Source organism: Lepisosteus platostomus, chromosome 7, assembly GCF_059453375.1.
Source record: "Lepisosteus platostomus isolate fLepPlt1 chromosome 7, fLepPlt1.hap1, whole genome shotgun sequence".
Lineage (NCBI taxonomy): Eukaryota > Metazoa > Chordata > Actinopteri > Semionotiformes > Lepisosteidae > Lepisosteus > Lepisosteus platostomus.
In genome coordinates, this window is record NC_142617.1 from 54,479,668 (window position 1) to 54,768,025 (window position 288,358).

Sequence of the window (288,358 nt, forward strand, 5' to 3'; positions counted from 1 at the left end):
GTTTTCTCCTGAATGCGTATTGATGTATAAAGAAATCCATTAAATGTCTCTGTTAAAACATGCCATGAACTGGTTTGTTTAAGAAGTCCTAATTCATGCAAATTAATTAAAATATGTCAAGTGCAAAATACAGCAAATATATTATCATTACTTCATTACTTGGATTCTTTCTGTGATATAATTCCTGGCATGTGCTATGCACCTGTGACATGTGTGGTTTACTATGTGAAGTGCAAATTAGGTTTGTGTAAATCCCATATTGAGAAATACATCTGATATGGTAATGGTGGTGGGGGGGGGGGGCAGTGAGAGTTCGTTTAGAAAATATGCTTTAGCACCCAGGGCTTTGTGCTTTGTGCTTTTCCTAAAATTGAGCATTTCAAAACATTGACAGCAGGGAAAAAAACTCAAGAAGTAAAATGCAAGGCACCCATCAAAGGCACGTGTTGTGTCATCGTGCCCACTGAGGACTCATAAAAAAGAGTAAGAAAAGACTGGGGTGCATACAATGTACAGTGTCGGCTGTCAAAGCTGGGTACATAGTTTCCAGTCTTATACTAGAGCAGTTTATATTGCCTGAAAGATTAATTCTGAATACATTGTTTATTGTAAAAAGCCCCTAGCAACCACCTTCATACCACTTTCAAATCACAGTATCTAGGCTTTTTTGTAAAAAAATATCTGTTTTCAGCTAAGACTCTCATCATACTCCTATACCATGTGCCACTGACCAGGCTTTCAAGCTTTCAGCTGAACAACAAACAAAGTACTTTCTATCAACATTTATGAAAAAAAAAGTTCATTTCTGTTGCCAGCCTTCCTTTTTATTGTTTGCATTTTGCCAAGAGCAAATAATAAAAGCACACTGTGTGACCACTGTCTCAGGGAGACAAGGCATACAGTACAGCTTAATTAGGAATAGTGTCTGTCTCATTGGAGAAGGAATTATGAAGCAGAACAATGCATTAATTAAAAGAACCCAAGTAATACCACTATATTATGAATGCATGCAAAACTGTTAAAGTGGATATGTTTGACATTTTCTTGAAAACAGTTTTATTTTACATGTAAATCTTTTCACTGGAAATTGTACTGTAATTAATTACCTTCTGCTTGTGGTCTCAAATATTCTGGAGAAGACAAAAATTATCTACTGTATACACCATACATCATAACTAAAGAACAATTGCCGTCCACTTGTTTGCATTTCAGGTTTGCATCAGTTCACCACTCCTAGTGCCCGGATCTTGACAGAAGGCCCTCAGCTGTGTGGAGGAGGTCAAAGATGCCTTGTAGTACTGCCAAGTACCCACTCCTTCACTAAACAGGCTGAAGGCAACAGAAATTTACATTTTATTTAAAAAATTCAAATTGTGAAATCAATCACAATCATGAAGAATCCTGAGTGTTTGAGACAAATCTGTTGTATGCCCTTGTTGTAATTTTATCATTTGAAATCAGTCCTATTAAGTTCTAGTGACTTTCTCACAATTTAGTTTTCACGTTCAAAACGACAGTATCATTGACATTACCAAGACCAGGTATTCCTAGAGACAGCAGCTGCTCAACCTACAGTACCAGAAAGTATGAAAATCCTGTATTGATTTTATCAGTAAACTTGAAGTTCATGGAAGACAATCATCATAAACAATACACTCTAATTCTTGTTTATATCACTTGAACGTGTGTTTCTATAAATATGTACTTCAGCAATGTAGCTTGGCCACTCCCCAGGCCTTTTCCATACTTAAAGTCTATTGTCAGAAAACAGACCCTTAATTCCAGTTCAAAACTGGAATTGTACTGTTGTACTGTACTGCTACACTGACTGCAATGTTTAAATTTACATATACACATACACTTTCTATGTTGATAAATGGGGTAAGAGAGCTTGGAACTAGCTGCATTAGAGTCTTTTCAGAGATAATAAATCACTTGGCTGAGCTAAGCATACCGCATGTGCAATTATGCAGTTTTCAGCTGAAGTTGCTTACATGCAGTTGGCTTTTTGCTCTCCGATTATAGACATATACTGTAAGCTACAAACAAAACCCAATCTAACTGAGTTTTATCCACCTGCCAAAATGTCCAAATATGAGAAAAATCAAAACTAGGACACATATAGACACCTATATACAGTACACCTGCATTTTGCATGCTGCAGGACTTTTCAAAGTGCCAACAGAGACTATTTTATCCTTGACAGAAAAATGGGGGATGTGGGCAAAAATCATGCACTTTCTCTTGGAGGATGGTGGGAGTTCTGGTGGTACAGTATATTTTCCTTCCCTTGAGGAGTACAGAAGAAGTCATAATTAAGAAGAGGCAACCACCATCTTTCTCCTCATTTTGGGATGGCTACTGTTTTTAACAGCTTCCAAAATTCATCAATGGTTTCCAAAATTCTCAGAAAACCACAGAAGATCACAGGACTAGGGCTGTTACTCTCCGTGTGGCATACACAATCTGATAGTCAGCCTGTTCAGCAGAGATATCTTTCTTTCAGGCATAATAAAACCCCGCCTTAACATACTACCAACACACCTGCTTGAATCAGATCTATTGGGCTAATGTGCTTAATTTCTAATAAATCAAAATTAAGATCCATCAAGTATCTGTGTGACATCATCGAACCCAAGGTTTGTGCTCTTCAAAGTCCACCTCATACCCTAGCATTGCCCAAGAAATAGCTCAGCGGAGACAGCGGAGAATACCTTCCCCAAGGTCAGACTCTAACTGTGATTAAGTTAATGAGGCATCAGGTCTCATTAGCTTCCAGGTCAATTTTTAGTGCACATTGAATGTATTGATTTTTGGGTTTTTTTGTGGATCAGTGTTTAGTTTTCTTATCTCAACTGTTACTACAAATACAATATCCTTTTAATCCCTTATGTGATACATGATTGTACCCTTTTCTCAACATCGATTCTTCAGTTTCTACATTTTTGTTTAAAATGTATCAATAGTGTTAAAAAATTCAAGAACATTTTCAGTATAAGGTACTGCTATCGTCAGTGCATCTATACAAGGTTTTATATACCATAAACATTTTGTACTGCACTAGGTGGAATACAACTGTCAAAAAAACACAGAAACTGGTTTTTATAATCAATTCAAAATACCATCATGTCAGATTTGAATGAACCTTCAGGTCTTGCCTCGTGAGAGTCACACACCCTCACTGCTGCCTGCACTTTTTCTAATCTACATTCAGAGCTTCCCTCTCTCTGAGCCTCACGGATAAGCTAGTTTCATTTTGTTGTCTTCAGGGCTCAAGGAGGCTGCCTTGTTTCACGCTTGTCATCTGCCAGGTCCTGTTCTGTTCGAGGGTGTTGTCATGAAGCCCTTCTTCTGGAAAAGCTCCTTCACAACAGAGCAGAAAGGCTGGTCACTTTACTTAGAAAGTGCTGGCTTCTGCCCCTTGCAGAGGAAGATAAAAAGTGATTTTATCTTCTTGTGTTTGTCTTCCAGCTCTGAAACATTTTGTGTGCTAAGGAAAGGCAGGTTACAATCAGACAAAGTGGAATGGAAACTGACACAGCTTTGCAGCCTGCAGCCCTGACATAAAAAGCTTGTTAATGTCCCCATGCAGGCATCTGGAACCAATCCCGTTAAGCTTTCATACGAAGAGGAAAAAAACAATTTGAAAAAGGGGCTGAGAGGCCTAGAGTCTTGAAGTAGAAAGATGGAAATATAATTCTTTCTTCTTATCACTCTTGATCACTTCAGCACTAAAAATGTCAATCAGAAAAGACAAAAGATTTCCCTTTCAAGAGGTGGATTTATGCAGTCGAACTTGAAAGAACAGTAGTTTACCAACTGGTTCAAGTTCCCAGAAGTAAAACGTGCTGTTTAACAAAAATGCATTCTAATTTCATAAGAATTATACAAAGACAATGGAATTAGATCTGTTTTTTTTCATTAGTTAAAACAGCAAAATGACATGTTTTTCTTCAAAATAAATGTCAAATGCGGGTGACAGTTCTAATGTCTCTTTGAAAAAATATAAGTCTATGACGTCCATACTATATTAGCTGTCCACTTTACAGTGCCTTGCGAAAGTATTCGGCCCCCTTGAACTTTTCAACCTTTTGCCACATTTCAGGCTTCAAACATAAAGATATAAATTTTTTATTTTATGTGAAGAATCACCAACAAGTGGGACACAATTGTGAAGTGGAACGAAATCTATTGGATTTTTGAAACTTTTTTAACTAATAAAAAAATGAAAAGTGGGGCGTGCAAAATTATTCGGCCCCCTTGCGTTAATACTTTGTAGAGCCACCTTTTGCTGCGATTACAGCTGCAAGTCGCTTGGGGTATGTCTCTATCAGTTTTGCACATCGAGAGACTGAAATTCTTGCCCATTCTTCCTTGCAAAACAGCTCGAGCTCAGTGAGGTTGGATGGAGAGCGTTTGTGAACAGCAGTTTTCAGCTCTTTCCACAGATTCTCGATTGGATTCAGGTCTGGACTTTGACTTGGCCATTCAAACACCTGGATACATTTATTTGTGAACCATTCCTTTGTAGATTTTGCTGTATGTTTGGGATCATTGTCTTGTTGGAAGATAAATCTCCGTCCCAGTTTCAGGTCTTTTGCAGACTCCAACAGGTTTTCATCCAGAATGGTCCTGTATTTGGCTGCATCCATCTTCCCCTCAATTTTAACCATATTCCCTGTCCCTGCTGAAGAAAAGCAGGCCCAAACCATGATGCTGCCACCACCATGTTTGACAGTGGGGATGGTGTGTTGAGGGTGATGAGCTGTGTTGCTTTTACGCCAAACATATCGTTTTGCATTGTGGCCAAAAAGTTCGATTTTGGTTTCATCTGACCAGAGCACCTTCTTCCACATGTTTGGGGTGTCTGCCAGGTGGCTTGTGGCAAACTTTAGACGAGACTTTTTATGGATATCTTTGAGAAATGGCTTTCTTCTTGCCACTCTTCCATAAAGGCCAGATTTGTGCAGTGTAAGACTGATTGTTGTCCTATGGACAGACTCTCCCACCTCAGCTGTAGTTCTCTGCAGTTCATCCAGAGTGATCATGGGCCTCTTGGCTGCATCTCTGATCAGTCTTCTCCTTGTCTGAGCTGAAAGTTTAGAGGGACGGCCAGGTCTTGGTAGATTTGCAGTGGTCTGATACTCCTTCCATTTCAAGATGATCGCTTGCACAGTGCTCCTTGGGATGTTTGAAGCTTGGGAAATCTTTTTGTATCCAAATCCGGCTTTAAACTTCTCCACAACAGTATTACGGACCTGCCTGGTGTGTTCCTTGGTCTTCATGATGCTCTCTGCGCTTTCAACAGAACCTTGAGACTATCACAGAGCAGGTGCATTTATACAGAGACTTGATTACACACAGGTGGATTCTATTTATCACCATCAGTCATTTAGGACAACATTGGATCATTCACAGATCCTCGCTGAACTTCTGGAGTGAGTTTGCTGCACTGAAAGTAAAGGGGCCGAATAATTTTGCACGCCCCACTTTTCATTTTTTTATTAGTTAAAAAAGTTTCAAAAATCCAATAGATTTCGTTCCACTTCACAATTGTGTCCCACTTGTTGGTGATTCTTCACATAAAATAAAAAATTTATATCTTTATGTTTGAAGCCTGAAATGTGGCAAAAGGTTGAAAAGTTCAAGGGGGCCGAATACTTTCGCAAGGCACTGTATATCTCTAAGAGGCATTTTCTGAAAACTACTGACCATTATACAAAATTATGTACAGGTTTCAAAGGAAAATTTATTTCAAATCAAGGACAAGGATTTAACTGAAGACTTTATCAGACACATTAGGAAATTTGTTAATAATATCTTGATATCTAACTGAATTTGCCCAGGTCTGTCTGCTGAGGAGAACAACACTATCAGTAATGATTAATTCTTTTCAGTGCTTTCCACCCACATAATGCACTCCTGGCTTATGCTCTTGCTTTTAAGAAGAGTGCCACAGATCTTTAAAAACCCAAGTAGTCAGAACATTGGAGTAATACTTCATCTGCAGGACAGCTCCTCTTCCTGCACAGTGTCGACAGTCACTTTTGGAAATTTGGTTTGGAAATTATGGTCTAGGAGAAATGATACCACTTCCTGGTCCATCCATATGATTTAAAAAAGAAACCTGGTTTTCCTTTGTGGTCTCCCAAGACATTACAAACCTTTTTTTTAAATGATCGAACTGGCGGGTTCAGCTAAATCGGTTAACTGAAGTCACTGCCTTTATGATGCCATACACTTATATTTGAATAATGATTATTTCATGCCAACAATGTATAATTCTGTTATGTGTCAACATAATTCATATGTCTAAGTAGAGCAAAGAATGCACAGTTAAAATAAAATCCTTTTCCTAGAGTAGGCTTGTGTCAAACATGCATCAGCAGTTGTTACCAAATGTATGCCTGGGGTGGAATTCTCAAATTTTATTTTTACATGAGCAGCAACTAAGCGAAAAATCATTGGAGGGCGACAATGTGTCTGAACAGCTGGCTGTATTGGGCGCTTTGTTCAATTTAAATCCATCACCTGCTGAATGCTAACTGTGAAACCTTCTAATTTTAATGGTTTCTGGTGTTTACCACAAAGGTTTATTCAAAACCCCACATACTGTACCAACTAATGGACTGTATACTGTATCTACCACAGTCTACCATATAAGTAAGCGGTAATATGAACTAATTAAATTAATGATTGATTTAAATTAAGTCATTATTAATCCAGAGTGCAATGAAAACTAAGTAACCAGGCAGCTGTCTAAGAGCAGGAGTGAATATTGGTATATAGAATGAAGAAACTGCTAAAATGACTAAATACTTCATGTGTGTGCCTGTATTTTTCATCATATGCAAAGAAAGATGTCATATGAGATTCGTAATGTGGTTTGCTCTCAAAGGACTTATCTGTTTGCTTCTAGCATTTAATAAATTGGCTGTGTAGTATGTATAGATAGACAAATAAAAACATATGACCTTTACAAACTAAGGGAGACCATTTTGCCTATCCAGCCCATTTACAAGTTAATTGGTTGAAGGCTCTTATCTGACTGTTTCTTTAAACAAACTAGAATTCAACCACGTGGCTCGGTAGCTTGTTCCATGCTGTCACTACTCTCCGCATGAATAAGTGCCTCCTTTCTCAGTTTTAAATTCACTTCCATGTAGTTGCCTCTTGTATTCTACTGGTCCACTTTTCAATGTTTTGAGGATTAGTTGAAACAGGTCCCTTCATAGTCTTATTAACTCAAACTATAAAGGTTCAGTTCCTTCAACCTGTCGGTGCAGGACATTCCCTGTGTATCTAGTTACTCCTCTCTAAATTACTTCCAGGTCAGAAATATCTTTTTTGTGATGTGTTGACCACCATTTTGCATAAAATTCTAAATGAGGTCTTACTAGTGCACTGTACTATTTTAACATAAAATCCCTTGAATTCTTTTAACTATATATTCAAACACTATTTGCTTTTTATTGCTCACCCACAGTGCAGAAGATTTTTCATAAATAATCTCTTAAAGGAAATTTTGTTTTTCCATTTTGTATTTATAGTTGATGGTTTTGCTACAAACATTTGGAGTACTTGTCTACATTAAATGGTAAGTATGCCCAGTCTTGAATTGTATCCAAATCTTATTGAATTTCATGTGCTGCTTCTATAGAATTTGCTAATCCTCCTTTCTTTCTCAATCCAAATGTTGTCTGCTGCGTGCAATTTCAGACAATCTTATTAGGAACTATAAAACTCTTCAAAGTCTTCTGAAAATCTAATAATAATAATAATAATAATAATAATAATAAACTTTATTTTATATAGCGCCTTTAAAGGTGGCTTCTCAAAGCGCTTTACAGGATGACAATAACAATAAATAAGAAGACTACAATAATAAATAAGAAAATTTCACAAGACAGGACACAATTATAATTACAACAATACAACAATAACAATAGAGGAGACCGTGGAAGATGGTATTAAGAAGAGCAGAGGGGTGAAGAATGGAACCAGTTAAGTAAAGGCTTTTCTGAAAAGGAGGGTTTTGAGTCTGGATTTGAAGGAGTTTAGAGAAGGTGACTCTCTAATATCCTTGGGCAAAGTGTTCCAGAGCTTGGGGGCATAGCAGGAGAAGGCCCTGTCGCCCATACAATGTAGACGGGCTTGGGGGACAGTAAGGAGGGCAGAATTTGAAGAGCGGAGGTTGCGAGGTGGGGAGTAGGGCGATAAAAGTTCAGACAGGTATTGAGGTGCCAAGCCATGTAAAGCCTTGTAGGTGAGCATGAGGATTTTAAAGTCTACGCGGAATTTGACCGGAAGCCAGTGCAAGGACTCCAGGATAGGAGTAATGTGAACACTTGCACTAGACCTGGTCAGGATTCTGGCTGCTGAATTTTGGACATACTGCAGCTTGTTCAGAGTAGATTTAGATACCCCAGGGAGCAGAGCATTGCAGTAGTCAATTCGAGAGAATACAAATATGTTGATCAGCTTTTCAGCCACAGTTAATGATAGCATAGGGCGTAGTCTTGCGATATTTCTAAGGTGAAAAAAAGATGTTTTGACAGTATGCTGTACATGTGGGTCAAATGTTAAGCCAGAATCGAATATAACCCCAAGGTTTTTCAATTTTGATTGGAGCTCAAGTACAGAGCCATCTACAGACACGGTTACAGGACTGGCTTTACGAAGTTGATGGGGGGTACCAATAAGCATGACTTCAGTCTTGTCACAGTTAAGATGAAGGAAGTTTTGAGTCATCCAAATTTTTATGTCAGAGATGCAATTAGATAGAATAGAGACAGCCACATCAGTGTCGGGTTTGGTATGGATGTATATTTGAGTATCGTCAGCGTAAAAATGAAAGCTGAGGCCATGTGATCTTAAAAGCTGACCAAGTGGGAACATGTAAATGCTGAAGAGCAAGGGGCCCAGTATTGAGCCCTGAGGGACACCAGACTTGACAAGACCAATTTCAGACCTGTACCCATTGAGAGAGACAAAGTGACAGCGATCAGTGAGGTAAGACTTAAACCATTTGAGGGCAGTGTCAGAGACTCCAAACACAGTCTCGAGACGAGAAAGCAAGATGTTATGGTCAACAGTGTCAAAGGCAGCACTGAGATCGAGAAGGATGAGTATGGAAAGAGAACCAGAATCAGAAGCTATTAGGAGATCGTTGGTGACTTTGACTAGGGCGGTTTCTGTGCTGTGAAGTTGACGGAAGCCAGATTGGAGGGGTTCGAAAAGGTTGTTTGTCATGAGGTGGTTATGTAACTGAAGTGTGACAGCACGTTCTAGAATTTTAGAGAGAAAGGGTAAGTTGGAGATGGGGCGAAAGTTGTTAAGATTGTCGAGAGCCATGTTAGGCTTCTTTGGCACTGGGGTAATAGTAGCAGTTTTGAGGACCGTTGGTACAATGCCGGTGCTCAAGGATTCATGTATTATATTGAGGACAATGGGACAGAGAGAAGAGAAACAGGACTGGAATAAAGTGGTGGGAATGGGATCTAAAATAGATGTGGTGGGTTTCATGCGCGTAACTAGTTTGTTTAGGGATGCTGAGTCAAGAAGAGAGAAGCTGGAGAGACGGGAACCAGAGAAGTTGGATGAGGAGGGAGGAGGTGTGGAAATTATATCCGTAGTGGAGAGAATGTGATGCCGGATGTTGTCAATCTTAGAACTAAAGAAATCTAAGAATGTGTTGCAAAGTTGTGATGAGGCAGGTAATGTGGTGGGGCAGTTTGGCTTGAGCAGTCTGTTGATGGTGGAGAAAAGATAATAAATTGGACCCTTACCCGAGTGGCTCAATCCCTATGATTGTCACACAAAACTCACAATAAAACAGTTTTTTTTATTTTTTTTTATTTTTTTAAAAGGATACATTATTTTTTTTCTGTTCAGTCCTAACACAAATCACACAGACAATATTTTAATGATACCAAACACCACTAATGCCATGCAAACAAGCAATGTACATGCAAACTGTTTTTATACCAAACTATGACCTAATTACACCCAGATAGGTGTGAATTATGTGAATAATGTGAATTCCTACACCCTTTACCAATTAACTCATAATTTAAAAAATAATCCCCATTGTGACTATCTGCAAGCATTTTTAGAAGCAATGTAGTGGCCTCTAGTGGCAGATCAGCTAGAACTACAGACATTTCAGAAGCAGGCCTGCCGAATTCACTTAATGAGTCTCTGTTAATGTGCTGGTTAAAAAAAAAGTTGGTAAAGGAAGACCTACCTTTTCTAAACACAATATTTCTAAATATAATTTATAAATAAAGGTTGCAAAAGAACAAGTAAAGGTTCATTCCATGGTGAAAAGAAAAGAAACATACATTTTTGGTTGTGCCGCAACATAGACGAAACATTGTGCTTCTTTTCTTCTCTTTTCAGCATGGATTAAACCTTTACTTGTTCCTTTGCAGTCTACGCATGCTGACGCTATTATCTTCATATGTTTGACTATTCCCTATTGTCTTATAGTCCTCTAGTTCAGGTTTTCTACATGGACCGAGAGAATCTAAAATAGGGTTGTTGTTTTTTTAAATGAAATTGTTTAATAATAGCATCAAACAGTGATACATTGAAAATAAAACCCATAAATGTATTTCCTGTCTTATCATTTTAATAAAGTTATTGGGGGTGCAGTTCTCTCATCACAAATCTATTTGTATAATAAGCTATTCTGCTCTAGCCCTAGATGGTGGATTTTATGCGTCTGTTTAGTAACATACTGGACAATCTTCCTTTTTTTGTGTAAGTGAATAAAACCTGACAGTGATGTGCTCTGGAAACAAAATTGATTGTCACAATCAAAAGGGTTTTTTTTAGTGACTGTATTGTCCTCCCTCACTTTATTGTGTTTTAGTTACTTCACTTAAAACTCACACTGTATTGTTTCAATATGATCATTTTTACCAGTGTTTAAATTCCAAGTGATTCACCCAATAACATAAAGCATTAGCAAGCAGCTTTAATTACCCTGCAACTCACAACTAGCAACCCACTGGAGCTCAGCAGGTGTGAGCCTGGTCAGTACCTGGATGGGATACTTCCTGTTAAAAAATAAGGTTGCTGCTGGAAGGGTTATTAGTGGGGCCAGCAGGGGGCGCTCATTCTGTGATCTGTGGGGGTCCTGATGCCCCAGTATACTGACGGGGACACTATACTGTAAAAAGGCACCATCCTTCAGATGAGATGTAAAACTGAGGTCTTGACTCTCTGTGATCATTAAAAATCCCAGGGCATTTCTCAAAAAGAGTAGGGGTGTAACCCCGGCGTCCTGGCCAAATTTCCCATTGGCCTTTACCAATCAGAGTAATGAAGCCAATTCATAGATGGGGATTATTAGGAGACCAGAGTAATGTAGCCTCTATGAATTGGCTACATTACTCTGCCCTCCTCCCCCACTGATAACTGATGTGTGGTGAGCGTTCTGGCGCACTATGGCTGCCGTCGCATCATCCAGGTGGATGCTGCACATTGGTGCTGGTGGAGGGAGTCCCCATTACCAAAGCGCTTCGAGTTGAGTGTCCAGAAAAGCGCTATATAAGTGTAAGCAATTATTATTATTATTACCATGATTGGTAAAGGCCAATGGGAAATTTGGCCAGGACGCCGGGGTTACACCCCTGCTCTTTTTCACAGAGAGTCAAGACCTCAGTTTTATATCTCATTTGAAGGACGGCGCCTGTTTACAGTATAGTGTCCCCGTCACTATACTGGGGCATTAGGACCCACATGGATCACAGAGTGAGCGCATCCTGCAGGCCCCACTAACACCTTTTCCAGCAGCAACCTTAGTTTTCCCCAGGAGGTCTCTCATCCAGGTACTGACCAGGCTCACACCTGCTTAGCTTTAGTGGGTTGCTAGTTGTGAGTTGTAGAGGTATGTGGCTGCTAAAATGAAGGATTGTAGTACTATGTAGTACTATGGATAGCAAGTATCCACCAGATTGAAGAATTCATCACATGGTGCTTTGATCTGATCTTCCATTGTGGCTGGTGTCAAAAAGTCATGATTTGAGTTAGTTAATAAACCTACTATCACTACTGTCCACAAGGGGTCACCACAGTCTACAGACCTTTATTATCCTAATTGTCATTTTTTATACTTTATACAATCTTTGTTCCAGCCTCCGGAGATATATTTATGAGCAGATAAGATGATGGGTTTATAGAGTGTATGCTTCATTTTTTCATTTACAAGTAATAAGGTCAGTTATGTATTCAGAATAGTGAATATATAACTCCTGTTGGTAATTTATCACACCACTTCAAAAAGTACTGTTCCTTTGACTTTTAATTTCAGAATTATGATGATACTATCGGTGTTTGAGTATATATGTATATTTATTCTTTATTTGTGTTTTTTTTACTTAACTATTCCCTATTTTCACACTGTTCATTTTATTATTTAGTATTTTAAGATATTTTTGTATTCTATTAAACACAAAGCAGAACTTTCTTAACCTTACAAGTGTAATTTTGCTATCAATGTATAATAAATATAGAAGTGAAACCCAAGAGAAAGATCTTACTCATGAGATGTAACCAGACAGCAGTGAAAAAAGAATACACAGGATGTTCCCGCCATCTGAGACCTGAAATTCAGCCAGTGAATTCCTGCGGATCTTGACCCTGACATAGTTCCCTCTCTGACTGCTGTCTTCCTGCCAATAACCAAGGAAATTAGCTTATCTGTATCTATTCTAGTCTTAGAGGTTATGCATTTACCTAACTTGCTAAAAAGCCCGATTTCAGCTTTTTTATGAAATGTTTTCCGATGGGAAGTTTAAACATTTCTTTAAAATGCTTCTACTAGACAAGGCTCTGCAGCTTAGTACAGTGCTAAACTACTTTTTTTCCTGCATGCACTTCCCCACACAGCTGTTTTTCAGACAGTAGCCACTTATCATGTCAAGCACAGATTTGAGCAGGAACAACAACCGTGAATCACTTGCAGCACATCGTCTAGCATGTGCCTCATGTGATAAAATGAAATGAGAGCAAAATACAGATGGCATGAACTACTCCTTTAAAGCAGTGTGCCCAAGTGACTGGAGCCAATGACTGCAGCCGTTACCAAATATACTTCAAAGTTAAACACTGGGAGCAGTTCCCTTAAGTGAAAAAGGAATGTGCTTATTTCTCAAATTATGTAGATTTAAACTAGGTCCGGGTGTGCATTGCTTCTGGGCACAGTGATTAAACACTGGTTTGAATTCAGCAAATGCCCTTTACCCATTTGCCACAAAAATCTCTGAGAGATGGAATTAAATGCTCTTGAGTGTTTAGAGTGCCTTGTCAATGCCCAATGCACTAAGTGAGCTAGCTTGAAGGCAGAATAGCTCAAAAGCCTGCATTCAAATGTAAACAGACATGTGTAACCAGCAGACCAGTGGTTCAGTTCCACAGTGAAGTATGGCGGTACTCCCCGATATTACTGTATGATCTTGTCAACTGATAAGATAAAGCTAAACCATGTGTTCAATTACATGCTACTACAAAGTATGCTTAACAGTTAAAATATAGTAGAGCATTTTGTGGTGGCTTCTTTTTTAAAGAAAACATGCTGTTGCTGCATTATAATGCACTGACCTGATGTATGGGGATTTCCGTTCTGTCATTGCCACTGTCACAACCACAATAACTATGTCATAGTTAAATTATATGTTAAAATAAAGCCGCATTTTAGACAAGGTTCACATAACATAATTTATCACTATTGTATTATTGTTGTTGGGTTTTCTCATTTTTAGCATCAAGGTTCCTCACACCGAAATGGCCCTCAGGTCAAGAGCCCCAGTGTCTTCTGACTTTTGTTCCAGTTACTTAAATTAACCCTTTAAAAATGGTTCCAAACATTTCCTGTTGTTCATGGGCTTAGTGTTGTGGGCCTTTTGTAGGTGTCAGTAAATGTAACCAGTGAAGGGTGATGTCCCAGGTAGGGGGTAAGATAGAGATCTGGTGTCCCACAACTCAAGGAAGGAAGGAAGGAAATAATTACAAGCTAAAAAAGGCCAGTTTCCAACATTCTGATTAGACTTTTAGGAATTATTTTCAGCTATTAATCATTATATGCATAACATATCTGACGTGTGGTGAGCGTTCTGGCGCACTATGGCTGTCGTCGCATCATCCAGGTGGATGCTGCATATTGGTGGTGGTGGAGGTGAGTCCCCATTACCTGTAAAGCGCTTTGAGTGGAGTGTCCAGAAAAGCGCAATATAAGTGTAAGCAATTATTATTGTTGTTATTATTATTATTATTATTATTATTATTATTATTATTATTATTATTATTATAAATATTATTGTTATTGTTATTATTATTATTGTTATTATTATTATTATTATTATTATTATATCTGTGTATCTTTCAAAAAGCAAAAACAATTGTTTATGTAAACTATTAGCTTAAATAAAAGTGTAATTAAGTCATTAAGAGATAAGATGAGACTGTAATAACTCATTCCCTGTATAAACTATGGAGCTACAACTGAGAGTACATTAAGCTTTCTACAATAAGCAAAGTGCTAGTAATAGTAATTTAATGTTGGGTGTGTTTTTTTCTTTGTTTCTGTAGTACTTCAGTAATCAAAACTTCTATTACAGATTCTTAAAAATGTTGTATCTGACAGGGGAATCATTTAGGTCTTAGAAACATTTCTTTTGCCTCTTTTTTGTCTTTTGCTTACTGTCTCACTTGCCGGTTTGGTAACATCAGTACCATTGTAAAAGAATGAATAAAATAGTCAAATTAAGTCGTAAATTAATTGGAGCAAATCAACTTATCTTAGATATACTCTACAAAGAGAGGGTGGCAAAGAAACCAAAGTGTATTATGGATTGTGTTTCTCAGCACCTCCACTGAGAGTTCACACTTCTCCTGTCTGGGAGACGCCCCTGTGTCCCCAGGTGTAATGCTATTAGCTACAGGAAATCTTTCATCCCAGCTGCAATATCTCTTTCAAACAATGTATTCTAATTATCTTCTCTCTTATCTTACTGTAACACTGTTGCACTTGCTTCTTTGTTGGTGAAATTTTGTCTGTCATTGTGGTGCTATCTTATATCTTATCTTCCGGTCAAATTCTGTGTAGACTTTAAAATCCTCATGCTCACCTATAAGGCTCTGCATGGCTTGGCACCTCAGTACCTGTCTGAACTATTATCGCCCTACTCCCCACCTTGCAACCTTCACTCTTCTAATTCTGCTCTCCTTACTGTCCCCCAAGCCCGTCTACATTGTATGGGCGACAGGGTCTTCTCCTGTTATGCCCCCAAGATCTGGAACTCTCTTCCCAAGGATATCAGAGAGTCACCTTCCCTAAACTCCTTCAAATCCAGACTCAAAACCCTCTTCTTCAGAAAAGCCTGTACTTAACTGGTTCCATTCTTCACCCCTCTGCTTTTCTTTGTACCACAATCCACGGTCTCCTTTATATATTGTAATTGTGTTTTATCTTATGTATTCTTCTTATTTATAGTTGTCATCCTCTAAAGCACTTTGAGAAGCCACCTTTAAAGGTGCTATATAAATAAAGTTTATTATTATTATTATTATTATTATTATTATTATTATTATTATTATTATTATTATTATTGTAAAACAAATTTCCCTAATGGGACAATAAAGCTTGAACTTAAAATTTCTTTACAAAAAGATTCTCAGTTAAGCAATTGATACCCAAATCTTGGACACCTTCAAGAAAGGGCTGGGTGAAATTTTAGATTCAGTAAATTCAGTAGACTTCAGTGAAGTCTAACCCACGTTATCACTACCAAACTACTGGATTATGGCATTTATGGAATATTTATGTCACCACTAGATGGAGCCAATTGACATAGTTTTATTATTATTATTATTATTATTATTATTATTATTATTATTATTATTATTATTATTATTATTATTATTATTATGTAGCCGTATTAGCAGCAGTAGTATTAAAATGCTTTTTATTTACATCTCGAGAAGGTAAAAGAGCTCTTTATATAGGAATTAAAGTTTTACATCCAGATCGTAAAAGGTTTCCAAAAATAAAATAAAACAGTGAATTAATTGAACAGCAAGCACTGTTCCTTTTGCTTGAGACCCAATTACTGTCACGTCCTACTTGTATTAATACGCGAATCCCAGGACAAGCCTATCAAAAATACATTTCCCAGCAACACCGACGGCAGTGATTCCTGCTCTGCGACAGACGCTCAGTGCCACACATTTACGGCACATTCACGTAAACTGAAATAATTCCGCGAAGAAATATAGAGCTACGTTGCAAGCGAAAGGGCGGATTTATGATTATAATTGTTCCAAAATAATGTACTTTTTACATAAATTAATTAATTTAACATCTATTTTGTGTCTCCGTAGTAAAAAGAAATAAAAAATCTACCAATTCAAAGGGCGGATTGATCTAAGGATGAGCGTGAGTTGTCTCACGTCAGTGCTTGACGCGTAATATAGTTGAGACACGTAAGGGGGTACTTGGCATTGTTGTGATTTGTGGGTCCCCCTATAATAATATATATAACCTTTGCTCGGATCTTCAAGCGGGTTGCAGGTCAGTGTGGATTATCAGGGGTTGAATAACGGTGTTTTGAGGAAGGGTTTGGTTTGCGTTCTGTACTTAGATACAATGTGCGATATGCATCCGACTGGTTGAAAGTCTGAGACAAACAAAAAGGAAACGCACAATTCATGTGTCTCTAAAGATTGGAAACTCCGGCTACACTCTTGTTTGTTTAAGACTGTGATGGAAGTATATTTGTAAAGCTATTGTTAAATAGTACTATTTTCCATGGCCCTTCGTTAAAAGCTGAATTTATTTTTGGTGTACCTTTTGTTCATTATTCTGCTTAAACTGTTTGAGTGTTGAGGACCCCTCTTAACATTAGTTCGTGTTGTTATTATATTGGTAGTTCATACCGTATCGTAAAGCTATTTCGAAAATATTTCGAGTTCTGTATTATTATTTAAACACCGCTCACTATTTTAAGTAAATTAAAAAAAGACGTATTGACTACTACACTTCAAAAGTGTTATTTCGTCGCTTCCCCAACATGTTGTAGCCCCTGGAGTTTTTCATGCCATTACATTCACTCCTAAGTATGCAAGTGTTATAATCGGTTGGCAGTATGAAATACTACAAGTATCTTAAGCACTTCTGGCTACCATGTAGTGCCTCAGATATGGGTATAATTAAAGTTATCGTCACTCATCGAGTGGATTATGCTTCCTTTTCTTCGAGGCCACATGTCACAGTATAGTTAAAATCTTGATAACAAGGTTAGAAATAAGCAGTTCCATAAGAAATATTACTACATTGCTAACCTCAAACTGCCAAGTGCTATATTTCTAAAAGGTGCACATAGAAATGGTCTCTTTTTTGACAAGGGTAGAAATCATCAGAAAACTGATGAAAAGTCCAAATTGTTTGAAATATAAAGCACTCATTGCATATACTCAATATCAGCATTATACCATTTTCCGGTATCAACAGGATACCTAAAGGAAGGTCCTTGGAGTCGAAGAACTTCAGAAATATTTAGAAAACTGAGTATTTGATTAATTGCTTTATAAAACTAAGCAGTTTATATACTTGAAGGACTGTCCCAGTTTTTACTACAGTGACTTAGCAGAGCAAACAACTCCCAAGACTCCTTTATGGGATATTAAGGGTTAATAGGACAGAACGTTACCTGTGTAACCCTTAGTGTGACTGGGGCAGAAGAGGGGAAAATTCATGGCTCAAGGATCTAACGTCGGCATCAGTCTTAGGGTTTTAAAGTTGCGTGTGATTATAGATCATGAGTCTTTACCACTGCAATATGATGCCCTAAACTTAATCTTCGCCCTTGAATTAAAATGCACATATTGGAAAAAAGTACTTCTGTATGTCCGTTTTCCCAAAAAAATAGATATGTTAATTGAAACACCATTTAAAAGTAGCATTTTTGAATTTATTTATTATGTCCTTGCAGTATTTGGCTTTTGAAAAGGTCATTATTTTCACCGTTTAAAACTTATCAACTGATATGTTAGATATTTGCATGTAGCTTAATTCTTTAACGTCAGTGGGTGTTCTACAATGGAGTTATTTCTCTCTAATCATATTGTACTACTCTCCTTTGCATCTATATTAACTCCCTCCTCAAATGTAAATGTGCCTATTGTGTAAGGGCACTATGGCTGAGTGTTTTTATATGTGGCAGCACAGTTTGGGCTCTGAAATTGTGCTGATATTTTGGGTCAGCAGTAATGTTTTGTGTGTGTGTTTGGGTAGAAGGAGACTAATCTTATATAGCATCTGTCTTGGCTGTTATTATAACACTAAAGTACAGATGTCTGAAATTTGTGCTAGCAAATTCTGTGGTTAGGTATTCCCTACATTTTGTGAGGAAGTGCTTTAAAGCTATGGTTGATTTCCTTAATGCTGCACATGGTGCAGCTGGTGGCACAGTGGCACTGATTATAAACAGCAGACGCAAATAATGTGTGTTTTTTATATAGGAAAACAACATGGGAATGGTTACACATTAAAGGGGCATATTGGCAAACAGCATTATTCAATCTCCATTTCTCTTATCAGTCAGGAGTTGTAGATTAAATGCTTTAGTTTGTTAGACATTACTAGGAGTTGATGAGGGATTAATTCTCAATGAAAGTAAATATAGTTTTTATACCAGAGGGCTTGAACACATAGATCGAGGCAGTGGTTAGTCTACTGTTTCCTTAGTTTGGAAATAGTTATAAAAGTATGTATTTGTGTGACACTGTTTTTTGTTTGATAGCCCTATATTGCTTTTGCAGGATTGAGTTTATGCCAAGGTCTACTCGATGAAGCTCTGCTTTAAATGACTCTGTTCTCAAATGACTGAGATTTCCAAACACTGCTCTTTTGTAAACAGCACATGTGTAGTAGGTTGATCTTGGGCTTCTTTATGGCATTTGTTCACCAGACATGTCCTGGAATTTCAGGAAATGTGTCATGAAATCTGGTTGATAAGTTCTGACTGCATCTTCAGTGCTCAGTAGTGGGTTCATTTCAAGCACAGATGGATCTCTGTGGATACATTTGATTGTTCTTCCAATGCATGGTATAGGTATGTACTGGGTTGTGGATTCACATCCCAGATGCCATGCTGCTGATGTATTTTTATCCAAAATTCTTAACTAGCCAGCAGCCATATCACCCTGCAACTCACATCTTGCAACCCGCTGAAGCTCAGCAGGTGTGAGCCTGGTCAGTACCTGGATGGGAGATCTCCTGGGAAAAACTAAGGTTGCTGCTGGAGGAGGTGTTAGTGGGGCCAGCAGGGGGCGCACGCCCTGTGGTCCATGTGGGTCCTAATGCCCCAGTAGAGTGACGGGGACACTATACTGTAAACAGGCACCGTCCTTCGGATGAGATGTAAAACCGAGGTCCTGAGCGGTCCCAGAGCGTTTCTCGAAAAGAGTAGGGATCACCATTACCTGTAAAGCGCTTTGAGTGGAGTGTCCAGAAAAGCGCTATATAAGTGTAAGCAATTATTATTACTAATTATTATTAACTTAGATTGCTTCAGTAAATGTCCCTTTGTATAAATGAGTAGTCTCCCTTCTGTCATTGCAAGTTATAATTGTTTTTTCTGTTGGATCATCTGTTTATACAAAATTATTACATAGAAAATATATAATTATGATCCTTGAAGTTGTTTAAGCAATGGATTATTTAAAATCTTAACTTTATTTAGTACATTTTAAGTAACTTGGCTGATGCCAACAGATGTAATATTTTAAAAAGAATTCGCACTGATATTTTATTCACCAGACAATGAACTACTTTTGCAGATTTGCATGTTCCATGAACTTTATTACCCTTGATGCTGGACAGTAGAATACATCAAGTCATTATTCTGAGTCTAATTGAAAGACCACATTTTTGGTTCCCTCTGCAGTTTCCTGTTAGTCACTGTTTGTTTACTTAAGTATTGCACATCTGTCTCTCAGCTGGTCTCTGTGTGTGGGGGTTTGTGTGTGTCAGTGCCCAGTTTGGAGGCTATGGGAACAGACTGTTTGGATGGAAGCAACAGCCAAAAAAATTACCCCTGCCCACATTAGGGGGAGCTAGAGCCCTTTCTTCTTTTCTCCAAATGGCATTTTCCATCTCAGTGTTATTGTTTAATGTACAGACTCAAAATACAGAAGCTGCTGTTTGAAGTTTTGAATCACCCTTTTGAGGGTCATTTAACTTAAGCCATCAAGTAATAGTTTCACTCTGCTCTGCAGTGAAATCCATCCTGTTTCGTATTCTCACGACTCATGCTCACTCATTCAATTTTTCAGCTTCAGAACCACCCTAGCAATACAGCTATTAAAACCTTTTCCTTTATTGTCATTGTCTAACCAGATCCAATTAAGTAAATGAGAGGTAGTTTAGAGTTGCAGACTATTGGTAGTCTCAGTTTTCACCAGTTTGCTTAAGTGTGATAATACTGTTAACCTACAGTAAATTGGCTATGCTACCTCTTCTAACCTTTTCAAATTTTACTAAGTTGTAGTTAAGGTAAGTGGATTAACATATTTAAAACTCTGAATACTTATTGTTTCAACATAATAGACTTAGAAACAATAAAGCTGGTCACACCCCGTGTCTTTAGTTAAATCAGTGGAAATTGGAGATAGACGGCGGTCTATACATTTGTTTGGGATGGTGTGCAGGGTGTAATGGGAAAAACTTTCCTTATACTTTGTAGTTATGTAAAAACTTTAAAACTTTGAAAAGATGTGTCACTTTAAACGCTTTATATGTGTTAAATTATTAGTTTTCTTTTTTGGTCTCCTGTTGTGGTTTGTTTTGCCAACTCTTGTTTGCAGTGGGTGACAGTTTTACAGTCAAAGTACAGTAACACCTTGAGACATAAGTGACACTTTGTAAAAATACCAGTTTTCCCTCATTTTTGTGGTGTGGCAAAAGGACATTTCCTTTTTACATTTAGTGTTATTCAGTCATTTCTGGAGATTTTTGAGGACATTGTGTCCTTGTAGGACAAGGAAGCCACGTGCAGGATGATATGACTCAGTTCCGAGGGGCTACCCTCTACCTCAGCGGCGCTTGAGATCAGGGGTCAGGGCTCCTTGACGTCATCCATTGACCAGTCAGACAGCTGTTTCACAAAGTGTTCGAGAAGTCTCTAAGTTAGCAGTGCTGTTTCTGTCAGCTTTTCTTCAAGACTGGATTTAGGCCAACTGTTTCAGCTCTTTTCAGACAAAGAGCAAATAAAAAATCCAGTTCCCACCTATAGCGGTACTTAAAAAATGTTTAGTGCTTTCTTATATTTTCCACTTATGCTTTTTCAGGTCATTGTTTAATTGCTGAATCTGAATTAGCCCAATGAGTACCTTTCGGAATTTAAAATATTTTTTTTATCAAAAGAGTTTTAGTTCCTATAATCTGTATGTGGCATTCCATTTATTCCAATGATTGTGTTCGCTAACCTAGTCTATGAGGACAGAGGGCAGCATTGTCTTTATCTCGTTTTGTTTTAAAGGTTCCCTTTAAATCAGTATGATTTACAAAGTAGGTGTGAAAAGTGAGTCACTGGACACATTTTATTTTTAAATTTGTTTTACACTTACATTCATGCTTTCAATTTCTAAAATCGAATTATCTGTACTGTATTACTATGACTTCTGTGTTTTAGATCTGTAGAACTACAGGCAATAATAGTGCTTTAACACGCCTTCCAATATTTTAATGAACAAAAGAATGGAGTAGCCCATTTCCATTGTAAATATGTAGTGATTTAATATGTAAAAGATTTTATTTTGTACTGGTTGTGATATTCTATAGTGAATAGTTTGCAGTTTACTTCAAAATTAGTCAGAGAGATTATATAATAATGATTATGAAAGTTTAAACTAGTAGAAACTTGTTAAAATGTGATAACAGTTGTCTCTCATTTAAGTTATTATTTGGTATTGTCTATGCCATTATTTCTGCATTGTATTATTAAAATGGGAACCAATTTAGTATGGTCTCTCTGGCACAGTATTGATAACACTGGACCACTGTTGTCTTGAAGATTTAACTACAGTATCGAACTGCAGTTTAAGATGATAAATATAAATCGCATTTCTAAGATCTTATTTCTAACCAAAACATGTTTTAAAGAAACCCTTTTCTCTGTGACTCTATTAATTATACTAATATTACAAAACAGAATGAACTATGTAATAATCCTTTATCACAAACCCTGTGGCCAGTCTTATACTCTGTGCTTGGGAAATCTCTTAGCATTGGGGAAATGGCTTCCAGTTGAAAATAATTTTAGAAAAACAAGCCAATTTCATTTCCTTTTTTTTTTCTTTCAAGCAGCATTTCCACTCTGCAGCTGGGAACCTTGAGACCCTGTAATTTTCCTCTTAAGTTTTGACATTGTATTATAAATCAAAGGCCTTTTCCCACGGAGATTCAGTTTCCTCTCTGGGCTGATTTCTGTTAGGAGAGTGACAAACATGCAAGAACTAACAATTTGCAGAAAACTCTGGAATGGTGACAGCCAAGGTGCTGCTTGTCATTGCTGCACAGTTTCTATCAAAATTCCAGTCTGTTCTTTTTCTACCCATTTAAAATATTTTTTGTTTAGAAATCCAAGGAGCAGCTACTTAATTAAACTAGAGAGTGTCCATCCAGTACCTTAGTATAGTGGAAGGCAGAAACCATTCTGATGTCCTACCAGCACTGAAACAATGTGATACTTTTTGTTCCTGAGTTAAGGGCAACTTGACCGGAGGAAAACATGTTTCTAATGCAGGAGGAGGTATTGTCACACTGCCAGTCCAGTAAAAGGGTATATTTTTCTGCTAGTTCTTCAAAAATGTTTTTTAACTAATCATGTTAGCGGGCATCACCATTAAAACGTTGTTTTTTACAGAGCTGGCAATTTGAATAAAAATGACATGAAGAATCTGTTATCAATGTTATCAATGGAATTATCAGTTTTCTGATCATTATTGAAAATGTTTCCAGTGGACCTTCTCGGTGCAGTCTGGTTTAGTCTTTGCTTGGTGAATGTGGTTTTCAGCTGCGTTGTGCCATCTGCCTAGCAGGTCCCCGGCAGTGGAAGCTGAAACCCGTGCCGATATGGAGGATTTTTCACAGGCCTCAACGCAACAAACTGAGTCTCCCAGTGGCAACACTGAGGCCAGCAGTCGGAGAAATGGCGAGGAGGTGAGGCTGAGCCCCAATCCATATGTTTTTCGGAGCACTCAATTATTTTTTTGCTGTTCTAAATTTGCCAGTGGTCTAAATATAAATCTCAGCCAAGGGAGAGGACTGGCATTGCAAGTTTATTCTGTCTCATTTCAAAGATAGAAAAGACTAAGTTAGACTGCAGAATTAAGAGTAAAACGAGTTGTTGAAAATCTTTGTCCCTTCTTTTCATGCTCTGTGTTGAGTTATGAAGTTATTAAGTTAAAAATGAAACTCTCAGAGATCTGAAATGTTGCCCTAATACTCATGACTACTTTGATGGGGTGCATACAAGTGTCGTTTGTTTTACCCTGGGGTTGCTAAAGAGAAGCTGAGATGTTAGAACTTGCTGATCCCTGGTAAGCCCTGTGCTGACTGTAGCGTGTTGTGTGTTCACAGCAGAAACCTCGGCGCTCCAGCTGGACGAAAGGGAGAAAGAGGAAGAAGCCCATCAAGGACAGGAATGCTCCCAAAGCCCCCTTGACAGGCTATGTGCGTTTCATGAACGAGCGGCGGGAACAGCTACGCGCCGAACGTCCTGATGTTCCCTTTCCTGAGATCACCAGGATGCTTGGCAATGAGTGGAGCAAGCTGCCCCCTGAAGAGAAGCAGGTGAGCCCTTCCCAGAGGGCCTTGGGAGATGCAGTGAGCAATACAAGGAAAGAGTGAATGGAAATGGTTCACTATTTCCAAATAGAATAGCTGTTAGGATGTTTATTATATGTAACACATCATTAACACTATTTCACAAGCATCTTATTTTGTTTTTTTCTGTTTTAGAATTTACTGAAGAAAACAAATGTGAAAACCTAAGTGAAACAATTTGTTTACAAGAATGTATATTTAAAAAACTGATCATTTATGTTAGAATTCCCTGTAGATACATTGTGATTTGTTCTTTTTCAGACATCAGAGCATTGTGCAAGGTATAATATGCATCTTAAAAATACAGTGACAAATGTTTTTAAACATATCCTGTCTTGGGTAAAGAAATAGAATGATTTGGAAAGGTTGTATAAGCCGTAAATGCTTCTGGGAAGAATTGTCAGTTGAACTGTTGATTAGCAATATCATGTCCATTCTAGATTTTCAAAAGAAACATGTTTGCAACCTATCATTATCCACACTGTTTTTAATATAAAATTGAAAAAATGTTCAGCCTCAAAGATTGAGCCTCCAAGTTCATATTGTTGGTTGAAGTCAGGGCTATGTCATGAGCAGTATGTGACCAACATTTATATGTGAATTGGTCCAACAGCACTTGCAACTTCGTGTGGTCAACATAATAAAAGAAATTGCTGTTTTATCTCCGTCTGTAGGAATATATGGGATTTCTGTATATAGGCTTACTGTTTATTTTCATTTGAGTCTTTTAAATGCTGGAACTCAAGCAAAACTAAAAATAAATTGCTGTTTTACAGCTGGCCAAAGCCAAAGACTGAATATTTTAAGTAGACCAAATATTGTAAATTGGGTTTGGAGGCCAAAAACAATGATTCCCACTGTCTCAGTCCAAGTTTTTCTAATCAAATTACAGAAATAGCTTAGTCCGTACATAAAGCTTTACCCTGCAAGTCCAAAAAAGAACTAAATGCAAGTCTTTTTCTTGATTTATGGGTTCTGTCCTGAGCAGTCATTTTACTGATTTACCAACAAATTTTACATACTGTATGAATTCCTTGCATACTCATGCCATTCATCTCTCGCTTAGACTCCTTCTGGATGGACATCAGACAAAAGCAATGTGAGCCTATGCTAGCATTATCACTGGGTATGTGCAGACTCATAAGGCAGTGCTTTATCTAGCTTGTGTGTGTATCTGCAGCGCTATCTGGATGAGGCCGAAAGGGATAAGGAGCGATACATGAGGGAGCTGGAGCAGTACCAGAAGACAGAGGCATATAAACACTTCAACAGAAAGGTTCAGGAGAAGCAGAAGGGCAAGCAGCACAGAGCAGGTAAAGTGCACATAGGAACCTCACTTGGAACCTAAGCATGTGCTTTAGGATTATAGTTTTTCTGTTGATATTTTTATAAATATTTCACATTTTCTACCTAAGGATTTGTTAAGGAAAACCTAATGAAAATGTAACTTGAACACTCACTTTTACATGTTATTTTACCAACTATTGAAATGACACTATCCTGGACAGTTTTCGCTTGCAGTTTGAATGCATTCTGCGCTTTGGTCTCAGCCACATTATCAGTTTTCCTGTCTTTCAATGATGTATAGTCATTACTGAGTTGAAATATGACGGCCATTCAGCACCAGCACACCACATCTGCCGTGCCACGGTCAAATCCTGAAAGAAAGATGGGCCCGGAGACAGAATTTGTCAGAAGGTTTAGAGGAATTTCGAAATACTGTGACACCAGGGTGAGCCAGAAGGATGTAGGTTCAGAGAACAGTGGGGCATGATATGACTCACATCTGGACGATGTTTTCTTTCTCTCCAGCAGATCTGGGACGTCAGGGAGCTAATGAATCTCTTCTTGAGGTAATCCCTGCGGCCTTTCAAATCTGTCCAGCAAAACCCTGTTAGAATTGATCAATCATCTGTATACATGAACTTAAAAGAGACGGCAGATTTGCATAAGTATTAAAATTGCAGCAGTTCTTTCATAGGATTAGGTAGCCCTGGTAATTCCCCTGAATTCTCCTTAGAGCTTTAGCTCCCATTAGATAGTTCAGTACTTAATTAATTTTTATTGTCCGCTTATATAATTATGGTGATGATATTAATTTTCTTATAAAATAAAAGTGGAAGACCCAAGGCAGGCCAAGGGAGACTTGACAAACTGTCTTGCTTTAGAAGGCCTTGCTGAATATGAATCATGCTGAGTTAAACAGCTGTGTTTCTCTGTCTGCAAAGAAAAAAAATAAATGATCGCTATATAACCTTTATATAATTCAGACCTATATCAGGAATATTAAAGGATTGTTCTTTACATATGCAGTAATTCTGGGTCTCCTGAGTGGACAACTGGAAAGACATTCCCATGAGCGCTGTTTGAGTTCTGTAATCTCTATGAGGTGTCATAGGGTTGACGTTAATAATAATAATAATTGCTTACACTTATATAGCGCTTTTCTGGAGACTCCACTCAAAGTGCTTTACAGGTAATGGGGATCCCCTCCACCACCACCGATGTGCAGCATCCACCTCACATCAGCTATCAGTGGGGAGGAGAGCAGAATAATGTAGCCAATTCATAGATGGGGATTATTAGAGTCAGGACCTCAGTTTTACGTTTCATCCGAAGGACGGCGCCTGTTTACAGTATAGTGTCCCCATCATTAGGACCCACACGGACCGCAGGGTGAGCGCCCTCTGCTGGCCCCACTAACACCTCTTCCAGCAGCAACCTTAGTTTTTCCCAGGAGGTCTCCCATCCAGGTACTGACCAGGCTCACACCTGCTTAGCTTCAGTGGGTTCCCAGTTGTGAGTTGCAGGGTGATATGGCTGCTGGCTGATGTTAGCAGGTCTTGTAACTGGCAGACTGTGACTGGGACTCCGTTTAAAATGGTGCACAGTTGTCTTGAATGCCACTGAGTGTAGAGTTCGAATAGTTATCTAGGACTCTCCCAGCAAACAGAATAACCCCTGCAGCCTCACGTGTGCTTTTACTGTGTTATGAATGGAGGACGTACCTCCCCATCAACCAGCACTGCACCTCCATTATGGAGTAGCCACAGAGATGGATATATATATATACACTCTCTTGGAGTCCTGAAAGATATATTTTTCAATCCATGATAATTGTAAGTTGTCCTTTAGACAAAATAGCTGTTAATGTCAGATTTTTCAAGTTCATAGTCCCATCACTATTTAATAGGATTAATTGTTCCTGTTAAGCTTTTAAACTCCGTAATATGTTTTATACAGTACTTCCCTGCCCAATGAAAATAAATAATTTTCTTAAGATTGTTATGTGCGTTATTGTCCTGTATTGTTTGCTGCCAAACTTTCCTGTTGTTGTTTCACCTCAGAAAGATGCTGAAGGAAAGGAGAGGTCTGTGTTTGACATTCCCATATTTACTGAAGAATTCCTCAACCACAGCAAAGGTAAGGTTAAATAAGGTAAAGAATCTAATCTTTATTTTAGCTGAGCACACTTACAGCACTGTTAATAATTGTAATTCCTCTTCTCTGTTTTCAAGATTTGTTTTTATTGTCTGTAGTTTTCAGTGAAACTGAAATTTACAGAGGCTTTCTGAAAACATTTCTCACAATACCATTTTCAGGCCGATTCAAGCCTACAAAAACATCCAGGAAAGAGATTCTTTGAAAGTATCCTCTGATGCCTTTAAGACATAGTTTTAAGGAATTGTTACTGTCTTTTTGTTAAATGCTGTCTCCGTTTTTTTTTAAAAGGAGGTTTTTGGATTTGAAGACTAAAAAATGTTCTGAGAATAATGGGATACATTTTGCATAATTTAGGAAATAGAGCCTCTCCCATGCAGTGCTGTTACTCAGCCGTTTCATATTAGCAATCAAAACTTTATGGGGGGAAATACTTCTGTGCACGGAGCAGTGAGTCCTATGAAGCTTATAATGTCTAAGCTTTTAATTAATTTCGTTTCTTTAGCAAAAAGCAAATGAAGTCACGGAACCATTTGGAAAATACCCTTTGTGTAAACACGGGTGGCACAGATGAATTGCTTGCAGGCATGACTGTACTGCTTTTTGTTTTAGCACGGGAGGCTGAGCTGCGGCAGCTGCGGAAAACCAACATGGAGTATGAGGAGCGCAATGCAGCGCTGCAGAAGCACGTGGAGAGCATGCGGGGAGCAGTGGAGCGACTGGAGGGCGATGTGATGCAAGAGCGCAATCGAAATACCATGCTGCAGCAGCACCTGGAGGCTCTGCGCCAGGCCCTGACCAGCAGCTTCTCCAGTCTGCCTCTTCCTGGTGAGGGAGCCCCTGCGTGTCTCCTTACTGAGCTACCTTTACTCCATTTCTTTTTCAACACTTGTCAGTGTATTTGATCATGTTGTCTTTAATTTTCATAGTACTAAATGTTAAATACTTATTTATAGGGCCTCCTTATCTCTTTACCTGGACTATAAGAACAAGATGGTCATTACTAAGATAAGACCAATTAAACAAAGAAAAAAAATGAATTTGTGAACATTTTTTTAAATCAATCTTGACTGAAATACATTAAACATCTGAGTTTACCTGTAAGCCTTCCCTTTCACCTCTGTCCTTCATTACATTTCAGATTACATATAAGCCTTATTTTAGTAGCAGTATTTTTATTTTTTTATTTACACACCCTATACTCAATGTACTTAATTTTAAGATTATCTGGTACTCCAGTGAAAATCTTATTTGTGTGCTGCTACACCTTTACTACCTTTAACAACTTGTTTTGCTCATATTCACATCTTTGTACTAATCCTTCCCAACAGTACCAACATTCCTAAATGTAAGTACATTTTCAGCTCTCTCTGATCACCTTTCCTGTGATCTGAACTCTATGCAAATAGTGGAAACATAAAATTACGATTCTGCATTCACTCACTGTTTTGCACTTCAGGCAGTGGGGAGACACCCACAATGGACACCATTGATTCATACATGAACAAGCTACACAGCATCATCCTAGCAAACCCCCAGGAGCACGAGAACCTCATCAACAGTGTGAGAGAGGTGGTCAGCCACCTTGACAGGTAAAATCAGGACAGTGCCTCTTTTCACTCCTTACAGGCTTTTTTAATGTTCTCAACCTATAGCAAATCAAATCTATCTGGCACGAAAAGTGATTTATATTGTATAACGTAATCCCCATCATCATTTTTAAAAACAAAATGATGTGGGGGGTTATCTAAAGTATGTTTCAAGAAATAAGAGAAATAGCAGTATATATAGTGGCAAGAAAAAGTTTGTGAACCCTTTGGAATTACCTGGATATCTGCCTTAATTACTCATAAAAATGTGGACTTATTAAAGACAACACAACACAATTGTACTTCTTCTTGTCAGAACTGAACACATCATTTAAACATTCAGTCTAAATATCAGAGGACCTTAGAAGAAGAATTGTAGAGAGGCATAAAGCTGGAAAAGGCTACAAAAGCATTTCTAAAGGCCTGGGTGTTCATCAATACACAGTAAGACAAATTGTCTACAAATGGAGGAAATTCAGTACTGTTGCTGCTCTCCCTAGGAGTGGGCATCCTGCAAAGATCACAGTAAGAGCGCAGTGTGCAATGCTGAAGGAGGTGATAAAGAACCCTAGGGTAACAGCAAAGGACCTGCAGAAATCTCTTGAACTTGTCAAAGTCTCTGTTCATGTGCCCACTATAAGAAAAACACTGAACAAGAATGGTGTTAATGGAAGGACACCACGGAGGAAACCACTGCATTGCTACATGTCTCAAGTTTGCAGAAGACCACCTGGATGTTCCACAACGCTTCTGGGACAATGTTTTGTGGACAGATGAGACCAAAGTTGAACTCTTTGGCAGAAATGCACAATGCTATGTTTGAAGGGAAAAAAAAGCACTGCACACCAACCATGAAGCATGGTGGAGAGAGCATCATCATTTGTTTGCTGCCTCAGGCCCTGGACAGCTTGCTATCATAGAGGGAACAATGAATTCAAAATTGTATCACAAAAGTTCATAAGAGAATGTCAGGGTAGCGGTCCGTCACCTAAAGCTTAATAGAAGTTTAGTGATGCAACAAGACAGTGACCTGAAACACAGGAGTAAATCAACAACAGAATGGCTTAAACAGAAGAAAATTCTTGTTCTGGAATTTCCAAGTCCGAGTCCAGACCTCAACCCAATTGAGATGCTGTGGCATGACCTGAAGAGAGCTGTTCACGCAAGGAATCCCAGAAATAATAATGAATTGAAACAGTTTTGTAAGCAGGAATGATCTAAAATTCCTCTTAACCGTTGTGCAAGTCTCATAAGCAGCTACAGGAAACATTTGGTGGAGGTTATTGCTGCTAAAGGAGGTTCTACCAGTTACTAAATACAAGGGTTCACATACTTTTTTGAACATGGACTGTGAATGTTTAAATGATGTGTTCAGTATTGACAAGAAGAAGTACAATTGTTTGTGTGTTATTAGTTTAAGCAAATTGTGTTTTTCTATTATTGTGACTTAGTTGAAGATCAGACCACATTTTTATGAGTAATGCAGAAATCCAGGTAATTCCAAAGGGTTCACAAACTTTTTCTTGCAACTGATGATGATGATGATGATGATGATGATATGAGTACATAACATATATAAAATTACTACACACGCTGTCTGGTAATGTGGTGCAGGACAGATAAAAATAACAAGATACTTTCAGAGGTGAATGCATCTCTTTGAAAATGAATTAAGGAAATAGAATCTCATGAGCTTTTTTTGAGTGAATACTATAAAGGAGGTTTATATTTTTGAAGTATCCCTGAATACTGACAATTGTTCATTTATTAAAGATAGCCTTAGTTTTGAAAGTAAGAAGCGTTTCTATTTCTTTTTACCTTATCAGTTGTTTTTTTAGTACAATATTGCAAATTGTAGGTAGAGTAGATGCTATTTTTTTAGAATTTTATTAAACAAAGCCATTGATCATAAAAAAACTGCAGTTCTCTTATTTATATCTGTTTAGCCAGTGTCTTCTCCTATCGACATTTGTTTTTTGTTTTTCCCAGGTGATTTTCACAGCTCCTGCCATGGTTTTAAAGGGGATGGGATCTAGGCCTTTGTCCCAGCATGCAAAGCTGTGTTACACTTCCTGTCGCTTCAGTGGTTTCACGCCTGTTTTGATATTTTTCTTTAGCTTGTGTGCTTTATGTAACCGTTTATATGGAGGTCAAGAGGCCCTACGTTTTTAAGAAGTCTTTTATTCTCGTGTGTGAGGTGAAGCTCTTTGCCTTTTAGAGTATTTATTTTGTACATTATTTTTTTTACTTACTTTTAATTGGAGGTTTCAGCTCAATACTCTGATGTAAGGAAAATGTTAAAAATAACATTTAATATTCAGTTGTAGAAAAATACAGTAGTTCGTCAAATTCCAGCCTCACCCATATTAAAAAAGCAGCTGTGATTCTGAGTGTATGACGAGTCCAGATTGAATGCCAAAATAATACTAGTGAAATGATCAAGTAACATCAGTTGCTCAAGTTGTAAATGTTTTGCTTTTTGGAAATATTGAAATATTTTTGTTCCCTTTGAAGACTTTAAAATTATTTTCTTAACTTTAGTTTTTTATTATTTTTATACAGACTGGTAAATGCCACACAGGCAATTTAGTTCAAAAGAAGATATGAATGATTTTCATTTTTTAAAGTTCAACAAGAAAGAAAACATTTATTGGCTTATGTGTCTCTCAGCAGTTCTACTGAACTCACATGAGGTGAATTTTGTTGTCAGTTTTTCTCATTTTTGAGCTTCATGGAGCTTTTATTTTAATGTTACAAAACCTTGTGTTGCTCTTATTTGGTAAAATCTTTTTGCAGAGGTCATACAGGTTTTATAGTTTAGCTTTAAACCCGATGTCCTGAAAGATTATTTGTGGAATGTAATTTAGCTGTTAACACAAGGCCTTTTTTTACATGCATGTTAAAATAATAAGGTCTCGATTTTGACCTACTGCCACAAATTAATAATCGAACCAGCACTAAACTTTTTCATTATTATACAGATTATTTCCAATCTGTATTTTGTTCCATACAAAGTGGCATAAAACATCATGGACGTACTGGATTTTGAAAACTATATATGGGCTCTTTACATTTTGAAAATTGTAGGTTTTGTCACTTTTGTCAACCATTAAATGTAGATGTGAAGAGCCAGGTCAGATTTTTTTTTTTCTTTTTACCAATATGTCCCCTCTCAGTTGCTTTAGAAAGAACTATGTTTATAAGTTGTGTGCTGCACTTTGAGATCTAAATTGACACCAGCTTTAGATCTATAGTGCTGTTCTTTATGAGCAATACTGGTTTCGGAATTCATCTGCTTGATAAATCCGGTGATTATATTTTTAGTTGTTGAGGATGGACCACTTAAACTAAAATGTATCAAGAAGTTCTTCATTGAAAAAAAAAGTTACCTTCATAGTGTTTTAGTCTTAAACCAATATGGTGGACGGGTGCATTGAATTTTATTAATCATTTTGATTTTTGAACACCTGCAAGCAGTAGATTGCTAATGTGGTGTGCAGAACTGACCCTGTTTTCAATGGATGATGGCAGACATGTGATTGGCTGCCTTGCAAAAGGCAAACTGCAGTCCTTCAACCAGTTTAACTCTATAAAAAATAGACCACATCTGTGGGATGAAACACAGAGAATTTCCAGCATGTTAACTAAATTTTAATTGAATTACACTCACACCAAGTGGAAGAATCATTTTTTGCTTTGGATCATTTCACTTATGTTTCATTGAGCAGATTGGTACAAAACAGACCTGTGGGCATCTGTTTTTGTAGCTTGTGTGTGAGTAAATCGGCTGCTTCTTTTTTGTAGTCTTTTGAATGTTTGTCAGAGAGTGATTACACAGCTTTTTTTTCCCATCAAGAGAGCAATTTAATTCAACCAGCTGACTTGCTCTTAAATGTTTGCACTGCTATGTGAGAAAACTGATCATAAACATGTTGCTTGTATGAACTTGTCTGCCTTCTTCAGTGAACACTGTTCAGTCTGGCCTTTCTCAGAAAAGTGCAAATTTCTTTCTTTCTGAACTGTGTAGTCCTTGCTCTTTAACAAAATGTTGAAGTTGTATGTTCTCTAATATAAAAGAAGAATGTGGTTCATTATTGTAAGTACTTGTGAATCCCTAGACACTTATATATAAATGTGTTCTCATTTGAAGAAACTAAGGACTTCTAATCTTCCTTATCCACTCTAAGTACCGATCTCAGAGCACCTCCATCACACTGAAGGTTGCGGAGGGCATACCAGCAGCTGTAAATTCATCTTCATGGTTACATTGTTGAGATTAATTATGAAAGAACACAGGGTTTGGAATTTATTAAGCAAATTACAGAGCACTCATGCTGAAATCAGTGTGAGACTGAAAAAGAAACAAGTCATAATGAAACATTTTGCTTCCATATGGTCTCAGAGTACTTTGCCCTGAACTCTGTTTATGTAACTGTTTATTATAACTTACGTTTTTTGTATTGACAGTGAAATTATTAAAGCTTCTTTGATGTTGATATAACAGGGGGGTACTTGTCTGTTCAGTCTCATTGTGTGTTGTGTCCAGTAAAGAGGACTTGGCTCCACTGCTGTTGATCCAACTGAGGTGTTGCTTCCACATACTGAGAGCTCCAACATACTTATTATTTTGATAAGCTGGTCATATTGATTTCTGTGTTCTTTAAAAAAAGGACATGCAGAAATTGATTGAGTATTTTTGCTGCAATTTAATTAGGACCCTAATTGTAACAGCATAAAAAATAAACGAGATCTACTTTATTATTGGGAGATAGTCCTGTTCTTAAATTCTTTGATTATTTTCTGCCAATTCAGATGGATGTTATGGAATGTTCAGCATTAGCAAATAAGCTATTCAGCTTTGTAGGTTAACCGTGGATAACCTTGAATCCTGGATGCAGAAAAATCTGAAAATTTGCTTTACTCCATATTGCTAATTTAATGTTTTCATGTCTTCTGTTCAAAAAAGCAGCTGGCATGCACTTTCTTATTGTGCAGCATGGCAACTGCAGGTTTCCTGTTCCCCCAGCTGAAAGTTCCTGTTCACAATGGTCCACCTTTAAATCACAGAACCTCTTAGGAAGCATGGTCACAGCTGTTAACGACCCTCCATGGTCTTGGAATCCTTTGAATTGTTTTGTGACTGTACACACCATGATTGACACTGCCAAGGAACTTCATTCATGTTTCACACAATCAACATGTGAAAATGAAGAAAGTCAACACAGCGTGGTTGTCTTTTTTTCTTTCTTTAATAAAACATGGCAGTTTTCATTATCTACTTGATCAATTTCACGGAATTGCCATTGATCATTATTTCCAGTCACCCATTTCTAGTGCTAACTGGTGTTTTTGTTTCAGAAATCTTACTCTTCCCAGCTCTCCAGAGTAGAATGTGTAGTGGTATAATCATTTTGAGCTTTGCTTTGATCTCGAGTTAACAGCTGTGAAAAGGAAAAGTGTAAATAAGGATTCCTGCTGTGTGTGTGTGAAAGGACTCCTCGTGTCCTCTCCTCTGCTAGATTAGCATTGTCTATTTCCTTTGCTCCTTCCTGCACAGGTTTTCAGGAGAGGGAGGAACGGCCTGTATTAATCAACAGAGGCCGGAGGACTGAGAGTCAGTTCCGTGCGAGGGCAGAGGTCCTGGCTGAAGGATGCTCAAATGAATGAAGAGCCCATAGTGAGCTGGCATCACATCCTCTTGTTAGGAAACCCCTTGTTTACTTAGCTCAGATTTTTTTTCCAGACTGCTTCATATTTCACACTAGTGACATTGTAGAACTGGATACCATTCTTGCATTAAAAAAAATCTATGAAATCAGCTCTGTTAACAAATTTGTAACATAATTATCTCAGTGTTAAAAAATGAAATGTCAAAAGATTTGGGATGTAATGCAAAATAATTTAAAAGAGGGATTAGTGCAACATTTTTTTAGACATCCTTGCTAGTTTATCTTTATACGTGTATTTTCACAGATATTTAAAATGAGGGTTTAGTGGAATTGACTTGCTCCAAGTCAATTATTGTTGCATAAGTGAGTTTTATTTCACATTTTAAGTAGCTAAAGCCTACTGATGACAAGTGTTGCAAATAAATATTAAAATGTGGTTTCAAACATATAGAGTTAAACTGTAATTTTCATTAGCTGATGTTTTTTCAAAGTAATGATGTGCCTAACTTTCTGGACTTTATCCCACATTATTGACCAGGTCTGGAATTGCAGCTCAAGTAAAAAGATAAAATCTAGCTGCCATATAATTACCACTCATCAGGCTACTGACTGTGATTAAATCCATCCATAGGATGGAATATTTGAATGAGTAGGAGTATTTTAAGATGCTTATAATGCCTTCAGGTTTCTTTCAAGAATTGAATGTGCTGAGTTAGAGCACAGACAGTTCAAATCAAAGTGTTTTCCCTTCAGTCCCTCATTGTGAAAGCCATACTTTCACTGCAGCAATAACCTGAAAACAATTTCAGATACTCAGATTTTCTTTATGAAAGAAAAGATTTTTACCTCTCCTTTGAAATTCATCAACATCATAACCAATTTTATCTAATCTAGGTGCTTGTCTTCAGCTGGAATAAGTATCTTCCATTTTTCGTTTTCATGGAAAGAAAAATGGTCTCTTTTACAAAAATCTCTGCAGAAAATAAATCAACCACTCGGGTCTATTCACGTTTTAAATGATGTGTCCCAGTTTCTGTATTCTATACAGCTACTGTCAGCAAGGATTTTTCTCAAGCTTTAAAACAGAAAATAGATGTGCATATTTTTTGTTGTATATTCTCCTTTATACTTCCTCTGAATATGGTCTTGAGGTGTAGTAGCTTACGGACTGCATATATGAGACAAAGATATCCAATAACGATGAGAACCTTCATCAAACACTTAATGTCCATATTGTTGCATTTCATTGTGGCTACGTTATTTTAATTTATAATTTCATTAATGTATACTTTATGCTGTATATTTTTTTATTAATTTGATTAAACAATACAATATTATAATTAATCCCTTGGGGGGTTAAGTTGCCAACACAGCTCACAGACATACAATAAAAAATATAAAAACACTACACAGATATGACAATTATTCCATAAAAGACATATAAAGCAGTACATTCACACATTTTATCATGCCACAGAGTGCACTATTCTTAAAACTAGAACAGTAAAAAAACAGTAAAAGTCCAAGATAAAAAGTCTTAAAAGGCTTTGGAGCTATTCAGTGCATGGATATTCATAGGTTAAAAGGATCTCCTAAACCTCTCTGTGGAGCATCAGGGAGCTAAAAAACTAATGAAAAGGCTTTTTGGTCCAAGATCACCGTGTGGAGAGGGTGCCATGCATTTCCCACTATAAATGATGCAATACAAATAGTATTGAAGGCAGTTGAGAAGTAAAAAATAATAATTCTCACTGAGCTCCCAGCCTCCTCCAAGTGGGGGTATACCCTGTGCAACATAAATAGGACCCCAATACTGTCCTGGTATGCAAACTGCAAAGGATCCAGATGCTCAGTCCGTTGTTGTTTTGGATGTGCTAGGATAATCTGTCTGAATATCTTAATGATGTAGGTGGTGAGGGCCACTGGGCTTAAATTATTCAGAACCGTAGAGAAGGAGTTCTTAGGAACCGGTCAATACAAGACGTTCTCTAAAAGCACTGGTACTTTGTCAAGTGTTAGTGATAAATTGAACAAAAACTGCAGAGAACAACAATTGATTTGCACAAGTTATCATTACTTTGGAACTAATGCCATCAGGTGAACCTGTCTTATTTGGCTTGATGCGCCTCAGCTCCTTCCTCACCTGGTATGATCTAACCACAAAAACAGAGCCTACAACTTCTTCAGCAGCTATGAAGGTCGTGCTGGTAGAAACAATAGCGGCTGGTGAGTCAAATCTGTTAACAAAACTAGTATCTCGTTAATTTGCCTGCCCTATGTTACCATCCAGGTAGAAAGACATCCTCCCTACTGTACCATAGCCAGTAATAAGTTTCATTTCATCCCAGACTTCTTTAACATTGTTATTCTGCAGCTTACTCTCACGTTTCCTCCTATTATCATTTTTACCTTGCTTAATTTGTATTTTTAGCTGCTTCTGCACCCGTTTCATTTCTGCCTTATTTGCCTCACAAAAGCTTTTTTTCTTTTTATTGAGCATTAGCTTAGTCCTATCTTATCCCATGGTCTATTATTCGGATAAAAGCGCACTCATCTCACAGGCACAGCCGTATCATTCTGGTTGTTCGGTGTCCAAAACCTCAGTTACATTTAAAAACACACATTCACTGAAATGCATCCTCTTTAAAGTGAAGTAACTCAGATGGCTGTAGGCAACATTTTAGCTTAGGCAAAATTAGTGTTCAATATTTTCTTTTATTGGAAAAAAAATACTCCTTCTAGTGGTAAGATACAAATGTGGTAAATGATTACAGTACATTAAAATGCATACTCCTTACACCCTAATAATTACTGAAGACTGCAGAATATTTGTTGTTTGAACCTTGTGGCTTTACTTATTAATCATATAAGTCTTCCATCTCAACGTGGATTACAGTTTAAAAACAAAACAAAATGATTGCAACACCTACTGTATATTGGACATGCAAATGTGATATAAGCAAACATTATACAAAATACAGGAAAGAGCATGTTATATTTATATGGCTGTATTTGTTGGTGTGCAAGGAAATAATGGTTCTGACATCTCCATAAAAACTATATGGACTGGTTTCCATTTGCTCATTCAAATGATCAAATGAGAGAACATTTTCGTCAAAGAAAAAGGAAACGGCGCATTTCTTTCAGGGTCTCTACGCCTTGATCTTTCACCCTCAGCATAAAACCTTGGCCTGTGTATACAGTAGGCAGGATGATTGGGGGACAAAAATATGTGAGGAATGTGTAAAAAATCATGAGTCACACAGGGAGCTGATGAGATCAGCTCACCTCCTGACACCATTAACGACCTTGTAGAACCTGGAAACCAGGGCAATTTCTCATGCTGGTTTCCAACAGACACTGTTTACCAACCTTTCAGACACCAATACACTACTGTAACTCCGTTGTAGAAAGATTCACTGCAGCCTTCAGCATAACATTCCAAACTAAGGGCTATGGCTATATACGGCGCATAAGAATGCTTGATATGAGGACTTGATTAGATTTGCTGAGAAGATGCCTTCTACTTTGTTAATTTTGAAGCATCTGTCTTCCTTTAACAAGTGGGTATCATTAGAAAGGCCCTGCTTTGTAAATGTCATTGATGTTAGCTTATATTAATGGAAAATGACTCACAAGTTTAATTTTCAATGGTAAGAGGTAAAGACCTTCATTTTTAGTTGCAAATGGTATACCTAATATGTTGGGACACACTCTGACAATCACTCGCCCTTCACCTGCCACCCCTTTTACTCTCACAACACATTAACCAGAAATCTCTTATCACATTATGATATTTGCAGCAACCTTACCAACATAATTTGCAGTCCAATGGAGCATGAGGTTGAATTCTTAATACTACATAGCAATGAGTTTAATCTTTTCTACAGAGGAAACCATCCTTTGCACGTTGTAATACCAGTTCTTATAGGCAAGAAAGCTTTTAAGAACAGTTTTTATATTGTTGATATCTAGTTCTTAAAAAAATGTTATGTGTCCTAGTCTGTTTGTAAAGGAAATGGATCATTTATTAAAACTAGACCCACATAAACATATGCTTTTTGATAGCATTATCAGTCAGAGGTCCATGATTATAATATCTCAGAACACAAAATAACAGCTACCGAGTATAACTGTAACTTTAACTTCTCACCCTAACCCCCTTATTTCGGAGGCTTATTGTAGTACTCTATACTATTGATGTCAAAGGTAAATCATTAAATACGGTAAACTCAAATCCTTTTGGTCTTACCTAAATAAGCATCGTCTGTCTCACTGAAGTCATAAAGGTACATTAATTCTTTATAGAAGTTTAAAGATCTTTTTGTTTAAAATGCTGTTTCCTTACATCATTTCTTAGCACAACTGTACAAATGTAAAGTAAACTTTAATGGCAATATTTAGGTAGGCATTGGTTTCTCATGATGCGTAACAAAAGCAAAATGAAGAAAAAACTGAAATGTATTGTTGTACTTTTTTCATACAAAGACAATCTGCTGTTTGTATTTACATCAATATTCATATTGTTCTTAACTATAGCAGCAGAATGATTTTCAAGTTGCTATTTAATAAATTCCATCATTATATTTTAATTGTAGACGTTAGCTGGCAATTCATGTATGGTGACTAAGAAAAGTATTCAGACCCTTGACAAGTTTTCACATTTTGTAGCTTTAAAGCTTACAGTCATGACACTTTGAAATACCAGTTAATATTACTGCACAAACTACTCCACACATTCAAAGCAAGAAACAAAAAAGAAGTAAACAGATTTGTTAATATGAAAGGAAACCAGAAAAAGTATTGAAAAGTATTCAAACTCATTCCTGTTGAAAATATTAATTCAGGTGCATAAAATTACCTTAAGGTACCACACAGTCACTAAAGCATTTAGGTGATACTGCAAACATGCGGAAAAAAAGATTTTGTGGTCAGAAAAGACAAAATTGGAACTTTGTGGTCTAAATGCAAAGTGGAACATCTGATGCAAACACAGCACAATGCATTACTGACTCAGCATGCATCCTGGTGACAGCAATATTTTATAGTTCTACCAAACACCAGATCTAAAATGTTGATGGGAGACCAGGTTGTATGTGATATTGGTGGACTGGAGGTGATGGTGGCTGTGTTACCTCTAGTCCAGAATTTCCAAGCAATGTCCCCAATACTGGATTACTTGGTCTTGAAGTAAAGTAAAGCATTTCTTCACAAGTCTACATGATTTCTCTTGTATTGAGACTGTTGGTGTGCAATAGCTGCCATGTGTCACCCAAGTGGTTGCTGGACACTATGTAAATACGAATTATTTTACACATACAATGTGTATACAAACATGTTAGGATCTTACAGTGAAATGGTAAGACTTTATTTAGAAATGAGTATACCATTTTTGCCATCTTGTAACAAAAAAATATATTATTGTTAAATTCAGAGTCATGGATGGAAAGAAACACCTAACACCAACTAAACCTAAGTCAATTTAACCTTGAACGGAGAAAATGACGAATACATTTTTGTTTCAGATATTCAAATTCAGTCCAGAGTACTTATTCAGCATCAACAATGAATCATGAACCAATTGACACAAGTAAAAACTATAGGATTTAAATATACATATATATGTGGTGTTTTTTCACATGGGGTAGTATGAGTAAGCTGCTCAGTCTTGTTGCTGAAGCGCGCACCCTGTCTTTTCTCAGGAACAAAATTGCCTACTTGAATTCCGGACGACACTTCTACAGCAGGCGCGTAACCGCTGTGCTAGCGTTCACTCTCGTCTCAGGCGCGTCACCGCCCTCCCCTGCGTGTGTGCGCGCCGTGCGTGGAGCCGGAGGAGCTGCGGCTGTGTTCAGGCAGTAGGGAGTGAGTGTGGCTGTTCGGAAGAAGGCATCGACTACGCGTGATTATTATTATTGTTGCTTAAATCACAGCATAATCTGCAATTGTGCTGAACGACAGTTGCGTAGGTGCGGGATTATTATTGTTGAAGACGGCTAAAACCTTGGAGGAAGAAATCGCCAAAGGTAAGAAATAAAAGTATAACATAATCTTCCAACTGGCAGTGCAAGTCTCATTTCTTTTCGCACAGGGAAAGTTTCTACCAGGACGTTACACAAGCGAGGGAGTTTGCGCTGTCTGTATTGAAAGAGCTTCGTATCTTTCATGAGCATAGCAACATTTTTGTCCTGGCCGTTTGTTTCTTTCTGAATCAAGCGGACCTGCCATTAAAAAACAAAAGAAAACAATGTTTTGTTTTGTGACGGTTGTCATTCTAAATGTTATCCGCTGTTTCTTTTACTTAAGAGACGGTCCGCGCTAGAGGTTACATTCCATTATTTGTTTACAAACACTTAACTGCCTTTTTACCCTCTATGGAAAGTGTCGTGCTGAAAATACGTGTTTTAAGAGACATCTGCACTGTAAAAGCTGCCTGGATACTTTACAAAGTTGTGTACTTTGTGGTCGCAAATGAAAAGAACGCAGTACCGAGTCCTGGGAGGCGAGACCCTAGAGCATAAACACTCGGAGCAGCGTTATTATTCAAACTGGCTTGTCAGTGTAATAAAACAACACATTTTGCGCGATGCCATATAAAAAATAACTTGTTCAAAGAGTAATGACGACTGCGCGACGACCTGTGTTGAGTGATTTTAAAAAAAGTGTCATTTTGTCTGAAATGCACTAAGACAAGTGGTTGTGACGGTTAGCCTTGATTTATCTTACAGTAATATGTTATACAGTATCTCTTTAAAAACATTTGGGAATTGAATGTTTTGCCTTGTTTTGTAACGAGTCATGTAATAATCGCATTGTTATAATGAGATTATAACAATACTGACTAAGAACCTTCAGAAGGATAGAAGATTAAATTTCTAATGATGTTTGATGTTTGCTCGACTATGATGATGTGTGTGGGCATTACGTTAATCTAGAATGTTTGTATTATATTATATTGTGTTATTGTATTATTGAGGGTTTCTCAATAACTCACAACGATGCAGCCTACGGTGGTGAAACTTTTAGTAGACAACATAATATACTGTATAATAGGCAATAATAATACATAGCCTATTTCTAATGCAGGTTGAACAAACGGTGGTTGGGAATTCAGACATTGCCAGATGTCGTGTGTAGTAAAGAACATTATAAGAAGTGCTTTAAAAAAACAATGCCAAAAAATGTTTAAATGCTGACATTGTAAACTTGTATAGTTTTTTTTCCTTCACAACCATGATTTAATCAACTTTCAGTGTGTCAGTGTTTAATATTTTATTTGCTATCTACTATCATTTTACTCCCCACCTCGCAACCTTCGCTCTTCTAATTCTCCTGTTTGTCCCCCAAGTCCATCTACACTCTGTGGGTGTCAGGGCCTTCTCCTGTTATGTCCCAAAGTTCTGGAACTCTATCTCAATGGACATCAGAGTCACCTTTCCTAAACTCCTGCAAATCTAGACTTTAAAACTTCTTTAGAAGGGCTTTTAATTAACTGGTTCTGTTATTTACCCCTCTGCTCCTGCTGAATTCAGTTTCTCCATCTGCTATCTCCTCTCGTTGTGTATTCTCATTGTGCATATCTTGTGTATTGTTGTCATTCTGTAAAATGTTTTGAGAAGCTATATCAAATCATTATTATGATTTAGTCAGGAAAGTAAATTGGGAATTCTCATGTACGGTGATAATCTGGAGAGTGTCCCTTTGTACAGCAGGGGATTAACTGGAGAAATCTGAGTGAAGTACCGTGCTCAACGATACAATAACAGTCTCACCACAGGTTTGAACCCACTGCCCTAACAGTCCAGAGCCCTAACCATTGCTCCACTCTGCTGTTATCATTCACACTGCTCAGTCTAAGTTGCAAATAAACCCTTTTGTGTTGCTGACTCTGGCAGTCACTGTTCTCAAGGCCTGGAGCCAGATTTTGCCATCTAGGCCATCAGTCCTCACTGCCAACGTCCTGGTGTGAAGCCTGGAGTGAGATTTAACCTGCTTTTGGTCTCGTTTCACATACTTGGTCAGAGACATATCTGTAACATGTTGTAGTTGTTGTGCCAGTTTGTTTTTTCAGTGTCAAAGAGATTCACTTGGCAGCTGTTGGTTTTCTGATTCTGCATTGGCATTTAAAAGCTTTGTAATTTTTAGTTCCCTCCTGTGGACATTAGCATAATTTTAATTTACTGATATTGCCGTCACTGTCTAAATATTAACTGTAGCTTACATTGTAGACTTTGCATCTTTTCTGATAAGCCAAGAGTTTAAAGAACAATAAGGATTTTCTTTTTCCATACATAAAAGTGAAGGATACTTTAAAAAAAATGTGTATACCCTATTTGAACACATAAAATTGTCTTTGTTGTTATGTTAATGATATTTTGCTTAAATGTTGGTTTCCTTTAGTTTGACTGTGTTAATTTGGGTTTAGATCTCAAATATCAAGCATTAGGACTGGCATTGAAGTTTCATAAATGTATCGTTGTCATTAGTAGATTTTCCCTACGTTTTTTAAAAGTTGTATTGGTAACTGACATTGAGCGCTAAATTCTAAGACAGTCATGTGATACCATGACCTTTAACCTGCCACATCTATGTGCTCAAAGCTGTGGAACAGGTGGAACCCTAAGGTTACAGAGGGTTGGAATAAAGTGAGCTCAAGGCTGATTAATGTGTGGAAGAAACAACACAGACTACATCAAATTACTTCCTCTAAAAAAACAATGCGACATTTGACACAAATTGAACACACTGCATCGCTGTAGATACACAGTTCTTCGTTTATTAATAGTGACAGAGGCGTAGCAGCCATTAGCACGCCTTTTTCCATCTTGCTATCTCGTCCAGAAATTTCAGATTCAGTGAATACTTTTGGATCTCTTGTATTCTGATGATGCAAGCTACAGCAGATGAATGTTTAAAAAAGAAAAGGCTGACATCTGAAACAAAGACTTTATCTGTTTCCATTTTCGCAATGACAGCATTGACATACACAGACAGACTGCATTTCAATTACCAGAGAGGATTTATTTTTAAACCACATATTTTCTTCTTCTGACCTCAATTTTTTATAGGTGCACCTCTCTATGTATTTTGATTAAAAGAATCTTCAAAGGATGTTGTGACGGAGCTGACTGACACGCTGGCAGAATTCTGTAGCCAAAGTATTACCACGTATATACTCTTGCAAAGCTTCTCCCATATTTTAAAGGCTTGATTTGTGTAAGTATAGTCAGAGATGTCCGAAAATGTTCATGGGGTGCCTTTGAATCAGTAGGTTTTAATTCTAGTGTACTTCTTAACAGAGTAAATCAGTCAGTTTCTGTCTTATTTGGACCAGTCTAGCTTCTTCTCCCAGCTCTGCTGCTGCTTTAATGAGAGCTTGAAATCCAGCCCTCCAGGACCAGGATTTCGGCTGTATTGCTGTAGTCTATCAAGTTTCCTCCTCAGCCTCCTTTTGTGTTACTTGAGTAAAGTTGATATTTGATCATTGTAATTCTAATAAGAATCTCTGTGCAAATGAGATCTGTTCACTTATCAATAAGTTAACAAATCAATAAGATCTTCCTGAGGATAGGTAGGACTTTTTGCAAATGTTATGGGAACATTAAAATATATAGGTCTATACTGTGGAAATAGAGGAATTACGGTGTTTTCATGAAAAGGGAAGTGAAGGGAAATTATTAAGATGGCATTGAAAAGAGTTCAATACCATCTATAGTTTAGCTAGGAGAGAATTTTTTACCATGACTCATTCAGAGCTATAAATAGTCCATATTAAAACAGTTAAAGAGTTGCCCAATGCTTAGAATTAAGAAAGTAGATTAAAATGACTTAGAACATTGACCTGTTAAATATTTGGTTATTATCTGGAACCATGTTGATACATTTTATAGTAGAGTAAAACATATTACTGTTCATACCACACAGATATTATGATATAAGACTTTTTCTGTCACAGCTGTCATTTATGTGTACTTAGTGTCACTTTTAGTTAATTATACTTCATTGGTGCTGTCCCTTTGGAGTAGATGGGGATTAAAAACAATACACTGTCTTCTAGCTCGCCACTTTCTAAACAATGGTGTTCTGGTTCTGTTTGCAGTGAGTCATTCATTGCTTCCTCAAACCTTTGTCAAGAGGTCCTGCCACATTTAGCTCTGCTTTTGTTGCTAATCAGAATCAAATTCCAATGTCATTTTATGTATTTGTCATTGCAATAATGGATTTAGCCTTGAATGCAATATTTCTTTGCCTCTGTCTCAACTCCTTTAGTGCCTTAGGCATTCTTACATTAATTCTGTAGCGCAAATTCTGTACGGTATAGCTCTCTTTTTTTTACTGTAACAATGGACACTCATGAGGAAGTGCTCCATACGTTTTTTTTCCACATACATAACATTTGTTATTAGTGTACTATAAGAGACTTGTATGTGATGCTGTATGATCTTTAAATTGTACTGGAGCTGTGAATTATTTCACTTTCCTATTAGGTGTGTCTTGATAGGCAATTATATAAGAAATCTATACACAGATGATACAGATGTTTATAATAAAATTTTTCATTATTTTTTAAAGTGAAAAATTATATAAAACATTTACATTTGTTTTCCTCCATACAATCTTTAATGCTTTTAATGTTCCTGAGTGTGTGATACACATCTAATACCTTATTTTCAATTGGACAAGGAGTTGAGTAGAGCAAGTGAATTAAAACTGTGTCCAGTCTTTTCAACTATTGGTCTTTACAGCAAATTGTTTGAATTGCCACCTGAAGATTTTTTTTTAATTCCTCAAATTAGAGTTACTGTTGTGTATCATTTGTGTTTTTTTGCCTTTCCTTTCAATTGAAAATAGTCTGATTTCTTCAAAAATTAACTCCAAACTTAACTACAAAGTTAAGCTTTTGCGTCTGCTCCGAGACGTGTGCAGAGGTGTTTCAGACCATTGTAAGTAACTCCAAATTTATGGGGAAGGAAAGGTAATTTTGTGTTGCTTTCAGCAAAACAATGCCTCCTGTGACTTGTGGCGTGTGACAACAAAAAGCACGCTGTCCTCTTGTCGGCATTAACTCATGTTGGGCACTGTGGAGTTTACAGGCCCTCATACTCGCTGTGCAGGGCATACGGGCATAAACAACTGTTGTTTATTCAAAATTGAGTGGGCATTTGGAACAGAAAATGCACAGCAAGAAACATTGCCTTTTCTAATGGAAAAACATCTGAAAAAATATTCACTTTTACTATGTGATCAACTGAACAGAAGAAAATGTCCCTCAGAGTAGCACTGGCTGGTATATATAAAAATTACATAAATACACTTAAATCCATTGTTAGCAAACATAGGCCATGTAATTCCTATCTCATATTTTTACAAGCTGTATAATAATTTTAAATGTCTTTATCACTGAAATTCTCAAAATGGCCTTTGGATAAAATTGTAGTTGTAGACTATATCCTATGAAATAAGCAATTTCTACTGCCAGGTAGTAATGTGTAGTGCTATAGAAAACAGGTATATTTCCAGTATTGCCATACAATATACTCAAATAATACAAAGGGATATTGGTGTTATGGACTACTTCTACAGAAAAAACAAAAAGAAATGTTTCACTGGCCATTTTTAAGAAGTGTTCTTACAATATAAGTGTGTTTTATCATTTCTCAGCATGCCTTACAGTGTTTTGATTTTGCTCTACAAGCCTTCTACAACAGCCCATAAACCAAACCTATTTTCTACAGGGTATTGAGACTGCAGCATTTTTCAAATTTAAATGTTGGCTACAAAAAGATAGGCTTTTCGACTGTTTACATACAGGACTCTTTGTTTTTGCTTTTCCTTAAAGTTTACGCTATGTATTAACTGTTTAATAAGTCAGTTGGAATGCTTCTTAGTTGCATACTTTTGTTGCTAGGCAATGTCTGTATTTAAAAAGAAGCAGCAGAAAAAAAAACTCAGCTGAGTGGTGATTTTGATATGGTTGCTGTTCACTATGGACTCTGTTTATCATTACCTAAAATATAGGCCTACTTGCAAGTCCATTCATCATCGTTCATGCCTATTTGCCTTGTGAATCTGTTTAAACTATAATGTCAGTGTTGTGAGCTTTTGTTTACACCACTATTTGTTACAGACAAATTAAAAATAAAACACAAAGTAGTTTTAGGGGTGGTTCAAAAGGTGGTATGTTTGCTTATGAGTCTCTGAAAAGGACTCCCTTCTATTTGGCATGTGTCCCATGTTTGAAAAAACACTTTCAAGCCCTAGATGCAGAGCAGTGTGCCTGATATGGAGAATTCATTTGCAGTCAGTTTGATTGTACGGACTGCTGTGTTGAAAGGAAAAACAGTTTTAAGAGTGAGCACACCCGCGAATTCCGTTTTGCAGAGAGCTGGCTGCTTTAAATCTTACAATTTAAAGGCTTGTTTAAGTAGTAAATAACTCTGTTACTTGTCCCATATAAATTATAGATAGCCTTTACACTTGCAATGTTGTGCAGAGTCAGCAAAATCACCTGGGGTGCTTTGGTATACATTCAGTTGTTTAAGCTAAAGGGGATCTGGAACTGTTTCTTGCATGTTTTTCAAAATCGTTTGTTTTTAAAGTGTGGCCACCTGTTAATGTGCTGGTTATTCTTTCCTTAATTTGTTGTATAATGTATTTCTTAGTATTCGTGATGGAGTTTCGAACTGAGCCTGAAACTGTGCTACAGAGCCACAGCTTGTTATATACAGCCTCTGGCACAGTGAGAGGGTGGTTCATTTTCTGTGCCCATGCTTTTTAAGGCCTTCTTTGCAGATGGCTAAACCAAGTCATCCTCAGTCGTCGTGTGCCAGTAGTCTTGCTTGTTTTAATATGATCTGTCAGGTATGAAAATGGGATGAGTGTGAGACTGGAATCATTGCCATCCATGTTAATGTGCTGGAAGAAAGTATTTTTCACCGTAGTAAAGTAGTGGCATGTGTACCTATCTTTACACTAAAAAGTATTTGAATGAGAATATATAAAACCTTAAAGGAAGGCTGGATTTATCTAAATATTCTCTCTCATGAAATCATATACAGTAGGAAATTGGAGTTTCTTTTGAGGAGAAGCCACAACCTTCCTGCCTTTGCTTCAGGTGTCATTGAGGTAGAAAAGGCTTTGCATTTTGCAATAAATGAATGACCTGAATGCTAAGTGAAAACAGAAAACTTCAAAGCTCCAAAATGTTTTAAATAATAAGGACAATTACACCTTGCACACATCCATGCACCACAACTTTGTTCTTGTGCCCAGATCACTAGAAACAGATTGTGTTTTGCTGCACTGCACTGATTTCTTGTAGCACAATAGCTGTTGCTAGGGATATTGTTTTATAAGAATCTGGATATTGCTGGATGCTTTATTGAAGTTATTTCCAAATGCCTAATTTTTTTAAACTCTTACAGTTTTACAATACATTTTCTTTTTTGAAATACCCAGTATTTTAAAATCTACCTAAAAACAGCAATTTTAAGGCATTTCTGAATTGAAAGACATTTTTTCCTGCCTCTACCACCCAGGACTGTGTTTTCCTTTGAAGGAAAGGGGCATTCAGAGTTCAACCTTTTAGGATTTCTAAAGTGGGTTTAACATCTGATCACTGTGTTTTACGGGATGGGTGAAGCTATTGTCTCTGGTAGTGTGATATTTTACTTTTCATTGTGTCCCACAGGGTTCATAAAGTTCACCCACACGTAATGTGGGGGAAATTTATATGGATAGCAGTTCCTTATTTCTCAATCCTTAGTTTATGAGATGTGTCACCTGTCTCATAAAACCTAGCGGTCAGTTAATAGTGGCTTTGTGAAAAACGTGAAAGAAGAGGAATTGTGGATCGTCAAATGGTCACAAGATTTACCAGTATAAATCTTTTGAAGGCTTTAATAGCCACATGAGACACTGACTAAAATGTTGCCAAACAGTCTCTGTTACGCTAAGAATAATCACTCTTGCCCTTTGTGCATACTGTGGAAATAGAATTGTTTCTGAAACCACATTACTAAAGCAGATCTTCATCTCAAGAACCTACAAATAGATTTGCTCATGTCAAAATTTAAAAATCATAGAACACACGTAATACATAGGAAGTGTGAAGTCTTAATAAGAGATTTGTCATCTCAGTCATTTTGTTGTTATCATTTTGTAGATATAATACAAAATGTGCAGTTTAACTTATAAACTATAGAGTAATCATACCTGCATCAGGTAAAGATGGTAAAAACTCCGTAGTCTGTTAGTATTTTATGTTGTGTGTTTTTGTCAGCTTCAAATGTTTTTATATAGAGTACACATTTTGAGTTTAATATAATGGACTGCTTGACCAAAATTTAAATAGTCACTGTTGCAATGTCCTAGTTTTATTTTTTGTCTTTACAACATTCTGTTTCTATACTTTTAGTTATTTTCTGCCATGCTGCCCTTAGTCACACGTTTGCACAGAACCAAATGGATTTTATGGCAACTGTCTTTAGATTTAATGTAGTACTCAAAATGACCTATAGGTAAAAGATCTTCTTCTCTTGGAGATATATTTTGCTGGATTTATAATATTTTCATGTCGCAGCTTAATGTTTTTATTCAGTATTCAATTTCTCATTATTTAAAAAAACATCCAAGTAGTAGTGAGATTCATATAAATTAAGATGAAACAGGACCCAGTGATGCCACCAGAGGCTCTTAATGCAGCTCCATCAACAAAAGATCTGTTTCTTCTGCTTCAGCAGGCAGAGAGGAGAGAGATAATTTAGTGTTAGGTGAGAGCAAGCAGTACCTAACCTCATCGGGACACTGCCAAATATGTCAATAAGCAATTATTCAGTCATATCAAAGAAAGAAAAACCTCCAGCTTTGTTTCTACTGAAATTTACTGAGAGTTGAGTATTTTTGATCCTTTCTTATTGAATAGATGTGCATCTGCTTTGATTGCTCTTGTTGGGAGAATGGTATTATGGATCTTTTTTAGAATCATTTGCTCTTTATTTTCCATTTAACAAAGCTACAGTACCATATTTTAGTGCTTTAAAAGCACATACCGTCAAAATTTGGGCAAGTACATAAATTAGTGCTTAATTAAGTTTATGTACTGTAGACTGCATTTTGTTTTGTATTCTAAGTTGAAGCAGGTGACATAATTTAAGTTAACTGTAAAATGTACGGTGCAGCACAAGAATAAATGTCAAGTTCAAGAGACTGTCCTGCATTGCCCCATATGGAGAGTCGTAAAAAAAGGCTGTAGTCGTGGCTTGCAGGTCATCTCTCAAAATTTGTCAGACAGTAACTTTTGAGAGTTATTATTTAAAGATATTGAAATTAAGTTGATTAGCATTTGTGCTTTAAAAGTTTTTTTTCCAAGTGCTTAAGGAATAAAATTCTCAATCTAAGAATAAAAGAAATAACAAACCATAGGTTAAGCAATAAGCAATGCATATTACTCTTTATACTTTTGCTAAAAGCTTATACATTTTTGTCAGGATGCAGAGCTACAGTATTTTCGCTCCACATTCTTTGTTCCCATTTTGAACAGTTTTGAATTGGATCTCAGCACTACACCCCAGACATGACCTAGAATCTTGGTGGCTCAGCGGTTTTCTTTAGCTTTAAATCAGATAACTACTGATCACATCACATGCCAAGAGCATTGTATGACTAAGGCTAAGCCACAGGGGAACTGAAGATCAGAAACATGTTGTAAAAGTTCTGTAATAAAACATGAATATGTTTATAAATTCTAAATACCTCAATATATAAATGAACATGGGAATGCATAAGCTTTCAGCCACTGACAAACTGCTTCAGACCTGCAGATACAAATAAGTTTGCATGACTCTGAAAAGAACCTAGTCTTCTAAAGGAAGATCATACCAAGTTTCATAGTGTGTTAGGCCTGCAACATGGCTGATTTCAGATGACAAAAATGTAAGGTGTGTGAGAGGAGGCCATTATCTTTAGTGTAAATTTCTCTGGTATCCTCAATATAAATTTATCTTCTGACACCTTTGACACGTTCCTGTACCTGATACTTACAGTATATGGCCTCCAGTGACATTGCTGTAGCCTGTTGCAAGCCAAAGAATTTTGTTGTCCTTTATGTTACTGTAACTAAGCCTCAGTTGTTTAGCAGTTGGGTATTTTTTTGTGATTCTTGCATTATTTATGGTGCTAAAATCTGAAGGAGGAGTTAGAGGCGGGAGCAGGGGACAGAAAGAGAGGCCAATCAGGAGGTGTGAAGTCAGGATAGGTGAAGAGAGGTGTGAAATGAAACCTAGAATGAATGGAGAAAATTTAGAAGAAAAGTAGTCTGTCGTTAAGAGAAGGGGGAATGTGTGATCCTAGCTACAGGATAATTTTGGTTTCTGTAGTCTTTCTGATGTAGGAGTTCGGAAAACCGTCTTTGAGAACACAGATGGAGAGATTAGAGTGGTCATGGCCGTCAGAGGTGAAATGAGAAACAATTGGCTTGGAGAGATCTTTAATCTTCGCAGCCCTAACATGTTCTCTGAAGCGGTCACCGAGTCTCCTACCCACCTGAATTAAAAAAAAAAACATTCATGTTTATCTAAAAATTTACGGCAGTTAAGCAAATAATTTGCTAATCCTTTCTATATTGGAAAATTGTGAACATTGTTCCTCGTAATTAAAGTAATACAAGCATTTTCCTTAATCGTGAATCCTGAATGCCTTGATGATGTTCAATTTTATTGTGTTTATTTCTACCTTCGGGCACTCCTCCCTTCTTTTGAGAATTACATGTTGTGGTATTTTCGTGCTGTAATAAAATGTTAGGTATGAAAATTGGAAAAGTATCAAGTACCAGCTGTCTGGCATTCTCCTTTGGAAGAACTTTGTAAGAGTTATTTAGTCTGTGATATACATTGGGTTACAGTAATTGAAGGTTCAAAATTTCATTTCAGCAGTTTAGATATACATTGCACACTTCTAATAAACAACTCTTAAAACTGTTAGGATCTTTTTGTTCTTAAATTAAATCGATCAGGCCTGAAGTGAATTCTTAAAAGGAGTAGACTGGATTGAATAGTTTGTGTGTTGTAACTGTGATTGTTCTAACAGGTAGGTTCTCTTTTTTTTCTCACATCCATCCAAAAGTTTGGTCTGAAAAAGAAATTCCCTGTTGCTTTGAGACTGTATATCTTTTTTTGTCATTTTGGACAAAATATTTAAATTCTTTTGCTCTTGGAAGTCCCTTGTGGCTTCTGCTATGACAACATTTAAATAAATAGTCTGTTTTCACATGGAAATTCATCTTTTCCTAATTCACTTAGTCTTTTAAAAAATGACCTAAATATTTTCACTAACAAAAGTCATTAAGAAGCAGTGCAGTTTTTGAGCAGATGTTTTTTTTTTAGCATTGCATTATCGTGGCCCTTCAAAAAAGCATTAAAACCACATCCTCTGTCTCTAGAGTCCATACTATAAGTTAAACCACTTTTCAACCCTCAAATTCTAATTTCTATACTGAACTGCCTCTTAACCCCTTTGCTTAAACCACTGGATAACAGTACTGAATGCTCATACATCTTTTTTGGTGAACAAAAAACAAACAAAAACGATTCAGTTATAATTACCTTACAATTTAACATATAAACCCAGATGCAAAGCAAAACGTAAAGAGAAAAGAAGAAATAAAGGAAACGAGGGAGTGAGCTCAGAACAAAACACAAACTGTTGGTGGATATAACGGATGGGGGATTATTAACTATGTTCTGTAAAATAAAAAAGACCCCTGTTCAAGTTGAGACAGTTCTTCAGCCAATACAATTTAGCTTGACTTCTCTGTATAAGGATATCTACAAATGAATGCAACAGTCGGATCTGTCTCCACCCAGCTGTGCAAGATTATTTCTTTTGCTTGTATGATGATCTGGTAGTCATAAATGTTGTTGAGTAGGAGCAGTCCGTAACTCAGTAATATGGTCACACAAGTAAGATACGATTATACACCAGTGTATAAATCCAAAAGCATTCACAGAGCGGGCCCAAGATGCATGTAAATAGATGAAGGTTATAGTACTTTTGCATTAAAATTCCTCTCCTTTCATTTAACTTAAACACTGTATATAGATAACTGTATATTGCTTACCATTTGCTTCAATGCAAGGCAGTCTGAGCATCTGTTGTTTAACAGGGCAGTAAATCATCCACTTCATCCCCATATTAACCCAACTGAACCCTTCCCAGCTGACTTAATCCAAAAATCACTTCCTTATGTAAGAGGAACATATTCATTTCTTTTTCACAGTGCTTGTAAAATTATTTTCTTTGTTCAGTGAAAGGTTCTTGTTCTGTTAACAAACTCTGATGCTCATTGTAAAATCTAAGCTTTTTCAAGAAAAGGTGGTGTAATCACTGGTCAAATGCCACTGTTGGATGCACATGATGTACCAGTCTGAGAATGGTGTGAAGTCATCAGTGCCAGAAGAGCAGTGGAAGACTCTTTTAGAATAAAGCATTTCATAAGCAGTAGTAGCATTTGGCATTGGGCTCTACTTGGCAATGTGACAATGGGTTGCTAAGGGATTTTAAGATGAGGCAGATATGAATTTGGCTTGTGTGAGTGACAGGAGCAGGGCTGCTGTTTTAACTCAAGCAGATACCAAAAGAATGCAGTCCCCCCTGTTGTTTTCCCTCTACCGTTTGGGAAACATCTCACCCGCAGCTTAATAATTCTCTCTCTGTCCTTCATAAACTGGTACAATAATCAAAGTTTTGAAAAGGCTTTTCTAATCTTGTTCAGAAGCAGAGTGACCTTAACAGGCTTTTTTGTAGTTGAGTGATCAAAAAGATACCGGTGAAGTTTTTTTTTAAATATTCTGTCCTTTGCCTCCTGTGCTATTATCATCTGGTTGATAAGAAACACCCATAGCTACATCCCAGTAGCCTTTGAAATGCTATTCTAATCACTATGCTTTGTAAGAGATATGTCATTAAGTAACTATCCTGTGATTCCTGCAGTCTGGAAATCAGATTAAAAGTCAGAAGTGACCTGACGACAGGTTCTGAGAGTATTGAAACACTGAATTATGTTTTGTGTTCAGTATGTAAATGAATGAAAGCTACAAGTCACACATTTGGAGACACAGAAATGTAGTAAATTTGAATTCTATGCTCATAATTGTAACGTTTAGTTTTATTCTGGTCATTGACCTTTAAGAATACACCAAATAATTGCATATATTCAAGGTGCTGTCTTATTTTATTTCAGTCCTTATCTCTCCTTTCCCTGCTGCAGGCAAAGATGGCTTTCTTTTCCATTGTGCTCAGCATGTTTAAAATTCCTAATATTCATATAGGAAATAGAAAGAGACATGAGATCAATGTAAAGCACGTTTTCCCTAATCGGATGAAATTGTTTATTACCTCCTGGAGAGAAATATCTTTTTAATTGCCAAATATCGGAGGTAGAACAGCATGCCCAAATAAATCTTTTGATTAAAAAAAAGTGCAGTTATTTAGTTTTAAACAGCCATTAGAAGGAATGTCATTGTGCTGTATATCTAATAATTATTCTGGGAAAGCACTGGTACTTAGGTTATGCAAGCCCTAACAGTGAGTTATTCACTATTAGAAAAGGATAGTTTGAATTATGAGATTTATGGTGGCAACAGACATGGCATTTTTACAAGAATTATTATTTTGTTATTACAGTAGTCAGTCTAAAACAATTTCTGAATTCACCTTAATTTACTTCGGGGTTTGTGGTCAATGGACGTAGGCCATTGTATGCATGTGAAATAATGAAAGTAGATCAAAGAAAGAAGAAATGTAGTGTTATTTAAAAAGAAATGGCATTGTCTTTGTGTTGAATGTTTACGTATTGCAACCTACTATTTAAGCTGTTAAATTGTAGATTGTGTGCAGATTTTATTACACTGCAGGTAAAATCTATTTCCTCTTGACGCCAGTACTACAAAGTCAAGGAGAATGCAAGTGTAAGGTTGGTTGAAAGATTGGGCTGCCATGTGACTGATTGTACTTTTATAGTTTCATCCCAAAGAATCCTAAAGTACTTTAGGGGGGAACACACTTCATCCACCACTGAACTGCAGCACCCACTTGGGTGACATGTGGCCACAATTATGTACCAGCAGTTTCACTGCACAGCAGATCAGTAAAGAAATTAGACAGTAATACACCATTTGAATTAATGAGGAAATTTAGGTGTACCAGATTGCACAAACTCAGATTGTAAATTTATCAGGATGCTGTGATTAACTCCTTACTCTTTAGAAATGGGCTGTGGGATCTTTAATAACCAAGTAGTCAGATCTCATTTTAATGTCTTGGTAGAAGGATGGCCCTAGTCAACATACAGGGGAATTGGTTTGGGAATTCAGGTCCAGAAGGAGGGGTACTACCTACTGGTCTGAAAATACTACTTTCACTGGTGACCTGGTTTTCCATGGAGGCTTTCTATCCCAGTATAGACTAGGCCCAGCTTTGCATAGCTTCTGGGATCTGATGAGATCAGAGTACAACGTACTGGTACTTCTGTCAGGTGTGGTGAGAAGTTATTTGATTGCAGGAGATGTTTTCATGTGGGAGCAAGAAGGGTTTCAAATTGTAGCAGCTGAAACAACTCCAATTTCTGCTGCTGGAAGAAATTATTTGGGCATACCTGTGGTGTCTAATTAAGCTTAAAAATGGCAAAACTGCTTAATCGGAAATCTCACCTGATGTTTTGTGGTTTCTGAGCATTGTAGTAGTATATTCACTTGATGTTCAGCAAAAATCAGCAAAATTTGTTTATGGTTGGTTTTATTTTGGCTTGAGAAAATATGACTCATTTGGGATTTTGCCTTGTGTACTGATTTTCATATCATATCATATTTTCATTCATAACAGGTAGTAAAACTGACCGAGAATAACCTAAACACCACAGTACTTGTCTTAGGATTTGGCAAATTCCAGAGTGGGGGGAAAAAAAAGGATCACTATTCAGATTTAGTTCTTGAATTAAAGCTGTATGATTAAGCATTCTCAACAGATTCTTAATTTTATATTCTTTAATTTTATTTTTGTCAATAATTATGCCTGCCTTGGGCTCAGTGCTGCTGGGATGGACTCCAGATCCTGTTTTGGTTAAAACAGCTAGCAAATGGTTGGATGGATAAAATTATTATATTTATCTTGGAAAATGTCCTACTGATGCAGGAAATTTGGAAAATTTGGAAATCAGCCTTTCCATTGAACGGCAAGTTATTAATAATTCAAGAGCAAAATCATACTTGTAAGGAACAATTCAATAAAAACAGGACTGCGTTTAATTGACTGAATTTACTGGCAACTGATTAATTTTATTCAATTTTAACAGCTTTAACAGCAATATTGATGAACATTGCCTGATTTCAGCAGTCAAAAGAATTTATTTTATACTTCACAAAAAAAAACAACTTTTAAGTAGTCGGGGTGATTTTGATGCATTGTTATGATTCTATATTTGGAATAACAGATTTATAAAAGTGCCCTAATGACACTGTAACAACCTTCAGTGATTATAGTTTGACACATATGTGAGCAATCTTGCCAAGTCCCTGGTATGAGCGCTTATAACAGTTGTAGCGGTTACAATACAATGACTTGCTGTCGTACAGAGATGTATAATTACTATGGTTGAAGGTAGGAATTTATGCTCTGAAGAAAGTAAAAAAAAAAATGTTTAGCTATTACAAACATGCAAAAACCTGTTCAGGAATTCAAATGATAGATGTTAATAAAGTGATATTGTGTTCTCTAACATCCTATGCAAAAACATGTTTTTGGGTACTATTTATAGAATGATTATGTCCTAAACATTTGCTCATGTCAAGGAGCACACAGTAGGCAGTCATGAATTAATTTCCATTTCTAATTGTGTGCTGGCAGCTATCTGAGCTCCCATAAGGGGAACCTGAGCTATTCCTTCAGAAGACAGTTGAATGTCTTAATTACATTACAATTTCTGAAAATTAATGAACTAGAGACATTAGAAAGAACATGTGGTATACTGTATTCGTATGTTGATGTGAACAAGGGAAAAATGTATATATCACCAGAAGGGATAAACTATATCCCTAGCTTCTAACTAGAAGTTAAAGATATCGAGAAAAAAGTCATTTTAAAGTCAAAGAAGACAGAATTGTATTTGATGCTCTCATTTCTCATTGTGTCAGCACTTTCTTTGTTAGAAACCTTTGCATTGTATGATACAGAATGTAGCAATTATTTAGCTGTGAAACCCAAGTAAAGTAGTAAGGTGGGCAAAATTACCTACTCCCACAGTACATTCTGTGGATGTATGTTGCAAGTGTAGTTTGTCCCCTGCCAAAGTTGGGATCTTATCCTCTAACTCTGAGGAGTCAACAGGCACCTTAAAACCACACTCTCCCAGATAGGTGAGCGAATTCAGTGCTTTCAAAGATCAGTCATTTTTCTCACTGTTCTGTATAGTTTTTATTCCTCACAGACGGAGTAGTAATGTCAAAAAGCATGACATTTTCAGTCTGTTCTTCTCACTGCAGTGGTCATACAGTATGTTAAACATTGCATTCTGTGGAGCAGCAGAATGAAATATAAAATCCCTTTTATAATCAATTGCATCAGACAAGATAGAATGGTAGTACAACATCAACTCTTTATGTAGATAGCTCTGTTACAACAGAACGTTCATTGTTTTGTGCTGGTTATCTTTTCCTCATCAGGTTACTATTCCTGGGATCAAATTGTAAGCAAAAAAAAGTTTTAAAAGATGAATATTCTTAGAAAATCTAAAACAATATTGTAATGAATCGAATGGATACCAAAATAACTGTGAAGGAAGAGAGACATTTGAAGGCGAAGGCACATTTGATAAGCTGAACAAGGGAAAATAGGAAGTAAGAGTTTTGTTTCAGGAAAATATTTTCATGTGAATTAAACGGCTATAAGTAACAGTGATTTAACTGATAGAAATAATCTAGCTGAGGTGGATTGTTACAAGTATGTTTTTAAGTATAAGTGAATTCACCGATTAAGTTCAAAAGCTGAAATGAATTGGACTTACTAAAATATAGTTTGTTACAATCTTTATGTAGAACTTATTGGCTTGCAGGCTAACACTGGAAAACGAAACTGTACTCCTGCCCTCGTGCTCATAAAAATTGCCCGCAGCTGATGTAATCTACTAATAAAAGTACAGTGGAGCTATACCTGGGCCTTGAGGCTCTCGTGTGCTACCCAATCTACTGACTGGTACTGCTTGATTGCTCTTCACTCCAAAGTTAACTAGCGGAGGCCTGAGGCTCCTAATTATAATACTGCATGGCCTCAGAGTTATATCTAATCACCTGCACAGTGTGACCAGTTGGCCTGTACAAAACAATAGAAAGCACTTTATTTCAGAAAGATAATTTCTTTTTCTGTCTACAGCTCTTAAAATGAGTAAAATGTGTTTTTAAACGGTAGCTCTGGGTTGTCAGCTAACCCAAAGATACTCTTTATGCAGGGCAGTATTGAGCTGGAAATTTTACCAAACTGTAATTACAGCAGACCATAAACACTGTACTTATCCGCAGTACATTTCCACTGGTGGCTGCCTTTACCACGACAATTTGAAGTTTCCTTTGTCACACATATAACCGATCCCCTTCCATTCCTAAAGTTTGAAACTCTTAACACTCCCTAAAGCAGAATCAAAAAGGGTGGGATCTCTTCACTTCTTTTTGGCTGTGCATGAAGAAGGATCTTCCTTAACTCTCTCTGCCTGTGAAATAATGGCTTTTAAATATAGTAACTCATGTTGTGCCCAAGTGATGTAAGCCATCAGTGTTTGGACCAACTCAACCTCTTTTCCCTTTTGGCTTAAAAAGGAAAAATAACTACATCATGACTAATGAACCTTCATATCCTGTATCCTTCATATCCTGTAAATGTGCTGTGGAAAGGTTTTGAAAGGCATGCCATACAAAGCAGCACCTCCCTTCATCTGTCTTCATTCTCATTATCAAAAAGTAGTTAGTCATTTCTCTCATAGAATACTCCACCTTTATCCTAGCAAGAAAGGAGAAAATGAAGATGTGTCTCTCTCTGAAACTTTTCTTCTTTGACTGTATTGATTGGCATATTTCTGAGCATGCATGCATTTTACCATTCCTCCCATGTTCTACAGTCGTTCTGCTGTATGAGAGTAGTTTTTTACGATATGTTCATGTACATTGAAATTCTTATCCGTGCCAGTCTCTCAGGACATAGTACAGCAGACGACATAATGCGACAGACGGCACCACACTGTTCTGGAAAGACATACTGTATGTTCTGGAAGGACTCATGCACAGTCCTCGTTTCTCAAATCTTGGTATGAGGGTCATGATGGTTAAAACCTATTTATAATCATAAGCATAAGCATTATAATCTGAGGAAGTTACCATAAAAATAAAAAAATATCCTAATTTTAGAATTTGGTCTGCACCACTTTAATACATTAATTATTTGCCTGAATAAGAATTTACAGAAATAAAGGGATAAAGAAAAATCATATTTTGATTTTTTTTTAGTGCTAATTAAGATAATGAGTATACTGTTTTTGCTATGCAGAAGTATGGTCTAATTCTATTACTGACCTTAGTTTTATGAAAAATGCATTCTTAATGCTTGACAAATGTATCTGTTGATTGTTGTTGTGTAATAATAAGTATTGGGAAGTAATTTGCGTAACCAATCGGTGAAAAATCAGGTTGATAATTGAAGTGCTGCTGAAAACGTTTTTTATGTTGATGCTGATAATAGTAATTTAACTGAGTTTAACACCTTTTACCCACATAACAAATACTGGAAACCAAGTCTTATCAGTCAGCCTTGTGGAAGGAAGTACTAATTTCTAAAAGTGGGAGTGAAAGGTACCCAGTGGGCCTTCCAGCTGAATGCAAAGTGCTTATTTTTCTTTTCATGTTAACAGTCACTGTCAGCAGCTAGTCCTGAGAAGCCTGTTTCCGCTCTCTTCTGCTATTTAGACTTATTGCGAAAAACAAGCTTTCTAGTGGTCTTCTTTCCAGCTGTCTGGGCCACTTCATGTGCTTCATTTTCCGAACAGGCTGGCCAGATTAGTCCTCTGTACCCCCAGACACATCTCTCCAGCACCTGGTTTTTTCAGTATCCTGGTGAGAGGTGTTAACCTTTTCTGTTTGGACTTGACCTATTGGTGTGGGTGGGAGAGGAGAGCAACTGCATTCTCAGCACAAATTTCACAGCACTTCCTGCCCCAACCGCAGAGCCCAATAAATATTAGTGTTGGATTTGGGATTAAGAGGCAGAATGATGTTTAATAACTGGCCCTCTTAGAAAGGGGAAAAAAATGACACTGTGTAAACACATTCAAGCCCAGTAGTTTTCCCCACCCTGCTGAGAGCAGAATCCCCCAGCTAAACTGTAAAGAACGCCTTATATAGTATTGTCTGTAGAAGCTGTACTGTCAGGATGACATCAGGATATCATTCGTGCAGAGAGGCACAAGTAAAGGTTGTACTAGCCATTAATCCTGATGTTGGTAACTACTAAGCTTTTTGATTTTGTCCCAATAAAGACTGAGATTGATCAACACCAAGTATCCAGAAAGTGTAAACTTAATTGAATTCAAATCTTTTGATGCTATAATAATGTAATTTATCTTGTGGTTCCTCAACTATTTTGTCATTTTTATATTTTTGTACCTATATTTTTTTTCAGAAATGGCAACAAAAGTAAGGTATTTATGAGACATGAGATCTGTTTAGCTTTATAAGACATTAGCTTAAAGCTTAAAGTAACAGATTTTGCAGGTTGCTCTGAAAGATAGACTGCCTTTTTAACTACAAAGCTAGTTTCTTAGCTTCTGGGCAACATATTATATATGTGTGAATTAATGTTCCAAGCCACATCAAGGAATGTGTGACCTTTCAGAGTGTCTTTTTTTTCCATTTGGCTTAACAGTTTGATTGTCTTAGGAGGAAATTGTGGAATCACAAACTTAGAATTCAGGCAAAAGAAAGTCACTTTATACTTTCAGTATCTAAAAGATGTATATTCCCTTTTTATGAAGTGGTTTTTGAAATGCAGACATTGAATAACAGCTTAGAATTTATGATATGGTGTCCAGAGTAGACAACTACTGTAAAACCTTTAGGGGTTGTTATGCAGCTAGGGATTAGCTGGTATTGTGGGTGCTGTGCCACACTAATTTGAAATACTGTCCAATTCAGTAGGGAATTGTGTAACCTACTTAGTGCTGTTTATAGAGAGTCGATTATTTTGATTTTTCTACTGTGCATACACACATCTTTATTGCCTGTGGCTAGGCATTGCTTGGGGAGACAAAATTCATTTTGTACGGGCATATACACTAAGCTTAAATAGTAGTGCATGATTGCACAAACAAAACATGAAAAGCACAGGCCACTGACGCGTATCAAACAGACACACAGGTTATTTATGTATTTATTTAAACAATTTGAGCAGGAAACTCTCTGAAGCTTGTATCTCACACTACAGAAATCAGCTCTGCTCCAGCCTAGTTAAACATTATTCAGGTAATGGCTCTAATGAATATGCTTTTAGGAACCTGGTAGCTGTTTTCATGTTTTTCATTTTAGGTGTTTCTGCGGCAAAAACATAATGCTCTTTCGTAAATTGTAACATCAGAAGTTCTCTCGTGACATTACAAGATGTTTATTTAGTTGCATGTAATTTTAGCAGAAGTTAATTAAATGAATTGGACCACTGCCCCTGCTTATTCATGGCTAGCATCATCTAATGCAGATCAATGGTGCATTGATTAGAGTTCTAGAATATTTATCTTGCACAGAATTCCTAAATATCATTATTATAATTATCATACTACTACAGAGCGACTTGAGGTCTCCAAAAACCTTTATAGCCTACGTCTTTAAAACATTTGTTTATTGAAAATTGCCTCCTTGAAAAGTAGTTCATTGAAGCTATTAAGTATATTGTGGTCTATGCATCATGACTTACTGTAGGCTCAGTGTATTGTCTCAGGCACATTGTGGGGGACTGTGTGCCTTAATTGCCTTCCCCACTGAAGGTTACTGTCTAGGACAGGGATTTATCTTGATGTGTGGTCTGGATTCCAGTATTGAGCCATCAACAAGGCTGACTGCTGAGAACAAGATGTGGGAACTCATTTTGCCCTGGAAACCAATTCATTTACAAACAAACAAAAACCAATTAATGTAGGCCACTGCAGGCAGAATAAATCCAATCCCATTTGCTCACCCAGCACAATGCAGGTCAAGAACAGTATCACTCCGCTGCCCGTGCTTGAGCAGTCAACAAGACTGTTGTGCTAAAACTGTTATTAATGCCGTTTTATCAAATGAAGTACATTGTATGAATTGCTCATGAATGTAATGACACAAGTCAAACAACCATGTTCTAGTACTACCTATATAGTAGTACCTTGGAGAGTTTTTTTCTAAAATAATTTCAGTTGATTTCATTTGCGGTGATTCAGTATATACTTGCACAACTTTATTTGTGCGGAAAACAATGTTAGTTATTTATAGATTACTATTATAAAGAATTATGAACAGTTTTTGGGTAAAAGTGTTGTGTATGAAGTGAAAAATATTTTTTCATTTATGGGTTATTTTTGATCCTTTAGTATAATGTCCCTGTTTTCTTCATATGTTGGCTGAATAGTAAACGTGTTTTATCCACAGCATTTTGCAAAGGTTTTTTCATATAAAATTTGGTTCTTTTTATATTGCTGGAGTAGTCTTGCTCAAGAGTACAGAAACAGTATTCCCTCTGGTGCTATCCTTTATCTGTGTAATGTGTTAGTATTTATTTTTTATTTTCTAGGTATTTCAATTAGAACATTTACATTCTTGATTACAATTAAAACCTAGAGAACTATTTATACAGCGGGGGTATTAACCAGAACAAATTTGGTGAAATATTTTGCTTAGAGAAGAACTTTAAATCTTTGTACCCGGTAGGATCCATCTAGAGTGATGGCTGGTTAAGAATTTGAATTAAGTACAACTTTTATCTAAAGTTTTATTGATCACAGTTCACATCCATCTCAAATTACAAGAAAGAAATACTTTGTAAATCTGCTTTGCCTGTCATGTCAGATGAGAAGATGTCATACATACAAAATTTAAACTTTTTGTAAAAAGTTTGAAAGTGATGCACCAGAACATGTTTGGAACCACTAGCCATTAAAGCTTTTTCACAAGGGATTAAGTAGGGAAACAGTGTTGAGTTGTGAGGTAATTATTACAAATTTGTGAGTTCCTGTCAAAGAGGTCATTATCCCACGCTTGCTAACCAGACCCAAGAATGCATTTCTGTGCCTGAGGCAAAGGAAGGTGGGACTGAAAAAGTAGGTCTGACCTGGACTTCATTAAAACTGATATAGGTCTGTGTCCTTCTACTTCAACCATAGTAAAAGACAGTGCTTTTTTATTATTAAAAATAGCCTACTGAGGAATGTCATGTTTTTGTTTCAGAACATGTACTTATTTGTTGCTAAAGCAGAAAAGAGCAATCTGGAAAAAATATTTAAATAAGTAATTAGACTTATCAAAATACAAAAAGCTCTATTGGAAGATATTACTGTATTAATGAATCTAATCTTCTAACACAGAATATTTTTCCGTATAGCACTAGTAAGTCTTTAACAAAATAGCTAAAAGTGACATTGTCACTGAATGTCTTAATTATGCAGTAGATTTGTAGTAATGTATTCTTACATATGTTAGCCCTGACCTTCATCATTTCAGAGTATGGGCTGATGTTTTGTTCTGACACCCAGATCTGTTACTGGCATCATGTGGTATGAAAGTGATTAGCAGATGTCTAGATCAATATTAATTATTTTTGCTCATGGAAAGAAGTGTGACCTCCTAGCTGGTGTAACCATGTCTCTTCATTGCCAGTCAGTGAACATTTGTACTGTATTGATTTGCAGAATTTTTACATATACTGCCATTAACTTCATTTCTGTTGTTCTCTGAGACTAGTATTATGGGTCTTTGTAGAAGTTAAACTCCAGGCAGGCAAATGAGGATTTTGAAATGGAATGCAGTGCTATCCTCCTTTGCCCTAAGCGCAAACATTCCGTAAGAGTTTATGGAGCTGGAGTCTGAGAGTTGCCTGGTATGAAGATGCCATACAAATAGAGAAACCTAGTTTTGAATGGGAGATTATACAAGATCATCTAAAATGTAGCTCTTTAATTGCTTTTAGGCACAAAAGGTAAATAGTATTTCAGACTGAATGCCTGGAGTTTGTTCTGATTTTTGTTCTACCCCAAGCTCTCAGTAACATAGGTAATTATTGAAATGGATAATTGTAATACTTCTATCTTGGCTTCAAAGCATTTTCTAAGTAACTGTACCTTTAATAAAGCAAATGTTCCAAGTTCACAGGTGTAAAAGATCTAAAAGCCTTTATTTGTTTTCTGAAGAGTTGCCCAGCACAGCACTTAAATGGGTTCCATACAATAATTTATATGTGAAATCAAAAAGTTACAAGTGCTTTGAATATATACCAATGATTCTTCTTTTGATTCTATTCAATAACTTTTGGATTCCCTGTGTGAGTATTAGAGAAAGGTAAGTCTGTAATTATTCCAGTATTAAAGTTAGGTAAAGTTAGTTAATAATAGATAGAGTACCCTCCTCTTATTTATAACCGTTCTTATGGTCTTAGATTACAGTTAAATACTTGAAATTTTGGGTGATATAAATCACATCTCAAATCTCATAAAATGCAGATCAAAATGCAAAGAAACAGTGTCTCTACCAGCACTGTTGTTTTATCATTTTTGTCATGCTTTACTCTTGTTTACATAACATTGTCATTTCAGAATGTTTACAGTTTTACAGTGAAGCCGGCATCACACTACAGGACTCGACACGGCGTCTAGTTAAAATGTCAAATTTAACGACTGGATTTGCTGAATCTCACTGCCTTTTCTGTCCTAGAGGGTGTCAAATTATATGACTAGGAATCGCAGGGGGTGACTAATTACACGATTCCCTCACGACTTTTCATCACTGTTCCAAATCTCGTGTTGCACTGCGAAAGTATCGCGAGGTCGCCACATTTTGGCAGCCAATTAACGTGGAGCACACCGGAATAGGGGGAGGAGCACCACACAAAAGTAAACTAAAATGGAGAAACATCTTGAAAATTCTCGGAGTGAGTCACAGAGAGTCGAAGGGGCTATTAAGAGTGCTATGATTGAGTCGCTGGGGTTGTCACACTACTAACGGGCGCGGACTGCGACCCTACAGGGAAAGGGGAAGGGGGGGGGGGTATTGCAGAGTGTGTTCTCAGAGATCGTCCGCAGGAATATTCCTGGTGTCCCGGCTGCCCTTTGGGATTTTTGCACGGCCGATTGAAACCTCAGACTCGGATCCCAGAAGTTAAGCGTCTCCTGGTTTTCCCTCTCACCCGAGAAGCCAATTAAACAATTAACCGCATAATATGGAGGCTACGACTGAAAATCTAGGTAAAGTTGTTTAGTGTGACGCCGACATTTCACACTACAATGCACTGACATCCTGTCCAGGATGTATCCAGCCTTGTGCCCATTGATATAAGGATATAGTCTCTGGCTGCCTCTCAAGCCTGTATTGGATAAAGTGTTTAGAAAATGAATGGATGAATTTGGCAAGTATATTAAAAAGTATATAAATTAAGCCAATGGTCTTCCTCAACAAATTATGATCGAACTGACCTGTTCTGGAATTTAATGTTTTGGTATGTTAGCCTCCAGTATGCATTAATCCACCTTGTAGAGCAGCAATGGCATTTAATGCACTTTTGTCAAAGATAACTTGGCAATTATTCAGGGGGAGCTGTTCTCGGTGTGATTTTTTTCCTTTTGGTGCTTGAGAAGCTCAATGATTCCTGATGGCACTTTGCCATACTCAGGTCAGCATCTCTGCTGCTTACTTTTCATACAAAGCAGATAAGTAATCATTTAAAAAAGAAAGTGGTTCTTGAAGGGTTTAGAAATATTTCATGTAGGCTGGACAATTTTTCAAGATATTCTGTACACTTCAGCTACACAGAATCCAGTGCAAGGCAATAATTTAGCTAAAGGACTCTGATAATGGTGGTATGACCTGTGGGTTTTGAACCCTGCCAGTGATTCATTTTCTTCATTATGTTGTCCTCCATTTTTTTCCACTCTGCCTGGTTTAATCCTGTCCACTGCCAATCTTCCGATTTTTCTTTTGCTGGTTCTGACTTTGCCACACTGTTTAGCCAACTTTGTAATTTTTACTTTAAATAATTTACAGCTACAGATATTTAAACTGTGCACTATGTACATGGAGGTGCAGAGGTCATAGCTATATGGATGTTGTTGGAATCCATCACCCTGATTGACAGAGTGTCTTGCACAGGCCTTTTAGATACATGTACAGTATTTAATCAAAAATAAAAATGGTCAACAGGGAAGAGAAGTCCCCGTTATACCTCATAAAAGTTAGTAGAGTAAGGAAAATGTGTACACCATTACAAAATTCAAAGTTTTTGCCTGAGATTAAATATATATATTATATATAATGCTTAAATTCCTGGTGATGAAGGGATAACAGTCAGAGTCTTATCACTTGCATATGAAGATAATGTCTTAAGTTAAACTAGACTTTTAGTTTGTTGAAAAGAAAGTGTATGTTCACATTGTGAGAGCCCAGTTTTTTAAGGATTTTTGGATTAATCCCAGCCTGTGTTATGGCCTTGCTTCACAGATGTTCGTTGTTAAGAGTGAATTTGAATTGTCTTCTGCACAAAAGAAGGAGTAGACCACATGTACTGTGAAGTTGCTAGACAAATGCCCCCCTGTGTTATTTTAACTTGTTCGGATTTTGGTAATTTCTTACATTACTCAAAGTGAGAGGTGGATTGTAAATTATAACTGGTAGTTGACTACATTAAGGAGCCCTAATATGTAATGTTATATAATATAAAAATATATAAAATAAATATGTATATACCTTTTGTCTGTAAATAGATGCTTTACAGTTAATCATAATTAACCAAGCAGCTCTGAGAATGAGGAAAAAGTGAAAGGAGACGTCTGTCAAAGCACTGGATTTAGGCCTTGTTTATTGCCTAACATTCAATGGATAGGAATATAGAAATAAATAATATATAAACATTTATTTGAGTTTTGCATTATCTGTCAGCTTGAATTTTAGTGTGTTTTATTGTAACTAACCAATATGATCAATTCTATGCATGTGTATGTACATTTAATCAAGGCTGTTTTATGACTGTGTAGTTGTATATCGATGGCAAATCTTTTGGCTCTTTTAAGTCTCCACCTACAATGCCTTCAGGCTTCCTGATCTAGGAAACAGACCGAGAACATGATTAATACTCCCAGAGTCAGCTTGGTTAAATCCATCAAAGTTAGAATCTCATTAAACTCTGAATCTGAAAATATTTGCTCTGACTGACAGAACTCCCTTCAGAACAGCTGCCATACTCAGACTTTAAGATCACAGATCCAAGGATCATGTGTTCTCCAATAATCCAATTAGCTAAAAGCTTTGTAGTCTTTATAACCTCTGAATCCTGTGCTATTTCTGCCCATTCTGTACCTTTAGTACATAGATACTGGGTTAAAAGTTGTTTATACAGCTGTGTTCATTGACATTTACTGTCTGCAGTCTTATTTAGATATTCTGAAGCAGATTGCTTTAAAGAAGATAACCTTGTTCCCCCAGAAAAGGTATTTAAAATTGCTATTCTGAATCAGTTCATGTGCAAAGTGTCCAACAGAGCAAAACAAATACAGAAACTTAAACACTTCCCTCCTGAAGGGATCCATATATTTAGAACAAAATGATAATGACATTTAAACTTGCCAAAAGATAATACTATAATAGTACAAAACATTATAATTGTATCATCTTTTTTTCTAATCATTTAAACCATTCAAACTTTTTGGCCAGCTATATTAATTCAGAATTATTCAGGGTTTAGGGTTCAAATGGGGAAAAAGAAGTCTGTACCTACCTGCAAAATAGTTTTGTCATATATAGTAGTTCCTTATAATACTCTGTATTTAGATTTAACACCAAACTCTACAATGTTAACATCTTGTAAGGCCTGATTAGTTTAATAGTTTCTTATACTAAGCTACCGCTTGTGTGCCTTTAGACATTTTGTCTGGAATCCTCGGCAATTATTCTACCATACATATAAGGAGGATTGGGGATATTATGTAAAACACCACTACTGGTTCTTTGTGATTTCTTATGGATTTTACAGAACCAAAGGTTTTTTGTCGGTTTCTGACTCTTGTATCTGGAGATTGGGGCAGCAGTTACATTTTTAATGATTATGATTTCTTTGTGTAACTACTTTGTTTTGGATGTATTGTAGTTTATTTAGGTGCAATAAATTCTCAAACTTTTTCACTAGGTGTTTTTTGATTTAATATTACATTTACAATGTATATTTACTTAATATTGCAGGTAAAGTAACTATTCAGCTTTTTCTCACTTGCACACTTAAAAGATATTTTGATAATTCAAAGGAGCAACCCAATATCACTTTACAAATATCCCTGTCATGCTGTCTCATAACATCTTTATTGAAAAAAAACTTTTTCAAAATACCTGTCAGAGTTCCAGGAGATATTTCAATTTACAGGATCTTCCATGTTAAGATTATTATTAATTATTAAGAGAAGCTCGGTTCTGCAAATACCATGAAAAAAGTTTTTATGTTGCCATTTCACATGCAGTGCCTTGCTGAAGTATTCAGACCATTGCGCATTTTGTCGCTTTTAATCTTGTGATCTTAATACTTTGACATGGTAATTAATATTTTATATACACAACCTTTTCCACACAATCAAAGAAAAATAGTGTAGCTAGTTAATATGAAAGTAAAATGGAAAAGTCATGATTGCATAGGTATAGTTAGTGTCTCCATGTAATAATAGTGGTTCACATGAATAGATACATCTATCTCTGTAGGATCCCTGAGTCAGGTAGTGAATGACAATGATTCAAACATGAAGGCCAGGGAACGTTAAAAACTCAGGAAGTTGTATAAAGGCGAAGACCAGGAGAATATAATAACATTTCAAATACACTTCATATCTATTTGAGCATAGTGCAGTGAGTCATTAAGAAATGGCAAACATGCAGGCACTACCTAGATCATGCTGTCCCTCCAAACCTAGCAGCCTAGGGATGCATGTGTGAGGTCAATGGTGACATTGAATTAGTTGCAAAGCTCAGTGGTTTAGATGTGTGTGTCAACAACAACCCAATCATTCCACAGAACTGGCCTTTAAGTGATATAGTACACTTGTGCCAAAAGGTATTGTGGTAAAACAAGACAAAATTTGAACTTTTTAGTCTAAAGTGTTGCACCTGACGCAAACCTAAAGTAGTGCTTTACTAAGTCAACGCTATCCCTACTGACTGTTAAACCTGGTGGTGGCAGCATTATAGTTCTTCTCATTAGCAAGGATTGAGAAGTACTGTACATCAAGATTTATAGGGACATAGATGCAGCAAAGTACTGGAAAATCATAGAGGAAAATTTGGTTCAGACCTACAATTGAGACATAAATTGCCCATTCAGGACAGTGATCCAAAGTACAAGGCCAAAAATATACTGGAGTAGCTTAAGAATAAAAAAGTGCATGTCCTTGAAAAAAGTCTGTCTTGATTCCTATTGAAAATCTTTGGAAAGACTTAAAAACAGCCACTCTTAAGCAATCTCCAAGCAACCATGGATAGCCTGAGCAAATATGGCAAGAATAATGGGCAAATATTGCACCACGTTGGTGTGCAGTGCTGGTAGAGACCCAAACATACTTGGCAGCTGTGATTGCTACCAATGGTACTTCAAATGAATATTGAGTTAATGGATCTTATTTATCAACACATTTAGTTTTTTTAGTATATCTTTGTTTATAGCTGATGTTAATTGTAGCTTATCTTGTCCTTAGATGTCTTCAGTTTGAGCATTCAGAATAAAATATTCATATTAAAATATGTATCTATGATTTTGTAATTTCACAAAATGGGACACCATAGGAAGGATAGGAATACTTTTGAAAGGCACTGTAGATCATTAAGAAGACAGGACAATTATGGAAGATGCTGTTGGCTTAGATTCTGTTTCTGCTATGTAAAAAAAACATAACTTTGCCTGTTTAGAAAGACACAGTGAGCTTCAACCTGCAACTATTTATCCAGATCCAGACTGCAATCTAGGACTGATGCAGTCAAGGTCTGATGAGCCACTCGTGAGTTAGGGAGTATCTTAGCAACCATTTCTGTCTCAGAAAGACAGGCATTTTAAAATGCAGTATGTGGTTTCATTTCAAGTTCATATGAAATCATGTTCAAGTATTTCTTTAAGTAGCAATTGCTTTCTGCAGATCTCTGAAAGCAGTTCCTGTACTGTTTTCATTTAGCAAAAGTTGGAATTCTCCTACCTCAACTGTTAAATTTAGTTCTACATTTGTGACCACATGCATGAAAGTGAAATTTATGGTGTATATTTTACTTGTTTTCTGCCTTTGGAGATAGTGTTTAGTACTGAGAATCACCATTGTGACTTTTTCACAAGAGTTAAATTTGCACTTCGAAGCTTATTAATGCACCTGTAAGTTGTATTGAGGTGTAATTGTTTTTTCACTATAGCAGCTTATAGTATCATATGAACTTCTGCAAAAACATTTTATTCCTAAGGGTTTTCGTTTTCATCAGACATAGACTCATTGTTCAAAAAGGTCAGACCTGCTAATCACTGCCATAAGTTCAACATGGTTAATTTCACCTGTTCATGATGTTCTCGGGTAACTCAAAAACTGTTGCATATTGTTGCAAAGATTCTACATAATAGACGCTAACTCTTAATGGATAGTTTTAGAATAGGGTCCTTCACTACCACTGGGAGAAAAAAGTACAAGTAATTCATGAAGGATTGTCCAGACATTAAGCTATAGTGTGGATGACTTGAGCAGCAGTGTATAATTTAGAGTTTACTATAGACAAAGTGAGATGAAATTGTGGTTTGAAATGAGGAGGATATTTTTTATATTCTAAGAAGTGTTAAAAACACAACAGATGCTTTTGGTTCACATACTAATTTGTTGGCATTTATAACACCTTTAAATATATAATTTTTGTAAACGGAGAATCTGTTTTAGCAAACCTTTCATGTCTGTTTTCCCATAGACAGTAATATAACTAATATTACAAAGCACTCTTAGAAGTGATTGGACACATTCTTGATGTCTCCTATCTTTTTCCTAAAAGAAAGCCTTTTTTCTAATAATATAGGCCAACCTTCCCATTTGTCTTTACCAATCATGGCCTCCTAATAATTGACTTCATCACTCTGTTCTCCTCCCCACTGATAGCTGATGTGTGGTGAGCATTCTGGCGCACTATGGCTGCCGTCACATCATCCAGGTGGGGGCTGCACATTGGTGGTGGAGGGGAGTCCCCATTAACTGTAAAACACTTTGAGTGGAGTGTCCAGAAATACACTATATAAGTGTAAACAAATATAATTATTATTAAATAATGATCAAGTTAATATTTTTTTTCAGTTCATGGCTAATGTGTGCATAAAACCAGAATATTCATGACAGGGACTAAAAAGAATCATTTAATGAGAGACACTTTTACATTTACTCTGTCTTAACAGTACCACATTTAAATGTCACATCAGAAAACCAATTTAGTAACAGATTGATGGTGAATTAACATGTTTTAACTTACATTAATTATCCTGTCCAAGTAGATCTTTCCAGTATCCTGGGAGCCTACTCAGTAGATGTATCCATTTTCTGAAGCTCAGAGGAATTCGAGGAATAGTGTTCATTATGTGCAGTTCTCAAATGGGCTTTCCAGGCCTTTGTAAATATTTTCACATGTTGAGGTCATTCCACTGCAACATATTTAATGACGTTTATTCATCTAAACTTGTAGAAAGAATCCAAGTCTTAACTATATTACGGTAAGTTTATGTTCCTATGATGCACTATGCTCCTAACTCTCAACTATCCCCCAGCTTTGTACATTGCCATCAGATGTTAGAGATCTTCATATAAAACTGATTATATTAATAGTTTTGTGATTTAGTGTACTGATTCTGAACTTTTAATAATTCTCCATAATGTAAACCAAACCCTTTCCCCCCTATTATTTACAGTATCCTGGGTTTTAATTTTTGTTTTTTTAAAAAAAAAAAGATTTCCAGTAAGCTAAATAGCATCACCTTGCCTTGACTTTTCTCAACTGCATACATTTTAAAAGGGTAAATTATAGTTTTCCTGAATTTGTTAAATAGTGTTGTATTTTGTTTCTTAATCCTTTAGTGCTAACAGTCTAAGCAAGTTAATTGGATTAAGTTGAGGTTAAGAACACGGTACATTTTGGCTGTTGTGCCTTCTTCAGGTGAGACTGTTTCTTTATCCTTCAGTTGGAACACTGATTTTTCTTTGTACGCTTCTGCAAGGAAATAATCTCTACTTGTTCCTTCTAAACCTGCAAACTAATGCACCTCACCACTCAAACCTCTAGAATGAATTGAATTGTTGAACAAGGTTCATTTGTTGACTTTGTACAATTTAATAAACTAAGAAATGCCAGCATTGCAAATTCAAGATTCTTAAAATGGAAAACATTTATATAAGTTATTTACACATTTACATTGTACGTTTACCGTTTTTGTTTTCGGGTCTTGATCTAACTACTGTCCATTTAAGAGCTGTAGTAATAAGTCGGCCTGTTCTCTTTGTGAGAAAACAGGTCATAACATTTTGAAACACAGACTGCATTAGTTAATTAATTATGAGGGAAATTCATTGGGGTGGGTGCAGTATTATTTTGAGTAATACAATATGTCTATTTCTTATCAGACCACTGTAGCACAAGAGTAGTAGGATTTATTTAATTTCAAAGTGTGAATTACCTGCTGTGCTCCATAGGAAATGAATGATTGAGCTCACAGACTGTATTAATGAATGCTGCCTGTAAAAAAAAAAAGAACCTTCAAATGAAAAGTTATGCTTCATATCCTTGTATACAGGCTAATAAATTAGTGGTAAAGCATGCTCAGCGTATTCAGTTGAATGTTTGAATTTAGAAAAATGATCAGCACGTGGCAGTGGAATATAAATGAGATACTGTGATGAAGAGCTATAGTTATGCATCTCACACACAGGTATTGTTTTCAGTAGAGTAATTCTTCTTGTAAGCAAAGTAAGCACTTTCATTTATTGAACACTTTTCACAGGGAAATTGTATGACTTTGAAATCGTACTGTAAAATTCCAGTACTTGTTTTAAATTTATAAAAGTAGTATCGGCCTGTCAAACAAGTATTTTACTTGGTCATAAAAGCACTGTCAGGATTAATAAAACTAGCACTATATTAAAATGCTTCCTTTTTTACAGTAACATCAAACTGTGATGTTGATAATTCAATTTCTGATCAGTTAACACAGCATCTTTCATGTGTTTTAATAATTCTTCAGTTATTTTAAAAACCCCAGTAGCATCAGAACAATTTATTTTTCATGAGATGAGCAGAATTTTGCAATGTAATCTCTTCTCTAGCTGACTGGATACCCTTTTGGGCCGTTCTTTTCAGTGTCTAGGAGTTCCTTATCAAGTCGGCAGCTTGCAGTTGTTACAATAATATATAAGTTATACAAAGATAAATGCCATTTATGAAAAGATGTCATCTTGCAATTTTGACAGGGCTTTGAAAAATTGTTGAAGGTCAACTCTTCTATCTGAGGGGTGATTGCACTTCGGTATTCTTGCTGTAGATGTGATCAAAGGTTGTCTTATGATTCACTACCATGGCATTTTAATCACAAAACACCAGTTTACAGTATTATTTTCAAGTGAGTTTATGTTAGACATTAGAATAACTCCATATTAATGTTATTCACATTGTACGCACTATTACTAATGAGATCTTCTGTGTACTGGCAACACATTCAACAAATTCTATTCCATTGTTATTGATCATACATTCATTTTGTGTTAATAATTGAGAAATGTTACATTACCATTTCCTTTATGACCCTCAAGAGCAGTAAATGGTCATTTAGTAAGAGGATACTCATGTTGCATTATTGATGGGTCTGAAAGGAGGATAAATTCTAATGGATCATCACAATCTTTAAGGTACACTACATTAAACTTTATGAACTCTTTGCATTTTAATATGCGCTAAAGGCTTAATTTAAATTCATATAAGACAGTAAGTGTTCCAAAGGAAAGTTCAGTGGCAAGCTTATTTAAAGCTTAAATTATTTTCTCTTATGAGTTGCGTGTCAGCTACAAATTAGAAAGTCCATTTATTTTCAATTTCTGCACCAGGGAAAATGATGGCCACTGCAAAATTGACATAGTTCTTATCTAGATAGCAGTTTTAAGCTTGATTTCCCTAAAAAGACCATTTAAAATATTTTTTGTGTAGGGTGTTCTTTCTAAATACTTTGTTTTTAAAGAAAACAATGTATTCCTGTTGAGAATCTCAGTGTGATGCTTTTGTTCTAGTTTTATAGATCTGAACTCTGACTTGTAAACCATTTTTCCTCCTGTGTTACTACATTGTTAGACTAAATATAGAAGCCTAGTGCAGGTCTTCCCAGTTATGATTCTTGTGACCTCTTTCTGTTTTCTTTTTGATCTAGATGTTCATTTGTATAATTGAACCCTTAATCTAACCAATAATGTGACATTATACTATTGAATCTATAGGTATGCAGGATTGTTTTTGTTTCTCTAGAAACCCACTTTCAGGTCAGAAATATTCACCATCAGATTTTTTTCAACTCGAATTAATTGATATACTTACATACATGCTTGTGTTGACTGTTTTATTTTGGACAAGCTAGAAGATGAATGGCAGAACATAAAACTGCAATCTGAAACAGTAAAGGTGATAGTGAGACATTATACATCAATTAGGCATGGTTGTGTCTTAAGTTTGAAATTTGTACCAACTGATAAAAGAGTAAACCTCAGCTTAATGGACTTCAGATTTAATGGACAAAGTCTAAAGGGGAATTTTGTCTGTAAAATCAGAACGACCAGACATTATATCGCACAAAAAATAAAACAGGGTAAAAATAAACTCCATAGGTGTTTTTTTAGTTATTAAATATAAAGTAATAAACTTTATTACTGAACACAATTTAATTTTTTAATTCTTTTAACTCTTTTAAAATTCCTTACCTTTACCAGACAAATCAGTAGAGAACAAACTCTCATTTATAATGACAATCTGGAAAAGTCTTTTATACAGCAGGACATTTACTGAACCAGTATGAGTGGATTACCTTGCTTAAGAGTACAAAAGAATTGTGCCTGCCTCCTGCTCTGTCTTTCTGTTATTTAAGGTTATTTTTGTAAATGAAATAGTATGGATGCAGACCTTTTTTGGAGTGTGTGACCTCTCCATTTGAACTTAAATTTACAAATGATAAAGTCAGTGTAGTGAATGATCACATGCTGGTCCATACAGAATTTTGCATTTGTAACTATATACATTTCTGACTCTTGAAATTCCAGTCTGTGTTTAGTTAGTTCAGATTTAAGCCCGCCAGCAGTATGTATGAAACAATGGAAAATGGAATAAATGTAGCGGGCAGACATGAGTCATACACATGGAACTGTCCTTACTGCTGGCGTTTCTCAGGACACCTCTGCTCTGTATTATTCAAGACAAACCTGTGGATTAAAGCTTAGCGCCAGGGTCAGAATCCTGAGTAGGGGTCAGCTAAATCAAGGCCTTCGGACAGAAAGACCCTGAGCTTCCAGCTGAGAAGAGGATATTGATTTTAATTGCAGCTGCACTCGAAAAACTCATGCACTTAAGGTATCAGTCTAAAGTACTTTGGAGGGCAGTCTGGTCTTATAGAGTGGCATTTACCATTTTGAATGCTGATAGTTTATTTTATTAAAATTTTCTTTTCAGGGTATAGAAAGGGTATGATATTGAAGGGCAGCTTCATCAGCCACTTAGAGATTTCACAGATATCTGAGAGGTGGCTATCTCATGTAAATGTATCCCTTATATTTGCCTTGGCCATCTCTGAGTTATACTGCAGAACTAGACACATTCCATGTATGGAGTGCTTTTCACACATATATCAGTGTGCCGTGGAAGAAACTTAATTTGCTAAATGAGTTTTACTTACAATCTTCCTATCCACTGATCATAGAAATAAACATCTCATGTGTGACATCCGAGAATTATTTTGTTTGTTGTGTATCCTTCCCAATTTCTATTAGAGCACAGCCCTCAATTCAAACTTTTAATTTTAATAGTTTGTACAGGTGTTACAAAGGCTTACGTTTTTCTCCCTGTGGCATATTGCAAAGTTAAACCTTAATCTCTAGAACAGTTAGTCTTTAGAGTGGGATGTTTGATCACAGAAAGTTTGGTAATCATTTGTACAATGAAAGTGTAGGATGCATAAATAAAAACTGATATGTCAAGGCTGATGTGTACAAAATATAAATACAATAAAACATAATAAAAAAATTAAAAGGCACAAGAATTCCATGCTTTCTGCTTTCATTCAGTTTATCAACCTATACATTTCCAATACATAGGAGAGCTAGGATATTTAAGATACAGTCTGGGCTTTTATGCACAAGAAAGGAAAACCATCATGAACTTTCACCAATTAAAATACTTTTAAACTGCAGTTGAGATTAATATTTTTTGCATTCTTAAATCTTGACATTGATATATTTTTAAATATTCTTGTGGTGTTAGTAAATGTATGTATAACTCTGCAGTCAAGGGGTTGATGCTTAGTCACAAACATCACAGCATTGCTGTGACTCAAGTGACACCCCAACACACAGATAACTGTGCCTTCTTGAACATATTTACATTTTCTGCAGGTTCCACCTGCCATATTTCTTGTTTCTAATGCTGTGCTGTGATGAGTGATATTTGTGTCAACATTAAAACATCTTGAGGTAAAAGCATTGAATACAAATTTGAGATATTTAAACCAGATAAACCTGAATGTGCTGTAAGGGAACAGAATTGTCCTTCAGTGAAGACTAGGAATTGTGTAAACCTCTTTGAATATGTCAGGACCAAGTAAAAACATAAGAAGGGTTTTTTTAAATGACATTTTGTTTATTTGTAAGATATTTAATTGCAGGGGAAGATCTCTTTCTTAGTGTAAAGCTGAGTCAGTCCTGGGGAAATTTAGCTAGAATTCAGGGGCATGAATCAGTCCTGGTGGGATAAATTGAGCATTTTGGGTGACTTCTTTGCTGACCTTGGGAACATCGTAAGTAACTCTTTTACCTGTAAGTAAAAATGTGTAGTGCACTTCAGGACATTGAAGTGGCCATTTTCTTTTGAGTATTATGTAGAATGTTCACATCACTGAGAAAGAAAGCATGACAATGTAACTGTCAATATTAACATAGTGTAAGAGGAACTGGCAGATCAGCTTTCCCACTTGTGACTGGAGGAGTCACTTCAATTTAACACAAAATCATTTTCGAATGCTTGAAATAAATTTAGTATACCGCTTATGAACATAGATTTGAACTATTTTGAGCTGACTGTATAGTAAGAGAGCACTTATACATTTTACATACATGCAAACTTCTGATGTTAGAGGTATTAACTCTTAATAGCGGTTAGTAGTGGTATTAACCACTGTTAATTGGTGAAATGCTCTAATGCTGTTCTAGATCTATGAGTGTGTTTCCAAAGTAAATTCTGCATATCGGCACACACATTGCAGTTCACTAGAAGAAAAACTTCTAGCTAGAAACGTTCTGGTCTTAAAAAAGATTGTATTTATTTTGGATGAGCTGAGATTGGGGGTTACCTAGTCAGGGGATTCATACCTAGTCATACCAAGTCATGGGAGTATCATTTATCATGTAGCATAAGAAACGAATTCACTAAACACGCGTGTTTCCGTTGAAAAATCGGTGTTGCATTGTACTGAGTGGTTCTGGTTTGAGTGTAATGGCATGGGAAATGACAGGCAGAGAAGACTTTACAGACTGCCTGACAGTTTTATTGCCCTTTTCATTACAGTGGGGCATGATAGTCATGAAGTAGGTAAAGCTTGGAAAGCAAAAAGAGAGCGGGGATTGCTCCGCGGTTTTAGAGAGGATAAAGACCGGAAGGGATGAGCCTGGGGTCATGGCAACAGTCCAACACTTGGGAGAGCTGATCGCTACAAGCAGGACAGCAGGTGCTGTCTTGGAGGATTCTGTTCCATTCCTCTCATAGAGCCTAGAAAGCACTTGTCTGTTCACTGGTCTCTTAGTTCTAGATGTCAAAAATAGACCCAGCTCATCTCAGAGATGTTCAGTGGAACTCAAGTTTGGCAAATTGAACAAATTAAATGTATAGTGTAGAACTCTCACATTATCATCTTATAAGAAAGACATGTAGCAGCCACATGAGGATGAGCATTGTCATCCTGTAATGTTGTCATGTGAGGATGGGATTGCAGGAAGAGCAGCAGGTGAAAGACTTGATCAGTGTAGTCCCGTGCAGCCAGGTTTCCGTCCATCACTACATGTTTTGTAGATACTCCTGCAGATATTAGGTTTTATTATGCTAGACACTCCTTTCCAGACCATTAAATTTGGGCCTCAGAGATTGGGCTGTTGTACACAACAGTTAGTGTATTGTTCTGCAGTTCTTCGCCAAACTCGCTGACATGCACCAGGGTGGTCTGCACAAAAAATTGATTCATCACTGGAGAGGACTTGGCTCTACTGCTGGGGAGTCCCTAAGCTGTTCCTCCAACATACTGATGGCATGAATGTGTTGTTCTTTTGATAAGCAGGTATTATATCAGTGTTTTACTTTCTCAGTTTTCACTGGGCTTCATAAAGGTTGAATCACCTCATTGCCTGTAGCCAGTCAGCTATCTCACCAATGAGATGATTCGGTGTTCATGCAGAAGTCAAGGTCAGTGGAGTGTATTATGGCAGATCACGAATAATCATTTAATCAAGTTAGTACCAAAAAAATATTTTCCCTTTATTTTTAGGAAGATAAACACATTTCCTTTTGATGCTCAGTATATAATTTTTGTATATTAAATACATCAAATTGTATATTTGAATATAGTACACTGAAAGATTTGTAAAGTCTCATGATTTATTGTGCTGTTTTAACAGGGAAAACGTCTCACACTTTTTCTATAGTTTTGTAAGAAGCAGTGTAACGCGAGATCATGGGGCAGTCTAAATGGTTAATGGCTATCTTTGTGGCAGTATTGAAAGTTGTGATAAACATGGATCATTAAAAAACACAGCTCAAGCAAATGCTGTTTTTTTCCATCTTGGTATTTTGTCTCCTTGTCGAAACATGTTTCTCTCAGTTCAACTTTTAAAGGAATGTCCACGTGAAAGAATTTGAATATTATTATTGCTAAAAGATATATCATGTAATTGCAAGGCACAGAGATTTGAAATACTTTATCAAGTCTCATTGGTAGATTATGAAGTATCTACAGTATCTGAAATAAAAGTGGTTGCAAATTAATTTCTTATTAAAACTTAATTCCAAAATACAGTACTTTTTTTCCTTTTTACCAAATATTCTATAGGATCATTAATATCCCTGTTTTACAAGGTGGTTTATCTATAGTTTGTTCAAGTAGTTAACCATTTGAAAAATGTTAGTCCTCAAGCATGGATTTTTTTTCTGTTTTTGTTTTTTAAACAAATGTGAGATCTTCAGAGTTTTCCACCTTTAAAGGTGCTCAATTTGAGCACAGGTTGAGCTCTATGATCTAGAAGTCATGGGTTTGAGCCTGAGTCATATCACTGCTGGGGGAAGGGTTGGGATTAGTCATGCTGGGCTCTTTCATATACTAGCTTGATTTGACATTACTGAGGGGGCATTCCATACCTCCAGTGAGCACCAAGCTGTAGAATTTGTAGAGTATCAAAAGGTGAATGGCTTTAAAGATACTATGCAGGATTCTGTCTGCACTTCTGCATTCTGTCTATGTGGTTTGTGGCTGTTTATGGAGTGATTGTTGTACAGTTATGGAATTGTTTTATTTATGTTACAGAATTTTTTCAATTTAACATTTATTTTTCTTTCAGGTTTTCACTGAAAGGCAATTGGACATCCTCCCTGTGAAGGAATTCTATACAGATACCAGTATGTACTACCTTTTAACAAATATATGATTAAAGGTGATTCATCAGATCCTAAACCAATCTACAGCTAAATATTGTATCAGTTATATTATATAGCTAAATAAAGCTAAAGCATCAATGTTTAGGTGTTTCAAAGGCCACGTTAAATGTGATTTTGAAACTTAATCTTTGTTAGTATTAGAATATATCCAACAGCTATAACATTTTCATAGTATATAGTAATCAGAGTTTGAATAGAGTAGAAGGAAAAAATAACATGGTGTAAAGTGCTATTCTGGTTGTATAAAGAATAAAATATTTATATACAAAGTAGCCATATGAGTACTTATATACATATATTTTAATCAATTTACTTCATGATTATGCTTACGCCATTCAGAATGTTTTGAAACACCCAATGTTATCTGTTAAACAAGTGATCTGAAACGACACTTCAGTCAACTGATTTTGTTTTGCTGACAAGCAGTTAAAAGGCAAAAGCTTTGCTTCCATTGCATAGAGTCACTTAATGGTTACAGTATTTGCTGTGTGCATTTTCGATTGTACCCCACATAGTATAAATATTCAGGCTTTTTTCATAACAGTCTGTAGAGAAAGAGAAAATCACTTCTGTTTTTATAAACATCTTGGGGATTTTTTTAAAAATGTTTATCACATGGTTCATAATGTAAATATAAAAAGAATGCAGCATATTAGTGCCTATTTTTATTAGGTTTGCTTGGTGTAGGTCTCTCAAAAATGCTTTACAGTGTGGTCTCTGATCGTGGTAGTGATAACTAGACATCCAGCCAGAGAAAACAGTTTGTAGCCCAGAGGTGGTAAGCTTCTGTTTGCTCATTGAGTTTTGGTTTTGTTTCTGGTTGTTCTCCAATAATTTAACAAGCAAATGGTATGAATGTTTCTTTAGAACTAAAAAAAAACTTGAACAAAAATGCTCACAGCTTAAGACTGTAAGATCGGAGCCATGCACCCATAGAAAATGCCTAATAACAGAGCATATGAATGGGAAGAATATCTTTTTTTTACAGTCTTCAAAATCATTGAATAGGCTTGCATTACATTGCATAAGCTAAGCTTGTTTCCTTTAATTCCGCACAAGTTATAAAAGAGAACCGTTAACCCATTTTATAAACCAGCTTTATAGTTTGTTTCCACATTTTAGTTAATAATGCACAGAATGAAGTGGAATAACCATTTTATTTGAACAAATATATTTAGAAGAATATGTGCATTTATTTAAAACCAAGTTTAATGGATTGTGTATACTTTTTGAAAGGTCAGCACACTATAGTTATCTGTCGTGTGCTGAAATAACAGAAATTCTTTCTTGTTCTTCCATTCCTTTGCTGCATCATCTGAGGTTACATGATGTATGGTTTGTCTGTATTTGTTCCCAAGCATTGTCCAGTGAGGCCTCTATCTGTACAACTGCACATTAACTGGTTTACTCACTAATTGATGGGCAGAGTTCCAGGTGGTGATGTACTATATCTAGCAGTGAAGCCATGGTTATGCACTAAAATGCAGATACAGGAAGAAACTTGTTTACCCCAAGGGACACATCCATCTTCCAAATTGTATCAGCTGGAAGTTTGAAATTACTAATAGTGTGAAAACAGTACCATAAAATCATCCTTTATACAGTTTACTCTGTAGCCCTTGAAGTACAGTATGAACCCAGAGGGGAAAGTCATCTGAATTGATTCTGTCAGCCTTCAGAGTTCTTTTTCTGCAGATTTCTAAGAGTGTTGCAGGTGAGCATGTTTACATACCATTGTTTTGCTTCTTGTTAAAATGCTAGCGCTGATTACACTGACATGGAAATCATGGAAATTCTGAGGAACTCAAAGAACTGCAGCGGTTTTCCCCCTGTGATGCCAGATCTCTGTGATTAGACAGTGCTCTGGTGGGGGTGGGGTGGTGATAGGTTTTGCTCCATCTGTTTTTACCTTGCAGTGGGTAGACACTGATGTATATCTGTTAACAGGCAAACAAGAGAAGAGGGTGGGAGTGTACCTGCACTTGACATTTCACCAGCAGTCAGATGGACAAGCTCCTATTTAATTATAAGTGATGTAGTTGCTCTACATGTGCCATGCAGACGTGATTGCCTCCCACACGCACAACTAAAATTTCTGTAATGCTTTCCTGTAATGCTTTCCATTTCAGGAGCTGGCTCATCTATTCCCTTCACTTTTATATTTCTCTTTTTTTTGTCTTCATACAGTATATCCAATTATTTTCTTAAATTAAGCCATGTAACACAAAAGTTACCATACAGTTTGTTTGTTTCTTGTTCACAACCATCATGTTTTTCAGCTTTTCACTACACACACTACATTAAAAAAAAATCAAGAAACAGATGTGCACTATTTCCACATTTGTCACTTGAAATGAAATATTGTAATTGGTAATGATAGAGTTGTTAAGAGAAAATGCAATGACTCTCAGTAGATCATCCATTGAACTCAAGTGAAAGACATTCAAACGTTCTTTGTTAATTAGCGAACCATACCTTAATACTCTTGTGCAAAGTGTATTGTTTGCCAATATGGTGAGTGGCACAAGATGTGTGCTGGTTGTTTTCATGTGTACAGATTATGTAAAAAGTTTGTGGATTGTTAAATGTATGTAGCTGGATATATTTTGCTTAATAGTAGAGCAGTTATCAGAGTGTAAAATCTAAAAAGTTGTTTCAAAACAGTTCTCTGTTGTTCATCTAAGAGTTCTGCAGTTGTTCAAGTAATTAATATTTTAATGTGCTGGAGAGAAAAAAAGGATTTCATGGGTTTTTTTTCTTCAGTTGTGTCTGACTTGTTTTGTTTGGATTATGTAATTTGGCTTCAACATCCTTTTGTTAAAGGGAGAGAGCCTATTGAAAGCTCGAGACTGGTGCTGCTTGATGTGTGGTATTCAGTTAGAAAGCTCAGTACCAGAATCTGTTACTTTTTCCTTTACTCATGTGTCCAGTGCTCTGGAAGCCTCATTAGGACTCCATTCTCCTAATATTTTCCAAGGTGAAAGAAATGTGTCATTGGCCAGGATTTTTTTTTCATCTGGCCTGGTGCTCACAGTCCCAGTTGTGTCTGGTAGTACAGACAGAATAGACTGTGTAGCTTTTTTTTATTTATTTAAGAGGAGACATGGTACAAGAGGTGTATAGAGAAGTACTACATAGAGCCTTTCCAATAAAATGTACCTCTCAATTTCAGCAAACATGGAACTTAGCCAGTGCAATAAAGAAAAAATGCCTCTTCTCAGTCCATGGATAGAGGTCATGTGATAAATTCCATTATATGTTTAGGCTGAGTTCCTTCCTGTGAGACAGTTATCGGGTAGGTGCTAAGTCAAAAGTAATATTTATTTTACAGCATGATGCCTTTGACAGATTGAACTGAAGTTTGAGTTGCTTTATATCTTGAATTTTGCCTTTGTTTATCAGCTTATTTAATAATAATTATAATTGCTTACACTTATATAGCGCTTTTCTGGACACTCCACTCAAAGCGCTTTACAGGTAATGGGGACTCCCCTCCACCACCACCAATGTGCAGCATCCACCTGGATGATGCGACGGCAGCCATAATGCACCAGAACGCTCACCACACATCAGCGATCAGTAGGGAGGAGAGCAGAGTAATGAAGCCAATTTATAGAGGGGGATTGTTAGGAGGCCATGATTGATAAAGGCCGATGAGAAATTTGGCCAGGACGCCGGGGTACACCCCTACTCTTTTCGAGAAACACTCTGGGATTTTGTAATGACCACAGAGAGTCAGGACCTCGGTTTTTACGTCTCATCCGAAGGACGGTGCCTGTTTACAGTATAGTGTCCCCGTCACTACAATGGGGCATTAGGACCCACATGAGCCGCAGGGTGAGCGCCCCCTGCTGGCCCCACTAACACCTCTTCCAGCAGCAACCTTAGTTTTTCCCAGGAGGTCTCCCATCCAGGTACTGAACAGGCTCACACCTGCTTAGCTGCTTATTTCAGCTGCTTATTTAGGTTTCAAGTAGGAATTTAATTATTCAAAGAGGAGTTGTCGATACAGGAAAAAGCCATCCTAAGGACAGAGATTTATTATCTTCATCACAAACAGCTCATAATTTAAAACTAATATAGCAAAACTACAACTGGCAGAATTAGTCCAAGATTTAATCCAGCATCAGATACATCCATGGGGTTTGTGGTATGTATGTGCATGGCATGCAAAAACAAAATAGCTGCTTTGGCTTGTTGTCTTGAAAATGTTTAGTTTCCCTCTTCTAAATATCAGGTATTTGGGTGTGCTGTTACTGTATATTGGACTTTTTATCAACTTCTTTCTTTAAAAAAAATACATTTTTTCCCATTGTTTGCCAAAAGAGGAAAATCATGTAATTGTGGTTGCAAAGGAACAAGTAAAAGTTTATTCTATGCTGAAAAGAGAAGAAAAGAAACAACTCTTCAGCTGTGGGGTATTCTCCGGGTGGCTTAGGTGCTGTAAATGAATTGTAAATTCAGAATGGAAGTGACAGGAGTCTTTATTACTGCTACATAATCCACCAGTGATGAATCAGACATATCTCTTTTTATGGCAACAAATTGAGCCTGTATCACCAATATTAGACTGAGATAATGGGGTGCAGGTCATGTATCATAAAGCAGACCTTTTCTTTCTGAGATGTAGCGTGCTTTGATCTTGACAGCTGCTGATGTCTGATGCCTCGTTATGCAGTATTTTGATGCAAAGCAAACTGTCTGCCTTTCCTTATTTACATGCAGTTGGAGTGCTAGCTATTGCCTTTGAAATTCATTTTCTTTTTTTGGTTTACTACAAATTTTTTAAAAAAAATCTTCCTCATTCTAAAGCAAGAAGAACACTTTTTTTAAGGCTTGCATTTGTAATGTTCCAGACAGGCTCAAACATAATTTCAATATTTCATAACCAACGGGTCCTCCTTGGAGGAACGTGGACCTTTTTTCACAATGTTATCTGGTTTACGATCATAAATATATTGGTTTCTGTGACTAACTTAATTCTTAATTCCTCCAAAGCAACAGAAGGTGACTAGAATGCCATCTCCTAAGTACAAGTGAAACCTGACATCTTTTTTTTACAAGCCATACTCCTGAGTAGGATAAGTTCATTCCTGTTTTTTTAACGTTCTAATCATTAACACTTATTAGAAGCTTTTAAATTATATAAGAAAGGTTTTACTCTTATAATTAACTCTTATAATTATATAAACAATCAATTAAAATTTCAGAGTAGACAGAAATGGTGACAAAACATATTTAAACATAAGGAGAATATAGCTGCTTCTTTTAAGAAGACCAACTTTCTAGACACAAGATGAGTCTTAAAGTAGCACTGTGGGCTGTGTGAAAACAGATTTCCCACCTCTTTGCACCATGTAATCACATACACGTGCAGTCGCTCTGTTCTGTGGTGCTGGCCGCCTCCAGCTGCTGTGAGGAGCTTCACATGGTTTGTGGCTAGAATGGTGGCTGGCACATGGTTCCAAACCCCACCTGTTTACAGAGCAAGCCTGGATAATAAAATCTCAACTGCTTCTCGGGCCAAATGACAGCTTCAACACTGTGTGCAAAACTGTCTGACTCTCATCATGTATAGTATCTGACCTTTTTAATCTTAATCTTCAAAGCATACCTTTCACTTACTAATATATAGGACTCCTGTATTAGTTTAGGCCTGATTATATTTTAACCACTGACATATTTAATCAATGAGCCTTATCTGTCATATAGTTGCTATTTTACTTTATTTTCCATTTTTTACACTTGATACTAAAATATAAATGCATTTTTTTACCATTTCTAATTAAATATAATATATATATACTTAATTTAAGTGTCATCTTCTAGATATAAAGGTTACCTATGAATACAATTAAAATGGATCTTGTTAACCCCACAGCCAAAATAATAACCCTCTCATCTTTTTTACACTTAAAGAAAATCTATATGAAATAGTTCAAATCAATATCAAGAAAAGACATTTACACTAAAAAAACTCCCTCATTGTTCAAGCTTTGTTCCCCTTGTTTTATCTTTTTTTTTTTGTTGCAACAGGTAGTTTATCTTCAAGGTGATGTTGTAAATCACATTACCTTATCAAGAGACATTATAATTAACCGAATTATTAGATTGTCTGTGGACTCCACAATCTTTTTGTAATTGTGTAAAAAGTTATTTTTTTAATTGTTCTGTTTACTTTAAAACCAGTACTCTTTGTGCTGCTGTGTGCTGTTGTCTCTTACTGTTTTGTGGAACATTATGTCGCAAAATACTTACTTAGAATATATTGGAAGAGTAGTTTGGAACAAACACAACTTCACTTTCTTTATGACATTTCAGACTTCTGCTCAAAGGTAACTGTGACCTTGTTCCACCTCTTATCTTTTTTACTTCCTAACTCTTAACTGTGTCTGAAGAGCTGTTTAGGGAAAGTTAAATATTAAACCACTGTGTCAAAACTTCCATCTTTTTATGCTGTGTATCATATTATTTTTTGTATTTTTCATTACCTGTGCATATTAGTTTTTAGTATCCTAGTAAGGTTGCTGATATGCTTTGGAGCAAACACAACAGATTTTTTTATGTATGGTGGTATTCAGCAATTTTCAGATTTTTATATTATTTCTGTACATCCAGGCAGCAATAAAAGAAAACTCTGATAATATTTATCCGGAAGCTGTACTGCGGAAGAACAGCTTCAGTTTTAAATTAGCTGTTTAATATTTTCTCTGCAGAACCTTTTAAATCATGGTATTTTCTAGCACATACGTTTAGTATGTCTATATGCTGGAAATCAATCAAGGTATAATGTCCCTTCAACTGTAGTTTAGTTAGTGAAGCAGGATAATTTGATGCACAACATCCTCCTGTTTTCTGTCTTTTTGCAGCAGTTTCAGCTAAGGCACTCTTGCATTTACAGTGCAGTGTTTTTCATTGTTTCTCCACTCCTGTGCTCCACTTTAAAAGCCTTGATCCACCTCTCTATGATATAATAATAATAATTGCTTACACTTATATAGCGCTCTTCTGGATACTCCACTCAAAGCGCTTTACAGGTAATGGGGACTCCCCTCCAACACCACCAATGTGCAGCATCTACCTGGATGATGCGATGGCAGCCATAGTGCGCTCACCACACATCAGCTATCAGTGGGGAGGAGAGCAGAGTAATGTAGCCAATTCATAGATATGGGATCTCCTCTTTTGCTCCATATTAGTCTAGGTGTAATTTTTATGGTCTTTGGTAGAAGACATCAAATAATTCTGCTTTTAATATTTAAAGGATACTGTGTCTGTATTAATGTACATATATTTAGTTAGGCAGATCTGAAGCTTTTACTTTTTAATAGAGCTTAAGCTATGTTTGAAATATTACTCTATGATTTCTCTGTACCAGGGATGTCCAACGTATGTTTCTGTTATTTCAAAGAGTGCAGAGAGCTCTTATCAGTTTGTGAAAAATGTGTGTGAATGTTCATTTTAAAGGGTGAGGGCCTTTTAAAGTTTATTAATTAAACAGTGATTCATTAAAGGGATAATGCTAAGCCCTACCCATTTTCCGCTGCTTAAAACTAATAGTTTATAATATAATCTGATGTCAAAATGATAAATGGCCTTGCAAAAGCAGACAGGAGGAGTTAGTGGCATAAAATTATACTAAGCCACATTCTAACTTAAATCACCTTACAGTTGAAGTTGATCAATTGATATTTGATTGATTTCTAATGGGTACTTTTTTAATGGGTAAAGTTTCGTTTAATTCCTGAACCAGCTTTACTTTTTGGAAATATCTTTATATACGCTTAATTTTTAAAGGAGAACTGTAGTTCCAATTTCTCATACTGGTTATTAAATCTTGGTAACAAAATAAATTAATGTTATAGAAAAAAAATTACAAATTTCAAATTAAGCACAGAATCGTGAACTTTGTGAAAGTACTATGAGTCGCCATGTTGTCAGAAGCTCGCATTTGAGTTCCCACGAATTGCAACATGATGCAGCCCTTCCTGCTCACAAGTCACCATAATGACTAATGCAATGTGATGTACGAGTGAATAAATAGATGTCAGGCAGATGACATTTCAGTGCAGACATGTTCCAATGTGATCTGCATGCAGAGTTAAAAAGTATAAATATTTCTGTTGGATTAAAAGAGATATATTCGCAAGCCTGCGTCTTTACAGTGTCATGAGGCTGCATCACCTCACTGGACGTTTTGTTTGTCTGAATCGCAAAACATGGCACTGCACATACCTGGAAATTTTGTCTATTGTGTGATGTAAATTAGAAGTTTTACATTTTACTGTGTATATTTTACTTTGTCATGGTTTGAAACACATTCATCAATGTAGATTCTTTCTAACCCCAAAATATAAAAATAGCATTGAACTTCCCCTTTAAGACAGCACTTTGTTGTACAACATTTCATTAAAGCTTTAGTGCATTATTCATTAGGTCACTGCAGTGAATTTCTACACTATTTATAAAATTGTGTTGTTAATAACAAGCAGCTAACTGCTCAGCTATTTTTCTGTTTTTGGGGTCTATCAGCTGTTGAAGCAGTATAATTATTTCAGTGTGAAATTTGACAACTTGAACATCATTCACAGATCTCTTGAAGCTTGGCAATAGAGGAGCCTGGGAGATTGGCATCAATGGGAAGAGATCAAGCAAATGTTTTGCTTTCTGGACACTGGATCTGTGTTTAATAAGGAGAAAGCTTGCAAGAGGTCAAGAAAGAACAAGTGCAGAAGAAGACAGTCTTCAATAACCAGAACAGACTGTTCGCTGACCTTGCTGAAAGGTAACATTGACATAGTACAGCTTACAAGGGTACATAGATGTGAGACTATTTTTCAATTTAAAAAAAATGTTTTTTGTTAACTACCTAGTGTTTTTGCTAAAAGTATTAGTATGCAAGAACACTTAATTACGATTAACACTTATGTAGCCTTTTCAAATAACTTCACAACATTAGATTTTAAAGATATAACTGTTGGATCTTAAAACTTTAAGTCTTTGGTACCCGAGGCAAATTTACCCGAGGCAAATTTTGGAATACTGTGATATTCCCAGTGGGAGATCATGAACAACAGGTTTCTTGCACTTAAGTGTTTAATATTTACAAATCTGTGATTGAAAACATTGAGAGGTATAATCCATGCACACTTTTAGAACATTTAATTTCCACATTTTCAAAGAATGTTTTGTGGTTTTCATGTTTGTTTTGTACCTCTTGACTAATTGTGTGCATAGGAAGGACAGCACCGTTATATGTTGAATTTTTCAGACATTTCCAAAAAGCCCAAGCAACAGCAGACATATTAGCATTCTGTGCACTGCTGAATCCTGCACTTGGTGATGCAGTGAAGATCTGAGTTAGAACAATTCTGCTCAAGTAGAGCTTGGTTAAAAGGGCTTTTTAGGGCACAGATTGCAAGACCTGCTGCATACAAATAACTGGGAGCTCACTGCCACAAACATACCTAGGCTACAGCACCAGAATCCTTAATAAGCTCAAAATATTAACTAGACTGTATGCCCTGTGGGTTCCTGTCTAGTGGACCTCTCTGTCCTGGACTTATCTATTCATTTAATAGCCTCTTTTTAAAACTGAAATTTCTTTTTTCATTGTTTTTATCAATCCAAATGGTTTAAATGGAACTCTTCCTAGTAATTTGTTATGGTGCTCCATAATTGGTGTAAATAAAGCTCTTTCAGCTTTCAACCTCTCAGAGACAGATTGAAACGAACGAGGTATTATAGGGGTTTAGGTGAGCAACTGAAATTTCGCAAATATTTTTTATGTAATCGACATTTTAATTTTAGTGCCAGAAACTAATTTTGTCTAACGTTCTCTGTGTAGTGTGATAACAGTAATTCACACAAAAGACATTTTCCTAGCCCCTTCTGATCCATATATGTATAACATTGCTCTGGCAACATTGTAATTCTTTGTACATGCCAATTAAAGATATCTGAATTTTAAAACCATATGTTGCTGCAAAATAGACACTGACAAATTTGCTATACTTGTTTGTAAAGGAGAATATATTGCAGGGATAGAAAAACAGTTTGTATTGGTCCCCAATGGAATGGGTTAAAATCTACTGCTGAGCATCTTTAGAATGTTCCCTACTCAAGCTCATAGATCTGAGAGTTTATGAGACAATAGGCCATTTGAGATACAGATTGCCCTGAAGGCCATAATGTCCTGTGCTCTTGAATATTATTGGTGAAAGATAGTCCTGCCAAGATTTTTAGATCCCCGGTGTGAAATAGGGTTGAAGTAAATGATTGGCTTTGTCCATAAAAGTAGATGTGTGACTGGCTCTAGCCAAGAGCCTAAGAGGGGGGCTAGGTAAATGGACATAATGTAATGGACATTATTCAAGGCCATTCAAAAAGAGAAATTTAAAAAATCAGCACAGCAGGGACTGTATTTCATTGCCAAGCACATGTGGGTTAAATTACATCAAATATGAGTGCCTTGTGTAAGTTGCCTCTATGACAGCCATGCTCTAGGTGCATTTTAGTCAAATTGAATAAATTGAGATACTCCTAAGGTTTAAAATAAATAGGGTTACGTGCACCTGTGCTGGCTGATATCCTAACTGGAAATGCCTGCTTTTTTTAAGTGATATGCAATGTTGAATTCACTCACTGTTTTAGTAATAAAATCTTTCTGGCTGTTATAAATCAATTTGACAAATGTATAGGAATACGTATTGCAGTTTTACTGGTGAAATAAACCTGTTTAAGATTTTCTTTATATTATGCATTTGTTTTTCAAGGTACATGTTTGCGTACCAGACTGTATGGTGGATGCTGCTTGGCAGTGTTCTGTAATTATTGGCCTGGGGTGAAGACTTATTTTTGCCATTTTACTAACTTCAGGTTTGGGGAGGGGGAAAGAAAATGAACAGGGTTTAAGTACATTAAATATTTTGTGACCTACAACATCATTATCAATAGTAAGTCAATTTAAATGATGAGGCACACATATTAAAATATATGTTATAAAATCAACTAAGCTTTTTATAATTTAATAACAGAATTATCAAACAATTATTTGCTGTATAAGCTTTATTTACAAATTTATAGTTGCATACAAATAATAGTTTAAATTGCTAGCACCTAATTTAGTACTCTGTGCTTTAGAAATTTCTTACTGTTTTTTTTCTGAGAAAGTACTGCCCCTGATGAAAAGCAAGGTCCACAATTTTTCTTTATCAGATTAGAAACTGTTTTGCCAGCTTTTTTTTCCTTCCTGCATGCTTTTTGTTCCGTGCCAAACTAAAAGCCACTGGGAATAAGAGAAACCTTAGAGATTTTCTTTTGATCAGAGGGCAAGGAGCTGCAACAACAACAAAGACCTTTTGCGGTATTTTATTATGTCACTCTGCATGGCACTGAAGTGAGGGTGTTGTGCTTGTATAAAAGAATAAGACACAGGGAAATTCCTAAATTTGTTTGTAAAGTTAATTTGATTTTATAATTAACAAGCTCCAAGCCTGACCTTTTTTATGTTCCTAAAGGACTGACCACAAGCATGTTTTTGTTGCAGTGAATAGGTACTTCTACTGATATTCTAGCAGGGCTATGTATCTCAGATTCAGATCAAGTTTAGATGAATCATGCTGGCATTATAATGCACAACCATGCATTGACTGTTTGATCTTTGCGGACAGGCTGAACTTCTTACCATATCTTTGTGATTTTTTTCTTGGCTTTGTTGAGATCTAGGCAGATGGTTGAGATGTAATTGTACAGAGAAATTATTGCACCCAATGGCTTGGTTATTTTTTTAAAGAATTCACAGTAGAATAATATGTAATGCAAATATTTATAATGTTCGTTTCTAGATACAGTTGCTAGTCATTTGTTCTCACAAAGCAAATGTGAAACATTGGAGCTAAATTGTAGGTTGGGTTTGTATTTGTTTCTCAAAGTATGAGGCTTGCATTCTGCTCTTCAGAAAAACATATACAATATATTTGTGATATTTTGGGGACTATATATATGTGTTTGGTCAGTCTTTATTAAAGCTCAGAAGCAGTTTGATCTACAGGAAATATAGCCTCTTTGACTAGAATGAGAAAAAATTAAAAACACTGAGATTTAAAATCCTTTTAAGAAGTCTTTACTACAGAAAGAGAAGATCAAGAAAAGCTAATGATCTGTACAGTTTTGTCAAACACCTTAGTGGAATCTGGACACATGGAAATATGTGGGACGAGCTTCTTTATAATGTGTAACAAAACTTTTTGTTCTTGGGGGGTATCTATTAGCAGCTTACATGAAGGCCAAAAAAGACTGATTTCTTTTGAATAAATGTGACCAACAAAGCATACTTTGGTTGATAGTTTAAATGTTCTTCTTTAGGAAGGATGCCACTGCTAGTAATGGATTCTCTTTCTTTGGCACAGATTATGGAAGTTATTATATATGGAAGCTCTCACTGGAAGTAAACAACTGTTTACAAAGAACAGAATGTTGTCTAAAATTAGTTCATTACATTTTCACATACAGTACATTAAAAGCATGTGAAAAATTCCTGCATAGACTGAACCCTAATTACAGTATGTTATCCCATACTCATCCTTTTGAAATTCAAAAAGAGGTTTATTGGCTTATCCTTTGGCAGGCTTTTTCTTGTTGAAATAAAATACCATTTGAAATGAAGACTATAAAAATAAATAATTAGCATGTCATGTGGAATATATGATGGTTTTGTGTTCCACATTGTATGGAATTGTGTAATACTTCGCTGTAAATGGCTTGTCATATTGCTTTAATATCTGGACCTCATAGAAATTAGAGTTAACATTCCTTTGCATGAGCAATTTACAAAAACAGTTCCATTGGATTGATTTCTCTTCCTTGACAGCCTGTACCCTCTTTTGTATTTTTTGCGGCAATGAAAGCTCTGAATTGTTTTGGGCATTCACGAGATTCATTTTCCAAAGTTCCTGAGTTACAAGACAGAAGCAGAGAGAGAGAGAAAAAAAAAACAAGAATTGAAGAGTGAGTCCCAAATAAGGAAGCGAAGAATTACAATTCAAGCAAGCAAGCAGACAGTGATTCATTTTAGCTCTGGAAGAAGAGGTGAAAGTAGTGTTACAGTATGAAACATGAGCATGTTTCTCCAAGACGTGCAACCAAAAGAGGAGTTGTTCTTAAAAATAAGGCACAAAACAGGACAGAATGAAAGATTTGGACACATGCAATGAATGCATAAATACCTTGTGGATTAAGTCCAAAGAATTGTAAGCGGTTGTCAATCCCAAAAGGATCCTCTCTTCTGCACACGAGAAACGATTGCCTTTTTCTAACAGAGCAAAAACAGGCTGCCTTAGGATGAGCTGTGCAGCAGCAGACAGCTGGGCGATTCAGACCCTTTAAAGTGCTTCATTAGGAACATTAGGAAGCTGATATGTTTCTATGGGATTCTGCGGCAACACTACCGTCTCTCTCTGTATGCTTGTTCTCCCTTTCTTCTGATCTTCCTCTTCATGTCAGTAAGTTACTTAATAATGGAGCTTTTAGCGGCAGCTGAATTATTGATACATTGCAAAAGGGATCAGGTGATGGAGAAAGACTGAGCTGGATGTTTGCCACCAGGGGAGAGAGGGAGAGGAGGAGGTGAGGAAAAGGGAAGCTCCCTAAATTCTCCCTAAGTGTTTGTCTCTCCTGTAGTATGGCTTGTTCTCATTCCCCACAGTGCTGGGATTTTAGACTGGTTCATGGAAATGCTCGTAAGTTTATTTTTTTCCTCTCTTCCTTTGCCTGAAATCAGCTGTTGCCATGGAGCGGGCCAGCCTCTGACATTGATTGAGGATTTTGGACAGATAGAGCTAATTAGAGTTAGAAATACAAGGGAGCAGAGCATCTCTAAAGCAGTGGACATTCAGTATGGTGTTATCCTGTAATTAGACAGGATATGTTTATTTTAACGAGTGTCTTGAATACTAATAAGGTGTCTACTGTATGTACTTGTATGTGTTGTGCATCATTTGTTGATCTCTGCATTTTACAAACAGTACTTCAGATGATAACATGACTTTCTGTACTCTAGGTGTTTTATCTTGGCTACTGCAGGTGGGAGATATCCGTGATAAGGGGGCAATAGATAATATGTGAATGAAATGTGATAATAAGATGGAGAGCTTTTTTACTTAGCATTATTAAACTGTTACAGTTATTGTTCCTTTTTCTGTTGTTGCTATTCTTCCTATATTCTTCCTATATAATTTGTGAAAAAATAGCAATGTATTTCTTTACCAGAACTCCTTTTTATCTGTTTTCTGGGTTTTATATCACACTGTCTAAATTCGTATTTCAGAACCATTTGATCTGATCAACATTTTTTAGAATTCATTAATTGAGAGGCAATATATTACTAGGATATCTAACAGCTAGATTTGAAATGAAAGGGAACTACGTTTTTACTACGTAGTTGAAGAACCTGTTTGTTTGGGAATGCAAGATAAAGCTGGGTTATCTCATTAAATGTTATTAAACATCAGTCGTGATTTCTGCCTCTTTGAGACATCCCCAATTCATTTTAATTTAAACAGCAAATTAGCAAGAGAAAGTTCTATGTAAAAACAAGTATAGAAGTTGCATTTAATTTACTAAAATTTGTTTTTCAAAATATATTGTGTGATAAGTAATGAGTGAGGAGATATCCCCTTTGAATTATAGCCGGTCTCATTGTGTTTATCCTAATATACATTTATCCAAGTGTCAAAATGTTCAAGAAGAAGTTCAGGAAGATAAACCCCCTCATTTCTTTCAGGAAATGGTGGGATTTTAGTTTTATTTTATATGAATATCTTAAATGCTGTATATAAATCTATTTATATGGATGTATAAAAAATAGAACCATTAACATTGATATAAAGTGAATCATATGGTAACTTTATTAAATGTAGAAAATCAATTTATGTTTTTACAAGTAGTCTGAAAGCAGCAGACCACCGTTCCAGAGACAACCACCATATAGTCTGATCTAAGTAGTAACCTGGTTTTCCTTGAAATGGTGTTGCTGCACTAGAACATGGTACTCTTACCAATGCCCTATTGTAGTTGTCTACAGTGTACTCTGGGAGGTGCCGTCTTCAGGAAGTGACGTTAAATCAAAGTGCTAACTTCTTGGTGCATAAAGATCATGTTTGTATGCAATGTATTTGCACGTGGCATAAACATGAGAGAATCATGTTGTAGAGCTGCAGCAAAAAAAGTGAATGTATTGCTTTGAAGGATAAACAAAAGGAAACTGGGATTGAAAATTTTGCCGTCCCCGTTCTACTCAACATTTTTGTGCACACGCAAGCAAAAAAGTTCTCACATCAGCTCCCTAATTAAGGTGCTCTCCTCACTTTGGAAGTTGCATCTTCTTTAGCTTTGACCATGGGGACTGCAGAGTAGGTGAGAGACAGATGTGTGCCCGAAGGGGGTAAACGGAAACACTCCTTCCTACCAGAGATTCTTTCATCTTTTATCTTACAAACACTCAGATGCAAAATCTTAAGTCGCAGTGAAGAAACCTAACCCACATTTTGTTGTTCTTAAATTTTAAGTAATCATCATCAGTTATTCAAAGCATGGGCTTGCTTTCTTTGTTATTGCATAGATTTCCTCCTACACATGGTCAGATGCTTCATCTGGGTTTCTTTTAAGTATTTCACTGGAGGAACTGTAAGCACATTAAAAAAAACTGCACAAACTCTATACATGAAGACTGTGCTGGAACATATGCACTTGAAAATGAAATTCAGAAAATGTGTGAAAAGGATTATTTTTAATTTGAATTTGTACTGAGCATTAAAAGATCCTTATGACTCAGTGCATGTGTGTTTTTAAATAAAAACATTTAGGATTTTGACTAAATGTTTTTTCCATTATTTTGATTAATTGATTATACATAACTGACAGTGATACATTTGAGTGGCTTTGTTGCATAAATCACCTCACTGGTGAGTGCTGATTGGGCACAGGTAATGAAATGTTTTCCCAGTGCCAGTCTTGCATCAGAAATGTTCAACAGTTCAGCATTGAGGAGGCGGCTAAAGAATCTTAGTTTGCAGGCCAGGCAACCATACAGGGTTTTGGTGCTCACCAGTCTTTGTATTCATAGTCCTTCAGCCACATTGATGCAGGGTGATGTTAGCAACTCCTCCACCAGCAGTGGAGCTAAATCCTCTTAATTGATGAATCAAGATTTTGTGTAGACCGCTGCTACCGACATTGACAAGTGGGGTGCAGACCATACAAAGTGAAATGTTATATTTTGTATACAGCAGACCAAGGTTTTGGGAAGTCCAAGTTTGATGGTGGGGAGAGGAGTGTCTAGTCCCCACAGTTACCATTTGTAGTTGTTGGTTGATGGCAATCTGACTGCATCGTGCTACATGTGATCCTGGGACTTCACTTACTGTCCACTCTATGGGCTCATCCGGATTTGACATCATTCCAGCAGAACAATGTACATTCTCTTGCTGCCCTTGTAACACTAGCTTTCTTACAATATGAAAATGTAATAGCTATCACGTGGATGCTCTAGTCGCTGCTTTTGAACTCCACTGAACATTTGAGGGATCAGCTGGGAAAGGTGTGCTATCTAGAACTGAGAGACTAGTCATGTGTTTGTGTAGGCTTTAAAAGAGAAATTGGACAGAAGACCGTGTCTGCAGCCTGGTTCAAAGTATGTGTTGCAGATGTCAATTTTGTATTAATTCCAGCAGTGGCCACATAAGCAACTGTGACTTGCAGTGGAATTTATGTCTGTCCTGGTCTATTCATTAAATTTCAGTGCACATGCAACAAAAGACTGTAATTTTCCTAATAATAACTTTGTGAATGTGTTGCCGTTACATGCCATGTGCTATTTGATGCACAGTATATGAATGAAATAACAGGAACAATTTTTTGAAAAATGTGAAAAAGTTTGTGAGTCAGTAATGTTTCATAGCATATTTTTGCTCATTTTAAGTGACTAATCACTTTAAGAAAAAAATAGAATAGCCCTGCGTTTTTTCTAGAGTTTACAGAGCGGTAGTTAAATTTAGTCAACCTCAGAAAATATTAGATACAGCTTTGAAGTCCTGTCCCACTCTGCTTAGTTCAAGGTATGATTAACATTTTAGTTCCTGCATTGTCAAAGCTAATGTAGTAGATAGTCCTGTTCCTCTCGTGACCTGAGTGCAGTATCAAAATGAATTGTTTTAGATTTATTTCTAGTAAACACACTATTAATCTTTTTATTTCAAACTCATTTTAATTCACCTTTTCCAAAAGCATAACAAAAACTTCATTCTTTTCTTTCAATCATATTTAACCTTCAGTTCCAGTATTGTTTTACAGCACTTTGTCCAGTAACTTTGTTTGAATAGCACAGTTCTAGACACTAAATTGCAAACAAAACACAATTATACTCTTGTACTAAGGATTCATTTCTGTGATTCAAGACATTTTTGAATGTATTTTTCCATTGATTGAACAGGAGTTGAAAGGAATAGTTTGCAAATTACCCAGTGGCTGTCTGTTGAGGCTATTTGCCTTCAGTTAAGCTACTTTTTTCTTTTGTCATGTTATAGGATATTCCTTTGTGGTTTTGATGCTTTAATGATAATACTGGACCACCACTTTTGTTCTGTTTTTAATTACTGGGATGATTAGACTGCTTCTACTCTTGTCTTCCTCACCATGGAGGGTTAGGTTTCAGATGAGAGTGACGTTGTTTGGGGTTGTGGTCTACATTCTTGTCCTAGACAACCTAACCCCAGGAACATCTGGACTAATGCATTTAGTCTCTGTTGCCTTACTGAGGCACCAGAGGGAATTCACATGCCTTATAAAGGAGTAATTTTTTATACACAATCCACCTTAATATGAATATAAGTGGAATGCAATTGTAGTTTGCTACACTAGTTTCAGGATAAAAAAAAGATTATTTTGAACTTTATTATTTTAGTCCAAACAGAAATATACATGGAGGGTAATTAAAAATTGGTTCCTTATAAACCCTTCAGCAGATTCCTTTAAATTTTATTTTTTGTTAATGTTAAAGGTGTCTTTTTCATTTCGTGAAGTACTACAGAATTATCTCTTTTAAAGGGATATAAGAACATGTGTAAGAACAAAAGTATGAATGTGTGTAAGAACAAAAAAGGTATTTTCACATTGATTGTATTTTGTATTTTGTGTATCAAGGCCTGATCACTTTTTTTTTCTCATTTATTTGCAATCAATTTTCTTATTTAAACTCTAATAAAAAGTAAAATGTACCTAATTTAACTGGGATTGAATGTTACATTTGAAGTATCCCCAACCCTCCACAGCCCCCCCCCCCCCCAAACACACACACAGAAAACTACCTGTGGTTGGCAGGAATAAAAAAAAAGCACTTTGGGTTTCTGTGTAGAAGGTTTCCCTACTGCGTGTTGGCAGGACTTCAGGTCAATAATACAGACCCAGCCCTTCACTGCCGTTTACCTTATATTCAAAAAGGCAGTTATACTTGCCAGACACATTAGCCCTGATGGGTGATTGACGCTGTGCAGACAACTTGAAGTGTTTGCATCAGCACTATACTCTTGTTCAACAATGTCCAGACCACCACTTGCATTTGTTACCCTTGAAACTTTTCTGTGGTGCCAGGGTTGGCATTTTTACTGCCCGTGATTAAGATCCCTAAGATGTTTTAACTGTATCAGGTCATTTGAAAGGTTGGTTATCATATCAAGGTGAAATAGATTTCAGTTTTGAAGGCTCAGGGTGCTGTGATTTGAAAGTAATACATCCTTCAAAGTATGGAAATATTTTGTCATAGAAAAATTCAGCAGTTATAATCCACCCAGAAGCATTTTCTATTATTTTGTACTCGTAATATCATAACCATTCTGTGGATAGACTTTGTACTGTTACTTTTAAATCCTAACTGCTGCACAATTTACATTTTTAATTCTTTGGCCTTTTACTGACAGTTATTTAAAATATGATTTTATCTAGAGAGCAGATAGTCATCTTACTAATTATACCAATACAAATAGAATTCTTGGACAAAAACAAAAGCTTTTTTGACAAGTAGGCAAGGATAGCCACAGCTGGGATCTGTGTAAGAATGCATCAAAGATGTGATACAGGAGGATCTAAGTATGGAATGTACGCAGACTGCATTAAAACTTGTTGTAGCATAAAAGTGTATTTATTCTGTGGGAGAAATATAATTTGTTTTATAACTCATAGCAGTAATTTCAATAGTTCAAGTAAATACATTTCACAGTAAGGGACTTTGCATAGAGTGGGTTAATGGAAAACACATAACCGACTGCTGCTGTACTTTAAATCCTTTATGTAAAGATTACGAAGGAGATGTTTCGAATTGCCACTGTTATTATTAACTTGAAATAGCCCAAATGAATATTTTATGAATTTACTTTTAAGTGAATTCAATGTAAAGCAGATTTGCAATGAAAATAACTGGCTATTATCAGTAGTTATATCAGGATCTGAGAAAAGTTAAATATTAAGAATAATCTTTCAGCTGGCAGCTTTTCAATGTATAGATCTTGTGAAAACTTGCTTTGCAGTTTCTTTATGGAATTGGTGGAGAAATGATTTTCAGTATAAGGTACAGGGCCTGGTTCTCATAGCATATTTAGCTTTTCTGCAACCTGTCTTGGCTATGCTTTCAGTCCCCATATAAAGACTGTCTCACTTGTCATTGTATTTTATTGCTGTCATGTGCTCAAATGCAATTCAGGCTCAAAGGCTTGCAGGTCCCAACAGGCAGTGCACCTGCAATTTCATGACTGTGACAGATTCTCTTATTTCTGTTAGTCTCTCAGCCCTGTCAGCACACACTTTTACGAATCACCCCTGAAGTAATGGAGCAGGTTTTTGAATCTGCTTCTTCTCTGTCCAAAAGACTTATGCCCCACAGCATCATCTGTGATCCTTTGAATGGTTCAGAGCTCACTGATCCACAGAAATGCTATAGATTAGGGTGGATGCATGAGAAAATTCCTGTTGTGAAGTGTCACCATAAAAATGAGTCTTCAATGACCTTGGTTGAAACATCTCCTGAGGTTTTTTTTTAATGGCACTTTTTTATTGCTCTGAATATTGACAAGTGGTTTAACAAACCCTGTTGTGAATTGTAATTTACTGTACAACTGAGTTAGTTGGCCTTGACTACACTTGTTGCTTTCTGTTACAATAATTCCAATACTTTAATTAATTGTTGTTATTTCTCTGATTTAAGCTAAAAGACTGAAAGATCCTTGAAGTTAATCTAACTCTATAATGCATTCCTTTTGCTCATATAATTGCACTACTACTATTTGCACTGAAAGGCTTATTTAAACCCCAAGAGAACATGTACTGCACTAGAAAGCTATCAAGTAGGAGTTCTCAGACTAAGATGTCCCCTTGGGTCTTGCAAGCCTGGAAACATTTAGCCAAGAATGTCTATATGTGAAACTAACCATTCCTCTTTTAGATTGGCTCCATATATCTGCAACTATTTTATTATGTTCATCAGTTGAGTGTATATATGAGAAAATATATAAGCCTAAATTATTGTATATTTTTCTTTGTTTCAAAAATTGTCCTTATGTTGTGTCATGATAATAATGCATATTTTAATATTAAAGTACTTTAATTTATGTTAAGCATTCCAGGGTTAAAGCTTCCAGTTTTAAATTCCAAATCCCTTTACAAACAACCTTCCAGATCCAGTCCCATGAACATAAACAATAACTGGTTTTAAAGAGGAATGTGAGAATTGAAATACTGAAATTGACTCCACCCCTGATGTTTCTCGTGAAGATGTACTTTACATCACTTTTAAAGTTGTCACTTTACAACAGTAAAATATCTTTAATTTTCTTTACAATTCTGATAAATACATCTTGTTGATATATCTTACAAGTTATCCTCGAAGACTACTTATTTTACAGAAAACTCCTTTTCTTTAAGGAATTTGATCAAAAGAGGTTATCTTTTTCCATCTCTCCTGCTAGGTGGCAGTATTTATGTATAATGTAACCCTTTCATCTTCATAAAAGAAGAACCTCATCCCCAAACTCCAATGTTTACACACATTACAGAGGTCCTGCATACATTTTATGGTTTCAGTAGCTGAAGTGGTGTGAACTTCATCACCTTTTTTAATGTAAATTATAGTGTGGTTAAGGGGTGAAATGTTGGAATGTCATTTGTCCCTGGGTTGTATATATTAACGTTTATCTTGTTGTTGTTTTTAACAAAATGTGGAAATATATAAATGAACCATCCTCTAAAGTTAAAACAAAAATATTTCTTTACAGAAAAATAATATTTTTATGTTTTGTTATTTGTTCTTCACTGATTCTTCCAGGCCCAGAATTGGCCTAGAATAGCATATTCTCCTTTACTCTCCCTTTATCACAGAGGTGCTCAGAGACAGCCTTGCTGCCTATATAATCTGTTTGACAGGTGGCACGCATCAGATGTTAGATAAGTAATTCTGCCGCCTCAGGATGGAAGGGCAATTCGCAACACTGTCAGTGACTCTGTTCTCTCATTCCTCTCTGGAGGTCGGGGAGGGAAAGTATTATAATCACCTAGTAACACTGTTGTCTCTCTCATACAGGTTGCACAGGTAAAAGAGAAAGCCTTCTCTTGACCACAGAAAGCAAAGCTGTGAAAGAAACACAACTCAATGGCACTTCTCTGACTTCTCACACTGTCGTAAGTTGTCCTCTTTTTTTACACAAAATACAGACTGTGCACAAGAATGGGTATTTCGCTAAGAATATTGTTGACCAAACAGAGACATTTTGTTTTTCAAACTCCAGTAACATAAACCACATTTTGTGCTACATATTGATCTGTGAGAAGCATTGTGTGTTTGAATATTAGCTCAACACCAATGTATACACACACATATATATAATACGTTTTAAACCAGATTAGTATACTTTAGCATTTGCAACTTTGTATTTCATACAGTATGACTAAATAAGTGAGTATGTTGGTACTGGTATTTAGAAATTGATTTTTTACTTTTTCACCATAAAGCTCAGTATGTATTGTAACTACAAGCTATTTAATGGACTTTCTTTTCTGTGCATTAATAAGCTTTAGAAGTTTGTCCCACAATTCAAGGTTCTCTAGTGCCAAATTGTTCATATTGTAACAAAAATTGCAAATCTCTGCCGACTGGTCACAACAACCTTGGCCTTATGAATGTGGACTTTGAAAAGTCTTCTTCATTCTGGTAAAAACACATTTTTAGTATTTTTTTTTGGAAATGTTTCTTTAGTTTTAAGCTTTTGAAATAATAGAAGAGCTCACATGTTTTGAGTTACTCAGTAACTTTAGGTTAAAAAACATTTTTGTTATTGAAAATTGTACAATTTTTTGAGACTTTGAAAATGTCTATTCAGATTTGCTAAAACTATTCAATATTTGAATAGAAATCTATTACTAGAGCATTTAATATTATTTTTCACCAATGTAGAATTTACATATTGTTTTTAAATAGTTCGCCATCCACAGTGTCTTCCTAAATAGCATTCTATGCTTTACAGACTCTTATTAAAATGAATAATGACACTGGTAGTTTTAATTAACTGTAAGTATTTTTTTCTGGATCAAAAGATCATGCTGACCTTAATCTTTTTCTGGTTTTGGGTTTGACTTTGAGACAAGTATTATGGATATTCATTGGATTTTTAGGATATAATGTATACAGACATTGATATTGTGAGGCAGATAAGCCAAATCAGACTGAAATAATTTTCAAAGAGGAAATACCTGCTTTTGTGAAATTGTTCACAGGTTGTATAGAGCTTTCACATTTTTTAAAACTCTTTCTCTATCCATTTGTAATATATTAACCTCTGGGTGGAAATCTTGAAACAGCTATTGGAGCTGGTAAGGCTTAGATGTAAATTTACTTTTTGCAAGTGATTACTATGAGATCAGTGAAATCTAATCAATGTAGAAGAACATCAAAGAAAATGATTTCAAAATTGTTAAAATTGCAGTCTTTCTTCAGAATATGCTCAGCAGCAGACAAAGACTCTTAGACCCACTAATTAAAGTGGTAACAATTTTCCAAATATATATATATACGGTATGTAATATGATAAACCAATCAAAAGGGGTTTTCCATATAAGTAGCTTGGACTGCACCTTTTAGTGATGCTTTCAACAGCTTTGTAGAAATATAAGAAACTGTCTTTATTGAATTGATGATATTGGACCCTTAAGAGCTGTTCTTTCCATCCATCCATTTTCTAACCACTTCTTCCAGTTCTGGGTTGTGATGGAGGCAGGTTCTGTCCCAGCAAGCAACAAGTGCAAACACAAACACACACACACTCAGACCAGGGTCATTTTTCCCAGATGCCACTTAGTCTCTTATGTTTCTGGACTCTGGGAGGAAAGTGGAGTGTCCGGTTACAGACCTATGGAGAACATACAAGCTCCACATAGACAGCACACAGGGACCCACAGTCCCTTAAGAGCGATAATAAAAATTAATTTCAGTGGCTGAATGTAAGGTTTTATTAGTTAATGTAATTCTTTAATATTACAGAATGCATATACAAGAATAATTATTGTAGAAGTTAAGCATTAATTTTCATGCCTTTCAAAACTGTAATGCATAGTAATGCCCAGTGTACATTATTAGAGACAATGTAGTAAAATGAAAAACACTGTAGAAATGTTCACTATTATATATTTTATGGGATAATTTTATTAGATTCCTGAAACAAATTGGTTAAATTAGACATGGTAGAATATACAAGCTTGAAGGCAATCAATGTGAAGATCTACACAATTAGCATGAATGGTCACACCTAAATAAATACTTTTATTCAAAGGTATAGCCTTATGTGAGTTGTGTTGCAATAAATACCCCCAAAAAAGCCTTTGAATAACATTTTCTGCAACATCAATTATTTTAAAATGAAAGAAAATTAAGTCCCTTTAAATCATATGCTCTTTGGAACATGGATGATGAGCTGTGCTTAGTGTCCCCCTTTGAAGTTTTCAAGGTGGACTTCAGTGTTTGTGTTTGTCAGGGACATTGTGGCCAAGACACCAGCACTGCAGAATGTTCAAGCCAGACCTTGTCTTTTGTTCTGACAGTATTAGAGCTGTAGGAGAGTGGATTTTCTTTTCTGTGATGGCAGCACAGCAATTTGCTATTCTTATTTCCCAGTCTGTGCAGTTCCCATCTCAATTGCCTACGTGATTTCATTGTAAATCTCTGCAATGCTCAGTTGCTCCATACTTTAAAGGAAAGATGAGCTAATGTGTTTATGTACCACACCAGTTATCTTCTGTGGTTAAAAATGAATAATGTAAAGCTCTGGGAACAAGCTGTTGTGCATTGAAGTTCAAAAACAAGATGATTCCTGGAATGAATATTTGAAATATTTTTAAACTCTTTCAGTTGGCACCAGATCTTGACCTCTTTTTGTTGTGCAGATTAGTTCACATGAACTATTTTTTTTGCTCATGGTGATCACATGGACAATAAACTAGTCAAAACTTTTTTCTATAATAAATATTTAGAATCGACCCTGTTTCTCTTCATGAACAATTTGCATCACCTGGGAATTCAACGACAACAAAATCTAGTTAAAGGATACTTCCCTTTTCTTTGTTTTCAGCAGTCTTAAATCTCATATACAGCGTAGTGGAGTAATTACTGAGTATGTATAATATTTTCAGGGATTTTTTGTCTTTCTTGCTTATGAATCAGTATAGTCATGTGATTTTGTTACTGAGCACTTATTTCATCATCATTGCAATTATTGACTGATATTCATGTAGTAAGAAGAGCAGTGTGCCGTCTACATAAATGTTTTCTGTATGGCCTTCTCTCTATTTCGAATGTCTTGGCAGTTGAAACAGTATAATTATAATTATTCTATCAAAATCCATGAAACTGTTTGCCAGAAAAGTGGTGCTTTTGTGAACTGAATTTCCTCAGTCATAGAGTGTGCATTTAATTGTATCTAAAATATAATACTTGAATATAAGTTGGTTAGTAGAAAGTTTTCCATCACCTGTATTTTTCAGAAATATAATTTCTTTCTAAAGTGTGTAATTATTTTTTTCGGTACTATTTTCTTTTTCTCATAATGTTTGCATCTCCATGTACTATTAGAAGGTAAAATACCGTCTAAGGAGCTAAAGAAATTTCTATAGAAGTTCTGTTAGCTAAGTCCTAGCAATGAGCTTGAAAATCATGTGGGTATTGTACCATGACTTTTTGCCTTGTTACTTGATAGGATTTCTGGTTTTTGGAATCTTTTCCAATCAAAAACTTATGAGGCTTTAATAAATACTGTCATTCTTAAAAACATCTAGTTAAGATATCGATTTCACAGATGTTGATTTTTATTGTAGATTAATACCATATCCCAGAACTTGTAGAAACATATTTCCTTAATAAATATACATAACATTACCTAAATTAAACCTGCATAAATTGTTGGATCTGATTGTTTCCTGGGATGCTTAAGAAAATACATTTTTATTGGAGGTTGAGTAAATATGTTTAGGTTTTATTTTTTCTCTGTTTTTCCATTGAATGTCTGCAGTAATTCTGTACATTTATCATTGTTTTCTTATTCTTGACATTTATCTTACCATACTTAGCCACTGATTGTATTATAGTTTATCATATTTCTTGATGCATTAACATAAGTGCATCTAAAGAAAACTTTTTGTTTTATCAAAAGTGTATAGGAAGTTTGTATTGTAACTACAAGCTATTTAATGGACTTTCTTTTCTGTGCATTAATAAGCTGTTTTGATGTAACTGAAGAAGATACTCTATTTCAGTACAAATAGAGTGGTTGTAACAAATTTAACTGAAGAACAGTGTAGGCAAGGTGACAATGTAACTTACCTTGAGAATAACCCATTCACATAGCACAAATTCACAAAATAGTTTGAAATAATTGAAAGCATTATTTCACTTTGGTATAATGATAACTGGACATAAAGTGGAGATAAATTTAGAACTGAGAACTAAGGTGGTCTTTTTTACAAGAAGGATTGCAGGAATCTGGAAGACACTAACTAACGATACCGTAGCTTCTTTTATGGAAAGACTGGATAAGATTACTTCTTCTCACTTGCTTTTCTAATTATAATAATAATAATTTTAAGGTGGGTAGCTGCGTCAGCATGCGTAGGCTGCAAAGGAACAAGTAATAGGTTTATTCCATGCTGAAAAAAAGAAGAAAGAGAACACAACGTTTCGGCCGTGGAGCCTTCTTCAGGTGTGGTAAAAATGTGGCATTCGGTACCCTGAAATTGGAAATCATTGAAAAGTTGGAGCGCGTGGTTGGTGTCTTTGATGTATGAGGGAAGATCTTCAACCAGCGGTCTCATGAGGCTGTCGAGAAAGGCTGAGATGTAAGTAGTTGGACAGTTACATGCTGATACGATGGGGCGTCCAGGGGTGTCCGGTTTGTGGATTTTGGGGAGGAGGTAAAATTGAGATACCTGTGGGTGTTCCATGATGAGCCGGTTCGCCTCCTGGGGGAGCTCGTTGCTGCTGATAAGAAGGGAAATGGTGGATACCACTTCCTTTTGGTAGTCAGTGGTAGGGTCCTGTTGGAGAGGGAGGTAGGCAGAAGTGTCAGTTAGTTGTCTAGAGGCTTCAAAGATATATAGATCTTTACGCCACACCACAACAGCACCTCCTTTGTCCGCTGGTTTGATGACGATATCATCCCTGTTGCGGAGAGACTGGAGCGCCTGATTTTCTCCTTGGGTGAGGTTAGACCTATGCTTACTGGGTATAGAGAGTGCCTTGGGAGCTTGATTAGTGCATTGGTTGATGAAATAATCAACTGGTGGAAAACGGCCAGAGGAGGGAGTCCAACAGCTCTGTTTGGGATTAATGTTGTTAATGACATCAATAACCGGGTTGTTATCAGCTGCCTGTGAAGAGGAATTGTCGGCAAAATGTGCTCTGAGACGGATCCTGCGGTAAAAGCGGTTAAGGTCGACATTGGTCTGGGGGATGTCCAGCTTCCTGGGAACTGGTACAAAACTGAGCCCTTTGCTGAGGAGGGATCGCTCATCCTGTGAGAGGGAAAGGTCAGAAGGTATGGTGACAACAAGGTTAGGGTTGGTGAGGGTGTCCGGGGTGTTGATGGTTTTCTTCTGTAGAAGATGATTGAGTTTTTTGTCCTTCTCTGTAGTGAGAAACTGGTAGAGTTTAGAGTTGAGAGATCTAATGAGGTTAGTTATGAAGGGAAGATGCTGTGGAGCTGTCAGCCGTAGAAATTCCTTAGCCTCTTTGATGTTGTTGTCGGAAAGGATAATCTGTTTTTTGAGGGAGAAAATGGTAGAGAGCATTAGTTTCCTAGAAAATTGTTTTAGAAGTCTCTGAGTGTTACTCTGGGTGTTATCAGAGTCAAAAGAAAAGGTATTAAATTTAAGGCGAAATCCTTTAGGGATGATATTATGTCGACGACATCTGTAAAGGAATAGAAGGTGGTTAGAAAGCCTGGTCTTGGAACAGATAGCTGTGAAGAGACGGAATGCTGGTTTAGTGAGAGAAGCGGGCAAGTGGCCCAGGGAGGAAGAGAAGGTATGACGAAGAGATCTAGAAAAAGATTTGGAGGAAGGCATGGTGGGTCGCAGCAGCTGTAGGCGGTAGTAGTTCAGGTGGGTAGCTGCGTCAGCATGCGTAGGCTGCAAAGGAACAAGTAATAGGTTTATTCCATGCTGAAAAAAAGAAGAAAGAGAACACAACGTTTCGGCCGTGGAGCCTTCTTCAGGAGCCTTCTTCAGGAGCCTTCTTCACACCTGAAGAAGGCTCCACGGCCGAAACGTTGTGTTCTTTCTTCTTTTTTTCAGCATGGAATAAACCTATTACTTGTTCCTTTGCATAATAATTTTAATAATTGCTTACAATAATTGCTTTTCTGGACACTCCACTCAAAGCACTTTACAGGTAATGGGGACTCCCCTCCACCACCGCCAATGTGCAGCATCCACCTGCACCATAGTGCGCCAGAACGCTCACCACACGTCAGCTATCAGTGGGGAGGAGAACAGAGTAATGTAGCCAATTCATAGAGAGGGATTATTAGGAGGCCATGATTGGTAAAGGCCAATAGGAAATTTTGGCCAGGACACCGGGGTTACACCCCCCTCTCTTTTCGAGAAACACCCTCTTAACACCTCTTCCAGCAGCAACCTTAGTTTTTCCCAGGAGGTCTTCCATCCAGGTACTGACCAGGCTCACACCTGCTGAGCTTCAGTGGGTTGCCAGTTGTGAGTTGCCACTAGTGGCCACTAATGCCTTTCCTTATACAGACAATATACAGTATTTCACTCTCTTAATTTTATATTTTCTTCCACCATAACTAAAGCATAAGAGCAAGACTCTGTAAGGAATGTACTGTTTAGTAAATCTTTAATTTGTTTAATTAAAACTAACCAATTGACATTATTTAAGCAATAAGTACACACAAATAATAAGAGAAAAGGTTTACTTACAAAATGTCTGGGGAAGACAATACAGAAAACATTAGAGGATATAGCCTATTATTGTACAGTCAATGTGGACTATAACGTTGTTCAATGTGCTTTAATGTTTCAATTAAATTGTTGCGTTAATACATCACCTGTTGCATTAATAAATTGTTTTTTAATGCAAGTCTGAAACCAGTTTAGAAACTAATTCAATGGAAACTTAAGGTACAAATTTAAGGTAAATGTCTCATTCTTTTTTATTTTGAATCTCAGTCGTATTTTATACAATTAAAAACAAAAAATGTCTTTGAATATGTACAGAAGGTGGTAAATTGTGAAACAAAAGTGTTGGCTTAAATTGTAAATCTGTGAATTATCTCCGATCATTGCTTAACCCTACTGAATTTACCTTGTCAAAATACTGACTGTCCTTACTCCAGTACAAAAGGAGGCCAACATAATACACTTGTAAAATGAAATGAGAAATAATGTAAAGTTCATAAAATATCTTTGAAATGTTACACAGGCTGAATGTGTGAAGCACCCTCAGCTTCCACATCTGTCTAATCTAATGTGCTGGAAAATTAAATTGTCACGGAAATGTCAATGAGACACCCTGATGTTTCTCTCCTCCACAAGCTACTGCTTAAAATTTTCACAAAATGTATCCACCAAGGTCAGGGTTGAGTTGATACATGATGAAACATTTAAATGTGTTTCAAAGCAAATATCGATTGAATTTATTCTAAATATCAGGTCAGAAATTCAACAATGAGGCCCACGCCCCCTTGAATTTAGAGATCTCAGTTTTGAAATCTGTTTCCATATTTTAATGTTGTTTGTTTGTGATTGTTTAGATACATTGATGAATTACAGTATCTCTGTGCACCAAACTCAGTCATAAAACTCACCTGAAGCTGCAGATTATAAATCGTGCCGACATTAATGATATTGGATTAACTGAGTTCAAAGTACAGCAAAGCAAAAGAAAGTATCCATTAAAGTAGATCCCTTTAGCTAAATGAGTTATGCAACCAAAATCATATGATGAATGCATTTTTTTCACAGTTAATATTCAGATAGGAAAACTTGTGATCATGTTTCAAAAGAATGCAGTTTTCAGAGCCTACATGATATAATTTCGTAACCTTTAAAATATAAAAGATGTTATTGTTAGTAAATGCAGCTCAATCGTTCAATTGTTGTTTTTTTTACAGTTTTTCAATTATTTAACTGAAGCTTGTTGGATTTCTTTTTTGTCTGTTATGGTATATCTTGAGACATTACAGTAATTAAACAAAAACAAACTGAATTGGTATGTAGGACAGGTTTTACTAAATATATATACTTATATTGCACAACAAAATGTACAGCATATACCCAATTACTCTGTTTAAGGATAGTCTGTGCTATTAATGTTGAGGTGTGGGTCTGATTGTCTGGGTACATCGCCCTCTGACGTCTGGAGCACTTTTGAAGTTTTGAGAGCAGCTGTAATGCAAGGGAAAATCTTTAGGCCGTCTTCTGCTAATCTGTTGAAAGCCTGATGAATTAAATTTCTTGTTGCTCACTTGTAGCACTTAGAATTGTGCAGATAGTGCATCTGTTTCCGCAGAAAATTAAGTACACTCGGTTAAAAGAGAGACATTGTCAGACCCACTTGTGGCAGTTCTAAAAGAGCTAAACATAATATTACAGAGGACCACAAGTCAGTACGGCTTTCCACATGTGCTAGTTATTGCATTGTTACTTTGTCCTGCAGCAGTTTATAGCATGGTTCTGAAACTATCATTAAGCCTGCAGAGACATGTAAGTGGTTTGCATGTTTCCATTTACAGCTGTGTTTTCTAGGCCTTATGTCATGACAATGTAAATTGGGAGCATGACACTTTTATTGCCTTCTGTGAAGATTGTTCATTCTCCAGGTTTTGCTAACTGAATAGCAATGTATGATCCATAATGATATCACAGTTAAGGAGGAAGACTGGGACTTGTAATAAACTGAGCCTAGGGCATTGCTTGTGTAGCGGAGCTAGTTCGGACGTCATCGCCCTCCCTGCACGTAGCAGGGACCTCAGCCGCCTGGGCTGAGGGAGGTCTCCTTTAGCTCATGCGGCTGGCTCCCTGTTGCGTTACGCCGAAGACCCGGGTTCGCGCCCCAGGTGTTGCGGGACGAAATGGGCAGCAGAGGGCACGAGCCCACGCGGGACCGCGACGGTCACACTTGACAATGATAAAAAAAAGCACGCTCTGCCATGATGGTTATTCCTTTAACCAAGGCTATACAATGAGGTGCAGAAATATTTTTTCTAACATTACTAGTTGCATACTTTTTCAATGGCTCAGATTTTAAAAGTCTTATAACGTTGCAGTTATTGTGAGGAAAGTTTGTTGTTTCATTCTGTACTGTGTTTACAGTACTACAGTAATAGCACAATCTACTGTTATAAAGTAGTGATCTTTAAGTGCTTAATTTTTGTTAAGGGACAATAGGAAATTTCAACGACTTTCCATTTCTATTTAAAAATGTCAGTACTCTATGGCTTTTTAAGAAAATTCATTTTAAATGTTTTCCTATCTTTCCTTACATTCACTTGGTACAATGATCATCAATATGTAACAACATACTTTCAAAAGCTAGATTTCAATTATATGACAATGAAATAAGCAACATAGACTGCAGTTCTTATCTTCACTTTTGTTCTGTCAAACATGGTCTTATTTGAATTTGAAGTACAATTAACATGATCAAAGACAGATACAGTGCGCAATGTAAAATGAGAATCAAGAAAACAAACATGCATACTGTTCTTCCCATGTTGACACTGTCTAAAATCAAGTCAGAAGAAAAAAAAAACAATAATTCAAAAAATAAAATACATTGAGCCATGTCAGCAGCCAACTGTGACAGGGAATGCCTTAACAGCAGTGCACAATTGCCCTGGCTCTACAAGGGGTCTACCTCTTCTCCTGTCAGCGCTGAACCTCAGGGATAGGGCTGCATAGCTTGTTACATGTTTACAAGTGTGTTGTTAGAAGATGAGCAGGTCGTAACAGCCCTGCTTCTCCCCCGTGTGAGGGTGCAGGGTTAGTAGCTATGAGCTTGTAAAAACACAACTGTCTTTTCCATCTTATGTGATTGTGTAACACAAATACATGGCTATTAAAATGACAAAAAGTCAATGCATCTGTTTAACACCTACCACATTACAATCTTTATTGGGAAATTCACAATGATCTTCACATTCTTTACTGCAAACACAAATAATATAATGATACTTATCCCAGTAAATCCTTTTATAGATGGGCCGATGACCACATCACACAGTCAAAATACTTGGACATCAAATACATGTCTTATCTTGAATACTTCCTTCTGATTATTGATCACATTAGCAACTTTAGTACCCTGTACCCCTCACACCTGAAGAAGGCTTCACAGCCGAGACGTGTTTCTTTTCTTCTCTTTACAGCATATAATAAACCCTTCACTTGTTCCTTTGTAGCCTGCGCATGCTGACGCAGCTACCTACTTGAACTACATGAGTACCCTGTATGCTACCTTCCCATCTAAATGGACTAAACAAACATGATTACAAACAATCTGCAATCTACAGTGCTAATTACAGACCTCATTGTATTTTTTTGATTCTTTAATTTATGGTGGAAAAATAGTTATTGGCTTTTTGAATATTAAGAATTCCAGAAGCTCTACTCAGAAAATCCATTTGGCTTTTGCACCTCTCAATCTATATCACAATTTCTAGCAGAAGGTTGGAACTTTTCTTAATTATTACTAAAAGTAATAATTCCACTGACTCTTAATCTCCAGAAGTCCTAAATCACAAAATGTTTTAATAATTCAACATCTTAATTACTCTCTTAGCTATCTTGGCAAAAGAGCCCAAGCTGTTAGATTAAATGCATACGTTTCAGGTGAGTCCCCTGTGAAAAAGGAATACCACAGGGTTCCTTACTTGGAACCCGCATAAATTCTTTCTCAGATGTCCGAACAAATTCTCTTTATCTTTTGTATGACAACAATACTGTCATGTATATGTCATAGTCCTCCAATAGTGACACAACTGGGGGAAAGGTGCCGTCAAAAGGATCTTCATACAGGCAGGTCTGGGTATATAGCCATAAGAGAGAAAACGCAATCCTCTAAACAAAATCTTGAGCTACTCTCTGAGCTTCTACTTTCTGCAGTCTCTGTCTAAAACACAGCAAAGGAGCTAAAGCTGCTTACTAGTTCACAAACCAATCCACTCTCTGAGGCAATTTTCAAAACCTGATCTTCTTGTCTCTGGGCTTATCAATTGGCCCCTTCCTCCATTTTGTGCTGTACCTAACAGATGACTTCCCAACCAGCAGAGGTTGGCGGCCTGGACCAGGGCTGGCCCTAGCTTTGCGTACCTCTGTTTCGAGATCGCTTATCCTGCTGTTCTTTTCTGCGCTTCAGAAACATTCCATACTTGATTATGATTGGTAATTTATTATCATTTGTTTTTGACTGGGCTTCCATTAGGATGATCCACAGCAGCAACAGAAAGAAAATATTTTTTTGCTCACATTTGAACGTACCAATTAAAAATGTATTGTGTTGCACATTGAGGGCGCCCTGGGCAGTCACCTAATTCGCCTAAGACTAGGGCCGACCCTGGCCTGGATGTATCTGCTTTCTGAGGCTTGCGGTTTCCACAAGAACCGTCATGTGGTTGCCCCGTTACGCAATGCATAACCTAAACACTGATTCTCACTTTCACATTGGTTTAATTCAAACAATCTTATCCTAAATACTGGAAACATAATGCATTTTAGATCACTCTGTAAGCGTTTCAAAGACACACAAAATATATTCATCAACAACAAACATGTTTTCACAAAGTGCATCCCAATATGGAATATATTACTTCTCACCTTAATAGCATCCCTCACAATACAAACTTTTAAAATGGCTGATAAGAAATACATTTTCACAAAGCTATGAAATACATTTTCACAATGCTATGCAGCAACAGGAGTTAGACCATCCTTGTATACACAGTTATTTATATATATATTTATTTTCTCCACCTTCTTGTCTGTTTTATACTCACTTGTTCTATTTTATATAATCACATTTCTCATATATATTGTTTGGTGACAAGACCCTGCTATAAAATAGCCTTGGAGCCTGTGTGGACCCACTTGTTTTTTTCTGAACTGTGGCTATTAATCCACTCTTTTTGTATAAATAAAACAAAACAAATATATTGTATAATGAAGTGTTGTATATGAATTTGCAACTTTCTATAGGTGAGAACAGGTAAGGTTATGTAGTTAATGTTTGTCAGAACAGGGGTTCTTTTAAATTGCATGCTAAAGAAACATGTAACACTGAGTACAATATAAAAGACAATATGTTTTTTATGGAATTGAAATAATGCTTTTGAATTTAGACCAAGTATAATGCATTACCAGTTTACAAACACATTCTGAAGTAAGAGTGCATGTTCAGTTCTTCAAAAAGTGTTGTCTCGTGTTTCATTCTCATGCTTATTTGAATTTTTTAAAAAATATTTGAATGCTTTTAATATCATTTTACCAAATTCTTTTGTCCGATTATTAAAATACATTTTCCATGTCTTTCAACAAAACATTTTTGAGACTGGGATATTACATCTTATCTCAGTATTATCTTACTTGTCTAGACAGAAAATGTACAATGCTCTTTACTGTCCCCCCCAAAATAAATCACTATTTCATAAATATAAAAATAATCTGTTTAATCAGTCTGTGAGAGGATTCTGTGAGACTTGCCCAGACTTGTTTTAGAGGGGTGTTGTTCATCAGTTTCCTTTTGGTCAAAAGATTTTTTTTTTGAGATTTCCTTTTTAAATCCACTCCCTTTTTCCTCCCTACATCTAGAAAGAGAGAATGATGTGTTAATATGATGAACATGGCTGAATTTAAGACCACTTACTATTTCTCCCTATTTGCCTCATGAAGCACAAATTCATATATAACATTCTCAGCAGAAACCCTTATCTGGGTTGCCTCATAATATTTTCACAAGTACGACTCAGAATTTTAATAGTACAGTAGTCCAAATTAATACACATAAGAAACCAATCCAATTCCAAAATACAATTAAATTGTGTTGGTGAAAACTGAAGGCAAACAAGAGGCATTGAAACAAATATTAGAACCAGTAGCATCTGCTGCATTTTAAATGCCTTTTGGTATAAAGAGGTATAAACTATGGCAGTAAGGCGTGGCATTTATCTGTGGTCACTGAGATAATTTTCATGTCATAGATTTTGTGCAATTGTTCATGCGCGTAGATAGCAAAGAAACGGGCTGACAGTCATCTACTGTAGGTGATGATGGACTCTGCCCCACTCTTGGAAGTCCATGACTGACCGTTAAGCAAGTAACCTGTTTTTAAAGTAACAGATTGCTGCCCATTCCCTGTCCTCTAGCTATCCTTCAGGAAAACGTTCTTTATCCCACTAGTGGAAATAATAATAATTGTAATGATTGAAATGATTGGGGGGGGGTTCCCGAACAAACGTAAGCAATATTGTGCAACATGACAGATAAACTGGGATGTATTTTTCTTGGAATAAGTTGGCAGTTACTAGTCAAAAGTCATAAATGTGTACAAGACGAACAAAGATTTCATCAGAAAAGTTGGGAAAATTAATCTCATCGTCTCAGCTTTTCCCAATAATTCTGTTGTGACAGGCCTTTCAAACTAGAAGTCCAGGCAGAAGTCCAGGTGGAATGGGATAAAAGATAGCGACTAATTAAATTGTATTTACTTGCATTACTTAGAAGTTTTTGTCTCAGTCTCAAAAATGGAATAATATGTAATCATCAATATTTTATTAAGTACTGTGATGTGACAACCCAAAATAGGTTGGAAATTAAAAAAGCAATCATTATTGTTATATTTTAATGCAGTGGAGACAAATACCATCCTTGTGTCTTTGCTGTATTTTTTGCAGTTGTTGGTCTAAATGGTCAGGTTCAAAGAATACTAAAGGATAATGCTTTTGGATTCGGAATGCATTAGACCTCTAAACTTTTTTTTGAATGGTTTCCTAGGTAATGTCATTAGCATTGGTCTGGTCAGTGAAATAATTGGTTTGCACCAAAGTTTCCCCTGCTACAGTTTCTTCCCATACAACAAACAAAATTATACGTGTTTTTTCTTATTCCATCAGTTCAAGTTAGGATATAATGTGATTGATTTTAGCCTGTTTGATTTGGGACTATTAACTTGCACACAGCATACAATGTTTATGATTATTATGAATATGTGCTTCTCACTTTCAACATTACAGAATAATGCAGAAACGACAAACATAATTAAAATAAGAGCAGTGCAGACTGTTTTAGGCTCCATGGAATAAGGTGGATAATGATGGTGGCTAGCTTAATTACTCCAGTTCTACTATATTAAAATATGCTGTTATTAGGACACATTTTTTGTTAAAGTCTGAAACTTTGATTTGTGAATTCTGTTCATTATAATAAAAGATGATAAGTATTGGCGTTTATGAGACTACAGTGAAACTTTGATAATTGTTCAGCTTGGAATCAAAGATCTATCCATAGACCTACTGTTAATATCATTTGAAGAGCAGCACCCCATGGGTGAGCTGCTTTCTCTCATTCTGCACTAGCATGTAACAGAAAAGCATGATCACGGTAAGAGCTAGAGAAAATGACAGCTTAGAACAGACTGACCTTACCTCTATGTTTATGTGGAGAGATGGATTTAAAACAGGCCTGGTTTTATTTGTCTGCTTTGGATTTAACCATGACTCCAGTAAAGCATTCCTGTTGTTTCAAGCAAAAATACTACAGCATTTTTACTGTCTGCAAGCAGAGCAAGTTGCCATGGAAATTAACTGATGGACTGTTGTTTTTATTTGAAGAGAGTTTTCACAGACTGCTTTATTAATAGCTGATTTAATCACAAAATAGTTTAGAATTCTTGTGGACTTAGTCATGGGATGGACAGCATGCATAAGTAGGAAGAGCTGTGAGTGCTGTTTTTTATTTGTATTTTTGTTCCGTTGGAATTCTTTTGTGGACTAGAAAGTCGGATTATTCTCTCCAGAATGGTGAAAGGATTCTGTATCTTTTTTATTGTAAATGTAATAAAAATGTTAAAAAGTTATAACTTACAGTTGATCCACATTACCCCAAATAAACCATATAATAAGGTTCTGTACATCATTCATTACCCCTAGAGAACCTTTCTTACTGTACCTCTCAGGTTATTTTTATTGCAATGAGCTTACTTCTTTAGCTGGCACACAACAAAAATCTATTAATTACACCATTAATTATATCATTAGTCTAAAATTTTCCTGTTTAATGGGGTTAAGTGCCCAAACCACAGTTAATGAACTTATACTTTTCTACACTACAGTACAAGAACGTTTTGAAGCTTAATAATTTGAGGTGAAGCAAGACTTGTTTCTTAAATGTTCCATAACATTTCAACTGGAAACCATAAAGCTATAATTACTACACTGATGGTTCATTAGACCCTTTTGTAAGACATGGTCCTTTTAATATAGTACACGAAAAAGTATTATTACATGTGTTATCTTGCATTGGCACTGTATTATGTGCTGAACAAAGTGCAGTGGGCAGACAGCTTCTGTATGCTGCTGCCAGATCACGCACATCTCACATGCTAGCAGTTACTTGCCTGTAGAGTTAAAGAGAATAGACAATGGAGTGAAATGCTTACTTGATTCTCCTAATTTTTACAAATCTCTTGTTTCAGATAAGTAGTGAAAAATCTCTTTCCAAATCATGGAAATTTTCAACCTTAATGTAAAAGGGGCTTTTGAAAATGTGAAGAACACACAAGTAAATGCTTGTCATTAGTTCAATCGATGACCTCTGCACAGTTTTTCCTTTTCTTTGAATAAATAAAAAAGGATCACATCAGAGGCAAAATGTTTAGTTTCATTTGTTGCTTTGTTTTTACATTGATTAAAAAATATAGAATTAATTGATGATCTGATGATTTTCAGGCTTTTCTTGTCTTGCATTCACATATGTTTGTGACAGGCTGCCAAGAAGTGTGTGATGCCTCTAGGCAGCCATGTTTGCTGTTTAGTACGGTATAGTACAGCAAAATAATGCTTATCGCTCATGTGTCTTTCTAAACAAATAAAACAAGGCTAAGAAACACCTCGGTGAATTAAAACATAAATGACAGGTAGCAATAGTCTAGGCTAGTCTTTTGGTACGCTGCACTGATTGCAACATTGCATGGATTAAGAGCTGATGATATCATGCACATAATGTTTACTAATAAAATTCTGTTTAATCACTAAGAACTTTCAAATTTTAAATAACCAACATCTGTTGGGAGCAGATTTCCTACAATTAAGGTTTAAACTATCTTCCTGAAGTATGTTGGTTTGTGGTGGTTTAATAGAAGGGAAATGGAGTCTTTACTCACATAGAGAGCGAATCCCTGAAAAAGCATTTTTAATGTTGTGAAAAAGACAATAGCTAGGAGAGAATAAAAACTGTAAGATTGGTGGCAGCAAAAGATTGTCTAGACATACACAGGCAATTGCATTATTTCTTTCTTGAGATAAAGTTCAAGTGGCAATCTGTTGCCAAGCACCAGAAATACCTGTGCTAAAAAAATAACATTTGAAGTGTAAGGGGAATGACCACATTACAGATGCCAATACAGTAGTTAACATTTACCCTGTTGTTTGTCTTTGCACAGCACCATTGTATAAGCACAAAAACAACCTGATGCTTTAGTTATCTGGCATGGTAATTTACAGAACAGACGTTATATTCTACAGTGCAGTCCATAAGTACTATATACGAGATAAGATCACCTTATTAGCCATATAGAATTTCTTGTATTAGGAATTCATCTTTTTCGCATACCCCAGCTTGCTCTCCATGAGACACACAGACAGGGAGAGAAGCTTGGGGTCAGAGCGCAGGGACAGCCATTGTACAGCACCCCTGGAGCAGCTGGGGTTAAGGGCCTTGCTCAGGGGCCCAACAGAGTAGGATTCCTCTGCAGGCCATAGGTTTTGAGCCGGCAACATTCCAGCCACAGGCGCAGATCCTTAGCCACAGAGCCACCGCTCTGCCAGAGCTGATCCAACAGCCTTAATCTCCTCATAGTCGACAGGATTCGAACTTGTGCAGGAAAACCCCAATTGATTTTGAGTCCATGGCCTTAACCACTCGGCCACAACTACACTATTTGTATTTGGACAGTGACACAATTTTTCCTGTTTTGGCTTTGTACTCCAGCAGATTAGATTTGAAATAAAACAATGACTATGAGTTTAAAGTGCAGAATGCCAGCTTTAATTCGAGGGTATTTACATCTATATTGGGAGAACCATTTAGGAATCACAGCCCTTTTAACTGGACACATTAACATAATCTTAAATAAAATTTAGCATGTTTGCAAATCCTTTGCAGTTGATGACTGCCTAAAGTCTGTGACCCATAGACACCACCAGACATTGGGTATCTTTCCTGGTGATGCTCTGCCAGGCCTGTAATTCAGCCCATTTTCAGTACCTGCTTGTTTTAGGTGCTTTTTGCTTTCAGTCTTATCTTCAGTAAGTGAAATGCATGCTCAATGATATTCAGGTCGGGTGATTGACTTGGCCAGTCAAAAACATTCCACTTTCTGGCCCTGAAAAACTGTATAGTTGCTTTAGCGGTATGTTTGTGGTCATTGTCTTGCTGCAAGGTGAAGCGCTGTCCAATGAGTTTTGAAGCATTTGCTTGGATCTGAGCAGATAAGATGCTTCTGTACACTTCAGAATTCATCCTGTTGCTGCCGTCTGCAGTCACTTCATCAATAAAGACAAGTGAGCCAGTTCCACTGGCAGCCATACATGCCCAAGCCATGACACTGCCTTCACCATGTTTCACAGATTAGGTGGTATGCTTTGGATCATGAGCAGCTCCATTTTTTTCTCCATACTTTTCTCTTTCCATCACTCTAGTAAGGTTAGTCTTCGTCTCATCTGTCCATAAGACTTTGTCCTGGAACTCTAGAGGCTTTTTTAATGTACGTTAGCAAACTGTAACCTGGCCTTTCTTACCAGTGGTTTGCATCTTGCGGTGAACCCTCTGAGATTATGCTGGTGTATTCTTCTCTTTGGGATAGTCTTTGATACATCTATGCCTACATCCTGGAGAGTGTTCCCAATCTTTTCAACAGTCGAAAAGGTTTTTTTCTTCACGATTGAAAGTATTCTTCGGTCATCCACTACTGTGGTCTTCCGTGGTCCGCCAGGTTGTTTGCTATTGTTAAGCTCACCAGTGCGTTCTTGCTTCTTAACAATGTACCAAACAGTTGATTTTGACACACCTAATGTTTTGACTATGTCTCTAATTGATTTATTCAGATTTTTCAGCCTCACGGTGGCCAACTTGAATGGCATTAACACTTCTTTGGTTCTCATGTTGAGAGACAACAGCAACAGACTCCAGATGCAAATGCCATATCTAGGATCAATTCTAGACCTTTTGGTAGCTCTTTTCTGCATGAACTAATGATGCAACAACACACAGCTGGCCAAGAAACAACTGAGCAGCCAATTGTCCAATTATTTATGGTCCCCTAAAATGGGAGGACTATGTATAGAAAGGGCTGTGATTCCTATATGGTTAACCCAATATAGATGTAAATACCCTCAAATTAAAGCTGACATTCTGCACGTCAACCTCATAGTCATTGTTTCATTTCAAATCCAATGTGCTGGAGTAAAGAGCCAAAACAACAAAAATTGTGTCACTGTCCAAATACTTACGGACTGCACTGTATGTGTCATTATGTTCTGATAAAACTTGTACAAGAGACACGATGCAAACATATATTGGGAAGAATTTGGCAGAAAAATTGTTCTTTGCTCCTGATGTGGTTTCATAAAACTTTCTATTGGACATGGATTTTAGATATAGCCTAATGCATGAAGAATGTTACTAACACATTGGAATGTATGAGGAGAGTTTATGTTCTTTTAGGATTAAAAGATCATTGGATATCAGTTTATCAGCCCACATGGTCCCGTTTTCTTGGGTCTAACTATTGTCTGTTTGGCAGTCACTGCATTTTCTTGCTCTCCCTCACCTGGATTTACTTAGCCCCTGCTTGGTTTTGCCATATAAACAGTCACATTTTTCATGCTTTTCCAAGAAAGTACCATTGGCTCAACAAACATGAATTGGCTTTGAAAAATAAATTTGATAGTCTCTGTAGTTAGCACAGACTTCAGTAAAAACATGGAACAGCCAATCACTGACATTATTTCTGAAGACAAGGTGACAGTTTATGTTTTTGGTTAAGCTTAAAATGTTTTTCACCATGCTGATGAAGATTTCTGTGTTTATTGATAGAAGGAAAAATAAACAAATGTCCATCTTCCTATTTTAGCTTTAAATTGTACATTGACAGTTTATATAGTATTGTATATTGCTTTGAGAAACTAAGTAGTTTGTTGTGGCTTTTTTCTAAAATTATCGTGTTTGAAACAAGATCTTTAGCAAATGTACACTTCTTATTAGTCAAATCAAAAACACCTGTGAGAAATTTCCATAAAAGCTTGGTAAGCAAAATAACCAGCTTAAATGGACCCATTTAATGTGTAAAGAAACTCGATTTTCCTAAGGAAAGAGTTGTCTTTCATTATGTAAAATGCTATATTATAACTTAAAATATTCAAATATGAAATGAGTATTATCTTTGAAAAGCAAATCTCAGGATAGATAAAGTGTTATTCTTGGAAATTGTTAATCACTGTAACTATCACTGGGAATACAGTAATTATTCAATTACATCCAGTAAGGGAAAGACTGATTTGGCATCCTTAATTTAGTAGAGTGTTAACCAAGGGAGTCATATTTGTTTTTTATTACATGCAACCTTAATAGCTGACTCTTTAAGTCATAGTTCAGAATAATTACCTAAAATGATGTTTGTACATGTTACTAGGCTATATATAGTTATATATATTTTATTTGTGATTAGCTTTCCAATCCATCCTTTATTGTGAAATTGTCACCTTCAGTTGTTTCACTAATACCAACAACAAAACAAATGTAAAAGCAGAATTATATTACAGGGTGATGGTAAAAGACAATGAAAGGAAATAGCAAGCATGCTAAATTAGTATTTCACACAAAGTTTACAATAGAAGCCCCAATTTTGTTGAAGGACCTCCATCAATATAAATAAATTTTAGCATAATTGACATTGGGGCCTTTCAGGGGCTAGGAGGGCTCAAAACGAATATATTGTCACAGCCAGATGATCTTTTCTCTGTTGTATTTAAGAAAATGAGGGATGTTATTCATAAGCCATTTGCTAGGATAATTAATTTCTTACTTAGTATTGACATTGCACCCACAGGTTGGTGAATTGAAAAGGTAACATACAGAATTGGACAAAAATGTTCTTGGAAACTATAGACCAAAACTTGGCTCTTCACTAAAAAGATATTTAGGATACGCCCATGGTGAATACACTCTTATTTATTAGTTATATTTCTGGATCAGAAATGGTATAAAGGTATACAGGTTAATGCCATGGAATCAGTTTCACAGAGACTACAAGAGCTGCACAGAAGTTTGAACAGAAGGTTGAGAATGTCCCAAGCACTGCACTGACTTCATAGCTCAGCAGTCTTAAAATAATCTCTGTGAGGATCTCTTATGGTAGTCTTTTAAAAATAAATAAATCTCTAGAAGAAGATATGAATTCTTAAATATACTCCCAAATGACATTTACAAAAATGTCACTTTCATAGAAACCAAAACTTAAGATGAATATTTTATTAGTTCAAAAATCATGACACAACAGTGAATAATAATGCTGTTGTTTAAATGGTTGAATTTCACATTAGTTCGCAAATGTACGTCTTCTGCTGTGTTAAGCCTCTGAGTGAACACACATAGTCATCGTACAGATTGATGGCTTAATGTGATCGGACATGTCCTAGAGGCAAGTGATTATTCACCAGGAAGGTGTTAGACTTATCAGATAACTTTGAGGTGTTATGACAAGAGCTGTGCAGTAGATGTTACTATATAATTATCAGCCTTGGAAGGAAGTCAGAGCTTTGACGTGTAACATTTTTTTTTCATGTTGCTGACTGTGGCTTTCCTGTGTGACCCTTCTTTCATTAAAATGGCTGCTTTGATTTTTGTTAAGACATTCTACCAACCACCTACAGTTAATGTAGGTGGATGAAGAAAATGAGTTCCATGTAGACAGATGCAACATTTAAAATGTTGTAATGTAATATAACTCTAATGTGTGGTGAACTGCATTGTTTTTGTGCACATCCATGTTCAAGGACTCTGTCAAACACAATTGAAAGATTATGTGGGATTTTATGTTAGAAACAAGGCAAATTTAAGGACAACCTAATATTGTTTCTGTAAAAGGTTCTGATAGAGTTAGTTGGACTATGGGTGTTTTGCGAAACAAAATCTAAATGCTTCTGGTGCAAGGCTATGGCTAAAATAATTAATAAAAGTTATCAAAATGTTGCTCATCCTGTTTCATATTGCTTCCTGAAAAGCCCACCTGTTTGCATTCACTTCCTTCCCTGATTTTTTTTTATTCCAGCTACATTTATCATACAGTACTTCTCTTTAGCAGGACATTTAAACATTTAATCAAAGATGAACAAATTAAATCAGTAGTAGTTCAGATCCTCTGAAGAAGCTTCTTGTTTTATGATGTCCGGGCACTGGGGCATCACTACCTTCACTGGAGTTTCTTTTGCACTCTTGGGTCTCATTGGATAGCAATTTCCTAGTTTGCCTTGATTTGTGGTTTTGTGTTGCTTAGATAAGAGCTTTGCTAATTTGGCATAACTGGAGCATTTCCTCATCTCCTGTAATGAAATGCCACTCACGGCTTTATCAGCTTGTCCAAGTTAGATCAGGACATACACCGAGGCAGTGCTTCCCATGTGTTTTATTGTGCATTTGCTGTTCAGAGGAATCATTTATAATAAGTAATAAAACTGTAGAAGTCTTTGGCATTAGAAATGTACTTATCTGCTGCAGTATTGTTACATTAAAAGCATAATTGTCCACTGAACCAAAGACAAACATCTAACTGTCATATTATTCTTACTTGTTGGAATCAAAGCTTAAGAAAGGCATGCAGGAAAATGTCCCCTGCCTTCTTTAAGAATTATAAGATATGAAATGTGGAAGTGCCACCTCTTTCAGTAATTTAACATTTCAGCATTCAACAACATAATCAGATTCAAACAGCTTAAGATTTGTTTTATATGATGAAAAAGAAAGGCAGTTTTTCAAATTAATGAAGGCTGAACATCAAAACATATAAATTGTTGTGAATGGTATGTTGCATTTATATGTCCTTCATAAAATGTATACAGTGCATCACATTTAAATGAGAGCTTAATCATTTCCTACTGTTATTCCTGCTGTGTACTATTTCCCATGTTTTGATTATACAATTTCCAGAATAGATTTTCTGTGTGATTCTGTAACGTCTTGTTTTTTTTTATCATGCTACCTTTCTAAGAATTGACAAAGTTTGCAAAAAAGACTTTTGAAGCCGGGTGAGAAGAAATGTCATCAGTGTGGCACATTAATATTTAACAAAAAAGCACAAAGGCATGGTGTAACTTCAGCTTGCTCCCCCGTACGCTTCTTGGTAATTGGCACTGACAGATCTTTTCAGGAGCAGTTTAATTAGCAAGGCACATTTCAGTTGAACCATATAGAGCAAGAGAAACTCTGAATGTATTTAATACAAGAGGAAAAACCTGTTTGACAAAAATCCAATACCACAAATTACATTAATTAAGAAGGCCTCAATTGCACTGCAAGGTTCTGCAGGTTTCTAGTAGTTCTGGCAGCTGTTGCGGTAACTAAGAGAACAGGATGCTCCTTTCATAAGAGACTTTTATTAGTAGCTTTTGATTTTGGTGAATATATGTTAAACAGTTGGTTTCCAAGAGTTTTCCATCTTAATAAACCAGATTGGAGCTGAAGAATGATAGTGTATTTTGATGAGAGAACAGTTATATGTAGCCTTATTTTATTCATTAAAATATGAACATTAAGGGCACACATAGCGAGGATAAAAGTATTCAAGACTTTTGCCATAAAAGGAATTGGAATTTTGATAAAGGGGATTTATTTATGTCAGAGTGTACCCTGGAACCTAATGAGTATTTGCAAGATATTAAAAATGAATGACACTAAACTGCAGTTCAGAGGATTGCAGTCTTGTCAATTGAGTCGCCATAAATTTGCATTCATCTTCATGGCTAAAGTAACAGTGTAACAGCAGCCGTTAACATAATGAAACCAATGAACTGATGCATTAGACTTAGAATGGTTTTGCTCTCTCTGGTTTAACAAGGTTTGTACAGAGCTGTAGGAAAGACTTTAATTATAAAGCAGATTGGGATTCTATGGGCTGTGGGATGGAAATCTTGCAATGTTGCTTTTCATTTTACTCTAGAAACATGACAAGCATTTGTGGAGCACAGACTATGAAAACGTTTTAGTACTGTTCTTGGAAGAACAGTTTGTAATCAGTAAACAAGAGGGTTCTTTCTTTAACCCTTTTCATAAAGGTGTAATTTCACACAATGGCTGACGGAAATATGCACCTTTATAAGATTTTCTTGATCGTGCGTGTCTGGTAATTGAGCACCCTGACAAGGATCAGACGTTGATTATGCTAGGAATTTAAGACTTGCAACTCCAGAACTGTACTCAAGTCAACTCTCAATTATGTCTTTAAACCATTGCACAAGTGCATATTGATGTTTTTGTAACTCACCATGTGATTGCTCTTGACTATAACAGTCAAGACGTCTTTTTACTTTAACTTACCTTTCTCTTATGACCTTTGTAGAAACACAACATGAAAACACCATTCCACCCAGCTGTACACAATAATTTCTAGATCAAGAATTCAATGTTTTTATTATCATACTTTGTCACACTTTTTTCTCTTCTTATTGATTTTTATGTAGAGCTATATTTTAACAGCTCTAAAAACTGCAGTGAAGGCAGTGACAGGTCATATACTTTTGATCAATTCTGTAGTGTGAAAATAGAAGGCAGCTTGATCTTCACTTGAACTCTTTTTAATTTACAGCCTATTAGATCAACTATAAGAGTCAGTCAAGCCTAGACAGTACACTCCCACCAGCCAGGTAGTGTGTCTTTAAAGGAGTAAACATTTCTAGTTTTGTACGTCAGTTGGGTTAGAGTGACTACAGATTCCAAACAGTTATATACCCAAGTTAATGACTTGTCTGTTATGATGTATTACTTTTCTGTAAATAAAACCTGCTTTTGGATCAACAGCCTCTTGGAAAGCAATATTGTACTGTTACTGAATCGAGTTTATAGTTTCTTTTATGATTAAGATACCACTGTGGATTAATTGTATGAAGTACTATCAAGTGTACTTTTTCCACTTTTGTTATTGTTTGACTTAACTAACCGGGACATGCGTTTGAGGTACGTTGGCAAATGGTTACACAACTGGAAAAATGCTGATGGTTTGTATTTCAAGCCGATGACTAAAATAACTACTTTTTACTATAATCGACAAAAATTAATTGAAATGCAGTTAAATGAAGTAAAATACGTATCAGATAAAGTTACATTAAGGCAATGGCAATTTACTTTTAACCACATGATTTCCATGTTAAATTCTATTTAATGCATGCAAATCCACAATGGATTTACAGGTTTGTACTGACCTGTAGAATATATGTGAGGACATCATGTTCTAATATGGCCTGGGAATTCACTTGACCTGATTCCAATGTATTATGTACGATAAAGTAATTCTTGCAAACTTTCTGGTGGAAAGATTCTGTGCCAAGAATGGGCTGCCACCCCTCAGAGCAGTAATGCTGATCTTGTTCACACAAATCATAAGTGTACTGTATGTTACCACAAACATTAATACAACTCGCATTTTGCCAGCTCTGTGTAACTGGCAGGATAAACAAACATACAGTACATATAGCCCATATTCCTGTCCTCAACAGTCAATTAGTTCAGCATTTCTTCATTTCATGTAATCTTTTATGTTGATTTAGATGTGTTAAAAATAATTGGTCTCTCAGAAATTGATGAATTTCTCTCAGACATTGAATGATTTTGCAGTATTCAGTTGAGAAATATAATGCTAAGGCATCAGCACAAAATGTATAATAGAGAAAAGATAAGGGGGGAAGTGGTTGTCTTGCTACATGGAATATTGTTTGGAGTATTAAATTCAACTGTAATAAAATCTCACTTATTGTGAGTAAATATGAAGTGTACTTTTTCTGTATGTTTTATTCTAAAATTCTAAAATCAAATAATAATGAAGATGGATTCCACAGATATTCAGTCTTATCTATGTAGTTTTACATGCGTTTACAATTCATATTGTTTCAGTCTGTATTCTAGGAATATAATATGTAATAAAGACAGAATATGCTAATTTCTGGTATTCATTTAGTATAATTACAACAATTATAAACACCCCTTGTTTATTTTACATTGGGATAGATTTATCTTAGTCCTTGTATGAGAGAATGTCAATTAAATCATGCCTTACACCAACCAGGCTTTGTGACTGTGCCTTGAAACACCAACTGTTTTCCAAATGTAGTGTTCTTGTTGAGACTTTCCACTGCTATGGTATTACTCTGTCTCAGTTCACGGTCTACCCACAAACCAGAGTGCGCCCACACAGACGCGATTGAGTGAACAAACCAAGCCCTACTATTGTGTCTCTCCACAGACTAGTTTTAGTAGGAGAAATGATGGACATCTAATGGAATTTGGGCATGGTTTGAGCTAAACAGAACACTTCAAAGAAGCATGAAGTTAATTCATGTTGCACTTTGCTGGGAAACTATACGCAAACAGCATTTGACTGCATGTGGTAATGTCTTAATTTTTAATATGAAAAATTGAAATACTGAAATCCCTGCCAATCCAAAAACCAAACTATCCCTCCCAGCCACACACGCACAACACAGATATACTCATTTTCCCCCTGCACTGTTTATTTATGATATCGTCAGTCTTGAATCACTACTGACATTCAGTGATTTAATTTTGGACCTTCAATAATGATGCTTATGTGCATAATTGGAAAATAGAAAAGTCAGCTTAATTGTTGACGTTAAGAGAATACATATTTTGCTTAAAAAATGAGAGATTTCAGAAATATTCTACCCCAGTTATATACTGTGTAATAATGATTAATAATTCCTTACACTAACAGTGTGTACTGTAGTGTTTTTCTGGACACTCCACTCACTTCCATTTTTAGGAGACTGTTTGGTAAAGGCCAGGGAACAATTTGGACAGGACACTGGCATAACAACCCTACTCTTTTTGAGAAACGCCCTGGGATTTTTAATGACCACAGAAAGTCAGGACCTTGGTTTTACGATGGTGCCTTTCTTCTACAGTATAGTGTCCCCATCACTATACGAGGGTATTAAAATCTGCACAGACCCCACTAACAGCTCTTTCAAAACCTTTCCTTAGGTGGTCTTCCCTCCAAGTACTGGCCAGGCTCACACCTGCTTAGCTTTTATGGGTTGCCAGTTGTGAATTGCAATGTGATAGAGCTCTTCACATATTATTTATTAAAAGGATTAGTGGAATATTAGCTACATCAGGAAAGTCATCCCTTTTCAAAGCAGAAGTTTGATTATTGCTTGCTTTCAACCTGCTTGCATATTTAATCCTAAGGATGCAATGACACTGTCAGGGAAAATCACTTCTGTTACAACCAGTCTTCATCATCAACTTCTTCTTCAAGCCCAACCTATTCAATCATTAAAGTATGACAGCAGATGAACCCAGTATAAGCACATGTCAGTGCACAACACAGTGATGTGATGAAAGCCCTTATCTGCCATCATCTCTTCGCTGAGCACACCAGCAGCTGGGAGTGTGCTGGGAGAGAAAGAGTTGGCGGAAGTCACTCACACACACTGCATTGTTCCTCTCAGCACTCCATGGCTTTAAAGTCAGCGTGGGTGAATCTGACCCATTTGCCAAGGTTAGCTGCTGTGAGCCGAAGACTTCAGCATGGAACAAGATGAAAGGACCTATAATATTAGCAGTAATAATTGGCTTATGATAATTAGGTCTGCTGATTCATTCTTCGGGGAAAGCCAGTTGTTCCTAGTGCTTTACTCTTCTCTGAGTTGTATTTTTTCTGAGTTGTGAGTGTAAGGTTTTCTGATTTTAATTTAAATTTAAATAGATTCCGTTCTAGTATTTGGAAGCTTTTAATTTCAATACTCAAATTTTAGTTTTACTCCCTCAAAATTAAATTGTGTAGTATTGGAATAGGAAACGACTGAACATCTTGATATGCTGTAATACTAATATATACACTGGTATGACAACATAATGATTACTTGATAGTGTGGATGCCTTAATATAACATTTCAGACATGTTTAGAAGAAAATATTAATATTATGTCATCTATTACCTTTCAGCCCCTCTAGGACATGTTCCTGCTAATACTAATAGATCCAGTGTCTTAAAAGAAACAGAGTATTGGCTTTGACAAACTGCAAAGATATGGCTCTTCATTTTAATTTTAAATTCACTTTCATTTATGATCCATGTGTCCCCTAAAATATATTTTTTAGAAAGTAGTCACTGACATTTTAATAATACAGCATACAATAATAATAATAGAGTCTTACTCTTGGATTCTGGGTGAATCATTTTGGATTTTCTTTGTGGTTTCTAAATAAAAAAATATTATTATTATTATTATTATTATTATTATTGTTGTTGTTGTTGTTGTTGTTGTTGTTATAGTATACACTTATATAGCACTTTTCTGGTCACTCCATTCAACTGACTTTACAGGTAATGAGGACTCCCCATACACCAGCTATCAATGAGGAAAACAGAGTGATGAAGCCAGTTCATAGATAGGGATTATTGGCCATGATTGGTAAAGGCCAATAGGAATGTTACACTGGGGTAACACCCCTACTCTTTTCGAGGAATGTCCTGGGATTTTTAATGACCACACAGTCAGGACCTTGGTTTTACGTCTCATCCGAAGGACGGTGCCTTTTTACAGTGTTCCTGGTTCCTGTCACTGTACTGGGGCATTAGGAACCCACACAGACCACAGGGTGAGCGCCCCTTACTGGGAATCTAAATATGAATATGCTCTGAGTGTATTCATTATGACTGCTGCATGCTCAAAGTTAAACAAGCTTAACCAGTTATGGTGATAATCATGCTTTATTAGCTGTTGTAATTGGCAGCATACCAATTACTTTTCACACCTGAAGAAGACAACGTTGTCTCTTTTCTTCTCTTTTCAGCATGGAATAAACCTTTACTTGTTCCTTTGCAGCCTGTGCATGCTGACGCAGCTACCTACTTGAACTAGTTATAGTGATTTACCTTTTCTAAATCCATATTCACTGTCACCTAGAATCCTATTGCCATACAGCTGATTCTCTAATTTAGTTCTCATTATCATTTCCATATCAGGCAGTGTAAAACTTATTAATCTGTAGTGACTCTTGAAATAGATTTGCCAACAGGTATACATAACATGTCTTTTTTCTTTGCCTACAATTAGTAGAATAACATCTGAATCTGGAGATTTATCTAAAACTCTTCTAATACCTAAAAGACTTCTATCTTGCTTACTAATATTATTTGAAATATTACTTTCTTTTCTTAGCTTGTGGCATGTTGTTAATTCCTTTATTGTTAAAAAAACTAAAATGTTGAATACATTTAATACATTAAACATTTCTATACAGCATTTTATCATTCCATATTCTTTTAATTTTACTGAATGTTATTTTTTACTTATTTGTTATTTTATTTTTCATTTTGCTGCTTTCATGCCTTCTGGTGAGTCTATTCTGTATTAAACAGATATTATAAATACTCTGACAAAGTAATAAACACCCCGATGAGTAGAAACAAAACAGAGGTCCACTCTGAATTTCCCTTGCAGTCAAACATTAAATAAATTTGTAATGTTCGAAACTTTACCTTGCCTCTGGACTAATCAGAATAAAATAAAAAAACTTTTTAATAACTGGCTTTGGCTTTTTGGAGGCATGTGACTATCTCACAAGTTGTAACAAATTTCAAACATTATCTAGATGTAAATGTGAGCATATTTAACTAAGCAGCTTTTTTTTTCCTCGATCAGTCTGTGGTTGCAGATTGTCTCTATTTGTTTGCTGGATACAGTTGTGCTATATTGTTGGTTAGGTGGCTGTTTGAACTGCTCCCATAAATTCACCTAAATTGGCACTGTGTGCAGTACACTTTCAATTAAAATCTTTGTCTTTCTGTGTAAAACTAGAAATAATCCTGTTATCATAGTTTTTCATACTTTTATTTTTCTCTTTTTATCTAAGAGCAAAGCACCATTTATTCAAATACTGAGGATTTGATCAGGCACAAGCATATTGTGATAGTTGGGTTTTATCTCTTCAGGGAAATTAACTATCCAAATGCATCACCTCAAATAACAATGGAGGAATGAAATTGAATTATCATTAAAGATTAGCAGCACAGCAGATGTTTTCCAATTCAGAGCTCTGAAATCCCTCATTTTCATAAATAGTGCGTACATAGCCCAAAACAAATCATTTTATTTTTTTTCCGAAAAAAAAACCTTTACTCAATTACAAATATTCCAATTCTGGTTCGCGGAGGAGCCAGATCTTGCCCAATGGGCGCAAGCCAGGATATACCCTGAACAAGATGCCAGTCCATCACAGGCCACACACACAGTCACAGACACCCACACACTCCCACCAAGGATATATTTCCCAGAAGTCAATTAACCTGCCAGAATGTTTTTGGACTCTGGGAAGAAACCAGAGCACCCAGAGGAAACCCACGCACACATGGGAAGAACATAAAAACCTCACGCAGGTAGCACACTGGGGCCGTAATTGAACCCAGGGTCCAGCACTGTTAGGCAGCAATGCTAACCACTGTGCCAACCTGCCACCATGCCAGAGAGTTCCAGTACTGCTGGTAGCAATAATTTCTATATATACGTTTGAGGAAGATCCTTTCATCTTCATTGACGTATCAGACTGTTGCATAGCCAGAGTCCGAAATTTCAGATATTGGTCTTTGTAATTAATATCATTTAGAGAAAAAATGTGGTTGAATTGTTTGTAAAATTTTACTAGGACATTTAAGTATGTTATCTATGCTATTTGTTGCGCAACTCCTGTTTCTTGTGAGATTCTCATTATGCAGCTCAGTTTTGCGTAGTCCTAAATTAAATGTAGAAATTTTAAACAATTTTATTTAGTCATGTTCAGGCTTGGAATAAGTTCATTATAACTTAATGCAGAGTGAATGTAATCACTTCACACTGATGTGCACTCTTCTTCCAGTAGCACAAGTGTTAAAGCAGTGCATGGCTCTTACTGTTCATAATTAGTCATTACAGTTGTACCCTGATAGTCATCTCTGATAAACTCGTTTATTCAAGATCCACAGATAACATATTGTCTTTCAGCTGTGCCAATCAGATGAGCTCACTGCTCATCTTGAGTCCTCTGTTCTGAATAAAATATGAAGTTGTGAGGATTCACTTCATCTCTGTGTTAAGATTAAAGGCAAGTTGTAAGTCTAGAGATTGCTGGAGGAAATTACTATGAATATTGTTAGAAGTGGTGAAAAAGTGAAATGGAGTGTGAACGATTGATTCACAGGGGTTACTGAGGAAATAATATGATAAAACTTTATTCTAATGGAGCACACCTCAAACCTAGGCATCCCAGAGTACTTTTATAAGAAATAAAAACAATATGTATGCAAAAACAAACCCATTTAAAATTAATTATAATAAGAACAGCTAGACGGATATTTTAAGTGTGCTTTTAGTCAAATCTAGTACATAAAGTTTCAAAGGCTCCACTGTGAGGTTCCATCAGAACGGCTGTATCAGCTTGGGTCAGAAATGATGCTTATACTATATGTGTGAATCTTCCATAAAGACTTGAAAGCCTACTTTATACTTTGTGACGGTATCCGCAGTTGACCACTTGGATATGAAAGTGGATACATTTGATACAGTGGAAATCACAATTGCATTATTTATAAATAAAAAGGGATCCTTCTTTTCTGTTTATAATTGTATTAGAATGTATTTTTCTGTATGGTATTTGTATTATATTTGTTTGTGTACCCTCTATATATTCCTGCTTATTAATGAAATGAAAATATTGTTAAGTGCAAATACTTAATGTACTTTGATGTCCATTTAGTTGGATAACATTCTAGTAGCCTACTAACTGACTCTTTCTGGCCGTGACTTCTTTCAAGCTGTCTCCTGTTTTCAGGCACTGTATTAAAGCATCTATGAAAACTGTGAAAATGGCAGTTTTCCCATTTTGGTGTCCCAGAAAGGTCTGTGTAAACAAAATCTCAATTCCTTCCAGAGTAGGCCACATTTAAAGTAGGCCACAGACCCTGAGAACAGTCATTAATTCCATGCCAGGTCGTAAAATAGATTATTGTATAGCTGGAGAATGGACGGAATTTCCTTGTTTCAAGTGTTATAAAGATGAGTTTCTTTTGCCAACAAAACTTGTGATAGTTATTTGACCATTTGTGTCAGTGTGACAGAAATGATGTATGTACAACAGTATATATTGTTTTAGTGAGTCTGAAGCTGTGTTTATATTTTCTAGCAAATGTTTTCAAAAGACACTGTCAGTGCTATTGTGAACATAAAAGTAAGCAGATGTTGTGAGGTTGAGGGTCGTAGCTCTGTGATGATGACAATGGAAGTGACAGCATGTCAGGTGCAGGGTTATGTTTTCACCAAGAACAGACTTTGATGAAAATCACAATCAGCTATATTAATGCATTAACAATGAATGCTTGAAAGATGCTTGGCTAAATGTCATGAAACAAAGACTTGATCTATTTTAAGGGTATTAAAAAGTTCATGACCATGTACTGGGAATAATGGTGTCTGTGAAATTAATGAGCTAAATGTTTTGAATTTAAAATGATCATCAATATTGTAAACTTTTCAAATCAGTGTGCTTAGTGGAGAGGTTAAGAATTGTTGTCTTATTATAAAGAAGAAATGCAGGCTGAAAGGAAAATTAAAGAAAACCTAGGTTTTCCTGAGAGACAATCCTGCTGATCTGTCTTTGTTTCCTTTTCCTCAGAAATAAAAGATACATTTTCTGTGATTAGCTCAAAGCGCAGTATAACCGTAGTTTGTTATTCACTCACTGTTGTGCCTAGATGGAAACTAAGGGTGTTGGTGAAGTAGCCCTGAAACAGGATTTGACCCCAATGACATTGTGAAGTAGAACCCCTCCTCCCTGTCTATAGCATTGCATTGTTTGATATGACACATTCTTTCTGTAAACTCTGCACCTTAATTGTAGGCGCCTTACAATGGTTTCTGCATGACTAAAGCAAAGACTAATTTCCTCTTTATTACAGCTTAATATTTACATTACAGACAGAAATACAAGAGAACCATTGAGCTGGTATAAAACAATTGCCAGTAATGCCAATTTTTTTCAAAAGGAATTAGTCTAATTATATCACAGGAGCACAGAGAACTTAAATATAAGTTATTTTAAGTCTGTGAGTTATACGTTTCTGTTTGAGCAACAGTATATTATATTACAATACATTGTATCATCATGATGATCCACTTTTAGTTAGAAAAAGACTACTGTGCTGCTTATCATAATCCATTTTTATTCCGTCTGTGCTTTTGACAGCTTTGAAAAAAGCCTCTCCTACCCTTTCCTAACTGTTTCCGTTTAATGGTACTTGCTGTTCCTACCGTTGTCAGTGAACAAATGAGTGCATACAGCTTTTATCAAACTTGCTAAAAATGCCTCATGGTAATGCAACAGATGAATTAATATCAATACTGTAGTTGAAGACCCGCAGCACTCATTTAAGGAAGAGTTTACATTTATGTAGCATTTTTCATCAAAATTGAGGAGTTCCAAAGTCCATCACCCTTCAGCTCTAAATGAACTGGTCTTGCATTGTAACAGAGCCCCATAACTATACCACAACAGCTAGTATGCTGTGGACTGGGTCTAATAGTAGACTTTTAAGGACAAGGTTCCACAGGTCAGATATTATAAACCTTAATCCTTAACTTAGTCCAGAAAAAGCATTAATTTTTCCACAATGTTCAGTGGGGATCATGTATTTGTGTTATGTAAGACATAAAATATGTCAAAATGTGCACACACTTTTTTCTGTGAGGAAATGTTCCACTGGCTCCCATTCTAAGTGTATTCACTATTTTCTACCAAAATGAAATTTTCATCACAGGATGAAAGAAGTCCCAAAACAATGTAAAAAATGTTATTTACATTGTGAAGACATTATTATGTTTGTCAGTAATCGTTTTCTCAAATTCATCCACTTCCAAACATGCATGCAGAAAAAAATGAATTTTCAAAATTGTACAGGTACCAGGATCTGACAGGTTTTACTAAGAATTACTAAGAATATACAGCACTATAAACACAGTTTAATGTAATTTCTTAATTATTTTAATAAATATACTGCTGAATCTAATTTTTAGATAGCATATGAAGTTTGACTTTCTTGAGAATCAAGAGAGCAGGTTGTATCCACCATCATTTAATAATGGAGCTGAAGATGGAATCCTTAGCTGCACAGTCCAGCCAATGCATGTAATCTGGCCAAGTGAGAGTGAAGTACTGTACATAGCACTTGCCAAAACCATGAAACCACACTGACATTGAGGTTGTTGTTTTTAAACATTCTGCCTTCAAACATCATTAAAGGAGAGCACTGTTTTCTGAGGAAACATTAGTTTTGGAAGGAGTTTTGCACACACAACAGTAATATCAACACTTTAATAATGTGAAGGTTACTGAATCAAAAAAGGAACCGATGTAGCAAGTTAAATGCAGAATTTGTTAGAGAACATTTATTGTCATGACGATTTAAAATATTTGCTCATTTGCAGTTATGCAGAATGTCATCTGCAATTAGAGTTCACTGCATAAGGCTGTACTCCAGATATTCTTTGATGTCAGATGCCCTGCCTTCAAACCTCTTAAGTCTTCTAGAAAGTTTTTGTAGCTGATGGATTTGGTTGCTCAGATGTTTTCTATTTTGTACCTCGGCATACTCAAAAGATGCAAAATACAAAAATATGAGTTCATTTTCACATATTGATAGCTACAGACTCACAGTGAGTTATAACTGACAGCCTGTGGAGTATATTCTGAAAACAATTCTCTTGGTCTGTGGTTTGATTTTAGCGATTCTAAGGTTTAAGAGTTAAAGATAGATATCAACAGAGTTTTTAACAAGCACACAGAACATACTAGGAAACATTTTTAATGATATGAAGGATGATATGGAAATAAAAATTCACAGGAGTACCTAAAACATTACAGTTTAAAATGCTTCAAAGCCTGCCTGTTTCTTTTAATATTATTCACTGTTTCAAATCAAATTGTTAAATAGCTAGTGCCTTGTACTTATACTTACAAGCCTAATAATTATTTGTGAAGTTGATAGTGTTTGTGACATTTTACTGAAGCACTCTAGAATATAAAATTAACAGCAGAAAAAAAAAATAGTTCAAATGTATTTTTCTTTGTGAAACAGGTCATATGGACTGTGAGGCTGTGATTAAAAGAAAAATTTCTGCTGGAAGACCTTCAGAGTATAATGGTTTTGTCTCCTTCATATGACTGAAGCATTTGTTCCCCTGCTGATTTCCTTTTTTTCTTATTAAATGATTTCTGCCTCACAGCAACCTGAGTTGAAAGACATGGTGTGTGAATTTGTCAGTCCATTAATCACAAGCTAAGAGTTACAAGCCCAACTGATTACAACCAGTAATGATGATCACAGTAGCAGTCCAAAAATAGTCTAAAAATAACTGGTTAGTTCTTGGAATTTTTTACCTTTTAGCATAAGGCTCAAACACTGCTGAATATGAATGAAAATGAGGTGTGCTCTGCATAGTACTTAACTCCACATAATGCCAGTCAGCAGAAAAGGTTTGATTAAAATAGTCCAGTAAAGCTGCTGCAGTAGAGTCACCTAGTGGATGTCTGCTGGTAATGCGTTTTTTGACCTGGTTGAAATAAAAAAACTAAAATGCTTGGTAACATTTCTTGTTTGATAAGAGTTAATTAAGGATACAGTCTATATTCATGTACTGTAAATGTGGTTTGCATTGCTTTTGTTGACAAAGCCTAAAACAATACTTACCCGGTTAAGAACTGTTATTTGTTTTTTTCCATATAGTGTGTCTGTACTTATGTGGTTCATGTGAACATTCAAAATAAATTAACTGTTTTGTAGGGAAACAAGTAAACAATTGCTTTCTTTGTATACATCTTGCAGCATATAGCCTTTCATTTTCCTCGATTATATTGTGCCACAGAGCTGAATTAATGTTGTTATGTATAATACCAACGGTAGTGCCTTTGTTGTTTTCCAAATCTTCTTACACTTGAAATTTGGGAAAGAAAAGGACTTGCATGTAAAATGGTGAAAGAATGTAATCCTGCTTATTAAGTCAGGTTAATGATGTCACTGATTGTTTTGTAAGTTAACACATTTTTTTTTTAAACCCATGGTTCAATAGCAGGTGTTCAGCTGGTCCATAATGCCCAAATGTATTTTTTATTATATATTTCAGAATCCATAAACTAGAGCGGCTGAAGCCTTGCAAGTGGAAAACGCAGGAAAAGGTGTTTTAAAAGAAACAGTTTGAAAGCCAGGGAGCCCATGGAAGGAGTCCCTGTCCACTGATCCACCGGGACTGAAGGTCACCGACAAGGATCGGAATCATGTCTGCCTGCAACACATTCACAGAACACGTGTGGAAACCAGGCGAGTGCAAGAACTGCTTTAAACCCAAAAGCCTGCACCGCCTGACTGAGGGGGTCTTGAAGAAAGGGCCTCAAGAACAACAACAAAACCAGAGCACTTCTGGAGGGAAGCCCAACGCCAACCTTAGCAACAACTATCAGCGGGGCAGTGCACCTGTGCGCTCAGGACATTTCCGCCCACCTGTTGCCAAGAAACCTACTATTGCTGTCAAGCCAACCATGATGTTGTCCTGTTCAGCCACCATTGATTCAGAGGGCAACCATGGACAAGCAGACTCTGGTGAACTGGGTAAAACCTCTGCTTTTGCGGTGTGGAACCGCAACGGGATGAACCGAAAGAGGCCTGGTGGTGTCAACAACAATGAGGGGGAGGAAAGCGGAGAAGAGATAGAAGGATATGGTCTACGGAGTTCCCGGGCACCCAGTGGTAACAACAACAATGGCCTGACAGAGGTGCTGAAGGAAATTGCTGGTTTGGGCTCAGGCCCCGGATCCAGCTCTGGCTCCAGCTCTAAAGACCTTTTCCTAGGCCGTATCAGTAGTTGCTACAAGCGCTCCTTGGAACGAGGTTTGCCTGCCTCCAGCTGTTTGGCTATGGGCAGTGGAACAGGAGCATCTCAGAAGCATGTTTCTCTCAGTGGCAGCACAGAAGTTATCAGCTCCGAAGGTGGGCGTTTCTGTTACCCGGATTTCTCCAGTGATGGTGAGGAGGATGAAGAAGAGAGCGAGGAGGAAGAAGAGGGTGAGCATGAGAGCTGGGATGAAAGTGATGAGGAGCTTCTGGCGATGGAGATCCGCATGCGAGGGCAGCCTCGTTTTGCTAATTTCCGGGCCTCTACCCTCTCACCTGTGCCATTTGCTGTTGGTAAGAAGTGGAATACGGTTCCACTTCGCAATCGATCCCTGCAGAGGTTATGTGCTGTGGATTACGATGACAGTTATGATGAAATTCTCAATGGCTACCCCTCAGAGGATTCCAATGGTGGTCACATACTGGGCCCTTATGCCCAGAGTGACCTGCAAGGCAGCTGCTTCTTCTCCAACTCTGAGTCTACCACCTCCCCTGAATCATCTTCTTCACTACCAGAAGATTCAGGAACCACTTCCAGTAGTGGTAGCAGTGCCCCTTGCCATCTACCTAATGGTTTGCCCTCCTCTGCAGCATCTAGAGAGCCAGACTTCGAGAGTGTGAGTGAAAAAGAACAGGTTCCTAGAGCAGCAAAGTCCCCTAAAGCCTCAGAAACCCACAAAGCGATTCTAGCCATCCGGCTTGAGGAGCAAGATGCTGGTCAGAAGGATGGTGTAGCCTTAAAAAGTCCTTCCCTTCCCCAAGCCCTTCCAGGACAGCCAGTCACAATCAGCTTTAGTCCTGGGGAAGAGCAGGCCAAACCCTATCGAGTGGTGAGCCTTGAAAAGCCAGCCATGTGTAAGCCCTATACAGTGGTTGATGTTTCTGCCTCTATGGCCAGCACAGAGAGTCAAAATCAAGATGCCGTTTCCAAAATGAAAAGGTCATCAGTCTCCTCAACTCCCCCTTCGACCCCAAGCTCTCCCTTAGGTCAGCCTCTGTCGCCAAAATCTCCTGCCTCTCCAACAACTATTTTGACTTCCACCGCACTCAACACCTCCCGTAAGAAATCAAGTGCCATCCGGTACCAAGAGGTTTGGACCTCCAGCACAAGCCCTCGTCAAAAGATCCCCAAGGTAGAGCTGGTGGGAGGGTGTGCTGCAGGTCCCGCTGTTCCCTACAGGCACTGTAGCCACAAATCTGCACCTACCTCCCCTACAACAGGTCTATCCTCTTCCTCCCGCACAGTGCCTGTTAAGTCACCAAACCTGTCAGAGATCAAGTTCAACAGTTACAACAATGCTGGTATGCCCCCGTTTCCCATTATTATTCGTGATGAGCCTACCTATGCTCGAAGCTCTAAAAATGCTGTTAAAGTGCCCATTGTTATTAATCCTAGTGCTTATGACAACCTGGCTGTTTACAAGAGCTTTTTAGGCCTAAGTGGAGAACAGTCACAATCAAAACCAGGTTTAGAGTCTCGAGTAACTAGTCACACTTATGAGGAGATTGGGTCCTCAGAGAATATCCCATCCTCTCCTACAGAAACTCCTCTTAATGGAAAAGTAGTTAAAGAGAAAGCTGTTGGGGAAGAAAGGAAAGTTGGCAGTGTTGCACAGAAGATCCTGGAAGTTAATGCAGGATCCACTACAATTTCCAATAGTACAACAAATGCTATTGCTTCTATAACTGCAGTCACCACTCAGGGAGGCTCCCAAGCCAAAACCAGCATCACAGTGGCCACTCCTGGACACAATCGGAAGGTGAGTGGTGAAACTATACCTAGAAAAGACGGTAACAGTGAACCCCAGATGTCATCAGGACCTGGCACTGCCCATCGTGAGAAAGCCAGCACTGTTCTGTCACAGATTGTAGCTTCTATTCAACCACCACAATCTCCACCAGAGTCACCCACAGTGCAGAACAAAACCTGTAGTGCTGAGGAGCTTTACTCCATCCCACCTGATGCCACTAAGGAAGCTCCCTCAAGGCCGAAATCACTGTTTTCTCCAGCAGAGGGATGCCTGCCCAAACCTAGAAAAGACACACCTACAAGACAGCTTCCAAAATCCCAAAATAGCACAGCTGTCCCCTCTGCAAGCCCCAAGTCTGAAAACGCCCCCTTCCCCCCACCTAGATCCACCTCCTCTCCATATCATGCCAGCAACCTGCTTCAGAGGCATTTTGGTAACTGGTCCAAACCAACAAACAATAGCTCTTCACGGCCAAATGAGGCAGAATCTGCCCAGGCAGGGGAAGGCAGGCGGACAGCAGCTGAGAGCGCTAAACCAAAACGTTGGATCTCATTCAAGAGTTTTTTCCGCCGGAGGAAGGATGAGGATGAGCAGCAAAGGGAGAAGCCCGAACGTGAGAAGGAAAAGGGCAAGTTAGTAGGTCTGGATGGTACAGTCATTCACATGCTACCCCCACCCCCAGTCCAGCGTCAGCACTGGTTTGCTGAGGCCAAAACAGATGATCCTAATCAGAAGCCCACCATCATCTTCACATACAAACCTGAAATGAGTCCTGCAACTGAAGGTGAGCCTGTTCAGATATGTGAAGAAGAGAACAAGGACAATAAGATTTTCAAGTCCCTGGAGAGGCCAGAGCATAAAAGAGAACAAGCTGTAGGATCTTCACTGCCCCAGAAGACAGTCAGGTGAGTAAACCTCTAATTGATCCAAATTATATGCTTTATTAGTTTATACCTTTAATTTAAGTCTTAATTCCAATCTGGGCAGTTGTAGAACAATTTAGTGAACAACTTCATTTCTACAGTTATGTCGGTATTTACAAAATTCCTGTCTGTTATTGTTTTCTTCGATTTATGTTTTGTTATATTTGTGAAGATGGGGATACAGTCTGTTTTTAGCTTTTTATTAGTATACTAATTGTTATTTACAAAATTGATATACAGTCAATTAACTGAAATTGTACATTGAAGGTTGATTTTTGATGTAATATTAGCTGCTGTTTCAGCTTTCAAAAATTAAATACAGAATGAATTCTTAAATAATGAACAGTGGACTAAGCACTGTACCAGGAAGCATCCTGACTCTGATAAGAGCTAACCAAAGCCATAGTATGAAGGTGTTTGCATTATATTATACTAACAAAGCTATTAGATGAAAATATTAAAATGTCAATGTATAAATGCCTAAGAATAAAAACTAAATGTGAACTTGGATTTTCACAGCTTGAAATATTGGCAAAGGTTCAATTGCAAGTTATGGAAACATCCAGTCTTCTGTAAATGAGAAACTAATCTAAGGAGCTGTTTGATGAATATAATAAATATTACATTGTAATTAATGTTTTTAACCATTATTCCAAGCTTACAGATTCCATATTTACAGTTTTGTTGAGAAATCATTATGTTACAGTTGCTCTTTGATAAAGTTTCAGAGATATTGTGCTAACAAAATGACTTTAAGAACAAACTTTTAAAAAAAATTCAGATATCTGAGATTTCTCGGTGAGGACGCGTTATCAAAAGTTTTGAAACAAAGGTGACTTAATGCACTGTCCTTGATTCCTGCCCTGCCATGTCACAGCTCTCGGCAGCTTGGCAGTTTCTCGGTTCTGCAGAGCTGGCACTTGTTGGCATTCTCCTCTAATTGACTCAAGGAAACATATTGACATTCAAGGCCTCCTGCTGAGGAAGCCCTGAGTGTCAGGTTGATGCAAAAGGCAAATTCTGAAGTGGTCTACTGCACAGAAACACATCCCTACTGAGACGTAGCTCTAATAACTTTAGACCGCTCACCAGAAGCACAGCGTGTGTGCTACAATGCAGTGTCTATCCAGGGAATCGTGCTTCATTTGTTATTAAGCACACTGTTCTCAGAGCTAAAGGCCACCACCTTTAAACATAATGTCATGAATTGCCAAAAGCAGCCGGATGAAAGTAACACCCACTTTCACATTTCATCATGGACATGCTTTTATTAGGATGTTGCATTTTAACTTATTATCCAGTAAGCTGTTCTTTTTCTTAATTATTTTTGTTTCAGAAAATTTAAATGCATAATGCAGCTTTCTTCCCTAGTGTAGCTTACAGTGTTTATCTTTAAAAACACAGTGAGGGGCATCAATAAAATAAAAATAGTCATTCCAAATGTATTTTGAAAAGAGGATGAAGAATGATATGCAGTAGACGTAAAGTAATTATTTCAGGGTTCATTGATATTAATCACAGAACAACTTGAAACCATTATATAAATGTAGTCAAGGTAAAGGTATGGCATTTTATGTGATGCTGTTCATTTAATTGTCATAGTATGTAAGACTTAACAGGTTTTCAGAGCACATTAGCTTGTGTGGGGAGCATTCTGGCACACTATGGCTGCCGTCACATCATCCAGGTGGGGGCTGCACATTGGTGGTGGTGGAGGGGAATCTCCATTACCTGTAAAGCGCTTTGAGTGGAGTGCCCAGAATAACGCTATATAATTGTAAGCAATTATTATTATTATAATTATATTTAGGAGCTGAGTTTAAAGCAAGTAATAGGAATCTTTCATTTACATGTAGCCTTTAATTACCACAGCAGCTGATAGAAACCGTGTAGTAGCAGTGTGCATTTTATACCACTAAATTGGTGTGTGATGCGAAAAGGGATATGAGAAAAAGTTTACAAAGCCGTTAATGTAAACATTACTTAATGCGGTAACCTTCAGCAAGGGTTGAAGCACAGAAGTCATTTAATGAGTCTCTTGCTTTATTATGTTTATTCTCTGTCACCTCTAAGCTCTGTACTGGCAAATGTGTTGTCAATCCAATGGGGACAGTAAGAGACATGAGTCAGTGGCTTTCTATGTTAATCATCACTCATGAAAGGGCTCCAGTGGTACAGAATAAGGCTGATCAGTGTACCATGTTGCTTCCTCGTACAAATTGTGTAATCAACATTTATTTAAAAATGTCCCTACTCTCAGAACCACAGCCTCATGACTATTTTTCTGTTAGCATTAATGCATAGTATATAATAGTTACATCGTTGCATGTCTGCAAGGCTTTATTATTGCAGACAGGTTTAGTTGTACTGCCTGTATTAGAATCTAGACCTCAGTTTAGGGTGTAAAAATTTCTTCTTTGCGTATCAAGGGGTACTGAAAACTGAGCTTTTTGGGATGCTGTTGAAGGAAATAATTGGGGATAACAGACAAGTTTAGTCAGGTTCTTGGCCAGTCTTGTCAGTGGGCCATGCTGAAACAAACCATCCTGCTAAATGCATTCTGTAGCAAACATGGTCTAAGGTTTTACAGAGCAGATTTCTTTCATGATGGGAGGAGGCGTCAAGCATTAATGCCCTTCTTCTTTTTCCAGCCTGATGTAAGATTCTGCAATAAACATGCTGTTTCAGATAGATGTGTGGTTTTACTTTTGTTAATTCCCTGAACCCTCTATGACTAGAATTTAACCCTTTCCCTTGGCCCATCAACTCTGGCAACTAGTCAAAAGTAACGTGCTATGCCTCATTTCTAGCTAGAGCTACTGTACCTACTGCAATTAGTTCTTCATCAGTTAACACCATCAAATGCGCCTTGCTTCCTCTTTCCCAGTCCTTCAGTTGTTAATAAACACCCCTTCCCCAAACTCTGCACTCCCTCCCCAGTCCCAAGTATATCTCTCAGCCATTAGCATTTATTTCCTATACATTAAACTTCCTCTCAAGTTTTCTCCATAAATTAAGACATTATTTTAGTATTATTCATAAAGCTTAATTTAAAAAATTCAAATAGCAAAGGTGGGATTTTCAGAAATAGTGTCTTTTTGGACATCAATTTGATCCAGTAGAGGAAGAGTTAAGTGCCTCTCCCCAGAGATGAATGCTGTCATTGGCTGGCTCTTCAAGTCAGGTATACGTCAGGCAGGTGAGCAATCTCTAGATTGCTGCACCCACCAGAAGGGCTGGGACAGCCCTCGCTCGTAGATTTGCAGGATGGGCCTGACAGCAGTTTCTCTTTTCCAAACATGCTTAATGGAATAAAGAAATAATTTCTGAAAGCGTCTTTCATGGGGAACTGCGTGAGCCAGTACAGTGGGTAAGCTGGAATTGTACTCTGCTTTCTTTTCAAATTTTCACATATGGTCTTGGTCTCTCTCATTGGTTTAAATGGGAGTTGGCTTTTTTTAACTGCTGTGTTTACACAGCCCTGTTGCTTTTAAAAACTCTGCTGAAGTTCTTCGGGCTGCTTCAACAAGTTGGATCCGGATACTGAAATGAAATCATAAAGCTCAGAAAAGTCTTGAGGCTAAACTTACCTATTTGTTTTTGACAGTGTCTTTCTCGTTCTTATTGTGATTATTAATATAAAAACAAAATGTTCCTACTCTGTTTTTCATTGGGCATTTTTTCCATTTCATACCCCTGTATGGATTTGAATTCACAGGTATTTGATACTGATGAATATTAAAGTAACGCAGGCCCATATTGTTAGTTATCTAAGGTGAAGTAATAGCTGAACTATTATCACTTTGTGTTGTTAAATTCTTGACTTTGGTGATCAGCTTAGATTGCATTCCTTGGTTAGTATTACTCATGTATGGCAATTGTGTCTCTTTACTCTGTGTGTAAATTGTTCTATAAGCAGTTCCATATGCTTTGTTCACATTTGTTAAGAATGTAGCTGCAGGGGAGTACTTGCATCCCCATTCACAACCTATATTTCAACCAATGCCCCAATTGCACGGACATGTTACCGACTACTTTCTATGAGAAAGCGTTTTTCAAAGATTGTGAATTGTAGCTGTTAATAGCAATATAAGATCTTCTGATTTGAAAATAATGTATTTTAACATGTACCACATCACATTCAATGAAGGTAATTTGTTGTTTGAAATGTGAGTGATTTATTCTTCCTACATTTTGGTTTGTAGATCCTAAATTACATCAAACCTGATTTGGGAAATCTTCTGTTAGTAGGGAAAATATAAGTTTCTAAGTTAGTAATGGAAACAATTGGTGAAATGATTTTAAGAAAAGAAAAACTAAGCAAACATCTAAAATTGTATTTATTAGCTTCCAGGTTTCATTACCAAAAAATAATCCCTCCAGGTAATTATTAAAACTATCTTCACTCAAAGCTCTTGGAAGTAATCCTAAATGATGGAAGGTTCACCTTCTCAGCTTGCATTCTAAAGACTAATAGCATTGCATTCTAAAGAAGAATGCAAATCAATCCTGTTAGATGGACAGAGGAAATGTTTCAAGATATACTGTGTCACCCAAATGCTTTTATACAATTTTGCAACATTTGTTTCCTTCTTCATACTCTTTATGATGCCAGATTCTTTGATATGTCTTGTCAAAATCTAAATACAAATATAAAAGTATTCAGAGGATAAGCAGCAGTAGAGCAGCTGAAATTACTTTTCTGATTATTTCAGAGGCCTTTAACTTGTAATTTGCTGGTTACTCTAAAATATATTTTTGTTCCAGTTGTCCCTCAGTATATATTTCTTCAATTATTATGTGTATGTTCAGCTGATATGACAATAATAATGTGTTAAGTCATTGCTGTTAGGATGCGTGCTCTATTTGTAGTATGTATAAAGGCATGGCTAGGCTTTTTTCTGAAAACATAAGACATAAGTAAATTAGTAAGTCAAATGAATTACTGTACAGACTGCGTATTTAATTAAAATGAGATAAACACAATTACTGTAAATAAGGGAACAGTAATGCATTGATAGTCAATTTACTATCCTGAATTGTCTAATATTAAGTGAGCCATCTGTTGTTTAATAATTCAATTTTAATACAGATAAACTTTTCTTCCAACACAAAGAGAATGCCATAGTGTATGCATGCTGCTGAAGTACCAAAGGCCACTAGGTGTCATTTCCAGATAATTGTCTTATTACTGGGTATTGGTGATGCAGAAACACATAGCTAGCTCATGGGAATTGAAGCATCAACACTACAGATGATTGAATAAATCAATTTCTTTTTTAATGAAAATATTAATTTTAAACTTACACAAACGTTTTCTTTAAATCCATTTTCTGAATTGGAAAAAATGCTTAATTTTCATTAATTTATAATAGTTTTATTTTGATTTTTTTTTCTTCGTTTACTTATTTTTCCAGACACAACTAGTACAGCTCTGATGGATCGTGTTGTAGCAAGTTGATGTTTCCAAAGGGATTTCATAATATATATAAACATCCAACACCCAATTGGGAAAGAGGCAGTCTGCGTGAATTTGTCAGTACATTCTGAGGTTCACGAAATAGCATGTTCGAAAGTTGTGATGATGAAATATTTTTGGCATATAGGCAGTGTACCTTCATATAGTTACCTAACTTTAGTCTTTTCACCTTTAGTCTTTCAGTTTTTTCAAGCTTTAGTTTATAGCTTTTAAAGATACATTTTGTCCACCTTCATCAAATTAAGAAGAAAAAAGGTTCATTAGAGGATGGGGGACGGTGGCACAGTGATTGCCTTGTAGTGGTGGATCCCGGGTTCATTTTTGAACATGAGGCGCTTTCAGCATGGAGTTTGTACAGCATGTTCTCCCCACGTGCGTGCTTATGTGGTTTCCTCCGGGTGCTCCGGTTTCCTCTGACAGTGCAAAGGCATACGGGTAGGTTATTTGACTTCTGGGAAGACGATTCCTGGTGTGAGTGTGAGCATGTCTGTCTGTGTGTGCCCACCAACACGGGGTGTATCCTGCCTTGCGGCCATTGTTTGCAGGGATAGGCCCCCCGTGACCCTGTTTTGAAGTGGTTAGACAATGAATGAATAAATCTTTATTAGAAACACTACTCAATTGTTCTTGCAAATTCTCCGTAATGCTTGAATATGAATTATAATTTCTTATTACTAATTTCTTCGTACAGATCAGAGAAAAACAGATTTATCTACAGTATATTAAGGAGAGATTGCCATGCGTTTGCCATTTTAATCCTTTAAAGCTTCTAAGATTTGCTTGCCTTCACATGTTAGCTAGGAGAATTGCCAACACATCTTTTTCAAATAAGCTCACTTTTTAGTCGTATCCTTTGTTTTAACAGTGCTGACCCTTTATCTCTTAAAAACTCGTACAGCAAATCATCAGTTCTGTGTGTGCATATGATTCTGAAGGTTCTCAATGAGTTCACTGTGCAGTTCAGTACAAAATGTTTTTTTTTTCATTTTATTTAAAAAAAAGTTTAATTGATCTTTTCCATGGTCACAAATGCTTAATCACAATGATGCCAAAACCAGTTAGTCAATTTCCAAAAACAACAGTCTTCATTTTTCTATAAACGTACTTTCTGTAAAGATTCATAGAGTGATATGTTTCTTCTGAGGTTCTGTATATAAAAGATAATCTTCAAGTAAGTGTGTTTGTAGGTAATTTTATATTTAATAACTTCATTAACACTCAAACACTGTATACGATGGTGCCAACACCTATCTCTTCAGAAGGTATAATAATTACTGTGGTATTTTCCTCATAAGCTTCTATTAAAACTAGGACAGCAGACAGAACTCGGTGGCAGAGCATCACCTTGCAGTGTATGTTGTGTTTTTCAGCCAGGTGCCAGGCGAGAAGAATGAGAGTGGCGTTCCTGCTGCTGCCTCTCTCCCTGCCAAGTCTGAGTTCCCTCAGAGAGATGAACAAGTGAGCGCTGCCACACCAGCCTCTGTGAGCGAGGGCACAGGCAGCCTGGAGGAGCGGGAGGAGGAATGCAGTGACTCTCCAGCTTCTAGCACCTGCAGCGCCACCTACAGTAACTTGGGTAAGCAGCAATCTCTTGAGCAATTCTGTTCATTAAGGATTTCAACCTGCATCTAGGATGATAAGTAATACTATGAAACGAGACAATTTAAACCACAAAGTACTTTCTCCCTTGGATCTTTATTTGTGAAAAGCTAAAGTGCAAATATGGGAAACAAAGAGGAGTTTTTTCTACTGTTTATGTTACTGATTGTTTTATGTTGTATATACTGCAGTGTTTTATAGGAAAAAAAACAAACAATTTAAGACTTTGTGTTATTAAAATGTGTAACACAAACTACATTCCAGGTGAAAAGTATTAGCAAAAGAATAAATGGTAATCCGGATGATACCCATTTAGTGAAAAAAAATGGGATAGTTTGTGAATGCCAAATAAGCTTTAGGTATAATGGAAGTCTTTAATGTCAGAGCATTTTTTTAAAAAACATGACAGTTGTTTGATATTTATATATTAGAATTCTGTCTTATGCATGAAGTGTGTAATTGATTTTAAAGAGGCCATGGGGAAGTGTGTTCCTTGAGGCTGCCTGAGTTCCATGGGTCTTTTCTAGTGGTTGTAAACGCGTGCATTCTACAACTGCAGAAGCAAGCTTTTCAAACTGCCTGGATTTGAATTTGCTCTTTGTTACTTTGTAATTGAATTTGGTCTTCGTAATTGTAATTGTGTTTTGAACTTGCTCTTCATTAACTTTGGCTTATTAAAAGATGATGCAGATTTCAAGCACTAGGCATTTAGCTTTTTTGTCATGGAATAAAACATGTTGAGCATTGAGCCTAGCTGTTTTTTTCACAGAAGGAAACATAAATCCTGGTTCTGCTATATATGCAACGTTGAGAGTTTTAAGAATTATTAGGAGGGAAATATTATTGCTAATATTTCAGAGAAATTTTAAACATTTGTCGTGATTGGTCCTACTCTGCTTCTCTTTAGTTCTAATTGATTGCTTTGAAGTCAAAGAAGTTTAATTAAATCATGTAGTGACCCTGTATTTTTCTAGATTATGACAGCATTAATCACTGGGACAACCTAAGTACCAACTGGTAGATACAGTTTTAGATAGCTCTGTCATTGTAGTCATCTGTTTTTTGGAAATTCTGACTTCTGATACATTGTTGTTATTTACAATTTAGAATTTCTGCATATTAACTGTTGTGTACAAAATTTATCAGCAGTGAACCTGACATGGCCATAGAAATCCCTGGAGTTGTGATTGTGTTGCCTTACTACTTAATTTGTTAAATAGTTTCCATTCCTTTATAGGCATTTATTATAATAATAATAGTAATAAACTTTATTTTATATAGCACCTTTAAAGGTGGCTTCTCAAAGCGCTTTACAGAATGACAAGAAGAATAAATAAAAATAATTGTTTAGAGAAGGTGACTCTCTCATATCCTTGTGCAGAGAGTTCCAGAGCTTGGGGGCATAACAGGAGAAGGCCCTGTCACCCATACAATGTAGACGGGCTTGGGGGACTGTTAGGAGAGCAGAATTAGAAGAGCGAAGGTTGCGAGGTGGGGAGTAGGGCAATAAAAGTTCAGACAGGTACTGAGGTGCCAGGCCATGCAGAGCCTTATAGGGTAGCATAAAGTCCACACGGAATTTGACAGAAAGCCAGTGCAAGGACTCCAAGATAGGAGTAATGTGATCACTTGCACTAGACCTGGTCAGGATTCTAGCTGCCGAACTTTGGACATACTGCAGTAGATTTAGATACTCCAGCGAATAGAGCTTTACAGTAGTCAATTCGAGAGAACACAAATGTGTATTTTCAGCCACAGTTAGTAATAACATAGGGCGGAGTCTAGCGTATTTCTGAGGTGAAAAAAAAGATGTTTTGACAATATGCTGCACATGTGGGTCGAATATTAAGCTAGAATTGAATATCACCCCAAGGTTTTTCAATTTAGACTGAAGCTGAAGTACAGAACCGTTTACAAATAGGGTTACAGGATTGGATTTACGAAGTTGTTTGGGGGTGCCAATACACATGAGTTCAGTCTTGTCACAGTTAAGATGAAGGACATTTTGAGTCATCCAAGTTTGTCAGAGATGCAATTAGAATAGAGACAGCCATATCAGGTTTGGTATGGAGGTATATTGAGTATCATCAGCATAGAAATGATAGGTAAGGCCGTGATCTTAAAAGCTGACCAAGTGGAAACATATAAATGCCGAAGAGCAAGGGACTCAGTATTGAGCCCTGAGGAACACCAGACTTAACAAGACCAATTTCAGACCTATACCCATTAAGAGAGACAAAGTGACAGTGATCAGTGAGGTAAGACTTGAACCATTTGAGAGCAGTGTCAGAAACTCGACGAGAAAAGTAAGATGTCATGGTCAACAGTGTCAAAAGCAGCACTGAGATCAAGAAGGATGAGTTATAGAAAGAGAACCAGAATCAGAAGGTATTAGAAGATCGTTAGTGACTTTGACCAGGGCAGTTTTTGTGCTGTGAAGTTGACAGAAGCCAGATTGGAGGGGTTCGAAAAGGTTATTTGCCATGAGGTGGTTATGTAACTGAAATGTGACAGCACGTTCTTGAATTTTTGCAAGAAAAGTTGGAGATGGGGTGAAAATTGTTAAGGTTGTCGAGAGCCATGGTTTTGGGACGGGGAAGTGTCATTTGACGTGACTTGCAGCATTTCTGTACCTGTATATCCCTGCATACAAATTATATTTAAAATTCGAATTAAATGGTCCTGCAAGTTTTCATATATGTATGAAGCAGTGTGAAATGTATTGCTGTATTGTCAAAATATTTTATTTGGTCTCCACATGTAATCATATAATTCTTAGGTATTTTATAATTAAAATTTAAAGAAACTGTAATGTGTGAAACATAAACCGAAACTCCATTAGAGACTGTGCTGTGTATGTTAGATGCACTTACTGAGATTCAGTTATACAAAGGTGCCAATAAAATTAAAAAACATGTATGCTAGGAGACCATTTTTAATCACTGAATAAATCTTTTGAGGGACTCGGAAAGCAAGCAGGATTGAATTGGTAGTGTTCGTGTGGGATGCTTGAGGAGTCACATAGACTATCCATCTGCCCCCACTCCCTCCCACTGACTGAAGTTAATAATTGTCTGCTTCAAATGTAGCTAAATTATAATTAAAGAGTCCAAGCTTTGAGAACTTTCTGTAATGTTCTTTAGAAAACACAGTGGGACTATAACCTCCCACCTGTTGGATGTTATTAACAGAGCTTTCAATCTGTGCTACTTTTAATTTCATAAAGTCATTCATTTTCCAACATTTCTAATTATGTCAGAGTTACATTAAGCAAACTGTAGAGGGAAAAATTCAGGACATTATTAAAAAGCAGAAACATAATTATTAAGCTATTATAAGAACATATTGCTTCCCAGATAGGAGTCAAGTGACTTCCTCATATTTCATCTCATGAATTGCTCTCAATTTAGCAAGGCATATGCTTATCAACAGTTTGCTTTCAAAGTAAAAAGTAAAATAATGCAAATTACAGGAGGAAGAAAAGGACATTATTTAAACATGAGTCTTACCATGGATTAGTTAACACCTTGTAACTCTTCATAATGAACATGCTGGTACAGTGAAAAGGAAAGCATTTATAATGTAAGACTGGAGGCTATGAACTGCTAATGATCTGGTGTCTGTAGCTGGCTATCATAGCTCATAGGTCTAGACTTACATTCTAGAAATTTCATCTTCAGAGGTAGTCTGCTGAAGGTGCTATACAAGACAAACCAGGCTTTGGCTGGTACTGTAATAGTCTCCACCCTCTTTGGGCTTTAACTCCGATTGGTTCGCAGTTTCTGTCTCTGCGTCTTTGAAGTGAAAACACATTGATTCCTTCCCTCCAGAGCTCCTGGTAGCAGAACGCAGAGCCCCACTGTAAAGGAATGCAGAAGTAATGCAGGGCATCTTGCTGGTATGCAAGTGTCGCAGCAAATAATCTAGTTGAGCAAAAAAAAATGGTGTCTTTTAAATAAGCTCTATTACCCAAAAAGACTGGCTGAAATAATATTCTTCAGAAAGGTAGGAGCTTTCTCAAACTGCATGCTCTTTATATCTCTGTTTCTCTTCCTGCATTCTCTGGGTCTGTGGTGCTGGGTGATTGAGAGTGCTGCAGGTCTGAGCTCTCCGGTTGCGTTATTGGAATTTCAGTCATAAGCGGACATAAGAGCATAATGTGTTGATGCTGTTTTATTTAGGTTTATCTCTGTTATCTATCTGTCCTTTTGTGTACTTTAAGAAACTGTTTTCTCTGTCATTGAAAGTACTGCAATTTACTTATGCTATGTGTACAAATGAAGTGAATACATTGACATTTTATCTTTTTTAAATAGCCCACAAACAAGAATACTGTCATGTCAATGTGTTTCTTTTGGTTCTGTGGTACTGATAAGTTTACCATCATAATTGTAGCGAGATAAAGATCAGTTACATGTGACATGCTGGAGGCTCATTTCATAGGCCAGAGAATTTTACAAATGACAGAAAAATTATGATTAATTGTATTTATGTATTTTTCTTCATACTGACTATACATTAAGAATAACATTAATGTAACACAAAATTATCTTCTAATTTCTTCTAAAGTGTAGGTTTGTTATTTTATTTCATTAACAAATGATCCTGGTAATCCTGGAGTAAAAACCCATTATGAGTTTTAATACGAGTTTTATAACTGTATATGCACACCTGAACTTTTAGTTTTGTTTCAAATAATTTACAGTAATGGGTGTCTGTAGATGCTAACCTGTTTTTAATTAGATGCTTAATCACTTTAAAGAATAATTATTTTGTACAGAGTACTGAAAAAATTAAACTGAACACTACCAAATATTGAATTATCCCTGCTTCCCCATAGCTCTTATATGCCTTTGTTACAAATGTCAAACACTTTGCCCTTGACCCTGCATAATGATCAGGCCAATCAAACTACTGCTTTGTTTGCTCCTGTTCCCCTTTCTTATATTGTTTTGTACAATTTGGTTATAACAGGGATTTTCAAGATTCAGTCTAAGCCAGCACCCCAGTCAAGTGTGCAATGTTCCTCCTGTCTATTAGCGATACATTAACCATATCTGTAACCTGCATCTTTTTAAGTACTGCACATTGTTTTTCATTATTCATTTCAATGAACTTCTTGCATATGCCCTTCATGTTTTAAATATAATGCTAGCTGAGGGTTAGCTAATTTTCAGTGATTGTTTTTTCACCTTATTCTGTCTTTCAGAAACCATTTGTGTAGCAATACATTGTCCAGTTAGCAAGAAACAGTGTAGCTGAAATTATTAGCAGAAGCTAAATGTTAATGGGGATCTGCACAAATTAGAAAAAATAAGAAGTGAGGTGACACAATGCACCCCTAGTTTCAGAGAGCATTTTCCTCTCTGTTACTAACATTCTCCTCCTTAGCCCTTTAGCACAGCAATAGCCAAAATGTTTAGCAATGTTTATATTTCCCAGAAATTCCTTGTGGCCTGTGGCTGCTGATTTGCTTGGTTATGTTGCAGACTACTTAAGGCAGACAGCATTAAACACATTTAGAAGGTGGAAAGGTCAAGTTTGTGCTTTACTTTGCTAAGTAAAACCTACAGTATGTCATCAACTTTTTGTGTATAACTAGCTTCCCATTGCATTGAATTTTAACGTAGTATCATAAAGGTAGCCAGTATTGTGCTGGATTGCATTATAAAGTTGTTACTGTGACTCTGACCTCAGCATAAAATTGTCCATGTGACCAGCAAAGGTCTTGATGGTTAGAAATTTATTAAAGCACTTTGGGGCCAAAGTTCATATTTAAGACAGCATCTTGATAAAAAATCAGCATCAAAACACAAAAATAATTATATATATATATTTGTCCTTGAATGTTGTCAAAATACATATTTTCTTTCTATTTGAAGAAGACAAAGTTTGATACACTTATTGGGCAAGTTTGTTGTAATTTAATTGAAAAAGTGTGAGTAATGCTGTATACAGCAAATTGTAGTCAAGATTCTGGAGTATGGCCTGAATATGCCAATGATGCACAGAAAGAAATTTCTGCAACAGAATACACTTTAAGGAAAGAAATATCACCTCTGTCTGAGATCTCAGTTTCTTTGGGTAGTACTCTCCTGAGTCCTCAATTCTGGAAGCTGTGTTCCCTAATGGAGCTCGATTTGGAAAGCATATATGTCCTCATTAGACCAATTTCCATTTTATTACCTTAAGAAAGGATTCCTCTTTTATTCTTCAGGTGTAAGAGTCAAGAGACCTTGTAAAAGGAGAGTTTGGTGTAACATTCATGCCATAAAACAATATATGTATTACAGTACCTTCAAAAAAGAAAGGAAGTGGTCTAATATTAATATGATTTTGTTTACCGTTTTGGGATTAATAACAAAGGATTTTTCTTAAGATTAACATTTCTGTGATTATTTTCTTAAAACAATATATGGTTTCCATAGGCTTGATATATGTTATAGATGGGGGAAGAAAGGTTTACCTCTTTCTTTAAATAATTCCTTATAAGCCTAAAATTTACTACTCTTTAAATATTAAAAAACAGCTTTATTTTTTTGAATTGTTGCTATTCTAACAAAAACAAATTCATTTACTATTGTTTCTTATCTTACCTTTGGGTATCTAATGTTGTGTTGTCCTTCAAACGTTGCTATCGTATCATTAGGAACCTTGTGATAGTATTAAATTCATGGGTAGCAAAGCTCTGAAATCCATCCTTTCTTGAATCCTGATACTTGAAACGTTGTTTCTGGTTTATTTTGCATTGCGTGAGCCTTTTTGAGGAAAGTACTTTTAAGGTTATATCTGGGGGAGTAGCATGAAATGCTTTGCTTTGCAGTCCTTGTTCAAGTCAAAGAATAAGTCTTATTCCTTTTCATTGTAACCATTTTAGTGTTGGAGGGAAAAGCCTTCACAGATGTGGTATAGCTTGCATACAGGCTGTTTGCAGACTAATCATGAAGTGGAAAGTGGGTGTCTTTGGTTGGCATTTTGTGTTGCAAATGGCAGGTCTCAGACTTGTTGTGCCACGTGTTCATTAGAAAAATACCACTTTAACTTTATATACCACTTTAAAGATTCCATGATTATCCCTTCCTGAATATGCCACTTCAATTTCCCTGAATGTAAGAAAACATGTAAGTCTTATACATAGACAAATTTAAAGTCTCACTATTTCACGACATTTTTAAGTTTCTGATTTATGTCCCTGAGAGATCCATTTCATTTCTGCTTCATTTCTGTTTCCAACAATTTGTGCTGATTTATTATGGAACTAGTATCTAGATATACAGCTTTTTAATGAAAAGATTTAGAAACTTTAAATGAAATAATAGGTATGTATTTTCATGTTAAATTAAGAATATCTGCTCTTCAACAGATGGTTGTGGATTAAAGATTTTCTTTGACATTTAACATTTAATCTCTCATGAAAGAAATAAGACATCTATTACAAACCAGTTTCTATCTACCAATGAAAGAGATGTCCTTAGCTTCTGTAAGAATTTATAGTATCATTTAAGTGCTGATTAGTCTTGAGGCATTGTCTTCTTCATAGCTCATATTCAATAGATCAAAAGGCAGAATGGATCAAGTATTTCACAGCATAGCTGTGTCATCTATAAAGTGTTAATACGTTCTTTCTAGTCTACAGAAATGCAGTAAAACCCATTGTTTTATACTTGAAAACCTTAGTAAAACACAATTTTGGATAATTATTACTCAAGATGTGCTTCTAGGCCAGAATCGTCTCTGTTCGTGTGAAGTTACAACATTTGTGTGAAGCTAAAACAGGATCATTAGCTTCTGTCAGACTCTTCCTCCTTCTTTTATGAAACCATGAGCTCTCCTGTGCTGCCCGCTTCCTGCCTAATAGGTACAGTACATGTTTTTTTGTAGGGTGAGGCTTTTTTTACACCTATCTTGTACAGGGTGACTTGGGATTTAAAGTACAACAAATTAGGATTCTATAACAGTTTGACCTAAATCCCAGTAACAAGATTTAAAATTGCTTGTTAAAAGCACTTTTAAAATTGCTGCACCAATTAATGTATAGGTATTTTAGATGGTGCCATAAATTAAAAAGTAATAATACAATTATTCTTATTGTACTTAGAATTAGAAATTAATTGTAATCAAAATATTTTGTATTCTTAAATGTCTAACCGAAATAGCTGCTTGACTGCATATATGAAACGATGCCATGATCTGTTGTTCTAAACTTATACCTAGAAAATTATCATAATATACCTAGTATATTATTAGTGAGATTTACCGCAGCCCGATTGAACAAGTATTTTTAACATGATCTTTTGTTTTAAAAACTCTTGTTTTCAAAACCAGAATTTTGAAAATACATTTGTCAAATCAATGCCACTGCCTCACAGCTCTATGGGCTGTGTTCACAGGCTGTCTATGTTAATTGGTGTCACTGACATCGTCCCGCTTGCATGTACGGTATGTGCCCTGCAATGGTTGCATCCCATACAGGGTTGGGGCAGGCTGGAGCCTAACACTCTGGATGGTTAAGTGGTTATTAAAAATGTACAGATGTTAAATCACGTCTGTAAGGAACGGCCTTTAGGATTCATCCTGTGACCTCATTGTTTCCAAAAGTTGTACCATGAGAAACATGTATTCTATTCAGTGCTCTATAAGGATCATGCATTCACCAATAGTGATAAGAGTTTATTGCCCTGATTACTACAATATTACATTGCATACAGTATGTGCTAAAACCTAATAAAAACTGTAGAGGTTATCTTTGCGTATCAATTCACACTCAGAGTTTTAATTTTGATCCATAGTGTCATGATTATTTGTGCTTTTATATTGAATTGCACATTCTGATGCACAGTACATAATGTAAATTTACTTGGCTGTTTGCATTAAGAATATATGAAAGATTTTCTTAATGAGTAAAATCTTGATTATTATGTATCAATATTAGTATTGATTAATAAGTAGTCAGTAATATAATACTGTGGCAATTCAAAAGGTTTTAAATGAACAGTTGTTTTTAAATTTCCCCCAGCCTTTCTGGATCATTTATTCTTCTTCTGTTGTCTTTCAGGCCAGTCCCGGGCAAACATGATCCCCCTGAAACAACCCAGGAATCCCAAAACTTCAAATGATACCCTGGCCTCTGCTGATCTTGATGGCTCAGACACTGGCTCAAAAGCCACCCCTCCACCTTTGCCCAAGAAGACAATCACAAGGGCCAATACAGAGCCCTCTGCACTGGGTAAAGACGCAGCTACCACCTTGAAGCCAAAAGGAGAGGCCAAGCCAGGAGGCACTAACCTGAGTGTCGCGAACCCCCTGTATGACCTGGACTCCACCTGGGAAACAGCGAGCCAGAGCTCCTCCCTCAGCTCTGAGGCCAGGCTGCTAGACCAGGAGTCTGGAGACTCCCTGGAGAGACCAGCAGTTGGAAAGGGAAGGCCAGCCAATAGCCTGTCCTGCCTGACCTCATCCTCTGCTACCTCTGCAGGCCGCGAAAAAAGGGGTTACCGTAGTGCAGAATCCCTGGCAGGCCGGGGCCGGACGGCAAGCAGAGGTGGGGTACCCAAGCCTCAAAGACAAGTACTGTACAAGGGCATGGAGAACTGGGAGGAGGTGGTGGGCCGGATTCGTGGTCTGCACACTGATACACTGCGCAAGCTGGCCTCCAAGTGTGAGGACCGCTTCATGGCAGGGCAGAAGGACCAGCTGCGTTTTGGCACCGACAGCTGGTCAGATTTCCGGTTGACCACAGGAAAGCCCTGCTGTGAGGCAGGCGATGCAGTCTATTACACTGCTTCCTATGCTAAGGACCCACTTGTCAACTACGCTATCAAGGTGAGTACTTTCGCACTGCATGCTGTTGTCTACTGACTTGCTTATTGTAAAAAAAGAATGAGGGAATCATTCTTTTTAATTTGCTGTAAATGTTTTACATTTTTATAAAACAAGAAAATAAGTATCCATACGGTTAATTTAGCTCTGACAATACTACAAAGTGAGAAAGTGCTAGTGAGAAGGGAGTGAAAACCTGCATTATTTATAGACCAACCGATGAAATCATTAAAAAACAAAGAAGAACTGCGCTTCAAAGCTAATTCTAAAATTGCCAGTCTGAAAAAAAGCTTTTTTGGTGACCATTTTTAAACAGCATTAGTAGTTAGAGCGTTGCACTGCTGATGAGTGAGAAATAGAACTGAGGAGCTATTAGAAATGAAGACAGCAACAGACAAGAGAGGCAGTGGTTTGGAGATACTCAGTAGGTTCTGAATTTTAAATAGAACTGTGGTTATAGATATCGGTTGTTGCTATGTCTTGAGGTCAGTGCATTTAAAGATCAAACTTGTTATGGAGGACATAATACAAGGAGTCTGAGTATCTCAGAGGGATAACTGTGAAATACCTTATATTAAGCAAAAAAAAAAGGACATCTCGTTCAACCTGTAGTTACTACTTAGTAACTGTGCTGGTCTGACCACACTTTAAATGTGAAAGCATTCAATAGTTGCAATTCAAAGATCACAAAGCATGAACAAGCATATACATTTATGAGTTGTTTTGTCCCAAGAGTTAAAAATTGAGAATCTCATTCCTTGTATGTTGGAATTGTATCATAACTAGATAATATCTAGGCAGTGGAATTGTTCATATCTAGAATTTTATTATAGTGTTGGATATGTTGGCCCTTGACCCCAGCTTTAGCATTATTTAATATTTCACATGAAAAGGTATAAACATTTATTTTTAGTACATGAAATAGGTTTATATTTGAAGGTCATTCATGTATAAACAAAGCCATCTGCAATGCAGTAATATTACAAATTCAGTATCATAGAGGCTTCAAGTGGCCAAATTAATTGGTTATGGTCATATATTCCCCATTTTCTGTAAAATCTATTCATCTTCATCAACTCTGCACCTGTAAAGGTTCCTCTGGGCAAAAAAAAATCATCATGTCCTATTGTTCTGTTATTCAGTATAAATCCCAGAGCACTAAATTATACTTTTTTAACGCTGTAGTCCGTCAAACATAAATATTTTGACATTAAAATTAAGCATTAATTTCCTTAGGTGTGTTTCCATTTTAGTAAAATAAAAACTAGATAAATAAACCATGCAATACATTAGTATCTCATTTATATGTATTTTATCACTGTCTTGTTACTTTCCCTGTTTAATATGATGTGTGATCACATATATCACTGAACTCTATAAATATCTCAGATGTTGCCAAATATTGGCACCATCATCCTGAACTGAATCAATTACTACCCTAAGGCAACACTAAAAGATGCTATTAATTAAAAGGCATAGTTCAAAAAACAACATTTATTAAATTAAGTGACAAACGTGACTTCACACAAATATCCAAATATTTTTTATCTGTCACTGTATTTTACCGTCCTAGCGTGGCATTTATCCTCAAAAAGACTAGAGAAAACTTTCACATAGGAAATGGTCTGGTACCAAAGTGCTATTTAGAAGGAATATGTATCATTTTATTTACTAGCTATTGCTATTCACTGTTTATGAATTGAAAAGAGTGAGATAAATAGGAAGGGTTTTTTTAGCTGACTCTTCAGCATTTATAACATTTTACCAAATGGAGTGATTTTGAGTGCGTAAGGAAGAAAGTGATGAGTGTAAGGAAGAAATGTATTCTGAATGGTCTTGATTACAGGGTTTTAATTGCAATGCACAATTCAGTTCTTTATTATATAGAACAGATTCAGCTAATTCTCCGAGTTTGAGATTTATATAGTTTGCTATGTTCACCACTTTTGCAACAGCGCAAGTGCAATTAAGGAGTGTCTAGACAGAACCATGAGACCATCTCTAAAGTCATTACATGAGAGCAAGCACTAGCATGAAGGGTTCTGGCATATGTTGCTTTTGCTGTCCTGTCTTTAATACCTCAGGTTCATAACAGGAATGAATGTGTGGAGGTCACAAAGAAAGCACTCAGAAAAATGTATCTGTAATTCTAGCTCTTTTATTACAGATGGACTGCCCAGCTGGAAAATGAATTAAGTTAAATTACTTAAAATTAAGTAATTTGATAAAATGAGTTTAATTGTCTTTATGCATGTAGTTGTTCTTAAAATGTAGTATTGATGACATTATTCCTAATATAGTGATTCATAATTGAGAAGCAGTGTTTTAAAAGAAGCAGCTTGGTTTCTTCTACATTCAGTAAAACAGACAGTACAATGGCACATCCACTGGAAGATCTCTTGGGAGGAGGCTGCTTGTCATCAAAACTGGACAGTATATATTGTTTTGTGCTAAATAGAGAAAGGGGATAAAGAAGATGACCATACATGAATAAATAAAGATGTACTTTTATCAAATTCACGCTTTATTTGCTGAATTCATCAATAACTTATAGGTGTCTCCAAACTTTAGACAAATGTGACCTGTAAGACGGATCTGGGGCTCTCCAGAACCAGTTATGAAAACTCCTGCCCTAGAAATATTGGTTGAAGGAGTAAGACTTTGTAGACAGATGATTTCTGAGCTAATATGCAAGAGTGATTAAAATATACTCCAAATGTTATACTAAGACATGTAATTTGGGAAAAGCTGAGAACGTACATCAAGCATTGCCTCTAGTGCAGTGCAGTATGGTTAAAAAACTGATGTAATCTTTGAATAAATAAGAGGAGTGACACATAACTTACTTAATACTTAATACAGTCCCAATTTCTCACACTGGTTATTGATGTTGGTAATACAATCAATGAATTGACCATGTCCTAAAAGTGTACAAATTCCACATTAAGCACAAAATCATGAACTTTGAAGAAGTACTGTATATGTTGTTGCAAACCCCTGGTCCTGCCACAGGTGAGAATTGTGACATGAAATGGCCTTCCTGCTCACTAGTAACTGTAATTATTAATGTAACGCAATGGATGAGCGAATAAGTATAGGTTGTGCAACAGACATGTCATCGCAGAAGTGTTCCAACATGGTCTGAATTAACAAGCAAGGTGTATTTGTCTGCAAAACCATTTCAAAGTCGAGCGCAAAATTTCTATTTGATTAAGAGAGATGTATTCACAAGCCTGCTTCTTTACAATGTAACAGGGCTTCATGTCACCAGACATTTTGTTGCTTCATTCTGAATCACTGAATATGGCACTGTGCACGCCTGGGAATCGATTCTATTTTGTGATGTAAATTGGACGTCACTGTGTACATTTTACTTTAATTGTGGTTTAAAAATGCACTCATCAGTGCTGATTTATGCTAAGCAGAAAATATAAAAATAGTTTGCAGTTCCCCTTAAGTTTGAACAATTTTACATGAGCGTCAGATTCCAAGCCGGTAAATGCCAGTTGCATATGCAGGCTGAATACAGTAGAAACCGGAAAATACAATGTAAAATGTTTTTCTTGTTTTTCGAGGTAAAACACAAAATCCCTACCTTAAATTTGCAATAACATATAGGAATTCCAGTCACAGTTAGCAGTTTTATAAATATCATATAAGCGCAGAAATGTGCACTTATAATACACTATAGCAGAAATAAAAAAAAAAACAATCAGGAATAGACGGATTAATAAGGTATAAACAGGGTATGTAAAATTATTAATGTTGTATGCAGGCATTCACTTAAATTGCAGGTCATTTCATTTATCCAGTCAGAATGTGATTAAAGGTTTTCATGTACCTACAGTGCCATTCCATTATACTTTGTGAAGTAACCTCATCCCTAATTCCCAGAATATTTATTGTAAAAGCATTAATTCCACTGAAAGAATGTCACTCACTTTGAGCATTTGGATCACGCTTTATATCTGGTTCAATCAGATTTCTATGTGTAATTAGATTGGGAAATCCAGCCATGCAACGTCTGCAGTGAGATGCAGGAATTATGTTTCTACACGCACTCAGATAATGCTTACTCAATTCATATCCTTTTCAAATCAAATCTCACTGCCATATAAACAGGTCTAAAGGGTTTTCCAACAAATTTGCCATCTGAGCACTATATTTCTACTGTTAAATTAAAAATTGTGAAACCTTATTATTACTTCATACCATGTAAACACAGTGGTTGTTTCTATCTTACTTTTTCTATTTCACAAAGACTTTGCATTTTTTATTGGTTATGCTACGTAAGCACATTTAAATAGTATGCTGCCTTGCAGGTTAAATTGTATTCCTAGCCAGTTCAAATTCTGATTAGGCTTATTAATCAAATATGTTTTAAACTGAATAGAGTTCACTTTATACCTTGTTTTAACAATGTGCAGAAGCTGGGCTCTAATTATCATTCCTTCTCTTGTACAGATCTGCAGGAGCAAAGTCAAAGAAACCCAGCAGCAGTTTTTCCACAGCCTGGCAGTGAGACAGAGTCTGGCTGTCCATTTCAATATCCAGCAGGATTGCGGCCATTTCCTTGCTGATGTGCCCGTCCGGCTTCTTCCTTGGGAGGACCCCAATTCTCCAGAGGAGGAGGATGAGGAAAAAGTGGGCAAACAGAGTGAAAAGACAAGAAAGAAGACAGAGAAACCAACAGAGCCCAAGATGCCAAGCCACAGTGCCCAGACCCCAGGACATCCAAGTGACATTAACACCTCAGGAAAACTGCGCAGCCGTGTTGTGGTGATCACCAGGGAGGTGCCCTACCAAACGGTTGCGGATTTTGTGCGGGAAGGGGTGACACGTCACGAGAGAAACCCTGACCTCTATGAGCGTCAAGTCTGCCTCCTCCTGCTTCAGCTTTGCTCGGGTCTGGAGCACATGAAGCCCTACCATGTGACACACTGCGATTTGCGTCTGGAAAACTTGCTCCTGGTGCAGTGCCAACCAGGCAACCCCTGGAATCTGGATGTCATGGAGCCCAATAACAACAATAATACTGGTGGTGGCATGGGCACTTCTGCTGCTAATTCTGCCTGCCCAGCCCGGCTTATCATCAGCAACTTCTCACAAGCCAAACAGAAAAGCCAGTTGGTAGACCCTGATGTCTTGAAAGACCAGTCCAGGCTGGCTCCAGAGATCATCACAGCCACACAGTACAAGAAGTGCGATGAATTCCAGACAGGGATCCTCATCTATGAGATGCTTCACCAGCCTAACCCTTTTGAGGAGACCCCTGAGCTGAAAGAAAAGGAGTACACTCGAGCTGATCTGCCACCCCTCCCACCACGCTCCCTCTACTCTCAAGGTCTGCAGCAGCTGGCCAGCCTTCTGCTTAATGCCAACCCATCTGAGCGCATACAGATTTCAGACGCCAGGGCTTGCCTGCAGTGTCTACTATGGGGACCCCGAGAGGACCTCTTCCAGACTTTGAATGCCAGCCCAGGGCCAGGCCACAGAGAGACAACCTTGCAGAACTGGTTGGACCTTAAACGGACACTGATGATGATCAAGTTTGCAGAGCGTTCATTGGATGCTGGTTGTGGGGTGAGCTTGGAGGATTGGTTGTGCTGTCAGTACTTGGCGTTCTCCACCACAGACTCTCTGAGTCGTGTTGTTCAGATTTTGCAGCAGAACCAAAAGCAGCAGCAACATCATTGAACTATTACTTATACTCTGCATTAACACTCTTCTTGATGCCTGTCTCACTTCAACAAACATGAAAAGGAGCAAACTTTCTGCTAAAAATGTCAGAACATGAACAGTGAACAACGCTTACAAGTGCATTTCCATTTGCTTAAGGCCTAAGCAACTAAAAATAAACCACACCTTGTTTCATAAGAAAAAACTGCTTTAAAGAGGTCAACTGCTACTAATTGCTTTCAACCATGTTGTTATCTTTAGCATTTTGGGCTATATTCGAAAAGTAAAACAGCCTCAGTGGTTTTCTTTTTATTGATGTTGTTGAATATTATTTTTGTTTTCCTTCTTTCAGGACATAATTGACATGATTTGTCTTGCCCTTTCTAACCTTGTACTGACCAGCTTGAGTTTCCAGGTGAAACACACGTCATTTGAGATTTAAAAATAGTTAAGGTGAGCAGTAACCTTTTAAAAGCAGGATTCTATTTTTTGTCAATAAGAAGACACTTCATGTCAGTTGACTTTTTGAAGATATAAGGGTAAACTGAACCGTTCCTGTGCCATTTCCATATAAGTAGCTGCAGTTTTGGGAGAGTAGTTAATCTGTTAAATTAATTTGACTTACGTACAAGTAATTAATATGCTTACTTCCAAGGAAGCAGTTCATATAATTTTCTCTTGGTTCTTTTTTTGTGTTATTGAATATTAACGTCACTATTGTCAGATAAAAGACATGCCATGGACACTTACACTTTGAATGTCATATCTCCAGAGATGTAATTCAGTAATTAAAAAGAAGTTCAAATAATATTGGTTCATCTGTAAGTCAAATACTGAAGGCTTAACTGAATTGAATACTTATAAAAGCTTTGCTACGTGGTTTAAAATGGGTGTCAGACTTATAGAAGGTTGCATTGTCTCCTCGCTTATGTTATTTGAGCTTTGAGTGACTTTATTTTCAAAATATGTGGTTAATTGGACAAATCAAAACCACTCTGTTTAGACCTCAAATTGTGTTTAGGGTACAATAGCTTGAAAAAAGAGCATCAACTAAAGGTATTCTGTAAGATGCTTAATGTATTCATTTGAGCAAATTGGCCAATTAAGTGCAATGAGCAAAAAGTAGTGTTCCTTATGAATGCAGTCCTTGCTTTCCTTTGCCTTTGTGTATTTTATTCTTTCTTTTTGCTCCCATTATAAGTATACTATTGGTTTTCATACGATCATATTTAATTCTACATGAGTATATTACTTCAGGAGTCTGCTTTTTCAAGAGAAATGTCACAGATTTTAGAATATAAGAAAATATTTACCTAAATAAAAAACTTATGTAAAGAGGGGACTTTGAATATGGTTTAGTTCATGTTTAGTTCATGGTACCATGAATTGTTAAAACAGGAGACTAGTGCACATTTTCTTGCCAGTTTTCCACTTTTTCCCCATGTCTTCAGTTTGTTCTTGGGCATGACTTTAGCTGAGCTGTTCTGACCATTTTCTGTCTCTTAAGCTGTTTATTGATCTAGCATTAGTTTATGTAGATATATTTTACTGTTAAGAAAACCCAGTGTTCAGTTTTATGTAGATCATAAGCCTTACGTTTTCAGGCTTAGAAAGTTTTTTTAATAATAACTAGTGCTGTTTAAACCCATTATTGGTCTGAACTACAATTAAAAACTCATTTAGTCTCAGTCATGTACCTAATGTGCATTTCATTAACGCTGAGCTTTCCAAATTAAATCAAATGTTTGTTGAAGAATGGAAAGTCATGAAACAACCTACAGCACGTCCTCCTGTACTGTTTAAGAATTTTGTAATACATATTTCTCTAGATAATAAACAAAATTAAGGTCATGCATCGATTTGTAATAATACCTTAAAGAGATTTGCAGATATTTCACACATTTGAATTGTGACTGCTTTTAACTCAATGCTCTAAATTATGAACAATTAATTTTCCAATTGTGGTTAAGACCTGGAAACTTAAAACAGGTGTTTAGTTTTTGCTATGGATACTACAGTGCCTTGCGAAAGTATTCGGCCCCCTTGAACTTTTCAACCTTTTGCCACATTTCAGGCTTCAAACATAAAGATATAAATTTTTTATTTTATGTGAAGAATCACCAACAAGTGGGACACAATTGTGAAGTGGAACGAAATCTATTGGATTTTTGAAACTTTTCTAACTAATAAAAAAATGAAAAGTGGGGCGTGCAAAATTATTCGGCCCCCTTGCGTTAATACTTTGTAGAGCCACCTTTTGCTGCGATTACAGCTGCAAGTCGCTTGGGGTATGTCTCTATCAGTTTTGCACATCGAGAGACTGAAATTCTTGCCCATTCTTCCTTGCAAAACAGCTCGAGCTGAGTGAGGTTGGATGGAGAGCGTTTGTGAACAGCAGTTTTCAGCTCTTTCCACAGATTCTCGATTGGATTCAGGTCTGGACTTTGACTTGGCCATTCAAACACCTGGATACGTTTATTTGTGAACCATTCCTTTGTAGATTTTGCTGTATGTTTGGGATCATTGTCTTGTTGGAAGATAAATCTCCGTCCCAGTTTCAGGTCTTTTGCAGACTCCAACAGGTTTTCATCCAGAATGGTCCTGTATTTGGCTGCATCCATCTTCCCCTCAATTTTAACCATCTTCCCTGTCCCTGCTGAAGAAAAGCAGGCCCAAACCATGATGCTGCCACCACCATGTTTGACAGTGGGGATGGTGTGTTGAGGGTGATGAGCTGTGTTGCTTTTACGCCAAACATATCGTTTTGCATTGTGGCCAAAAAGTTCGATTTTGGTTTCATCTGACCAGAGCACCTTCTTCCACATGTTTGGGGTGTCTCCCAGGTGGCTTGTGGCAAACTTTAGACGAGACTTTTTATGGATATCTTTGAGAAATGGCTTTCTTCTTGCCACTCTTCCATAAAGGCCAGATTTGTGCAGTGTAAGACTGATTGTTGTCCTATGGACAGACTCTCCCACCTCAGCTGTAGTTCTCTGCAGTTCATCCAGAGTGATCATGGGCCTCTTGGCTGCATCTCATATCAGTCTTCTCCTTGTCTGAGCTGAAAGTTTAGAGGGACGGCCAGGTCTTGGTAGATTTGCAGTGGTCTGATACTCCTTCCATTTCAAGATGATCGCTTGCACAGTGCTCCTTGGGATGTTTGAAGCTTGGGAAATCTTTTTGTATCCAAATCCGGCTTTAAACTTCTCCACAACAGTATTACGGACCTGCCTGGTGTGTTCCTTGGTCTTCATGATGCTCTCTGCGCTTTCAACAGAACCTTGAGACTATCACAGAGCAGGTGCATTTATACAGAGACTTGATTACACACAGGTGGATTATATTTATCACCATCAGTCATTTAGGACAACATTGGATCATTCAGAGATCCTCGCTGAACTTCTGGAGTGAGTTTGCTGCACTGAAAGTAAAGGGGCCGAATAATTTTGCACGCCCCACTTTTCATTTTTTTATTAGTTAAAAAAGTTTCAAAAATCCAATAGATTTCGTTCCACTTCACAACTGTGTCCCACTTGTTGGTGATTCTTCACATAAAATAAAAAATTTATATCTTTATGTTTGAAGCCTGAAATGTGGCAAAAGGTTGAAAAGTTCAAGGGGGCCGAATACTTTCGCAAGGCACTGTATGTATATATCATGTCCCTATTCTTCAGTCTATTGAAGACTGCTAATGTGGACTTCATGACATGTTATCCTGCAGCTAAGCGTGTTAAATAACCAAAGACCATATTTATTTTAGATCTGTCACATCCTTTGAATTCCCTAAAAAGTGCTTTATTGTAGAATCCTTGCTGTTTATGTTCTTATTTTTAGGCAGCTATTGTCTTGGCCATCAATACACAATTATTTTAATTAGCATGCACAGGCTAAGGTGGCCTTATAACATTGAACATTGAATTAATTACCACTAAGTTTGATTAACAAATGAATTAATAAATATTGCACTTTCTTCTGGATAATAGTATTGCCTAACAGTGGGGCTATGACAGTGGCTTAGTCTTCATTTATGCCTGAGGTTCTAGTCAGGTTTGAATAAGCATGATTATTTCTAAATACAGAAATTACAATGTTGCTTTAAGCCAGGCATCTGTTTTGGGTCAGAACAGCTCCACAGTCTTTCATATTACTTTGAATGAGCGGGAATTAGGTCAAACTTTTGTTTTGGATATATGTGCAATTATTGTAAATGTTTTAACCTTGTAAATGACAGTATTTAAATGTGTTTGTACTTTATATTACTATATGCGACTTGTGTTATTTTTATTTGCTTTTCCTTCTGGCACATACTGATGCAGAAACCAAGCACAATTCTCTCGCTGTGAGGGGATGTGTTGGGCTGGCGTTACCTTGAAAAAAAAGCTGTGGGAAGGTGTCTGTTTAGTGCAACTGATTATCAAGACAAATATACCCAGCAAATGGTCACTTTGGATGTACTGTATGTATCAGGGAGTGCATGTTTTTGTTTTAATTTGAACAGTTATAACTGATGCAGTTACCACAGCTAGTGAAATTAGTCCTTGATGGAGTTAATAACCAAGCCTGTGGATGTAAAGCTTGCAATCTGTTGCTGCCGGATTTCAATCAAAATATATCTTTCACAAACACAATTTTCATTTGATGTTCTCTTAAGATTCTTACAATATAACAAAGTGCAGTTCTGTAATTGATCATGATGTTATATAGATTTGCTTTTCTCTTTGAATTTTATATGCTTCTATTAAAATAGTAGGTGCCCATCTCCTGCTGCATCTTTTGTTACAGGGCAAGAAGAAATGTTATTTACTCATATTCACTTGTAACCACTAGACCTGTCTGCTTTGGATCACTGAAGGAAAACCACTGCCTCTCCATCCTTCATCTTTAACCATTAATTTGTACCAACCAAGGTGCATTCTTTGCTGTAGACAAAGATCCTCTCAGATGCTTTTAGATTGCCTTAAAATGTGTAATTCTGCTCCTTATTTCTCAGAGTGAAGAGTCTTTTTTTTACCCACTATATGCTGTATTGTTTCTTTTATAATAGTAGGATACTAATGGCTAATTGCTAAAATTACACTACATTTTAGCAAAAAGCTAATGGCTAAAAATTGCATTAAAATCCATACCAAATGTTTTGATTTCTGGAACATCTAGAACAAAAGCTGCTGTAGTTTTTACAGTGGACCGAATTTGAAATTTCATAATGTCAAAGCTGAACCAAGGGGAATGTCCATAGATCATTACTGTGCAAATATGTGACCTTTCTAGGCATATAAATAAACATTGAATTGAAATACTGTTTTCTGAGATTTGCATATAAAGTAGACAGTGAGCTAGGGCAATCAGTTGAGCTGATGGGAGGGTTTTTGTAAATTCAGCATTTCTTAAATGTAACTTTGAAGACTATTAAATAAACACACTCATATGACACAATGTGAGGTCCTGGGCTAACTGCTGTTGTGACTATAAATACAGACTGCACTGGTGGCAGTCTTTTAATGGAAAATGAACATTTTAAACTAAGGTATATACAGATACACGTTGCACCGATACTAGTATGTACAGGAAATGTCTGACAGGTGGAAGAGACCACATCAGTGCCATTTCTACAAAAGCATTTGCTGTTAGTATATTTTAGCTATGGAACAAGTTCTTTAAAAAAATATGAACACTGACAGTTGATACTTTATCATCAGATTTTATCATCATCAAAATGAGCTGTGTATCTGAGCTTTTTAGCACCTTGAAGAGAGTAGTTTTACACATTGAACTGTTTCCTATCACAGTTAATAAAGCAGAAGAAAAAATAACTACTGAGTGGGAAATATGATTGGAGAAATGTATACTAGTTAGGATAAATGTTCTCCATCTGTCACTAATTGCTATTTTGTTAATGCTCAAATGAGTTAATGGAGCTCAAAGACTGAAGCATGCTAGCTTGGGGTCTTTGTGATTATAGCTACTCAATGTGCAGAGTTCTCTTGGCTAATGTATATCTTTGGTGTGTTGCCACAAATTGTTGATAAAGTTAACCAATGTTAATGAAATAATAAATATATGTTTTTATATACATATAGTTCCTTTTTTTCCTCAAAATAAACTTTTACTACTAAAAAATAAATAAATCCCATCTTTGTACCACATCAGTGCTTAAGTCTCGATCCATGCTCCTTGAAAGAAGAACTGGGGGAGTCCCTCTAGTGGCTATGCTGAAAATACTAATCACTTCTCTGATGAGAAATGTTTCATATTTCATTTAAAGTTTTAAAAAGATTAATTTTGCAGAATTAATCCGTTTTGTGACAAATTGATACCAGACTGAATCCAGATGCTTCAGTCATTTTAAAATGAAGACAAATGCATCATAAAAAAAGTTTAGAAAAGGGGTTTATCAAATGGGATTTATCAAATTACAATGAACAGTTGTCACTGTCTCTTTTATGTCTGTGAGTGAATAAAATTACTTCTAGCTAGTTCCTCACAAACATACACTGAAAGGTTAAATAATAATAATTCCTTACATTTATATAGTGCTTTTCTGGACACTCCACTCAAAGCGCTTTACAGGTAATGGGGACTTTCCTCCATCACCAATGTGCAGCCACAGCAGGAACCACAGTGAGCACAGTACAGTCACCACACTTGGCGATCAGTGGGGAGGAGAACAGAGTGATGAAGCCAATTCATAGATGGGGATTATTAGGAGACCAAGATTGGTAAAGGCCAATGGGAAATGTGGCCAGGACACTGGGGTCACACCCCTACTCTTTCCGAGAAACACCCTGGGATTTTTAATAACCACGGAGATTCAGGACCCTTACTAACAAACTTAAATGATAAAGCTCCTCAAATGCTTGGATCTTTTATTAAAAGTGACTTAAAACAAATAGAAATTTACTAGGAGACTGAAGCTGATTTGAAATCTGAAGCTGTAGGATATTCTTGCATCTCTTGCATTTATCAGAATTTCTTACAAACCACTATGAAAGAACAGACAGTTTTGAACTTTGCAATGCAAATCATAAAATGGAATCCATTAAATGTCTGTTTCTAAACCGGGGATATGTCAGTCTGAGACCTTCAAGATTTTATTTTTTACTGATGTATTTCCAAGAAAAATATTTTCCAGACATGTTACAATAATTGACACATTATAGCAGTTTAATTCTAACAAATTTCATCTGTCCTACAGAAGCTGTCAGTAGTTTCATAATGAAATATTTATGCAATGTTATTAAGCTGCATAATGTTGCTTTTTGTAAAGAAAAAACAGACTTTCACACTCATACACTATTACTGACAACTGTTGTGAATGATGTAAACTTTTGAAACAGGCTTGTTTCATAATACTGAAATCTAGGGGGAGTATCCTGAAATTTGATTTTTTCCCTGTGAAGTAAATGGAAATACTTTAGTCATGATTGGAAAATATTTGTTAATCCCTTTTCAGGAAAAAAAAGGAATGTAGGACAGTGTGAGATCTTTTCTATGCATGTTTTTGAGCTAATCTCCTCCATGTATTCTTGGCAAGAATTCAAATTGCATACACAGAATATAAGAAATGTTTTTAGTAGATGAGCTGAATCAACAAGAAGTTGAATGAACAAAAATTGTATTATTTTAACTTCTAAAATGGTCAGACAAGACAATTCTTGAGTAAAGTATTTCAGCTTTTACAGGTAATGGATTGAGTAGATAGAAGCTCAAGGGACAATATAACGTAAATATTTACTGGTAGTATGCCTAGTTCTGGGCAGAGTTGGAGCACTGTGTAATAGACTGTTCCAGTTTTAATTAAGCTTACAATGCTTAATTTTGTATGAAACGTAATCTCTTTAAAATTGTGCTGCTAAGTTTCCGGAAAGAGAGTTATCTTCCCTAGGATGTGAGAGATGTGTTGCCGAGTAACTAGAGCTGGGAACATCTGCTGTTTTTTTTCAAGGTCACTGCAGTGCTGTATTGGAATGTGGAAAGGATTAATGAGGGAATTATAGGAATTTCCATCATCTGCATTCTTCTAAATTCTATGTTTTAATGACTATACACGGGGTGCTTTATTCTTTGCTGTTGCTTCTCCTTAACCAGTGAAGTAGTGCTGCTTTGTAAATTTGGACACAATCCATTTCCTTTTCCAAAGATTGGCTTTGAGAAGTTAATCAGAAATCTGTATTTCTTCCCTCTGAAAGTGGAACAAATTAACACACAGTATTACACTTTGTGGAAAATTTGTTAAGGAAAAGAATTAAGGAAAACATCTATTAAGATTAAGGGTCCAGACTGGCAACATGACAAATGAAATCATGGTTAAAAACTTTCCTTCCTGCTATTGATAGTGAAGCTGGTCAGAGCCACATACTTGTTTGATAGGAGGTACAAAACGGTTTATGATTATAGAATTTCAATCTGAAATACATGAGACACATAAGGCTAAGTTGACCTCAAGATCCCCCTGTATGCAAAAATTAGGGGATCTGCAATGCTATTTTTTTATTTTGGGGTTAGAATCAGAATTAATAGGGCATTGCAGACCACAAGAAAAGTACAACGTGCACAGTAACTTGTAAAACCTCCAATTTACATCCCAAAATACTAAACTTCCAGGTATGTGCAGCGCCATGTTCTGCATTTCAGAAAGAGGCAACAAAGCGTCCAGTGATGTGTTGTAGCCTTATTTAATTGTAAACAAGCAGACATGTGAATACATCTCTTTTCATTCAATAGCAATATTGCTTTCAATTTTGAGACAGTTTTGCCAACAAATATTACTTACTTGTTTACTTGGAATGTGTGCTGCACAGCCTGTACTTATTTGCTCATATTTCACATTAGTCATTACGGTGACTAGTGAGCAGGAAGGGCTCCATCATATTGCAATTTGTGGGGACCCAAATGCAAGTTTGTGAACTTTGTGAAAGTACTGTAAGTTACTGTTATTGTTTTCTATAATGTCAATTAATTTATTTTGTTACAGAGATTTAATTACAGGTCACAGAAATTGGGACTGAAGTCCCCCTTTAAACTGCAGCACTTTGCCTTTTATTCTTATAGTGTTATTCAAGGTGAAGAAGCTTTCATTGCCTGTCAAATACAACTACAACCTTGCATCTCATACTTGTCGATACAGCATTTCAGAATAATCTATAGATAAAATATATCAAAAGCCTTACATTTTTAATTAAAAAATGGATCAGAACAGATCAACAGCCATGAAATATATATTTATTTACTTTAATCATATTTAAAGAAAATGAAATAACAATAACAATCTAACCATTTAGAATCGAGATCAAGCATCTCTATTTAAACCAATTATTTATCATGAGGTATTTAAATGATACCAGCTAATGAGGATTGCACAATTATTATTTTAAAGTGTAATGTAAGTTTGCCCACGCTCTTTTTTTAAAAAGAAGAATGTAAAGAACCACCTTAAACAAAAGTGAATACGTTAAACATCCTTCACTCTATTTTTAAAAATCTACTTTGAAGTATTTTTCCCTACTAAGAATTTGAATTGTCAAGTCTAGAACCTGTTTTTCTCCTCCTTTCCACAGGGAATGGTGTCAAAAATAACATCCCTCGTTTTGGCAAAGACAACCTCTTTTACTAGGAGTAACGTTTTTAAAGCGTAAAGCGTTTTGCTTAAAAAAAAGTCTATACGAAGCAAATCTGTACAGAGTAGTTCATAATGCCTTTTTAATAAAGAAAGCTTCATATTGATTTCTCAAGTGATTATGCAACTTTATAAATACTGATGCATTAGAGTACAAACAGAAGACAGCGACAAAAGCCCTTAACTTGTGCTGAACAGTGATCATAAATTTCAACATAATATTACAAATGTTATTTAAATCTGTTCCAAAGGCTGTTTGACCCTTAACATTGGACCCACAGTGGAATAATAATGTGTGCAATTCTGGAAACCAATTTATTAAAGACATTAAAGCATTGATGGTCACTTGGAGACTTTAAAAACAAGATGAAAGTGTTAATAAAGATTCCTGATTGAAGATGGAAACTGCCAGTCACAAAGTAAGCAGTGTAATTCACTTTGAGCATATAAAACCATATCATAATCATAACCTCATTATTCAGTAATCAATACAGACTGCACTGGACTCCTTTGTTCTTAAAAATCAGCTTCATTCTCCAGTTCATGTGAGTGCTTCAATCAATATGAAAAAAATGTTTTACCTGGCAATGCAGTATGGAGCAGGCTACAGTAGGTCTTTTAGAACATAATACCCAACAGAAGGGTAAAAAGGATATGGAAAGTTTTCATAATACTCCTATGCAAATGAACTCTCCAGCCAAGGTCATGCCAGTATCATAGCAGTGTTTTTCTTTCACTTGAAAAGACAAAGCTGTTATACTTAGTTTATATCCAGCCTTAAGATGAGAATTAGCCATTTTGAAATCAGATTTGAAAGTACATACAGACACTTGTGACAATTCCTTTGAGTGCTTTTGAGAACTGTTTCATTCTTGCACAAAGAGTAGAATTTATGCAGTAGCAGAATATAAAAAAGTGTCCACAAACTTTTGTGCAACAGACCAGAAGAACAAGGTTTAGGGGTTTTCTGGTATCTTTGTCTGCTTTCCTTTGTTTTATTTCCAAGCACTTCACAATTGCTCACATACAATGACTTTGCTGAAAATCCCTTTGTGAGGGGTTAAAAGACCAAGGTATTGTATTTTGCAATGTAATCAGGAAATTACCTAGGATCACTGATCTGAGCAAGTGCAAAGGCTTTGAACAATATTGATCACTTGCATCTCCTTCAAATTGAGACTTTTCTAACTCGGTATGAGCAAGGTTAATCTTTCTTGGGTTGGATTTCCAGTTGAACAGAAAGCCATTTCATTGATTTCAGCATAGGTGTTTTATGGTTATTCGAACACCATCTTGTCAGAAAGCAATTTACAGAGTTTTGAATATAGTGGTGTTTGCCTTGGGCTCATGCCTCAAGCACAGGCAGAATAGAACATAACTGTACCTAAGAAAAAAGAAACCTGAGGAATGGGCTGGATGTGCGGTTCAGGTATTAGGTTTGAATAAATGTCTGTGAAGATATCACACTATTTATTGTTTATTAATCTGAATTGAACTATCACAAAGGTACAAACAAAGAATTTGAAACTAACACAGAATTATTTCAAATGTAACAAATCAGGAAGTTTACTTAATCCTTTATTCAACTAGGAACCTGAGAAATAATTCTCATGTACAATGATGACCTGGCAACTCATTTATACAATAAGGCAATGAGCAGAGCAATCTGTGTAACACTAGGCTCAAGGGGCAAGCTTCAGCAACCTATCTACGATAGGCATTGAACCCACAACTGTCCAGGTGGGAGTCCACAGCCCTAAGTACTCATGCTGCTGCTTGAATATCTTGACAGAGTTCACCTACTGCATGTTAACGTGTCAATCGACAGGTTAATATATACACGTTGTACCTACTGACAGGATAATGCATTATTAATACAAGAAGTGTACATCAAATGAAAATAAAAACTACTCAAAAATATGCAACCTTTTCTTATCATACTAAAAAAAATACCTGCATTTCAAATTAAGGGTAATTTCTTAAGATAAATGTCTTCAGTCACTAATTAGACCATAATGGCTAAAAAAAAGGAAGTCATTTCAACCGCTGGTTTTGCAGGCAATTCTTACTGTAGGCTACTATATGTGCATTGATTGTGCACCTCAGGGAGCTGCCTCCAGTGACCTTTGTCATCATCCAGTATGTGGATGAAATTTTAATCGTGTCTCCCGATGAGGAAACCTACAAGAAGGACCTCGGAATCATTCTTGACCATTTGGCTGAAAAAGGTGAGTGACTCCCCAGACAATTACGATAAGGCACAGATATGCCTGGACACTGTCATATACCTGGGACAGAAAATTAGTCAGGGAAAGGGGGAATTGACAGAAGATCAGGCTCATGCAATCCAATCACACCCTCGTCCCAACACTTTTAAGGGGCCTGCCCCAGGCAGTTAATGCCCTATCTGGCACAGATCACCTAGGAGTTAGTCTGATAACTCGACACTTTTCTCAGAGCTGGGCGGGGAGAGGTTTTGCGTCTTTCGCAGATGATGTTGTGCGACACTGTGGAGAATGTCAGCGAGCCTCTGGAACCCCTCCAGTGCGGGCTCCTAATCTACAGCGTCCTGTACCCGATGGGCCCTTTATGCACTGGCAGATAGACTATTGTTCAATGCCACCCTCCCAAAGAAAAGGCAGGCCTCCTGGTGATGGTGGACCAATTTTCTAGATTGGTGGAGGCCGTCCCTGTCCAACGAGAGACTGCTCAGGCTACAGCCAAATATCTGGGGATTGAAATAATTCCCTGATGGGGACTCCCATGTCGCATAGGCTCAGACCAGGGCACGCATTTTACTGGAAAAGTGTGCCAGGTGGTTGCTAACCTCTTAGGAATCAAATGGACCTGCATTGCCCTCATCACCCCCCCCCCCCAATCCTCTGGCATCGTGAATGGGTGAACCGAACTGTGAAAGTAAATTGACAAAGTACCTTCTGGGAGGAAGCCTCTGGGTGAACCCTTTGCCCGCCATTCTGTGTAGCATGCATGCATGCAGGGACAAAAATCGAACTGTGGGGCTGACCCCCTTTGATCACGGGGCGCCCCATGAGATTCAGTGACTCCCCAGAAAATGACCACCATCTGAAGGAGGGCCTGACCGCATTCCAGGCGAGTGGGTGTGGATCAAGAAATTTCCCTCACAAGCTCTCCAGGCAAGGTGGGTTGACCACTGATTCTGCAGTTCGAGCAGAAGGAAAAGGTCGTTGGATCTCCTGCATCGGACACAGGATGAAGTCGTTACTGTTAATGGTTCCCGTGAGGGGCTATGTCTTACGAAGATTAGTGAACATCATTTCCATAAAGGGAAACATGGGGTTAAGTATTTGCTGCCCAAGGGGGAACCTGTGCAGCAATTGGCACTGAATGCTGCACCTATATTCCTGATAATTCCGAGCACATCTCCGATCTGGCCCAGCACATTTACGACAAGGGACAAAAATATCATGACTACTGCTCTGGGAAATTCTTCACCAGAGGAGCAGGACAGTCTTGTGCAGATTCAGTTTTATTGAGCTCAATAAGTCCAACAACGCACGCTGGGTCTGCCCCACAGAACAGACAGACTGCAACGGTTTCCCAGCTCTTACAGTCTGGAGAAAGTTTGTTTCACAATCTGTGCTTGTCCTGTTCTTTGATATGTAAATAGTTCTAGTCCTACTCTAGGTTCTGTCCTTTGATATGCAACAGACATTGGTCTGCTTTGTCCTGTTTGTGGGTGTTGTTCCTCTTTTATTATGTAGCATTAAGCCACTGGGACTGCTAAAGCAAGTCAGCTTTATGGCATCTTAGTGTAACATTTGTTTGAGGCTAAACAGACCCCATCAACACCTCTCACAATGTGCTTAAGTGGTGATAGTGTGATGCTGGAGTGAGATATATACACATGTCCCACTTCACTACTATACTGAAGATTGGGGAATTGGGTCTTGGTTGAGGTCTGTGTTTGGGTCCTGGGCCGTAACTTTGTTACAGTATCTATTTGTAGGGTTAGTATTGCTTATGTGTAATTGTAATCGTCACTTGATCCCATCTTGCTGTAATTGTGTAACTCACAAAGTCATGGTGAGGCAAGCTTGCACTCCTAAGAAGGCACGATCTGCTCTAACATTTCTGTAGAAAATAGGCAGTACTGAAAGCATACCATATTTTCTAAGAGTGGGACTGAAAAAAGATATGAGATGTGAAAAGAGGGTTAACTAACTTCTTTCTGCACAAAGACTTCTTTTAGTACAAAATATTCCATGCTTCACCGCTTTTGAGTTACAGCAGGAACGGGAGTTAACTGATAAGAGATTCCAAGAGCGGGCTAGAGATTCCTTAACTAAGGGAGGATGAGACCAGTCATTCATTCAAAGTGTTCAAGGCCTTGAGAATGTCCAAACAGGTAGTCTCCCCCCCATTACCATGGTAACAGTAGCATCAGAAACAGCTGAAGTTTGTTATAAACTGGTGCTCAATTCTAACAGGATTTGAAGGTGCTGATAATGAGATAATGAGCCGGAAGATCATTCCACAAGCTTAGAACAATAGAATAAAAAAGGGAAGTTGAATCGATGCTCAGGCATTTCAGTTTTAGTTAAGATCTTATCAGCCAAACAGCTAAATTTGAGCTCTTTTGAAACTTCTAAATTTATTGGTAACCACTCTTGACCTCGATCTTGTCTATATGGAATTTTTAAACAAGTTTGGGAGGACCTTGGTTACGTGCTTCTAATGTCACCTACTTCCATTCTCCTATATTTGTCTTACCTCCTTTGTGCATCTTCTCTTACCCATCTTCACCCTTGTAGCAGCTCCTTGGCTTATTCCTTGAGAAGCTGGAGGTGTCCTGACAGCCTGTCCTTGCTGCCAGGTGCCATTTCTTCAGCCAGGCCAGTTATCCAAATAGTTCTGTTGCTATCTCACATTTGATTAAGCTACTGAAATGAAGTACCAAACAATGAAATAGTTTACATTCTTGTATAGGTGCTCTCGCCTTTTCCTGTCATTTTACAGTTGTCATTTTCAAGTTTACATTCTCAAAAAGCAGTGTGAACAATCTAAACAGCCTTAAATCTGAAGCGGGAGATGAGGATAAAAAGCAATTATAAAAGTAGGTAGAAGTAAATCATTAACGTGAAGACTGAAAATTCTAGAAGTGGAACTAAAAATGAAATGAAACGAAACCAAATGCAGATAAAACTGGTGCTTTAGAGTTACAGACCATGATTTTATACCCATAAGTAAACCGATCTATCTACTAAAAGGACAAAGTCTCAAAAATATAAAAGAGCTGGTTAACGGCTGTTAACTGAAAACAAAATCATGTTGTGAGCCACAAGTCAGGTGAACTATTAATAGATTAAAACACTGGACTTCTTTCTGTACAAGTAAGTGTGGCTCACAAAATGCAAATCAATGACGAGAACAGTTTGTTTAGTGATAATTTTTATTTTATGTAATCATTACAAAATGTTTAGATACGGAAATATATTTTACAAACAACGGGTGTTAAACATTTTACACACACAACTGCCATTGCCTTGAAGAGTCAATTATAAAAAAAAATGATTGAAAATGTTTAAGTAAAATGTTACAAACAATAAATTAGAAGTATAAACCGCTTGAAATGCAAATAAATTTATATACAATAAAACCCGAGTTCCTAGGAATAAATTGCTTGACTCAATGGCAGACGACCTTCATTAATTCCCAAATTATTCGTTCACTACAGGTAACACTTCTATTCTATATAATAACTGACTGGATTGAAAAAAGTATACTTGTATTCTCCCTTACAAGCAAGACATTTCTAAGACAAGTTTTGTTTTGTCTACTTAAGAATGTTAATAGAAACAGGACTAGCTGAAAATGAAACATTTGGATGTAGTCCACCTAATTAGGGGTGCTGGTGTTTTCAGGGACTGGTTTTGGCCTTGGATTTTATTGCATTTTCTCTAGCTGTGCTGATATGAAGCTTAAGACATTCAGCGATGGGGAACTACAAAATAAGTCGCAAAATAGAGTTGTTTAGGGAAAGAGAAATTGGAGCCAAAATTGTACTTTATTCCAAGCTTGACTGGAAAGCCTGGTGTTTAAAAGTTTGAGATGGTTGTCCTCAGGTACAGACCACCTTCTGAAAGAGTAGCCCGATTTAGATTTCACCCAACTGACACATTACAATTCAAACTGAAAAAAGGAGAGACTCGGTACGAAAGATCCCATTTGTGGGCTGAAGGAACTGACACTGTGAATCTCAAAAACATTGTAACTGTGCACTCACCCCCCAAGTAAAGGGTTGGATAATGTGTCCTCGACACAATTTGAGATTTGAATAAGACAGGAATAAGGCGGGATGCACAGAAATAAAGTATTACAGCTCATCAGCACTGTGACCCAAAAGCAGAACTGCATAAAAGTTTACAAGATGATGGATTCATAGAACCATAAAAATGCACCAAAAAGAAGTAGTTTACTGTACAAAGTTTAACATGCTTCCTTCGTTTTCTGCTATGTGTGCTAAATTTTCACAACACTCATTCTGTACTTGCACACCGTTGTTTCAGACATTGATAACCTTCCTATCCTAGTGAAAAGTTTCTACTTCTACTCTTCCTTAACAAAAAGATCAACAATGGCTGTTCAATACATTATGCCTTTTTAAATGCTAATACAAGCACAAAAATGCACCCACATTCCATGTTCCCTCTCTAGTCCTAGAACCTGCAGGATCTTGAATTCATACGTTTTTGGATATGCGTCACGACTCCACGCCATCTTCACAAAACCTGTTTGAAGTCACATTTATTTCTGCCTGGATTATGAAAGCTTTTTCAACTTCAAAATTCACCAGTGAGGTAGCAAAATGTGGGCGCATTGTCTAGAAGCAAAACTTACAACAGTTTGTAACACTGGAAAGCAATGCCAAAAATGTCACTTGTGCACACTAACCTTTTGTTTTAAATTTGGATTTCAAGATGACTTTGAATGAGAGGAATGTCTGACAGTTGTGTACATCAGCATGTAAAATGCATGCAAGAAACATGTTTGAACATGCACAACGTGTATGGAGCATACATTTCAATTTGCAGACATTTCTTGTCAAGATAATGTGCAACCTACTTATCACTGCATTTTTGTGCTTCAAATAATTTTATATTGCGTTATGAAAAACCTACTTCTTGTAAATTTGTTACAAGCTACACTGTGCCATAATAATACAAGTATAGAATCCTGTTGGGGATTTGACTTGAAGTATACCAGTGAGTTTTACTTCTAAATGTAGCTTTTGTATGCTGAGTAATTTTGATGAGTCAAGAGTAAAATTCTAAAATGAATCCTCTGTAAAGCTGTACACTGCTCACTCATCTTGGAGAATCAATATTTACAGGCTAAATCAATCCCTTAATTGAGCTTGAACTCCTCTTTTGGATGCAATCTTTACCACCTCTTCCAATAAAGTCTACAATTCTGCACTGAAAATTCTAGAATATAAAAACGATCACCCTTTTTGTACTTCAGTAATATGACAACTAAAAATCTAAGGTGCTTTTAACATGCTCCAGCACACACCCATAAACCCTTCAACTGAGAAAATACAGTACTGTTTAGATGCTTTTTCTTACAGTATTGATACTTTCATATTGGCTTAGATTAATTTATTGTTAATTAGTAAAAGTAAAAAAAAAACAGATTTACTTGAAATTGTTTACATGATTCTTCAAAGCATCTTTGCATATTTAAATGAAACACTGCATATTTGTTGTAACATATAGGTCTGGAGCAGTCAAAAATGTATTTTTGCCACCTTTAGACAACTATTCAAGTCTTTCACTTGATCAACGCTGAGATTTATATTCAGGAAGTACGCAATTAGAAATACAATAAACAAGTACCAGTTTAATATGTTCCACCGAATTTCACCAGAGCACACTAGATGCAAACAAGTCCTTCAAGAGTTCTTCAATCCTCCACTTTGAGCCATCCTTTCTTGTAATCCATTAGAAGCTCCAAGTAGTACTGCCACTCAGGTTCACTGTCATACTTCACCTCATAAACAGTTTTCAAAGGATTTGGGTGTGGCTCATATACACGGACCACTACCCCGCGGTACCACACCTCAGACTTATCGTTCTCCTCATACAAGTGTCGAATTCGCTTCCCAACCAGCTCAGGGTACTTGGTTTTCATGGCCTGTCTAACCCTTTGGACAGCCGACCGCACCACTTTCTTTCTCCGTCGTTGTGCACTGTGATGCAGCACACTGTGCTGGACAGTTAGGTAACGTCGGAATTTGATCTGCACCATAGAATTGCGGAGGTGCAAGACCTTTGAGGTACTGCGTGTGGGGCGCAAGGCTTCCACAATACCAGGCACTCTCCTCCTTTGCTGGGACACTCTTGGACGGACTCGCCCGGATATGTTCTTCTCCCCTTCCTCTACTTTTCCTGCAAGACCTTTCAACTTATTGTAATGCACGTGTATTTCAGGGTCTGACTTTGGGCAGTAATTTGCATCTCTTTCTCTGGTATCTCTTTTAAATTTCAGTAAAACACCTGAGTGGTACTTCTGAAACACCGAGACCTGTTTTTTTGGTGTCCCACTAGACACCACCTCCTTTGATGTCAGTTCTCTTGGTAATGAAGATTTCCTTTTATCTAAATGCACCAGGGCCTTTTCTGTCTCTCCATCACTATTCCCTGAGGAAAAATCATCCGACGTAACCGGCCCCCAAATGGAGGTGTTCTCTGGTTCCTCTTTTATCTCCATTATCTTGGAGGAAACATCCTCTACCTTGACTTCTAGCTTTTCAGAGTCCCCATTGAAACTGCTTTCCACCCTTTCCCAATCCTGACAAACTGAGTCTTCTCCACTGGAGCTTTCCGAATTACCTGTGAATTTCATGCTACCACTCTGACCTAAACGTGCTTTCCCCCAAAAAGTTCTCTTTAAGGCACTTTTCCGTCTGCCTTTTCTTCTCGGCTTCTTGAAGTGAGTCCCTCTTCTCAAGTCCTTTAAGTCCCCAACTGTTTCAGGAGCTTGTGAATTTTGAAAGCCTTCTGGTGAACATGTCCTGCTGGGTGGTTGGAAGCTATCTCCCAGATATTCTTCCTTCTCCGTTTTCACGATGGCGTCGACCTCTTTCCCTGGAAAACAATGCAGACGCACCTATCAGTAAGCCTCTTAATTCTGATACCTAGGGGAAAAACTACAGGGAAAATAACCCAGAGTAATTTATTACTGGCATTAGCAAAATAATATTTCTAATGAGGAGAAATCTTTAAACATGTTTATTTGTACAGTAAAACCTTGCCCTTCCCCATCCTGTGAAATGTGAACATCAGTCTACTGTTGTCAACTTATTGAAAATTATTTAGCATATTGAGGGGCCGTTTGTGTGGAGCTGCATGTATAGAAATGGTTTGTTTTAGAGCATTGCAGTGTGAATATCTCCACAAATTAACAGCAGATAAGGGCAGTTTTAAAAGTTCTAGACCCCTCACATCACTCTTGGCTTTTGTGTGGGGTTATTCTGAGAAAAAATAGATGGTTGTTATGGCTCTAGTGTGAAGCAGATGGAAAATAATGCCTTTATTTGAGAAAGTTGCTAGGGAAAATACCTTTCTATTTGCACAATGCATTTTTGCAGATTACAAGCTTTTTCAAGAATGTAATCCTTGTAAACTGGCAAGGTTTTTCTGTAATTTTAGGATATTTGTATTTTGGCAGAGCAAAACTAATGTCAGAAAAATTATGACAATGGGTGTATCACATTGGACACAACCCAAGGGTTAATACTTGCAGGACCACTGTGCACATGACATCAAAATCACACAAGATACAAAGAAACTATGCAGCTGTAATTTAAAAAGTTAGTTGCCATTTCAGTTATTAAAATAAAAAGGAACCATTCTAAGTTTTAATAGTTTACTCTCAGAAATAGTCTTAATTCGCATTTACATTAAAAATTGCACTTAAATATTGATCAACATCAAAGCAAAATGTTTTCTGAAGTTATGAAATCCATTGGACATTTCTTACCAATAAAAGCTTTGTTTTTGTAGTACCAATAAAGTCCCCACATTTCAAAGACATTTTGACACAAATCTAAGACACTCATGCTGCAACAGGTCATCTGTGGAATACTTTACTCTTATTATCTTCCCAATTTATTTTCCTGAATACCTGGAAGCCAACACACCTTGCATAAAATATTTCTCAAAAGCGACAGCACATTCAAGCTTGATTACTGCAGTTAGACTGCTCACCACAACCCCGTCACCACTTTCAAAGAGCATAAAGGGTTCTGGGTAAATGGGTAAAACTGATTACATACAATTTGGAGTAGCACACAGCTTCAAACATTAAAGCATTCAAGTTCACTTAGTAGTAATTTTAAGAACCTAAAGACAGCGGTAAAAGCTTTTTAAAATTTTGCACAGCATTATGCGCAATGTCAATCTAAAAAAACACTGACGATGACCAGACAAGATGAAGTGAGAGGAAGGGCATTCATCATTTTCAGTCCCAGATTAATGAAAGTGGTCAGTTCATGATAGGTACAATGTTAAAAAGACAAGCACAGCAATATTATAAAGCTTTATATACTATAAAAAAGAAACTCATACAAAAGGTAGCTATTAAAACACCCTTTAAGACATTAGCAACTAGCCCAGTTACAATCAGATATCAATTGCATTTAAAACACTTAAACAAGTGTCCAAGGGCATACAGAAACCAATGTTCACATCACTGGTCTTTATAAAAAAAGAGAATACTTTCAAAAGCAGAAAAACCAAGAATCCCTAATTTAGGATACAGGTAGAATGTTCTGAATACATGCACATTACAAGCCTCTTAAAGGGTTCTCCTAGAACTAATGACAGGTTTAAAGCATAAAGGTTTTAAAGAAATTTTGAAAAGAATAGTCACGTCAATCCCTTTCGCGTTTTTACACATGGTGTTTCATATGTGAAATACTGTGAACCGAAGGTCAGTTCTGAAGCATTTTTCTCAACACCAACAATTAAAAATTGCTTCAGTGTTATATAGAAATCAATGACTAAGCAATTCGCTTGATTGTAGCCCTCAAGCAATTGGAACAATTGCTTTTGTATATTGGCATTTCTTACAAGCCTACTTCTCAGAACATTGTTTGTAAATGCATCACAGGATTATGTTATCATGTTTGTGAATTGTAGAAACAGTCCTTTCCCGCTGGTATGGCCTAATAATTTCTGTATTGATTAAATGCATTATTTTCACCTTCCTATTTCAACAATGTATACATGTTCATCACATCTTGAAAATGACCTTGCAGTGTCCACAGCTAAGTCTGAATGAGGTCTGACCTACACTAAAAGTGGTTCTGGAGGAAAAAAAAATAAAAGATACCTGGACTGAGTTTTGGAGGCCAGCTGGTGAAGTGGAATCTGCAAGAAATAAATGGGATTTCAAATAAATTAAGTTCTATAGAATACCTTTAAACTCTTGAAAAGGCAAGAACTGAACTGAATTTAGAAAAAGGCTCGAAATTTTCTGAAGAGGGGTGGTCACAAGTCCTGTTGGCTGGCTTCAGCTAGAAGAACCATATATTTTCTTCCAGCACCAGTACAGAAAACAAGCAGGTTTGAGGACTGTGTAAAGCTCTTCCTACGGCACTATGGTACAGAAAGGTAACAAAAAGGGCACTTTAAGACTAATATACAGCACAAACAGGGCCTTCTATCTCGGTTTTGGACAAAGGTGCAATTCATTTTTTTGACTGGTCCCCCTGGGCCAAACAGGCTGTTTATATGTCATTAAATTAAGTGAAAACCCTAATGAAAGTTTTTTTTTTTTCATATGCAGATGTGGAAAAAGGATCCTTTCTGTTCCCATCATCAGTATTAAAGTAATATTTTCATTTTAAATTGGATATTATTAGTTGATTTTTTTTAAATGAAAGTGTTATAAAATTAATCTTCATAGAAGGAATCTCATGTAATATACTCTTCATAGATCAGCAAAAACTAAATAACCTTTGCATATTATATTCTATTTCATTGAAAACAAATCAACCAAAAGTCAGATCACCACAGTGCTAAAACACCGACACGGAAAACAAATTTAATTTACTTTTGACAACTATCGAGCTACTTAATACTTTACTCAAACATTTTAAAAGGCTTTTATGAGACCTGAATAATGTTATTTATGCAAACACTCCAACAATATCAACTGTGCTAATGCATTTACAAATATTTTAACTTAAAAACCTGACAATAGATTATGAAGAACGCCTCACTACTATTTTACAGTTTACGATAGTTTTCCTTAGTTCTTAAGTTAACATTTATAGGAGTGTTCAAAATCAGCGAGGCACTTCAGTAACAGATAAAAATGTGCAGTTGTGCAACGTCAAAACCAGACCAAATTATCTCTACAAATCTTTCTGTATTTCTGCAAGGAAAGTGTCCGTTATGTATGAACATGAGATATCAGATATGAATCACTAAATTTACATTCATTTAGTTGATGGAAGAATCATTCTCAATTTCATAACTGAACATTGAAATACATAATGTAACCTCTTACATCTACTAAACCTGAAGATATAATTCCAATATCGAAAACAAGAAAAAAAGTGAGCATTGCAGATTTATGCCCTTTAGACATATTGCATCAGCTGGATTTCTCTGTGAATTTAAAATCCAGGTTGCATAACCAATTACATGACTGTGGGACATTTTAGGTGCTAAAGTTTAAAGATTTGACCTTGGTGAATCAATTACAGAAGACTAAACATGATTCAGTCAGTTAAATGATTTCTAAACTGTTAATTCCATGTGTTGTACTAACAAGCACAGATTTACAGATTTGTATGCTATTATTTTAAACAAATTCAGTGTAATACCTTCAACGAACTCAAGAAGCCTTTTGAATTATGCAACAAACCATTTTTAAGAGCTTTCAAAGTGTCTTTGGTCATTGGCATAATATTTTATATTTAAAAATGCATCTACTTTCAACCCAAAAACCCAACTTCATACATTTTGAATACACAGCATTAAGTCAATAATCCCTGCAGCTTTCTATAAATTTACATGAGTAAACTTGGAACAAACTGCAGATTTCTAGATTCATCCAATAGATGACAAATAAGATGTGGGATGGGTATAGCATCAAAAATCATCCAGACGAGTTGAGACAAGTTTAGTGACTAATTTGAGATCGTAATCCTACACATAACAGGTTTCAAAGCACTGAAAACTGTGATGGGCCCTAACCTGGGGCAAAACCTGCAACTTCACAGGAATCATTTAGGTTTATGTTCCCCCCATAACATGGCGATATAGAAGTAACCATGAAAAATCATCCATGTTGTCCATTTTGTATACTCTCATTAAAATCAGCTACAATAATTTAATATGCAAGGGTATGCTTTCATCATCTCGTGCTTTTTAAGACAGATGGACCTCTGCAGGTTATTGCAAGGCTAATGGACTACTTTTATACTTTTTAATAACTTTTCACTAAAATTGCTTTGTACTGGAGAACAGCATAAATGATGTATTAAGAATTATTTTGTGTGGGTAATGTACTGTATTTTCAAGTGGTGCAATACCCGAAAAACCTTTTTGTTTATTTTTACTCGATACACAAGCATCTACAGAATGCACAACTCCAGGATGTCTTAAACTTTGTAAATGCCCGAAATGAGGCTCACACTAACAGGTCAGGGTGATCCAACTTCAATTTTTAAAAACGGGTTTGCCTGCAGGTTTTCTAGGTTACTATAGCAGCAGTACCTGAAGAGCAGGTAGGTGATGGTAAATGATATATTTTAACCAATAATGAGCTGAATTTAGTTATTAAAAGCATTTGATCTTTTCAACCCAGCTATGGCAGCAGCCATCCAGGACAGGAGTAGGTCCACCCAATATTAGATACAATCAGTATTAGATTTGGCAACAAATAGTCTTTACATGGGAAGGCACTGCTGATCACTTTCAGTAACTTCTTTCCAGTTTTTAGTTTTCTTGATTTACCTGCATAGTCAGTGTTTTCATCTTCGAAAAAATAAATGTAGGTTCAGGATCAAAACTAAAAATGTTTTATGGAAAATTATTTTACGCTTTATAAAATACAAAGTCATGAGCTCATAGCTGCCCTATAGTTAAATCTTGATAAAACAAAAAATATCTTTAATTTACTTTCAGGTTGGACTCAAGTGAAGCTTCCTACCACAGTAAATCAAGGATTACCAATACTAGTCATGGAAGACCAGCATCTTGCCAGATTTTCATTTTTAAATTAAGCGTACTGATCTAAATCTGGAAGTCCAATTTAATAGTCTCACTCAGCATTTTTAGGTAGGTGTGTTTTGAAGGGAGTTAGAATTCTTGCACACACACCAGCCCTCCAGGACCAGGATTGGAAAACCCTACATTAAGTTCTTAAAATGTTGCCAGCAAACCTATTACAATTAAAAAAGTTCAAGAGCACGTCTAGATTAATGAAGCAACACAAAAGGGAAGCTGATGCATCATGGATTGAAGTATGACAGACCAACAGCAGATGTGATAATCACAGGCATGTCGACTTTCAATTTCTACAGAGATGTACTTTCTTTAAAGGAGTTGCATTTTCTGTTAAAGTTGACAAAGACAAAACTATACAATGGCTAGCATACAGCCTACAGGGCTCAGCTACCATGCTTTTCAAAAGACCCACAATTTTGAGCAAATCCTGCTGATCAAAATTAAGTAACCTAAGATGCTTTTTTCTGTTATTCATGCAGTACAAGGTCATTCTGTTTATAGAAAATCCAAACCATGATAAATGATACTGCTGATGTTTTCTGGCACAAAAAAAGGGAAGTGTTTAAGGGAAAGACTACATAACACAGAGAATAATATGGCTCCTGTCCCACATTTAGACTAGATATTCAAGGTTACAATGCATGTTAATGAAAAAAGTTTAATGTAACTTTGTGCCACTGACTACAAAAACTAAAGCATTTTTAGTCCCAGAACTCATCACTAGCTATTCGAAAAATGTTCTTATGTATGTAGTAATAGATGCATTGGCAAATAAAAGACAAAAATCAAGTAGCTTTAATGGAACAACTTTGGCTTATGAAACTAATCACATATATAAATAGTGTCTAATTCAAAGGGTTTAAAATGTGACATTTCATAAAAAGACCTTATATTATTCCTTTATTCTACCAGGCAACTCGGGGAAAACGCTCATTTACAATGACCTGTAAGACCTATTTATACAGCAGAGCATCTATTCTAATTGCTTGGGTGAAGCTCCTTGCTCAAGGGTACAGCAGCAATGCACTGTATAGGATTTGAACACACAATCCTCCAGTTCCAGGTCCAAACCCCAGCCACTATTCTACACTATCATTAATAGTATTCAAGAATTAGAATTAAAAATAATTAAAAGTATGTAAAGGAAAGATCACAAATGCCACTTTTAATGGAGTCAAGATTTTTTTTACTTAGTAAAATAGTTTATCATTAACATTGTGTAAATATTTTTCTTCCGTTCATTGTCACCCAGGGATATCAAAACCATTTCATAAAATGAAAATCCAGGAAATGTGACCATCATTTCCTTTTTCACCTTGTGAATACTTTAACATACTAGTCTCCTTCATTGGCATTTTTTTAAATTCCAATTGTTAAACCCAATTCAAACAAGGACTCAAAAACAGCAGACAAAAATTAGTATCTTATTAAACCGCAAAGTCTACTAAATGTAATAAAATTGCATTATAACAAACTATTTAAAGAATCTGAAGTATTATGATTCTGAGTGCAAATACTTGTGTACACAGAATAGGGTACCTTACACTTACCCTCTTAGTAGAATCTAATTTAACAATTTAAAATGTATATTGGCAAAGCATTTTATAATATTATACTGTATATACACAAAGCAATAACACTTCCAATCTAATCAGTCGTCCCATACTTGTTAAGATGCTCACCTGAGACTTGACAATCTTACCAAATACATAAGGATTTAACTTGATAAACCTGGTAGGGTCAGACTGGAGGGTATTTCAAAAGCACTGCGTTTTCAAAGGAATGACTATAAAACAAACATGCCTCTACAGGCAAATAGTTCCATTTACAGATACTGCTATGCAATGAAAAAATATGGCTAAATAAGTATTTAGTGGTTAAATACAAACTGATCTAACTGTTAAATGCAACATTGCAGCCTGACTTATAAAATGAGCAATCACAAAGAAAAGAATCAATCAATTAATTCAAGAAGACACTGATAATGTAATGGGGGCAGAGCCCCAAGAACAAAACTGCATTCCAACATATTTATTACAATAGCTCACCTAGGTGTTTTCTTACACAGGAGTGGTAGTACAAGTTGAGCACATCGGGGTAAATGTCTGGAAGCTGTTTGAGAGATAAAAGTCTCCTAAGCTTGGAAGAACAGCCACGCTTCTGAAGCTGTGTCAGGAGTCTTTCTTCAGAAAGTGTTGTGGGTCTGAGTTCAACACGATGCTCCTGTAGAACCTGATCAATAGAAGAGCCTGGAACATTAGGAAAAAGAGACTCCTTCACCACCACCATTGGAATGAAAATGGTCCCTGTTCGGATAACATGGGGGAAAGGGCACTGCTTCTGGGAAATATAGTCCTCCAGCTGAGAAAGGACACGTCTGAGTGCACCAGCGATATCTTCAAATTTCAACCACACTTCCCTCCCTATGGCACCCATAATACAGGATATGTTCTGGGTCTTAGTGGAAGGTGACACAGACTCAGAGTTCTCCTCAGTTTTTGCAAGCCATGCTTTCAATTCCTCGTCGGATGTTTCGGAAATAGAACTGGCGATCAACCTGCAAAGAGACTGATGGAGTTCCATAAAGTGGTGTCGAGCATGTCTGGTTGTCTCACTATTGCTCTTGGTCTCAGGAGATGCTGAAGGGGCTGAAGGTATTTCCGCAGCACTTTGAGTAGTATTTTTGATAACATCAGGTAAGATTATCTTAAAAGTGGGAAGCTTGAGACAGTGAGCAGAAATTTGCTTAAAACAACTTATTTTTGATTCACTGGGTTTATGGGATAGTGTCTCTGGATTTGGAGGTGGTGATGCAATAATTTGAAATTTCTTTTGCGTGAAATTGGATACACTGACAGCCCTTGAAGCTCCGATGTTACCGGTCACTGCCGATTCTCCCAAAACTCCATTTCGCTCAGTAGTGCTTGAGTCGGTCACTGGTAAATTCTGATTTTCCGTTAATGATTGGACCTGGCTGCCAGACTCACCAGGCTTTTTCACACGGAGATCAAGCACTGTGTTACTGTGAGGACAATCCGATGCACTTGTCGCAGCTTCAGCTTCTTCTTTTTTGACCATTTTGTCTTGGATGTCATGCTGCAACTTATCACTCCTGTTGTCACTAATCTTTAATGAACCATTTTTGCCCTGCAGGTTGCTTTGCTCTGTGCTTACATGCTCCATGGTCTCACGTTCCTCCAAATCTTTTTTGGACAGAGTTCTTGTTCCATTCTCCTGCATTCGTTGTTCAGGTTTGTGTGTATCTGCACTAGAATGTGACCCACTTTTTACAATGTCTGGTAGAGGTAGCATTCCTGAGGCTTCTAGATAAGCTTTGTAAGGGGCCAAGCTAAAAACATTGTTGATAACTGGCATGGGAGGTGAAGGAGGAAGATGGAGCTTATCCATTTTCTTTCTCTCTTGATTGTTGGAAACTACAACTTCATACACATCTTCACCGCCCTCTGGTTCCCTACAAGGAGGTGACATAAGTGTATTTCTCTCTTCAGAATCTTTAGGGTCTTTCAATTTGTAATTACTGCCATCAGACACCTCATGTTCTGCCAAGCCTGAGATATTCTGTCTAGCCTCAGGAACAGTCATTTCATGAGGGTAGCCAGTTACACAGAAAGGTATTCCTTCTTGTGGGCTTGATACTATTCTGGAATTTACAACCATCTTTTGCTTTGCAAGAGGCATATTCTCTTGGTTTAGAATAACTGTACGAGCATGCACAGGATGAAAAGCACCAGATGTATGCTGCTGCCTATTAAACTCTCTTGGGGGAGACATTATTCTGACTTTTTCAGAAGAGAAATCCATTGGCCGATCAGAGAGCTGCATTTGAAGAGGAGCTCCAGATACTTCAGAAAAAACCCTTTTACGTCCTGAGCTTGGTTGAATTTTGTATACTGGATAGGGTGCAAGTTCATAATCCCTGTGGAAAGGCACACTTGTTGAAATCATGGGATAAGGGATTGGAACCTCAGTATAGTAAGGTTGAGGAACAAGATACTGTTCTGTGGGATTCTGAGTACTCTTATTTAGTGTAGGTGAGGTTTGCTCCAAATGCTCTCCCATACCTTTGAAAGTTGTACCTTTTTCAATATCCAGACTTCCCTGAGGGTAGAAAAATACATGCCTCTGAGGTAGCTGGGGATATCTGGAAATGGAAGATCTTTCTTGGTAGACAGCTGGTGAAATCTGAGAGTGAGAGAGAGGTATCTGTTGCACTTCATTATAGTTTCTTGAAGGAGATGTGGGCATGCCATGATACATCTTAGAAGGAATCTGCACACTATGAAATCGCTGGGAAGAGGGACTAGAGAATGACCGTGCAGCACTGTTGTATGGCAAGCTATTGTAGTCTGCATCTATGAAGGATGGAAGCCTTATAGCTTCAGATGGGCGTATTGCATGGAAACCTTCAGAATTTGCCTCCTTAGGCTGAAATCTTCTGCTGGCATTTTGCTCAAACTGAAGAACCCTTTGCTGAATTAATTCTTCACGTTTATCCATGGGAGACATAGGACCGTAACGTAATCCTGAAACTGGCTTCCATTCCTCCTCGAAGGAACCATGCTGGACACTGTCAGTTCCACGTTCAAGGTTGTAACAGGCTCTTGATTTATATCCATGGTCTGTGCAGCAAGGACTCTGCCCATAAATAGGTTTAGGGATTGCTAAAGCTACAGAGCTTTCAGATTGTGAGGACACAGTGGCACTTCCTACAGCCAGCTTTCTTATAGCCACTGGAGTGTGTATTCCTTGCGTATTTGGGCTATGCTTGGAGTTTTCATGGCTTTTGCCAAAATATGCACATTTTTCTTTTGCAGCAATCAGGTCTTGCACAACTGCAGGATTGTTTTCTGTAGGAAAGCCAATTTCTTCTGATCGATACATAAATCCATTTGGTAATGGTCTCTCAGCGTTCAAGGGGTGAACAACTGGATTCCTTACTTTTGGCATACATGTTCCTGAGGGGTTCCATGGAGGAGGCAGATCTCTACCCTCCTGACCAGTCAGGCAGTAGGTGAAATAAGACCCACTGTAGTTTAGAGGATCTTCAAGGGAATATCTAGGGAGGGTCCCTGGCTTGCCAAGGCCAGCAGAAACAATGTGATCTATAGTCTTCTCTAGCCTGGGCACCTTGCTGTGGACCACAGGATCCATATAGCTCAGTGTCCGCTTACTGCTCATCATTTCTTTAGTCTTTGAGGCGGTCTAGCTGGAAGAATGAAGATCTGAAAAACAACAAAAAAGTAGAGTTTACACAATCATGGGGGAAAAACAAAGAAATTCCACTGATAAGTATAAATCATGTTCTTTTCTCAGAAGCAATACACATTTAAAAGGAGCTATATCTTTTTCCGAACTACCAGCTTCAAAAATATCAATTGCATTTTGACTACAGATCAAAGAAAAATGTTGGAAAGACTAGTACAAATAGCTTAATTTCACCAACTCCAATTCTTAAAAGAATGACTGGGGGGGGGGGGGATCACCATAATCTAGAGGACTGAGAAAGCTTAAATCATCTTGGCATGATTTTTACAGTTTAGTTTCATTCCTAGGGTTGAATTTTGAACTCTCCACTCTCCAGTATTCCAACAAAAAAAGACACTGAGTGTGCTGAAAAACATAAGAAATTGGCAAATATGTCAAATCAAATAGCCTTCATCCATAATCTATTTACATTTTCTTAATGACCCAGTTTTAAGGTTTGCTTGCCCCCACCTCCAGTTTTCACAATGGAATACTTAATCTTATTGTGATCCTTGGTAAATGTTTTTTTAATTAATATTTTAAAACAATAATATTGCGTCATTTAGACAATTTGATAAACTTTACATTATCTAGGTTAGTTATAGTATAGATAATAGATCTCCCCTGAGTCCTTGCTTAATGTTATGCAAGAAGAAAATATAACTACCCCTAATGTTGGCACTTTCCCCTGCAACACAACTCGCTGTATCACCTGCAAGTACATATCTAACACCACACTCATTCAAGGCCCCTCAGGACAATTCCAGATCACCCAGGCAACCTATGGCTACCTCCATCAACTTCATTTATTGTATCTCTTGCAGTAAATGCCCATCGACATTGGGGAAACAGGAAGGAGACTCAGAGACCGTTTCAGAGAACATGTTAGGGCTGTGAAGAGATTTCTCCAAGCCTATAGTTTCTCATTTCAACTCTGACAGCCATGATCACAATGATCCCTCAATCTGCATTCACAAAGTAGGGTTTCTTAACTCCTATAGCAGAAAGACATCAGAAACTAAAGTTATCCTGAAACTTGGTTCACACCTTCCCCCACCTCTCAACAGACTTGTTTTCTTCTAATTCTCCCTGTTCACTTGTAGGTTTCGTTTCACACCTCTCCTCACCTCTCGACTTCGCACCTCTTGATTGGCCACTCTGCCTCCCCCCTACCCCTGGCTCCTCCTCTCTCCTGACTTTTGTTTTCCAAAGCTATATTGTCTTTGCTTACTGCCCTATCTTTCTTACACCCGAAGAAGGCTCCACAGCCTAAATAGTTGTGGTTTCTTTCTTCTCTTTTCACCATGGAATAAACCTATTGCTTGTTCCTTTGCAGCCTACACATGCTGATGTAGCTACCCACCTGAACTACCCCTTCATTTGCATCTTTAATGCAACAATGCAATCCTATTTAAACTGAACTTCAAAAAGTTAGTTTGAGATTTGACACAATAAGTAAAGCGATTCTGTGTTATTTTAAAAATAAAATAAGATTTTACACAACAGTTCAATCAACTGAACACTTCTAAAAATGTTTTTTAAAGTTTATTCTATTCATCTGACCCTGTGTCAGCCTCCAGGATACCCTGAAGATCTACAGGGTCCATTGTGTTAAGAGCTTTACCTTAAGATATTGGCAATTTATGGAAATTCCCAATGCTTTCATCATGCCACATGTTGAAATGTGCCATATTAAATATTATTTTTATAAACTGTGCAAATGTCTTTTTCTTATCAGACATAAATCGTCCTTGATGGGTTCATTAACAGAACCTAAAGATAAACAGGGAAGGAAGAGACCGTAAAATGGTTAGGAAAATATTGAATTTCCTTCAGCCTATAGCTTCAAACATATTCAAGACAAATAAAAATGTACTACAACAATGTGAAAACCTCACTTTTTTTATAAATCAAACCTAGAAATATGCCACTACAAATCTGAAAACTGCTAACATATATATACGTGTAAAGTGGTAACTGACCTTTCTTTTTTTGTTCAATTTCCTTCCGAGGTTAAGACGCCCATATGAGCAATTTTCCTAGTAAACAGATAATCAATACCTCAAATACCAATAAACCAAAGGAATCGCATGTCTAAACGTGGTCAGCCTAGAGTTTATGGCTAATGCTTTTATATTTCAGTTAGATTTTTGTCAGGAACCTTGGCCAGCACAAAGGCCTGGAGTGTCAACTAGTTTAAAAATGTTTTGTATGCGCTTATAGTTAAATGTTTTTCAGCAACATATGTTACTGATACATAATCTTATCAGATGTTCTCAGAATATTAAGTGTTCTGCCTCATTCTTTCACACAGAAAACTGCAAGACTCCATAAAGTTACAAATCAAACTAAGTGCATTGTTAAAAGTACATTACAAACTGCAAAGAAAAGGTCAAAATCATTTTGCTGGTTTGATTTTGTTCATTGTCACAGTTATTTACACCACTGAGACAGTACAAGTTACATTTCATGCCAGTTAATGGCAAACAAAACCCATTCCAATCATATCCGTCTTGGCATGTTAATGAATTATAAGTTTTTTTACAAGGTAATGAGAAGACAAAGAAATAAGTTAATAAGATATAATGTGCTGTTATGAATTCTTTTTTTAGCATTTAACAAGATTTTAGTGTGTTTAAGGGAACATTAAAATACAAAATAACAGGTAAATTGACAACATGGAATTATTTTTTCTCAGTTTGAGGTCTCGTAACCCTGTGGTGACACAGGCCACTTTTTAAGCTGATCAGGACACAATCACTGAAAACTGTTTAACATCCTGAGCAGCTGAACATTCTTTGTAGCTGGTCATCCTGGAGTCCAAAGGTATTCTTTCTTCCTGATGGAACGGCTTGGTTCCCTGCGCGAGTTACACTGATACAACATTCCTTTCTTTATATGGTAACACAAAGGTCTAGTCGCTTTAGTTTGTGCATAAAAGGTACTCCACAATGTATATGCTTCAGAGTTATGGTTTATTGAGACTATATCTCTACTTGATTTTCCAGGACCCTTTGCAATAAATTTAAAATCACATCAAACCACAGCGACCTCTTGCATCTCCACATGTTTTCCTGCATAGATAATCACTATGTCTAACAACAGAATACACAGAAGAACGGGCCTAAGACTTTTAAATTTGGAAACCAAAACACTGGGAATAAAATCATTCAAATCCATTTTATTGAGCTTGACAACACAGGATAGCAGACTAATTATTCTGCCTTTGAAATTCTTTAATTTTGGAAACCATGGCATAAAACTTCATCACAGGTATACAGCATCAGATATATCAAATAACATCCTATAGTAACCCAGATAACTGGGAATAATCATGCTTATTCAGAAGTAGTCTAATATAGTAGAGATTAACAGGAAAGGAGATGGATATGGTAAATCATGCAGAGATTAAAACCATTGAGGGAGAAATAAGAAGCCAACACTACATAGTTGGCAAAGGCTATTGTGGAAATCAACATTGTAATTTAGCAATGAACAAGTTAAATTTACAAATGTTATGGTTAACGAATATGCAGTCACCTTTTTGAAATCTATTATCAAAAGATAATTTCAGTTTCTACATTTGCTACAATAAAACAAACATATGGCATCAGCAAGGTTAATTTTTACACTTCGAACTCTCTGTGGTCTTGAATGGAAAATAAACCCACACATCTTGGCTCCACCGAGTCAGCTCCTTAGAGACAGGACTCTCCGGTAAGCAGTATGTCTCAACTTTCTCCACTATTCCAACAAAATAAGACTGAGTGAAGAAAAACATTAGTAATTGGCAAATAAGTCAAATCAAATAGTCTTCATCCATAGCCTATTTACATTTTCTTAATGATCCAGTTTTAAGGTTTGCTTGCCCATACCCCCAGTTTTCACAATGGAATGATTAATCCTATTGTGATCCTTAGCAAATGTTTTTTTTTAAATGTAGATTTTTTTTAAAATAACTATTTTAAAAATTAATAGTGATTAATAGCAAAGGAGTTTAGAGAAGGTGACTCCTTGATTTCCTTAGGGATAGAGTTCCTGAACTTCCAGCGAGTTCCAGAGAAGGCCCTCTCACCCGTAGAGTACAGATGGGCTTGGGGGACAAACAGGAGTCCAGAATTAGAAGAGCAAAGAAAAAATCCTTTCCTTTGAGGGACCAACTTCAGCCCAAGGCCAGAACTTTGCTCACTTCTTAGGCACTGACAGAAGAAAAACTGGACATAGCTGTGATGATTAAGTACATTCTCATCTGGACTACACCCAGCTGAATGTTTTGCTGTGGGTGAATATAAATTCAACATTCACATTATAAATCTTGAGAATTAAGCTATTATTCTAAAAACAGTATCTAAATATTTCCTTAAATTCAAATGTATTACAATTGAAATAATGATGGGACTTCAATTTTATGGTTGGCTACAAATAAGTAATACTGTAAGTTAATATTTTAACCATTTCTGTTATCATCTGTGTAATCCCATCTGTATTCAGACCTTCAAATCATGGAAGCTTTTTTCACATATATTTTTACTCGTGTATTAATTTATTTTGAACCTTTTAGTACTGTGTCAATAAAACCATTGTTTTCTTTTTAACCTGTGCATATCTCCTTATGTTATCCTTGACGGACTTCTGAAAGCCATAAAGAACTCACATATTTACTGTTTCAATGTCTAATTGTTTTAGTTAATTCATGGTCATACATATCTTAATATTTCAAATCAAGCAAGAAGAGCAGGCATCCACACAGAGGTGTTGGTTCTTTTCCAACCATGTCTAAACTGGTCAGCAATATCAGGAGTCACCTATAGCCACAACAAGAGCAGACAGCCAAATCTATAGCAGATATAGAAAAAAACACACACATATCTGCTGTCCATGTAGATATGAGTATGCGGGGGAGGGAGGGGAGACCCAAAGAAAATAAAACTACAACCACGTGTGATGGAAAAGACCACAAGGGTTGTGGTTTATTTTAAGTGAGTACTGATGCTCATCTACCACAGATGGGTTGGTAAAAAACCACGGGTGGGCCCTCAGGTGTTTTGAGGTGCTGCAACAGAACACTAGAACTTTAGTATGCAAATGTTTACATATCGGAGTCACAAACTGCTTTAGGGTAATGTTGCCTATTGAAGGACAAGCAAAGAAAAGACATTACACACGTTGAGGCAGGACTCAACAACATGATATTGCTCTCCCTACAGTACTTCTCTTTAAGAAGAATGACTCACTATGAATGACTCACATACCTGCTTAATCATGCTTGAAGCCAAAAGGTAGCATTTCACACGAAAAAAAATTATTCAGTTGAAGGTTTCTGGCATTTTGCCTTCCAAGCATTTTTGGGAAATGATCAATAATAAGAAATCATCAGACACCAAATTACTACACGTTGAATATTATACAGTATATAACCATGGCTGGAGTACTCTGTAGTGGTCGCTGAACCAAATTCAACATGTTTTTTTATTCGGCATACTGTTATAATTCCACATGCATGCAATCACAGATCTAACAAGTAAATTATATAATTTGCTTCAATTAGAAAAGTATTTGAACCAATGCATTCAATAACAAGATGCAGTTATTAAAACCTTGAAAATAAAAAATACATTGTGACATTAGATTTTAATGGACATTCCTAAATGCCGCCACAATGTAAACAAGCCTGTATTTCGACCTAACCATTTAAAATAAGTAATTTTTCACAAATAACTTTAAATCATTGTAAACTGGTCATTTTGTGCTAAACCAGACAGTTCAGAGTCCCTTCTCAACTGCACGGAAAATAAACTTGACAGTAATTTTATATTGAGATATCATAATGAGGCACGAAATACTGCTTACTGTAGTATTGCTTTGCTCATTTTTAAATGTTTGCTTAGCCCACAATGATTTTCTCTGCATAACATTGTGTTTTACCAGTGTTTGATATTTTTATCAACATTTTTAATTATAAATAATATATTATTTTATTATAATTTCTATAACTGCTATAATTAACATAGGTTAAGACTGTTCAAGTCGCAAGTGTAGTCAATTTCTAGGAGCAATTACATACCAATCAGTAATAATGTGAAGGTATGACAGAATGGATTTAAAATAACTGAGTGTAGTTTTTCAAAGTTCCCTTTAGCTTCAAGTGATCGGCACAAACTTCAAGCTTTAAAAGAGAAAATCACACATCACAACATGGGGTGAAGTAGTAAAAGGGACAACTGAAAACGGCTGAGAGAGAACAATGATACATTCACTGCAATCATGTTTTTCACCTTTTTTGATATCAAGGACTGAAGTGCCCAACATATGCAAAGCTTAAGACCTCCCACTTCCCCTTGACCTTTTCTATTCTACAGCGCTTTAGCAGCCTACAGTATAAGCCCTTGCGGTTTCCTGTGCAGACTACCACATTTTTTGTTAGTTTAAATGCTATCAAATCCTGTAAACTAAAAAAAAAAGCTGTTAAACTATTGTGTTCACTTCTATTAGCACCAACAGAACCATGAAAAGGATATAAAATGGAATCCTATGAGGCGATGACAGTGCTTTACACCTCAGTCTCTGTGGTGAAAGATCTGGGGGACTGCCAGGTTACACTTAATTTTTTCTACAGAGTGTTAAAACCTGTGCACAACTAGAAATCATAAATAAAAATGCTGGTTCCTCTTAATGGTAAAAAACATTCAGTAGATACTAAATACTTAGAAGTCCTCCACTAAGAATTTATTTATTTTTTCTTCTGACTAGTGTACTGATAGGGTGGAGCAGTGGCACTGTGGCTAAGGGTCTGTGCCTGTGGCTAGAAGGTTGCCAGTTCAAATCCCGCAGCTGGTTGAGGAATCCTACTCCGTTGGGCCCCTAAGCAAGGACCTTAACCCCAACTGCTCCAGGGGTGCCTCTGACCCCAAGCTTTCCTCTCTCTGTCTGTCTGTGTGTCTCATGGAGAGCAAGTTGGGGTATGCGAAAAGACAAATTCCTAATGCAAGAAATAGTATATGGCTAATAAAGTGATCTTATCTGATTGTTGAAAAAGAACAGTTATTCTCCAAGCAAATTCTCTCTCTGTCTTACTGCTATCTGCATGATTAAGGGCAGTCTATTTGCATTGCATAAACAAGGCAAGTCATAACTTCTGCTGTTCTTTGCATTGACTAAAATCATGTCTTTATTAAATCACTAATTTTGGCACTTTTTACAACTCAAATACTAAACATTGAGCATTTAGCATTTTATGAATTTGCACTGATTTGATCTCAGCACTTCTTGTTACAAACTCAATCAAGCCATCTGTTCTAGGACCACATACTGTATACAGTGAAAAGCTCTATGCCAATAAATCTCATTCAAGAGAAAGAAAATGTTCTGGAGAAGTACTGCTGTACTCAGGCGTATAACAGATTGCACATTTCAATTCTGCATTTCTGCTTAATCAGCTTAGTGGTTAAGAATTTTCCTTCTTTTTAAAAGAAACAATATGCTACAAAACAAAGAAATGTTAAAGTATAATTATATAAGAATCAAGAAAGAGAATTCGTAAGATTACAGATTCTAATCACAATTCACTGCTGCATCCAAGAAAAAATGCTCTTCTTGCACACAAAAGGTAAAATGTTTTTGAGTAGAAAAGGCATACAGATATGGCTAGCCTATGACTGAACATCTGACTTAGGAAACAAAATATCCAAATAGAAGCATAAGCAAAATAAATAGAAGTTTTACCTCCTATTAACTGAATTAAAGGCTTTACAGAACTGAGTATTCTTAATGTTTCAGGCTTAACTACACTATGTTCTGCTTCCCTAATTTCTGTGATGCTCTTAATCAGCTATTATTTGAAACTTTATCTAAATATAGCGCTTGAAACAAGAACTGCTGCAAAACGTTCTGTAGTACTTCATTTTAACTACTTATGGACTGAACTTTTGCTTTTGTGATAAAAAAAAGAAGATAAGTGCTCCCCTATGTAGGGAATGCTTCCCTACAGTATAAGAAAGTAGTTCACAAATGTTTTCTTACTTGTACAACAATATTAGCAGGCAGGCAGAGAGATGAGAAGTGTAACATTCATAGAAAAATGATTCAGCTACAATGGCTCACGTTGTATGAAAAACATACTGGTGGCAATTTCCACAAACAAAAATATTTTATTTCTGTGTTGTGAGACTCAAAGTTAAATTTTTTTAATGTTACACAATTCACAGATGGACCTTAGGGAGGCTAACTCTGGACAGTGACCAGCTGGACTGTGCAGTCTCATGTATTTTGATGCTACTTTGTAGTTCTATTAGGCCAGAAGCCAGGATTAGAGCTTCACAGACCTTTTCAGCTAATGGGACTTTCAAGTCCCAACAGAACTTAAAAGTTGTCACAAATTTATGTCACAAATTTTCATTTAACTCCCTTGCAATTTCTACCACATTGCCTTATTTTTACTCTCTGTAAATGTTTTCATGAGAACATGACAGACCATATATAAAAACCCAAGCATTTAACTGTAACTGCTGGGGACCTGATACATGTTTTCAAAATCTTTAAAGGCACTGACTAATTATACCCAGAAGGCTTCTTCAAAATGAAGTGTGAAACATGAACCAGAGGACAAAGGTGGAAACTATGCATTTGTTCAATTGAAAATAGGATGCAGTTCTTTACCCAAAGGATTGCAGGAGTATGGAACAAGCTACCCAGCCATGTAGTTGAATCTTAAATTAAGAAACAGGCTGGATGATATTCTTGGATCAACTATATGGGCCAAATAGTCCATTCTCATTTGTAACCTTTCAGTGGGGAGGAGAACAGAATGATGGAGCCAATTCATAGATAGGGATTATTAGGAGGCCATGATTGTTAAAAGCCAATGTGAAACTTGTTCCAGGATGCTGGGGTCACAGCCCTTATCTTTTCAGAAAATACCCTAAGATTTTTAACGACCACAGAGAGTCAGGACTTTGGTTTTACGTCTCATCCGAAGCATGGAGTATTTTTTAAGAGTATAGTGTCCCAATCACTATACTGGGGCATTACGTTCCACACACACTGTGGGGTGAGCACCCCCTGCTGGCCTCACTAACACCTCTTTCAGCAGCAGCCTTAGCTTTACCAGGAGGTCTCCCATTCAGGCTCACATCTGCTGAGCTTCAGTGGGTTGTCAGTTGGGAGTTGCAGGGTTTCTATCTTATTAAATTGTCATCTCCTTACATTCTTGTGGAATATGGTATTTGGGTTACAGGCATCATCCAATTCAGTACTTATGTCAAAATGTTTTAATAAAATCCACATTAAGTAAAACAGCTCTCTAGCTCACTGATTTTAATCCCCTTATAAATTCAGTAGAAATTCTGAAACAAAACTGAAAACAAGAATAATGAAGCCACACCCAAAAACAATAATGATCCTAAAAAAAATGGAATCGCCTTCACTGGCTTTGTTTGAAAAAAAGAGCCACAGAAATGAGAGACCAAATAGGAAATGTCAGACCAATAGATATAATGGAAATAACTTTGAAAAGTAGATCTTAGTTCTTGCTATGAAATGCCCCCAAGAATATCACTGAATTACACAATATCCAAAGTATGCAAAGACAAAAATTAGGCATTGTAAGAAAACAAACCTGTCTGAAAGAGAATGAATGCAAAAAGTAATTTATTGTACACAGAAGATGAAATACAGCACTCAGCAATTCCATATAAACTATTGTGCCAGGAGAAGCTTCTAAAGCAATTCTCAATGATACGTTCTATAAGTACTTATTATATAGCATTCTGAATGAGAAATGTGTAAGGTCACCTCATATCAGAAACAGGCTACATGATCTTAAGATGAATCACTGTTCCTACACAGACCAACAAGACGAGTTAAGCTCCTGTACCTTGTACCAAGTAGTCTAGATATCTTTACATTGTTTACATTCCAGATTCCTGAACAGATACACTCCTAAATTATTCCCTCTATTCTTTGTGGGGCAAGTGAAGCATGCAGACGAATATTCATATAGCATATTAACTGAGCTTTGGGTCCAGAGAGGTATACTCAGCAGAAGGGGATTCCCCGTACAGTGTTTAGAAGGGCTGTGATTGACTATATAGAAAAGCATAGCAATGTTGGCATTTTAAAATGGTAACCTCTAAACACTTTATACTACACTTTAAACTCCAGTCAAAAAGCACCAGAAAAAAAAATAAAGTTGTCTTAATGTTGTGCATTTGATAGAAGGGTTGAATACAATAATGATTTTAGAACCACATCCTGTAAACTGATTACACAAGGCATTAACAAAGATATTCAAACTAAAGTGTAGCTAAAATGTAAGTGGAATCAGAATAAAAGTACTGCTATTTTTTTCTAAAATGAGAAAACAGATGATAAAAAATGCATCTGAACAAGGTTATGCAGATTAAAGATATTTGGTCCTAAACAGAAGTCAAAGAAGCAATGACAAAATGCAAACCAACAACATACCCTACCTCCATTAGATGGTGGCACTGTTACATTTCCTATAGACACAAGTAACAAGAGGGCAGCATGGTGGTGCATGGGTTATCATTGCTGCCTTGCAGCTCTAATGCACTGGGTTCAATTCCAGAACCGGGGTGCCATTTGCATGGAGTTTGGATGTTCTCCCTGGGTTTATGTCATTTTTCCTTTGGGTGCCCTAGTTCCACAATACCTACTAGAAGGCTAATTGGCTTTTGGGAAAACTGGCCCTGGTGCGAGTGTGTGCATCTATCTTTGTGGGCCCCGAGATGGACTGGCTTGTCCAGGGCGAATCTGTGCAAAAAATAGTGTTATTGCATAGAATCAATTTTATTTTCACAGTGCTTTAGTTAATGGCAAAGGAGATGCAACCAATACATTTAATTAAAATGCCTATATACAGGAGTCAAACTAGAACTTGGAGGTATCACTGTATTCTTTTTATTTGGCAGTCCGTTAAAAGTTTGAGGGTCTTCAATGTGGCTGCCTTAATTGCAAATATATTTATTTTAATTTTGAAATTGCAAACTGTTACTTTTTATTGCAAAAACAGCAAAAAGGGAAAACAGGGATCAGTGAACTACATTCATAGCAGTCACTATTTCAGCCCTCAAGTGAAACAAGCCCATCTCTGAGGAGCAGTCAGCCGGACCTGGGTCAGCACTACTTTTGGAAACCAGTTGACCCACATGACAAATCAATCAACCTCGTTCAATGCAATGACAGGCCACCCAAAGCAACCATACAAAGCCTTTCCTGTAACTGAAATCATATCAGCTGTCTACTTTTAAATGTATTAGGAGCAGTAGTATTGACATCTGTTGACCTCTTTACTGTATGTACTTCAACAGCTCTAAAACTGGTTTTCCATTTAAAAACTCAATTAAAATAAAATTGCAGTGCTAGCAAAAATACAATGACATTCTAACAATAGTGGTAATTAAACCCAAGCACTGATATCCTAATGTGATTTACCTAACCTACAATATCCACCATCAAGGAAACCACAGCACCTGATAGACTATGGTCTTCTGCCTTTACTTTGTAGCACACATTTAAAGCTGAGTTAGTTTTTTTTTTATAATAAAAGTTTAATAGAAAACCAAGGTCATTTGCAAACGGTCCCATGAATACATCACAGCTACAGAGCACATGACTACTTTTGCATGAAAGCTCTCTCAAGGTCCACATGCAAATACGAGTATGGAAATTTCATCATAAGAACACATCATCACTCCACCAGAGCGCTGACAATGCTCTACGGTGGACTATCACCTCGTCCTTCATTGCACTATTGTTTTTCAGGAAAACCATTGAGCCCCATACAGTACATTGTGAGGGACTAGTTTAAAGGATACTTATAGCAAGAACAGGCTCCGTTACAAAAGCATGAGAATAACTGTGTATTTACCAATACCACGATTGATGCAGTTTACATTTAACCTTTTAGCACACACTATATTTGTGGTCATGCAAGCGACCATCTGATCCCTTGTACATTGGACTCACAACGACTAAGATTTTACCCTGTTTAAACAAGACTTATGCAATCATTGATGTGATTAAGTACATTACATCATCGCACAAATAGGCAATGACAGGGTGATTTTCAAACTTTTCAGAAACAGGAAAGTCTATCAGTTTTGCAGATATGCTCTTAAGTTAGAAATAATATTTACTGTAAGACCTCCAACCAAATACGGCAAAATGTTTGTTATTATATAAATCGCGTTTACAAGGGGCAAAAGGGTGCAAGTGTTGCTCCATGAATAGCAGTAGTTAACAATGATACATTATAACGTTGTTGTTACGCGATTATACAAGACAACGGTTTTTTTTTAGCTCATGTTTTTTACGTTTCTACGTTTGAATGTAGCGTTACACTTAAGGGAAGCCACTGCCCGTATCGGCTTTATATTTCCCGATATCTTTTCCCCCCCCCTTTCAAAAGTTGGAGTGTAAGTTAATCTTTAGTAGGGTACAAGCTGTTTACCTAGCGCTCTGTAAACCTTTTATCAAAGAAGGCTTCTGCAATGTTCAGGTCACAGCTGCCTGCGAATTATCCTTGCATTGCCAACGTTTAGTCACGGCTTAGCGTATTTAAGCAATTTCCTGGTCAAGCGCGAGTTAAAACGTACCATCACCACTCTGTACCACTGTATTTAATATATATATATTGAAATGCAGTCTTCGACGCTAGTCATTAACGGTCATTTGTTGCCAATTAAATCCAACTTTAAATGGAATTACGTGAGAACCCCCCACGATCCCACGAAAGAAAAAGTAACATACTTGGTTTCACTCAAAGACAGTCCTCTCACGTGGAAGATAATTCACCAAGCAGAAATGATTGTACAAAGTTTCTCATAAACACAATAAACTTTCCGCAAACGTTTTCATCAGCTGAAACACAGGATTTCTTTATCCTTCTAAAGCAGTTCGTCATGCACTAAAATAACTTAATAAAACTCCAAAACAAGAAGAAAATACATACCTTTGCACTGCTAGTTTTATTCAAATAGCGTTGTAAAGTTGTATCCATAAAACACATTTTTCAGTTTAATAAGTTTATTAACCTGAATATAAGGGTTTGCAAGTGTTTAATATCGACAGCCTTGAGTTCCCCAGAGCAGATAATTAGATCCACATCGCTGCTCCACTGTTTAGACCAAGCACTTCCCTGCGTTCATGTACTTAATCCTCCGTTTCTTTCTCACTCCCCACCTAACTCTGAGTGTTTTGCTCAGACTATGATTAGTCCCGTGACAGTTTGACGTAAAATCAACCAATTAGAAGAAGACAAGGAGACAAAAAGGAGGGCTTCCTTATCAATCAGGCCACAGGAGGCGGAGACTGATAATTGGTGATTCGTGTGTGGCTTTTACTTTTGGTGTATGTGCTCTCACGTGCGTGTTTACAAAGGTAGCTCTTTGGTACGGTGTACTGTAAAACATATCTGTGCTATTGTTTGGCACCCAATACTTTTCTCCTCCATTTTAAACTAAACTAAGTTAACTGCTTAATACTTGAAGGAGTTAACAGTCCCTGCAGCTTTCATCTTATATCTCTTAATGCTGACAGTCCAGGCTTTATACAACACGACGTAACTGCAAATAAACCAGTAAAACAACACATCGCATGCAACCTAGGACAGTTTTGTTACAGTCTTACAGTAATGAAACGTCATTAGAAACATAAATTAATCTGAATAAGGTTAACGAATACTTCCTACAATTTACATTCATAACTTAAAACTTTACAAGACAGAACTATCCATGCTGTTTACGGTGGAGGAAAAGTGAAATTAAGCTAGATGTGGGAATATTGAATGAGTATTGCAGATAGCTCCTGCTGCACAGAATCAAATTTTGTTTTCCATGTCCATCTCATCTTTAGTCTGTGTCAGTTCAAAGACCGAAGTTTCTTGGGGGCTGATTCCATGTGAGCATGAAGCAAATGGTTCCTGATGACGTTTTGGTAATCTTAACTGTATTTATTAGTATACAGTACGTGACTTGGTAATGAACCGTACCCAACACCTGAAACAAAGAAGAAAGCAACTAACCAAATGTTTGGTATGTTCAAACTTTCACTCGAGTATACGCCCTGTAAATGTATTACTTAACATTAAGGTTTAATCAAATTGCACAGCACACTAAACCCTATAGTAATATTTTAAAATGAATTCAAAATGGTCAACAACTAACATAACTTTTAAAAGTAACTAACTTTTAATCGTTATGTAACAGTAATGAAGTGACTTGAAAACTGAAGTACAGGTAAGGATTTAGTGATACATGGCACTTACTGACTGGCAAGAGAGATTTCAGTGAATTGTTTCAGGAACATTCTGTGTGACAATAGTTGATCTAACCTTTGTTATATGATTCATTAAGTTCATGTGATTAAACTGTCTAGGCCCTTAATGCCTAATTTACCTTTTGATTGTAATGTCACCAAAATGGCCCCTAGACAAATATCTTAACAGTCACAGTGTCTGCAATATAATAGAGGCCTATATACATGACTGGCATGTGTACATGTTATAGTGACAAAATATAACATAGGGCAGGCTGGCATCCAAACCTTTTGGTTGTATCAGCTTCAGAAGACAGTATTACATTACACTGCTTATTTCTACCTAAAGCTGTTTTAGCTTATTTAAACAGTATCAAATAATACAGCATGTTTGTTAAACTAGTTTGTTCTTGCTTAAACAACCTGTTAGATTTCTTTGGATTAGAAACAAACGTAATGGGCACACAAAGAGAATACATTATGTTATATTTAGATTTTCAAAAGGCTTTCAATAAAGTGACTCAAATTACGGGAGGAAAGCATTCAGGGAAATACAAGCGCTTGGATCAAAAATTGGTGAAACTAAAAATAAGGATTGAATGTTCAAATTGGGTTGATGCAATTAGTGGAGTACCACATCAATCCATGTGAGGACCAGTTCAACTAGCATGGATTGCAGATCATGTTCAATGTAGACATGTGCAGGTAGCTAACAAATTATAGTTACAAAATGGGAAACAAAGAGCTTGAAACTTATGCAAAAGACATAACTATCATCTACTGTACATCTACTAGACAATGGGAGGAAGCAAAAAAAGTCAAACAAAATGTTACAATATATAGTTAAATACATACAAATATAAAATAAAATATATAATATTTTTAATTATTTAATTAATTTAATTATTTAATATTTTTTAGATATAAAAAATATAAAGTATACAAATCAGAGGATGCTGCCATGCACTAGCAATACCTCATTCAGAATATTGCATACGGTCTTGGTCTCTATATTAAAAATAAAATATTTGCTGTTCTGGAATCAGGCCAGAGAAGAGCAACCACAATGCACCTAAAGGAATACTGACAGACTGATGGAACTGAACCTTTTTAGTCTTTAACAGAAAAAGACTACCATTTTTAAAAATCCTCAGAGGCACTGCGATAAATCTATGGACGTCTTTAAAGTCCACATGAACCAAAATACAGATGTGGAAACTAGATGGATGAAGATCACCTGTGATCACTTACTGTAGCTGCCATCTACCAAGATGGGTAGATGGGTCAAAAAGCCTCCTATCATTTTAACTGTTATTATATTCTAAATACACATCAACATTTTTTTGCATTTCACATTCATGTTTTTTAGAGAAATTTCTTTAAGAAAGATATTTCTTATGTTTTGGTGGGAATTATTTGACAATGTGTGAATACAGCTACTCCACTGCCACCCAACTATAAAAAAAACCCCAAAACATTCAAAACTAAACAGATCTCTCAGAGGTAACTGGGAGGAAATGCGAAAGGGAAGTAAAAGTTTAAACCCGTGGTAAAACACTAGCATGCATCATTCTTGGACTTCTCCAGGACATTTCCTGTCACTTATGTTTTTCTTTAGGAAACAAATGAGAAGAATAACAGGGAACATTAATAACAGGAATTTCAACAAATTAAAATAAAATCAGGCCTGTATTAAATCTGTTTGCTGCAAACTCTGCAGCTCTAGTGCAAGATTGTTCCATTGTTTGCACCACAGTGCAGACAGTGTTAGTACTGTAATTGCACATGAACATACTCTATTCATAGTGTACTATTTATTGACTGAATTGTAGTGTGACCATAATCAAAAAATACAAATCTAATAGAATAGTCTGGAGTTCATCACTGTATCTTACATTTGAGAGCACTCAGAGAGCACATTTCATAATAAAAACAGTCAATTGTAATTTGAACAAAGTCGTTTGTGGATATACGTTTGGTTTTTATGATTGTGCCTCTTATAAATACAACTTTGCTAACAAGGTTTTGCATTTTACAAATTGAACGAGTTGGAGAATTAAACTACGTACTATTTACTGTATGTTTGAAAATCAAGCACCATGTAATACTTGAGAAGGAATATACTGTATTACTTCTACAATGTGACAGAAGGGTAATGTGGTTGAAGGCTTTGTGGGGTGCAATTCAGTTTTAGGAAAAGTGTTCCTAAAAAGATGAAGAAAGACTTTAGGGTTAGGGTGTTAAGGTCATATAATTACAAAATAATCTGTTTAATTTCTAAATAAATACAAAACATCCCTGATTTGTTTTATGTTTTTATAGATATGACCTGTCTAATTTATATTTTTCTAAAATGTATTTTTAGCCTCTTTTAAAAATTGCCTTTAGTAAAGAAATGTATGAGCTTTTATTGTGTTATTCATACAATCAAGAGTAGAATGTATGTTCTGTAAATTTTTCCCCACAGTTTATATAGTAGTGCAAAAATAAATACTGTTATTCAGACTGATAGCAAAAAGAAAATGCCTTCATTTCTTGACATTGTTGCATCATGCTATGAAGCTCTGCACCTGTAGACTCTAGCTAATTGGCTATATTGGAAGAGAAGTTTACAAAGCCCTTCGGGGGAATATAGTAGCACACAGTCTAGACAAGCAGGTGGCTTTGATAGTCCAAAAAGGCCTCCTGGGTCTAAGTAAGCACCTGTGAGGCTGAGAGTGAAAAGCTGTGCTGCTCTAGAAGGCTCCCAAAAGCCTCTTCCATTTCCAGGTACCATGGTAACCAATACCTTGAGGCTCCTCACCTTCAGAGCCCACAGGCCAACAAACCTGGTCCAACAATTAAAACATTATCCCATGTTGCCTTCAGATAAATGAAAAATGTTCATGTTTTCCTGGTTGCTTCATCCAACAGTGGTGACTTTTTTTTCTCAGGGAAATCCAAAAAGTAATTCTTAAAATAAAATATCCAGTGTCTAAATATAGAGGTCAAAAGTTTATCTTAGCAATACTGTGTGCTGTTGCAATGTTTTAAGCGATATGTATTTCAATGTCAGTGTCCTAATGTTTGCTAACTTCCTGACTTCATATTAGAGGCATTACACACTCCTTGTAAGCATATAATTGCATTTGCTGGAGAAAAATATCCATGATGAAAGTGAAGAATCTATAGGCAGTCAAAACTAAAGGCTTCTGGATTTTACCAGACTGCAGCTTTAAGTTTTGCTACATACAAATGGATACAAATATCCAGATTTTTTTCTGATTTAAAAAATACCTAAATTTTTCAGCATGACATGGAATATATAACTGATGCCAAAAAATGGCAGTAGAGAAAAACTGGGGAACTTCCAGCACATGAAATGTTGTGCTACGGCTTGTATTCTAAAATACTAGAATACATCAAATGTTCAGCTGTCATTAAATATCTTGTGCATTAATATTTGTGAATTTCAGCTTTTCAACGGCAAGCCAACAATTCTATCCTTACTTTATTTACGTTACCTAAATTCTAAAGTCTATTGGCTTCAGTGCTAAAATTACCTGGATATGGCGTGCAGTCTGTCAAAGAAGGAACTCTTTTCATGGTCCTGTTCTTCTTCTTGTCCTTTTTTTCTATTTCTCTACCTTTTGAAACTGTTGTCTTTTACTCTGAATTGGGACCTACTTTTTTTTTATGATCCAAATGAAGACTGACTTAAATATATATATATACCTGGAATGTTTTGGTCATAGTTAAATATTGTTTCAGTTTTCTGGCTATTTAGATTCTGGCCATTGTCATTGCTCAGGTGATAAGATAAAGGAAACTCTCTGGTCCTGATCCAAAGAATGCCTATTGTCTTACCTTAAAGGCACCTTATCTTACTCTAAAGATAAATATTGTGAGATGAAATGTAACATTTGTATAATACCTATCATGTGTAAAAAATATAATATTATTAAAAATTAAACCTACCTCAATGTCACCTCAGAAGCAGCTGCCTAATATCTACTCCCTAAATAAACTGGAAATACGATTTAGGCTGTTATAACACAGTGGTGAATGTGGCGTTATATGCAAAAATGTATGCAATAATTACTGTAAAGATTTTCATGTGTGTAGCTTATTTGATCTGAGAGGTAGGGAAATGCATATCAGTCTTTATCTGTGAACAAAGGAATTCATATAGGCTTGTAACTTTAACATTCTAAATTCATTTTTATGAACAAATTAATTCACAAAGTAATGCATTATTCCATGCTGAAAAGAGAAGAAAACAAACACAATGTTTCAGCTGTTGAGCCTTCTTCAGATGACACACCTTCACACCCGAAGAAGGCTCCACAACCAAAACGTTTTTTTTTCTTCCTTTCTTCTCATTTCAGCATGTAATAAACCTTTACTTGTTCCTTTGCAGTCTGACACAGCTACCTACTTGAACTCACTTATTTACACATTGCGCATGAAATATGTACTACAGACTATGAGTGCTACATATACTGTATCAGAAAGAAGCTTAAAACATATTTTGTTTTTCTGTATTACAGATACAAATAATAAGGTACATGATTTAATTAATAATAAGGTTAAACGAATTCCAGTCCTTTGTCACGTACTGTATGTAATCCCTTAGTCTAAGGACGACTAAACGTTTTCATCTAATTTCCTTTAAAAGGGTGGTTGATGCTTTTTGAATTTTTGTCCTTGGCAAAAATGTACACATAATATGTTGATGTTATTACCATGTTAACCTTTTTATTACATCTGCAAAGAAACATTATTGACACGACAACAGAGAAATACCCAGTAACAAATGTCAGCTTTCTCATAGGTCTGCAGCAGTGTGCAATGTAGATCCTTTGAGTGCAGTAAAATAGAGTAAAGCAGATGCTTAGACTTAACACTTATGACAAAATGCTAAAGGTCACCTCACTGTAATAAAATGTGTCAAAGGGAGTCATGTAGTGAAAGAAATTCTATCCTAAACATCTTAATTCCAATAAGTCTAGAATCCTACTACAATTAGCGACTCACTCAAAACACAACTGATGTACAGTGTCAGAATAAGGTGGCAGAGTTTGTAAAAAATGGAAATAACTTGGAAACAAAAAAAACATTATGCCAGTGGTAAGATGAAAAACCAAGCAGTTTGTTCCTGCTTAGGTCTAAGTAAAGTACTAGACCAGTACTTAACTGAAACATGTTCTCCCTAGGCTCCTCATTCATATCAGGCATGTCTAATGAAGCAATTTACACTGTACTGAATTTGATTAATCCGCCATACATGCCTCAGGTGTGAATTAGGAGAAGCAATAGAGCATTGCTGGGGTCTTTCAGGTAGAATGTATGGATAGCAGCCATTGGCAGCAGCTATGAGTCTTAGTCTTAATTTAATTCAACATTTTTATCTTCTAATGCACTTTCTTTGTATGTTTAAATGTTTTCCTAAATGAATAAACATGGTTTAAAGAAAAAATATTTTCTGAAACTGTAGGTTAAGTCTAGTTGAGAGCCTGTAACGAGTGTGAAGGAGTGCTTAATGTATTTTGGGAAGCCCTGGGATGGGATTAAAGGGCCAGAACCTAAATTATGGTTTATGTCATAGTCTGTTTCAGCTTTATAATCCCTACATTGCAGTTTTGGTCACAGTTACTTAAAATATTAGTGTATGTATGCAAGCTAATTCTTCAGCAATAGATTAACAATATTATCATCCTAGCAAGGCAATTCTGATGGAATACTGTACCAAGGTTCCAGATCCATGTAGGAACAGAACTTTTTCATCTTCTCTCTAATTCATTAATTTGAGGTCTAAAAAAAGCTCATAAAGTGCAAGGTAATACATCCAGTATCACTGGGTCCAGGGCAGGGTACAGCTTAATCAACGCTCCTGATATTAACACGCTTTTTCCATGACATTCAGAACAACTGACATATCAGGAGCTGAAACAGGAGGTTTATTTAAAAGTGCCATTTTGTTTTACAATTTTTTTACTTATTTCTTATAATTCCTTATTATTCCTAATTTATAATTGATATTCTGCAACAGAGTATCTTATAAGGAGATCTCCCTTATCTGTATTGGGGGGAGTGTACTGGAGCCATGTTTGATTTTGAACATGTCCGAAATCAATTAAAGCTTCCCAGACGTAGGATTTATGCAACCACACATCCCAGCGCATCACCTCATATTCAACCTTCAAGATTTGTTTCAAATGTTTTCTTTTCCCCAGCGAAATATACTGACCTTTTCAGATAACTTGAAAAAATAAAACAAGGACACACTATCATCTAGAATACATGAAAAGCCAGAGGATTTGATTTAGACATTAAAGGCAATGGTTTAATTGAAACATCAGACCACAACAGTGCTTTTTATTATAGCTGTCTAGGGAAACAGTTGCTTTATGCACATCTGACCTACGTCTACTGAAGATAAAAAAATAAAATATTTTATTGAATAGCTATAAAAAACTATTTTTAAATGAGCTCCTGAATTGCCAAGAGTAGATACTGTGTGAAGCAGTCAGAGGGCTGGAAAACTGTAAAATTTTCAATAGAAGCACAAATTAATGAAAACAAGCCCTGCTCAAAAAATCATTAGTAACAGCATAACTAGCACTAATAGTAACAACTATACAATACAACTATAATCTGTGTGTACTAGGGACACTACAAAAATGAAACCTTTCTGATCTTACAAAAACAAAAGAGAACTAGTCAAAATGTGTCAGTTATAGTTAAAGAGAAATACATATTTCAGTGTTACCCTAACCCATCATACTCAACTATTGTTTTAAACATTTCTTGAGTGCAAAGTGTATAAATCTTCTGAAAATAAAACACTTCTCTTGTGGTATTAGTACAATGGAAGAATCTTTAAACTTTTTTTAGAAAATTGTGCTGGTAGTGTTCCTATCCTCCTGGACATTTTCTTTCATATGCAATTTCTCAAAGAAACCTGTCTGTGAGATGAGAGATTTGCAATGCAAAAAAATAAAGTTCTGTAATAAAGTAAAAGCTAGAAATGCAATAGACTGATCTGGAAGTATTGTAAGGCTTCTACCAAACCACACAGAACTGTTTTAAGACTTATACATGTTTGTGTTTAGACTCTGGACTACAGTTTATAATTTATTAATAACCTTTATAAAGAATCAATTGGTAAACTATTTCAAAAAGTACAGTTTCCAAATATCACTGTGTGAAACATGATAGATTATAATTACTGTTATGGTTTATATGCACATTGTTATGTGTTTGGGATTTCTGTTATGTCTGTATTAGTTATTTTATGGTCCCTTCAGCAGTCTTGCACCATGACATTTGAATGAATAGCTTATAATAGATGAAGTGGGAGAATAAATGAGGTGTTCGCATATCTGAGGTATAAGAGTAGATAAAGTAGACTATAAAATTCAGGAATATCTGAATATAATAGGTACAACTGAGAGAAGACCGGATGACTCATACAATCTTTGTTTTAGAAGTTCTCAGAACTGACCATACAGCCCTATGGTGTACCTAATAAAAGACAAAACTGTAAAAGAGATTAGAAATATAGAAATAAAAGAGAGGCGGGTAGACAGGGGAGATAGAGTAGAACAGTTTTCACACTTAGATTCATCATTGAGGAATCAACACCTATCAGATATTGAGTATAGAAGGTACTCAGCTTACATTTGCCAAAATGTGCTGTAATTTATATTTGTGGAGAACATTTCCCTTTAAATCTGCCAAACAAAGGCTTTTCATCCATTGTATCTGGAAACTTTCTGAACAGGGATCATGTTGTTTCCTTAAAGCATCACTGCAGATTGTGTACTTACCCGATTATTGTCAATGTAAGCAACTGACTGTGGAAGACTGAACATTTTGGAATAAATTTGATGTGTACATAGCCTGTAAATATTAATGTCTGTGTTTTGCAGTTGAATAAATCATGTTTTAAGACACCTTCTGCATGTTTTGTAACCAACAAATTATTCACAAAAAATTTAAAAGGTCATACGATCTTGCTTGGTATTCTGACATGTGAGGTGTTTTATTATTTTACTTTCATAATTTGTTTGCACACTACCTGGTGTCAGGACAACTAATATTTGATTACTAAACCAAAACAACACTCCTCAACATCTTGAGCATTACTATGTTATATGTTAAATACAGGTAGAAGAAAACTTTAAATATAAAATGAAAAACACTATGGTCAAAGTGTCAAAATTTGTTTTAATGTAATTAAGATTAGTTCTAATCTAGATCGTGTTTCTACTGAAGTGAAGAATTTGTTCTCAATTAACTTACCTGGCTAAATAATAATTAAGTTTATGAATAAAGTCATTAACAATTTTCTCCTACTATTTACTTTCAAAAATAAGGTTTTAAAATGTTGGTATTTTGTGAAAGAAAGAAAAACAATAGTCCTGATGCATCTGCCTAAGCACTCTGAGTACCTGATAAAAATAAGAAACCATAGTCCCACTGTGCCACGTACTGACATGATTTCATTCAGCCATGGAGTTACATCAGCTCATTAACCACAAACAGTGCAGCAGCATGTCCAAAAAAGACATGCTGTGGCTTCAACAACTGATCCCTTTCAAACACCTGGGACTCTAGCATGCAAAAAAGCAAGCATTAGCATTAAACATTAATCAGTTTGCAGTATGGAAAACAAAGAGATGTGACCCAAAACATATGTTTTATTGTATCCGGTTAAGTAAACTACAACTGTGTACATTTTGGCTCACATGATGATTTACAATCAAGTCTACTTTAAATGTACATTTATAACATTTGTGATTAAAAATGTCTCCATAAATGTTTTTCTAATTTCCCACAAACTTCCTTAAAATTTGGACAAATCCTTTCAAATAAGCAGATGGTCCTAGCTCTCTTTCTCTTGGAGAAGTTACCAGCCACCTTACCAGAAAAGCAACTTTGTCTCCATAATATGACTCACCACAAAGACAACACTGCACACTGTTTTAATCACACTCAAAAAGGCAAAGTCCTGGCTGCAACGCTGACATGAGCAGCAACTGGGCAGTGACACTACTCTGTTTCACTGTTAATCTTGTACCAAGACAAGTTTTCTCATGGCCACAAACTTGGGCGAGATTGGGAAGTGAGTCATTTACTGGGAGCATGGAGAGGCAAGGCTAGAATACTTTCAGGAACTTTTTTCAAAACATACCTAATCCGGAATCATGGTAGAAACTATAAATGTAATGAAACAAATGTGTGAATCAGTATTTTTAAAAATAAGAAGTCTTTATTAAAGATGTAAGGAAAGCATTAGTGATACACAGTCAGATTTGATCAAGAAGCAAACTTTGACCCACTTGTTTTCTGAATAGAATTTTAAGGTGCAAATTTATCCCCATTTGTCCAAATGACATATGCAAACAAAAAAGATGATGTAATATATTAGGCCTTACTTTTGCAAAAGAATCATTCTTTTTAAGAAAAACGTAGAATTTGTTGTAAAACGCTGTACATATAAATATAAATACTTCTAATATTTAAGAGCATTTATTTGGGGAAAAAATAGAAATCTCTGGCATAACTCATAATTAAATTATATTATAAACTCCACTAAAAAAAAAGCAATTCTGTTGAGAAATGAGAGATTTCAAATTTAAGGAGTAGTCACACTAAGAAACAAAGTAGGCTTGATTGCTAATATAAATAGAAAAGAACATATATTATAATACATAACAGTGTACTATTAAGGTATATGGAAATTAGTGACAGAATAGAAGCAGATGTTTTGCAGAAAGAAGATTCAGCAGCTTGTAATAACCTATAGTTATTACAAGCTGCTGAACAGGGTGCCACAATAGATGTTAATCAAAAGTGCCCAGGGGCCCATGGTGTCAGTCTGCCACCTCTTCAGCTATGTGGCCCATGGGGATGTGAAGATAACTACTGCAGCACAGGAAGCAGATTTTCCTGAAAGGAGAACACACAAAGAAATATCCTCTACAGTTTTTGACCTGATGCAATATTTGAATCACTTTGTTTAAAACTGGGCAGCGTAAATACATCTTATATTGAGTAAAATGTATCCAGATAGTTTACATTACTGATAGTGTTCAAACAGATCCCCATGTGTCTCTCTTCAAGTCCAGGCAGTTGAGCCAACTGGAGAATCATTTGTCACTTGCGGGTAGTTGGTATGTTGGAAATATAGTAGGTAGAATTAACCTTATCAAAATAAGACATTACAAAATGAAAAAACAATTAGCAAAATTAACTGAGAAAAATGCAAAACAAAAGGAAGAAACACGGGTTATTCTTAAATGCTGATAATATTTTGATTAATCATTAAAATAATTTATATGGATGACAAAATATTATACGGGGGAGGGGGTGGGGGTCTCCTTTAAAAATGGTAAAAATGATCAAGATCAATAAACTTGCATGGTGCATTTGTTTTCACTCACTTTCAGGTTCTCTAAACCAAAGTCTCTGTATAAGAAAAATGCTGTCATTTTTTCAAAGACTAAAACCAGGGACTGTAAATAAAATATTATTAATAATAATAACAATAATAACAACAATAATAATAATAATAATAATAATAATAATAATAATAATAATAATTGCTTATACTCATAGTGCTTTTCTAGACACTCCACTCAAAGAGGTAATGGGGACTCCCTTCCATCACTACCAATGTGTAGCCCCACCTGGATGATGCGACGGCAGTCATAGTACAGCAGTACACTCCCCACACACCGGCAATGGCCCCAATCAACACTACTGTACTTCCAGCAGCAACCTTAGTTTTTCCCAGGAGGTCTCCCAGGTACTGAACAGGCTCACACCTGCTTATCTTCAGTGGGTTGTCGGTTGTGAGCTGCAGGGTGATATGGCTGCTGGCATGAGTCTGAGCATAACACCTGAACATAAAGTTCTATATTTTTAAATGTACATAGTGTGTCACAAAATAGCTTAGCTTGTTTTTTTTAATTATCTGAATCCTTGTGACAAAAATCATGTGATTAGTTTAAAAAAGATAAAGATGTAGAAATATTAAATACTCTTTTGAGGAACCTTCTGAAACACTCATGACCACTTCCAAAGGTATAATTATAAACCCTTTTCCATTCCATCACATTAAAAAATCATATTAACTTGCTTCACAGTGCAACGTTTCGTTAATGTTTCAAAGCATAATTGTGTGTATTCTAGCCATCCTAAATACTGAGGAAATGTTTGTTTTATTGAAAGAGTTTAGATGAACCAACTGTTCCTCACTTTCTGGTTCTGGCTGTCAGTGCTGCACCTGGCTTCAGATAGGGCTATACCACTACAGGAAACTGTGGTATTGCTTGATATGCTCTTCAGATGATAATCTAGCCTTACCAGACAGACAACCCTTCCCTTCCCTCCTCAGCAGGGGTGGAAGATGGAGAAACTGTATGGCAAGCATGCACTTTTAATGCTTCCAGTAACTTCCTCAGACCTATGTTGAGTAGTTTCTTTTACTAAAAGTTATACAAAAACCAGATACAAAGGTTTTGTACACAAAACACAAAGTGTCTTTTTTTAACTTAATAATGTCAGTGCATTGTTATTGCAGCTTTTAAATCTCAGATGCAATTTGTTTTTTAGTAGAATATGTCAAAATTTGCATGTTTCTTGATCTTCATGTTTCAGTATGCCTCCCCCGATCTCCCTACCTACTAACTGCAACCATTTACTGTCTTAGTCAATAAAAAATCCCCTTTTACCTATTTAAAAACATTGCAATTTACTGTCTCCAAAAATGCTAGTTGTTGCTTAGAAATGGCAGTTAATCTTGGCCCAAGTCCTTATTGATGTAGCAAGTCTAACTGGAAATAGGTCTTCCTGAACAAAAAAGGCTGAAGCCTAGGCTTCACAGCCAAAACGTTGTGTTTCCTTTCTTTTCTTTTCAGCATGGAATAAACCCATTACTTAGTTACTTTGCAGCCTATGCATGCAGATGCAGCTACCTACTTGAACTACTTTATTATTTTTATGTTTTTATTTGGGATTTTTTCCTGTACAGAGAATACAGATAAAGTAAGCTAGTGACAACATATTTAATATTAAAATTAATACTGAAGTTTTTTTTATATATAAATGTGTTCCCACAACAATCTGACAGGCTGCAGGGCTTCAGGGGATCCCCACCTTCCTTCACATAAATCATTTAGATCAATAACAAGTTCTATTTATTAATGTTATACTTGAAAAAAAGCTGAAACAAAGTTAATATACATTTATTATGTGCAGATGCTTACTTTAACTGTTGAATTCAAATTATGTTTTTAATTCTTAACATGATAGGAAGTGAAGAACGGATACAAAATTAAACTAATTACAATGGGAAAAAAATAGATCTATCATTATTGTTAATTTGCTATTGCTAATTGGCAAATATAGTATATCTAATGTAGTAACAATAATTAGTTGTGAAATAGAGTAATTTAATTTGATACTGTATAAATCATTAAATTATTAAAAGATATAGATTTCCATGAAAAACAAACTTCAATTCCATAAATAGACCATAGAAGAACACCTCCCAAGTTTCAAAACCAGTCATGATATCCCAAAAACTATAAGCCTCTTCATATTTTTCAAAAACACTGAATGTCTCTCTTTTATAACCAGCAGATGTTATTTTATGCACTGTCAGGTCTGTAATGTAGCCGGCCCCGAGCAGTATAAAGTGTGGGCATGATCCCCGAGCAGAGAAAGCTTTCATTACTAATTGGAAAACATTGGTGAGGTTTTTAAGTCTTATGACAATAAAATAAGAATCAAGAAAAGGGGAGTCAATCATTCAGGATGAACTACAAAAATTTCTCACTAATTAAAAAATGCTAAAAATGCAGATTAAAGTGACTTTTTGTGTGAATCACAAAATCAAAGCAGTTCCAGAGTATTCTTTTCATTTCCAATATATTTAACAAACAAATAAGATGAAGATTCTTAGCACTGAATTTACAGATGAGAAAGGTAGCACAGCTCCCTGTAATAATTAGCCCATTCATTATTTTTGGCTTACCCAATGGAAAGCGTTCTATTTACAAAGCAAGAAGTACAATGCTCTTCATTTTGTCTATGAAGACACTGAAGCCTTCTGGATGTATTCATTGATAACTTGTATTATTGTTGAAACTTCTGCCATGGCACCTTTACCTGCAAGCAGAAACAAACAGCCTCATTGTGGTGAATTATTGTGTTAATAAGAGACATTAACCAATTAATTTATTTACACTACCTGACAGCCCAATTCCTTTACACGTGTTCAATGAAATGTATAAAACATTTTCTGTCATGTGCATGAATATTCCAAGGATAACACACAGAGGTGTGATAGCATGATTGCATTTATGAAACAAATTTATTTTACTTTCAAGATTGAAATGGCTGAAAATGAAACTGATGCAAGAATATGAGTATTATTAGGATTAGAATGAAAAAGAATGAACAATACTGTCTGTGCCCTTTGTATTTCAGTTGTGACTTCCAAACTTTTAAAATAAAAGTTTCAGTGCGAAATTCTGGATATTCTGGAGTTTTACATGGAAAAACTGAGCATTTTCTACCAGTATATGTTATTAATTATTGTTAATTTTTTTAAAAAAAAAGAACCTGTGGTGTAAACTAAAGCATGATCAAATTTTTTTCATAAGGCTAACAGGAAAGAAGAAAAGCTGTGCCTCACATGGTACTCAATAATCCCTAAGAATAGCATACAGCCTTTCTCAGTCAAAAAATGTACAATGTACAATGTCCTGATAAATGTACATTTTTGTCAACAAAATATTATGATAGTGTTAAACTACAACAATATAAACACAAATCATAAAGAAAACAGAAAAATGTGCTTACATCAAAACTAATATGAACAAAATAAGGAAAGGGGGGCAGTTGAATAAATTGTGAATGAAAAACAATGAATGACTAACAACATATTTTAGCTCTAACAGTTCAAGTAGGTAGCTGTGTCAGCATAGGAAGGCTGCAAAGGAACAAGTTAAGGTTTACTCCACGCTGAAAGGAAAATAAATTAAACACAGCATTTCGGCTGTGGAGCCTTCTTTGGGATATTTTAGCTGTGCTGCTCTCAATAAATACAGTATCTACACATTAATACAACTTAATAAGCATTTAAAATAATCCCAGTCTACACCTAGCCCCGCAAAATAAGATTATTTTTTTTTGTTAAAACCTACCAGAAATAGAAGTTGTACATGAAAGCTGACATCAGTGTGGGAGTGTAATTCAGTAGGAGCAATCCGGTACTTATTGGATCACACCAGTTAGATCCGATAGCACACCAGTTACATACGCAGGAATTGTTCTGCCACAGAGCATCTCCAAAACATATGTAATTAGATTTACATCTAATCAAAGTACATCCATGACAGAGATGTTGGAAATGGAAATAAAAACTACTTGCCTAAACTGCAGCCCACTTAGAACTATTGTGCAGGATCTACTGTTCTGGTCCATATCTAAGTGACTGGTAGAGGACTAATTTTATATATATGCAAAGAAGTACATAGGGATCAGACCTGTACTTTTGAGTAAGATTAGAAATGAATTAAATCAGCCACTGGATGAGAAAGGAATGTCCCAGACACCTTGTAACTTAGGCAAGTATTTGTTCTAAAAACCACGTAAGGAAGAACCACCTCTAAATGTGTAAAGAGCAGCAACACAAGAAATTGTGTAAAACTTTATCCTGTACTGTTAAGAGTTACTATTTACATAATAAGAGACCTATTTAATGAAGCCGTTTTTATTTATTGATCTCGCCTTTTCACACTTATCCCACAGATTTCCTTTCATTTGGATACTCTCTCACCTGCTGTGCCTTCTCACGTGCTCTGGACTTTGTTCTCCATTGGTCTACATCCCCACTTATTTCCTCTTTCTCCATTAATCCTACAGAAGGCTCAACAGCCTAAATGTGTTTTTCTTTCTACTCACGTTTCTTTATTTGAGATTTGCTGCTTAAATCTAGAGCTTCCAGTTTCTGAGTCCTATCATTACTTTTGTAAAGAAAATTACAGATAAAACCATGATGACTATCAGAATTTATATTTTCTTTTGGATTAAAAACCTTCCAGATATATTGTGATGTTCAATAACTTAAACTCCCAAGGTGAATCCTACCCTACCCCCCTTTAAAATTTGAAATACGGAACATCTGTAAAGATCTAGATGAATGAAACTCCAATCTGACAAACGTTAAGCATATAAAAGGCAGAGGGAAAAATTGAAGACAATTTCAAAAATGAAGATCTCAACTCATCATAATTACAGGAGTGAGATGAACAGCAAATTTCTTTAGACATAACCACGAGGATGGTACCACTGTAGAGATACCAATTTAACAAACCCCCAAAATACTATGATAATAATCTAAATTTTTGGAAGATGTCTTAGTTACCAATGGATAAATAAATGATACATTTATGGTTGAATAAACATCTGTCGAATAAAATTCAGTATTCATGTTATACGTGTTTTTTTTGTTATTTCATTTGTCAGTCAATCCTTGTTCTTTACCAAATAAGTAAGAAATATTATAAAAGATGTAACGTAAAATCAAGATTACTTGTTAATGATTAATTGCATTAATATAGTACATTTCATCCCAAAGAATCCAATAGTGCTTACATATAGTAAAAGTTTCACTTTAACCAACAGGGAAGTATAACATCCACTTGGGTAATGTGTGTAAATCTACACAGCAGATTAGGTAGAGAAGTGGGAAACTGCTTCACCACACAGATTAAGGATGAAGGTCAGGAAGGCCTGGCTTCTTTTGGATATGCCGACCATCAAGCAATCATAACTCACCTTCATCTCCACAGACAAGTTTTTTGGCAATACAAGGTATCTCAGTGTACCCAAACTCTTTCAGACGTCTGATCTGCTGGGCTGTGATAGGGTGTTCCCACATTGCTGTGTTCATTGCTGGGCAAAAGAGAAGTGGTCTCTTCAGATCCCAGGCTCTGACCACACATGTCTGTAAACAAAAAGCCCTTATTAAAGAAAAAGAATGAAAGATGGCAGAGTATACTGTGTAAAGATCTGTGATACAATGGTGATGTAACATGTTATTAATAATTAATAATTGTATATGAACATAACTACACCCCCAGTGTTAACAGTTTCAAGATGATGAATTTGAAAAAAAAAAGAATTTTAATGAAGAGGTTTTGTAAAGAGAAACATTATTTACAGAGACAGAGAAACTGAAGATCTTTACTACAAGGCAAGGTTCTTTGCTAGCAGCTGGTATGCAGAAGACCAGAATTAACACTTTGTGTATCTCACATATTTACATGTCTGAAAATCACCTTGCAAAACATTATGGTAACTTTTCACTTACAAGTAGGATGTCAGCTGGTCTGCATTGAATCCCAAGTGTCAATAAGAGGTGGAGGAAATGCTGACCTAAACCTGAGGTGATTAAGAGCTGGACTAACAAGTTCCTGGGTTTTAAGTGTTGGTTTGAAAAGGTCATTCAGATATTAGCCATAGATATCCAAGCACATTGTAAAACCTCTTATCACATTGAAGAAAGATATAAGATGTGAAAAAGGGGTTAAGTGATTTCTTTCTGCACAAAGACTTCTTCTGACACAAGACATTCCATGCTTAAGCACCTTTGAGTTATGGCAGGGATTGGAGTTAACTGATAAGAGACTCAAAGTGCAAGATAGAGACCCCCTAACTAAGGAAAGATCAAACCTATATTCTAAACAATACTTTGATCTTATTGTTCATTGCATGCAATAATCTCAGTCGTTTAAACTTCATCTCAGATCCAGAACTTATTTATCTGTTACAACAACATCTATCATGCTGTTGCACCCACCTCCCACTAGAATGGAACCAAAGAGATAAGCACTTATCTCAGAGATAAGCACATCCTGGAATTCCTAGGAATAACTTTCACTATCTGACCTGAGACCTTAGTGACCTAAGCAGTGACCTTATTTCTTTATAGCTCTTATGAGTTTTGCAGTAGTAGCACAGAAGATGAAATAACAAATCACTGTAATTTAATGCAAGAAAGAACTTCTGGAAAAGGTAAATGCAAAACATACTTAGATGCATTAGGATTTTTTCATGCTTACCAAAAGATTGTCACAGATACCACTGGCAATTTTTCCAAGAGTATTGGCATCCAGGGGAGCTATCACCAGGAGATCAGCCCAGCGTCTCAACTCAATGTGCAGAACGGGATCAGAGCGGTGTGTCCACATCTAGAAAAAAAACATCAAACAAGCACATCAGAAAAGAAATTACAGCTACGTCATGTTGTTTGGCATTATTTTCTTATTAGTCTTCAATATAATCAGCAAGTTAGATAACAGTAAACAGTAACAGAAAGAAAACAATAGGAAAGATACATTTTTATTGGCAAATATCATAGAACAGAAATGGAATTTCATTAATGTCACTATTCAGTACACTTCCTGTTCCTTGGAAACATGGAAACTGCAAAAGGCAATACAAACCCCAGTTTGAAAATAAAATAATGCACTGGGTTCATCTGTATTGGGTAAGAGATTATAAATGCAAATGAATTCCTAATGTTTAATTTATTTATCATTTCCTTCATAAAATGAAAAAAAAACTAAGGTTTTGGTATTTTCTGCATAAGAATTCCCCTTCATATTTTTTTCATTGTCAGTTTTCAGATTTTTTGAAACCCTACTGCTCTGAGCACATTTTCTGTGGATGTACTTAACTATATTTTCATGGATCAACACTCACATTTCTGTATGTTATTTTAATGAATATTTCTGGAGTCAGCTTTCTGTTACAATACTATACAACCAACAGTGGTTAGAGTAACCAAGTGTTCAGCAGTGTTTGTAGAGAAGATCAAAAAAGAAGCACTTGTGAATACCACAGTGCTACAGTGCACTCAAAGCACTGGCAGGGAGCGATGCCATAAATCTTCCTTCTAAACTGCTTTCCACTTTCAGATAGTATAGGGCAATAATGATATAACTTCATTATTACCTACAGATGCAGTACTGTTTTGGGAATACTATAGACTTATTGGAGTATTATAATATAGACACTTGTCTCTTTAGATATATTTTCTGGGTTTTTAGACATATATAATTACAATGTGACATATAAGGCTTGTATAATTGTGGGTGGTGGCTGAAAGAAGATCTGGTAAAGTAAAGATGCTTATCATGCCATGCCATAGGACAACAGATTGTTCAATTCACAGTTTAGAGCAAAAGCACTCAAACAAAAGAACATTTACATAAACATAGCCATCGCTGGTGACCAAATATTTTACTATAGATCTTTCAACATTTGGAGTGATCTTCAAAGAATGGCTGTGTCAGTCTAGATTTGGAGGTGCTTTCGAATTAAAAATATGAACAAATATCCAATACAGGGTCACAGGAGAACCAGAGCCTATCCTGGCAAGCAATGGGTGCAAGGCTACCAGTCCATCGCAGGGCACACCCAGACACAGACACCAATACATTCACACCAGGGCCATTTTTTCCCAGATGCCATTGTATGTTTTGAAACTGTGGGAGGAAACCTGGAGGAAACTCACACAAACATGGGGAAAACAAACTCCATACAGATAGCATCCCAGGTCTGGAATTGAACTCAGAGCCACAGTCCTGGGGATAAGCAACATTAGCCACTGTGCCACAGTGTTGCCCAATATTGTCATCTTGAATTATAAATTAATCAATACATCTAGATATATTTTCTCCCCATTAATTTCGCACCCAAAATATATTTATATAGAACCTGTACCTCCCACTCATCCTTATCACTGTAAATCTGGACCTCAAGATCTTCAGTCTTGTAGAAATGCTTGGCATGATCTGTGGTGACTACTCGCACCTCCACCTAAAAGACAACGGTGTGTTGAGAGAGCCTTTATCACATCAGATAACATTGGCTAATTATTTCAGATTTCTTAAGTGTCTTAACATCGGTCTTGCAAATGCTACTTGCCAAGGAAGCCATATACTGGATTACTGAAATCCTTCATGCATAATAAAGTGCACATATTCCTAAAATAACATTTAGTTTTAATAACATAATAAAGCAAAAACCCCAGCAAAAACATTAATTCTATAAAAATTGATTTTTTAATTTATTTTGAGAAGTTTGAGAATTCGTGAAACAAAGTGTCACACCCTTATCCCTACATTTAGCTGTAAATAGCCTTTGATAAAAATGTTCCTAGACAAAATAGAGATCAAACACCATGTCAACATTGCACTTTTCTACAGTATCCAAATTTATGGAATTTAAAATAATGAATATTGAATCAGACTTTTTAAGATCTGAGCGCAGGCGCTCACCCTGCGATCCATGTGGGTCCTAATGCCCCAGTATAGTGACGGGGACACTATACTGTAAACAGGCGCCGTCCTTCGGATGAGACGTAAAACCGAGGTCCTGACTCTCTGTGGTCATTAAAAAATCCCAGGGCGCTTCTCGAAAAGAGTAGGGGTGTAACCCCGGTGTCCTGGCCAAATTTCCAATTGGCCCTTACTAATCATGGCCTCCTAATAATCCCCCTCTATGAATTGGCTACATTACTCTGCTCTCCTCCCCACTGATAGCTGATGTGTGGTGAGCGTTCTGGCACACTATGGCTGCCGTCGCATCATCCAGGTGGATGCTGCACATTGGTGGTGGTGGAGGGGAGTCCCCATTACCTGTAAAGCGCTTTGAGTGGAGTGTCCAGAAAAGCGCTATATAAGTGTAAGCAATTATTATTATTATTATTATTATTATAAGATAAGCCAATATTTGTATTTGAAGCAGCATGTCCATATTTTGTGAACAATTACGTAAGAGTTGCAGTAAACATCACTATTTAAGCTGACCAGGGTATAACTCTAAGAACTATTTGACATTTTAAGCAGCTGGGCATTCTGGCATCCTAATGTATCATTTCTTCCTGACACAAAATTCTATTCTTTACTGGGTAACATAAAAGGTTAGCCACTGGTGCAACTGATGTGTAAAAGGGACTCAGCAATATATATGCTTTAATGTTAAAGTTCGAGGAGACATATTTCCTCTCTGCTTGGCTCTCCGGCATAGTTTTGAAGTTTGAGTAGGTAGCAACGTCAGCATGCATAGGCTGCAAAGGAACGGGTAAAGGTTTATTCCATGCTGAAAGGAAAATAAATTAAACAAGATTTTGGCTGTAAAGCCTTTTGAAATTTTGAAGTATGCCTATTACAAAGACCTCAGAACTGACAATTTGCATCTCTACAATACCCTTTTCCTACCATTACATAAGTGTCTAGTTTGAGTTTCCATTGACTTTTACAACCCTCCAAAAGCAGAAATGAATACACTCCACTAAGAAGTGTTTTTTTCCTTTATGGCAATACTATTGGCTCTTACATACTTTTCTCTGATTCAACTAATGTCACAGGGATACCTTCAGCATTTTAAACATCACTTTACTTGTCCTATACAATTTCTTGCATTATGAATTCGTCTTTTCGCATACCCCAGCTTGGTCTCCACGAGACACAGACACACAGACAGGGAGAGAAGCCTGGGGTCAGAGCGCAGGGTCAGCCATTGTACAGCGCCCCTGGAATTAAATATGTAATTACAGGTGTTTATCTCCAAGAGTTATCTTACATAAAGGCTATTTTTGTATTGGTTCTCTAATTTAAGGAGGACAAATTTTCACACTATACAACTTTCATGTTTCACTTTTCATATATGGAAATACATTTTAGTTTACCCTACAACAGACCATAGTCAGACTAATTTGCAACTCACAGGTGTGGATTTCAAACACAAATACAACCAAAGCAGGTTGACAAATGTGTTTTATTACTAGATTAAAATCGATGAAAAATGCTTGTCTGAACATAGTTTATCCATATTTTACATAAGGCTTCAATCTCTCTAGTTTTGTATCCATTTCAAGACATAAAATTACTGTAACGTAAAATTGCTGAATAATGTAAAATTGCTGAATTATGAAAAACTTAAATGCTAGAAGAGAACCCAATCCCCTAAAATTAATTCAAAATACAGACTCCAGATGACCACACAAGGAGGCTGTGCACCTGAACAAACAAAAACATAACATGTGTAAAGATTCTGTAAAGACATTTGACATTTTAATAAAAATATAACTTCTCATATTCCGTTAACTGTATATTCTTCCCTAGAAACTAGCCATATTTACCTATGATGGATACCAAGTCATCACTGTGTATTACGGAAATAAACTTGTAAACTTCAGTTTTTACTGAATGAAATAAGATAATTTAAATTCATGCTGACAATCACATTTTCTTTGTGTTCAGCATGTATTTAAACCGGTCGATTTCAAAACACTATGAGGATATGTAAGGTTTAGAGAAAGGGGTTATTCAGGTAATACTGCAAACCTAAAAACCCACTCCCAAAAATTGAGTCCACTTAGAGGAATATTACCAATATAAGTTTTTAACATTTTAACATCTTGGCATATGAGAGACATATCAGCTCTCTAAAAATAAACCTTAATAAGTCATTTTTGGGATTGCCTCAGTATTGGGTTTGTTAAGTTTTTTGCAAGAAGGCAAACATGGTGGTATCATCTTCTAAAATAGAAGGTCCCAGTTCCGGTCATCTGGAGCCAAAGCCCAGCAGGTTTTCTAAGTCTCATTTAATGATAAACTTCTTAAAATCTTACAGAGACCATACTAAACTTTAATCAGACCAATTCCAATCTCCTAACTCAAAGAATTGGAAAAAAGCTAGATTCTGAACTTGTGAACTGGAGTTGGGACTATTTTCTAACTGATATAAAATCTTGCTTTCCATTATCTGAACAAGTATTCAATAAGACCTAGGTTCAGCATTGACAATCAGGACAGAGCAAAATAGAAGTGTAGAAGTGAAAAAGATCACAAATGCAATAGGTTGGAAAAGTGACATGATTTATTTATAATGATATTTTAAAAAAAATCAAATATCCAATTAATCGTTATTCAGTAACCTACATATCCGGGTCTTTCTTGGAAATCTGATATTATTTTAGTTTTATTTCGGGAGTGGTGAACTTTTACATTTAACTATAATAGTGTCTGAAGAGTGTTTCACAGACATTTTAAAAACAACTTTACATTCCAAATTTAGCAATAGCATTTAGCATGTTCAATACCTCAACAAAAACAGTATTCATAAACCGAAAAAATGAAGGAGGCTATATGGTTTCAAAAAGTACTTTATATTCTAGGGAAAAGACAACCGCACAAGTCCCCAGAAAAGTGCGCATACAACACGCATCACACCTATTACTTACCCTAGGTAATTCTAGAAGTTTTCTGACCAGCAAGGGTAATTTTATGGCTGCTACACTACCAGTTACCCCAATCAGGACACGAAAATTAGAAACGGTGTCAGTTTTTGAATCTATCTCTGTACCGAGTACGCTTCCAGCTGGCCGATGCATGCCTGTTTCCTCAACACTGCCGGTGTAAACCGGAAAATGACGGCGAAGAAACCAATAACGAGGAGCAATGATGGACATTGAACGATATTTCTTTTTGACTTTTGGAGATGTTTTATGAAATCAAAATATTACCATTTAATATTTGAATTTCAAGTTTAAATAATGTATTTACACAGATTTAGTCAAATCTGGAAATAAACCTTAATAGTTAGATAAGAACCCCCCTGTACATATTGGTATACGCGAGACTTGACGGAAGTTGAGAACCGAAAGAATGGGTGACGTTTGGAGGAGGTTTCCACGCTTGTGTGGAAAACAGTAGATGCACTTTATTGCATTTTTTCCCTCTGAACTAACAAAGTTGTACATTTGTAATTCTCCTAACACCTTCGGGATTAGCGTAGATAACATGGACTTTGATTAAAAATGTGTATGCATTCGGTATACCTGATCATTTTTGGAAATATAAATTCTCCTCAGTATATGAAATTAAAACTGTGCTGTCCGGAAGTACAGGACAAATTCGTTAGGAATAAACCGTAAGTGTTCTCTCAGTTTACGGATTTAAAGAAAAAAACGTTATTTCTTGATTTGTTTTCAAACATAAATCGGCATATTTGAAACACTACGATCCATAACATTTACAGCCTCGGTCTGCACTTAAGGGACACTTAAGGTTCCTTGATAAGAACTGATTCTACAAAGAGAAAGAAATGCATTCAGTTACAGAATAAAACTACTGAAAACGTTTTTTGTAAAAAAATCTACGCTCATAGTGAAAGTGGTTACAGAAGCTTACGTTGTACTAATTTAAATGTCCCCAAAACGTAATCAGATAATATAGAGCTACTTATTTTAATAATAAATACAGCATAATTTAAAATAATATACAATGTATGTGGTAGAAAACCGTTTGGAAGAGATTTTGAAACATGTGATTTCAAATATCTTATAAAAAGGTTTATAGGTGTACCATAACCATAACACGTCACAGCCATATTAAATGTGCAGTGAACATTACTTGAACCCAATAACGTAGCCCATTTGATGACCCTGAATTGGATGTTTTACATTTCAACTTCTGTATGTGTAAGAAAATGCTAGAGAAACATGGGTAAGCCGACGTGAATAGTATATTTTATGAGAATTTCCTAATTTTTATGGTGTTGTATATTATGTCATGGAATTGATGCGTTCCAGTCAAAAAGATAATCTGGAGGAAACAAAATCATGGTACAGTCAATAAACACAAAGATGCAATTGTATAACAAACTGACATTAAACATAAATGTCGTCTATGGACAACGAAATATTATTATAACGTATGTTGCTGAACCCGTAATCATCCATTCTTACAGAAAACACTTCCCATCTCCCTCATCATAAACACACTTTCCACAGCACCTCCCACCAAAACAGTGATCCCGCAATTCCCCTAGACTCATAAGGTATCGTATACCAAGAAGAGGGAAGAGGCTATAAACGTGACTCTTGTATAGTGTTATTTTTAATTCAATTCCATTTCTTTTTTTTTTGTTAATTCCGTCTAAATTATGATAAAATGCGTAGCTCGATGACTTAAGGTGACCTAGGTTTCCATCACACGGTATCTCGCCAATCACTTCAGTACCGTGGAGAGCGATTGCACGGATGTCGGAGTGGGAAGTTCTCGCGAGGACTGAGCACGCTTGTCTGTTGGCTGTTGCAGCAGTGACAGTGGAGACGGGGAACGGGATAGGACGACTGGACAGCGGTTTTGATTTTTACACCCACGGTCTCAGGAAAAATACAATAAAAAAAATCTATAAGGTTTCCACAAATTGATTCAAATCCGACATTATTCAGTATAAGTTGGAGTTTCCGTATTTCATCCGAAAAAAATATAGAATGCAGTAAGAAACACTGCATTGTGTACTCTTGTTTGGACAGAGAAGAAGGTAAGGAGATTATTTTACGCATCCAATGGAAGCCTAAGTAAATCAAGGCCCTCGTTCTTCAGGTCATTCCGACACACTTGAGTCGCTGGAGAATTACAGAGAAACGTGTTCATTTACAGCGTAAATAAACGTCAGTTACATTCATGCATTTTATGGCATTTCGTCTGTCTTTTCCACCGTTGGATGTACTGTATACTATAATGTGTCAAGCATCATAGTAAGGAATTGATGTGTGTAATAGTGCAAGAAGATAACCTCTGTTGGCCGACTCATTTCGAACAAGACGAGTGATTCAACACTCCGATTTACAGTAGATTCTTCTAAATGGCTTGATGACAGCATAGGATTTTAAAAAAACATATAGGTACGGACGATTCTTATCTCCTGCTTAAAGACAGCTGATTTCAGTATATTGCCCTAAACTCTAGTCTATTTTTTCTAATCATTTATGTGTTGTTTTTGAAATATGTATATGCTTAATTAAGATCTCAGTTGCATTACGTGTCAAAACAATGCATTGCTTAATCTAGCACAATGTCAAAGTCGTATGATATAATATTAAAAATTACATTGTAAGAACGTAATGACATCCTACATTCAAGGCGTGTCATCAGATATAATATAATGCTGTAGTGAAGGGTGTTGCTGTAGTGTTACGTGGAGCTTTTATCTATATTCAGGAAAAAGGAAGTAAAATATGCAGAATTAATTCATGCTGACTATACATACTGTTCAGCAACTACAAACAACTAACAACGTTAGCAGATAGCAGTTCCATATTTTGCAACAGTGTTTGCCAGAACAGAGGTCACCAGTATATGAAAAGCTTTTATCTTGTATTTTGTATACTGTAACCTCCATTCCTGACAGTACTGTAAATCCAGTTACCATAGTGAAAACATGTCTTCTGTGGGTTGGTGCAATATTTTACAAAACATTAATTTTTTCTTGGAATTGTGATATGTTAGAAATAATACTATTACAGTTTTATAGCTGTGCTGTTAACCTCATCTTTTTTGTTAAAGTTATGACAGTAGACTCCAGTTGACCTTGAGCAATGAGCAAGATATCCAGATTTTAAAACACAGAACGTTTGTACACTCAATGTAGCATAGATCCATATAAATTTCAGTAAGGGTAATTTAATTGATACAGCCCATTACATGTCAAAGGATCCAAAACCATTTTACATACAGTATATTAAAGGATCCACTTCATCCACCACTTAAGTGTAACACTCACCTGGGTGATGGACAACAGCCAATATGTGAGATAAGTACATGCACAGCATTTGAAAACAAGTTTCTGCTGTGTACAAATGTCCTTGTACATTTACAGAAACTTTCAGTCTCTTGGATTATGTTTAAAAGCAGTAGTTCAGTTGTAGTGTACGTAAGTGAAAAACGCAATACATTGGACTAAAAAAGTGAAAAAACAACATGTTAAGATTTATTGTGCAGCCTTCAAAATTTACTTTAGTCTTATCATTGGACAAGGGTATAAAATATGCAGTAAACTGTAGCCAACTTTATTTCTGTGGTTTGTACAAAGACCTTAATGAAAATAACCTGCCTTAGCTCTCTCACAGTTGTGATCAGTAATGGGGAAGACCCCAGTAGCATTGTTGTTCTTCAACAATATAGATAATTGTTTATGGTTGTATCAGACAGGAATGGAAGCGCATGGAATTGTGAGCTCAGAGAGGGCTCCCTTGCTGCTGAATTTATCTATATAATAAAGCCTAACATTGTTGGACATGGAAGTATACACCATTAACTCCAACTTCAGAGTTAAGACATTGATTTAAGTTTCCGTTATTCAACAAATGTTTTTAAATGTGAGTTTGCTGAGACCCATTTGTGAAACACGTATCTGGGATGTAGCCCAGTTGCTGATGATTGAGCCATAAACAAGCCTTGGTCATGTGAAAGTCTCAAAGTGTGCTTGTAAAATACGTAAGTACCCAGAGAAAGATGAGAGAATTGCTTAAACTGAGATATGAAATCCAAGGAAGCCTGAATCTCTGTGACTGTTAAACGTAGCCCTAAGTGTTCTCTGAAATATTTTGAATAGTACCCTTTGCATATATGTTATTGCTTGTAGAAACCTGCCAGCTTTTAATGTTACAAATAAACATATCTGCCTTAAGAAAATCTTTGACCTACTTTGGTGTTTGTGTAAATATCTAATGTTGTAGAATGTTTTTGTATAAACGGTTTATTGCAAAATATTTCAAATCCACATCCTAACAGTTTTTTAAGTGTTGTCCTCCAGAAGAGAGCTGAAAATGGAGCAGTGGATTATGAAAAAATAGCAATGTATCGTCTGAGTAGCAGAGCGTGTTTAGAGAAAAGTGTACACATGGAATATATATATCTGATGACATCAATATCATTCTAAGAAAAAATGAGTATAACTGTTTGCCCTTAACACAGAGAGGCATTAGAGAATTCCTGACAAACCTTCCTTTAAGAAGGCACTATATTTAGCAAACTTCATTTCTTCAGTCAAGCTATATGTGTCCTGCTGTTGACCTGGGTGACTTTGTTCCCATGGATTGGTATGACTACTGTGTAGATATTCTGCTCCTACTGTAGATATGTGTCTAAAGATATCTAACTGAATTTTTAACTCAGTTCAAGGTAGCAGAGTTATTACATGTCCCAGCTTTCAAGTAATTTTGTTACTTGCATTCTGTATTTGTTCTTCATGTGATCTGAATGCTGCCATAAATTACTTCTAGCATTTTATATTTTTGTAGTACTGTGCACATTTGAGCTGTAATAGGAGTTAAAGAGCTTTGCTAGTATAATATAGAGTGCTAGTGATTGTTATCCTCTGCTGGAGGATTTGTAGGATGTACTGTAGGAGTTTTTCAGATTTTGTAAATATTTTATGATAAGGAATGCATTTATATAGTTTTTCCATCACAAAGCACTCTACATTGTGTTCTAGCAGTTCTCTTAGACCGATGCCCTCTATCCTCCTAGTCTTTTACTGGAACATTGTCCCAGAATGTTTTTTTTCCAGTAAGGCAGTGTGTATCCAGAAGTAAATAAATTCTACTTCTTGAAAATATGAGAAATGTGTACATGGATTACAGTAGGTCTCTGATTTTGTAATTTGTCAAGACTACTATTGTTTACTAAAGAGAATATTCTTATTATTATCTAACTTCAGAGAAAGAAGATTTTAGATTACCCTGATCAATAAACCAAGAAAACTCAATTTCCAGCATGGCAGGTAAGATGCCTCTTTTTCATTGAGATTTGAAAGCATTTCTTGAAAGTATTGAGCTGATCACTTTGGTTAACACTGCAAAATACATATGTTTGACTTCTGTTTTACATTGATGCACATGTATAGTTTGCTTAAGAAAATGTTGACAATCATAGACAGCGTATTTACTGGCTGATGTTTTATGTTTTAATTTGCTAAAGCAGAACAGGTCAGAAAAATAAGACGTAAAACTGAGGTCCTGACACTCCATGGTCATGGAAAATCCCAAGGTGCTCTTTAAAAAGAGTAGAGGTGTTAACCCCAGTGTCATGACCAAATTTCCTTCCTGGTCCTTACCAATTGTCTTCATTACACTTTTACCCTCTCTGCTGATAGCCGATGTGTGGTGAGCATACTGGTATACTTTGGCTGCTGTCACATCATCCAGGTGGGTGTAACACATTGTTGTTGGTGGAGGAGAGTCCCTATTATCTGCAAAGCTCTTTGAGTGAAGTGTCCAGAAAAGTGCTACAGCATATCAGTGAAAGCAATTGTTATTATTTATTGGGGATATTCATTAAAGTTCTTTAATGAAGCTAAGTAGAACTTTATGAAATAAACATCTTCAGGAAAGTGTAATGTGGAAAACAGTGCCAACATACAGTATGCACTGTATAACAGAACATTGGAGACCCAGTTTTCATTGTTGATGATCCATTATAACCTAGCAGATATTTTGGGCTCAATACTAAGCAGTTAACCATGGGTGCAACTTCCAGTGTTTGTAGTGTTTCTATTGTTTTCATCTTAACTGTTTTTGAATACTGTTTTTCTTTATATTTCGTCTAGAAAAAATCAACAATTTCCCCCCTTTACCTGGGTTTATTCCCTTGAAGCCTTGTTTCTACCAGGATTTCAATGAGATCCCAGAACTCCACCGCACAATGGCCAAGCGCCTGTATCACCTCTGGATGTGTAAGTGTTCCATCTGCAGAAACACACTTAAAGCATAACTTAAAACCAAGGATTAAAAAAGTACCTGGAAAATGAAAATATTCCCAAAAAAGTTTCATAGAAGTTACTTTCTGCTTATAAATAAATAGCAGGTTTCATAGTTTCTTCAAATTGTACCCTGTAGTCAATTCAGAAAACATTTAGGATATACATATATCATAGATTAAAATATCTGTATTAAAGGATTCTAAAGAAGCTAATTTTAATTGTAAGCTATCTTAAATTTATTTAGGAGATTTTATGTTTCTTTAGAAGTAGATATAATTTAAAATGTTTATTTTTATTAATATTATTTTTCTTCAAGAGATCTAGCAGTATCTTCTAGTATACACAGAAGCTTTGTAATATTCTTCAGTTCTTAATTATTAGTTATCAAATGTCTCTTTAATTTTCCTTAACCAAATCTGCATAGTAGATGTTCTCATAAGCATCTTGCCTCATGCCATTAAAAATAATTTTAATTACATTGACCTAAAATAATTAATACCAAAACAATAAAATTTGCCAGCAGCCATATCACCCTACAGCTCTCAACTGGCTATCCACTGAAGCTCAGCAGGGTTGAGCCTGGTCAGTACCTGGATGGGAGACCTCCTGGGAAGCTATGGTTGCTGCTGGAAGTTGTGTTAATGGGACCTGCGGGAGGCACTCACCCTGTGGTCTGCGTGGGTCCTAATGCCCTGGTATAGAGGCAGGGACACTATACTGTAGTGGGCGCTGTCTTCCGGATGAGACGTTAAACAGAGGTCCTGACTCTCAGTGGTCATTTAAGATCCCCAGGATAAGAGTTGGGAGTGATCCCGTGTCCAGGCCAAATTTCCCCCCTTGGCCTTTACCGTGGCCTCCAAATTGTCCCCATGTATGACTGGCTTGCACTTGCCCTGCGATGGGCTGGCTCCCTGTCCAGGGTGAACCCTACCTTGCGCTCATTGCTTGCCGGTTAGGGTCCGGCTTCCCGCAACACCATATGGTATAAAGCGGTTTGGTAAATGACATGACGTGATGACAATAAAATTTTAAACTACTCTAAACAAACAGAACATTTTCTTAACAATTGATTAAGCAGAAGATACCTGCAACTAAACCATAGTTCATTCAAACAGTTTAGTGTTATGTTTCTGACTAGAGACGTTTCATCCGGAAGACAGCGCCCACTACAGTTCAGCAGCTCTTTTTAGTCAAAAGAGAGCTTGTGCTGTTCTTCAGCTCTCATGCAAATGAAAGTAATGTTTTGAAGAGTAAGAGTTTTTCACATTTTTATTTTCTAGCATTTTAACATTAAAATTCAATTACAATGAACTATGGTAGTGGTATACACCAGATAAGTAAGTCTGCTATGATGTTTTTGTCAATAATCACAGCTGTAGTTTCACACAAATTATTGCAACATTTTTTAAAACAAAGAGGGATCCTGGGAAAAAAAAAACATTTGCAATTATACAATTTGACTTTTTAAGTAACTGCTTAAGCTGTTCCATGACATCTATTGATAAGTAATTAGAAAAGTTTGACTTGTTGTCATATGTCTTTTAATAAGTGAATTCCATTCTTTTTGCAGATCTGCTATAATTAAAATGAAAGAAGGTATTATTTTTTGTTTGTGTTGAAACATCCAGGAACTGACTGGCAAACAGGATGTTTACACAGTAACATCACAGGTTATCAAGGACTTACTCTCCCTTTCATTCTTCACAACATTCTGGAAAAGCAGGTTTTTCTGGATAAAATACAACTATTTAAGCCACATTTTCCCTCTGGTCAAAGCTGATGTAATTTGTTGTGACTAACTGTACTAACCGACATTAGACCTGTGTTTGGGTGTGTGGCATCATTTTGCTTTACTTATTCAGGCAATTCCAACAGTCCAGAGAATACGGTAGATAGGTACGAGATCCATCAACACTTGAAAATAAGCTGTAAAATTCATTCAGGTCCAAAATGTTCCATTCTTTTTATAGTTCTATCTCTTTAGAATAGAGGAAATTAGCTTTGTTCCTCACATAAACCATGTGGAATTCAAGATTTTTTATGCTTTAAAAAAAGCATAAAAGTATGCTTTAAAATTGTCCTCTAAAGATACAAGTTGGTTACACTTATGTAATGTTACAGGTCCAGAACTATATCTTTCCATGGGCGCACAAAGAAATCACTATTACCTGATTAATAAGTCATTGTTGAATTTTAGCTTAAAACTTTGAGTGTACTTTGAGGTTGACCTAAATAAGTAGTATGAAGCATTCTTCAGTTCAATAAATAATAATGAATTACTGCATTATGTAGTACTATTCATCCCAAAGAATGAGAGTATTCACTTCATCCTCAGCTGAAGTGGAGTTCCCACCTTGGTTTTTGTTGGAAGTCTCCCATCCTAGTACTGACCAATATCAAACATTTTTCCCCTTAACCTTTTACTGAAAAAAAAAACTTCACTTGTCAAAAAGATGATACCAGATTTCTGCTGTGGTTATGTCAGCTAGAATGCTTAACAAACACCACCTAAACAGTCTCGGGTTTTCTTCACTATTGACACTGAGTGCACTCACTACTCTTTGCTGAAAAGATTGCATCTTTGAGCTTGCTCTATGTGTGCAACTGTGTGTGATCTCTGTGTGTTTGCAGTGAACAGCATCACTCTAGCTGTAAATCTGATTGGTTGCCTAGCATGGTTGATTGGCGGAGGTGGAGCTGTTAACTTTGGACTGGCTTTTCTTTGGCTCATCCTCTTCACTCCCTGCTCCTATGTGTGTTGGTTCAGGCCAATATACAAAGCTTTCAAGTAAGTGGTTATTAATCCAGACAGGCATGTTGAAGAAAGAAGAAACAAATCTTACAATGTTTTACTTAAACAGTGTGATATTATTTTGCATCACATCATATAAAAAGGAGATGTATTGCAGCTCATGAAAATGATGAGGATGATAAGGTCATGAGCAAACAAAACTACCCCTGTAGCAAGTCACATGAAAGGATAACAGATTCATTAACATTGATTAATTTAATTAAAAAATGCTTTTACATTTCCTGATGTCTAGTTCTTGAAAATTATTTTAAAAAACCTTTTTGAAAAAAGCTACAATTTTTAATGTTGAAACCATGGTACTAGCCTAGTTCAAGTAGGGAGCAACGTCAGCTTGCATAGGCTGCAAAGGAACAAGTAAAAGTTTATTCCATACCGAAAAGAGAAGAAAAGAAACACAATGTTTCGGCTATGGAGCCCTCTTCAGGTGTGAGAAAGACTTGGCAGTAAGCAAAGGTAATGTAGAGAATTTAGAAGAAAATTAGCCTGTCATTGAGAGAAGGGGGTCTGTGTTCCCAAAGATGGTTTTCCTAACTCCTGCATCAGATAGACTACAGAAACTTAAATTATCCTGCATCTAAGATCACGCCTTTCCCCTTCTCTCAATGACAGACTCATTTTCTTCTAAATTCTCTCTATTCATTGTAGGTTTCATTTCACACCTCTCTTCACCTATCCTGACTTCACACCTCCTGATTGGCCACTCTGTCTGTCCCCTGCTCCCGCCTCCTGCTCCTCCTCTCTTCCAGCTTTTGTTCTCCTGCTATATTACCTTTGCTTACTGCTCTGTCTTTCTCTCCCCTGAAGAATGCTCCACGGCCGAAACGTTGTGTTTTCTTTCTTCTCTTTTCAGCATGGAATACTCTTATTTTTATTTTAAATTCTTATTTTGAAAGAAAAGCTGTGAGGTATTGTGCAGTTTGAGTTGGTTGACAGATACCGTCAATTGTTAAGCGATATATCAGCAAGTTAAATCTACACATTATTTCACTGTAAAATACATAATGTTTTACAAAATAACAAGTAATAGGTTTATTCCATGCTGAAAAAAAAGAAGAAAGAAAACACAACGTTTCGGCCGTGGAAAACACGTGGAGCACCCAAAGAAGATTCCACGGCCGAAACGTTGTGTTTTCTTTCTTCTTTTTTTCAGCATGGAATAAACCTATTGTTCCTTTGCAGCGTACACATGCTGACGCAGCTACCCACCTGAACTTTTAAAAAATATGAACATAAGAATGGTTATAAACAAGGGAAGGCCATCCAGCCCATCAAGCTCAATGAAAGATTGTAACTGATTGATCCAGGGATTTCATCCAGCTCTTTTTGGAAAGAAAAGAATAAAACCTGATCTAGTTAAGTAGTAACCCACTAATATAAGTGCAACATTGACTTTTGTATTTACATGTATGCCTTAATGCTTAGTAAAGCATGGAGGGCCTCATTTACTAAATATATGGTCATGTGTTTTGCATGCAGCAAGCTCCCTTACCACGAGCACAGCTCCACTACTCCCTGATAGCAGCACTGCTAGTCTGACACACAGACAATTAGCATGATTGTCCATGTTTGACTCATTTAGCTATAATAAAAAATGGCATTGACCACTCATACAAGCAAATGACATCACCATACACCTCATGGGGAGTTGTGTAGGTTGCAAATCATATTATTGTCCACAGTGTGTTCTCACCAAAGTGATGTTTTGTAAAAAAAATAGAAAGATTTCTGTCTTTTAGACTTTAAAACTTCTGCTTAGGATCATTCACATCAGGGTGCGGCACATTAATTGTTTGGTCTTGCTTTTTTACAGCTCTTACTAGGTCCTACTCAATACATTTGGGAAGCCATCAAAATAAAAAAAGTCTTATCATTGAGAACAATATCTAAGAAGATTATTATACTAAAGACCTTCTAGCAAGGTTTCTAGTATTATAGACCTCATGTGGAAACCTTCTAAATCAGTGATTTGCTGTACTTACTTTTAATTTAGGCAATTAAATTAAAAGTCACTTCCTAACCTTTTCTGCACTCATTCTTAATTTTGCCATATGACCATACTGTATTCAATAATTAATTTCACAGTTTTTTTCTGAGGCGTTTTCATGGGCAAATACAGGGATCCTTTAAACACAGGGAAAAACACAGGCTGAAATATCCTCTGTCCTTATGGTATGCGTTAGCCAGTGCTTCCCCCTTCCAGGAAACAGCAGTGTACATTTCTTTTTTGTGAAGGAGACCCTAAACATTTCAATTTGTGCTGTACTTTGATCCATTTTAAAAACCACAAAGAAAGAAGAAAATAAATCTGAATTTATCATGAATAAAATAACATAAAGGAAACTAAAAAAAAACAAGTGGGACATAGAGAAGGAAACAATGTATATATTTTTTTCTAACTTTAGGAATACGTGTGTTGACACAACTCACTATAATGTCTGTATAGCCCATCTATAAAACATGTTTCCTTAGTTAATGTGTCCTGATATTGTGATGAGTAATAGTATTTTGAATGTTTACCTTAGTGTTCCTAAGGTAAGGTTTATTGTTTCAGAAAAGCAAAATATATATAGTTATAGAATGTGTCTTTTTGGAGTGAAAAAATAACACTTCAATGCTCATAAATCAGTAAAAACGAACTTTACAACTTTTCTCCCTTTCTCTTTGGCAGGACAGACAGCTCCTTTAATTTCATGGCGTTTTTCTTCACATTCATGGCTCAGGTTGTGATCAGCATTATCCAGGCAGTGGGGATTCCAGGCTGGGGAGTGTGGTAAGATGACTCACCTGTTTAAACAAATAGCCACTCTTTTCAAGGCATTTACAGTAGTTCTCTAGGAATACAGTAGGCAGGTACATTAGTATTTCTGTTTCTCAATGCGTGTAACTTAATTACACACATTGTGCACATTAAAAAACGTGATCAGAAACAGACACTATATTGTGCCTGACATGTAATTTCAGTTCACATGATATTATTTTGAGGATTATTACAGATTTCTGGAACAAAAGCATTTTATATTATTTTGAGCACAAAACAATGAGATAATATGTGGTTATCCAGAGCAGTTTAATTCATATATATCATCTTATTTTGTGACAAATGTCAACCACCCAGCCTGAATGTTCTAATGTGATGAAAATATCTTGATTTTGTAACATGTTGTGCTGGTAAATATTGACTTGATTTTTATTTAGAATTAGTAATTATTATTAATGTAGCTGGGAAGGTTCAGCTTATTGTCCGTCTGAACTGGTAGTGCAGCAATAACAACACATACTGTTATAAAAAAGAGATGTCCAAGCATTTCTTCTGCCCCAACCCCTTCATCATGAGATGTTAAACGGGCCTTTAAAATGTATACAGTGCAGAGTAAACTAATTAAGATGCAGGAACTAAATAATAAATAGAAAAATAAAAGCTTTGTAGCAAAATGATGCTCTGCATTTTCTTAACCCTAACATTTGTTCTTGTGATGTGTTAGTTAATAGATCTAGCCCCATGGTGAGAACGTTGGAACGTTTTATAATTTTCTTCCCATGTGTAACTTTGTTTTTTTATTCTACCAAACAGTGGTTGGATTGCTACAATTTCGTTCTTTGGCACTAACATTGGCTCTGCCGTGGTCATGCTGATCCCGACGATCATGTTCACAGGCATTGCAGTCCTCTCATTCATAGCTCTTACTAAGGTATGAATTCACAAGACTGTCAGTTTATAAAAAAAGGTTACCGTAAAACCAATAAGAACCTTAAAAGGGAACTGCAGTCCTAATTTCTCAGACCAGTTATTAAATATTGGCAAAAAAATAAATTAATTGATGTTGTAGAAAAATTAAACACATTTCGAATTAAGCAGAAAATGGTACACTTTGTGAAAGCACTGTAATTTTCATGTTGTTGCACACTTGCATTCGAGTTCCCATGAACTGTGACATGATGCTGCCCTTCCTTCTCACTAGTCACCATAATGACTAATGTAACGTGATGGACAAGCAAAAAAGTAGCAGGTATTTCACTGCAGAAATGTTCCAACCCAATCTGCATGCAGAGTAAACAAGTAGTATTTGTCTGCAAAACCATCTCGAAATTGAATGCGATATTTGTATTGGATTAAAAGATATATTTACAAGCCTGTTTCTTTGCAATGTAATAAGGCCACAACAGGTCACCGGAACATTTGTTGCCTTGTTCTGAATTGCAGAACAAGGTATGCTGCACATACCTGGAAATTTGGTCTATATTGTGATGTAGATTGTAGATTTTACAAATTACTGTGTACATTTTACTTTTATTGCGGTTTGAAATGCACTCATCGATACTGATGCTTTCTAACTCCAAAATACAAAAACAGTGTTGCTGTTCCCATTTAAGTCTTTTCGAAAAAGTATCATAATTTTACAAAATATATATATATATTATTTACTAGAAGCAGCGTAACTACACAAAAAATCACAAAATGTAAATAAACAATCTGATTGAAACATAAATGACGTGGTTTAAAGTTTGTTTATTGCTGGATATGTCTAATAGCATTTTTAATTGAGTCTTTGGCTAAACAGTAAAGAATATTTAAAAAATACTTGTTTGCATCCTAAATCCAAAATACCTTAAGAATGGATGGTGAAAATTGCTAATTTAAATCTAGCATGTAGACCTGGCAAAATTTGATGTATGTGAAAATCACTGAACTGTTAGTCTCCTCTGCCTGTAAGCTTTGAGTTTTTGTGGCCTTGTCTTACATCTGCTCTACCTTCTGAACTAGTTGTCTCTCTGGGGGATGTCTTCACAGGTGCACAATTTCTACCGTGGCAGTGGAGGTAGCCTGAGCAAGGCCCAGGAGGAGTGGACCTCTGGAGCCTGGAAAAACCCCCACGTGCAGCAGGCAGCTCAAAATGCAGCCATGGGCGCTGCACAGTCAGCAGTTCACCAACAAGAGCCACAGTACTCGGCCACACCAAGCTACGCCTATGACAACCAGATGTAGACTCTAGTGATGAGAAGCAAACAGGTACAGCATGGGTGAACATGCAAACCACGAGTTGGCTTTGGTGTCCAAACCCTTCCAAGAACCTGGCTAAAACAGGCAAGCTTATATACCTGTTAGGCAGTTGGCTTTGTTTTGTTTTCCTTTTCAGCTACTAGACTTCTAAGTGGCAGTAGCAGGAAGAGTGCTTTTTGAAGCACAATCTTTTTAATGAAGTTACTATGCCAGTGCTATGTTCCTATTGTGATACTCAGCACAGTGTTTTTTTTTCCTTGCTGCATACCAATAACACCTCATATCTTCCTTTGCTCTGCCTTGAGAGCTGCTTGTTGGGCTTGCGTTCTCCATTATTCAGCAGCAGTGGCCATCACTATTTTTATGGAAATCACCTTTTCACTTCGAGATAGTTACGTATTACCCATATCAATGACAGTCCATATACATGTGCTTCAACTGAAACATTTTTTTTTCTTTATTTGGTGAGATAACTAAGAGTTTGGCAGGTGGTCGATTTCAGTTGTATTTTTCAACTTTGTACAGTATGTGAAATCCCTACAGGGAGAGAAATTGGGTTAGGTGTAAAATGTTCTGTTTTTTATGGTTTGGAATGTCACAACATTATGTTCAAGGGGTTTGTCTGCTGTATAAGATCTTAAAAAAGAAAGTTTTACTCGTCCCCTGCATGGAAACTGACTCCTAACTGTGCCGTTTTCTGCATACGGTACACGATATTTAATTCATCTGCTTTTTTATAGTATGCCCATTAAAGCCTGACCAGCAGCACAATACTTAATGTTCATATGAATGACAGAAACCATGGCACTTCTGATGTAACAAAAATATTTTTTGTCTGCCAGTTTCAAAGTATCTCCTATGTAAATCCATTGTTACCAGGTTTTTGGAAAGTTTTGTTATTGGGTCACTCTTCCGGCTCGTGGTTTGTCATAATGATTATTGTGTTTAATTTTTTTTCCCATTTTTTTTAAGTTTGTTACTTTTTTGTTACCTTTATAACCAAATCCTCTGCAGATTGTGATGTGCACTAGTGATTGCAAACATGTGCCGCTGTACTTGAGTGTTATTGTGTAAGGTGTTTGAAACAAGCAACAAAACATGAAAAACACCATTTCTTTTTCTAATCATGTAGCAGTGATGGAAATATCATATTACAGGAAAGAATATTATGTGATATTAAATGAATGCAAGTTTATTCCAGTCTGGATGAGGGTTTTTTTTTACCACAAAGCCAGTGTTTGTTTGGTATTATGAATAGCACTATCTATAGTGCTTTAATAGTATCTATTCCGCCTAGGTTTGATAATTACCCACTCTATTTTTCACCCATTTTGAGCTTGGTAAAGAAGAAAAGCCCTTTTTTTCTGTGAAAGATACAATTTGAAATGTAGATGTACCTGTAGTGTTGTGTAACCTTAATCAATGGGGATGTCACAAACCTGGGGAGCCCTGTCAGGTTCACACTTTTTTGTAACGCATTTTAACTGCAGTGTCATGTTTAACAAGGGTTTGCTGAGCCCTTGCAGAAAGCAGGGTGTGTCCAACCTATGCCCTGATCACAGACAGAGCTTTGCAAAATTCTAAAGTCATTCTCAGTTTTTATAGTCACATCGTTTATTATTTAGTGACACTTATTGTTTTAGAAATGGTTTACCCGCTATTGCCTGTCAATGACCTGTATGCCTCTTTAATCCACAATGTTTTTTTCCCTCTATTTGGTTTTAGGTCATGGTGACGTCCTTGTCATTGTCACTTTCTTGATTTTTTGTTCAGTATTGTTTCCACTGTCAGCATTTTTTTTCAGAGCTGTAGAAGGTTCCTAAATTTAAGAAATTCTATGCTTTTTATGTTTAGAATCTCAAGACTAACGAAAAGCAGAATACAGTATTTTTAAGTATTCTACTATTTTATATTATATAATACAGCAAGGAGTCATCCAATTAAATTAGAAGCACTATTATATAAAATTTTGATTAAATTCCTACAAAATACTAATGAATATAATCAGCTCATATGGGGGAGTTTCTCAGAAAGCCTTATTTCTAGTCACGTAACTGTAGGTGGGCAGAGGTGTCGATCAAAGTGCTTGGAAAACTTTTGCTGAGTAGAGTGCTAAAAATTGTTAATATATGGAATAGACTTGTATTCACTTTGGTAATGTCATGCAGAAATCTTTAGGTATCATTATGCTGAACATAACAGTCTCATGTTAAACTTACAAGAAATTAATAGTGTTTGATGTTTTGGGGTTTTGTAAATAACAGTGAACTAAATGTCAATGTAGATGTGAAAATAATGTCAAGGTTATTGCATTTGTTTTAAGCAGCTACTTAAGACTCCCAGACTCTGAAATATGCCTTTCAGAATCAAGAGAATCATGAACCTTACCTTTGGTTTTAGCAGGACATGGGATGAAACAGTTCAGGGCACCATGTGGTTTAGCAAACTCAAATTCTGCCCTCGTGTGGACAATGAAGAAACCACAGGCAGTTGTAATTCTAAACAGTAGCTCTTTGAAATATAAATTAAATCGGCAGTGTTGGGCTAGATAAGCGCTCAGTGTGCAACTATAAGTGACAAAAATCATTAGCTTTTTTTAAATTGTTTGTGATTTTGCTAATGTAAACATCAGTGACAAACAAAAGCATCACTGTGATACTAAGAAAATAGCATTAAAACCTAATTATATGTATAACAAATTGGAACAAAGTTTGCTTAATTAGGATGGACCATTTTCTTCTAAAAGTATCATACTTTGGTTTGTAAATATATATTATGCTAAGGAGAGGATCTAATCTTAATAATATGTTAATATTATGCATTAGCCATTTCTCTTCTTTCATTACCCTCTATAATGACAAGTGGACAACTTAATGCAGTAGAGTGAATGTGTTTTGCAGTAATAAAATAATGCTCTCCTAAGGTGAATTGGCAGTTTGCAGAATCCTTATTTTAGCTATCGCAAGTACACAAGTTCATCATCATAAAATATATGCAGTCTAGCTCATGAAGAGAATTAAAGAGAACTGTAACAGCAGGGTCTTCATATGGTAAACACCCAAGTATGAACTGAATGTGTTGACTGATAGCTACTCTTGGAGTTGCTGAAAGCGATTTTTTGTTGGCTTTCTTCATAGAAGCATTAGAAGCATTCCTTTATTGCACTAATCTACCAGTGTACCTCACTACAACATTCAAGAGACCTTTGATTACAGTGTTCAAAGTAGGTCAGTTTAATGACATATAATCTCTGATGTATCTGTTCATAGAATTTAAAATGTATGCAATAATAAAACAGTTTGTTATTTGTAACATGAGCTAAGACTGAATCCAGACATGCAAAGCCCAAATACTTAATACTGAATCTTTACCTAAAAGTAAATAAAAATGCCTAAAACTACAGTAGATATGAAAACGTACTAAAATATTAAACCCATATTTTTTCTTTAAAAAGTAATAAAAATTAGAACTTATGAGAGAGGCTTTAATATAACTCAGCACTATTATGTATTTATTTAACTTTTCAATTGTCCACATGAAAATAGTCTTTTACAAAAAATGCAATTACAAGAAAACTGTTTGGGGTTAGTGTCACTCAGTGAAATTCCCTGGAGTAATATATTTGGAAAAAAATCAGTATTTGGATTTCAATTCAATGTATTTGTATATAGCGCCTTTCACAACAAGGTTGCCCCAAGGCACTTAACAAAGCTGTGTGACACTACATGACGTTACAATACAGAAATAGAAAAAGCCAGAAGACAACGGAGGAGAGGAACCAAAAACTCCTCAGTAAGGAGGAAAAAACCCTCTAGGGGTCCAAGGTCAACTGGCTGCCCAACCCCTCTGGGCATGCTAACATTATACAATTCAGAAAAAAGTACTTGTGGAATATTCAGCGGTCCATCATGTCTCTCTGTGTGCCAGTACTCCATGCAGATCTCTGTAGAGCAGCAAATCCTCAGAAACGATAGCTGTATTCGCAATGTCCCTCTTGGATCCATTTAACAGTGTGCTACACTGTACTAGTTGTAGTGAATTATATCAACTAGCTTTTGTGGTTTATTGTATAGATTTAAATAATAGATTACACTTCCAACAGATATGCATTTTTGTTCCCATATTTTTTTGTAAATTAATACCAAAATCCTATTAAACTAAACTCAGTATTTTGTGTTATTTCAATGACTGTAAAATCAGCATTGTAGGCATAGCATAAGCCCTAGAGTGGACAAAGTGTTTGACATTGATAATATTCTACACCCCAGTTTTCATTTATGTTTTTCATTCTTTCCTTTAAGCATAGTCCTTTTAAAAATCATGGAAAATAAAAGATTTGTCTTCTGAGCTACTTAGACTATTGTCATTAACTTCTATACCAAGTGACTTATCGAACTGCTGCAGTGTCATGAGGTACTGTGATATTGTAAAGAAAACCATATGTCATATAAGCATTAAAGGCAAACATAAGCTTAGCTGGTCATTCTTTTCTCCTTTTACAAACAATTCCATATCCAGTGCCCTCCAGCTTGAAAGATAATGGGATACTACAGTGTTATAGTCCATATTTTACAGAACAATATATTTATATCGCTTTAAAATATGCAGTATAATTGCATTTCTAGTTAGCTGGATACTTTCTGTTTGGCTCAAAAGAAGTGCCACTGTTCCAAGACTGTTGCTTAATTAACCATCATTCTTTAGTGATGTGCTCTGAATTACTTCTATCCAAGGTTTGCTTCCGAACTGTGATATGTATTTTTGAAGCGGTGAGGAAGACGAAGGTGATTTATAGAAAGAACCAAAGAAAAACCTTGCAATATATACAGTACACAGAGCCATTTCCACCAAACATAAAATAAGCTTTATTTGGAACTTCTCTCACAGCAGTTGATGTTGAGAAACAGAAGAGTTTTAAGTGTAAATTGATAAGGACTTTATTAAATTTTAGCTGTCCTTCTTGATGGGATTTATAGGTACCAGAACACAGAATATGAGCAAACATTAAAGTAAGATTAAAATGCTTATTAGATGACAATAATGCTACATACAGTACAAGGTTTTAAATAAAACAAAGGCTACTAAAAATCTCTGCTTTAGTCTCCTTATTTCTGCTGTCTTATGGATATATCATGCCTTCAAGAAAAAGGCGAAGGTAAAAGATTAAAATTAAATGAATTGTACAGTAATTTAGCCCCATTTGGTCAGACTACAGTTAATTTTGCAGAAATAAAGGAGAATCAAGGACTAAAGAGGAAACAGAAATCTGCATTGGCAACAAAGGACAAATAACACATTATTACAGTAGGTGCTTGATTTCTGTGTGACAGAAATAGCAGAGTGTTATTAGTCTATTACTCAGGGCACTGAAAAGTGAGCAACTAAATGGGGAAGGGTTGTCCTAGTCCATCTCTAAAGCATTTTTCTTCTCACTTCATTTGCTTAACTGTCCTAAATATTTGGTTAATAGGATAAATAAAAGCTATTTCTAGGTCTGAAGGAGAGCTCCTGAAAGGTATGTGTGTAACTTGTAGGTGTTAATTATTTGTGGATTGGATTTGGACTGGCCTGATCTAAGGACACAGAATATTCCTTCTATGTTCTGTGGGATTAGAAGAGACAGCTTTTAAACAGCTTGGGGTGTTCTCATCTTCTCAACCCCTTTAAAATGAAATCCTTATCTTCTAATGAGATACAAGAAAGATGAAAGTCCTTTGTGTATACTGTAAGTTGTATGATGTCTTTAGATGGGCATGTAACACAGTGCCAGTAATTTCAATTTTGGAGTGAGTGATCTGTAGGTGCAATTGTATCTATGTATTTATTTTTTTTAATTAACATGTACATAGATGTGTGCTTTATTGTTTTTAATCAGTGTTACTGTTGTGTATGTAAAACAGTGCTTTGCTCTGCTTCTAGACATATGGTGACGATGCAATTTGGCAGCAATTTCTAATAAAATTCCCATGGCATCTAATAACAGCAAGAATGTTCAATGATCCCTATTGTAATAGATGTGAGATAAGTTTCCACTTTTCTAGCTTCTGATCCACAGACGTGCACATTATTGTTTCAATCTTACATCCCCTTTAAAACACGTTTTGGAACCCATGCCAGAATGAGAAGCTGAAGCCTGTTTCACACAGGAGATGCAAGTCATTCCACACGTTCTTGAAGTTGACCTTTGTTCATGTCACGGATATGAGTCGAATTTGCCATCTTTTTGGTCTGCCAAAAACAACCTGAACATCCTCGCAATGTTTCCCCAGTTCCAAAACAGCTGCCAAATACTACAGAACAACAGTACCAAATAGGTGGAAGGTTATTAGGACAGTGCCCTTGTGCTCCTTCTGCAAGACTTCCTGTGCTAATGGAAGACTTTTCTAGCAATCCTGCAGGGGATCCTAAAAGCCACCTGTCCTGCCTCTCCTCTGCCAGCAACAGAGCACAGCACTGTGACGTGTTCAAAGATTAAATGCAGAAGTTAAGCGCACATTTGTTAGAACTTAATAGATTCTATTCTGTGTAAAATACTTGATCTAAAAAGTGATGTTTCTGTAAAACCTGTGAATATACAGTATCTTCTTTCATGACAAAATACATGTATTCTCCAGCACATGCTGCACATATGGTATGTGTATGTTCCATAGGGGTTTTAATCATGGCTGTTTCTTGTACTCCACTGTAGTTAATCAGTATATGTAAAGTGAGCTGTGAATTTTAATATTATACAGGTATGTCACCACATTTGGAAAAGTACAGATGATTCATATTCATCAAGAAATCCATAAAAAATTAGTTTGTATTATAGCAATTTCATTGCCGGTTGTTTTGTTAAAAAATCTCAGCATTTACCAATTTAGTTGAAATCAGTAATTTACATGAAAATAATTAGCTTCTTTTTTGCTTGGTTATGAAAGGTACTTAACAGAACTGTCAAGTTGTGTTAACCCACAATGGTAATAATAAGTGGTAATAGATCTCCAGCTGATTAAAACCCCTTATTGTATACTTGCAAAATACAGTAATTCGAGAAATCACAAAAAAATGATTGCTCCTTTAAAAGTAAATTTCAGTTAATGTAGAAGCTGAGATGCAGTTTTATAAGGATCTTTTGTTTTTATTTTCCCATATTAAATAATTAAATATTAAACTGAACCTGTTGCATCTTCTGTCACTGTTTATTTACTTTACCATCCGATACTGCAATTATGTATGATATGGAAGGCAATTAAAGCATTTACTACTCCATGGTTCAATGACTGCAGGACAAAATACCTAAAACCTCTTAGTCTCTTTTACTTGGATTTAATTCCTTCTCTAAACGCCTTAAGGCAATGAAACTTCCCAGTTGCACATTACTAAACACAAAGAGATCTTGGATTTAGTTTTTAGGCATATGAGGCATCAACACCTTCTATAGAACTGGGCTCTGAGCTTGTTTGACATGGATTTCCATATGAGTCGTGAAGTAAATATCTCACATGCTTCTCATTCCACTAGGAGTATTTTGCAGACTATCAAAGAGTGGAGCCTCAGTCTATAGGGTGTTGGTGTTGTCAGGGTTGATGATACAGATATAGGGCATTCTAATCTTTGAATTCAGCAATACAGTGTGTGCTGCAGTTTTTCTGGTTTTCATCTGGAGACGTTCAGAATCTTTTTACCCTCTGCAATGGAAGACTTGAAGTTTGTGATGGCCACGAAACACACATTTTTCATTTTGTTGTGCTTAAGGTGACAGCTACAACAATTTCATTATAACATTTTTAACTTTAATTACAGAGGTCTGTTAATGGAGATACATTGTTCTGTTAACAGTCTGTCGTGTCCTGTAATGATCTGTTCTTGTTTCAACCTTTGTAAGTAAGATCTGCTGCTATCCTTAGTATAAACAAATCTGCTTCAACAATACTGTTAAAAGCACATACAACAGTTTACAACAAGTGTTCTTTCCAGTTTTCTAAGTCTTTTATGAACAAATACATATAGTGTTGTTTTTTCACGTTAATAGGATTGCACTTCATTGGCATTTGTTCAGTTATCCCAGCTGCAATCTGTAACTTTAGGGTTTGTGGCAGTAGAACAGAACTAGTTGAAAGGAAACATAGTGTTAATAGGCCCGAAAATAGCATGAATAAGTTGGCTTCTTGCTCTCACATTTTGTTTAACACACCAACAGGATATCAACTCATTAGTTGGACTGGAAAGTGTACAGTATGTATCACAGGTCTTTGTATGCCTGTTAGGGTTAAAGGCTTGATACTTGATAGAGCTTGGTTATCAATGCAATTACAGTTGAAAGTAGGGTATTTGGTTCATATGGCCACAAGCTTTCTTGATAGGCAAATGGTTCAGTTTAACAAATATGAAATGAATGCTATGGAAACTTTATGGCAAGAAATGAGCTAATCTGTTCTTTTAACATACTGTATAACAGCTATCCGAATTATCTCTACTGTACCCAGAAAAATACTTAATTATGCATGATTGTTATGTTTTGGCTTTTGTACCACTCATAAGAAGAATTATCAGCATTTTTTGTAAATAGTCATTTGTATTAAATAAAAAAATCTTTTATTTTCATTCTTATATTTGAAAAATATTAAATATGTTTAATTCCTTATTTTTTGCTTATAGGGCGATAATTGGATTAACCTCCTTCACAAAATATTAATCTCATACAAAAATAATATATTTCCAGCAGGTGGCAGCACTGTCCTAGTGTTATTTTTTTTTTAAGGTTTGCCTTTACAGGTCATTTCTGTATCCATTGAGAGCATTTGCTTCCCACATGGCAGTTCACAAACAACAACTGAAGAAAAGAAGGACATAGAGGAGATATTGCTCATCTGTATTCAGTCGTTTCCCTTGTTGACTAACACCCTGATATCCCCCAAAGAAGGGTTCTCATTCTCCGAAAATAGTTTGTGTACACTAAGCAGGCAACTGCTTAGTAATAACTTTGTGAGCACATTTAGTCACGTCTCATACCTTCTTCAGTAGGGAGATGTAGTAATCTGTAATTATTACTATATCTTATTTTAACAATCACCTGGTTACTTTTTAAGGCATACAACATACAGTACAAATAAACCAGGGACTGAAGATGAATTACAGCTGAATGCATAAATATTATATGTAACTCTCTGCCTCACATGAAGATATTCTTTATTTTTGGTGTCTTCAAAATAAATATTATACCTTTAAACTAATTTGGAAATATTTATCAGTAATGATTCACAAATGCATTATGCCAAAACTTCAAATAAAGCTTTCTAAATGATGTATAGTTTTCCTTAAAATGAGTTAAAGTGGTTACATGCAGTATATACTGTATATCTTTTAACACCATTGTGAGTTTAAGCTTTGGGTTTTACCAGCCTTATGAATCAATTAATTCATCTAAACAGCAAGATATTTGGGAATGAGAAAATATCACTTCCTGAAATTTTTATCTGCATCCTAATGTAAATAGTCATCTCTCACACGTATTAACATGAACTTTTGACCTGGCTGAGTTTCCCGTTGTGGTTGTTACAGAAAACTTAGAAGCACTTGTAAACACATATTTCCTCCATAAGCAAATCCTTCTGAAAGACTTTTTAAAAGGAAAACTGCTTTATAGAGGCATACTGTATATAGCATAGAAAAAAGCAAAACAGATGTGCATTTTTCTTTTTATGTCTTTGTACTAGAAGCCAGCAAGCAGCACTGAGCTTTGTTATGAACTACTAAATTAATACATAGATCTTTGCAGTTTATACAGCTGCCTGTGACTTTCCTGACTAACTTTTTTGTTTTTGCTTAATAGGCTAGAACTCAAGATATCTTTTGTTAATCTTTAAAATGTCACTAAAATGTTGTGGCCTCATTTAGTGTGACTTCAACCATTAAGACTGAAAGTCTTTAAATCTCCTCCTCATTTGCCTAAGAACATACTTATTGAAGTTTTGTGTGTCAGAATCATATTAGTCACACCCACACATGTATCTCTTATTTTCTATTTTTATTAATTTAGTAACTTGAAAGTCAAATGCTTCCGACTAGAACACTGGAAGTCAAAGCTAGTAAAGCTTGCTCACACTGTTGAAAACAGAGAGGGGCACTGAGTATTTTAACTATTCATTAACCTTTACACATCATCCCAGCCATATCTGCAAAGTGATCGTGGAATAATTATTTTTGTAAATTATACAATGCCATATAATTCTAAGATAAACATACAAAATATAACCAGAATATCTGTCTGCTTCCTTGTTCAGATCTTTCACAGGAGTTGATTGATCATGCAGGCGGGATGCTTTCTGTTTTCTTCTGCTCTTGCCCTTTCTTGTTGTATGTGGTTGTTAAAAGAAAGCAGCATGTAGCCATAATCCATATGCATCCATAACTATGATAAATACAAATGATAATTGAACCCTTTAAGTCTTCAATAGAGAAGATTGTGAGGGTATCTGATACAAATATTCACAATCCTCAAAGGCATCGATAATGTGAGTACAGTGCACTTCCTTACAAGAAATGGTGAACCATGATTCGGAGATTATGTGGAAATGACATTGAAGTGAATTATAAACATGAACAGGAGCCACTTCCTGTTTTAACAAGTTTTGTTGGGTACCTAGCTGTTGTTGAAGCCGATAGATACCCTGCTTTCTTTCAAGAAACTTTTAGATCAGATCCTTGAATCAATAGGTACTAATTACCAAAAAGTCTAGATAATTCCTAATCCAGGGCTCAAGATGTGTGAGGCAACAATGCTAATCACTATTCAACTGAATTGTCAGAAAGTTACTTCTGTTCCTTTAAAGATTTTCAACAGACTATAACATATGCCTAAAACATATGTGATCAAGTATGACAGGGATAGTTAAGGCAACTTATTTATAGACAGTGATACAGACATACTGTATGGAATAATTCTGCTGTTCATTAAAATGAGGGTGAATATGATCTTTTCACCTTCATTTCAGTATTTTTCTAAGGAAAAGAAGTCTAAATTAGAATTTAGTCCCACAAACAGAGATATGGAAGGCAATTTATGGCTGGTATAAATAATAGTAATTTTAATACTAATATGATCAATGACTGTTACATACTGTATATAGTGTATTTTGTCTCAGACTTAAGCACAGTGAAATTGTCTTCTTCTTTGATGCTCAATCCATTTTAGAATGACTTACTTTATTATCTTTATATCTTTAAACATTATATGTTATGTTAAATATTTCTTGTCATTTTTGATAATGCAGTCTTGTAAATAAGTCCAGCTACATGGAATGTCAAAAATACTTATTAGATCTCCGGCAAAGAATTTCTATTTTATATTTCATGACTTGTTTTTTTCCCCCTGCAAATAACACTTGTGTCTTTATTAATCAATTTAATCAACTTGCGAGACTTGCCAGATGATTAATTACGTGTAGCCAATGTCCTGTACTGCAATATCTCATTATGTGAGACAGAACAGGGGATTGTAAAGTTTCTTTGGTAAAAGTAAATTAAATAAAAATCCTTGACTGGACATTTTGGTTGTGTAATCTAACAGGACTATGTCAATTTAGACATCTATTTTTTTAGGAACAAGTAATAGGTTTATTCCATGCTGAAAAAAAGATGAAAGAGAACACAACGTTTCGGCCGTGGAGCCTTCTTCAGGTGTGAGAGAGACAGGGCAGTAGGCAAGGGTAAATTAGCGGGAGAACAAAGGTTGGGAGGGAGGAGGAGTGAGAGGCGGGAGCAGGGGACAGAAAGAGAGGCCAATCAAGAGGTGTGAAGTCAGAATGGGTGCAGAGAGGTGTGAAATGAAATTTCCAATGAATGGAGAAAATTTAAAAGAACAGTAATCTGTCGTTAAGGGAAGGGAGAATGTGTGATCCTAACTGCAGAATAATTTTAGTTTCGGTGGTCTTTCTGATGTATGAGTTCGGAAAACCGTCTTTGAGAACACAGACGGAGAGATTAGTGTGGTCGTGGCCGTCAGAGGTGAAATGAGAAACAATGGGCTTGGAGAGATCTTTAATCTTCACAGCCCTGACGTGTTCTCTGAAGCGGTCTCCGAGTCTCCTTCCTGTTTCTCCAATGTAGATGGCTGGGCATTTACTGCAAGAGATACAGTAAATAAGGTTGCTGGAGGTACAAGATGCTGTCTGGGTGATCCGGAATTGTCCTGAGGGGCCTTGAATGAGTGTGGTGGTGGCTGTGTACTTGCAGGTGATACAACGAGCTCTGTTGCAAGGGAAAGTGCCTGGTGTGGATGGTTGTTGAGGGCGGTCAAGGGAGCTGTGAACAAGGAGCTTACGCAGATTAGGTGGTCGGCGATATGAGATGATAGGGCGATCAGAAAAGAGGGCCCCAATGGAGGGATCATCCTGTAGGATGGAAAAGTTCTGGTTAATGGTCCTGGGGATAGGAAGTGTGTTAGGGTGGTAAGGAAGCACCAAGGGAATGCGGTTGTTACGGCGGGAGTTCCTGATCGGGTTGATGGTCCGGGGGGTGTTTTTGGCTCGGGCAAGGGCCCTGTCAATCACACTGCTGGGATATCCTCTGTTGATAAAAAATGAGTACATTTCGAGGGCTTGGTTCTCGAAGTCGATGTCGTCGCTGCATAGTCGTCGTAACCTAAGGAACTGTGAAAAAGGAAGAGAGTTTTTAGTGTGGTTGGGGTGAAATGAGCTGTACAGGAGGTAGGTGTGTGAATCCGTGGGTTTGTAATAAACTGAAGTGGACAGTCGGGGGTAGTTGATAGACAAGTGGATGTCTAGAAACGGAAGAGTGGTGGAAGATATGTGAACTGTATATTTGAGGGACGGGTGGAATCTATTTTTTTATATACAGTAAATTAATTTATAGAAGCTTCTTCCAGCATTAATAGCTAGTATTGAGGATTTCAGACTCCTTCCTTTCTGAGGTATGAGACAACGAAATTAAATTGACTTTTAAGGTCTGCATGATGTGAAAACTGGAGCTCATGTTGGTATACTTTAAGTTTAAAAATGATAATTCTACCCCATTGGATTTTACAATTTGCTGCTCTAAACTGTTCTATGCCCAAGAGCTAACAACCTTGAAGATTAGGCGAATATTAAGCTTTATCACTCAGCAAAGAAGTCAAACACAGTTCCTGGAGGGAAGTGTGATCTCCTGGCTTTTGTTCTGCCCCAAGCTTTCTTTTTAAATAATTCTTCTATGGTAATAATTTAAGCTATTGCATGAATTTAAACTTTTCTTCGGGCCTCAAAATGTTTTAGAGATATATGCAACAAGTGCTATTTGTTAAACTGCTATAAAAGACCTTCAAAAAAGTTTAAAGCATGAACACAGAGTTTAATGTTTGCTCATCTCATAAGTGGTTTGCAATTTGATGACCGCAAAATGAAACATTTTAGGACTAAATCTGTTTTTTTTTCTCTAAACAGTATATGCCATTAAAATAACAAATATTCACAATTTTCTGTATGGAAACCTTAATTACTGATCCTGGCAATTTACTGAGGTTTAGGTCCCTCTGAAGACTCAGGATGCAGAGGCCTTTGCTTTAGTCCAGACCTATCCCAGGGAAACAAGTCCATCCTGAAAGCTTGCAAACCAACAAACTGCTGTTAAGGTCAAATCAAAATCAAATCAAATCAAAGTTTATTTATCAAATGCACAACAATACGGCGTGCAGCAGTAGTTGCTGGCAATGAAATGTCTTTTTCTGCGAGCTCACAAAATGCATTGACCTTGAAATGCATTGCTGTGAACTTGTTTTTTGTTTTAATCAAGCTCACTCTAGACCAGCACCCACCCTCCAAGCCAAACCAAACTGTATGTACTGTATGAAGCTATTAATGCTGGGTTTTCGTGTGTACTGTATGTTAAACACCCTCTTCATGTTGGCGCTGATGAAAGGTGGTTCAGGAACTGTCTCTATCCCGCCAAAGGAAAAAGAGAAAAAAAAGAGAAGAGGGAGGAAAGGGGAGGGGGTCTGGCTAGGGCATCGAGCAGGAGGAATGTTGGAAATGTGGCACCATTTCAGCAGGGGCCAGAGAAAGAATGCATCCTGGCTGTACCTTAGAGTAGTGTGAGCAAAGTGAGTGATTTATGAATCTATGAACATGCTGTAATGTATACTATTCTATAGTGTCATGAGGCATGTACTGTTTTCTTAAAGTCCCAAGGGCCAGGTGTGGCCCAAAGCTATCAAATCTGTTTTGAGAGTGAACAGACCTTCATTTATTGACTTCAGCCACACCTAAGAAGGGGGTTTCAGAAAAAAATTAAACTGTAGCTCTCTGCTTCCCATTAAAATTTTAATGCCCTATCTCCACCCACAGAATGTGATCTAAAACCATTGGAATTTATTTAAAATCATCTTATATTTCAAATTTTCTATAGAGATGCCTACAGTTCACCTTGTAAATCTCTATTTCTGTATTCTAGGTCTAATAGATTTATAATTTTGCATGTTTCTTGGTTACATTTATTCATCTAAAGAGAATGCCTCAAACAAACATATATGATTATATTATAAAAGTGTGGGAAAACGTATAAATGTTCACACACTTACACATACTGTATAATACTCTATCTTTCAACGAAAGGAAGATTTTACTTACTCAAAAACGTTTGTTCATTATTTCACTATTATTCTCAGTTTGATACATTAATATTGAACCAATTGAGAACAAGGATCCTAAAATGCAGAAAATCCTTTAAAATGTAGCTGCTGGTAACAAACTTACATTTACATTTAAAAAGAAAGATTTCAAAGGTGAATTACAAGATCCAATTTCCTTGGTTTTCCTTTTAATAACCTTTGCGATGAGAAGAAATTCTATGGTAATGGGCCCATAGAAACCAAGATTTTATATTGAGATGTTCTTCAGCAATGTAATTGCCAAGAACCCCGAATGAAGTGAACAATTTCATAAAATATGTAGCACCAATTGGCTATACCAAAAGGCAATTTGTCATTAAGTAATTAAAATATATACTTTTCTCTAAAATATTGTTACATAGCCTGACTCTGTTTTAATTATAATACAAAACAAGGAAAAACAAAATGCCTGAAATTAATATATGACAACACAGATGATCCTTTTTTGGAATCTATTCTCAACAAAGTCATTAGCTCAATTACTGATGAACGGTACACATTTCTAGTGTATTAATAAAGCATCCTGCAACTCAGAATGTAGGACTTAAAGGTTCTCTAATGTTATTTCTTCTTCATTTTTGTTACTGATTGTTCAAAGGAAAGAAATATCTTTTTTATTTGGAGAACTGTCAAGTGACCTTGTCTATGAGTGTTTCTTATTTTGGTTATCCATCTTTTCACGCAAGGAAGAAATTGCATTGTGTAGTGTTTTCTTTTAACTTGTAACACTAATCCTGCTATTTAAGGTCTAGACTTGCTTGCAGTCAGGAATTTTTAATAAATGGAGCTTTAAGTTTTCAGCCATCAGTGATCCTCCACATATGGACCTGCAGCAAACAGGCTTCCTAAAGGAAACACACATCCATACTCTTTCAAGAACATTAAGAACAGCATGTTCATGTTGTACATCCAAAATTCTCAAGAACAATATAAGAGTACTACAGCTGTACCCTATCAAAACGGCAATATCAAAGAATGAGACAGATGTGTGCGGAATTATTTATTCCCCCTGATTACCAAGATCTGCACATTACTTTGGATATATCTGTAATCTAAATTCAATTCTCATTCCAATAGATTCTCTAATTACCCCTTTTTTTCTGTAATTACTGTATAATTAGGAGCCCTGGCAGGGTTCCCAGACTTGAATCAGAGCAGTACTCACTCTGGAATTGGGCGGTGTTAGTGGGGGGGTATCTTTATCTGAGTATAACTTCATAACTTTATTTCTACTACTCTTTTTGCATTAATACCTCCATCTCTCTACTCTGACAGTGATTATGATTTAGCACTCACAGGAACAAACACTAATGATTATCTGATTGGATAACCACGACACCAAAGCCCTAAAGACCTTAATAGAAGAGGGTATATTTTACAGGAGAACTCTTATTATTTAAGAGGTTATCCTTTTCTTGGAAGCTTATTAAGAAAAAAAGCGCTTTTGTGAGAAGCCAGTCTCTTTTTGTAGCTTTTTGGTAGCAGTCGGGCTCAGTCACTGTTTATAAACACTGCTTGCCTGACAACAAGAACAGCATTGCTATGCAAACAAAAGCACAGCATCCACAGCAACCAAAGCTATTGGTTGTTTTTTTTAGGTAACATACAGGTACATTTAAAAAAAAAGAAAATTATTTTCTCTTAGGCTCAACTAATCTGGGATTGTCAGTTATGTGGTTTTCACATCTCGGGTCACAGCTACTGTACAAGCCTGCATCTGCATACAGGAAAGAATGAGCAAGTTTAGGCATACATCTCAGATCTGCTCTTATTTGAGTTAGTAGTCTTTAACTTTTCACAGAAAACACATTAATAGCATTTGTTATGTTTTTAAAACATCTCAGTATATATGGTCGATTCCCTCTTTCTTAATTTCCTAACCTACTGTACACTGTACACAAAAAGCTCCATGTAAAATTACATTACTTTTGAATCTACAGTATTTCATAATTGCTGGACAACATCCTAAGCTGATAGAAAGGTTCAAACCTCTCTCATAACCATGGCTTTTGATAGGCTCAAACCCCAATGAGTAGCTACAGTAGCTGTTTGGCAGCTTAAAACATTATATAATAAACAACTACTGTACAAGACTGACCATTTATTTATTGTTTTGTGGATAGAGGATAATATAGAAGTTCTTTTTAATGCTGAGAAACACCACCACCAATGATCTTATTTCTGATCTTATCACACCCCTGAAGAATGAAGAGAAACCTTGTGCAGTAGCCATTTCATCAGCCAGAAAATAAATTCAGTTTGGCACAAGGGTATTTAGAAGAAGACCCACAGATACAATGTCACAGATTCATTCCTTGCTTTATTTCACAGATGCTATAGTGATCCTGGATTTTCAGGCAGGCTCGTAATAATGACTGAAGAACAAACAGAAAACCTGGTAAACAAAAGCAGTCTGCTTTCAATAGCCTCCTAATTATTGAGACATGAATGTGAACCACATGAGAGTAAACACATCAGCAGGAGCCACAGATTTTTCCAAAAATGATTAAAATAATGTATCGATTGAGATGGGCGACAATAAGTTAACAGTTAAAATTTTCATTTTGTTTAACAGAATTCTTTGGTATATATTACTAAAATCTTTCATTTCCAGTATTTCTTTTATTTCAAACGGAGCACCGATGAGGGAGGTTATGTCCAAATAAATGCAAATCACAATGTTCAAAGTGTTTTCGAATTTAAATTATGATCTTTATTTTTGTATAATTGCCTCGACTCAGATAACTTATTTTGTGACTCACTTGCATTATTGATACTATCCTAGTACAGTATATGAAACAATCAAACCTTTAGTTGTTTATGTACAATACTGTTTCATAAAAAATATGTTTTCTAAAAATAGAAACATTTAATTGCTCTGCTTCAATATTCTAAAGAAATCAATGGATTATGTATGGTATAGAATTGTGTTGGTAGTCATGAAAATATAATTTGACTTGGGATTTAAATATTTAATCTGTCACATTTTGTTTGAAATAATAGCTCCCTTTTACAGAGGTAGGTAGAGACAGTGTTATGATTCTCTGCATTTTAAGCCATAGCTACTGATTTATAAACATTACATGTTCTAGCAGTAGCTCAATTTATTGTCTGTCGTTCTTTGCCAAATTAATGGATATACTGTAGAGAAAATCAGAATTTCTTTAAAAATATTAATGTATAGATATATGTATACTTAAAAAAAATCTCAGGTAGGATACATTACTGAAACCTCTTCTTTAAAAAATACATACAAAGGAAAAACATACATGAAAAACATGCAACAGTGGGTTTATTACTATTTACATTCTTAAATGAATTTTCATTAACACTTTGATTGTTACTAGTGTTAAGAACTTTGTAGACACTAAGAAAATACAAAGATAAAGAGATAAGCACATTTATCAGCAGCCCTGTATAATATAGAATCAGAAAGGTAGACTGAAAGGAGATCCACAGATATTCAAACTTTACATTGACACCAAGAGGATAGTTTTCAAACGTTTTGACACTAGCGTGTTCATTACAGAGGTAATCAAACACATAATACAGTAACAAAATCAACAAAATTAAAAAAATACATCCTCTGAATGTAATAATTTTTCAGTGTCAGTGTTGCATTTAATAAAAATACAGTTAAGAAGGTTTTATAGAAAACTAAGATGACTCTTAACATTCCTGGGGCCCCTGTTTGATAACCAATAGATATCTGATGTTATTTATTAAAATGGATACGATTAAGGGTTACCACACAGGAAATCTGGTGGTTTTAAAAATGTCCAAGATCTTTAGCTTTCACTCTCTTATGTTTCTTCCGTAAGAAGATAGAGAAAGCAGAGACAGCCACAGAATTGATTTCAGATCCATTACGTATCTTGCTTGTGTATTTGAATGCTTTTGTACCACTGTCTGTGCTTCCTGGGTTCAAATATTTCTTTTAAAAAGAGGTTTCCTTTCACATTTCAGTGGAACCGCAATTCCCTGGAAACTCATCCCTCTTTAACAGAACTAGAAGAATGATCAGGACCTTTGAGGGGGGAAAATAAACGTTTTGATGATAAAAAATACATTTTTCATTTTATTTAAAATGAGACTGTTAGTTTCATTTTCAGAAGGCTGGAGACAATAATCCCAGTCAAAATCCTCATTAGCACAAGTAAATTGAAGCAGGTACAGGAAAATGCTACAGTGCAAACGTAAATACAATACACAAGACAAGGAATGAAACTGAAACAAAACTACTGTAGTTACCAAACATTGGAAACAGGTTAGTAATTACATTTTCATAAACCAGAGATGTTTATAGGGATTTTTGCCAAAGATTTTTGAAAAGATATTTACTGCAAAGAGATCCAGTTCTTAAGTTGGGTGCTCTTGTGAGCAGCAATCGGATCAGTCTTTGAGGTGGTAATAGGTAAATGTGGTAAAAACAACTTTTTTTTGTCTTCTCTTTGATTCCCATATTTCAGACAAGCAGCAATACTTACTGGGAAATTTTGCAGTTTGTTGTTGAGACAAAACGTCCAGTGTAATGGATATTGCATCTCACCACGTTGTTCGTGAAATCTGACTCCAGTATGGAATACTTGGGGTTCACCTGTAGCTGTGGGACAAACAGCACTGTTTAAATAAATAAGTATACTTTATGTATTTTGAAGCATATACCCAAGGAAAAGTTTAATATTTTTCTGTGTATCCTTCTCTTCAAGGTAAATAACAAAACAACCCCTGAATTTAATAGTCCAGATCCTCCAAAAATAATTTGAGTTTTCTCATTTTCTCTGTTACATATTTTATACATACATTGTTGTGCAAAAGTCTTACAAGTTTTGACACACTCAGAACACAATCAGAAATTACAATATTTATGTTCTGAATTTCAACAATTCAAAGTCTTCGTTAGTGTTTTCAACTACTGTAACAACTTTTTATTAATACAGCTGAGTATGAATAAGCTGAGATGGACAAGCCGAAACAAATCTTGTAATGTAGTAATCTAAAATCCTCATAATATCAGCATATTGTATAAACTATGCATGAGCTGGCAAAATAAGAACATAGAAAAATTTACAAACAAGAGGAGCCCATTTGACCCAATTAGTCTGTTTGGTAATTAGTATTAAATTGATCCAAGGACTATTTATCTATATGAAATATCAGTTCAAGTAGGTAGCTGTGTCAGCATGCGTAGGCTGCAAAGGAACAAGTAAAGGTTTATTCCATGCTGAAAATAGAAGAAAAGAAACACATTTAGGCTGTGGAGCCTTAGATAATCCAAACTAATTGAATTACGTTTAGCTGTTCCTTGTCATTAATGTAATTTGATTATCTTGACACATTCATAAATCTAAAAGGTTATTATTTGTACAGTAGATCTGTCAGGATTAACTCTCATAAAAATATTATTATATAAACAAAACCCCCCAAAAAAGGTAAACATTTCAATAGACAATAACCACAGAATTCTGTCTGTATAAATGACAAAAGGGGTTTTATTCTTACCTTGAGAATATAGTTTCCTGGTTGAACATCTGTGATGTCAATCCATTGGCAATCAATGTCAGCATTATATGTATCATAGCAACCAGGACTTAGACCCTACACAAGAGCAAGAGACAGCCTCTAATGTAGAAAACAATTTATATCTCAATAAATTAATACTTAATAATTATTAAGTATAATTTATGAATGCAGTCTTAATAAATTCTCTGCTTGTTTAAAAATATTTGCTTATTATTCCAATAGGATGAGTTAGAATTTGTTTATTGAAATTCTTGATCACAGCAGGAGAAGAAAAATAAGATGAGAGTTTCATCTGTAAATGATACAGATACAATGATATAATGACACCATGATTAAATACTATACCATGATCATATTTTATTTTACAAATGATTGCACAATTTTCTAAAATGTTCTAAAGTTTCTTATTTTTCAATGTTATACAGCACCATTTATCTTAATCTTAAGGCAAGTGGAATTCTGAAAAATCAAACTGATTGATTTGCTTCAGATTGTATCTATTAATTGTGTAAAAGTACAGTATATAGATAAGAACTTAAATACTATTCTTTTTTATATTATACATTATATTTTCTGTAAACCACATCCTTATAATGTTTTAACCATCTTTTAACTTATTAAGCATTTTCACACAGATAAATTCATGGCAAAAATGCACTTGTTTTACCTTCTCAATATATTCAAATATATACATGGTACAATAGCTAAATGGGTGTAGTATTGAAATGGCTTCAGCTGAGCAACGGCCAAGAAGGATTATCTGTTCTAAAAATCCATAATTCAATAATAAAATCCATATTTTTTATATAAAAGTTTTGAATACAATTCAAAAGTCCATGATATACAAAAACAAGCTAATGTAGTTTTTATTGATTTTTTTTTCAAAACTCTACCACAATGATACTGTACCTGGGTGTGAGATGTACAGGCATAGCGTTTCAAGTGACCGAAGTCACATGTGGTGTCTTCGAGGCAGAAACTAGCTTTGTGGCCCTCTGCCACCTTGCGTCCAGTTGAGACATCCAATAGGTCGTAATGGCTAAACTCACCCATACTGTGGTAGTGCCTGTTGAAAGAACATAGCTCACAGGTCTCCAAAAAAACAAGAACTTTTGACCCATATTAGAATAACCTAAGAAGTGGCTGATTAAATTCTGTTATACCAAAACAAAAATGATTGAGTTGGGACAAGTGGAGGTGCACATCAGGCAGCAATTACAGCTGGAACTCTTTTTAGGTAAATCTCTACCGGATTTGCTCACTGGCCCTGTGCAAGTTTTACCCATTATTCTCGGTACATTTACTTATGCTCTCCCAATTTGCTCGGGAATTGCTAATTGGACAGCAGCTTTCAAGTCTTTCTACAATTCCTCAACAGGATTCAAGTCAGGACTCAATGTGCCACTGAAGGACAGTGGTTTTCTTAATTTTAAAACCACTCCATTGTAGTTTTTTGCTTTGTGAATTGGATCATTATGCTGCTGAAGGGCAAAATTTTGACCCAGTTTTAAGTCTTTAGATTTGCTTGTATTTTGTTCCATCAGTTTCCACAAGTTTCACAGTCCCGGCAGATTTAAATCAGAATGATAACATACTCTTTACAACAGGGTGACTATTGACTGAGTAATGCGCTATGTTGGGTTTGTGACAGGTGTAACACTTTGCACTTAGATCAAAATGTTTTAATTTTATTGCGTCAGACCACGTCAGTTTTGTGGAGTGACCAGGATATTGTTGATCTATGGACATTTTCTCCCATCCGAGCCACTGAACTTTGCAGTTCTTTCAAAATGTGAATGACTGTTGGTCATGTAGTGGCATCCTTAACCAGTTTCCTCCTTCCCTGACTGCTCAGTGTGGAGGGGCAGCCTGATGTAGGCAGTGTCTGACTTTTTACTATTTAGATGGTCGAATTCAAATAGATATTAAGGATCTTTGAAATGTTTTTATACCATTCTCCTGGTCTGTGTCTTTATAAAACTCTATCCCTGAGTTGTTTTGAAAGTTCCTTGATCTGCATAGTTGAATACTTGCTTGAAATTAACTGAGTGAAGGACCGTACACAGGTAGGAGTATTTATTCTGAAGTCATGTGAACTACTGTAATTGCACACAGACAGAGGCCACTCAACTGATTGTTTTGCTCATTAAGGTAATTTTGTAATCTAAATTAATTAGGTTTGACAGAGCAATGTGTTTGAATACTTGTGCAATCATGACTTTTTAATTTTTCTTTCAAATTAATTATCTGTTTACCTCTTTTTGTTTTTTGCTTTGAATATGTGGAGAAGCCCATGTACATATTTTTTAATTGCTACAATAAAATGACAAGACTGCAATCTTAAAGCAACTAATGTGACAACTTGCAAGGATCTGAAGACATTTTCAAGGCACTGTATGCAAAACACGTGGATCCTTTAGAAGAAAAGCATTATTCAAATTTAAGCAATTATAATTATTTATTATAATATTAAAGATGCACACACCTTATCATACAGTATGCAAGTAATATGTGACCGCGGAGACTCACATTATTATTATTTTTTTATTATTATGACTAGAGGGGTTAAGTACACAAATTACTTCTATATCCAGCAGGATCTCAATACCTGCAAAATTAACATTCACAAATTCGCTTATTCTCTATTTGGTCTGGCTGAGGAGGTCTTGCATGGAAGCAAAGCGGAGCGGGATGAAACCGAGCCAAAGGGTAAGCACAAAATATCTGCACAACAGACTTGGATCATGAAATGAATCCAGCTACTGAGTTAGCTTCTCCCTGCCCCCTACCTAGTTAGCCACTACCCAGCATCCTCATCTCAACGTGGTCATGTTTTTGTATTGTAGCGAACACTTCCGGTTGTGTCTGCAGTGTGGGGAATGATAGGTCAGAGATGACTTTATAGGCTCTCTAACAGTCTTGTTACCCTTTTCTTTACAGTGGGGTGTGCTATACATGGAGGCAGAGAGAGAAATTGCAGGTTGGACCCAGTGTAGGAATTCATGATGTTTATTTAGCCATATAACCCTTTAACTCACAACTGGCAACCCACTGAAGCTAAGCAGGTGTGAGCCTGGTCAGTACCTGGATGAGAGACCTCCTGGAAAAACCTAGGGTTGTTGCTGGAAGAGGTGTTAGTGGGGCCAGCAGGGGGCACTCACTCTGTGGCCTATGTGGGTCCTAATGCCCCAGAATAGTGACGGGGACACTATACTGTAAAAAGGTGCCATCCTTCGGATGAGACGTAAAACCAAGGTACTGACTCTCTGTGGTCATAAAAAATCCCAGGCCGTTTCTCGAAAAGAGTAGGGGTGTAACCCCGACGTCCTGGCCAAATGTCCCATTGGCCCTTTCCAATCAAGGCCTCCTTATAATCCCTGTCTATCAATTGGCTTCATTACTATGTTCTCCTCAACACTGATAGCTGGTGTGTGGTGAGCGTTCTGGTGTACTATGGCTGCCGTCGCATCATCCAGGTGGGGCTGCATACTGGTAGTGGTGGAGGGGAATCCCCATTACCCTTAAAGCGCTTTGAGTGGAGTGTCCAGAAAAGAGCTATAAAAGTCTAAGCAATTATTAATTATTATCATTATTATAGCGATTACTCTAAAATTGTGATTAGTGTTGTTTGTTTTAGTTGATCAGCAATATTTTAAATTAACTTAAATGCATTAGTACTTTAATGATCATATAAGGAAGGATGACTTATGTTTTGTAACCATACATACTGTAATATGTTATGCAGAAGAATAGGGGTGGAGTTGCTTATATGTGAATTTGGCTACTCACAATAGTTCACTGTAATGAGACACCAAGTTTGGGACCCTGCTGTACACCGGCCTGTCTAAATCATTTAGGTCGAAGAATCCAGGAAATATTGCACCTTGTAAACTTAACTTCTTTCCAGGGACTGGAAGCATTTTACTCTAAAGTAAGTAAAAAAGGAGAGACTAAATTTATATCTAAATTATTATAATTAAAAGGTACATACTGCACTTATAAAGATGTGAGTATTTAAGCCCTATGTGACATTTGACTTTTAATGTTTCCTTTATTTTATATTCCATTATGAATTCATTATTAAAAGATTTTAATGCATTTGGCAGATCCCATTTGGGCATGATTAATTTGTTGAAAAGGTATATTTTTTAAATCCTGATCTTATTGATGTGTGTCAATTAATGTCAGAGTAATTACCATTTGTTCGACAAATCTAAACCTTCAACATATTTTTATGAATTGATTCACACTGTGGGGCTCACTCTATCCTTGTTAATTCTAATATTGTTCCACTTAAACAATAGCTAAAGACAAGATGAATCGTGGAAAATGAGCAAATTAAATTGTTATGACCCATTTCACAATGTTAGAAAAATAATTGTGTTAAGAGACTTTTAAATCTGCTTCACTCTCAATGATGATTTTCACAAAGACATGACTTTGTGAACACATTACTAACACAAAACCACAGGCATTAAATAAAAAAGCAAACAACACTAAGAAAACAATTTGATATCAAAATCAATTTGATACTTTTGTTAAAGAGATGGTTTATTTGCTCAGTTAAATGATCACTAAACCACAGCTATGACCTGTGAAACGAAGTTGTTAACCTTGTCAATTTAAAGCAGACTGCATGAATAACTCTAAAGATGAAACTTAGAGTTTGTTTTTGACACATAAACAACAAAATTAAACAAAATCAAACAAAAATGTAAAAACTATCAGTGTTTTATTGCTAATTACTCTAAATATTACAGATGCAAATCTGTTTTTAGTACAATGATTGTTCAGGTGACTTCTCAAAATACCCGTTGTATTGTTTTTTAGCAAAATATAGATGCATACAGTATACTGTAGATTATATATTTTTACTGATCACCATCTCTTTCTTTCCTCCAGCAAACTAAACATGCAAACCACTAGTGAAGAGTACTTCTTAATTAATAGCAATAATAATAATACAAGGATGAAGCACCCATTGGATTTCTTATGGTGTACAGAAGCTTAATTCATGCCCTGAAATCCATCTGCTTGGGTTTAATAATTTCAGCAAGTCTCTGTGCCTATAAAGCATGTTGATAATCATGAAAAGAACATGATTTCAAACTATTTGACACCTCTGCTAAATGATCATTTTTGACTAGGTCTGTAAGATTTTAGTCATTAAGTTTTATTTGTTTTAAAGGGCAAATATGACAACAAGCTATCTAGTTGACTTGTAAAATAGTTTTAAGTAATATTAGTGTTCGCGTGCTCCAGCTTGTGTTTAAAAGATACCAATTACTTGCTATTAGTCAATTAAACAAGGGATTTCCTAATTATCAAGGGCGCTACCATATACCTATTGAATTGAATTATATTGAATTAAGAGCAATATGTAAAATAATGGTAACATTATACAGTATAAACCAGTCCTTATAAATCTATTAATCAGTGTCTTAATATGGCTGTGAGTGACTCTTACTGTTCCTCATAGAGTGACTGATTTTTCCTTAAGCAACATTTAACGTTGCAAGATTTAATCTATATTGAGATTAAATGAAAAAAGAACACCCCACATTTGCTTATACCTACATGGACTAATTATCCAAGCTTTTCAAAATTCAGCCAATCGATTACCTTAAACAATATGATATGATACAATACACTTTATTAATCCCCAAGGGAAAAATTGCCAGCACAGCTTCTAGACCTAAAAGATCTTACAAATTACTATATACAGACATGACAATCACTTCAAAACAGACATTACACAGTACACTGACACAATTAATCAAACTATATAGTGCACTATTCCTAAAAATTTTACTAAAAATAGTAAAAGTCCCAGTCTTTGGAGTTATTCATCATATGGTTAGCCTGTGATAAAAAGTTTGTCCTAAGCCTCTCCGTGGTGCATCAGGGAGCTAAAGGGTGACAGCTGAAGAGGTTTTGTTTTTTTAATCCAAAATCAATGTTTAGATAGGATGCCACACATTTCCCTCCATAAGTATATCTCAGCAGCACTTGAGTCCGTGCACGGAGCCAAAATTTTCACCAAATTGAATCTACTGAGGGCCTAAATTTTATCCGTATTCATGAAGGGGACAAGTGGAAAAGCGTATTCATGACAACCCATGGACATTATGAGTACTTGGTCATGCCTTTTGGTTTAGTAAATGCCCCAGCGATTTTTCAAACCTTTATTAATGATATTTTTCGAGATTTAATACAAACATTTTTCTTGGTATACTTGGATGACATTTTAATTTTTTCCAATAAATTCCATGATCATGTACTCCATGTTAGAGAAGTACTCTTTCGGCTCATACAGAATTAACTATATGTCAAACTGGAAAAGTGTACCTACATTCCAAGCTTCCAAGATCCATTTTTTAGGTTACATAATCTCTCCTGAAGGGATAGAAATGGACTCAAGTAAAGTCACTGCAATTACAGATTGGCCCACACCTAAGAACCTTAAGCACATACAACGGTTTCTTGGTTTTGCTCATTTTCACAGGAGGTTTATGGTTTATTTGAAACTTCAGCTTTGTTGTTGCTCCTATAACACTTTTAACTCGCAAAGGACCAGGTAAATGGACCCCTCAAGCGGATCATCTTGATCCCTCTTTCTCTTTTATTGTCGAGGTCAATGCATCCGGTCATGGTGTTGGTGCTGTTCTCTCACAACGCCATGGGGAAAGACAGCTTCTTCACCCCTGTGCCTTCTTTTCTAAAAGGTTATCTCGTGCAGAGATGAACTTTGATGTAGGTAACCGCCAACTTCCGGCAATCAAGTTGGCTTTGGAGGAATGGAGGCACTGGCTGGAGGGAGATCATCATCAGTTCCTGATATACATGGATCACAAAAACCTGGCGTATTTGCAATCTGCCAAACGTCTATGTCCCCACCAAGCTAGATGGTCCCTATTCTTCACCATATTCCACTTCCTTATCAACTACACTCTAGGCTCCAAGAACGTCAAAGCTGATGCTCTTTCTCGCATCCACGACCCTCCTGAGACTGAACTGGTTCCCGAGCCCATCATTCCACCTGGTAAGTTCCTGGCAGCCTTAAGATGGGACATTGAAGAAATAGTTAGAAGCGTCTTGGTTGGTCAGATGGTACCTCCTCAGTGCCCCCGGATAAATTATTCGTCTCAACCCCGGTTAGATCTTTGGTTCTTCAATGGGGACATGACTCCCATTTCACCGGACACCCTGGAGTCCGCCGTAGATTGGATTTTATCTCCAGAGACTTCTGGTGGCCAACAATTGCTAAGGATGTAAGGGAGTATGTCCAGGCCTGTTCTATATTTACCAAATAAGTCTTCAGAGGTGTGGGGAAGAATTTTTTTAGGGACTGGTACAGTACATAATATTTTCCAAAGCCCTGGAACATTGTGAAGTGTTAGTAATAGATTGAACAAGGACTGCAGAATAGAACACAGTTCGTTTGAAATAGGTTTTTAGTACTTATATAAGTTGATTTTCTTTCTTTCTCTTTTTCTTTCTTTTTTCTTCTTTAACTGGTTTAAAATAAAAAGATGTTATGTGATCTTTTTACCTGCCAAGCCAAGCGTGACACCATCTAAACAAAAACCATTCCTTCTGCCCTTATATGACACAAAGCAACCGTTTGTTCTGTAATTGGTTTCTGTAATTGGTAATAACGTCTGTGATGACTGTATTTTTTGTTACTATAATCCAGATTTTCTGTGGAAAAAAATATTTAAACTTAATTCAATTTTGTACAATAGAAGCAGAATAAATTGTCCATGGAACATTTAAATGTTATAGAGCAATAATCTAAAGCACACAGCCATTCATGGCCATTTGGTTGGGAGACACTTTATTTAATAAGAATAATTAGTAAAATGTCCAGAAAAGATTTATTGAAAGGCATCAGTAACATTAAAGAACTAAAAAATGGACAGCTAAAATGACTCGTTCCAGATAACATTTATGTTGCAACATTTACTACAAAAATGTTTTCTTCTGTTTGTTATTAAATTATTATAAATGACAGGAATTTAATCATGCTAGGAATTAGATAATATAATTTTGTAGTTCAGGTGGGTATATAATAATAATATATTATATCTATAATTTTGTATTTTTTCAATTTTTCTTCTTGTATTTAAACAATTTCAGATTTTATGTATCTTTATTATTATATTGCATCTTTATTATATGTAAATGAAGATTATTATATAGAAAGCTACAAATATACAGTATGTACAGTATGCCAATGAGCCCCATTTTTCCAGGTACCCTGAAACAGGAATCTCCAGGTTGAGTTTGTAAATGTCAAGTTCATATTATGGACCAGGTAGGTCCTGAGTAAAAAAGGAATAAATTGAACAACAGTATCATAGTGTCTGAATCAAAAATATGTATTTGACCTGGACATTTGACTGACCTTGAGTAGGTTTTGAACAACTCTTTTGGAGTCTGTACTTTCCCTTAGTGACTGAGTGAACAAACTGCATAAAGCCGAGGTGAACTGGATTGCACAGACAGAGCAATTACAGAAGAGGCTAATTTAATGTCCTCAGGTGGCCAGTATAGCATCAACTACTAGCTTGGTAAGTTTATATTAAAAACTATGAATGTCTTGACATTTTTATTTGTCCTATAAAGTACAATGCAAGGTATGCATCTTACAGAGAGAAATGTTCATCTGAACGTGTACATTCAAGGCTGGAATGCACTGGTCCACTAATTCCAGGAAATCGGTTTTCTCATACCCAGGTGGCTCCAATTGAATTGCTGGAGCAAAAATCCACTGTGCAGCTGTTTCATAGACCAGTAGATATAACATGAAGGGTAATTTAGCCTATGGGTTTTTTAACACTATTATCTTACTTATTTTAGAAAAGTACATATTCTCAATTCATAGAGAATGTATGGATCTGGTTTAAACGGCTAAGGAATTGTAGATTTTTTCTTGAAGAGAACATTTGCTTAAAGACTGGATGCATGACTAGTTCTGTCTTGAGTACTATTCAGAAGTGCTTTATGCTCAGCCTTGGTTGGATACCACCCATGTTTCAGCAGGCGAGACTGGAAGTCTGAATGAGAGTTAAAAAATGGCTTCTTAGCCGGACATAGAAAGCATTCCAATGCCTCTATCTAATTTTTATGACTAATTTCTGCCAGTTAAAATTTGTTCTGAGCACGAGAGTTAGCTAATGGCATATTTACTGGGAATGTTACATCAGAGAATGCGGTCTTGACAAAAAAAATATTTAGCATGGCCCTGACATTTGCACTCCATAAACTGCCACCCAGACATCAGGAAACTAAAAAACCCCACAAAGCACCTGCACAAATAACAAATGGTGGCCTCTGACTTCTTAGGTCAAATGCCATTAAGTAGTTGGTGTACAAAACATTGGATTGTAATTGAATAACCAACCTTACAAAGTAGAGGCATTTGTTCTGAAGATCTGTTTTTTTCCCGGGCAAAAAATCCTTAAATTGTGCTTAAAATACATTTTCATCTAAAAGATGAGAAAATGTGGTGAAAAGTACTTATAATCAAATACCTTTCGATTCCAGACATTCACGTACAGTGCATTGCAATGCTAAATTAAACCATAAACATGATTTATTTACACAAATACTTAAGTGTATTCTGTCATCCAGTAAGATGTAAGGAATGTCAGATTAATAATAAGATAAAAGCTCTATTAATTCACTCTTCTGTGTCACTTAATGGAGTATATTTTGTGTATTTATTAACAAGGTAGTATTAATCATGATTTTAAGAATAAAAACATAAATTGTCTAAATATTTATACCCTAATCAAATTACAAACCAATTCATGGTGTTGTCAGTGAAAGCTGGACAATCAATGTTAATGCCCCTGTAGGTACCTTGAGACGTGCAGTGTGAAAAATTGCAGATGTTTTTTATGGAATGTGCTCTGTAGGAAAGTGTGCATGTTTTCTATCACTCCCATGCTGGTATCAAGGAAGACAGCAATCAGCTGAATAGAATAACAGTTGCCACTTTCAAATTAAAACTGGGGCTAAAGATAAATAAAAGGTTATTCTAAATTTGAATGAAAATCAGAAATGGCTCTTCTGATTTGGTGGTTGTAAATTACAAATTGAAGCATGGCTCTCAGGACTTTTCTACCTTTAGTCACAAGGTGTAGAAAATGTACATTGGCAAATGTCCATTGTACTTAGTCCTGCTTATACAGCGTGTTAGATATACATGCATCACGCATCTACTTTAGTAGTCTCATGAGTGTGCTTTCTGCTTAGATTACTGAAACATATGTCTGTTCCCCATTTCCACCACATTTCTGTTAAACATAATGTGTCATTTCCTGATAATATCTCTTATTATGTAATATAACGCAGCTACTTAGTTATTACTTTCACTAAATACATTGAGTTTTGGCTAACTTCTTATGTTAATTAGCACATCAGGATAGTCTGTATTCACAAAATGATGACACAATTGAATGTCTGTTATTCTTCACTAGTCAGTTAATCCAAATCTCTTTTATTCTCAAGTAATGCTAAGAGTTAGCATTAGGTAATAAAAAATGTATTATGCTGATCTTTTTTGTTTTATTCAATCATGGCCTTAAAACAAAACTTAGTACTGCTACTGGTATAAACACTGAATATACACTGATACAAATAGTACAGGCATAATTCAATGTGATGTAATGTGATGTACACATGTGCAAAAATGAGATTCTTATAAATGGCCAGTGGTCAGATTTACTGTGAGGCTAATAGAAGGTTTTTATTGAAGCTATCTTTTATAAGCATATAACATCTGTATATAAAGACAAACTTATTAAGTATGTGGAAGAAACACTGAAAGATAATTTATGTAGTTTCACTCTTGATCAATTCCAGTCCTCATACAAGCTAGCAAACTCCTAAGAGACCAAATGAAGCAATTCCTATTGACGTCATTCTGAAATGTTTCTAATCTGTTAATGGTCAGTTAACATACCACAGTGATTAGGAAAGCAAAATCCTCTGAGCTGCACTAGAAATCCAAGGCATTATATCCTAAACCTAATGATGCCATTGGGGATGCATGTCCAGTCCAAGTATAAAGAATTGAGTGAGGTTCACAAATGATATTACATCCCTAACAATACACACGTTTGATGCAATATATGAGGTCCAAAGATTTTAAACTGGAAACTCATAAAAATTCTCTAAAGTTTCCAACTAGATTGAATAGTATGTCCATGCTAAAATAAAGAAAATGTGTTAGGCTTTGGACTAGAATCTCATAATAGAACAAGATTAAACTGCGTACCAAGTTTCCCTTACTTAATTACTTAATTTTCTCAGCCTTGAAATAATTTTCAGGAGAAAATAGTAATCTTTTAGGGTTAAGTGGTACTTAATGTTCCTTTTCTTTTGATCGCAGCTTGCAAATAGTAAGGAAGACAGAGCCCATTACACATAGTAATTTGAAGAATTAAGATGTTTGTAACACACATCCCATTGTCAAGACACTGGTAATCTGAGACTAATTTAAATGTGACCTGCCTGGGAAGTGAAATTGAACGAGTTTTAACTGGAATAATAATATGCTCCAATTTGTTTTCTTATAATTCCTTTTACAACACATGGCATAAAAAAGTGTGAAAATGACTTTTTAACATACAGATACTAAATTGTAGTCATTTCAGAATCAAATAATGTTTGTTTCAAATACTTTCAAGGACTACATTATTAAAAGGGAGATTTTGAGTAAGTAAAGGAACAAGTAATAGGCTTATTCCATGCTGAAAAAAACGTTTCAGCCGTGGAGCTTTCTTCAGGTGTGAGCTCACCATCCAAAAAAGTGCAATAATGTTGATGTACTGAACAATACTCACTGGTGACAGCTGTGCCACTCCCAAGTGTGGCGTGGCCTGTTGGGCAGGAAGTCTGCCGTTCCCTGGTTTTTAACCCTTTGTGGGAATCGCAGAAGAACCCTGATGTCATAGTCTGATGCGTCAGAACCATAGGCAGAGCTGCAAGGGGAGAGAACAGATAAACATCTGTATGGCAAAAATGAGTTGAATGAAGGAATTCTGTAAAATGCCTTTTAAAAGACCTTTTCTAGTTTGTTAGAAAGACAATTTAAGGTGACAATGGAAATGTTTTAGGTGATAAAATGATGAGTTGATGAGTTACACATCAGGTTCACATAGGAAACAGTGGTATTTCTTGTTCAGTGTTATTGTTATCAGAGATCTTTAATATAACTCTGTAGTCACCTGCTTATAGGCATTTGTTCGCACAAAACAAGAGTGAAACAAAACCCATGTTACAAAAAACAGTTTTGGTAGAAATCCTTGGTAAAAGAGGTTTGAAGCTGGATCAACAGGCTTACAACACAGTTTGCCAAGCTGTGTCTAGGACATTTTACCAGAGCAAAGCTTCCCATCCTGCTTAATCCGAATGGCTGTTGAAGTAACATTTTCTCAAATAACACTGTTTACTGATGTTTTTCCTTTTGGGCTGTAACTGTGTTGAGACTTTTTTAGTGACTCAGCCACAGCGATTCACACTCTTTATTTGTGGGATATCATTGTGGTGTGTTTACGATTTTTAAAATGTAATGTCAAATTCTAAAAAAGAAAACAAATAATAAATTTTTACATGTGAGTTCAAAAATTAATGGTTTCACAGTGCATGTTGTTAACAGGGCTGACTTTTATTTTACAATTAATGATGCATTTAACACCAACAGTAAAACCTCATGTGTACAGAGGCCAACTTGTTTAGTGAATTTTGAAATGTTGCCAACAGCAGCAAACACATTGTACTGGAAAAGAAAGAATAATATCACTTGTTATTGCTAATATAAAACAAAAAAATTAGCACACACCAGAGGGGCACCTAGTGACTAGAACAACACTCATTTATCTTGTAACAGTTGTTGACTTTGCATAGAATTATAAATTATATCAAGCCATCTGTCCATGATTACCATGAAATACATCTGTCCATGATTATTACTTATAACAATTATGAAAAAAGCTGTATAAAGTTGTATCCACTGGTCAGCTGGCTGCAGCAATAACATTTCAAATATGAATGACACTATACCTGACTGACCAAAAGAGAAGATACACTGTAGCACTCTTGTTAAATAGCTTGTGTTGACAAAGCAGAATAAGAACTGTACTGCTATGAAAGCACTCTTTACAGGGGCATAATGAAACTAAGGTTACCAATGGTGAAAATTAATATTGAAAATACAGAGGAATGTAAAGGTGCCCCTTGTGTCTCACTTTACTAAAATAGTACATATTTTGATAAGGAGGAAAATTTCCAAACCAGCCATGACTACATCAATGTCTTCCTATTAGCAAATGGAAAATATGTTGGAACTAACTTTGTTCATTGTACCACCATGACAGCTGTAAAACAGCACAGCATAGACAGTTAGATGAAGAACTCTTAAACTTAGTCTCTTCCTATGTCACGCACAGTGTCAAGAGAATGAACCCAGTTATTAGGTTAATCAGAGTAAAATATCATTTCCTGCAGAGGAAATAACGATCTGTGGGCTACAGCAAGAAAGTGCTATTTGAATTATTATGTATTTATTTTTATTATTATGTAGGTATTATGAAATTTTATGAAATTGGGAGTTAAACAGAGATAAAAAGATGTTATGTTTTTACCTGGCAAGGCACTTTTCCTCAGCCGCACAGCGCAGGGAGTAGAGGTGGGCCCGCTGGATGTAAGTGGAAGCCTGCACATAGTTTGGGTCAGGAATCAGATCTGGTAACCCTAGAAAAAGACCATGGAAGAGTATCAGTGAATCCACTTCCATCTCTAACCTTTAATTATCTGATGAAAACAGAATTTAGACAGTTGCATATTCCTCAAGATGATCATATATGGAGCAAAACTAAGAAAATATGAAATTAATCATTTTTGTTTCACATATTTCAGAACCCACTAACTGCAAACACCACACCATACAGAGAATGAGAAATGTTATCTTTCTTGGTTTATATTTTAGTTTATTTTTTAACTGATGTATGCCAATACATCATATACACAGTACAGTTTATACAGAAACTACTGAAAACACTTACATCTTGATATATTATAATACTAAGGTATACATTTATTTCCCTCTGAAAATGGAAAAATTGAATGCTGATATTGAAACACTGCAATTCAAATATTATCCTTATAAAGCACACATCCATTTTAAGTTGGAAATTTCTTTGTGAAGAGGTAATATGGTGAATATCTGATGAACACACACCATCTGAATCATTCACAAAGCCTGAAAGTGAAAACAATCTCTTCTTTAATCAGTGGTGACTAATTGCATTGAATTCCAGATTGTCATCAACTGATTGTGACCCAAGATCACAGTGAAACAGAAGAAGCATTTTAATGTTAAGGTCTTCCTTGAAGCCTGAATTTAGGTGTTAAAATGTTTTCAGCTGAAGAAAATAGCACAGCTATCTTTGTCCTATCTTTGTCTCTCTTTCATAATAAAGCTGTCTTTTAGCATCTATGTTGGAATACCTAATTAGGTGAATTGTATTTTGAAACCTACAAAAAAAACAACAACAAGAAATGCCTTCATTTAGAAAAAAATATAATTAACAATAAGATTTAAGTCCAGAATACCAAACAATATTACTGGCCTTTAATTAAAGGAACGTCCAGTACTGTTATGTTTATTTAGTCAGCTAATGAAGGGATGATGTCATACAAGAGTATATTATTTCTACAGAAAGTCTGTTTTAATAGAAAAAAGGGTAGGTGGAGGGAAATTGTAATAACACAACAGAGAATTAACATTTATAATTGTTTCCTATCACTTTGGTAGCTTTATATTGTTATTCACAAAACTTCCAAATCCTGTATTGCAAAATATTGTCTTGTTTTTCCATTTTACAAACGATGCTCTGTTATTCTTAGGTGAAAAAATAGTAAATAAATGTATATTATTGCAATGTTTGAGTTTAATCCAATAATTAGGCAGCTAATGCAAATACAGACACTGTAATCAATCTGAAAGTTGTATACCCAAACCTTTATTTTGTAGTATTACATGCTGAATAAAAGGCCTCTTTGAAAATGAGTTTTTATATTTTAACATAAGCAGATTAAATCAAGTACCAAATGTTTCAGAGCACATTCATTTCAGCAAACACACTGAACACTGTTAACCATTAAAATAACTGCATTAAATCCTATAAGTATAAATATAATACTATAGTTTCCACTACATTCATACCATTTTCAAATACATGTGCTATTCAGCATCAAGTATGGTTTTACTATAGCAAGGAGAGGAAAAAGAAATAAGCTCAGGGGCACAATTAAAACTTAAAATGACCTCACTTCCTTTCTTATAAAGACTGGGCTGCAGACCAACATTCTTGAAAACAGCAGAAAGTGCAGTATGTTCTGATGAACTGCCCTTATGGAATCTTTAGGCTTAAAGTCTTGGACTTAATGATGAACACAAGATGAGGCAGTAACAGTAATGTAAATTGTTGGTCAAACAGCTTACGCTGAAGCAAGTAATATCCCGTTAAAAATAGAAAAACATTAATAATTGCAACCAACTGGCAGGCAGACAGTAAAGCAGTGTAGCAGAAATGATGCATAATTTTTGAATTGCTCAAATTCTGTGATGTAGTTACGCTGAAACAGGATGGAGCTAGTGCAAGAATGAAATGGATCATTCTAATAGCAGAATTGCTAACCTAGCTATCCTATTTACAGTCACTGACCAACTACCCTTAGTCAAAGCCTAACAACAACCAGATGTTCCTTAATCTACAGGTTTCATTATATTAAAAATGGTAATTAATATCATGTTGTAATAAGTGGTTTTCTTTGTTTTCGATTCTACTGTGGTACATATTCTAGGCTGGAATTACCTGTAGAATAAATTTACTTTGAATTAAAAAAATATTTCACAGTAGGCCTACAGTATATAATTCCTATTATGTATATAACAGCTTTCTATGTCTTTGTAATATTTCTTCTTTTTAATTCTTTTGATTTTATTTTTTAAGGTTTGAGCAGACATTTACAGTATTTACAGCTGTAATTAAAGTTTGTTGCCATTTGGTAAACTGTCCGCTTATCCATTCATCAATTTTCTACCTACAGTACATTATCCAAAACAAGGTCACAGGTTACCCAGAGCCTATCTTGGCAAGCAACAGGCGCAAGGCAGGATTCACTCTGGATGGGATGACAGTTCAATTTTCCTGGATGTCAATTAACCTACCAGTATGTCTTTTGACTGTGAGAGGTAACCGGAGCACCACATGAATATGGGGATAACATACTGTACATACTCCATACAGAGAGAACCCCAGGAATTAAACCCAAGGCTCTAGTGTTGTGAGACAGTAATGCTAACCACTACACCACTGTCACACCATCTGGTAAACAGTGTTTAAATAAAATAGTTTTGTCAAGATGTATATAACCTTTTATCACCAGAACCACATTTTATGTTCTATTTTAAGAAGCTCAAACTATTATTTTAACAGTTTTATTTAAACCTATTTAGGTATTTAAAGCCTTGACTATAACACCAATTACTACATTTAAAATTTGGAAGAGGCTTTTTAAAAATAAATCTTTGCACATGTGCACAAATTTCTGCAGGATACTGCTTTTGAAAAAAACCCTCCCAGTGAATCTCAAGATAAGCATAATATAAAACCCATTGCGTCTGACTAAGTTTCTGTTGACACTTTCTGGTTCCAAAAACCCTTTCCAATTTAAATTTCTTAACTGCTTTAAAACAACTTTTTTTTTTTCATTTAACTTATCCCAGACTGCTTGAGAAAACTTATCAGGAGCTAAAAAAGGAATGGACCTCACATTGTACCAAAAACATATAGGGGAATTTAACCACAACAAAGTCTGCCTTTCTAGCTAGTGCAATCCTTGTGTATCTACAGCTAAGATCACCACCTCTAGTCTTTCAACATAGCAGAACAGCCTCACTTTGATTATATGACTCACCATAAGCACTGACAATGGAACAAGTTATTAAGACTTTTCTTAGTATTTTGTTGTGAGGGACGGAAGGGGTTGTCTTTCCTTATGGTGTATGATGTCTGTAAATGGCACATCCCTGGTACCATGTTTTAAGGTTCTTAAGCATGAAAACCCACTGGATGCAGAGGGATAAGAGAATTTCATGTCTTAATTCCATTACTTTTTTGTTGTGCAATACAAATAGAAATTGTAAAAACTATTAGACACTTTAAAATCTGTAATCTACTCTACATAGAAAGTACACTTTCTAGGAATTAAACTACTGCTTGTTAAGCACAGAGGGCAAAGCTGTGTTTATGTTCAAGTATAATGAAAGAATTCCATGGCGTCATCTTGGTTCAGAAGGACAGCACGTCTAATACACCGATTGTCCATTTCTCTTCCTGGAAAATAAGATGAACTTTTCAGGATCTCTTGACTAAGTCATTATCTTTTCTGTCACCTTCTTTCAGGAGTGGTGAGCCAAGCAGCATTTCATGTAAGCATTCGACATGACTGTAGGAAATGCTGTGGTTTTCTTGGCAACTTGTTTTTCCAATTCTGGTGAAACTTTGTTTTCTGCCCTCTTAATCTGGAGGAACTACAGATTTCCGTTTTAAGTGGTTGGGTAACACAAACAGAACAAAGAGCTATTTATCACATACAGAGGTTGCTCTTTTGCTTTCAACTTCCTATTTTCTGATTTATTTGATTTTTAACATGTCATAATTCTATTTAGCTTTTTATTAAGAACATACATATTGGTAAGTGCACACAACTAAAAGGGAAAAAAATAATGTTTATTATTGTAATTAATTGTATTATTTGTTGTTGAAAACAACATAAACATATACTGTAGGTGCAAGATAAGGCAGATTTAACTTATGGCAAAAATCATTGACCTGAGTCTACATAATTACAGTAGTGGTGGAAACTGTAAAATGACAATGAAAGTTACGACACTTGGTGAGGGCCTGCATTTGCATTGTACATAGAGTAGGCTTTTCTATGTAATGTTACTGGATCCTAAAATATTTGGTGTTTCTACAGGAAACATGAATATTACACAGCTTATCAATTATACAGGGATTTTAAAAAAAAATGTTTGTTCACATTAAATTGAAAGTTTCTATTTGTGTCATGAATTCCAAACCTACATTTTCTCATGGATTGCATTTGTTCTCAAGTTAAAATATATTGATTTTATTCAAAAAGTCATTCAACTTGAGTCATTCAAGTCACAGAGACTATCCACTATAACATCCCTACTCATTGAAATCCACCCAGGTTTCATATACAAAAATGTGGTCACACTATATACCAAATTGAAATTGTTAGGACTAATAAACTGTGTAAGGAAAACATATACAATACCTGATTTAATTTTTTTGCATAATCACGATTCTGGTTCTTTAAACTGTTGATTGTTTTACTTTTGTTACTTCAAAAAAAAGAAATGCAACTATCCTATCTATTAAGACATGGTGGTGGATACATGGGTAGCTCATTGTATCCCAGAGATGCTGTGGTATACTATGAGCTAAAATAACCTAACAGTTGCCATCAAAAGCATCCATTCCATGAGCCAATAAATGTATCATGTCAGTGCATGCATTGATAGTGATTTAAATGTCATTCATGGGATTTCTTCTTCTATTTCACTTAGTTGGTAAATTCTAAATTTGCATGTTCATTTCAGTTAAGTACTTAAAACAATGCTTTAACAAAGAGTTATCAGTGAAGAGCTATCCATAGCAGATTGCCAACTATATTTAACTGATTTTTGTGACATACTGTACTTCCTTTCAGGCACTGCCTGACCTTGTGTTGTACTGTATTGTACACAGGTGTACTGTTTCTACTGTTATTTTCTATTGCATTTCCCCACAGCTGCAAAATGCCTAAAGTTACAAAGATACTTCCACTGGTAACAATAATTCTAACATAGAAAAGCTTTTGAGACAAACCTCAGAAGGGATTTTATATAAATCAGTATAAAATGTTAAATCAAAGCAAATTATTACACTTTTTAGTTACTTTTTAATTATTAAATGGGGGTAAATTTAAGGAGAAGAGAGCTTGCATCAGCCAAAATATTTTTTTCTTCTCAGTTTGGAATTTATATATTAAAGAAACATGAATCAGTTGTTCCTTTAATAAAAAATGCAACCATATGAATAAATTAACTTATTTTTCTCCTCAAATGAACGTGGTGATATTCATTTACAAACTTATTGTAGCAGTCAAGGCTTTGGTTGAAATGTTATTTATTGTGAGACTCACATGTATAATAAAATGAGTATGAAACTATTTAAAACAATGGCTATTCCAGTAAAAAAATCGTCTTTCATTGTAAAGAAGCTTCCCTTTCCAGGAAATTGAGTCTGACTGCAGTAACATAAATATTTTTTCCGCCCCTTTTTCTTCCTTTGGCTAACATGAGGTTAGATGTGACAAGACACATGCATTCACTTTACACTGCTTCCATTTACAACATGAATTAAATCAGACACATTTACAGCACATGTGTGTTAATATATCTGAAAAAGAGACAATGAGATCAAACAATGGTCCCTTACTGCTTGCTGCTGTCTAGACCGAGTCACACAAATGACCATAGAAAATGAATAATTGTGCTTGCAATATGTCTATTGTCCACAATTTCCAAATGAAACTTTGTTTTATATTACAAAAAAAAAAGCTTAAGTTGTCCCATGTGTACATCTTTGTTTTTGGTAAGTTTGTTTTAAGGTGACATTTTCTCTGTGCTCTTACCTCTTTGCTCTGGTCGGTAAACACTCCCCAGACTCAAATTGGGGATCTGAGGGTTTTCCAGTCCTGTGTTTGGAGAATTTGGGCTTCTTACAGGAGGAACGGGATGGACGAGAGGCGGCTGTGGATTCACACTCCGGAAAGGTGGGAATTGTTCATACTGTGGACTGTGGACAGGAGAGTTAGCAGCTGGATTGGTTCTTTCTTGAGAAGGAGAAGAGTTTCTTGTACCCTGGCCTGTTTCTTGGGCTGCAGTGTCTTCGTTGTAAAGGCTGTGTGTATAGCGACGGTCCAAACCATCAGAGATTGACTGCTGGGGCTGTTGTGGAGAGGCAGAGTTGGGCACATAGGGCCTCCCTTGAGATGGGTAATTTCCTTGAGATTGGAAACGTGTTTCCTCACCATAATCTTCATAGCGTGGACGTGGTGGAAAAGGATGTAATCCTCCACCTGTAAAACCACCTGTGCCACCATTGGTGTATCCATTTTCTCTGTAATATGAGGAGTCATAGCCTCGACCAGGGACAGGAATGTTCACAGGGTTTGGGTCATAAGGTACAGGGTAAGATGGCTGTTGTGCAAAAGGAAACTGAGGGTAAGATGGTATGTTGAAAGAAGAAGAAGAAGAAGAAGATGATGATGATGAAGAAGATCCAGTTTGCCTGAACCTACTACTAGAAGAATGGAATCGAGTGGAACTGCTGCTATCAGCCCCAGCTGCTGCCTGTCGCCAATTCTCAGGCACTTGCCCAAAACCAAAAGGATGCCTGGTTTGCCCTCGGACAGTTTCAGATGCGCCCCTGGAAGGTGCTTGTCTGCGCAAATTCCCCTGTGTCCTCCGTGAACTGCGTGCTGAGTCTGCCAATAGGACCGTGGGGTTCCTGTCCTGTTCCTGGCCAGCTGGGAGGTATTCTGAGCCACTGTTTAGGAGGCTGAACACTCGTCCGTTATTCTCCCACTGAATCACCTGTCTCCAGGGATTGTTGTCCTCCTGCCCCTGGACCCCTAACATCCAGCTTAGACCAAGCAGGGTTCTCAGAACCCAAAATGGGACAGCACTGATCATATTCTATGCTTTGCACAAACACCTCGAATAAGTAAGAAAAAAACCTTATATTTATAAAAGACAAGCGTTTGAGTGAATTCAATGAAAAATATTAATTACAGTTCCTGTCCATTTGTAGTTCTAGAATTCTTTTGCGTAGCTCACTCCTGGATCCAAAGTACCCCTTCTAGGCATTTTTGTGCAGCAAAAAATATGTTTTGAAGAAGGGAGCTGGTTGAAGCTTTGGTTTTAAGAGAAAATCCCTTTGCTTCCTTGCTGCCTTGAAGTTCTGTTCGTTGTTCAAGCATTGCTCTGAGCCCTCTTCGTAGGAGTGCCTGCTCTTCTTGGCTGTGGGGTTCTATTTGCTTCTCTGATTGCTTGCAACAGGCTGTGAAAAAAACCCACACAGAAGTTTTTAGTTATACCACATGGCCCTAGTGCTAGAGTTGTTGCTGGGCAGAAACACAAGAGTCATTGTGAAAAGTAACATAACACTGGAGAATTAATACTGTTGCACAGGTTATTACATTTTGATCTTTCTTTTTATTATTCTGAATTCACCCCACATTAAAGGAGGAGTATAATGCCTGGATCAAATTCTTTATCTTCTCAGTGTGATGAAAAAGCCCTTTTTATTCAGAAAATACAGCACCACTTGTATGACATGTGATTAAATCCTCTCCAGAGGAAAAATGTGATGATGAGATTTCTTAAAATAATTATAACATCCCATTTTCAGGAGCAGAAATAATAAAGGTCTTCTCAAATAGTTCACAGGAAAGCCAGATCCAGTGTCATGCAATCAAGTACAGAATCAACTTGAATCATGAGAAATTCATTTCATACTGTGCATCTGCACACATTTTCAGTCATTAAATTATGACAGAGAAACATAAACTGGTGCATTATTTCATAGGCGAACCTGCTTCATTCCATGCTCATTTGATAATTAATGGTGTTAGTTTCAACAAGAGAAACACTATGATAATACCAGAAGCATTTGGTTAAACCATGCTATACTCTTCATCCACAGAGATAAAATATACATGAACCAAGTTCTAAATGTATTTAGAACCAAGCTAAAAATATATTTAAAAGTTTTAGATTGTAGTTCTTGTTCATACCAGACTGTAAATAAACCAATTCAACCCATCGCTCATACATAGAATACACCAGAAAAACAGGACTTTAGTGTAGTAAACAAAAATCTCCAGCACAAATGTTTTAAAATAAACAGATACGGAATCAATAACTCTTTATCATTCTAGCACACAACCAAGACACATACTGTAAATAGTCAAAACTATTACAAAACTAAGTCGTTTCTCAGTTCTATCTAACAGCATTTCCTTAACTTGGCAGATGAAGTGAAATAGAGTGGCGGTGAAGAGGTAGTTCTGTATTCCAAGAATGGAATACAGAGGTTAGCTAATGCTGAAACTGGGTCAGAGGCTTTCTGAATGCCCACTGCAGAGAATAGATGTGGCACAATACAGTACATGAGTAATAAAAAAATACTAGGAGACGAATATTTGGATTAATATTTGTGCCAAGTAAAACAGTCCATTGGACTAATGATGTTATGGTGCACAGAAAGCTTAGTGCACCATAACATCAAGCTCAAAACTTTCTACACTTTTGGTAGAAAGTTTCTTATAAGAATTCTTATAAGAAGTCATGAAAATTGTTTTAAAATTTTATATAGTGCTTTTTGCAATGCTAAAACAAATTTCATGACTTCTCATGCACATTGTCATTTGCGCATGTCCCTATGAGGCATTTTGTGTGTGATTGTAATGTCTTGTGTAGAAGTCATGAAGGCATTATGAAGCCCTTATGTAGAAATTTTCAAATAAATTGGTACAAAATTCAAAGCCTCAGTGAAAAATACTATGGGCATAAAGGTGCAAAATAAAAAATATCCAATCAAATGGTCATTCTGTTTCAGATTTTGTTTCAGATGCAATCAACTGATAATACAGTTGCCATGTATTACACACTTTGCATGTAAAAAGTGTCAAAGATAAAAGAAGAAAACTTATCTCTTCTCATACCGTGTGCAACTATGGGGCCAAAATGAAAAATCAAGATGACTCACTTACGGTACTTACAAACTATATCTATTATAAGCTGAAGAAGATGGAGACTGAAGGCTAGTGGGCCTATCTTCTTCTTTTATAAACAGTAAACTTGCATGAAACGTGGAATGTATTATATGTGATCATCTGCAATAAAAGCCGACATTGTGCAAAGAACAAGTATTTGAAGTTGTTTTTCTGTTGTATTGTTGTTTTCTATTCATTAAAAAAGTAATTAAGTGTACAAAAGGATTGAAAAAACCCTTTTTGTCTTTTTCTTAGCTGTTAATGTTTTGATGTTTTGCTGAATATTTCTACATGGTCTACCTCCTGTGAAATCTTAATTAAATATAATTAAACTGTCTGTCTATAAATTAGACCATAACTAATAAGGAAACAGGCTTCAGTGATTTCAATTATTAGCTCCCAAGCTGAATATAAGCACTCAATGGTAAGTAATTGCGGACTAACACTTCATAATGAAAATGTTAGTGATTTCAGTGCATCTGCTTGCTTCTTTATTAACCTTTGCATACACCTTGCCAGACAGATTTCTTGCATTTTGCAAGCAAATCAATATGACAGCTTGGTAGTTATTTGTAATTACATTTCCTTCAGCTTTCATGTGTTGGTGGCCTCTAAGGTTTCTAAAGAAAACATGGGACACTTTCAACAAGCAAAGCAGGAAGTAAGCAGTGAGAAAACAAACAGACATAAAGAGAAAGCATATAGATTACCTAACAATTACAATGTATTAAAAATGGGTTTCATGCCACCATTTTAACTTACAAAGAAGTAACTGCAATACTGCAATACTTATTATCTAATTGAAAGATTTTATTTCAATATCTACATAATCCGAGTTGGCACATCTGTCATTCCAATGCAAAAAGAGGAGTGGTCAGCAGTAATGAGAAGCAGAAACTTCAAGTTTTAACAATGCTCTTATACACCACAGCAAGTTTATTTATTTTTTGTAAAATTAAACTTTTACAAAAGCTCCTTTAGTAAAACAAACCCAATATATCTTTTAACTCTCAACAGTTATTAAGACATTCTGCACAGAGGTTGTTATTTGTGCAGGAGGCTTGTCAAATCTGTTGCATGAATCAATATGCTTTGGACCTGAGAACAATCTTACACTTTGTGTGCTATTTTTTTGCAGTTGTGTCTGGAGCTGGCTGCTCCGGTGGACTTATGTCATATCCTTTCACTGCTAGAGGCTGTAATCTGCAATCAAGTTGAGCTCCCTTGTGAAACTGGAAAGTTCCCACAGACATCCTCCAATAGACTTGAAGTAATGCAAAATACAATTTTAGGATATATAACACCCTAGGATTAGATGTGTTTAAGAATGTTTAAAGTATTAAGGCATAGTGAGATTTATCTTAACCCATTTAGCTGGGTCCCCTGGCCACAGGATAAGGAGGCTGGGACCTCCATGCAGAATAAGAAGTCAACCAAGGGAGAGCTACACAGGTGCAGATGGGGAGGAGGAGGAATGCATCAGATGAAATGTGAAAAGAGAGAGATTTGCTCTTGTTACATACAGTATAAATCAGAGACATTATGTCAGGAATGATTATGATTTAGATCAGCACGGATGAAAGATGCTTGGTTGTCATCATTCCTAATGAGCTTCAGTTAAGAACGTCCATTTAAAAATCCTGCAAAACGAAGCAGTGAAGCATCGAAGGCATCTCTGTATGGGAAATTGGTTTTCTCAAAAGGTGCATTTCACAGAGTCATTATAATGTGACAGTTGAGAAAAGAGCATAATATTGTGAGCACATGATGTTTACTGACATTTGTACTGTATAAATGTATACTGTTTAGAATCACTTTTTATGAGAACTCTTAAGTGATATTATATAAAGTGTCCAATATTTTATTGGACTTTTGTTTATGACAGCAATGCCGATCATTAGGATTCAAAGAATGTCCAAGATTTTCCAAATATTTCTGTTCACATTTTTGTGTCTTAAAACAAAATATGTTTCGGTATTTCCTCAGTAACTTTATAGTGGAATGTTTGAAAAAGTCTCTATCTCTTGTAACTTATTATTGTCTGAGATGATAATTCTGTTTTTCTTCTGAAAAACTGCATTTCATTGTGCACAGCCAAATGTTCTGTTAGGCTTGCCTACAATCTCAGTTTTCTCCTTTGTCTTGTCTATCAAATTGGAAAACATTAAATATTACATAAAAAATAAATACTGTACAATAAAATGTAATGGTTCTCCATTTGTTACTATTTGGCTTTCTGTGGACAGAAGAGCACTTCAATTGCATCATGTTTGCCATCACACCATTTTGTTCATGGGAGAGGACACTGTC

General features: G+C 36.3%; 6 protein-coding genes and 1 long non-coding RNA gene across 17 annotated transcripts; 3 read left to right on the top strand and 4 right to left on the bottom strand.

Annotated features, from left to right (window-relative positions):
• Window positions 1-16,277: 16,277 nt before the first annotated feature.
• Window positions 16,278-33,424, top strand: hmg20a (high mobility group 20A). Of its 7 annotated transcripts, none has more exons than XM_088641279.1 (9): window positions 16,278-16,576; window positions 23,104-23,227; window positions 23,651-23,860; window positions 25,074-25,206; window positions 25,706-25,746; window positions 27,241-27,316; window positions 27,947-28,162; window positions 28,794-28,926; window positions 30,913-33,424. In XM_088641279.1, exons 2-9 carry the CDS (start codon window positions 23,141-23,143, stop codon window positions 30,914-30,916), a joined length of 900 nt encoding a protein of 299 aa, XP_088497405.1. In that variant the 5' UTR covers window positions 16,278-16,576; window positions 23,104-23,140; the 3' UTR covers window positions 30,917-33,424. The 7 variants fall into 7 exon arrangements, with proteins under 7 accessions (XP_088497405.1, XP_088497404.1, XP_088497406.1 ...); XM_088641278.1 differs by having other exon boundaries at window positions 16,279-16,576; window positions 23,107-23,227; XM_088641275.1 differs by having other exon boundaries at window positions 16,283-16,576; window positions 23,648-23,860.
• A 6,951-nt stretch (window positions 33,425-40,375) lies between these two features.
• peak1 (pseudopodium-enriched atypical kinase 1) lies at window positions 40,376-164,874 on the top strand. Of its 2 annotated transcripts, XM_088641282.1 has the most exons (8): window positions 40,376-40,618; window positions 79,720-79,777; window positions 88,408-88,601; window positions 101,439-101,536; window positions 137,065-140,484; window positions 147,352-147,557; window positions 156,636-157,402; window positions 161,864-164,874. In XM_088641282.1, exons 5-8 carry the CDS (start codon window positions 137,216-137,218, stop codon window positions 163,094-163,096), a joined length of 5,475 nt encoding a protein of 1,824 aa, XP_088497408.1. In that variant the 5' UTR covers window positions 40,376-40,618; window positions 79,720-79,777; window positions 88,408-88,601; window positions 101,439-101,536; window positions 137,065-137,215; the 3' UTR covers window positions 163,097-164,874. The 2 variants fall into 2 exon arrangements, with proteins under 2 accessions (XP_088497408.1, XP_088497407.1); XM_088641281.1 differs by lacking the exon at window positions 88,408-88,601.
• On the bottom strand, window positions 51,062-53,152 carry LOC148659240 (uncharacterized). The gene is made up of 2 exons (XR_015940583.1): window positions 52,708-53,152; window positions 51,062-51,134 (listed from the first exon to the last, which is right to left on the bottom strand). It is a non-coding gene; the product is annotated as an uncharacterized LOC148659240 (long non-coding RNA).
• Window positions 164,875-178,104: 13,230 nt separating the features above from the next.
• Window positions 178,105-205,461, bottom strand: prmt2ip (PRMT2 interacting protein). 2 transcript variants are annotated; one of them, XM_088641284.1, is made up of 5 exons: window positions 205,212-205,461; window positions 189,025-192,219; window positions 184,068-184,105; window positions 182,715-182,808; window positions 178,105-181,819 (listed from the first exon to the last, which is right to left on the bottom strand). In XM_088641284.1, exons 2-5 carry the CDS (start codon window positions 192,176-192,178, stop codon window positions 180,636-180,638), a joined length of 4,470 nt encoding a protein of 1,489 aa, XP_088497410.1. In that variant the 5' UTR covers window positions 192,179-192,219; window positions 205,212-205,461; the 3' UTR covers window positions 178,105-180,635. The 2 variants fall into 2 exon arrangements, with proteins under 2 accessions (XP_088497410.1, XP_088497409.1); XM_088641283.1 differs by lacking the exons at window positions 182,715-182,808; window positions 184,068-184,105.
• Window positions 205,462-215,181: 9,720 nt separating this feature from the next.
• Window positions 215,182-229,011, bottom strand: ppcdc (phosphopantothenoylcysteine decarboxylase). Its single transcript, XM_088641285.1, has 5 exons — window positions 228,831-229,011; window positions 225,305-225,400; window positions 223,639-223,767; window positions 222,353-222,521; window positions 215,182-219,676 (listed from the first exon to the last, which is right to left on the bottom strand). Exons 1-5 carry the CDS (start codon window positions 228,978-228,980, stop codon window positions 219,597-219,599), a joined length of 624 nt encoding a protein of 207 aa, XP_088497411.1. The 5' UTR covers window positions 228,981-229,011; the 3' UTR covers window positions 215,182-219,596.
• Window positions 229,012-230,523: 1,512 nt separating this feature from the next.
• Window positions 230,524-250,116, top strand: LOC148659243 (secretory carrier-associated membrane protein 5B). 2 transcript variants are annotated; one of them, XR_015940375.1, is made up of 8 exons: window positions 230,524-230,917; window positions 234,098-234,160; window positions 234,986-235,111; window positions 237,770-237,926; window positions 240,619-240,720; window positions 241,522-241,639; window positions 242,740-243,428; window positions 243,493-250,116. XR_015940375.1 is itself a non-coding variant. In XM_088641286.1 (7 exons), the coding sequence occupies exons 2-7, from the start codon at window positions 234,154-234,156 to the stop codon at window positions 242,932-242,934; spliced, it is 705 nt and encodes a 234-aa protein (XP_088497412.1). In that variant the 5' UTR covers window positions 230,524-230,917; window positions 234,098-234,153; the 3' UTR covers window positions 242,935-250,116. The 2 variants fall into 2 exon arrangements, 1 of the variants encoding a protein (XP_088497412.1); XM_088641286.1 differs by having other exon boundaries at window positions 242,740-250,116.
• A 9,777-nt stretch (window positions 250,117-259,893) lies between these two features.
• On the bottom strand, window positions 259,894-284,331 carry loxl1 (lysyl oxidase-like 1). Of its 2 annotated transcripts, XM_088641287.1 has the most exons (7): window positions 282,902-284,331; window positions 276,772-276,880; window positions 274,972-275,109; window positions 264,026-264,182; window positions 263,096-263,191; window positions 262,081-262,196; window positions 259,894-261,620 (listed from the first exon to the last, which is right to left on the bottom strand). In XM_088641287.1, the coding sequence occupies exons 1-7, from the start codon at window positions 283,962-283,964 to the stop codon at window positions 261,614-261,616; spliced, it is 1,686 nt and encodes a 561-aa protein (XP_088497413.1). In that variant the 5' UTR covers window positions 283,965-284,331; the 3' UTR covers window positions 259,894-261,613. The 2 variants fall into 2 exon arrangements, with proteins under 2 accessions (XP_088497413.1, XP_088497414.1); XM_088641288.1 differs by having other exon boundaries at window positions 259,894-262,196.
• Between the last annotated feature and the right edge of the window lie 4,027 nt (window positions 284,332-288,358).

Coding starts and splice junctions, on each gene's coding strand:
- hmg20a (XM_088641276.1), top strand. CDS start 23,141: ATGGAGGATTTTTCACAGGCCTCAACGCAACAAACTGAGTCTCCCAGT. Junction 25,207..25,705: donor GGGCAAGCAGCACAGAGCAG/GTAAAGTGCACA, acceptor CTTTCTCTCCAG/CAGATCTGGGACGTCAGGGA. Junction 27,317..27,946: donor ATTCCTCAACCACAGCAAAG/GTAAGGTTAAAT, acceptor TTTTTGTTTTAG/CACGGGAGGCTGAGCTGCGG.
- peak1 (XM_088641282.1), top strand. CDS start 137,216: ATGTCTGCCTGCAACACATTCACAGAACACGTGTGGAAACCAGGCGAG. Junction 140,485..147,351: donor CTGCCCCAGAAGACAGTCAG/GTGAGTAAACCT, acceptor TGTGTTTTTCAG/CCAGGTGCCAGGCGAGAAGA. Junction 157,403..161,863: donor TTGTCAACTACGCTATCAAG/GTGAGTACTTTC, acceptor TCTCTTGTACAG/ATCTGCAGGAGCAAAGTCAA.
- prmt2ip (XM_088641284.1), bottom strand. CDS start 192,178: ATGATGAGCAGTAAGCGGACACTGAGCTATATGGATCCTGTGGTCCAC. Junction 182,809..184,067: donor GCCTCCAAAACTCAGTCCAG/GTATCTTTTATT, acceptor AGTATTCCACAG/ATGACCTGTTGCAGCATGAG. Junction 181,820..182,714: donor CAAAAACAAAGCTTTTATTG/GTAAGAAATGTC, acceptor ATTGTTTTCCAG/GGAAAGAGGTCGACGCCATC.
- ppcdc (XM_088641285.1), bottom strand. CDS start 228,980: ATGCATCGGCCAGCTGGAAGCGTACTCGGTACAGAGATAGATTCAAAA. Junction 223,768..225,304: donor GTGATAAGGATGAGTGGGAG/GTACAGGTTCTA, acceptor TTTTTTTTCTAG/ATGTGGACACACCGCTCTGA. Junction 219,677..222,352: donor ACTTGTCTGTGGAGATGAAG/GTGAGTTATGAT, acceptor TTCTGCTTGCAG/GTAAAGGTGCCATGGCAGAA.
- LOC148659243 (XM_088641286.1), top strand. Junction 235,112..237,769: donor CCTGTATCACCTCTGGATGT/GTAAGTGTTCCA, acceptor GTGTGTTTGCAG/TGAACAGCATCACTCTAGCT. Junction 241,640..242,739: donor CATTCATAGCTCTTACTAAG/GTATGAATTCAC, acceptor ATGTCTTCACAG/GTGCACAATTTCTACCGTGG.
- loxl1 (XM_088641287.1), bottom strand. CDS start 283,964: ATGATCAGTGCTGTCCCATTTTGGGTTCTGAGAACCCTGCTTGGTCTA. Junction 275,110..276,771: donor GAGGAAAAGTGCCTTGCCAG/GTAAAAACATAA, acceptor CTCCCCTTGCAG/CTCTGCCTATGGTTCTGACG. Junction 263,192..264,025: donor CCTGTACATCTCACACCCAG/GTACAGTATCAT, acceptor GCTCTTGTGTAG/GGTCTAAGTCCTGGTTGCTA.